The sequence below is a fragment of the Eumetopias jubatus genome, unplaced genomic scaffold (assembly GCF_037043125.1).
Source record: "Eumetopias jubatus isolate StellerSeaLion01/CBP00866 unplaced genomic scaffold, mEumJub1_p1.0 scaffold_9, whole genome shotgun sequence".
Classification (NCBI taxonomy): domain Eukaryota; kingdom Metazoa; phylum Chordata; class Mammalia; order Carnivora; family Otariidae; genus Eumetopias; species Eumetopias jubatus.
The window spans coordinates 90,791,333-91,079,690 of record NW_028274815.1 but is presented as its reverse complement, the minus strand read 5'-3'; the positions used below and the strand labels follow the sequence as shown (position 1 = coordinate 91,079,690).

The window sequence follows — 288,358 nt, the reverse complement described above, 5'->3', positions numbered from 1 at the left end:
GCACTGCAGGCAGGCCAGCAGGGCCACACAGCACATGTCAACTCAGTGAGTGGCTCTAGCATGGTGGTGCCCTCTCTCCATTGGTCTTTGACCATGGTCCAGCCTCAGACACCCTCTTTCTTTGCCAGAGCAGAGATATTTTTCTATGTTCGAGAACTTCATGACACCAGCATTCTATTTTGGAAAGTTCATGCTTTGGAATGCCACACCTGGCTGGCCCCTCCCTCCTCCCTTCCTATTCATCTTTTTTGCATTCCTCCAGTTGGAAGCTCCTCTGCAGGCAAAGACTGCCTCCCATTGATGGTCCAAAGCCATTCCATCCCACTCAGAGTTGAGCACTGCCTGTCTCCAGCTGCTTTGTGCACCCAGGACCATAGTAACCAAACTCACAGATGGTGTGGGCAAAGGGCTTCCTGGTGACCCCTTGATAAGGGATGAGTTAGCTGAGCTGTAACCCATCTAGAACTGCCCTACCTCCCCATATCTTGTGCTCTAGCTATTCCAGTGTCCCTTGGTACCCGCAAAGGTTTCTGGTGGCCTTTGGAAATTGCCTACTCCAATTTAGAATTGCAAGTTATGTCTAATTTTAGGCTGATTTCTAGGGCTGGAGAAACTTTGCCTGGTGGGAGGGACCTTAGGCCCTCAGGCACCCAGATGAACTAGTAGATCCTCCTGGTAGCTTCTGAGGGCCTTCCCATAGCCCAGTTCCTGACTCGGGCCCCAGGCCCCACAGCTTCCCTGCTTCTGCAGAATAGGAGCTCAGCTTCTATGCTTGACAGACCACTCCAGGATTCTTGCTCCTGGGCTTGTCCTGTGCACTCCCAGGAGAAAGCTGTGTGACCTCTCTGGAACATCATCCTCAGACCTAGAAAGGGTCTCTCCATCTTCCAGGTGAAGGCCCAGAGGCCTGTGTATGCACATGAGCTCTCTGCATACCAAGGCCTGAGGAGTGGCAGTGTCAAGGTGAAATCAGCCCACTTTAGGAGCAGAAGAAGTGCTCAGTAATGACCATGAGTTTCTAGAGTGTGGACATGGCAGGTAGTGGAGGCATGACCAGCTAGGAGAGCAGGGGACTGTGAGTCTTGATGGGGCACATGGCACCCCACTTACCCTTGGGCACCAGAGAAGTAGATTGGAGGCAGCCATGGGCTCTGGAGGCATTGGCACTTCAGTGGAAATTGAGGCTGTTGGGGTGGGGGATGAGAGGTGAGTGATGCAAGGGCTCATAGAGAGCCGAGCCCGGGCCCATAACCAGGCCTCACTTCTGCATGGCTACAGATACTCTAGTTGCCAGGGGCTGGCCCATCTGGACCTATGACACCGTGGCAGTCTACTAGCCTTCCTAACCTCAGGATTTGACTCTTCAGGGCTGGACATGGACACCACTCCATGAGTTGTAGACCTCCACTTTCCACTCTTTCTCTGAGAGGAGGTGTTACACCCACTGGTGCAACGCTGGGCTGGCTGCACTGAAAGAGGAAGCCTCACCGTTCTGGTTTCTGGATGAAATGGAAGGGAGTGAGTGAATTTGGAGAAGCCAAGTGAGCTCAAGTCTGGAGGCCACATTAAAGCTTGCAGAACTTGTTTGTAGCTTGTCATGAGGGTTACCAGGATAACCCTCTACTGCTTGTATCTTATATTATCCATATCTTTCTCCCAGGAAAGAAGAGGAAGGGAAGAGCAAGGAAGGGGAGGGATGGAGATTTGAAATGTGTGTATTATTCCATATCATTTCCTTGGCAACCTCCTGAGATGCCCCCATAATATATTTGGTGGGCTGAGTCCCAGGAGGTTTACTCAACCTGCTCTGTGACATTTTACTGCTAGTTGTAGGGCCTCTGTGCAGGGACCCAAATCTTTAGGGTTTGTTTCTGTGTTTGTCTCTAAAGTTCATGCTTTCTCACCCATGACACTCAGTATTCCTAGCATTGCTAGTATCTGGCATAATGGTTAGGACAATAATACATCCTATATAATAGTTGGACAGACAAACAGATGCAGACACTTCCAGTTTGCAATGAAACCCAAGGAGTACAAAATTTAATTAGGTCATTTCTCCATCTGTGCTTTTTGGTGGTTTCCTTGGAGGATAGTGCCTACAGCAAATCAGCAAACTGTTACCCATGGAATGGGGGAAGGGAAAGCTGGTTTAGGCCAGGCCAGGGAGTTGTGTGCCTAGAAAAGACCAGAACAGAAATCTCCTGCAGAACATATAGCAGTCAGAGGGGAAAACCTGTTTCCTCTAAATGCCACGGGCGCCAGGTATTTATAGAAAGCATCAAAATAAACTCAATAGGACAACAGGTCACCCAGGGAGACCTTGTGGGCACTCTGCTCTCTTGTTACTCTCAGCATGAGGCTTTTCCCAGAAGATGCAAATGTTTTGTCTCCTTCAACGCTGCCCCAAAATGCAGGTCTTCTTGGAATTTGTATTCAGAACTTTATATATATATTTCAAAAATATATTTCAGGGAGTTGGACTCTGCCCATTGTTCATGTCTCTCTTCTTAAGACTAAGTTGATGCCTTTCTTAGAGAGTGAAACACAGATGAACTTCATTGTCTCTTACGGCACAAATCAAAGGGTCTCTGTCTCCACTGCGGTATGGCTTAGCACTGGAGGATGTCTTGGGAGTACCATCCTGACTGTGTACTTCTCTCTTCTCTGACTCTTCCTTCCCCTTCCTTGACCCTCCTTGATTTCACTGACTGGCCTTTTCTGACAGAATGGGCTGAGCCATGGCAGGAGGCCACTGTTTTTCATACTGCCCATATTCTAACTAACCAAACTATCCTGCGGTCTTGCTTTTGGCTGTGATTTAAATGCAGCTGGCTCCCAGCTTTCTTTCTCTATCCCTAAACCCTCCCAAGCTTCAGCTTTGTCTATCCACATGCCCACTAGCATCTCCCTTGGGGGCATCAGCCTCAGAGAACACCCTCTCAGCCTTCCCCAGGCCCTCTCGTTCCCTGCCCATGCCATTCCTGGTGATGACACACAGTGACCCAGGTATCCACACCAGAAAACTGTTTGTTTTTTAGGCTCCTACCTCTTCCCCTCTTCCTCATCACCAGATTTCTTTTCTTCTCAGTATTTTTTACCTCTCCCTTATATCTCTTCTACCTTAGACCCTCTAGACACTCACCTCCTTCCAGGTTCTATCAGCAGCTTCCTGCAAGGTCTCTTTACTGGCTTCCATGTGCTTCTCACTTCCAGCCTCCAGGACTTTTAGAAGAGGGTGCATTCTAAAACACAGCTCTGCCTCAGTGGTCCTCATCTTGAAGCACTTCATCTCCTTCTCATCTACAGTGAAATAGGACAGGCTGCCTGGGGATAATAGCAGGCTGTCCATGACACCCTATCCACCCTCCAGTTTCATCTCCACCTGTCTAGGTTCCCAGAACACTGGGCCATTCCTGCCCCCAACACACACACACACACACACACACACACACACACACACACACATGCTACATGCTTTCATGCCTCTCCCCATCTTGGTTGGTGCCTCCTGCTAATCTCCTTCAAGGCTCAGCTTGGCTATTACTGGTGCCCTTCCCTCAAAGTTCAGTGTTCCTGCCCCTGGGCTTCCTTGTTACCTGAGCCTACCTCATTGTGGTGTGGCATTAACAAAACAACCAAAGTAAGAAACATCTAGAAATAATTTTGGCAAGAAATATATAGGAGCCATATGAAATAAACTATAGAATTTTACTCCTGGAATAAGAAAAAACTTGAATAAGTGGAAAGATATACTATGCTCTTGGATAAGAACACTCAGTAGTAACAAAATGACATTATTTTCACCAAGTTAATTTATAAGTTTAATGCCATTTATGTCAGAATGCTGATGCTATAATTGCCTTTTGAACTTGACACAATTATTCAAAACTTCATGAAAGAATAATCAGGCTGTGATGTTTTTTTTTTTTTTTTTTTTTAAGTGAAGAGGAATGAAGGAGAACTGGTTCTCCCCAATAATGAAACTGAGCATCAAAACTATACCCATTAGGATGGCTACTATAAAATTAAAAACAACAACAGATAGTAAGTGTTGGAGAGCATGTGAGGAAATTGGAACTCTTGTGCACTGTTGGTGGGATTTTAAAATGGTGCAGTTGTTTTGGAAAGTACTAGGAAGGTTCTTCAAAAAAATAAACATAGAATTACTATATGATCCAGCAATCCCATTTCTGAGTATATATCCAAAATAATTGAAAGTGGAATCTTGAAGAGATATTTGCACACATAGCATTATTCATGAGAGCCAAGAGGTAGAACCCAAGGATGCAGCCCAAATGTCCATTGATGGATGAATTGATTTAAAAGGATGTGGGATATATATAATGGAATATTATTCAGCCTTAAGAAGGAAGAAAATTTTGATCCATGCTACCACATGGATGAACCTTGAAGAATTTTACTAAGTGAAATAAGATATTCATAAGAAGACAAATACTGTATGATTCTACTTATTGAGGTTCCTAGAGGAGTCAAATACATTGATACAAAATATAGATCAGTGGTTACTAGGAAATGGGAGAGAGGGAAAAGGGGGAATTGTTTAATGGGTATGGAGTTTCAGATTTGCAAAAAGAGAAGATTCTAGAATCTCCCAGCAAGCAGAAGTCCAGGACCAGATAACTTCACTGATAATTCTACCAAACATTTAAGGAAGAATTAATGTCTGTCCTTCCCAAACTTCCAAAAAAAGAGGAGGGACCACTTCCAAACTCATTGTATAAGGCAAGTGATGCCAAAACTAGACAAGGATGCCACAAGAAAAGAAAATCACAATATCCCTGATGAACTTAGAGACAAAAATCCCCAACAGAATATTAGCAAACCAAAATCAACAATACATTAAAAGGATCACACACTATGATTAAGTGGGATTTATCCCTGGATGCAAGGATGGTTCAGCATCTGCAAATCACATTAACAAAATGAAGGAGGGAAATTATATGATCATCTGAATAGATACAGAAAAAGACAGATGTATTTGGCAAAATTCAACATCCATTTATGATAAAAACTCAACAAAGTGGGTATAAGGGGAATGTATTTCAACATATTAAAGACCAATATATGATGAGCCCACTTCTAATATCCTCAACAGTGAAAAGCTGAAAGCTTTTCCTCTAAGATCAGGAACAAGACAGGGATTCCCATTCTCACCACTTTTATTCAACATAGTAGTGGATGTCCTAACAAGAGCAATTAGGTAAGAAAAAGAAAGAAAAGGCATCCAAATTGGAAAGAATTAAAATTGTCACTACTTGCAGGTGTCACTACTTAGAAAACACTAAAGACTCCACATACCCACACTCAAGATCAGTAAAGTTGTAGGATACAAAATCAATATACAAAAATCTGTTACTTTTCTATACACTAATGACAAACTGTCAGAAAGAGAAATTAAGAAAAAATTGATTTACAATTGCACCAAAAAGAATAAAATATCTAGGAATAAATTTAACCAAGTAAGTGAAAGACCTGTACACTAAAACTATAAGACATTGATGATAAAAATTGAAGAAGACACAAATAAATGGAAGGATACTCTGTGCAAATGGATTTAAAGAACTAGTATTGTTAAAATGTCCATACCATCCAAAACAATCTATAGATTCAATGAAATCCCTTTCAAATTCCAATGGCTTTTTTCACATAGAGAACTAACTATCCTAAAATTTGTATGAAACTACAAAAGACCCTGAATAGCCAAAAGAAACAAAGGAACAAAGCTGGAAGCATCATGCTTCCTGATTTCAAACTGTTACAAAGCTATAATAATTAAAACAGTATGATACTGGCACAAAAAGATGTGTAGAACAATGGGACAGAATAGAGAGCCCAAAATAAACCCATGTATATTTGGTCCATTAATTTATGACAAAGGAGCCAGGAATATATAAATGGCAAGAGAACTATCTCTTCAATAAATGGTGTCGGGAAAACTGGACTGCTATCTTATATCATACAGAGGAATTAACTCAAATGGGCCAAAGATTTGAACATAAGACCTGAAACTATGAAGTTCCTAAAAGAAAATATAAGTAGTAACCTCCTTGACATTGGTTTTGGCAATGATTTTTGGATTTGACACCAAAAGCAAAGTCAACAAAAGGAAACAATAAGTGGAACTATATCAAACTTAAAAGTTTCTGCATAGTAAAGCAAATCATCAACAAAATGAAAAAGAAACCTAACAAATGGGAGAAAATATTTGTAAATCATATATCTGATGGGGGTTATATCCAAAATATATAAAAGGCTCGTAGAACTCAATAACAAAATCCCAAACAATTTGATTAAAAATGGGCAGAAGATCTGAATAGACATTATTCCAAAGAAGACATACAGATGGTCAACAGGTACATGAAAAGGTACTCAACATCACTGATCACCAGGGAAATATAAATCAAATCCATAATGAGATACCACCTCACACCTGTTAGGATAGCTATTATCAAAAAGACAAGAAATAGCATGTGGAGAAAAGAGAACCCTTGTGCACTATTGGTGGGAATGTAAATTGGGCAACTACTATAGGAAACAGTATAGAGACCCCTCAAAAAAAAATAGAACTACTATGTAATCTAGCAATTCCACTTTTAGGTATTTGCCCAAAGAAAGGGTTAAGTTGTAACCCAAAAAGATATCTGCATCCCCATGTTCATTGAAGCATTATTTACAGTAGCCAGGACATGGAAAGCAACCTAAGTGTCCATCAATGAATGAATGGCTAAAGAAGTTGTATACATTCACATACACACACACACATACATGCGCACACACACACACATACATGCATACACACACACACACACAGGAATATTATTCCGCCACAAAAAAGAAGGAAATCCTGACATTTGTGACAACATGGATGAAACTTGAGGGAATTATGCTAGGTGAAATAAGACATAAGAAAACAAATACTGTATGATCTCACTTATATGTGAAATCTAAAAAAACCAAAAACCAAAAATTAAACTCACTAAACAAACACTGAACTCATAAGTACTGAACACAGATTGGTGGTTGTCAGAGGAGGGGGTGGGTAAATGGAGTAAATGGGGGTGAAGATGGTCAAAGTTCCAATTACAAAATTAATAAGTCCTGGGGAATGTAATGTACAACATGGTGACTATAGCCAATAATACTATGTTGAATATTTGAAAGTTGCTGAGAGTAGATCTTAAAAGTTCTCATTATAAGAAAAAAAGTGTAACTATGCATGGTGATGGATTTTAACTAGATTTATTGTGGTGATCATTTTGCAATATATACAAATTTTGAATCATTATGTTGTACACTTGAAATTAATATAATGTTATATATCAATTATATCTTAATTAAAAAACCCACAATGGTGAGACCAGTTGCTTAATCGCTTCTCACGCTCACAATCACCCCATTTCTGGGCAAGAACTGTGGGATGGGTACCAGATGATCCAGATGCCCTCCACTTAAGATCCCAGGCGACAAGATGAGGCCACTGACTCTGGTGCTTTCTCATCTGTAAAATGGAGAGCATACCTACCTACTTCCTTTAAAGATTATTGCAAAATGCAAATAAAGGATCCATCCTTTATTATTATTTATTTGTGCTAAAAATTTAATTCTGGAGATCTGATCCACAATGTGAATATTACTTAACACTACTGAACTATGCACATGAAAATGGTTAAGATGGTAAATTTTATGCTGTGTCTTTTTATCACAATAAAGACAACCTCACATTCGTTGGAGCTCTAAGGTTCTAATTACTAGCAAATAACTGACAGATTGTTCTGGTTATCTATTGTTCGTAATAAACTACCCCAGAACTTAGTGCTCATGGATATGTGGGTCAGAAATTCAGAGAAGGCACAGCAGAGATGCCTTGTCTCTGCTCCATAATGTGTGGGGCTTAGCTCTGAAGACTCTGATGGCTGAGACTGTAGTCACTGGAGGCTTCTTCACTCCATCTCTCAGGTGCCTGGGCTGGGCTCGCTTGAATGCTGGACTTAGCTGGGACTGTCACCTGGAGTGCCTACACATTGCTTCTCCCTGGGGCTTCCTCACAGCATGACAGACTCAAGGTAGACAGATTTCATGTGCCCTGGCTGGTACTCGAAGAGTGAGCATGAATGAGGCACAGTGTACAGGCTTATTCAGCCCAATCCCATTTTGTTGGTTAGAGGCAAGTCTCTAAGCCAGCCCATACTGAAGGAGAGGCAAATTAGATCCAACTTCCTGAAGGGAGACACATCAAAGAATTTGTGATCACATTTGGTCTGCCGTGATAGGTAAGATAGAGAACTCTGGAATAGCTTCTGACCCCTCAGCGGTTATTGTATTGGCAAAGGCAGCATGACAATCAGGGGAAGAGCTCTATTGGTCAACAACTAGAATTTAGGAAGTTGGCTGTTTGAGTATAAAGTCAAATTATGTCTCTCCACATCATAAAAAATTTCTGAATGAATATAAAGAGAAGCATTGATAAATAAATATAAAAACTTAAATAAATTCAGCCTGCAGTTGAATTCTTAGCAGCATTTCTAAATGAGGAGAATATTGATAAAGATTAACCAAATATATGTTATTCATTCTGTGCAACAAACACTATGAGCAAAATTAAAAAGCATAAAATAACCTGGAAAAAAACATTTGTGACAAATGTAACAAATGTTTCATCCTTGTAGAGTAAGTATTAAGAACCCAAACAACCTCATCAAAAACTGAGCAAGTGCCATGGAAGAGAAGTTGAGAAGAAATGGAAATGACTAGTATATAAATGTATGCAGAAGTGTTTATCCTCACTTGTGAAAATACAAAATTGAGTTTGGGAAGATACATCGTCCTTCCAAAACAATTGCATAGATTCAAAGATGGTGCTGCTCAAGTCAGTAAGGACACCTGAGGCAGACGTGAGTTCCTTGGTTCTCTGTGCGGGAGAGGAGTTGAGTCAGCGCTTGTCTCAAAAGCTATCATGAAATGTTCATCCAGATCCTTCTGTTACCTCCTGGATCCCATACATGAACCCGCTAAGCAACAGTTCTGAGATACCTGCAAAATATGTGCATCTAGACTTGAAGTAATGAAATATCAGGGTGAAAACCCTAAATGTCTGTCATGAAGGGATTAAATATGTAAATTAATGAAGTTATTCCAATAAATAATAAGACAGACTCAATACTTGGTCCATTGCCCAGGACCGTGCCTGATATGTATTTATACAGATGCATGTCCATGACAAGCTAATAGAGATAGAAATCTAGAGAGAAATATGTTAAAAATTGTGTGAATGTGTTACTCTGTGTGTGTGTGGGGGGGTGTGTTTCATATATTCATTCAAAACATGTTGGAAGGCTATTCCCCAAATTATCAACAGTAGCTATGAGGAATAGGGCAGGAGTAGGAACTTTCATGTTTTGGTTTTTGTTTTGTTTTTTTTGTATTATACACACTGGTATGGTTTAAATTTATATTTTTGGTGGACATTATTTTCTGTATGATTATACATAAAGAACTACAAAGAAAGAAAAACGGATGTAGAAATTTCTTTGGAATCTGGTCATGAGAATAAACTAACTTCCTACCTTCAAAAAGATAGATATTTAGAAGAGACGAAATGTCAGGAACAAGAAGAACAGATGCAAGAAAGGACACATCAGAAGAAGCCCTGGAGGAAGGGCAGCTGTAGCAGCCCAAAGAGCACCATGGATCTAGACATCCCTCCCCCTTCTTCTCTGGGCAAGCATTGGGGCACAAACATCCAAAAGTTTAAAATACTAGAACTGTGAGTCCCATGACATCTGATTAACTCTGAAATAAAGCAAAAAAAATGAGCTGGAAAAAATAAATTTATAAAAATAAACATGTGCTACTTTTGCAATAAAAAAATAAAAATCTATCCTATGGAAATAATCAGAGGTCTGGGTAAAGTTTTTTGGTTACATGTTCATACATGCCTTGAGGGAAGTGGGAAACCTGGGGCCTTATAAAAGTGGAGTAAAGGGTATTCATGCAAAGTGAGTAAAACATGCTCAGGTTGCAGTAATGAAGCAAGACTCAAAACTGCATGTACTTATGTGCAGAGGGAGAAAAATTCATGTGTGTTTGGAAAAGACTGGAGAAGAGACCCCAACCTTATATGCAGATTTTATTTCTTTCCTTAAGTACTTTTCTAATGTTCTAATTGATCAGTTATTACCATTTGGGTTAGAGCAAACTAAAAATTTTAGAAAAGATGTTATTTGTTCTCTATTTTGTATTCTTACATCCTGTGCCTAGAGCCTGGCATACAGTAGGGGTGCTTAGTCAATTTTTGCCCTTCCTTGACTTCCTCTTAGCCCCCTGCCCTTCTCTGGAAAAAGCCTTTCTGTGCTCCTGCCCAACATCCCCAGCTTGAGTGAGTTCCCACCCTCTCCTCTGCACACACTTATGCAAGCCCTCTCCCATGGCTCTACAGCCCACAACACTGGAGACTCTTTAGAAGTAATTCATTCAACATATCTCAAGTGCCTACCATGTGCTCTATCTTGTGTTAGATGTCAGAGATAAGAGGAAAACCTGCAGACCTTCACTGTACCCTCAAGGGCTTGTCTGATGGGAAGGGGCTTCACTTCCTCTGCATGCATGCAAGCAGGATGATACAGGTGGGTACAGGGCCTGTGGGGCTTGGAGAGACCTCAGTCAGAGCTAGGGGTGGGGGTGCTGTGGCAAGGTTCAGCCAGGACTCAAAAGATGGAAGGGTTAGACCAGAGAAGTAGAAAGAAGGGATCTTGTAGGCAGAGAGTTCAGGATAAGGATCAGAGATTAGATACGGCATTTCTGTATGGCCTCAGAACCTGATCTGTGCCAGTGGTGTTTCCTGTGATCTAGAAGACTGGATGGGAAACTGTAGACAGTCAGATTAAGTCACAAACAGCTGTGGCTCCCTATTGCTACATGCAGATTGCCCCAAAACTTACTAGCATAAAATGCTCGCAGTTTCTGAGAGTTGGCAATTTGGAAGAAGACAGCTGGGTATGTCCAACTGGTCTGTTGCTAGGATGCAGTCAGAGCTGGAAGATTAGGGAATTTGGTCAGTTGGGCATCAGCTGGGAAGCTCTATTAAACCTCAGGAACTCTCCATGTTGGCTGCATTGGGCTTCCTTGCAGCATGGCAGCCTCAAGGTGTTGGGCTTCCTCAGTGACTGCTCAGGGTGCCAGTGTGAGTTTTCCAGCAGAAGACACAAATCACACAGACTTCTCTGACATAGCCTCAGGAGTCACATAATGGCACTCCTGCCACATTCATCAATTACACTTGAGTCACAAGCCTGCCTAGATTCAGGAAAGGGAACAGGGCCCCCGCCTCCCCATGACAGAAGCACCAAGGACACATTGTGAAATAATTGTGGGATGGGAAATACTGTTATGTCCACTTTTGGAAAATATGATCTCACACAAATACTGAAAAGTAAAATACTCAAATGATGTGCTTTCTACATGGTAGGTCTTTAGATCACAGATAAATGGCAAGTGGAACCCTTTCTCAACAGCAAATGATCTAAATCCATCTTTTTACTATGTGGGTTCTTCCACAGCTTCTTAGTTATTTTCCAATATCAATATAAAGTGTGTTAAATTATTTCTCAAAAGTATATCCTAGAGTGTGATACTCTTTTAGGTCCATAATTAGAAACTGGGGCATGGGTTAATAGCACCAATATTGTACATTATATGGGTTAGTTATTACATAAGTGGATTATAGGTCTTAGGAATTTGGTTCAATTCCATCTTTCTCCAGTATTTTTACTGCAGAGATAGAAGGGAAAGGTGAGAAAAAAAATGTAAGTTTCATGTCCTTGTATGTCTAATAACTTCTCCAGATTTACATAGAAATCAGTGGCAAAGCTGATTTGGATCTAGGTGTTTTTTGTTTTTTTGGTTTTTTTGGGGGGGCTTTTCAACCTTTTTTTGTCTTTTTTATTCGACATGCAAAATACAAAGATCTCTTTATGCAATTGTGTGAGTACATAGGTTAGAAATCGTCAAGCTTGAAAATAAAACAGCCAGTTATTTTACGAGCAAAATAGATTTATTTGAGAATGGCAGAGGAATTGCAATTTGAGACATGCAGGCTATGGCCAAACTAAAGGCAAGTCTGAAGGACAAAGGAGAGGAACCATTTATACATAAAAAGGAATAAGTTGGGAGGGGCTGCTTTTATGAAAGTCCATTGAGAGAGGATGAGAGTTTACAGTGGTGATTTCTCATTGGCTGAGTTGTGGCAGTTTCTCATTGGCTGGACTATTGTCCGGCAAGGAGAAAGTCTTCCCTACTTCTTCTGGATCTAGTAAAATAGACTTCTTACTGATGGAAAAATGCAAAGTACCTTGCTTCTGGGGTCTGAAGTTTAGGACTGTGAGGGCATGAGTGCTCCCCCTTCTGGCCTCTTGGCTGTATTATTTTTTTCTTTTTTATGATGTGCATTCTGATAGTTGTCCTGTAGGTTGTCAGTTAACATGCAAGTAGTATTCTACCTCATTAGAATTATAAAGTAGTCCTCTAAACTTTCATACAGCAAACAAGTATTTATTTATCTGGAATCTGGTTAAGAACTATTAGAAAACAATTCAATACAGCTAAGCTAAAATGATAGCTAATACAGCGGCAGTTCAGAAAGCTCTGAGGGTCTCACACTATGTTTGGCTTGTAATGATAGACATTATTACTTAGAGTATTGAAGCTCTGGAAAGGGTAGAAGACCCGCGGGTCACACATTGTGCCATGATGCTCTAACTTCTGGAATTTGCCTAGAAAAACATGTTATTGTCAGTTGGTTTGTTACAATTGTATGGCTTTTTCATAAAAAAGAAAATATTATGCAAATCGTCATTTATTTACAAGTTCAGATCGAATTATGATTATGCTACCATTTATTAAAATAATGTGGCCAGTCTCCAATTTTTTTTACTTTTTAAATTTAATTTAATTTAATTTTTTATCATGATAAGTGTACTATATAATCCACATCACTTATTTCACCCATCCCCCACTGCCTTCCCCTCTGGTAACCATCAGTTTTTTCTCTACAGTTAAGGGTCTGTTTTTTGGTTTGTCTCTTTCTCTTTTTCTTCTTTTGCTCATTTGTTTTGTTTCTTAAATTCCACACATGAGTGAAATCATATGGTATTTGTCTTTCTCTGACCAACTTATTTCACTTAGCATAATACTCTCTAGCTCCATCCACGTTGTTGCAAATGGCAAGATTTCATTCCTTTTTATGGTTGAGTAATATTCCAGTGTGTGTGTGTGTGTGTGTGTGTGTGTGTGTGTGTGTGTGTGTGTGTGTGTGTGTATACACCACATCTTCTTTATCCATTCATCTGTCAGTAGACATTTTGGCTGCTTCCATAGTTTGACTATTGTAGATAATGCTGCAATAAACATGGAGGTGCATGTATCCCTTTGAATTAGTGTTTTTGTATTTTGGAGGCAGATACCTAGTAGTGTACTTATTGGATTGTAGGGTGGTTTTATTTTTAACTCTTTGAGGAACCTCCACACTGTTTTCCATAGTAGCTGCCCCAGTTTGCATTCCCACCAACAGTGCAAAAGAGCTCCTTGTTCTCCACATCCTTGCCAGCACTTGTTATTTCTTATGTTTTTTATTTTAGCCATTCTGACAGGTGTGAGGTGGTATCTCATTGTGGTTTTGATTTGTATTTCCCTGATGATGAGTTATGTTGAGCATCTTTTCATGTATCTGTTGGCCATTTGGATGTCTTATTTAGAGAAACATCTGTTCATGTCTTCTGCCCATTTTTAAATTGGATTATTTGTTTTTGGGGTGCTGCATTGCATCAGTTTTTTATATGTTTTGGATACTAACCTTTTATTGGATATGACCTTTGCAAATATCTTCTCCCATTCCATAGGGTGCTTTTCTCTCAGCTTTATTTTAAATGAGGTTTCTTTTACCCAGTTTCACAAACTGAAACAGCAACAATAACAGAAAACCAGGGACACAACAGCTGAACTATGGGGTTTGTTATTCTGACATGCTACCAGCCTACTAGAGGAGGACTGATTAGCTGTCCCTGCCTGAGCCAAGGGAGGGTAGCAGTTGTTCAGACGAAGATGCTGGAGGTGGGAAGTGCGGACTCAGCAGCTCAGTGCAGTCAGGGCTGTGGCACTTCCATGGCTGCCGCAACCCAAGACATCAGGTCTGAAATCAAGGCAAGAAGTAGGAGACTTAAACAGAGCCCCTAAAAACATTTGTCCATGGCTTTCTCTGGCTAGAGGTGTGTCTTCAGCCACTCTTGGTTATAAGAATGCCTGGAATAAGGATGAAGATTTAACTATCCTGTCTCCAGGTGAAGGTGGGCAAAGGCGATATCCTAGGGTGGGTCCTCTACTCAGCCTGTGACTGTCACCTACTTCAAGGCACATCATTGGGATAGATGTGGGATGGGAAGTCCAGAACACATGTGTTTGTGAACACAAGGAACAGTCAGTGGTTTGAAATTGTGTATATTGTGTGTGGGAGGGATGGCAGCCAGGTGGGTAAAAGAGAGGTGGCAAACTTTGAGCTTAGGCTGGGGAAGCCAAGCAGAAGACCTGGACCGAGGCCAAGCAGAACTGCTCAGCTTACGTGAGCACATCTGGGGCACCGGTAGAGTGCAGGTTCTGATGAAGGGGTTGGAGTGGGGGATCCTGCACCTGCACCACACCCCTAGCTCATGCTCTTGCCTCACTCTGAGTAGCCCAGGTCCAGGTGGTGCTCAGACTTGACTGCACAGTAAATTCATCTGGGGATATTGAAAAATTGGTTTGCACACAAATAATGTAAAGAATATAAATTGAGTTGGGTCAATAATATTAAAGGAGCAGCTGAATCATTTTTGCCTACCGAAATATCTGTTAAAGCTGTGTTCCTGGGATGCCTGGGTGGCTCAGTCAGTTAAGTGTCTGCCTTCGGCTTAGGTCATGATCCTGGGGTCCTGGGATCTAGCGCCATGTCAGGCTACCTGCTCAGGAGGGAGTCTGCTTCTCCCTCTCCCTCTGACCCTCCCCTCTGCTAGTGCTTTCGCTGGCTCTCTCTCTCTCTCTCAAATGAATAAATAAAAAATCTTTTTTAAAAAAAGCTGTATTCCTTAAACTCTAATGCACGCACAAAACACCTGGGGATTTGCAGACACATAGATTCTGGCTCAGCAGTTCTGGCCTGGAGCCTGAGAACCTGCATTTCTAGCAAGTGTCAGGTAATGAAAATGCCACTAATTCCTGGGTCACACTTTAAGCATCCAGGTAGTAAAGGCCTATCCCCTACTGGATAGGGGGAGGAGATGGGTGATCTTTGGGGCATAGAAGAGAAGGACTACCTCTGTTGTCACTGGTCTGAGTCAAGAGAGGGTAGCAGCTGTTCAGTTGGAGATGCCAACAGTGTAAGCTTGCTGAGGGCTTTTACATATTGTTTTACTTATCTTAAGTAAACTTACATAACCTGGTTTTGGGGTCAAGAAATATAATATGTTTAAAGTTTGTCTTATGTAATACATAATATAAACAAATTTTCAGTGTCCCTTTCATTTAAATCTTCAGAGGTACAAAACAGATGCAAGAGTTGGTGACTACTGTGTCTTTGGGTTTATTGGGGTGTGTTGTAAGGACACATGGTCAGAGCCCAGGCTCAGAAGGGACTAGTGCATGACTCTCCTTGAGCTACTTAACCTCTATGCTCTGGTTTCTCCAACTTCTAAATTGGAGACAAATGCTGTTATCTCAAAGAATGTGAAGTTTGCTGGGGGGTCTAGCACACTTCTTGTATGCATGAGGCTAAATGAATAAATGAATATGTATTTGCCTGCATAAGTATGTTTATGCATGTATCTGCATGCACACATATGTCCATGTGTAAATGTGTGAGTACATGTATGAATATATGCATACCAACCTCCCCTCCCGATCTCCTTCACTCCAAAGTATTTTGCCCCTTTGAGTTGTGGTAGATTGTTTGCAAACATGGGCTTCAGTGACTCCTCTTATTTCTCCACATCCCCTGCTTTGCACTGACATGCTCACACCTCCCCTCAAGAAGAGTCCATTCCCCGCCTCTTGAATCTGGACCGGCTGTATGTCTGACTTTGATCAACACAATGAAGTGGGAGTGGCAGTGCATCAGTTCTGAGTCAGGATTGACGAAGCCATCAAAACTTGAACTCACTTGTTTGGACTGCATCCGCCAGCTTGTGAAAGAGTCCAAGCCGGGACCATGCAAACTGCTGCCTTCACACTAAACCAGACCCTGGAAAGCCAAACAGACATTTCTCCTCCTTCCTACATACAAAGTGCTTAAAACAGTGCCTTGTGGAGTAATTGTTCTTCTCATCCACACTTGATGTCCACTGTCACCTAATTGTGGTTCACACTTCCCAATGGTGCGTTGAGAACAAGGTAGACCAGATGGACAAGCACTTGAGCAGAGTGATGATTAATCACCTACCTTGAGCCCTTCTTTCTCCAGGCTCCAGACTGTTCTCAAACTCCAGCAACAAGCTGAAGAGAGGCAGGCTTCTTCTGTCTTGGGACCTGTAGACGTGGGTTCAAGGAGGCCTTCCCTGTGGGCTGCACAGGTTTCTGCTTAGGAAAGATGAATTCGCATTTATTCAGCCTTTGCTGAGAACTCTCTATTCCTCAGGCAGACCGAGGGTGTCATATCAATGAGCTAAGTGAGACCAAGGTGTGAGTGTTTTGCAGAATATGAGGTAAATATGGAATAAGACTCTCTGCCAGGATTCTCAGCTAAAGACATCACTCCTGGACTTGCCACTGCCTTTAACACCAGGCCTGTGTCAGGGCATTACTGGGCTCTGGGATGAAAGAGTCTACATCACTCTGCTGTTCTAGAATAGGACATTGAATCTTGGATCAGGATGTCCCACCTATGGTACATAAAAAGCCTTTTTTGTGTTAATCCTCATTTCCCCAGCCGTGACTCAGTCCTGTTCATGGTCTTGGCAAGTCTAAGCTGCCTGTGGAGGCCGAGATTCCTGCAGGTGCCCTGACCTAGAACTGGATGTCACTTTCCCATCCCATTTCTTCACACAGATACACAGACACACACATATTTACATGGGCACTCACACTCACACACCAACACACATACACAGGTACATCTACTCACACACACACACACAGACACACATATACATATTAACAGTCACATGGACACACTTAGATATGCACACAAACACCCTGAGCTGTAAACCTAGCCACCATGAACATCACTGCTGCACTGAGCTGCTCCTGGGGAGCCTGGCAGGCAACCAGCCAGTAGACAGCACTTGGGGACACAAATAGCTGGATGTACCTAGCTGAGCTTTAGACTTTCTGTCCACAGTTCCTGGACTGTGTTAAAAAGCCTCATGGCACAGTTCATGTCTTCACCAAGCAGCACCTCCTGCACTGGGTGCATCTGAGCTCCTGGTTCATCTAGTTGGCAGGATCCAAACATAGCCCCCAGAGATGGGTCTGTTGCATCCCTGCCTATAAATAGCAGCAGAGGGGTGGCAGGGAGGGAGGTAGGGTGGCCAGGAGCCTGAGAACATAAACTGTCAGGTAAAGACCATAGGGCAAACTTGGGGCTCTAGGCTTTTGTATATAAGTACATTCTTTCCATTTTGCTCCTAGTAATGACTGGGGTAGGGGGTAAACGGGAACTCTTCTATTGTGCTTGGTTCTTTTGCGGGGATCAGTTGGTTTCCATGGCTGAATAAAAAGCATACAGATTCCAGTTCCCAGAGTATTTTATGAAAAGCTTGTCTTCGTGGCTTCTTGATTTTTATTTCTAGAGAGTTATTTCACCTAAAATACTAGTTACACTTTGCCTATGAGCCTGAAAGGATGGGATTTGCTTGTGGCATTTGGGAAATGGTATGGTGGATGAAGCAATGCTGGGGCCTGGGAGGCCAGGTTCCAGGTGGGCACAGAGGATGAGGAGGTAGATGCCACACCTGCATTTAAACTCAAACCATCTGAGTGGGAGCAGAGTCAGGGAGGAAGCAGATCCCAGAGGAGCTGGCCCAGACCAACCTTCCTGAACCCAGTGGGGAGGGCTGGGCCCCGTAGTGAGGGGCCACACTCATGGCCTTCACAGAAAAAAAGGATTCAATAGGCCGAATGTGCTTCCTTTAACAGACCCTGTGGATTTGGTCCTTAAGATGCCAACCCATTGGCTGGAGTGAATGTGAGGTCAGTTACAATCACTTTGGGGAGTTTTTGAATGTGCAAGTGGTGACTAGTGGAATACTAAATAAAACAAAATAAAGGCCGCCCCTGGAGATTCGAGATCTCCACAAGCTGGGAGAATACGGTTTGCAAACAGCCCGGAGAAGGCAGGACACTCGTGGATTCTTTGTGCAGAACAAGTCATGTCAGAACAATGCACACTCTTTCTCGGCAGGCTGACAGGTTGACAGGTATGGTGGATTAAAGGGGGCAAGTTTCAGATGCTATTGCCTGAACAGTATCAGCAGCTGAATTTGACAGAGATAGTCATTACAGAGGGAGGCCCGTAACAGGGAGGCATGCAGGGCTAGTCATGGGGGCCACTGCATGCGGAGGTGCTTTTGGCATTGTTCCCATGGTGGACCCAGGCAAAGTCCATCAAGGATTCCTGAAGCCTGGGGGTACAGACACATGTGGGGTACATCCCAGGAATGGCTCCCAGATGGGCACCCAATGTTAACATTTATGTTAAGATCAAATGATAACACAAGAAACCTTATGAAATATTGACAAAGGACAACAACTTGACAGCATTTGAGAATATTTGAAGAAAATTAGAAGTATGTTGATGAATAAAGATGGTTCAATTTATTTGCTCAAGAGTCCCAAGTCATTGGGCACCTGCTACATGTTTTGTGTTTTCTGGGAACACAAGAAAATAGAAGATGTGGTACCTTCCCTTGGGAAGCTGATAGTTTTCTTTGATGCAAATCATCAAAAGAAACCAAAACAAAACCAAAACAACAACAACAAAGTATAAAAAATAAGAATAAGAAATGCCAAGGATGGGTAAAGGGAACAAAAACAGGGCTAAAATAAGTACTCCATTATAGGCATGATAGGAGATGCTGCTAACTTCTGTTTAACGCTCAGCAAGGCACAGTTCTGCTCAGGAGACCCAGGTAACGGGGCCCAGCTAGAGCTGATGCTGTTGACCACCATGCTCTTCTGCCTTTGTGCTGGCGGTCAACTTCCAGGCACCCACATGGACACTGAGTAGCACCTTCTCTGTCCATGCCTCTCAGAATGTGCCCACTCCGTTTGCTGGTTCCTGGTAGATATTGTGGTTTTCAGTCGGTGTCAGAGCCCTGCCAAGCGACACTGAACCCAGGAAGCAGCGCCCCCCTGGCTCTGCTCTTAGTGAGAGGTCAAAGATGGGCAATCACTAGACAGGAGAGGCCGTGCAAGTGAGCAGGAGGAAGGGCAGGCTCAGCTAAGCTAAGCTGTAGCTTGGGCCCAGCTGCCTTTCCATTGTCTGGTCTGAGTTCTGCTGCTGGCCACCCCAGAGGACATGTGTATTTCCCTCCTGGCTTGGGAGACTTTGGTAAACCTCCAAGTCCCAAAGAGAAAACAAACAACAAAATGTCACTGTCACCCCCTTGCATGATAAAGGACAGGAATGCCTTCTGTTTCCTTCACAGAATGAGCTGAGTCAGATTTTGTACATCTCTTGTTCCATACCACAGAGTACAGAGAGTATAAAAACAGTGGCAGGTAGGACCGCTAGATAGTGGCCTCCCCAACCCCCACCCCCACCTCTCCACCTCCTCCCACAGGGAGGAGTACTCTTCCCTGGTCACGGGGCTGCATGGGGAAGGGCTCACTGACCAGCTCACCACCCATGAGCCCCCTCAAGCAGCCCTGCCCTTCCTGTACCAGCGCCTCTCCATGCCATCCGGCAGGAGCTTCCTGCTGCCAGCAGATCCTGTGAGCAAAGGGAAACCACGTAACTTGCACAGTGGCAGGAGTTCACGGTGTCAGTGTGGGTGACTCTGGGCACTGGCTTCATGCAAAGCAGTGATTACGCTAGTCCCACTGTGCTAACCCATTAAGGGAAGAGACAGCTTAGGCACTTTGTAATACAAAGCTATCCAAGTATTGAGGTATCCTCACAGAAGTTAGGGAAGCCCTGAATACTTTCCCAAAATCATTCTCTTTCCAATTATTATCAAAGTCCATTTCACTGGAAGAATTAATTACACCAGCAAACCTAAACAACACTTGATCATTCTTTGCTCTGAGAATTAGCACACATTTGTAATTACAATCTAAATCTTGTTAAAGATTGAATGAACTCACTTACATAGCTTTGGGTTTCCTTTTTTGGCATAAAGCCCACATGTGCGCGTGCACACTATTGTGAAGTTTGGTTCCTTGGTTAAGTGGATTTATTTTAACTGGATTTCCCCCCATTATCAAATATTCTTTGGAAACAATAACCTCTCATATTAACATAGGTTCCTGGAGATTTTCAGACCATCTTTCATAAAAGTCTCACATATGGGGCTACTTTGGTCTGTGATTTCCTCACCTCCTCTGCTGGAGAAGGGGCTGTGAGCTCCCACTCCATCCTGATAGCATGCTGAGCCGAAGAGAATCGTGAGGAAGTAAAGCCAGTCCTGCTGCCTTCAAAGGCATGATGAACACTCGCGCTTGTAACTAGACTGGTTGAGAGCAGATCCAAATGTTTGCCCTCATGGTCTGGTATGACTAGTGTCCCTCTGGTCACTGCCATTTCCATGCCCAGAAGTAGCCAGTTTGGATGATAAGTCATGAACATACCAGAGTCAATCATATGCTCAGGGTATGAAGTAAAAGTGTAAGTTAAAGAGGCTAGAAAGTGTGGGCTAGTATCTCCCAGAAAGACTTAGTTTTTTCATCTGACCAAGAGTTCAGCATTTTTATGTGCCAAGCTCAGTTCTGGGTGCACAGGATACAGCGGGTCAGACACGGTCTCAGCTGTCATGGAGTGCACACTCCCTTGGGGCAGGTAGAGAAACAGGTACAGAGAATAGACAGGCACAGAAAACAAACAAGTTGTAGACTGTGGTAAGTGCTACGAAGAAAACAGGTTCAAATGGCAGGTTGACTGGGGGAGAGTGGAAAAATGTATGTGGTAGTCAGGCACAGCATCTTTGAGAAAATGATTTTGGAGCTAAGATCCTGAAACAAGATGGATTTAACCATGCCAAGACATGTGCAAAGGGCCCAGGCACCAAACAAATGCAAAGGCTGTGGAGCAGGACCCAACCAGAAAGAAACCAGTATTTCGGGAACAGGCGCCAAGAGGCCAGTGGTGTGGGTGCTGGTGTTGGAAAATCTCCAAGTGCAGGGGGTACAGAAATAGGAGTTGGGCCTGGGGCAATTTTACAGAGGCTGGATTGTGCAGGAGTTCAGGCCAGGCTGACAGGTTTGGACTTTATTCTAAATACAGACAGAAGCCCTTGCAGACTATAAGCAGAGGAGGGAGAAGGTCTGGTTAGCATTTCTAGAGCCATCTTGCTGTGCTCTCAGAGAATTGGATGTGAAGGCACAAGGAGAAGCAGGTGGAGGGTGACTGCCCTGGTCCACGTGGGGCATGGCTGTGGGTGAAGTGGGGTGCTGGGGATGCTGGGGATGGGTAGGGTAGGATTGGGCTGCTGAGAATCAGTACAGAAAGAAGAATGGAGGATAACTCTGGGGTTTGGGGTTGACAGAGTTACTTGTAAGCTCCATGGGGCAGGGGTTCTGTCTGGTTGGCTCACTGCACTATGGCAGGGCCTGGGATTGCACCTGGCATGCTGCAAGGGCTCTAAATGCTTGTGTGGAGTTGGTGAGTGGTGGAGCGAGAGCGAGGTTGTGTCTTGTGGCTCTGAGAGTTAGGGGCTCTCTCCCAGTAGAGTGCCAGGCAGCCTCATGCTCAGAGGGAGGCATGGCAGCACTCCAGTGGACGTCCGCATCTGGAGGATCCTGTGGAAGCTCGACTGGGGTGACTCAACCACACTGTCTGTTCATTAGGATGTAGGGCTTGGGGGGCATAAGGAAGATGGGGGAATGCAGGGGAACTGGCACAGGTAGAGGAATGCCCTGTGCATGGATGGCAGAGTAGTGATGGAGGGAAGACAAAGCCCTTGAAAAGCTAGGGAGGGGGATGAGCAGTGAAGTCACAAAACAGTGACATAAGTGTTGGAGGGTGAAGAGGCAGTGGCTGGGGCTGACATTGTCTATTTGTGAGTGATTCCTGTTGAAGGTGTCCTTGAGGTTGAGCCCTGGAGGATCAGTAGGCCACAATGGAGGAAGACCCAACTCTGAGAGGTTCCAAGTAGCAGGAGAAGGACTAGTCACAGGGGTGGGCCTGGGACCCCGAGAGTCCAATCTGGTTGCCCCGCTCCTTTGCCTAGGGAAGGCCAGAGTGGCTGCCCAGCAGAGCCCCCACTGTGCTGGTTGAGAGGAGCATGGACATGGCAGACACCATGTAGTCCTTGCTTTCATGCCCTGCCTGAGGGAGGCACTTGGCAGCCCCTCATACCCTCTCTGATGTGACCCACAAATGCCCTTTATCCTGCTGCAGGTCCTGCTGGTCACTCCATGGAGGTCCTGCTCAGTGCTTTTTCTGTGTCTGTTTAGGGCTCCCCCCACCTAAGAATGGTTTACACTCTTTAATTCAATGTCCCAGAAATGTTGACTCTTATTTGTTATATAACACTTAAACTGATTGGTTAAAAAAAAGAGTTTTGGGGAATGCTCCAGGATATGGCCTAGGGCACAGGAGATAGAGATGTATCTCCCCTACTAGAATGGGATTTGCCAGTTAAATTTTGGGGCCTGGACTTTAACAACATGCTCAGAGACATGGAGAGATAGGGTGGGTTCCTTGTCAGATATACACAGTAAACCTACTTCAGACCAACCCTCCATTATTGCTGAAGGTCAGCCACTTGACAGCCATTAGCAAGTGCCCTCCCATCACTGCCTTTTGTGGGAGAAGAGACACAAAATGCCCATCTCTTATTGCCACACCTGCCCCTATCCCTGCTTATGTCTCAGACATAATCCCGGTTTGTAATCCGAGACCATGTCTTTCCATTCCCCAAACTGACAGATTCCCTGTAGGGTAATGACTGTGAGTCTGCGAGTGTCACATGGGCAGGACGAGAGGGGCAGCCTTGATACACGGCTTTCCTCTGAGACATACCAAATTGACAATCCAAACCTTAGCTGGTGCCGGTCAGTTTGAATAGACACTAGAGAATGTCCCTCTGTAACCATGCCAGTGGGAATTTATTTGAACAGAACTAGGATCAAATCCAGGGACTTGAACCACACTTGCTTTAAGCATAAAATAAATAATATAATCCTGAGGTTAGGGGGGATTTGAACAAGTACACATTGGTAAAGTGTGCTAGCCCCCTAGGCTAATAGTAACTGCCTGACAAATGGGGATTGTTACTGTTTTTATATTCAAAAGCTGTTAGGTTAACTGCATGTTGCAAAAGCTGCAAGAAAGGAATCCTGTCTCTTGCATGTCTCTGTGAATTTTAAGGTAAGCTTTTCAATTTCCACCAAAATGCCAGCTAGAATGTTGATGTGATTGTGTTGAATCTGTAGATCAATTTGAGGATTATTGCCATTTTAGCAATGTTGTTTACCGATTCATGAACACAGAACACCTTTCCATTTATTTAACTCTTCTGTCTTTTCTTCCAGTGACATCTTATAGCTTTGGTGTACAAGTTCTACATGTCTTTTGTTAAATGTATCCCTGAGCATTTTATTCTTCTGGATTCCGAACGTGTGATGTTTTCAATAATGGAATGATCATCAGCACCCAGCAGACCTGGGTATAAATTCTGGCTCTGTTAACTGACTAGTTTTGCACCTTGGGCAAGATACTGATGTTCTCTGAGCATCTGTTTCCTCATTTACAAAGTAGGCATCCCAGTTCATTTTTGCTGGGGTGGGCAAGGTGATCACCTCGGGTAATGCACGGGAAAGCACACAGCACAGTGCTAGTGAAGATTAGTTGTATTCCTTCCTTTACTAAATCTGCAGTAAGACCCGTTATTATTCCACACGTGACATTGTGTTTGTGTGTGCTGTATCAAAATACCACCAACATGGTTGGGGACACACATCTGCCGACTTTTGTACTTCAGATATTTAAAAATATTTTTTCACCCTTCTTTTCTCTTCAGTGATATAATTTTTATCTATTCTAATTCTCAATTTCTCCCCCTCAAAAAAAAAAATCCCCTTGAGATTCTTTGACCTACATCCGGCTTTTGTGGGCTTATTAAAGAATTTTCTCTCCCCCAAATATCACTAATGCAATTTACTTCATTTATTATCTCATTACCAGCTCATATGTTCTTAGAAGCATGGAATTTTATCAGAATTCTGTTCTTCTATCTTTAAATATATTTAATCATATTTAATACCTGAGGTGATTGATGCCCAGCCCCTGTAAATAAAGCAAGCTTTCCCCCCCTTCTTTTAATTCAATGTTTTCTGTTGTACATGGGACTCAGGTTTCAAAGCTTAGCAAAAGACTAACGACCTGGCCTTGAAGGGACAAGCCGCCATCTCCCTGAGTGCGTCACACTGCCCACAGCAAGGTGGGGTGTGTCCTCCACCAGCACTTGGTGGGATGGAATTGTAAAAGCAAAACATCTTCAGGAACTCAGGGTCTCATTTGCAAAGTTAAATAGAAACAGGGGCTATTAACCAACACTGGGGACTGTTGCTGTTAGACGGAAAACACACGAGCTCGTGAAGACTATCAGCAACAGGGGTTTGAAGATCTTACGCCATCCTGATTTTATTTTTTGAAATTTTTTAAAATTTTTTATTGTTATGTTAATCACCATACATTACATGATTAGTTTTTCATGTAGGGTTCCATGATTCATTGTTTGTGCATCACACCCAGTGCTCCACACAGAATGTGCCCTTTTTTTTTTTTAAAGATTTTATTTATTTATTTGAGAGAGAGAGAGAGAATGAGATAGAAAGCACGAGAGGGAAGAGGGTCAGAGGGAGAAGCAGACTCCCTGCTGAGCAGGGAGCCCGATGTGGGACTCGATCCTGGGACTCCAGGATCATGACCCGAGCCGAAGGCAGTCGCTTAACCGACTGAGCCACCCAGGCGCCCCAGAATGTGCCCTTTTTAATACCCATCACCAGGCTAACACATCCCCCCACCCTCCTCCCCTCTGGAACCCTCAGTTTGTTTTTCAGAGTCCATCATCTCTCATGGTTCATCTCCCCCTCCAACTTACTCCCCTTCATTCGTCCCCTCCGGCTACCTTCTTCTTTTTCTTTTTTTTTTCTTAACATATATTGCATTATTTGTTTCAGAAGTACAGACCTGTGATTCAACAGTCTTGCACAATTCACAGCGCTCACCATAGCACATACCCTCCCCAATGTCTATCACCCAGCCGCCCCATCCCTCCCACCCCCCACCACTCCAGCAAACCTCAGTTTGTTTCCTGAAATTAAGAATTCCTCATATCAGTGAGGTCGTATGATACATGTCTTTCTCTGATTGACTTATTTCACTCAGCATAACACACTCCAGATCCATCCACGTCATTGCAAATGGCAAGATCTCATTCGTTTAGATGGCTGCATAATATTCCATTGTGTATATATACCACATCTTCTTTAGCTATTCATCTGTCGATGGACATCTTGGCTCTTTCCACAGTTTGACTATTGTGGATATTGCTGCTATAAACATTGGGGTGCACGTACCCTTTCAGATTCCTACATTTGTATCTTTGGGGTAAATACCCAGTAGTGCAATTGCTGGGTCGTATGGTAGCTCTATTATCAACTGTTTGAGGAACCTCCATACTGTTTTCCAGAGGGGTTGCACCAGCTTGCATTCCCACCAACAGTGTAGGAGGGTTCCCCTTTATCCGAATCCCCGCCGACATCTGTCATTTCCTGACTTGTTAATTTTAGCCATTCTGACTGGTGTGAGGTGGTATCTCATGGAGGTTTTGATTTGGATTTCCCTGATGCCAAGCAATGTTGACCACTTTTTCATGTGTCTGTTAGCCATTTGGATATCTTCTTTGGAAAAACTGTCTGTTCATATCTTCTGCCCATTTCTTGATTGGATTATTTGTTCTTTGGGTGTTGAGTTTCATAAGTTTTTTATACATTTTGGATACTAGCCCTTTATCTGATATGTCATTTGCAAATATTTTCTCCCATTCTGTCGGTTGTCTTTTGGTTTTGTGGACTGTTTCTTTTGCTGTGCAAAAGCATTTTATCTTGATGAAATCCCAATAGTTCATTTTTGCCCTTGCTTCCCTTGCCTTTGGCGATGTTTCTAGGAAGAAGTTGCTGCGGCTGAGGTCGAAGAGGTTCTACCTGTGTTCTCCTTTAGGATTTTGATGGACTCCTGTCTCACGTTTAGGTCTTTCAACCATTTGGAGTCTATTTTGTGTGTGGTGTAGGAAATGGTCCAGTTTCATTCTTCTGCATGTGGCTGCCCAATTTTCCCAACACCATTTGTTGAAGAGACTGTCTTTTTTCCATTGGACATTCTTTCCTGCTTTGTTGAAGATGAGTTGACCATAGAGTTGAGGGTCCATTTCTGGGCTCTCTATTCTGTTCCATTGATCTATGTGTCTGTTTTTGTGCCAGTACCATACTGTCTTGATGATGACAGCTTTGTAATAGAGCTGGAAGTCCGGAATTGTGATGCCGCCAGCTTTGCTTTTCTTTTTCAACATTCCTCTGGCTATCCGGGGTCTCTTCTGGTTCCACACAAATTTTAGGATTATTTGTTCCATTTCTTTGAAAAAAGTGGATGGTATTTTGATGGGGATTGCATTGAATGTGTAGATTGCTCTAGGTAGCATTGACATCTGCACAATGTTTGTTCTTCCAATCCATGAGCATGGAACATTTTTCCATTTCTTTGTCTTCTTCAATTTCTTTCATGAGTATTTTATAGTTTTCTGAGTACAATTCCTTTGCCTCTTTGGTTAGATTTATTCCTAGGTATCTTATGGTTTGGGGTGCAATTGTGAATGGGATCGACTCCTTGATTTGTCTCTCTTCTGTGTTGTTGTTGGTGTATAGGAATGCCACTAAGTTCTGTGCATTGATTTTATATCCTGCTACTTTACTGAATTCCTGCATGAGTTCTAGCAGTTTTGGGGTGGAGTCTTTTGGGTTTTCCACATAAACTATCATATCATCTGCCAAGAGTGAGAGTTTGACTTCCTTTTGACGATTTGGATGCCTTTGATTTCTTTTTGTTGTCTGATTGCTGTGGCTAGGATGTCTAATACTATGTTGAATAGCAGTGGTGAGAGTGGACATCCCTGCCGCGTTCCTGACCTTAGGGGAAAAGCTCTCAGGTTTTCCCCATTGAGAATGATATTCGCAGGAGGTTTTTCATAGATGGCTTTTATGATACTGAGGTATGTACCCTCTATCCCTATACTCTGAAGAGTTTTGATCAAGAAAGGATGCTGTACTTTGTCAAATGCTTTTTCTGCATCTATTGAGAGGATTATAGGATTCTTCTTCTTTCTTTTGTTAATGTATTGTATCACGTTGATTGATTTGCGGATGTTGAACCAGCCTTGCAGCCCAGGGATAAATCCCACTGGGTCATGGTGAATAATCCTTTTAATGTACCGTTGGATCCTATTGGCTATTATTTTGGTGGGAATTTTTGCATCCATGTTCATCAAGGATATTGGTCTGTAGTTCTCCTTTCTGATGGGGTCTTTGTCCAGTTGTGGGATGAAGGTAATGGTGGCCTCATAAAATTAGTTTGGAACTTTTCCTTCCATTTCTATTTTTTGGAACAGTTTCAGGAGAATAGGTATTAATTCTTCTTGAAATGTTTGGTAGAATTCCCCTGGGAAGCCATCTGGCCCTGGGCTTTTGTTTCTTGGGAGATTTTTGATGACTGCTTCAATTTCCTTAGTGGTTATAGCTCTGTTTAGGTTTTCTATTTCTTCCTGGTTCAGTTTTGGTAGTTGATACATCTCTAGGAATGCACCCATTTCTTCCAGGTTATCTAATTTGCTGGCATAGAGTTGCTCATAATATGTTCTTATAATTGTTTGTATTTCTTTGGTGTTGGTTGTGATCTCTACTCTTTCATTCATGATTTTCTTGATTTGGGTCATTTCTCTTTTCTTTTTGTAAGTCTGGCCGGGGGGTTATCAATCTTGTTAATTCCTTCAAGGAACCAGCTCCTTGTTTCGTTGATCTGTTCTACTGTTCTTTTGGTTTCTAGTTCATTGATTTCTGCTCTGATCTTTATTATTTCTCTTCTTCTTCTGGGTTTAGGCTTTATTTGCTGTTCTTTCTCTAGCTCCTTTAGGTGTAGGGTTAGGTTGTGTATTTGAGACTTTCTTGTTTCTTGAGAAAGGCTTGTATTGGTATATACTTTCCTCTTAGGACTGCCTTTGCTGTATCCCAAAGATTTTGAACAGTTGTGTTTTCATTTTCATTGGTTTCCGTGAATTTTTTTTAATTCTTCTTTTATTTCCTGGTTGACCCATTCATTCCTTAGTAGGATGCCCTTTAGGCTCCATGTATTTGAGTTCTTTCCGACTTTCCTCTTGTGATTGAGTTCTAGATTCAAAGCATGTGGTCTGAAAATATGCAGGGAATAATCCCAATCTTTTGGTACCAGTGGAGACCTGATTTGTGACCTAGGATGTGATCAATTCTGGAGAAAGTTCCATGGGCACTAGAAAAGAATGTGTATTCCATTGCTTTGGGATGGAATGTTCTGAATATGTCTGTGAAGTCCATTTGGCCTAGTGTTTCATTTAAAGACTTTATTTCCTTGTTGATCTTTTGCTTAGATGATCTGTCCATTTCAGTCAGGGAGGTGTAAAGTCCCCCACTATTATTGTATTGTTGTCAATGTGTTTCTTTGCTTTTGGTATTAATTGCCTTATATAATTGGCTGCTCCCATGTTAGGTGCATAGATATTTACAATTATTAGATCTTCTTGTTGGATAGACACTTTAAGTAGGATATAGTGTCCTTCCTCATCTCTTATTACAGTCTTTGTTTTAAAATCTAATTTGTCTGATATAAGGATTGCCACCCAGCTTTATTTTGGCGTCCTTTAGCATGGTAAATAGTTTTGCACCTTCTCACTTTCAATCTGGGGGTGTCTTTTGGTCTAAAATGAGTCCCTTGCAGATCGCATATCAATGGAACCTGATTTTTTTTACAATCTGATAGCCTGTGTTGTTTGATTGGGGCATTGAGCCCATTTACATTCAGGGTAACTATTGAAAGATATGAATTTAATGCTCTTGTATTGCCTGTAAGGTGACTGTTACTACTTATTGTCTGTGTTCCTTTCTGATCTATGCTGCTTTTAGGCTCTCTCATTGCTTAGAGGACCCCTTTCAATATTTCTTGTAGAGTTGGTTTCGTGTTTGCAAATTCCCTTAGTTTTTGTTTGTTCTGGAAGCTTTTTATCTCTCCTACTTTAATGACAGCCTAGCTGGATATAGTATTCTTGGCTGCATATTTTTCTCGTTTAGTGCTCTGAGGTTCTCATGCCAGTCCTTTCTAGCCTGCCAGGTCTCTGTGGATAGGTCTATTGCCAATCTAATATTTCTACCATTATAGGTTACATATCTCTTCTCCCGAGCTGCTTTCAGGATTTTCTCTTTGTCTCTGAGACTCATAAGTTTTACTATTAGATGTCAGGCTGTTGACCTATTTTTATTGATTTTGAGAGGGGTTCTCTGTGCCTCCTGGATTTTGATGCCTGTTTCCTTCCCCACATTATGGAAGTTCTCTGCTATAATTTGCTCCAATAGACCTTCTGCCCCTCTCTCTCTTTCTTCTTCTTCTGGGATCCCAATTATTCTAATGTTCCATCTTATCGTATTGCTTATCTCTCGAATTCTGCCCTCGTGATCCTGTAGTTGTTTATCTCTCTTTTTCTCAGCCTCTTTATTTTCCATCATGTGGTCTTCTATATCACTGATTCTCTCTTCTGCCTCATTTATCCTAGCAGTTAGTGCTCCCATTTTTTATTGCACCTCATCAATAGCCTTTTTGATTTCGACTTGGTTTGATTTTATTTCTTTTATTTCTCCCGAAAGGGTTTCTCTAATAACTTCCATGCTTTTTTCGAGCCCAGCTAGTATCTTTAAAATCATGGTTCTAAACTCTAGGTCCGACATCATACTAATGTCCATATTGAGTAGGTCCCTGGCAGATGGTATTACATCTTCTTTTTGCTGAGGTGATTTTTTTTGTCTTGTCATTTTGTCCAGAGGAGAATAGATGAATGAGAGAACAAAATGCTAACAGGTTAACAACGCCCCCGCAAATATACTCTATACAAACCAGAAAGGACCTGAAACCAGGGGAAAAGAAAGGGAAAGATAGAAAAAAGAAAGAGAAAAGAAAAAAAGAAAAAGAAGAAGATAGAAACAAACAAAAACAGAACAAAACAAAATAAACAATATGATCAAATATGACCAGGCTAGTGCATAGATCAGTGCCACACACTACATTTGGGGCATATTTTGGTCTCTTAGAAGAAAGTGCTCCTAAAATTTTAAAGGAAGAAAGACTTATATATGTACAAAATAAGGGTTGATACAATGAAGGGATGGAAGTTGACTGTAAAGATGAAAATTATAAAAGATTTTATAAAAGGAATTGATAAGATAAGAAGTTGTTTGAAAAAAAAGATTTAAAAAAAGAAAAGAATAAAAAAAGGGAGAGAATGTGATCAGGCAGGAGACTAGAACAAAGCCAAACACTAGTGATTTAGGGTATATTTTATCTCAAAATTTTAAAGAGAGAACAACTTATATATATATGCCCAAAATAAGGTAACTCCTATGAAGGGATAAAATATGACTCTAAAAATGAAAAATAAAAAATGTTTTTTTAAAAAAGGGATTGATAAGATGTTGGTTGAAAAAGGGAAAAAGAAAAATTGAAAAAAAAACAGTTAAAAGAATTAACTTTGATGAACTAATGAATCATGGTAAAAAAGCCATGAATTCTATGTGCAGTATTCTCCTAGTGCTGGAGTTCTCCCGTTCTCCTTGATCAGTAAACTTGGTCTTGGCTTGCTGGCTGTTCGTGCTGATATTCAGGGAGGGGCCTGTTGCCATGGTTCCCAAATGTTTTTGCCTTTGCAGAAATTGCCCCGCTCTTTTCAGTCTGGGCTAAGCAATCTGCTCGGGTTTGCTCTCAGGAGCTTTTGTTCCCTGCAAGCTCTCAGTACAGCTTTGGAGGACCAGAGTAAAATGGTGGCCTCCCAATCTCTGCCTGGAAGAGCTGAGAACTCGGGGCTCCGCTCCTCAGTGTGCCCCCAGAGAAAAGCAGTCACTCCCGTCTCCCCGGTCTTCAGCCTCACTCCGTGCTCACCCGGCCTGTGACCGAGTGTTTTATCTCTGTCACCCGACCCCGTGTGGAGTCTCCAAACCCAGCAGATCCCTGTGGTGCGCTCCCGCGCCGCTTCTCCCGGGGGAGGAAGGGGAGTCTCCCCAGCTCTGCCACTTGTTGGGTCCCTGCTGGAGGAGCAGTGGCCCGACTGGGTCGCGGATCACAGTTTATGGCAACCCCGGGCTGAGAGCTAACTCCTCAGCTCCGTCTCTGCAGCCGGCTTTCCCGCTCTGATACCCGGGAGCTCTGCCGCACTCAGGCACCCCCAGTCTTTCTGTACCCCGAGGGTCCTGAGACCACACTGTCCCGCGAGGGTTCCACCCCCCACTTAGCCACTGGAGCGACGTCCCTCTGTGGACCCGACTTCTAAAAGTTCCGATTTTGTGCTCTGCAGCTCTATCACTTACCAGAAGCGGCCATCAGAGGCCCCCTCCCCTGCCGTCTATCCTCCCAAATATCGCCTCGGATTCACTTCTCTGCACGTCTTACCTTCCAGCAAGTGGTCACTTCTCTGTTCAGAGAGTTGTTGCTACTCTCCTCTTCGATCTCCTGTTGAGTTCGTAGGTGTTCAGAATGGTTTGATCCCTATTCAGATCCCTTTTCTTTTTTTTTTTTTTAATCTTCTGAGACCTGAGAATTCCTGAGACCAGATGAAATCCAGGTCTCCTACTCCTCCACCATCTTGCTCCGCCCTCCCACCAAACTGATTTTAAATGTGACACATGCGTTCACTTCTGCTACAGGTAAAATTACAGCTATGTACAGTTAGAAATGGCTTTCCCAGCCTGCACTGTAGAAATCTGTGTTTTTTCATTGGGAAGAGTACATGCTCTCATGCGGGGTGGAGTTTGTCATCAACCTGATGCACCTAATGCTCTTACACCCTCATTCACAGGTGGTGTCCCCACATGGTGACATCACAGCCTAGACTTTGAAGAAGCATGTTGTTGAGCATTGAGCATTACCCCGTTAGGGAGAGAGGGAAGGCCTTCCTGATCCGATATGCAGGCATGCGTGGTCAAAAGAGGAACAGAAGAATGAGGTGTCTCACACCTAGTGGCTCAGGTTTAATTTCAGGTAGAAGTGAAGGGTAATGGGCTCACCTTCTCCAGCGCTCACCTCTGCTGCCCCAGGCAAGGATGCAGGAAGTGGCGTTATGAGCACATGAGAAACACCGATATAAAACGACCTGTCGTGATGTAAACCTTTATGTCACTTAATGTTAATAATTAGAAAACACGTGTAAAGGATGGGTTGGTACCAGTCTAGATTTATGAGCTTTGCAGAGAATCTTAACCATGCAAACAGCCATTCTTCCTGCCTTGTGCAGGTTGGGGTTGCTCACTGGCAGGAGAGAAACAAGGGAAAGAAGCATTCCTGATAAAGCAGATTGACCCCTTTCCTCTCATTTAAAAAAAATCTTTAAACCCCGAATAGCCAGAAGAATATTGAAAAAGAAAAGCAAAGCTCTTGGCATCACAATTCCAGACTTCCAGCTCTATTACAAAGCTGTCATCATCAAGACAGTATGGTACTGGCACAAAAACAGACACATAGATCAATGGAACAGAATCGAGAGCCCAGAAATGGACCCTCAACTCTGTGGTCAACTCATCTTCAACAAAGCAGGAAAGAATGTCCAATGGAAAAAAGACAGTCTCTTCAACAAATGGTGTTGGGAAAATTGGACAGCCACATGCAGAAGAATGAAACCGGACCATTTCCTTACACCACACACAAAAACAGACTCCAAATGGTTGAAAGACCTAAACGTGAGACAGGAGTCCATCCAAATCCTAAAGGAGAACACAGGCAGCAACCTCTTCGATCTCTGCCGCAGCAACTTCTTCCTAGGAACATCGCCAAAGGCAAGGGAAACAAGGGCAAAAATGAACTATTGGGATGTCATCAAGATAAAAAGCTTTTGCACAGCAAAAGAAACAGTCCACAAAACCAAAAGACAACCGACAGAATGGGAGAAGATATTTGCAAATGACATATCAGATAAAAGGCTAGTATCCAAAGTCTATAAAGAACTTATCAAACTCAACACCCAAAGAACAAATAATCCAATCAAGAAATGGGCAGAAGACATGAACAGACATTTTTCCAAAGAAGACATCCAAATGACCAACAGACACATGAAAAAGTGTTCAACATGGCTCGGCATCAGGGAAATCCAAATCAAAACCTCCATGAGATACCACCTCACACCAGTCAGAATGGCTAAAATTAACAAGTCAGGAAAGGACACATGTTGGCGGGGATGCAGAGAAAGGGGAACCCTCCTACAGTGTTGGTGGGAATGCAAGCTGGTGCAACCCCTCTGGAAAACAGTATGGAGGTTCCTCAAACAGTTGAAATTAGAGCTATCATACGACCCAGCAATTGCACTACTCGATATTTACCCCAAAGATACAAATGTAGGGATCCGAAGGGGTACGTGCACCCCAATGTTTATAGCAGCAATGTCCACAATAACTAGACTGTGGAAAGAGCCAAGATGTCCATCGACAGATGAATGGATGAAGAAGATGTGGTATATATACACAATGGAATATTATGCAACCATGAAAAGGAATGAGATCTTGCCATTTGCAACGACGTGGATGGAACTGGAGGGTGTTATGCTGAGTGAAATAAGTCAGAGAAAGACATGTATCATATGACCTCACTGATATGAGGAACTCTTAATCTCAAGGAACAAACTGAGGGTTGCTGGAGTGGTGGGGGTTGGGAGGGATTGGGTGGCTGGGTGATAGACATTGGGGAGGGTATGTGCTATGGTGAGCGCTGTGAATTGTACAAGACTGATGAATCACAGGTCTGTACTTCCGAAACAAATAATGCAATATATGTTAAAAATAAAAAGAAGAAGAAGATAGCAGGAGGGGAAGAATGAAGGGGAGTAAGTTGGAGGGGGAGACGAACCATGAGAAATGATGGACTCTGAAAAACAAACTGAGGGTTCTGGAGGGGAGGGGGTGGGGGCATGGGTTAGCCTGGTGATGGGTATTAAAAAGGGCACATTCTGCGTGGAGCACTGGGTGTTATGCAGAAACAATGAATCATGGAACACTACATCAAAAACTAATGATGTAATGTGTGGTGATTAACATAACAATAAAAAATTATTTTAAAAAATCTTTAGAATGAGGTGAAATTCTTTACAAATGGTTGAAAGATACATAAACAGCTGATTTCTGATTATCAGCTGAGGGAACAGGATAATAGATGCCATGTGAATCCTGCCATTAATTTTAATGATTCTGAGCAAAGCATGTTCCTAATACAAATAGCTGCCGTTAGAAATGTCACAGTCACTGGCACTGCATGCCCAGTCCTCTCCCGAGGTCAGGCAGGAAGTTAGAGGGGCAGCACGTATCAGGAAAGGAAGACCACACGGACCAGCAATTCCTCCATCTCCCTGCCAGACTGAGGAGCCAGTGTCTACAGCTCTGTGCAGAGAGAAGCTCAGGGGCTGTGTGTCATCCCCGTCCTCCAGGTAGTGTTTCCGTTTGCTCATTTATAGCTCACAAATGGTATTTTGGTTTTTTTAAAGATTTTATTTATTTATTTGAGAGAGAGAGTAATCGAGAAGGAGAGAGAGAATATGAACAGGGGGAGTGGCAGGCAGAGGGAGAGGGAGAAGCAGACTCCCTGCTGAGCAGGAACCCCCCCCCCAATGTGGGGCTGGATCCCAAGACCCTGGGATCATGACCTGAGCTGAAGGCAGACGCTTAACCCAGTGAGCCACCCAGGCGCCCCACGAATGGCATTTTTTCTTTTTTTTTTATTATGTTCAGTTAGCCACTGTATAGTACATCATTAGTTTTTGATGTAGTGTTCAGTGATTCATTAGTTACGTATAACACCCAGTGCATTTTAAAAGATGCCAAATGGTGGCTGTAATGTTTCGTTGGAAATGAACAAATACTATTTGGAGATTTTAACACAACTGGAATAAATACAATTGGAAGAAAATGCCAGAAAAACCAGAAACACTTCATAAGCTGCAAAAACAAACAAACAAAACAAAACAAAACAAAACAAAACAAAACAAAAAGCAGGGATCCAGCACCTTCCTTTCCCCCAAGTTCTGTTTTTAATCCCTTTTCTGTGAATTTTCACAGGATGTTGGGCTCTTTGGGCATTTCTGTATCAACTTAGAGAATCTGATGTTTTCATTTAGCAAACAAAAACAATTACTCTTCTTTTTTTCCCCCTATGTCTTGATTGAAGCAATGTGCCCCCTTCCTGTTGTTTATAGGCTTTGTCGTCCAGCTTTACCACATTCTTAGTTCAAGCGCAGCTTCTAAAAGGCTGATCATATCAGAGCTGTCTATCAGAGCATGAGGACTGCCTCAGAGGAGCATGAGACAAAGAATATGGGGTCTCTACTCAGAAGTGTGTGCTGTGGGAGATCCATTTCCCATAAAGCAAAATGAATTGTACTCATCATTTGATGCTGACTGTTAGGAGGTGTGCTCCAGACCCCGGGGTGGGGGGGGGGAGGTGGAGGCTGGGCAAGGGAGGATTTTCTAATTAGTGACGATAAATTGAAAACAGAAGCAGGTGGCTTACCAACTCTACTATATAAACATTTTTTAAAATGGAAAAAAATGAGATTTCCTCAAGCTAGCATGAATCTGAAATAATTTGAAGCTTTTAGGAAAAGACATATATCTCTTTAACTACTAATCTAGGTAAATAACATATTTGCATATTTCATATATTTGATTATGTTGTAAATTCTGTTTTGTACTTTAGTACTATGTGCTTTGCTTTGAAAACTGTACTTCTATAGATGCTATACTAAGATTCTTGAAAGCCCTTATCCCAATGCACTTTGGGTGGAATGTTTTTTATCACCCCAGAATTCCTATGTTGAAGCCTTAGCCCTCAGTGTGATATTTTGAGATGGGGCATTTGGGAGGTGAGTAGGATTAGTTGAGGTCATGAGTGTGGAATCCTCATGATAGCATTGGGAGGAAGGGAGAGAACTGCTGTTGATTCCCCATGGGTACACACCAAGAAAGGCTATGTGAGGACAGAGGGAGGAAGAGGCCTTCTGCTAGCCAGGAAGTTGACCCTCTCCAGAAATCAAATCACCCAGCACCTTGACCTGGGACTTCCCATCCTCCAGAACTGTGAGAAAATAAATGTCTGCTGTTTAAGCTGCCCACTCTGTGGTGTTTTAATGGCAGCCCAAGAGGACTTTCCATTACCCACAGTGCACTGGCCCTGGATAGTGGCTAAGATGTTATATATGTGACACTGCTGAGAAGTAGCAGCTAATGAAGGCTTTTCCCACCCATTTGCTGGATTCCATTTATTTCAGCCCAAAGCTCGGCTGTGCACAGCTAGGCTGCTGCATGGCCTACTGTGTTTCTGATGAGAAACAGTATGGAACAGAGGCTGGGGCAGGTGTTCTGAGGCCGGGCTGGCTGGGTTCAAATCCCAGCTTTGCCACTTATTAGCTGTCTGTCAGACCTGACTTTACCTCTCTGTACCTCAGTTCCTTCTTCTGAAAGTGGGAGTGGTAATAATAAGGACCATTTTACAGGTTGGTTGTGACATACTGAACTGTGAGGTGCTTGGTCCATGTTGCCTCTGACATTATCCATCCTTATGTAGCTAAAGAATTCTACTCATCATATCTCATCCAGGAGTTTTCTGTCCAGGTGTATCTTCTGCACACTTACCTCTATAAGCCCAAAGATTCTTACTGGCTAAGACCTCCAATTTTCTACCACTTTCCTAGCAGTAGAAGACCACTCAGCCTACACCAGGGCAAGCTTCAAGGGCCAGAGAGTGAATGCCCTGGGATCAGGTCTTGACCAGTGATGAACAGGGAGTTGGTGTACGAATGCCGAGTTCCCTTGCCCCTTAGGTCAGATTACTCTGAGTACATGTTCGACATGGTCTCTCAGACTTCCCTAGCAAAAGATTGAGCCCTAGCTGCCTACAGCAGAAACTGGCTTTTTAATGGGACATACTTTCTTGGCTTCTCTCTGTTCCCTGCCTCACTCACCATTACCTGTCTAGCACTTCCTGGAACCACCCCCCAAATAAACAATTTATATTCCAATCCTTGTTTCAGGGCTGCTAATGGCAAGTCTTGGGTATCACCACGGACATAGGAATCATAGCCTTATTGAAATGATAGGACTGTTCTGCATATGTGCTTCTCTTCTGCTCACTAAGTGAGTTCTGTCCCAGGACCAGTGGAAAGCAGGGACTAATGTGTCACACTGGGAGACAGTGTCACGTGGCTTTGCTCATGCATTGATGCTGCTCCAATTCACAATCTCTTCAGGGTGAATCACATCCCAGGTACACACAAGACAGAATCTCTCAGGGAGACAAAATCTCTCTGGATCCTCACAAATCAATGTTCTCCTGTAGAATCTAATAGGAAAGAATCTGACTTTGAAACAATCATTCATTTGATCTCCGCAGCTATCTTAATGACTGTTAAGATACATTCCATGGATGTATCTTCCAAAATCTCTTAAGATCATGCTAATTTGCTTTTCCAGATCAAATGCATATCCACCACAGTGCATTGCCATCTGGCTTCTGATCAGAAAGGTGTGAAGGCCTGTAGGGCTGTCTTCTGCCAGTAAAGATAATAATATACAAAGGTCATTGCAGTAAGATAGCCGGCCAGCAACCATGTTATTAAATGTTATCAGATCTGTTTCTGATGTATCTGGAAAGCACCTTCAAGAGAGTTTTATCTATATTTATATTTATTCTGCTTTAAATTCTGACTAGTTAAGAACTTCAGTGGATATGGACTTTTAAAAAATTATGCTCAGTGCTCATTTGGAAGTCATAACATTAAGCATATCACACTTGCTTTCCAAATTTCAAAGGGCCCTTCATCCCAGATATGTGAATGATCCTTTGCCCCAGATTCATGGTCAGGTCTCAGAAGCTCTATGGTCACGTGAGGCTGGTGAGCAAACCAGGGCCTCTTCTCTTCCTCTCAGTGCCTCTTTTCTGAGGATGGTGGAAGAACTTGCTTCTTCTGCCAGAAAAAGGGCTGCTGATATATGGAAATCTACCTCAGGAGTGGGTTGCTAACACATGATATTTATCACCCAGGGCATGACAAAGACTAGTGGCAATATAACAAGATGGGTTAACCAGCCATCTAAATACGTAGGTGATGGTAACAAAGTGAAGGAAAAAAATTAAGGGAAAAATAAGCTAAAACCAGGAGAGAAGTCAGTACTCCAAATATATATTTTGATGTCCAGAACTGGCTGTAAGCTCACTAGCAGCAATGCAAAGAGGGAGACACAATCAGCAACATGACTCACAGTGTCCAAGTGGTAAAAATAGACCAAGGACTCATGAGAAGCTCATCTATTTCTGTTCCTGAGATGAGATGCAAAGTTCTCATTGAAGCAACACTGCACTGCAATAAGCAGCGTCCCCAAAAATACCCCACTGGGAATACCTCCCCCAATTCTCCAGTCTCCCTTACCCTGCTCTAGCTTTTCCATGACCCTTATCTACATAACTCACTAATTAAATTCATGGTCTGCATCCCATCCTTAGGTAGAGCATAAGCTTGGCAAGGTCAGAGGCTCCTGGCTGTCTCCCCATTGCACCCCCAGTATGGAGAGCAGTGTCTGGTACAGCGCAGGTGGTCAGTGCATATTTGTTGAATAATTGGATCAGGAGTTTTCCTTACAAAGTGGATCCATGAGATTCAGTGAGGGAAGTTTTATGCTCTGCAGACATTCATGGTACATGGGTCTCTGATGGCCTGTTTCAGTGCACTTTAGATTGTGGTGTATCTCATCCAAGGATCAAATAGATGCACATATGTAAAGGGAGCACATAAATAACAAAAATGTTTTTAAAAGCCCATTGAAAGAAAATGGAGGACCCTGGAGATTGAAACAAAGGGAAGAGTCCCATATAACCTGGGCTGGGCCACCGTTAGCCACCTGTGTGCTGTCCAGCCCTAACTTTGGCCGTGGGTCTTCATCTGTGGCTGTGAGGCTACTGATGAGCTGGGTCCTGGGGTTTATTTGCCCTGTTGTAAAGCCTAGAAATTCTTAGTTTTCAGTTTTCTTCGGGGTAGATCAAACTCTAAACTTGAAATCTATAGTTCGTAAAGATTATCTTTCACTTCAAAGAAGTAAAAGAAGGCCAGAGGAGGCCAACAGAAAGTTGGGGATGGGGTGGAGCCAAGGAGTGGGACGAAGGTAGAAAGACAGGGGTTAGCTATTGCTGGGCCCCCTAAGGTACACTGAGGCCTTTGGACTGCACCCCAGGAGCAGTGTCACTGAAGGAATGTACACAGGGGTGTCACAAGATTGATTATATGTCCAAAAGACCCCTATGCTCCTGCACAGTGATAGCTGTCAGGGAGGACCTAGGAGATACTGAGATGGTCTGGGTCAGAGATGGTGACAGCTTGGTCTAGGGTGACATGGGAGACAAGTGGAAGAATCAGCAGGACTTGTCAGTGGCATGATTTTGAGGGGGTAGTTGTAACAAAGACCGCAATGTTGGGGATTTGGATAGGTAGTGGTTCATGGACACAGGGTGGAGTGAAGAACAAGCCAGGGGTTCGGTGCTCCTTGAGTCTGATGCTTTTGAGAGGTCCTGGTGGGGATTCTAGTGGGTCTGGTGGTTACTGGCACCATGAGTGATGGGGAGACTGATGAGTAAGAAAGGATTTAAACCCAACATTTGAAGGCTGGACAAAGAAGGATGACCTGGCAGAGAGTGGGTGGGAAGACCTGAGGAGGGAGCAGGAAACACAGGAGAAGGTGCAGCCGGACGAGCCATGGGCAAAATTATCTGGAGAAGGAAGTGGCCAAGCATTGTGAGGTGTGAACGTATCCTCCTGGCTCATTGACATCTAGGCCTTGGGTTCTCTCAGTGGAATGGTGGGGAGGGGACCAGATTGGTTCCTGCACACCCCTACCCCAGATCTGCCCTCTTCACTCAACCTTGCAACTAAATTTGGGTAGATTTGAAGTATCCACATTGGTTTCTTATACCATGGCATTCAGTTTTCAGTGGCACTGCAACATTTTTAATAAAATTTAAATTTAGTAGAATCCCAGGTGAACTCAGTGTTTATCTATTGTTTCATACAGTATTCCATCCACCAGGTTAAGGTGTGTCTGCAGAACAAAGCATCCTTCTGAGGAGACCAAACCTTAGACATCACAGCATAGTGAGGCTAGGGCTTATTGAGGGGATCAGAAATCCCAGCACAACAGGTAAGAGGCTAGACCCTACCCTTTAGTACTTGAAGCAAGTTTTTAAGTGTGTAGATAGTGACACATCATTGAAAGTTTCACTGTTTCTCAATGACCTCAGTCTCCATGTCCTGCTGAATGTCATGGCCCAGTGGTAACCAGCCAGAGGCCAGCTTCAGAACAGCATTTCTACAGGGAGATGATGTTTTTAACCAGTCCAGAATAAGTGTCCCAGCATGGCAGAAATAAAAGAAAACTATGACATTATCGCAATGCTGACCAGGAGGCTTGGGCTATGATTTAGACCCCCATACCCTCAATTTATCCCAAGTGTTCCAATTTGGCACCACCTGGTTCTATTCATCAATAACCCCCAGGAGGAATTTTCCATCTAGGTTGATGCAGTTGTGGCTGCAAGCACACCTAGCTAGGAGTCTGTCATCTAGGCATCCTTATTTTTAGCAGGTTTTGAGACCAAGGGCATATGGAATAAGGTAAAGTGAAGCCTTTATCCAAAACATGCCATGTGTCCAAACAGCAGCAAACTCACATACCCAGAAAGAAAAAATGCAAGTGAGGTGGCACATCCAAGTTGTCAGCAAACCAAGCCAGCTTTGAAAGAGAGAAATCCCCTTGAAGATATGGAGAATGTAACGGCAATCCCCCTGATGCCACCAGGGTGGCCAATGTCCTGGTATATTGCCGCCTTTTTTCCCCTTGAAAGCTGGAGAAATGAGATCTCAAACTATAAACTTTCCAAAATTCAAGTCTCTGGAAGTCACATAACATTAACAACCACCAGAAAATGCCCTTATCTGGAAGCTCCAGTCTGGCCTTATTGCTGCAGAGGATCTGTGGCCAGCAATCCAGAAATTGTCCTCACCTAAACTAAAATGCCTGTTGGTTTCGCTCTGGCTTGTTTAAAATCTGCTATACTGTGATTTTTCAGGGCAGTGGCTCTTCCTCAACCTACCAAGCCAAATTAGCGTGGCCCACAGCAGACCACACAGTTCCCAGAATGGAGAGATTGCGCCTTGTCACCCAGGTCACATGAGAGGGGCAGATGCAAGTCTGCCATACAAGGAGAGCAGCTGGGGTCAGTCCTGCTGGGTGAGTTCTGGGAGGCGGAGTAGGACCTCTTTAGAGTTTTCACTCCTGCAGTCCAGGGCTGGTGGATTCATTTTCCACCTCAGTGTACAGTGACTGAGGATGGTCCTGGGGTTACTGACTCCCTCCAAGCTCACCAAGCATGTGGATTGAGACAGTGCTTGTAATTGCTTGCAGTCGGATGCACATCAGTGCCTGCTGTGTGGATGAGTGCTGAGGGTGTACAGGCAGGGACAGTCAGCATCTGCAACACCAGAAATACCTCAAGTTTTTCTGATTCACGATTTATATTCCCAAGTGGTTTTGGAGGGAGGAGGGAATAATAGTATCACTTTACCTCTGGCTGGTGAGAGCCCGGGCTTTTCTGGAAGCTGCTATTGGAGCTCATTACTGAGGCCCTTCCTTTGTATGAAGGCCTATTCCTAGTCCATCCCTGGACACCAGCAGGAACCCAAACTTTGCCATGGTTGGACTGCTATGAGCATGGGACTCAGAGGGGAGGGAGCTGCAGGGCCCAAAAGGGAGTACCTACTCAACACACAGGAGAGGTGTCAGTGAGGCTGTAGTTTCCTTGTGTGGCTTTTGAGGACTTCTATGATGGAGAAAAGAAAGGCTGCCAGTAGCAGGTATGAGCAGGACACCTGCAGCCTGACCAAGCCTTCTCTACCACCCTAACAGGAAAGAAACAGCCTGCACTGGCCTCCTTGGGCAGCCTCTCTCCTCCTTGTCCAGGACACGCTGTGGGCACAGTTTGCCCAAAATTTGTGGATCCCACACAAGGAACTCTTTGTCAAGAAGGGCCAGGAGGATAATGAAGAGGTGCACTGGTCCCACAAATCCAAGAACCACTAAGCAAGAAGTAGGTCAGCAGGCCACCGTAGTCCCTCATAAGTGCCTCAGCACAAAGGGGCCACTCAGGCGCAGGTAGAGAGAAGGATCTCAGTCTCCTCAAGGCACTTAATGTGTGCTTAAAAAAAAAAGGAAAAGCTAGCAAAAAAGAGAGAAAAACTGCCTGAGAGGAGAAGGGGATAAAGAAAGGTGGGAGACATGGAACATTCTCCAAAATTGATCACATCCTAGGTCACAAATCAGGTCTCAACTGGTACCAAAAGATTGGGATCATTCCCTGCATATTTTCAGACCACAATGCTTTGAAACTAGAACTCAATCACAAGAGGAAAGTCGGAAAGAACTCAAATACATGGAGGCTAAAGAGCATCCGACTAAAGAATGAATGGGTCAACCAGGAAATTAAAGAAAAATGTAAAAAATTCATGGAAACCAATGAAAATGAAAACACAACTGTCCAAAATCTTTGGGATACAGCAAAGGCAGTCCTGAGAGGAAAGTATATAGCAATACAGCCTTTCTCAAGAAACAAGAAAGGTCTCAAATACACAACCTAACCCTACAACTAAAGGAGCTGGAGAAAGAACAGCAAATAAAGCCTAAACCCAGCAGGAGAAGAGAAATCATAAAGATCAGAGCAGAAATCAATGAACTAGAAACCAAAAGAACAGTAGAACAGATCAACGAAACAAGGAGCTGGTTCTTTGAAAGAATTAACAAGATTGATAAACCCCTGGCCAGACTGATCAAAAAGAAAAGAGAAATGACCCAAATCAACAAAATCATGAATGAAAGAGGAGAGATCACAACCAACACCAAAGAAATACAAACAATTATAAGAACATATTATGAGCAACTCTATGCCAGCAAATTAGATCACCTGGAAGAAATGGGTGCATTCCTAGAGATGTATCAACTACCAAAACTGAACCAGGAAGAAATAGAAAACCTGAACAGACCTATAACCACTAAGAAAATTGAAGCAGTCATCAAAAATCTCCCAAGAAACAAAAGCCCAGGGCCAGATGGCTTCCCAGGGGAATTCTATCAGACATTTAAAGAAGAATTAATACCTATTCTCCTGAAACTGTTCCAAAAAATACAAATGGAAGGAAAACTTCCAAATTCATTTTATGAGGCCACCATTACCTTGATCCCAAAACCAGACAAAGATCCCATCAAAAAGGAGAATTACAGACCAATATCCTTGATGAACATGGATGCAAAAATTCTCACCAAAATACTAGCCAATAGGATCCAACAGTACATTAAAAGGATTATTCACCACGACCAAGTGGGATTTATGCCTGGGCTGCAAGGCTGGTTCAACATCCGCAAATCAATCAACGTGATACAATACAATAACAAAAGAAAGAACAAGAATCATATGATCCTCTCAATAGATGCAGAAAAAGCATTTGACAAAGTACAGCATCCTTTCTTGATCAAAACTCTTCAGAGTGTAGGGATAGAGGGTACATACCTCAATATCATAAAAGCCATCTACGAAAAACCTACAGCAAATATCGTTCTCAATGGGGAAAGGCTGAGAGCTTTTCCCCTAAGGTCAGGAACGCGGCAGAGATGTCCACTCTCACCACTGCTATTCAACATAGTATTAGAAGTCCTAGCCACAGCAATCAGACAACAAAAAGAAATCAAAGGCATCCAAATCGGCAAAGAGGAAGTCAAACTCTCACTCTTTGTAGATGATATGATACTTTATGTGGAAAACCCAAAAGACTCCACCCCAAAACTGCTAGAACTCATACAGGAATTCAGTCAAGTAGCAGGCTATAAAATCAATGCACAGAAATCAGTGGCATTCCTATACACCAACAACAAGACAGAAGAGAGACAAATCAAGGAGTCGATCCCATTCACAATTGCACCCCAAACCATAAGATACCTAGGAATTAATTTAACCAAAGAGGCAAAGGATCTGTACTCAGAAAACTATAAAATACTCAGGAAAGAAATTGAAGAAGACACAAAGAAATGGAAAAACGTTCCATGCTCATGGATTGGAAGAACCAACATTGTGAAGATGTCAATGCTACCTAGAGCAATCTACACATTCAATGCAATCCCCATCAAAATACCATCCACTTTTTTCAAAGAAATGGAACAAATAATCCTAAAATTTGTGTGGAACCAGAAGAGACCCCGGATAGCCAGAGGAATGTTGAAAAAGAAAAGCAAAGCTGGCGGCATCACAATTCCAGACTTCCAGCTCTATTACAAAGCTGTCATCATCAAGACAGTATGGTACTGGCACAAAAACAGACACATAGATCAATGGAACAGAATAGAGAGCCCAGAAATGGACCCTCAACTCTATGGTCAACTTATCTTTGACAAAGCAGGAAAGAATGTCCAGTGGAAAAAAGGCAGTCTCTTCAACAAATGGTGTTGGGAAAATTGGACAGCCACATGCAGAAGAATGAAACTGGACCATTTCCTTACACCACACACAAAAATAGACTCCAAATGGTTGAAAGACCTAAACGTGAGACAGGAGTCCATCCAAATCCTAAAGGAGAACACAGGTAGCAACCTCTTCGACCTGAGCCGCAGCAACTTCTTCCTAGAAACATCACGAAAGGCACAGGAAGCCAGGGCAAAAATGAACTATTGGGATTTCATCATGATAAAAAGCTTTTGCACAGCAAAAGAAACAGTCAACAAAACCAAAAGACAACCGACAGAATGGGAGAAAATATTTGCAAATGACCTATCAGATAAAGGGCTAGTATCCAAAATCCATAAAGAACTTATCAAACTCAACACCCAAAGAACAAATAATCCAATCAAGAAATGGGCAGAAGACATGAACAGACATTTTTCCAAAGAAGACATCCAAATGGCCAACAGCCACATGAAAAAGTGCTCAAAATCGCTCGGCATCAGGGAAATCCAGACCAAAACCTCCATGAGATACCACCTCACACCCGTCAGAGTGGCTAAAATTAACAAGTCAGGGAACGACAGATGTTGGCGGGGATGTGGAGAAAGGGGAACCCTCCTACACTGTTGGTGGGAATGCAAGCTGGTGCAACCCCTCTGGAAAACAGTATGGAGGTTCCTCAAACAGTTGAAATTAGAGCTATCATTCGATCTAGCAATTGCACTACTGGGTATTTACCCCAAAGATACAAATGTAGGGACCCGAAGGGGTACGTGCACCCCAATGTTTATAGCAGCAATGTCCACCATAGCCAAACTGTGGAAAGAGCCAAGATGTCCTTCGACAGATGAATGGCTAAAGAAGAGGTGGTATATATACACAATGGAATATTATGCAGCCATCAAAAGGAATGAGATCTTGCCATTTGCAACGACGTGGATGGAACTGGAGGGTGTTATGCTGAGTGAAATAAGTCAATCAGAGAAAGACATGTATCATATGACCTCACTGATATGAGGAATTCTTAATCTCAGGAACAAACTGAGGGTTGCTGGAGTGGTCGGGGGTGGGAGGGATGGGGTGGCTGGGTGATGGACATTGGGGAAGATATGTGCTACGGTGAGCGCTGTGAATTGTGTAAGACTGTTGAATCACAGATCTGTACTTCTGAAACAAATAACGCAACATATTTTAAGAAAAAAGAAAAAGAAGAAGATAGCAGGAGAGGAAGAATGAAGGGGAGTAAGTCAGAGGGGGAGACGAACCAGGAGAGATGATGGACTCTGAAAAACAAACTGAGGTTTCTGGAGGGGAGGAGGGTGGGGGGATGGGTTAGCCTGGTGATGGGTATTGAGGAGGGCACATTCTGCATGGAGCACTGGGTGTTATGAACAAACAATGAATCATGGAACACTACACCAAAACAAATTATGTAATATATGGTGATTAACATAACAATAAAAAAATTTAAAAAAAAGAAAGGTGGGAGAAAGTTTAAGAGATTAACACAATGATAACAGTGGGTGAGTAGAAAGGTAAAATTAAGGGGGATAATATTTAAATATCAGATAATTTAAAAGGTCTAATGAAGAGAAGCTATATAAAATAAGAGATTTAAAATAAATGTTAAAACAAAACATAGAAACAACAAAGGGGAGAGCCAGAATTTAAAGATTGTATTTTAAAGTAAAAACAAAAACCAAATGAGGAAGTAAATGTTAAGACAAGCCCAGGATTTGGAAACTAAATACATATAATTCTTCAAAATGATAAAAAAATGTATGATTGCTCCGGCTCCTAGCCCACCTGCCCCACAGGCACCCAGTGGGATAATCATGAGAATTGAAGGAGAAAGGATATAAATAGATATAGAAGTAAGGAGCCTAAAGATTAAATTAAGAGTTTTGCAATCAAGTCAATAAGAAATAAAAACACAATTGCCTAGATGCCAAGTCCTGCAACAGAATGAATTCTTAGTGATTTAAGAAACTCACAGAGTGTAAAAAGACCATAAATAAAATATATGAAGGGTTTCGCTGGCTTGATGTGTAAATCTCCGTGGAGTATGTTTCTTGTGTGATGTCCTTGGGTTCCTGTAATTTTTGCAGAAACCCCTGGCACAAACACCTGTCACTTAAAGTTTACAACCTGATGTGCTCTAGGTGTATTTTATTTAGTACCTAGAGGGATTCAAGGGCTGTGTGTGCACACATGTGTGCACACACACATACTCACAGACTCACACACACACTTCATTTTAAAATAAATCACACACTGTCATTTTAAAATAAATCTAGATCCTAGTTTCTCTTGAACTCTCTATTATTTTCCCCCTCAACTAATTAAAGATTTATTTGTTTGAGAGAGAGAGAGAGTAATAGAGAGAGCAGGGAGAGGAGCAGAGGGAGAGGGAGAGATTGAATCCACAAGCCGACTCCCCAGGGAAACATGGAGCCTGACTCAGGGCTTGATCCCAGGACCCCAAGATCATGACCTGAGTCGAAACCAAGAGTCAGCTGCTTAACCAACTGAGCCACTCAGGCTCCCCTCTTCTCCCTCAACTTATTTAAAATGTAGACTTTTTATTTATATCATTAGATATTACTCTTAAATTTTTAATATGCATTCCTTAATGTACAAATTTCAGAGTTAATGCCATCACCATCCTTCTCCTTAAGCGTATAAGGATCTTAGACTCTCCTTTCCTTGTTACATTATTGTTCAGTATTTTACTTTTGTCATACCAGAATTCATCATTATTATTGTCACTCTTCTTGCTATTATTTTCTATAGTCAATGCTTATTAAAGATTACTCATATTCCCCAATTACCTTCTATTTGCATCTATTTCTGCCTTTGGTGATGGATCTCCTCTGGTCTGGAAGACACACTTTCATTGTCCTTTGAGTGAAGAACTCGTAGTAGTTCATTCTTTCAGCTTTAACCAAGACCTTATTTTTATTGGTGAATTAATAGTTTAATTAGGTATAGAATTCTAGGCTGAAAGTTTTTTTCTCTCCAGAACTTTGAAACTGTTTTTGATTTTTGTATGATTCATATGACTGCTGTTGAGAAATCTAATCTTGGTTTGCTTTTTTCCTATAGGGAATCTATACATTTTTTCTCCAGTTAAGTTCATATTTTTTTATAGTTTTACTATAAGATCTATAGATGTGGAATCCCTGTCACTTAATTTGCATTATGTGTTTCTGGATCTGCAAATTCACATCATGCATTAGTTCTGATAAATTCTCAAATTTATTTATTTTATTTTTTTAAATTTTTAATTGTTATGTTAATCACCATATATTACATCATTAGTTTTTGATGTAGGTTCCATGATTCATTGCTTGTGCATAACACCCAGTGCTCCATGCAGAACGTGCCCCCTTGAATACCCATCACCAGGCTAACCCATCCCCCTACCCTCCTCCCCTCTAGAACCCTCAGTTTGCTTTTCAGAGTCCATCATCTCTCATGGTTCGTCTCCCCCTCTGACTTACTCCCCCTCATTTTTCCCCTCCTGCTATCTTCTTCTTTTTATTTTTTCTTAACATATGTTGCATTATTTGTTGCAAAAGTACAGAACTGCGACTCAACACTCTTGCACAATTCACAGCGCTCACCATAGCACATACACTACCCAATGTCTATCACCCAGCCACCCCATCCGTCCCACCCCCACCACTCCAGCAACCCTCAGTTTGTTTCCTGAGATTAAGAATTCCTCATATCAGTGAGGTCATATGATACATGTCTTTCTCTGATTCACTTATTTCACTCAGCATAACACCCTCCAGTTCCATCCACGTCATTGCAAATGGCAAGATCTCATTCCTTTTGATGGCTGCATAATATTCCATTGTGTATATATACCACATCTTCTTTAGCCATTCATCTGTCGATGGACATCTTGGCTCTTTCCACAGTTTGGCTATTGTGGACATTGCTGCTATAAACATTGGGGTGCACGTACCCCTTCGGATCCCTATATTTGTATCTTTGGGGTAAATACCCAGTAGTGCAATGGCTGGGTCATATGGTACCTCTATTTTTCAACTATTTGAGGAACCTCCATGTTGTTTTCCAAAGGGGTTGCACCAGCTTGCATTCCCACCAACAGTGTAGGAGGGTTCCCCGTTCTCCACATCCCCGCCAACATCTGTCATTCCCTGACTTGTTAATTTTAGCCATTCTGACTGGTGTGAGGTGGTATCTCATTGAGGTTTTGATTTGGATTTCCCTGATGGCAAGCGATGTTGAGCACTTTTCCATGCGTCTCTTGGCCATTTGATGTCTTCTTTCGAAAAATGTCTGTTCATGTCTTCTGCCCATTTCTTGATTGGATTATTTGTTCTTTGGGTGTTGAGTTTGATAAGTTCTTTATAGACTTTGGATACTAGCCCTTTATTTGATATGTCATTTGCAAATATCTTCTCCCATTCTATTGGTTGTCTTTTGGTTTTGTGGACTGTTTCTTTTGCTGTGCAAAAGCTTTTTATCGTGATGAAATCCCAATAGTTCATTTTTGCCCTCGCTTCCCTTGCTTTTGGCGAAGTTTCTAGGAAGAAGTTGCTGCGGCTGAGGTCGAAGAGGTTGCTGCCTGTGTTCTCTTTTAGGATTTGGATGGACTCCTGTCTCACGTTTAGGTCTTTCAACCATTTGGAGTCTGTTTTTGTGTGTGGTGTAAGGAAATGGTCCGGTTTCATTCTTCTGCATGTGGCTGTCCAATTTTCCCAACACCATTTGTTGAAGAGACAGTCTTTTTGCCATTGGACATTCTTTCCTGCTTCGTCAAACATAAGTTGACCATAGAGTTGAGGGTCCATTTCTGGGCTCTCTATTCTGTTCCATTGATCTATGTGTCTGTTTTTGTGCCAGTACCATACTGTCTTGATGATGACAGCTTTGTAATAGAGCTGGAAGTCCGGAACTGTGATGCCGCAGGTTTGCTTTTCTTTTTCAATATTCCTCTGGCTATTCAGGGTCTCTTCTTGTTCCATATTCAAATTTTAGGATTATTTGTTCCATTTCTTTGAAAAAAGTGGATGGTACTTTGATGGGAATTGCATTGAATGTGTAGATTGCTCTAGGTAGCATTGACATCTTCACAGTGTTGGTTCTCCCAATCCATGAGCATGGAACATTTTTCCATTTCTTTGTGTCTTCTTCAATTTCTTTCATGAGTATTTTATAGTTTTCTGAGTACAGATCCTTTGCCTCTTTGGTTAAATTAATTCCTAGGTATCTTATGGTTTTGGATGCAATTTGAAATGGGATTGACTCCTTGATTTGGCTCTCTTCTGTGTTGCTGTTGGTGTATTGGAATGCCACTGAGTTCTGTGCATTGATTTTATATCCTGCTACTTTACTGAATTCCTGTATGAGTTCTAGCAGTTTTGGGGTGGAGTCTTTTGGGTTTTCCAAATAAAGTATCATATCATCTGCCAAGAGTGAGAGTTTGACTTCCTCTTTGCCGATTTGGATGCCTTTGATTTCTTTTTGTTGTCTGATTGCTGTGGCTAGGACTTCTAATACTATGTTGAATACCAGTGGTGATAGTGGACATCCCTGCCGCGTTCCTGATCTTAGGGGAAAATCTCTCAGCCTTTCCCCATTGAGAATGATATTTGCTCTAGGTGTTTCATAGATGGCTTTTATGGTATTGAGGTGTGTACCCTCTATCCCTACACTCTGAAGTGTTTTGATCAAGAAAGTATGCTGTAATTTGTCAAATGCTTTTTCTGCATCTATTGAGAGGATCATATAATTCTTGTTCTTTCTTTTGTTAATGTATTGTATCACGTTGATTGATTTGCGGATGTTGAACCATCCTTGCAGCCCAGGGATAAATCCCACTGGAGCGTGGTGAATAATCCTTTTAAGGTACTGTTGAATTCTCTTGGCTAGTAATTTGGTGAGAATTTTTGCATCCATGTTCATCAAGGATATTGGTCTGTAATTCTCCTTTTGAATGGGGTCTTTGTCTCGTTTTGGGATCAAGGTAATGCTGGCCTCATAAATTGAGTTTGGAAGTTTTCCTTCCATTTGTAATTTTTGGAACAGTTTCAGGAGAATAGGTATTAATTCTTCTTTAAATGTCTGATAAAATTCCCCTGGGAAGCCTTCTGGCCCCGGGCTTTTGTTTCTTGGGAGATTTTTGATGACTGCTTCAATTTCCTTAGTGCCTATAGCTGTGTTTAGGTTTTCTATTTCTTCCTGGTTCAGTTTTGGTAGTTGATACATCTCTAGGAATGCACCCATTTTTCCAGGTTATCTAATTTGCTGGCATAGAGTTGCTCATAATATGTTCTTATAATTGTTTGTATTTCTTTGGTGTTGGTTGTGATCTCTCCTCTTTCATTCATGATTTTGTTGATTTGGGTCATTTCTCTTTTCTTTTTGATCAGTCTGGCCAGGGGTTTATCAATCTTGTTAATTCTTTCAAAGAACCAGCTCCTTGTTTCGTTGATCTGTTCTACTGTTCTTTTGGTTTCTAGTTCATTGATTTCTGCTCTGATCTTTATGATTTCTCTTCTCCTGCTGGGTTTAGGCTTTATTTGCTGTTCTTTCTCCAGCTCCTTTAGTTGTAGGGTTAGGTTGTGTATTTGAGACCTTTCTTGTTTCTTGAGAAAGGCTGTATTGCTATATACTTTCCTCTCAGGACTGCCTTTGCTGTATCCCAAAGATTTTGGACAGTTGTGTTTTCATTTTCATTGGTTTCCATGAATTTTTTACATTTTTCTTTAATTTCCTGGTTGACCCATTCATTCTTTAGTCGGATGCTCTTTAGCCTCCATGTATTTGAGTTCTTTCCGACTTTCCTCTTGTGATTGAGTTCTAGTTTCAAAGCATTGTGGTCTGAAAATATGCAGGGAATGATCCCAATCTTTTGGTACCGGTTGAGACCTGATTTGTGACCTAGGATGTGATCAATTCTGGAGAATGTTCTATGGGCACTAGAGAAGAATGTGTATTCCGTTGCTTTGGGATGGAACGTTCTGAATATATCTGTGATATCCATTTGGTCCAGTGTGTCATTTAAAGTTCTTATTTCTTTGTCGATCTTTTGCTTAGATGATCTGTCCATTTCAGTGAGGGGGGTGTTAAAGTCTCCAACAATTATTGTATTGTTGTCAATTTGTTTCTTTGCTTTTGTTATTAATTGCCTTATATAATTGGCTGCTCCCATGTTAGGGGCATAGATATTTACAATTGTTAGATCTTCTTGTTCGATAGACCCTTTAAGTAGGATACAGTGTCCTCCCTCATCTCTTATTACAGTCTTTGTTTTAAAATCTAATTTGTCTGATATAAGGATTGCCACCCCAGCTTTCTTTTGGTGTCCATTAGCATGGTAAATGGTTTTCCACCCCCTCACGTTCAATGTGGGGGTGCTTTGGGTCTAAAATGAGTCTCTTGCAGACAGCATATAGATGAGTCTTGTTTTTTAATCCAACTGATAGCCTGTGTCTTTTGATTGGGGCATTGAGCCCATTTACATTCAGGGTAACTATTGAAAGGTAGGAATTTAGTGCCATTGTATTGCCTCTAAGGTGACTGTTACTACTTATTGTCTGTGTTCCTTTCTGATCTATGCTGCTTTTAGGTTCTCTCTTTGCTTACAGGACCACTTTCAATATTTCTTGTAGGGCTGGTTTTGTGTTTGCAAATCCTTTAGTTTTTGTTTGTCCTGGAAGATTTTGATCTCTCCTTCTATTTTCAATGACAGCCTAGCTGGATATAGTATTCTTGGCTGCATGTTTTTCTCGTTTAGTGCTCTGAAGATATCTTGCCAGTCCTTTCTGGCCTGCCAGGTCTCTGTGGATAGGTCTGTTGCCAATCTAATATTTCTAACATTGTAGGTTACATATCTCTTCTCCCTAGCTGCTTTCAGAATTTTCTCTTTGTCTCTGAGACTCGTAAGTTTTACTATTAAATGTTGGCCTGTTGACCTATTATTATTGATTTTGCGAGGGGTTCTCTGTGCCTCCTGGATTTTGATGCCTGTTTCCTTCCTCACATTAGGGAAGTTCTCTGCTATTATTTGCTCCAATATACCTTCTGCCCCTCTCTCTCTTTCTTCTTCTTCTGGGATCCCAATTATTCTAATGTTGTTTCATCTTATCGTATCGCTTATCTCGAATTCTGCCCTCGTGATCCTGTAGTTGCTTATCTCTCTTTTTCTCAGTCTCTTTATTTTCCATCACTTGGTCTTCTATATCGCTGATTCTCTCTTCTGCCTCATTTAATCTAGGAGTTAGTGCCCCCATTTTTTTTGATTGCACCTCATCAATAGCCTTTTTGATTTTGACGTGGTTAGATTTTAGTTCTTTTATTTCTCCAGAAAGGGTGTCTCTAATAACTTCCACGCTTTTTTTCAAGCCCAGCTAGTATCTTTAAAGTCATGATTCTGAACTCTAGGTCCGACATTGTACTAATGTCCGTATTGAGTAGGTCCCTGGCTGACGGTACTACCTCTTGTTCTTTTTGTGGAGGTTTTTTTTTTTTAAGATTTTATTTATTTATTTGAGAGAGGGAGAATGAGAGATAGAGAGCACGAGAGGGAAGAGGGTCAGAGGGAGAAGCAGACTCCCTGCTGAGCAAGGACCCCGATGTGGGACTCGATCCCGGTACTCCAGGATCATGACCTGAGCCGAAGGCAGTTGCTCAACCAACTGAGCCACCCAGGCGCCCTTTGCTGAGGTGATTTTTTCGTCTTGTCATTTTGTCCAGAGGAGAATAGATGAATGAGAGAACAAAATGCTAACGGGTTAACAACGTCCCCAGCAAATATACTGTATACAAATCAGAAAAGACTTGAAACCAGGGGAAAAGAAAGGGAAAGAAAGAAAAAAGAAAGAGAAAAAAAAAGATAAAAACAAAAACAGAACAATACAAAAAAAGGAGAATATGATCAAATATGTTCAGGCTAGTGCATAGATCAATGCCACACACTAGATTTTGGGCGTATTTTGGTCTGTTAGAAAAAATTTCCTCCTAACATTTTAAAGGAAGAAAGACATATATGTACAAAATAAGGGTCGATACAATAAATGGATGGAAGATGAGTGTAAAGATGAAAATTATAAAAGATTTTATAAAAGGAATTGATAGGATAAGTTGTTTGAAAAAAGAAAGAAGAAGATTTAAAAAAAAAAGGGAGAGAATGTGGTCAGGCAGGAGTCTAGAACAAAGCCATACAGTAGTGATTTAGAGTATATTTTGATCTGTTAGAAGAAACTGTATCTCAAAATTTTCAAGAGAGAACAACTTATATATATATATATGCCAAAAATATGGGTAACTACTATGAAGGGATAAAATATGACTCTAAAAATGAAAAATAAAAAATGTTTTTTTTAAAAAAGGGATTGATAAGATGTTGGTTGAAAAAGGGAAAAAGAAAAATTAAAAAAAAAAACAGTTAAAAAAAATAACTTTCGTGAACTAATGAATCATGGTAAAAAAAAGCCATGTGTTCTATGTGCAGTATTCCCCTAGCGCTGGAGTTCTCCCATTCTCCTTGATCGGTAAACTTGGTCTTGGCTTGCTCGCTGTTCATGCTGATCTTCTGGGGGAGGGGCCTGTTGCCTTGGTTTCCAAATGTCTTTGCCGGAGGCTGAATTGCCCCGCCCTTGTTGGTCTGGGTAAGTAAGCTGCTCGGGTTTGCTCTCAGGAGCTTTTGTTCCCTGCAAGCTCTCGGTACAGCTTTGGAGGATCAGGGCGAAAATGGTGGCCTCCCAATCTCCACCTGCAGGAGCTGAGAACTCGGGGCCCCGCTCCTCAGTGCGCCCCCAGAGAAAAGCAGACACTCCCGTGTCCCAGGTCTCCGGCCGCACTCCATGCTCACCCGGCCTGTGACCGAGCGTTTGTATCTCTGGCACACGATGCCGTGTGGAGTCTCCAAACCCAGCAGATCCCTGCGGTGCGTTCCCGTGGCACTCCTTCTGGGGGAGAAATGGGACTCTCCCCGGCTCTGCTGCTTGTTGGGTCCCTGCTGGAGGAGCAGTGGCCCGACTGGGCTGCGGATCACGGTTTACGGCAACCCCGAGTTGAGAGCCCGCGCCTCAGCTCCATCTCTGCAGCCGGCTTTCCCCACTCCGATACCTGGGAGCTCTGCCGCATTCAGGCACCCCCAGTCTTTCTGTGACCCCAAGGGTACTGAGACCACACTGTCCCCGGAGGATTCCACCCCCTGCTTAGCCACTGCAGTGACGTCCCTCAGCGAAGCCAAATTCTAAAAGGTCCGATTTTGTGCTCCGCTGCTCTTATCACTTGCCAGAAGGGGCGAGCGGAGGCCCCCTCCCCCGCCATCTATCCTCCCGAATATGGCCTCGGATTCACTTCTCTGCACGTCCTACCTTCCAGTAAGTGGTCGCTTCTCTGTTCAGAGAGTTGTTGCTACTCTCCTCTTCGATCTTCTGTTGAGTTCATAGGTGTTCAGAATGGTTTGATCCCTATTCAGCTGAATTCCTGAGACCAGAGGAAATCTAGGTCTACTACTCCTCCGCCATCTTGCTCCGCCCCCAATTCTCAAATCTCTTTAAACATTCCCTCTTCCCCAATCTTAGTGTTCTCTCATTCTGGAATTCCCAGTCTATTTTTCTAGAATTTCTACTGGTTGACTGAAGAAGGACACTACCATTTTTATCTTCCTACCTTTTAATCTGTCTTTCGTGTTTTATATCTTATGCTGAATTCCAGGTATCCACATTCCAGTTCTTCAGTTCCTGTTTGCTCATTCACTTTTCCATCATGTTTTAAATTAAATATGTATTTTTATTTTAGGAAATTCCAATTTTTTTTAGTTTTTTATTGTTATGTTAATCACCATATATTACATCATTAGTTTTTGATGTAGTGTTTCATAATTCATTGATTGTGTGTAACACCCAGTCCTCCACACAGAATGTGCCCTCTTTAATACCCATCTCCAAGCTAACCCATCCCCCCACCCCCTCCCCACTAGAACTCTCAATTTGTTTTTCAGAGTCCATCGTCTCTCATGGTTCGTCTCCTGCTCCGATCCCCCACCTTCATTCTTACCCTCCTGCTATCTTTTTTTTTCCTAATATATATTGCATTATTTGTTTCAGAGGTACAGATCTGTGATTCAACAGTCTTGCACAATTCACAGCACTCACCATAGCACATACCCTCCCCAATGTCTATCACCCAGCCACCCCATCCCTCCCACCCCACCCCCACTCCAGCAACCCTGAGTTTGTTTCCTGAGATTAAGAATTCCTCATATCAGTGAGGTTGTATGATACATGTCTTTCTCTGATTGACTTATTTCACTCAGCATAACACCCTCCAGTTCCATCCATGTTGTTACAAATGACAAGATCTCATTCCTTTTGATGGCTGCTTAATATTCCATTGTATATATATACCACATCTTCTTCATCCATTCATCTGTCGATAGACATCTTGGCTCTTTCCCTAGTTTGGCTCTTTTGGACACTAGTGCTATAACCATCGGGGTGCATGTACCCCTTCGGATCCCTACATTTGTATCTTTGGGGTAAATACCCAGTAGTGCAATTGCTGGGTCAGAGTGTAAATCTATTTTCAACTTTTTGAGGAACCTCCATACTGTTTTCCAGAGTGGCTGCAGCAGCTTGCATTCCCACCAACACTGTAGGAGAGTTCCCCTTTCTCTGCATCCCCGCCAACATCTGTCGTTCCTTGACTTGTTAATTTTAGCCATTCTGACTGGTGTGAGATGGTATCTCATTGAGGTTTTGATTTGGATTTCCCTGATGCCAAGCAATGTTGAGCACTTTATCATGTGTCTGTTGGCCATTTGATGTCTTCTTTGGAAAAATGTCTGTTCATGTCTTCTGCCCATTTCTTGATTGGATTATTAGTTCTTCGGGTGTTGAGTTTGATAAGTTCTTTATAGATTTTGGATACTAGCCTTTTATCTGATATGTCATTTGTAAATATCTTCTCCCATTCTGTCGGTTGTCTTTTGGTTTTGTGGACTGTTTTTTTTTTTTTTTTTTTTTTGCCGTGCAAAGCTTTTTATCTTGAAATCACAATAGTTCATTTTTGCCCTTGCTTCCCTTGCCTTTGGTGATGTTTCTAGGTCGAAGAGGTTGCTGCAGGTGAGGTCAAAGAGGTTGCTGCCTGTGTTCTCCTTTAGGATTTTGATGGACTCCTGTCTCACATTAGGTCTTTCAACCCTTTGGAGTCTATTTTTGTGTGTGGTGTAAGGAAATGGTCCAGTTTCATTCTTCTGCATGTGGCTGTCCAATTTTCCCAACACCATTTGTTGAAGAGACTGTCTTTTTTCCATTGGACATTCTTTCCTGCTTTGTTGAAGATGAGTTGACCATAGAGTTGAGGGTCCATTTCTGGGCTCTCTATTCTGTTCCATTGATCTATGTGTCTGTTTTTGTGCCAGTACCATACTGTCTTGATGATGACAGCTTTGTGATAGAGCTGGAAGTCCGGAATTGTGATGCTGCCAGCTTTGCTTTTCTTTTCAACATTCCTGTGGCTATTTGGGTCTTTTCTGGTTCCATACAAATTTTAGCATGATTTATTCCATTTCTTTGAAAAAAAGTGGACGTTATTTTGATGGGGATTGCATTGAATGTGTAGATTGCATTAGGTAACATTGACATCTTCACAATATTTTTTCTCCCAATCCATGAGCATGGAACGTTTTTCCATTTCTTTGTGTCTTCCTCAATTTCTTTCATGAGTATATTTCTGAGTACAGATCCTTTGCCTCTTTGGTTAGATTTATTCCTAGGAATCTTATGGTTTTGGGTGCAATTGTAAATGGGATTGACTCCTTAATTTATCTCTCTTCTGTCTTGTTGTTGTTGTATAGGAATGCCACTGATTTCTGTGCATTGATTTTATATCCAGCCACTTGACTGAATTCCTGTATGAGTTCTAGCAGTTTTGGGGTGGAGTCTTTTGGATTTTCCACGTAAAGTATCATATCATGTGCAAAGAGTGAGAGTTTGACTTCTTCTTTGCTGATTTGGATGCCTTTGATTTCTTTTTGTTGTCTGATTGCTGTGGCTAGGGCTTCTAATACTATGTTGAATAGCAGTGGTGATAGTGGACATCCCTGCCGCGTTCCTGACCTTAAGGGGAAAGCTCTCAGTTTTTCCCCATTGAGAATTATATTCGCTTTAGGTTTTTCATAGATGGCTTTTATGATATTGAGGTACATACCCCCTATCCTTATACTCTGAAGAGTTTTGATCAAGAAAGGATGCTGTACTTTGTCAAATGCTTTTTCTGCATCTATTGAGAAGATCATATGATTCTTGTTCTATCTTTTGTTAATGTATTGTATCACGTTGATTGATTTGTCGATGTTGAACCAACCTTGCAGCCCAGGGATAAATCCCACTTGGCCATGGTGAATAATCCTTTTAATGTACTGTTGGATCCTATTGGCTAGTATTTTGGTGAGAATTTTTGCATTCATGTTCATCAAGGATATTGGTCTGTAATTCTCCTTTTTGATGGGGTCTTTGTCTGGTTTGGGGATCAAGGGAATGGTTGTGTCATAAAACGAGTTTGGAAGTTTTCCTTCCAATTCTATTTTTTGGAACAGTTTCAGAAGAATAGGTATTAATTCTTCTTTAAATGTTTGGTAGAATTCCCCTGGGATGCCATCTGGCCCTGGGCTTTTATTTTTTGGGAGATTTTTGATGACTGCTTCAATTTCCTTAGTGGTTATAGGTCTGTTCAGGTTTTCTATTTCTTCCTGGTTCAGTTTTGGTAGTTGATACATCTCTCGGAATGCATCCATGTCTTCCAAATTATGTAATTTGCTGGCATATAGTTGCTCATATGTTTTTTTGTTTTGTTTTGTTTTGTTTTGTTTTTTCCATTTGAGAGTAGTCATTACAAAAACAGATTACAAAAATAATCATGGCAGATTACTTAGTTCATACTTCTAATAAGCCCATTGATCTGGTCTTCCCTGTTACCAGCATCTCCACCTTTTACAAAATGGGTGGTCTTTTTCTTCATTCCCCTTCGTGGAGAAGATAATTTGAAGGGCCATAAAATGTTGTTTGCTTCTTGAAACGTTTTACAGCAGTATAGATCTCGTGAATCTGATCCTCTATGCAGATGATGCCATATTTACCAAGAGATCGGTCAATCAATGTGTTATCTGTCAGGGCAATTCGCTTCTTGTTGATTTTGCCATAACCACGCTTGTAGATCAATTCATTCACCGACTTCAAGTTTCGATACCCCCATGCTATATAAGGTTCTACAATCCTTAGCATGTTAACTGAAGCCTTGTTGAGCTTAACAAAGGTGCCATTGAAGATCTGGCGAAGGCAAAGAAGCTGAAACACCTTCAAACCTTTGGGCTCACACCATTGATATCTCTCATCCTGATGACAAATGCCAATCTGGGTTCCACAGGTACGTAGAAGTTGCCAGTTTTTCTTGCCATCCTTGCCATTCAAATCTCAGTTCTGTACATCTGCATATATTCCTTGTGGTAATCCTAAGCGTTTTCATAGATAAGCTTCCTTCTTGCCTTTTGAAGCATTTTCTGAGCAAACTTCTTCCTCAGATGCTTGATCTTCAACTCTGCGAAATTCCTTGCTTCTTCTTAAGAGTTTCTGGCACAGCAGGAACCTTCTTTTTCTTCTTTTCTACACCCTCCATGGTTCCAGCCAGAAAAGAGGAAGTCTCCTCATAATATGTTCTTAATTGTTTGTATTTCTTTCATGCTGGTTATGATCTCTCTCCTCTTTCATTCATGATTTTGTTGATTTGGGTCATTTCTCTTTTCTTTTTGGTAAGTCTGCCCAGGGGTTTATCAATCTTGTTAATTTTTTCAAGGAACCAGCTCCTGGTTTCGTTGATCTGTTCTACTGTTCTTTTGGTTTCTAGTTCATTGATTTTGCTCTGATCTTTATTATTTCTCTTCTCCTGCTGGGTTTAGGCTTTATTTGCTGTTTTTTCTCTAGCTCCTTTATGTGTAGGGTTAGGTTGTGTATTTAAGACCTTTCTTGTTTCTTGAGAAAGGCTTGTATTGCTATATACTTTCCTCCTAGGACTGCCTTTGCTATATCCCAAAGATTTTGAACAGTTGTGTTTTCATTTTCATTGGTTTCCATGAACTTTTAAATTCTTCTTTAATTTCCTGGTTGACCCATTCATTCTTTAGTAGGATGCTCTTTAACCTCCATGTATTTGAGTTCTTCCCGACTTTCCTCTTTTGATTGAGTTCTAATTTCAAAGCATTGTGGTCTGAAAATATGTAGGGAATAATCCCAATCTTTTGGTACTGGTTGAGACCTGATTTGTGACCTAAGATGTGATGTATTCTGGAGAATGTTCCATGGGCACTAGAGAAGAATGTGTATTCCGTTGCTTTGGGATAGAATGTTCTGAATATGTCTGTGAAGTCCATTGGGTCCAGTGTGTCATTTAACGTCTTTATTTCCTTGTTGATCTTTTGCTTAGATGATCTGTCCATTTCAGTTAGGGGGGTGTTAAAGTCCACCACTATTATTGTATTTTTGTCAATTTGTTTCTTTGCTTTTGTTATTAATTGGCTTATGTAATTGGCTGCTCCCATGTTAGAGGCATAGATATTTACAATTGTTAGATCTTCTTGTTGGGTAGACCCTTTAAGTAGGATATACTGTCCTTCCTCATCTCTTATTACAGTCTTTGGTTTAAAATCTAATTTGTCTGATATGAAGATTGCCACCCCAGCTTTCTTTTGGTGTCCATTAGCATGGTAAATGGTTTTCCACCCCCTCACTTTCAATGTGGTGGTGTCTTTGGGTCTAAAATGAGTCTCTTGCAGACAGCATATCGATGGGTCTTGTTTTTTAATCCAATCTGATAGCCTGTGTCTTTTGATTGGGGCATTTAGCCCGTTTACATTCAGGGTAACTATTGAAAGATAGGAATTTAGTGCCATTGTATTGCCTGTAAGGTGACTGTTACCGTATATTGTCTGTGTTCCTTTCTGATCTATGCTGCTTTTAGGCTCTCTCTTTGCTTAGAGGACCCCTTTCAATATTTCTTGTAGGGCTGGTTTCGTGTTTGCAAATTCCTTTAGGTTTTGTTTGTCCTGGAAACTTTTTATCTCTCCTTCTATTTTCAATGACAGCCTAGCTAGATATAGCATTCTTGGCTGCATATTTTTCTTGTTTAGTGCTCTGAATATATCATGCCAGTTCTTTCTGGCCTGCCAGGTCTCTGTGGATAGGTCTGCTGCCAATCTAATGTTTCTACCATTATAGTTTACATATCTCTTCTCCTGAGCTGCTTTCAGGATTTTCTCTTTGTCTCTGAGACTCGTAAGTTTTACTATTAGATGTCGGGCTGTTGACCTATTTTTATTGATTTTGAGAGTCGTTCTCTGTGCCTCCTGGATTTTGATGCCTGTTTCCTTCCCCAAATTAGGGAAGTTCTCTGCTATAATTTGCTCCAATATACCTTCTGCCCCTCTCTCTCTCTCTTTCTTCTTCTTCTGGGATCCCAATCATTCTAATGTTGTTTCATCTTACGGTTTTGCTTATTTCTCGATTTCTGCCCCGGTGATCCAGTAGTTGTTTATCTTTTCCTCATCTTCTTTATTTTCCATCATTTGGTCTTCTATATCGCTGATTCTCTCTTTTGCCTCATTTATCCTAGCAGTTAGTGCCCCCATTTTTTATTGCACCTCATTAATAGCCTTTTTGATTTCGATTTGGTTAGATTTTAGTTCTTTTATTTCTCTAGAAAGGGTTTCTCTTATAACTTCCATGCTTTTTGCAAGCCCAGCTGGTATCTTTAAAATCGTCATTCTGAACTCTAGGTCCGACATCATGCTAATGTCTGTATTGAGTAGGTTCCTGGCAGACAGTACTACCTCTTCTTCTTTTTGTTGAGGTGATTTTTTTCCATCTTGTCATTTTGTTCATAGGAGAATAGATGAATGAGAGAACAAAATGCCAATAGGGTAACAACGTCCCAAAAAACATACTGTAAACAAATCAGAAAAGACCTGAGACCAGGGGGAAAGAAAGGGAAAGAAAGAAAAAAGAAATATAAAAAAAAGAAAAAGATAAAGATACAAACAAGCAAAAACAGATCAAAACCAAAAAAGAATACAATCAAATATGATCAGGCTGGTGCATAGATCAGTGCCACACCCTAGATTTTGGGTGTATTTTGGTCTGTTAGAAGAAAGCGCCCCCCAAAATTTTAAAGAAAGAAAGACTTATATATGTACAAAATAACGGTTGATATGATGAAGGGATGGAATATGACTGTAAAGACGAAAATTATAAAAAATTTTATAAAAGGAATTGATAAGTTTGAAAAAAGAAAGAGGATTTATAAAAAAGAATGAAAAAAAGGGGGGAGAGAAAGTGATCAGGCAGGAGACTAGAACAAAGTCATACAGTAGAGATTTAGGGTATATTTTGATCTATTAGAAGAAACTGTATGTCAAAATTTTAAAGAGAGAACAACTTATATATATATGCCAAAAATAAGGGTAACTACTATGAAGGGATAGAATATGACTCTAAAAATGAAAAATAAAAATGTTTTTTTAAAAAGGGGATTGATAAGATGTTGTTTGAAAAAGGGAAGAAGAAAAATTCAAAAAAAAGTTAAAAAAATAACTTTGAAAGACTAAAGAATCATGGTAAAAAAGCCATGAATTCTATGTGCAGTATTCCCCTAGTGTTGGAGTTCTGCCATTCTCATTGTTTGGTAAACTTGGTCTTGACTGGCTGTTCTTGCTGATCCTCTGGGGGAGGGGCCTGTTGCTGTGGTTCCCAAATGTCTTCCCTGGAGGCGGAATTGCCCCGCCCTCGCTGGTCGGAGCTAGTAATCTGCTCGTGTTTGCTCATGGGAGCTTTTGTTCCTTGTAAGCTTTCCGTACAGCTTTGGAGGATGAGGGTGAAAATGGCGGCCTCCCAATCTCTGTCCCAGAGGAGCTGAGAACTCGGGGCCCCGCTCCTCAGTGCGTCAGCAGAGAAAAGCAGTCAATCACTCCCATTTCCCCGGTCTCCGTCCGCACTCCGTGCTCACCCGGCCTGCAACCGAGCATTTCTATCTCTGGCACCCAACTCCGTGTGGAGTCTACAAACCCAGCAGATCCCTGCAGTGTGCTCCCACACCGCTCCTCCCAGTGGAGGAAGGGGAGTCTCCCCGGATCTGCCGCTTGTTGGGTCCCTCCTGGAGGAGCAGTGGCCCGACTCTGTCACCGATCATGGTTTATGGCAACCTTGAGCTGAGACCCCGGGCCTCGGCTCCATCTCTGCGGCTGGCTTCCCTCCTCTGATACCTGGGAGCTCTGCTGCACTCAGGCACCCCCGGTCTTTCTGTGACCCCGAGGGTCCTTAGACCACACTGTCCCATGAGGGCTCCACCTCCTGCTTAGCCACTGGAGTGATGTCCCTCAGCGGAGCCGACTTCTCAAAGTTCCGATTTTGTGCTCCGCTGCTCTATCACTTGCCAGAAGTGGCCGACGGAAGCCCCCTCCCCCGCCGTTTATCCTCCCGAATATCGCCTCAGATTCACTTCTCCGCATGTCCTACCTTCTAGAAAGTGGTCGCTTTTCTGTTCAGAGAGTTGTTGCTATTCTTTTCTTCAATCTCCTGTTGAGTTCCTAGGTATTGAGAATGGTTTTATCCCTATTCAGCTGAGTTCCTGAGACCAGACGAAATCCAGGTCTCCTACACCTCCACCATCCTGCTGCACTCATGATCAGGAAATTCCAATTTTTTTTTAAGATTTTATTTATTTATTCATGAAAGACAGAGAGAGAGAGAGAGAGGCAGAGGGAGAAGCAGGCTCCTAAGGAGCAGGGAGCCCAAGGCGGGACTCAATCCCAGGACCCTGGGATCATGACCTGAGCCGAAGGCAGATGCTTAACCATCTGAGCCACCCAGGCGCCCAGGAAATTCCAATTTACCTTGACTTTTGATCATGTGGTTTTTCCCTATGTGGTTTTAGTTCCTTCCTGTATTTCTTGAATATCTTCAAAGAGACTTTCTTTGTCACCTCTGTCTTAGTGTTTATTATTTGAAGTTCTTGGGTGGCTACTCTCTCTGCTCACTCAGGCTCATGGTGGATTGTTTCTTAGTAAATTTTAGATTTCTGATTTGTGACCCTCTTCACTGGAACTCAAGCTGAAAATTCTGGTTGAGGATTTCCTGAGGTGAAGTTATGTGGCACAGGTGCCCCTGGGGATCAATGACTTGTGACCACTTTTTCATGGTAGTTTCTCAGCTTATGGTTTTCTGATCATGTACACTAAGGTTTCAAACCCCAATGCCACATAATATTGAGTTTCCAACAGAGAACTTTCCCTAGTCTCAGGCCAAGTGGACCAAACCCTGTTTTCTGCCTCACTGTGCTAATGGGGCAAAGTGAGCACTTTCAATGGATATGTCATCCTTTGGGGTTCCCAGTTTTATGTGAGATCTCAGGTCCTACTCCCTCTCTGAGGAGACCTAAAGCCTGTCTCCCCTCTCTATATGACCACTAAAACCCAACGTAGTTTTGGGGGGGTTTTGAGAGTTGTTTTTTTTTTTAAACCAAGACTGACCTCTCTCCCCAAGGATGCCGAAGCATCAGCTTGCGTTTCAGGCTCTATATTTCATGTATCTCTTTAATTTTTGTCTCTGAATATTTCCCTAGCTTTCATGTGAGCTCATCTATGCTTTTAAAGGAATCTTCACTGCATTATGTAACATGCATAGAAACTGTGTTGCAGGAGGGTTTCACATTGTAAAGTCAGCCTCCATGATTAAAGCAGATTTCTCCTGAGAAATCTTAAGATCTGGCAACACCAGGTCTGTTTCAGCAGGACTGAAATAGGCTAGAACCTTAGGCGGGGGAGTGTGCTCTGTGTTCAGTCTCTAAATTGTCACTTGCAATATTATTCTCATCCCTGTGTTGGCATTTATGATCCAGCATTGTATGGTGCCTACTATTTCCAACTTTGAGGCTCACTTCTGTCAAAGCCCATCAGCTAAATACCAACAGGAACACCTATAGCCAAATGAAATTGCTTATATTTAGCTGCTGCAGCAAGTCAAATGGACAACATAGAATCTTTGGAGCATCCCTAGTAGGGAGGAGAAGGTTCTTATAGGAGTGGGGCTGTGCTAAATGATTCTCAGGAGCAATTGGGGGCAGCCATGGGTGTGATACTGTGGACAGGTACATGCAGTTCAATAACTGGATATCTCAGTAACCTGTGTTCAGGAGGCAGAAGAACCAAGCAGAGCTGGGACTACCACTGGTAAGACCAGCACTTGCTCAAAAGCAAAGATTGACGGTACTTTTATAGCTGCAGTAGGTTTCTTAGGCAGAAACATGGTTTGTGAGGGTTCTCCGTGCCCTGTTGTGGGGGTTCTCCATTTCCCGTCCTGAACATTATAGCACCAGCAATCAGCAGGGTTGATTTTCAGTTTTCTCACCTTTTGGGGTAAACGGTTTCTGTAAAGAGAAATCCCTGTTCCAAAGGAAAGCACAGTTCTTCCAAAGCTCCTGCAGCAGGAGTAACTAACTGCTTGGCCCTGCCCATGTTGCAGTCTCTGGTTTCCTGCTGAGTTCTGATTCATAAGGGCCATAAAGCTGTCATATATGTGACTCACCGTATTCACTGCTTGAGCATATCTCTTAAGTTGTGTTTTCACTCTTTAAAGCCCAGTCCTCAGAACACTAAGGAATTAACCTAAGAAAACGCCAACTCCCACCTGCTGACAATGCAATGAAATTGGTGAAGCAGCCTGGTGACCTGTGGTGAGGGCCATCCCCACTCCATTCTCCTAAAGACTTTATTTACCCTTTGTCGGTCCAAACACCCCAGTGTGAACCAAGGCTGGCCCAGCAAGTTCCCTGGAGCATGTGCCTCATTCCAATTTGTGTTTCTTGACCTTCACTAGGTTTGTGAAAGCCATCATTGACAGGCAGAGAATAACTGAAGAGTAAATGGCCATGGGAATAAACTTGAGATATTAGCATAGGGACGCTTGGTTGAAATGTGACTCATTTTCTATGTCAGAACTCTGATGAATTAAATTCAGCTACTGATTTTTCTTTTTTTTAAGATTTTATTTATTTATTCATGAGAGACAGAGAGAGAGAGAGAGAGAGAGAGGCAGAGGGAGAAGCAGGATCCCCTCTGAGCAGGGAGCCCGATGCGGGACTCGATCCCAGGACCCTGGGATCATGACCTGAGCTGAAGGCAGACGCTTAACCATCTGAGCCACCCAGGCGCCCCTACTGATTTTTCTTATGTGTTTCTCAGGCTGAGTTGGCCCTCTGTTTGTTGCATGAAAGCCCAGGAAGCAGCTTGTTTATTATGCTAATTAATTGGAAGGTAGGCTATGGATGCCACCCGTTAGATTGTGCATTCATTTCTGAATCTTTGTAAAAAGAAATTGTGTTTCTCTATTGAAGAAGCACTTAGTTATTGGAAAACTGTGAGGAGATATCATTTTTAGTTTTTATGCTTTTAGTTTACTTTAGTAAATCAGAGGTTTAGTAAAACCAGTACATGGGAAATAGCAAATCACTCTACCATTTTGTTTTTGTGGATACATGAGATTAATTAGGTTGCATCCAAAGTATCTCTTAGGATGATTTATGATGTGGATGATGAGCTGGACATGTTTTCACTTTGGGGTTCACTTGTGTGAACTTGGGAAGATAAGAAGCATATTATTCTTGCAGTTTTCTTTGTTACCCCTTCCCATGGAATGGATTCTAGCAACAACCAATCCCTATCCCAGTTCTGTTCTGTGTCTTTACTATTGATACAGAGAGAAGGCTAAATGGTTTCTTTGATCCTTTGATAGTTTATATTCCTTATGAAACTCTGATCTATGAGAAACCCTTGGTACACAGTGGACTCCTCTCTCCTTCTCCCCTTCCTTCTTCCTCTCTGTCTCTCTTTCCTGCATGTGCACACACACACACACACACATGCACACAGACACGTGCACACAAACACATACTCACACCTACCGCCACACAAAACACAGAATATAATTGCTAAGATTACACCCATTTAGTAGCTAACTCATTTTCTGAGTAAATGTTACAGTCTAAGGCTCTCTCTCTTTTAGCTTATTTTCTTTTTAATATATTTCTCCAATTGTAACATGCACATTTCTTTCACATTTTAACATTTCTGAAATTCTGAAATAGGGATGCATCTTACAATCAAAGACTACTGAGACTTTATGAAATATGAGGTTTTCCTTGAGCATATCTTTGTGAATATTGATTGTATAAAGAAATAACAATAAATTATTATAGGGCTTAACTATATGTATTTAATATAATTATATATCTATTTAATAATATTTTATATATTATATATAACCTAAAATAAGGACAACAATAGTGCTAAGTTGAAAGATTGTGATAAGAATTAACATGCTTTAAGGTTCTTGTATTTTTCAGAAAATGGTTAAAGAACCAATTTATATTAAACTCAAATAAGTTCAGAGGTACCATATCTTATTGGCTTGGGTGCCAAAGTTATTGCTTCCTTTTTTGAAGAATGTGATTCTTTTTATTGTGGTAAAAGATATGTAACATAAAATTGACCATTTTAGCCATTTAGCCATTTTAAAGTGTACGGTTCAGTGACATTAAGTACATTCATGCCATTGTACAACCATCACCACCGACCATCTCTAGAACTTTTTCATCATTTCAAACTGAAACTGTGTCCTTATTAAATAATAACTCCCCATTTCTCCCTTGCTCCAGTCCTTGGCAACCATTATGTTTTCTGTCTTATAAATTTGATTATTCTGGATACCTCATGTAAGTGGAATCATGCAGTATTTGTTTTGTGTCTGGCTTATTTCACTTAGCATAATGATTTCACGTTTCATCCATAGTTTAACATATGTCATAAGTTCCTTCCTTTTTAAGGCTGAATAATATTCCCTTGTATGGATATCTCACATTGTGTTTATCCATTCATCTGTTGAAGGAAGTTTGGTTGCTTCCATCTTGTGGCTATTGTGAATAATGCTGCTATGAACAAGGGTCTACAAATATCTCTTTGAGACCCTGCTTTCCATTATTTGGGGTATATCCAGAAATGTAATTATTGGGTCTTAGGGAAATTCTATATCTCATTTTTGAGGAACTGCCAGACTATTTTCCACAAGGGCTATGCTGTTTTCCATTTCCATTTCCATACCAGCAATGGATGAGGCTTCCAATTTATCCATAATGAAGTGATTAAAAAAACTCTGTGTGTGTGTGTGTGTGTGTGTGTGTGTGTGTGTGTGTTTGTGTGGTGATTTTGGCTAGGATAAGAAAGACATGTAAAATATTAAGTAGTACACAAAAATAGTAATGAAAATTCCAACATACTCTTGCATATCCCCAACATGCTCCCCAGAGGCAGCCCATTTCTCTGTTGACAGTTACTGTCATAAGCCATACCTTGACTGTTGGGTTCATCCAGTTATTTCTTGATCTGTTGACTTTAGATTGTGTCCAATGGGTTTCTAACTTGGAAAGGGTAGAATTTAGCTTACTCAAAGTTAGCATGTAGTTCACTAACACTACTGCCCATCTCCTACCTCCTCTAACTTTTCAGGGTTGTATAATTTTGAGTTGTCCCATAGGTTCCTATTATATCTTTAAGTGAACATCATTAAACTTCCATCTCCTGTCTTCTTACCAGGCAGGATGAGGCTACGGGTGGCAGGCTTGTTCACTCTTCTTCCTTTGTTCCTGTTTGCCTTCCCATCAAGGTTGGCTGTGTCCTCACTATTACATTAGGATGAGTGAGTCTAGCTTAGTGGCTATGAGTCAGACCCTAAATCAGACTTCCTGGAAATTAATCTGGCTCTGCTCCTTATAGGAGGAAGACACTGAGCAAGTTACTTAGCTTCCTGGTGCCTCAGTTCGCACATCAGTGAAACGAAGGTAACAGCAATAGGTACCTCATGGGTATATTTTGAAAATTAAGGCAATCTTCATGAAGATGCCATAGTGTCTGTCTGGCATTTAGGTGTCTGGTCAAAATGATGATGAATGTGATGATGGTGATGATGGTGTCTTGTCAGGACTCACAACTTTAATATCTTTTTTTTAGTTATGTCAGTTCCAAATGTTAAATTATTAAACAGTTATCATCATGATTCTATAAACACTAGGGCTATAAACCCAAGTTGTAGTGATGAAATATTTCTTCAGTTCTGGTTTCCAGTATCATGATCCCCTATATACCAGAAGTAAGAAAATATTTTTAGTGTCTAGGTCAAGTGGATTCTCTCTTTTACATTTCATAGTTGCTCAAAATAATGGGAAATTTTGTTTTGCTTTGTACTTAGATCTATGAAATTCATATACAATTTTTTCACTTGTGTGTGTATGTTTTTGGAGTTTCTAAATGACTTTCTTTTAACATTGAGGGAAGAAACTTGCACCTTCTTCCAAGCATAACTGTATCTTTCAGCTTCACCTTTGTTTGGTATTTCCTACTCAGGAAGATGGCTTTTGTGAAGCCCACAGATGTTTGTTACAAATTGGACAGACTGTTGATAGAAACCTGCCATACAGGGATTTCTTTTTATTCATTTCTGAAATTATTCACTGTTTATTTTATCCCTGATTTTCCACTTCCTTGGTATCTGCTATCTGTTTGTTTGTTTGTTTGTTTGTTTGTTTTCTGGAGTAAATTTGTAAGTTACTTATTTAGGGAGAGGACGTGTGAGATAAATTTTCTGAGTGCTGAAAATATTTGGCATTTTTGTTGTTTTGTTTCCTTTTTTGCTTTTGCTCACACTTGAATGATTGCTTGGTTGAGTGCATAACAACAGATTTTTCTGCCAGCTCTCAAGGCATTACCCAGTTGTCTTTCCGGCATAGGTTGTTGTAACGGAAAGTCCCATGTCAGCCTGTATGCCTCTGTGCTCTCGGCTGCCATTCACCTCCCTCACCAAGGCTGGGCTGCAGCTGCCTTGCTGAGTTTCCACTGACTTTCCTTCTCCAGCAGTGTGTGCGACTCGACATCTACTGTGGATTTTCTTTTATAATTCAATTAGCCACGGTATAGTACATCATTGGTTTTTGATATAATGTTCAACAGTTCATCAGTTCAGTATAACACCCAGTGCTCATCACATCATGTGCCCTCCTTATTGCCCATCACCCAGTTACCCCATCCCCCCACCCCCTCCCTTTCTGCAACCCTCGGTTTGTTTCCCGGAATTAGAGTCTCATATGGTTAGTCTCCCTCTCTGATTTCTTCCCATTCAGTTTTCCCCCTGTACCCCTGTTGTCCTCTGCACTATTCCTTATGTTTCACGTATGAGTGAAACTATAATTATAGTTACATTATAATTATGTTTCTCTGATTGACTTATTTCACGTAGCATAATACCCTCCAGTTCCATCCATGTCGAAGTAAATAGTAGATATTCATCCTTTCTGATGGCTGAATAATATTCCATTATATATGAACCATATCTTTATCCATTCATCTGTTGAAGGGCATCTCAGCTCCTTCCACAGTTTGGCTAGTGTGGACATTGCTGCTATGAACATTGGGTGCATGTGCTCCTTCTTTCCACTACATCTACTGTGGCTTTTTTAAATTCTTTATTTTGTTAAGTATTTGTTACTATTTTCCCTTATATTAAAATCTTTTTTTAATTCTTTTATGAACATTTTAATGAGGCCTTTAAGAGAGGGAAGAAAAGTAATGTGTGCTCAGTGCTCCCTCTTGCATCAGAAGCACAGCTTCTTTATGGATATGGTTCTCTGTCCTTCTGGTTAGTTTCATCAGAGGCTTGCTTTTAGAGAACAAACTTCTGGCTTTCTTGATTCTCCACATTGTAACTTTCCTTTGTATTTCACTAGTTCTTACTTTTATCTTTATTACCACCTGTCACATGTATTCTCTCCCTTTATTACTATTTTAGCTAATTCATTTATTTGGATGTCCACTTACTTTTAAGCCTTTATTTCCCTAATACATGCATTTAAGCCTCTATGTTTCTCTCTTGTATTGATTCAGCTGCATCCGTTGGTTTTGATATGTATTTTGTTTTGATATGGAGTTATTATCATATGGTTCAGTTCTAAATAATTTTAAATTTTGTTTTGATTCCTTTTTGATCCAATGGTTATTAAGAAGACATTTATTCTTCATTTGCAAATAAATATAAATTTTATGAAATGTATTGACTTGTATACCCACTGTGTTATGATTAGAGAAAGTGATCTTTTATATACCCACTGTGTTATAATTAGAGAAAGTTATTTGAAATTTATAGGAACTTCATGGTCTACTACTTGGTCAATTTTGGAAGGAAAGGAGGGAGGGAAAGCTGGACAGAGGAAGGGAAGGAAGGAAACATAAAGAGAAACAGAAAAAAAAGAAAACAGGTGCCTAGAAGAATCTCTAGTCTCTAATTATTAGATCCAGAGTTTTATATGCACTAATTTGCTGAAAATTGTTATTTCTGTTTATTGAATATTCTGTGTCTTTCTTATTTTTGGTCTCTTTACTTCCTAATATAATTGAGAGAGTGTTTTGAAGTCTCTTGTTCTGGTGGTAAAGATGTCACATAATCCATGTATTCTATTGATTTTGCTTTTTATATATACTATGATGATGTGCATAGAAGTTGAGAATTCAATTTAATGAATTAAACCTCTTACTATGTAGCAACTATGTAGTAACATTTTCTACTCCTTAATGTCTGCTTTGTTTTAGGCCCATTAAACCCTGCTGGATTCCTTATCTTTTGTTTTGGATATTTGGTGTTCTTGTATATGTATTTTCCTTCCTTTTGTTTTCAGTACTTCAATACCCTTATGTTTTAGGTGTGTCTCTTATAAATAACATATCTCTAGATATCATTTGAAATCCAGACTAAAAATTTATTTTAACTGGTGATTTTAATTGGTATTTGCCTAGTATGAATCCAGATACATTTTCCTTGTTATTATCTTCTTTTTATTTTCACTTTTGTTGTGCTTTTTGTTTTTACTCTCAGTCAGTTTTTCTCTCCTACTTTGAAATGTACATAACTCTTTCTGTTCATTTTGTAGTTATCCTTGAAATTCATCTTGTATTTTACCTAAGTCTAAACCTGAATATTTTAACACACTTCTGAAATATTTAAAGGACTTTAAAATCACCCATGTGTTAATGGAGATACTATTTTCTTTACAGAGTCTAATTTTTTTAAATAAACCTCACAATTGCTGGAGTGTATATAGTCATTGTTTGGATTCACAAACATGTCGTTGGCTTATTTGCTCATCAGTCCTTCCAGCTTAAACCATGGACCAGCATTATTTTTCTTCTTTCTGCAGTGAATCCTTTAAAATTCCTTTGGTTTAAGTCTTTTTTTTTTTTTAATTCTATCTTTAAGGGTCTTAATGCTTAAAGTTGACAGATAATTTCTCTCAATATAGTGAAGATATTAGTCCATTGTGGTCTGTTTTCTGTGATTGCTGGATGTTCATCCTTGCTGTGTAAGTTATCTGTCCTTTGCCTTTGACTACATTTAAGGTCATCTTTCAATTTCATGTTCACCACTTTAACAACAGCATGTCAGTTCTGTATATCATTTTAAATCCAGACTAAAAATTTATTTTAACTGGTGATTTTAATTGTTATTTGCCTAGTGTGAATCCAGATATATTTTCCTTGTTATTATCTTGTTTTATTTCACTTTTGTTGTGCTTTTTGTTTTTACTCTTAGTCAGTTTTTCTTTCTCCTGGTTTGAAATGTACATAACTCTTCCTGTTCATTTTGCAGTGGTCTGGAATCAAACCCACAATATCTCTGAAGTCTGCCTATATTTTTCATAAATCTACCTTAGCTTATATTTTTACTCTTTAAATTTTAACTATTCTTTTATGTTTTTATTTCAACTGAAAATTTTTCTGTTTTTAAAATTCAATCCATTTTCTTTTTTTTCTATTTCTTTTTTTTTAATTTTTTATTGTTATGTTAATCACCATATATTGCATCATTAGTTTTTGGTGCAGTGTTCCATGATTCATTGTTTGTTCATAACACCCAGTGCTCCATGCAGAACGTGCCCTCCTCAATACCCATCACCAGGCTAACCCATCCCCCTACCCCCCTCCCCTCTAGAACCCTCAGTTTGTTTTTCAGAGTCCATCATCTCTCCTGGTTCGTCTCCCCCTCCGACATACTCCCCTTTTCTTCCTCTCCTGTTATCTTCTTCTTTTTCTTTTTTCTTAAAATATGTTGCGTTATTTGTTTCAGAAGTACAGAACTGTGATTCAACAGTCTTGCACAATTCACAGCGCTCACCGTAGCACATACACTCCCCAATGTCTATCACCCAGCCACCCCATCCCTCCCACCACCAACCACTCCAGTAACACTCAGGTTGTTTCCTGAGATTAAGAATTCCTCATATCAGTGAGGTCATGTGATACATGTCTTTCTCTGATTGACTTATTTCACTCAGCATAACACCCTCCAGTTCCATCCACGTCGTTGCAAATGGCAAGATCTCATTCCTTTTGATAGCTGCATAATATTCCATTGTGTATATATACCACTTCTTCTTTATCCATTCATCTGTCGATGGGCATCTTGGCTCTTTCCACAGTTTGGCTATGGTGGACATTGCTGCTATAAATATTGGGGTGCACGTACCCCTTCGGGTCCCTACATTTGTATCTTTGTGGTAAATACCCAGTAGTGCAATTGCTGGATCAAACGGTAGCTCTAATTTCAACTGTTTGAGGAACCTCCATACTGTTTTCCAGAGGGGCTGCACCAGCTTGCATTGCCACCAACAGTGTAGGAGGGTTCCCCTTTCTCCGCATCCCCGCCAACATCTGTCGTTCCCTGACTTGTTAATTTTAGCCATTCTGACGGGTGTGAGGTGGTATCTCATTGAGGTTTTGATTTGGATTTCCCTGATGCCGAGCGATGTTGAGCACATTTTCATGTGCCTGTTGGCCATTTGGATGTCTTCTTTGGAGAAATGTCTGTTCTTTGGGTGTTGAGTTTGATAAGTTCTTTTTTTTTTTTTTTTTTTGTAGGCATTCACATTTTATGTCAGTCCATACACAAATATACAGCTCGTTGGATAAGTAAACACATTTTGCCAGAAATATGAAAGCTGCTCTCATTTGTACAGTGAGTGTTTTTAAGAGAGAAACCAACTCCCTAATCAATACTTGAAGGAAAAATAGTTACATTTGCATTAAGACAGCAGTTTGGATACCTTTATATTTTTTAAATCTTGAATGAGAAGTAATACAGCGTGTCTGACAGTAGAGTGCTTCCAACGTGTTTTTGGCATAGTTGAGTGCAAACTTGGTAGCTTGTACTTGTTAAAACTTTACGTTGTAAAATGGTGAAAATATAGTTTGTTCATGAAGGATCTCTGCTGCTAAAGGCATTTATTATTCTGGCAAAAAAAAATTTGCTAAAAAGCTGCTTAAGTGAAGCTGTTTCTGATAATTCTGGGTACTCCCAACTAACAGGTAAATACATTTAAAGCATATATTTTTTCCTCTGAAACTATTCAGTGAGCTTAAAGAAACAGATGTTCTGTCCCCCCTAAAGAGTCTAGGTATTGGTGGGTGTGGGGCACAGACAATGAAGAGCCCTCTGAACCACAAATTGGCTTTTAGGTTTGTTTTCCTAAATCCTGTTGTAAATTACAAAGTCACCTTTCAACGGAATTGTGGGAAGAAGGGATTTAAATATGCATATCTGGCAACAATCAACTTCAGGTAAAACCCTTTCTCAGGTGGCTAAGATTCAGCCAGTGTGTCATCAGCCGAGACTACTGATGTGTGTTCGCAGAGCTCAGTAACGCAACAGTCTTGAACCGGGCCTGTTTATAGCTGGTTGACAGTAAGTTCTATGTGGTACATAACACTAATTCTCTAGTCTCCAGGGCATATCTATGAACAAACACAATCCAAGTATTATAAGTAACTGGGTTGTGACCACTGCATGCATTACACTGAAAGAAAACACCAACTCTAAGCACAAATACACAAGTCCTACATTTAGGCTCCGCTCTCCCGGGAGGGGTGGGGAGCTACCTCGGGCCAAAATGCTATCTAAACCAGATTCTTCTTTTCAGATAAAGTTCTCAGTCTAAGTAGAGAGTCCCCTCAGCTAGTGCTCTATTCTACTAAGGGATCCTGGCTTGCATAAGACGTCCAGTAAGACACAGAGTGCCCATGAGTGTGCGACTTCTCGCTCACATTCTGAGCAAGCCAGGAAGGAAACAGAAGAGTGTGAGCCCTGGCTGCCCAGGGTGCTGGGCAGCAAGTCAGTCCGTAAAGATCTCAACCTCTGAAACCTTTCTAGAACCCAGCATTTTGACAGGTGTCTCAGATGTATTTGATGGCATATCTGAAACACAGTTTTAGGTTTGGTTTGGTTTGGTTTGGATTGCCTGGTTGGCTTTTGCTTAGTGTTCTCTTAAATCAAGGTGCTCAGATTATAGGCTCCTCTACCTGGGGAAATAAGTCACGGAACCGGTTACTATAAAGCAGAAACAGTCATTTGTCCAGCACTTTTGGAACACTCAAAATGATTCCTCTCAACAGGCCTGTGAGTTCACATCCCCAGGAAGTTTTACCAAGGGTGAGCCACCTGCCTAAGGCTTTGGTAAATCCCTTGAAAAGATTCAGAAGCTCTTAATCCAGAATCCCGGGGGAGACAAGCTTCTTGTGATTTCTCTTATTCTGGGCTGCTCCCCTGGCCTCACTGCACTCATCTCTGTCATTACAATATTGCCTCTTCATGCTAAGCACCTCTGGTGTTTTGACTAATCATCTGTCTGAAAAAGATGGACCGTCGTCCTGCAGGAAAAGGGATGTTCTACTGGAGTTGTATTTAGAAGCTTTAGAAGCACATCTGAGACATTCTCTAGAATCAAAATAATTTTTTACATATCTTGTAGTTTTCTTACATATCAGAACCTCTGGCAGCCCTTGCGAGTCCATCAGATTAAGCCAAAAGCCATAAATATGTACATCGTAGTCCAAAGTATTAGTACCAAGAACAAAAAAAAGTTTAAAAAAATTGCTCTGTTTGCATTTACAGGACTAAAAACGAAGTATGCAACAAATAAATTACAAATGTACATCTCAGCAGTGTGAGGGTGATCTCTTATATTTCTAAAAACACACTGCTGACAATCCAATTATGGAAAATTACTACCCTCAGAAGACTTAAAGGTCACCCCCCCCACTACCTTTCCCTTTAACTTCTCCCCAGCAACATAAAGAAAAGGAAAATAAAAGTCTTAAAAGTGTACGAGGGGAGAGAGTAAAGGCTGTGTCTGTGAGGCTGCACACTCAAAGCACACCAGCTTGCGGATTTCTGTGTTATTAGTGACTAGCTCTTTAAGGCAGAGAAGAAACATTCTGTGGGTCCGGTGCTGTTGGCTCATCTCACTCACGTGGTTTCAGTGGCTGAGGACGAGGTACTTTTCTTCCTAAAGTGGGATCGAAGAACTCTAGGCGGTGCCTGAGCTGCCAGCGCTCTCAGAAGCGCTCCTGGACATCTTGGGCTGGCCGTGTTTGCTGCTGGCTCGCCCAGACCCCGGTGGGGGGGGGCTGGAGGGAGCAGGGGCACCGTCACCCCTGATGGTGGTGAGGTCCTGCATGCTGAAGCTCCGGAGTCTCTCCGATAAGGCACCCTGTCCCTCCACAGGGAAACTCGGAACAGAGAGGAGGCGAGAGACATCTGCGTGAGTTCCCAGCCCTTCCTCCTCAGCAGACTGGTGGCTCTGCATCTTCCGCGTGTTGTCCTCTCCCTAGTCGTCTACCAGCTGCAGTGAGGGGAGGTGAGGCAGCAGTCCTTGGAAGCGGCCATCACTGCTGCCGTGGCTGCCACATTCAAGCCCCGCTTCCCAAAGTGCACAAGGGCATCGTAACTTCGGTCTTTTGCTTGGACCAGGCAATCATCAATTTCCTTTTCTTTTGAAGACAGCGTGGGATGTACAAACTTCCTGTATAGGAGGCTGGAGCCTTTTGTGTAGGGAGATAGCAGCCAGGCTACAAATGCTATTTTTAGTTCATAATAGAATGGAAACCAACAAAGGAAAATGTCAGTGAATGTCTCTGCTGTGGTGAAAAGTGCAAATATAATCCAGTACATCATCCATTTGACGTATTCTTTAATGTCCTTCGATTTCACAGCCTTGTAGGAATAATACGCAGGGTAAAGGGTGCCAAATATAAGCACCACCAGCCTGGAGATGATCCATGACACCATGGCGGGCGGGCGGGCGGGCGGGCGCAGCCGGGGCAGCGCTGCGCGGCTCGGCTGCAGGCGGCGCAGGCGACTGCGGCGGTCCGGGCACGTCCGACCGCGCTGCCGCCGCCACCAGACCGAGTTTGATAAGTTCTTTATAGATTTTGGATACTAGCCCTTTATCTGAGATGTCATTTGCAAATATTTTCTCCCATTCTGTCGGTTGTCTTTTGGTTTTGTGGACTGTTTCTTTTGCTGTGCAAAAGCTTTTTATCTTGATGAGATCCCAATAGTTCATTTTTGCCCTGGCTTCCCGTGCCTTTGGCGATGTTTCTAGGAAGAAGTTGCTGCGGCTAAGATCGAAAAGGTTGCTACCTGTGTTCTCCTTTAGGATTTTGATGGACTCCTGTCTCACGTTTAGGTCTTTCAACCCTTTGGAGTCTATTTTTGTGTGTGGTGTAAGGAAATGGTCCAGTTTCATTCTTCTGCATGTGGCTGTCCAATTTTCCCAACACCATTTGTTGAAGAGACTGTCTCTTTTCCATTGGACATTCTTTCCTGCTTTGTCAAAGATAAGTTGACCATAGAGTTGAGGGTCCATTTCTGGGCTCTCGATTCTGTTCCATTGATCTATGGGTCTGTTTTTGTGCCAGTACCATACTGTCTTGATGATGACAGCTTTGTAATAGAGCTGGAAGTCCGGAATTGTGATGCCGCCAGCTTTGCTTTTCTTTTTCAGTATTCCTCTGGCTATTCTGGGTCTCTTCTGGTTCCATACAAATTTTAGGATTATTTGTTCCATTTCTTTGAAAAAAGTGGATGGTATTTTGATGGGGATTGCATTGAATGTGTAGATTGCTCTAGGTAGCATTGACATCTTCACAATGTTGATTCTCCCAATCCATGAGCATGGAACGTTTTTCCATTTCTTTGCATCTTCTTCAATTTCTTTCATGAGTATTTTCTTGTTTGATGAGTACAGATCCTTTGCCTCTTTGGTTAGATTTATTCCTAGGTATCTAATGGTTTTGGGTGCAATTGTAAATGGGATCGACTCCTTGATTTGTCTCTCTTCTGTCTTGTTGTTGGTGTATAGGAATGCCACTGATTTCTGTGCATTGATTTTATAGCCTGCTACTTGACTGAATTCCTGTATGAGTTCTAGCAGTTTTGGGGTGGAGTCTTTTGGGTTTTCCACATACAGTATCATATCATCTGCCAAGAGTGAGAGTTTGACTTCCTCTTTGCCGATTTGGATGCCTTTGATTTCTTTTTGTTGTCTGATTGCTGTGGCTAGGATGTCTAATACTATGTTGAATAGCAGTGGTGAGAGTGGACATCCCTGCCACGTTCCTGACCTTAGGGGAAAAGCTCTCAGCCTTTCCCCATTGAGAATGATATTCGCTGTAGGTTTTTCGTAGATGGCTTTTATGATATTGAGGTATGTACCCTCTATCCCTATACTCTGAAGAGTTTTGATCAAGAAAGGATGCTGTACTTTGTCAAATGCTTTTTCTGCATCTATTGAGAGGATCATATGATTCCTGTTCTTTCTTTTGTTAATGTATTTCTTTTGTTAATGTATTGTATCACGTTGATTGATTTGCGGATGTTGAACCAGCCTTGCAGCCCAGGGATAAATCCCACTTGGTCGTGGGATTTAATGTACTGTTGGATCCTATTGGCTAGTATTTTGGTGAGAATTTTTGCATCCATGTTCATCAAGGATATTGGTCTGTAATTCTCTTTTTTGATGGGGTCTTTGTCTGGTTTTGGGATCAAGGTAATGCTGGCCTCATAAAATGAGTTTGGAAGTTTCCCTTCCATTTCTATTTTTTGGAACAGTTTCAGGAGAATAGGTATTAATTCTTCTTGAAATGTCTGATAGAATTCCCCTGGGAAGCCATCTGGCCCTGGGCTTTTGTTTCTTGGGAGATTTTTGATGACTGTTTCAATTTCCTTAGTGGTTATAGGTCTGTTCAGGTTTTCTATTTCTTCCTGGTTCAATTTTGGTAGTTGATACATCTCTAGGAATGCACCCATTTCTTCCAGGTTATCTAATTTGCTGGCATAGAGTTGCTCATAATATGTTCTTATAATTGTTTGTATTTCTTTGGTGTTGGTTGTGATCTCTGCTCTTTCACTCATGATTTTGTTGATTTGGGTCATTTCTCTTTTCTTTTTGATCAGTCTGGCCAGGGGTTTATCAATCTTGTTAATTCTTTCAAAGAACCAGCTCCTAGTTTCGTTGATCTGTTCTACTGTTCTTTTGGTTTCTAGTTCATTGATTTCTGCTCTGATCTTTATGATTTCTCTTCTCCTGCTGGGTTTAGGCTTTATTTGCTGTTCTTTCTCTAGCTCCTTTAGGTGTAGGGTTAGGTTGTGTATTTGAGACCATTCTTGTTTCTTGAGAAAGGCTTGTATTGCTATATACTTTCCTCTCAGGACTGCCTTTGCTGTATCCCAAAGATTTTGGACAGTTGTGTTTTCATTTTCATTGTTTTCCAGGAATTTTTTTAATTCTTCTTTAATTTCTTGGTTGACCCATTCATTCTTTAGTAGGATGCTCTTTAGCCTCCATGTATTTGAGTTCTTTCCGACTTTCCTCTTGTGATTGAGTTCTAGTTTCAAAGCATTGTGGTCTGAAAATATGCAGGGAATGATTCCAATCTTTTGGTACCGGTTGAGACCTGATTTGTGACCTAGGATGTGATCAATTCTGGAGAATGTTCCATGGGCACTAGAGAAGAATGCGTACTCCGTTGCTTTGGGATGGAATGTTCTGAATATGTCTGTGAAGTCCATTTGGTCCAGTGTGTCATTTAAAGTCTTTATTTCCTTGTGGATCTTTTGCTTAGATGATCTGTCCATTTCAGTCAGGGGGGTGTTAAAGTCCCCCACTATTATTGTATTGTTGTCAATGTGTTTCTTTGCTTTTGTTATTAATTGCCTTATATAATTGGCTGCTCCCATGTTCGGGGCATAGATATTTACAATTGTTAGATCTTCTTGTTGGATAGACCCTTTAAGTAGGATATAGTGTCCTTCCTCATCTCTTATTACAGTCTTTGGTTTAAAATCTAGTTTTTCTGATATAAGGATTGCCACCCCAGCTTTCTTTTGGTGTCCGTTAGCATGGTAAATGGTTTTCCACCCCCTCACTTTCAATCTGGGGGTGTCTTTGGGTCTAAAATGAGTCTCTTGCAGACAGCATATTGATGGGTCTTGTTTTTTAATCCAATCTGATAGCCTGTGTCTTTTGATTGGGGCATTTAGCCCATTTACATTCAGGGTAACTATTGAAAGGTATGAATTTAGTGCCATTGTATTACCTGTAAGGTGACTGTTAACTGTCTGTTGTCTGTGTTCGTTTCTGCTCTTTGCTGCTTTTAGGTTCTCTCTTTGCTTAGAGGACCCCTCTCAATATTTCTTGGAGGGCTGGTTTCGTGTTTGCAAATTCCTTTAGTTTTTGTTTGTTCTGGAAGCTTTTTATCTCTCCTTCTATTTTCAATGATAGCCTAGCTGGATATAGTATTCTTGGCTGCATATTTTTCTCGTTTAGTGCTCTGAAGATACCTTGCCAGTCCTTTCTGGCCTGCCAGGTCTCTGTGGATAGGTCTGTTGCCAATCTAATGTTTCTACCATTGTAGCTTACATATCTCTTCTCCCGAGCTGCTTTCAGGATTTTCTCTTTGTCTCTGAGACTCGTAAGTTTTACTATTAGATGTCGGGGTGTTGACCTATTATTATTGATTTTGAGAGGGGTTCTCTGTGCCTCCTGGATTTTAATGCCTGTTTCCTTCCTCACATTAAGGAAGTTCTCTGCTATAATTTGCTCCAATATACCTTCTGCCCCCCTCTCTCTCTCTTCTTCTTCTGGGATCCCAATTATTCTAATGTTGTTTCGTCTTATCATATCACTTATCTCTCGAATTCTGCCCTCGTGATCCTGTAGTTGTTTCTCTCTCTTTTTCTCAGCCTCTTTATTTTCCATCATTTGGTCTTCTATATCGCTGATTCTCTCTTCTGCCTCATTTATCCTAGCATTTAGTGCCCCCATTTTTGATTGCACCTCATCAATAGCCTTTTTGATTTCGATTTGGTTAGATTTTAGTTCTTTTATTTCTCCAGAAAGCGTTTCTCTAATAACTTCCACGCTTTTTTCAAGCCCAGCTAGTATCTTTAAATTCATGATTCTGAACTCTAGGTCTGACATCGTACTAATGTCCGTATTGAGTAGGTCCCTGGCTGACGGTACTACCTCTTGTTCTTCTTGCTGAGGTGATTTCTTTCATCTTGTCATTTTGTCCAGTGGAGAATAGATGAATGAGAGAACAAAATGCTAACAGGTTTACAACGTCCCCAGCAAATATACTGTATACAAATCAGAAAAGACCTGAAACCAGGGGAAAAGAAAGGGAAAGAAAGAAAAAAGAAAGAGAAAAAGAAAAAAAAAGATAAAAACAAAAACAAAACAATACAAAAAAGGCAGAATATGATCAAATATGATCAGGCTAGTGCATAGATCAGTGCCATACAGTAGATTTTGGGCGTATTTTGGTCTGTTAGAAAAAAGTGCCTCCTAAAATTTTAAAGGAAGAAAGACATATATGTACAAAATAAGGGTTGATACAATGAAGGGATGGAAGATGACTGTAAAGATGAAAATTATAAAAGATTTTATAAAAGGACTTGGTAAGATAAGTTGTTTGAAAAAAGAAAGAAGATTTAAGAAAAAAAAAAAGGAAAAAGGGAGAGAATGTGATCAGGCAGGAGACTAGAACAAAGCCATACACTAGTGATTTAGGGTATATTTTGATCTGTTAGAAGAAACTGTACCTCAAAATTTTAAAGAGAGGACAACTTATATATATATGCCAAAAATAAGGGTAACTACTATGAAGGGATAAAATATGACTCTAAAAATGAAAAATAAAAAATATTTTTTTTAAAAAAAAGGGATTTATAAGATGTTGGTTGAAAAAGGGAAAAATAAAAATAAAAAAACAGTCAACAAAAATTAACTTTGATGAAATAATGAATCATGGTAAAAAAAAAAAAAAAAAGCCATGAATCTATGTGCAGTATTCCCCTAGCGCTGTAGTTCTCCTATTCTCCTTGATCGATCAACTTGGTCTTGGCTTGCTGGCTGTTTGTGCTGATCTTCTGGGGGAGGGGCCTGTTGCTGTGGTTTCCAAATGTCTTTGCTGGAGGCAGAATTGCCCCGCCCTTGTCTGTCCGGGCTAAGGAAGCTCCTCCGGTTTGCTCTCAGGAGCTTTTTTTCCCTGCAAGCTCTCGGTACAGCTTTGGAGGACCAGGGCAGAAATGGTGGCCTCCCAATCTCCACTCGGAGGAGCGGAGAACTCGGGGCCCCGCTCCTCAGTGTGCCTCCAGAGAAAAGCAGTCACTTCCGTGTCCCCGGTCTCCGGCCGCACTCCGTGCTCACCCGGCCTGTGATCGAGCGTTGCTATCTCTGGCACCCGACCCCGCGCGGAGTCTCCAAACCCAGCAGATCCCTGCAGTGCGTTCCCGCACCGCTCCTCCCCGGGAAGGAAGGGGAGTCTCCCCGGATCTGCTGCTTGTTGGGTCCCTGCTGGGGGAGCCTACCCCGACTGGGCCGCAGATCACAGTTTATGGCAACTCCGAGCTGAGAGCCCGCGACTCTGCTCCGTCTCTGCAGCCGGCTTCCCCGCTCTGATACCTGGGAGCTCTGGCGCACTCAGGCACCCCCGGTCTCTCTGTGACCCCAAGGGTCCTGAGACCACACTGTCCCGGGAGGATTCCACCCCCCGCTTAGCCACTGCAGCGACGTCCCTCCGCCGAGCCAACTTCTAAAAGTTCTGATTTTGTGCTCCGCGGCTCTATCACTTGCCAGAAGCCCCCGGTACAGGCCCCTTCCCCGCCGTCTATCCTCCCGAATATCGCCTCGGATTCACTTCTCCACACGCCCTACCTTCCAGTAAGTGGTCGCTTCTCTGTTCAGAGAGTTGTTGCTACTCTCCTGTTCGATCTCCTGTTGAGTTCGTAGGTGTTCAGAATGGTTTGATCCCTATTCAGCTGAATTCCTGAGACCAGACGAAATCTAGGTCTCCTACTCCTCCGCCATCTTGCTCCAGGCACCTGGATTTTTCTATTTTTTTGAGTGAGGCTTGGATGGCTATGTATTTCCCCCTTAGGACCGCCTTTGCAGTATTCCATAGGTTTTGGGCCAATGTGTTTTCGTTCTCATTGGTTTCCATGAATTGTTTAAGTTCTTCTTTGATTTCCTGGTTGGCCCAAACATTCTTGAGCAGAGTGGTCTTTAGCTTCCAAGTGTTTGAATTTCTGCCAAATTTTTTCTTGTGATTGAGTTCCAGTTTTAAAGCATTGTGGTCTGAGAATATAGGGAATAATCTCAATCTTTTGGTATCAGTTGAGACCTGATTTGTGACCCAGTATGTAGTCTATTCTGGAGAAAGTTCCATGTGTGCTCAAGAAGAATGAGTATTCTGTTGTTTTAGGGTGGAATGTTCTGTAAATATCTATGAGGTCCATCTGATCCAGTGTATCATTCAAAGCTCTTGTTTCCTTGTTGATTTTCTGCTTAGATGATCTCTCCATTGCTGAGAGTGGAGTATTGAGGTCTCCTACAATTAACGTATTGTTATCAATATGACTCTTTATTTTGGTTAACAGTTGGCTTATGTAGATGGCTGCTCCCATGTTGGGGGCATAGATATTTAAAATTGTTAGATCTTCTTGTTGGATAGACCCTTTAAGAATGATATAGTGTCCTTCTCTGTCTCTAATTACAGACTTTAGCTTAAAATCTAATTTGTCTGATATAAGAATTGCTACCCCAGCTTTCTTTTGAGGTCCGCTGGCATGGAAGATGGATCTCCATCCCTTCACTTTCTGTCTGGATGTATCTTTAGGTTCAAAATGAGTCTCTTGTAGGCAGCATATGGATGGGTCCTGTCTTTTTATCCAATCTGCAACCCTGTGCCATTTTATGGAAGCATTTAGGCCATTCACGTTGAGAGTGATTATTGAAAGAAATGAATTAATTGTCATCATGTTGCCTGTGAAGACGTTGTTTTTATAGATTGTCCCTGTAAATTTCTGTTATATATCACTCTTGGGGTCTTTCTCCTTTTACAGAACGCCTCTTAATATTTCTTGCAGGGCTGGCTTAGTGGTCACATATTCTTTCAGTTTCTGCCGGTCGTGGAAGCTCTGCATCTCTCCATCCATTCTAAATGAAAGCCTTGCTGGATAAAGTATTCTTGGCTGCATGTTCTTCTCATTTAGTACCCTGAATATGTCTTACCAGGACTTTCTGGCTTGCCAGGTCTCTGTGGATAGGTCTGATGTTATTCTGATGTTCCTCCCTCTGTACGTCAGGAATCTCTTCCCCCTAACTGCCCTTAAGATGGTTTCCTTGGTTCTAAGATTTGCAAGTTTTACTATTACATGCCGGGGTGTTGGCCTGTTTTTCTTGATCTTGGGAGGGGTCCTCTCTGCCTCTAGGTCGCGAATGTTTGTTTCCTTCCCCAGATTAGGGAAGTTCTCAGCTACGATTTGCTCAAATACATCTTCTAGTCCTCTCTCTCTCTCCATTACCTCCGGGATTCCAATTATTCTGACATTGGAACGCTTCATGGTGTCACTTATTTCTCTGATTCTATTTTCATGGATTCTGAGTTGTTTTTCCCTGGCCTCCTCTTTTTCCTTTGTATCTATTATAGTGTCTTCCAGGTCGCTTATTTGTTCTTCTGCCCCAGTTACCCTAGCTGTTAGATTATCTAGATTAGATTGGATCTCATTCATAGCATTTTTAAGTTCTGCCAATTCAGCTTTCATTTCTGCCCTTAGAGACTCTATGTTGCCATTAATTGATTTCTCCATTCTAGCCATTGTCTTCACAATTGGTAGCCTGGTTTCCATCTCCGATATCTTGGTCATATCTGCATCCATTTGTAAATCTGCGATATAAGTCATGATCTCTGAGTCTTTTCTATTTTGAGGGCTCCTCTTCCTAGTCATTCTGTTGATGGGTGTTTGAGGGAATATATAGAGTCCAAATTATTGACCAGAACCCAAGCAAGATGCGCCTGTTTTCTTGGGACCTTAGGGTTGCTGGCCTCTTGTTTTCCCAGCCTGTCTTCTCGGTGAGGGCCCTGCCGCGCTGTTACTCAGGGCACCCTGTTTGGGCGGAGTTGCCCTGCCCCCCTGTGGCAGGGGATGGGCTCAGCGGCAATCAGTTTTGGGGGCTTTTGTTCTCTGGCAGCTTTCCGCATCTCTTCCATGAGTCAGAGCAAAAGAGACTGTTTCCAACCCTCTGCCTCAGAACATAGAGACTGCAGTCTGTTCTCCAGTGAGCTCTCCAGGCCACACTGTCTCCGTTTCTGTCCATGCTGCTATCAACTGCAGCATCCTGCGTTGTGCGCCCCTCCACAGTGCTCCCAGTCCTGCCTCCAAGTCGGGCCCGTCTCTGCCCTTTTTGCTTCTAAAACGGCCATCTGCTCCCAGATCACATGCATGACCCTGCCACTCTGGGTTTCCACCCCGGGGGCTGCCTAAAATCCTTTCCCCACCGCTACCAGTCTGTGAGTCTGTGCCCCGTCCCCAGCGCGCGAGGCTGTTGCTCACCAGCGGTGTAGGATCCCCACGGCTAGGCTCCCTCCCACTGCTGTTTATCCTCCAATATCTGCCTGTGGAATCACGGCTCCCCACTTTGTACCTCAAAACCAACTGCCTGCGATATTCTTTTTTTAGAGATCCAGATCTTCTTACATCTCAGGCTGGTTTTGTGGGTGCTCAGAGTGGTCTGGTAGATATCCAGCTCAATTCCGGGAACCAGTTAAAATAGGGTCCCCTACTCCTCTGCCATCTTTCATCTGTGATTAAGCATTTTTATTGACAAGTCTAATGATCATCTGGTTTTCTTATTCTTTTTAGTGACTCACATTGTTTTGTTTCTTAATTCCTGGATAACCAAAGGTGTTTTTATGTTTGTCTGTTTTCCTTTAAAGTTTGGTAGATTTACTATAATTTATATTGGATTTGGTCATTCTGGGTCAGTTTTCCCAGGTACTTAGTGTACGCTTTCAACATTAATTACAGAAAAATTTTCTTAAATCATACTTTTAGTATCTGCTCTTATCCATTGTTTGTTTGCTCCTCTAAAGTCTCCTTTTATATACATACCTACTTTTTTTGTCTTTATTCTTTATTTGCTGCTTTCTTTCAGAATGTTTTCAGCACTACAAATGCACACAGGGAAATGTACATCTTTAGTATTACAGTTCCATTTGTTTTGGAACCTCTGCTCCCCCAAGATGTAGAGTGTGTGCATTACCTGAGAACCTTTCCCTTGCCCTGTCCATGACAGAGCCCTTCCCACCCTGAGCCAAACAACCTTTCTTTTGCTTCTACAATACAACACTTTGTCTGCTCTACAATTTCATATAAATTGAAATATTCATGCTTTTCATATTTAACACATTTTTCTATTTTACATGTTATGTTTCTTTTAAGGTGTGACCCACTGTGCTTTTTCACTCCTGTGTCTCTTCTGCTTTAGCCTTGATTTTTTTTCTAATCTTTTATTACCCATTTGCTTTTCCTTTACTCTACCATTAACCTTACTTATTATTGTATTTTTATTGTTATGTTAATCACCATACATTACATCATTAGTTTTCGATTAGTGTTCCATGATTCATTGTTTGCATAAAACACCCAGTGCTCCATGCAGAATATGCCCTCTTTAATACCCATCACTAGGCTAACCCACCCCCCCACCCCCCTCCCATCTAGAACACTCAGTTTGTTTCTCAGAGTCCATAGACTCTCATTGTTCATCTCCCCATCCAGTTTCCCCCCCTTCATTCTTCCCCTCCTGCTTTCTTCTTCTCCTTCTTCTTCTTCTTCTTCTTCTTCTTTTTCTTTTTCTTCTTCTTTTATCATATAATGTATTATTTGTTTCAGAGGTACAGGTCTGTGATCCAACAGTCTTACATAATTCATAGTGTTCACCATAGCACATACCCTCCCCAATGTCTATCACCCAGCTGCCCCATCTCTCCCATTCCCCACCACTCCAGCAACCTCAGTTTGTTTCCTGAGATTAAGAATTCCTCATATCAGTGAGGTCATATGATACATGTCTTTCTCTGATTGACTTATTTCGCTCAGCATAATACCCTCCAGTTCTATCCAGGTCGTTGTAAATGGCAAGATTTCATTCCTTTTGATGGCTGCATAATATTCCATTGTGTGTGTGTGTGTGTGTGTGTGTGTGTGTGTGTATGTATCACATCTTCTTTAGCCATTCATCTGTCAGTGGATATCTTGGCTCTTTCCACAGTTTGGCTATTGTGGACATTGCTGCTATAAACATTGGGGTGCACGTACCCCTTCGGATCCCTACATTTTTATCTTTAGGGTAAATACCCAGTAGTGCAATTGCTGGATCATATGGTAGCTCTTTTTTCAACTTTTTGAGGAACCTCCATACTGTTTTCCAGAGTGGCTCCACCAGCTTGCATTCCCACCAACAGTGTAGGAGGGTTCCACTTTCTCCGCATCCCCGCCAACATCTGTCATTTCCTGACTTGTTAATTTTAGCCATTCTGACTGGTGTGAGGTGGTATCTCATTGAGGTTTTGATTTGGATTTCCCTGATGCCAAGAAATGTTGACCACTTTTTCATGTGTCTGTTGGCCATTTGGATGTCTTCTTTGGAAAAATATCTGTTCATGTCTTCTGCCCATTTCTTGATTGGATTATTTGTTCTTTGGGTGTTGAGTTTGATAAGTTCTGTATAGATTTTGGATACTAGCCCTTTATCTGATATGTCATTTGCAAATATTTTCTCCCATTCTGTTGGTTGTCTTTTGGTTTTGTGGACTGTTTCTTTTGCTGTGCAAAAGCTTTTTATCTTGATGAAGTCCCAATAGTTCATTTTTGCCCTTGCTTCCCTTGCCTTTTAGCCTTGATTTTTGTAATTACTTTCTTTCAAATTCTTTCCGAAATTCTGTTCACATCTCTCTTTTTTTTATGTTCAGTTAGCCAACATATAATACATCATTAGTTTTTGATGTAGTATTCAATGATTCATTGGTTGTGTATAACACCCAGTGCTCATCATAGCACGTGCCCTCCTTAATACCCATCACCCAGCTACCCCATCCCCCCACCCCACCCCCTTCTGTAACTTTCCGTTTTTTTCCCGGAGTTCAGAGTCTCTCATGGTTTGTCTCCCTCTCTGATCACATTTCTTTCTATTCTCAAATTACATTGCTTCTGATATTTCCCCGGTTCTGCTATATGTTGTTCTCTCATAATATCTATCCTTTTCCTAACTGCTTTTAGCTTATTTTGAAATATCAGATTCCAGTTTCACATTGGCATGACTTTCTGGTATGTTCATTATCTAGCTACTATTAAAGCAGTTTATGTCATTGCTTACCTTTTCATTGATTGGACCTTTACTATTAGAAACTCATCTTTCTATCTCCAGCAAGCACCTAACATGGTGTCTTACAATAACAAATGATAAATATCTATTTTATTAAACTGAATCCTAGCCTATTACGATCAATGTGAGATTTTTTCACCACCTTGTTGAAAAGCTCTGTCTAATCTCATAAAACCCAAGACTCATGGGCCAAGAGGTACAAATCATGGACCTGAAAGGGACCTTAAAGTTTCTCTTGTTTAACTACTTTATTAATAATTCCACTTTCATAAGCAACTTGCCCAAATTTACACAGATATTTAGTAGCAAAGCTGTGGCTAAATCCCTGGCTTTCCGTCTCTTAGTATAGTTCTCTTTATAGCATGACAGTCTCAAAGTAAGAAAATCCTGTTTCTATATTATATGAAATTTGTATAGATGTTGGATACCTACTTTCTGGGTTTTTTTTTTCTTTTTCACAATCTCTATTAGTTTTCTTTTTTTTTTATTTACTAAAAGTATTTATTTGAGCCATAAAATTTATCTCTGGGAAGACCATGTACTTTGATTTGAAATATCAGAAGTGATATTCTGATCCTAAATAGAAAGGATTGTAATGGCTTGGATTACTTAGATTCACCATTTTCTTTTTCCTTTCTTTAACTTTATTTGTATGTTTGTTTCAGATGTAGAATTTAGTGATTTATCAGTTGCATATAAAACCCAGTGCCTATTACTTCAAGTGCCCTCCTTAATGCCCATCACCCAGTTACCCCATCCCCCCACCCACCTCCCCTCCTGCAAACCTCAGTTTGTTTCCTAGAGTTCAACATCTCTTATGGTTTACCTTCCTCTCAATTTTCATCTTATTTTATTTTTCTTTCCCTTCCCCTATGCTTATCTGTTTTGTTTCTTAAATTCCACATAAGAGTGAAATCATATGGTATTTTTCTTTCTCTGACTGACTTATTTCACTTAGCATTATGCCCCCTGGTTCCATTCACATCATTGCAAATAACATGCTTTCATCCTTTCTGATGGCTGAGTAATATATCCCATTGTACATATATACCACATCTTTATCCATTCATCGGTCGATGGACATCTGGGCCCTTTCCATATTTGGACTATTGTGGACATGGCTGCTATAAACATTGGAGTGCACATGCCCCTTCAAATCACTATGTTTGTAGCCTTTGGATAAATACCTAGTAGTGCAATTGCTGGATCATGCCAGTTTTCTTATCTGCCTGGTATTCATCCAGTATTGTGAACATGAGGGCTCTTTAAGCACTGGTACAGATAGCAAGAACCAGGGAAGGAGGAGTAACTGGGGGTCACAGGCAGACACATGGAGGCCCCTCACCTGCCAGCACTGTAAAAGCAGAGGGGCAGCAGAACTGCCTGGTGATGCCCTCCAACCAGCTTGCAGTGCTGCACTCACAGAAACAGCCTCCAAGACTTCACCCAGAGATTGAAATTGGGAGCTTGTCCATTGATGCAGTCCAGCAAGAGTTTTGTCAACAGGAGGCAGCATCCAAGACATAGTCGAAGCTATTTAAGCAAATAAAGGGTCAAGTGAGAGACAGCCACTCGTTCTGAATATCATGGACTGAGAAAAAAAAAGACACACAAAATAAGCAAAACATTATTTGTTACACAATATAACCAGTGATATTATATAAATATATGTCTGTTGTAAGGAGCCTGGGAAGAATAGCACAGTCCCTGGGTAGGACTCCAGAAAGCAGTGGGGGAAGAGGCTGGTGAATTACCCCAATGAGTAGCAGCATTTTCTCTCCATGTTATCTCTGAGCTGCTGAACTCCGGCTGATGGAAATCTGCTATCAGGAGGACGGGGTAGAAGTGAACACAGAGGAAATGAGCTAATAGGAATTATGAAGTGAAATACAATATATATAATAAGCTGGTCTGTGTCTAAAGAGATATTGAAGGATGCTGCAAGTGATAAAGGTAAGATTCCACTGATTTCAGCCTCTTTCATTCCAATGTAATCATAACTTATGATGCTCAAAGCTGGAAAAATTTACTTCAAGAAGAAAATGAAAGTTCTTTAAGCATGTTTGATATATTTATTTGAAGACTTTTTTTTTAAAGATAGTAAATTATCCATTGTACAATGGAGCCAACTAGTGCAACAGGCCAAACTTGCACTCCATACCATAGAACAGGGCCCCTCAACTTTATATTCAGAATCATCATTTTCTGTGGTGTTAAAATGCAGATTCTGAATCAGTGGTTCCAGGTGTATGGAAGATTCCACCTTTCTAACAAACTTCCAGGTGGTGCTGATGCTGCCAGGTCTCAGCTGGCTTTTTAGGTGTCAAACTGTGGACAGCACCTCAGAGACCTAAGTTGTGCCTGCCTCCAGATGCTGTAATATCAGATTCACACTTGGGGCTTGTGCAGCTCAAGGAGGTCACTAAGTGGGGATTATTCTAATTACATAACACTTGAGACTTTATTTCAACAGTTCATTGAATACTTACTGCATACCAGGTGTTAGAAAGGGAAAAGGTAATATTGGTTTTTTTAGTCTCAAGCAGCTCTGGGACCGGAGCAGGGGGAGGGGCTGGAGGAGGATGTTGAAATTAGCAGCTGTCATGTTTGCAGAGAAGGAAACAATAGGACCCATAACAGAAACTGTAGAACACACAGGGGGAGGTCCCTCTGGCTGGGCAAGAACATGTGACTCCATTGAAGAGGTGGGCTTTGAACAGATGCAACCACATGTCTTTTGTAAGATATTTAAAACAGATTTGAGGAGAAGGCGCTCAATCTAAGAAACCCAATTACACTTCAAAAAGATTATTCTAAGCTTGGTAGTACATCTGGCAATCACAAACCGTACAAGGGCCCCAATTCTGAGATTAACCCAGTGGCTTCTCTGTAGAAGGAGAAGATTAGAGAAGTTGAGGGTTTGGACCAGAAACACCTCAATGAGCATATTGTGCTAGCTTGGAAGATGATCAGTCCCAGAGATGATGCTGACACATGTCGTGCCTTGCATGTTGCAGGTGCTCAAAAGATCTTGTCCAAATAGTTTAATTAATGGTTTTAGCTCTCAGATTGTAAATGTGTCTCCAGAGCTAAGTATTTCTTAGTGCCACATCAGCAGAGGAGGCACTTTTAAAATCTGACACAGGATCACATAAACAATACCCACCATCTCTCCATGCATATGCTGTAGTTTGACTAGTCATTTGTCTATTCTACTAAAATGTTGTTTTCCAGTTAGTCACAAAGGTGACCTTTCTATTTCTTGGTTGGTGTGAAATTTTAAATTCTTGTAGCTACCACCAAATAAAGCAGTTATGATATCAGAAAATTCTGAAATCTCATAGAAAGCTAGAGTACTCAAAGTTCCCAAGATGGAAAGTTTTAATACATAATAGCTACTAACTTGCAAAGTAGCTATTATGTATGAATCATACCATATGATCCAAATGCCAAATACTACTGGGTATTTACCCAAAGAAAATGAAAACACTAATTTGAAAAGGTATATGCACCTCTTTGTTTATTGCAACATTATTTACAATAGCCAAGAATTGAAGCAACCCATATGTTCATCAATAGATGAGTGCATAAAGATGTGTTATATGTGTATATATATAATATGTACATATGTACATATATAATATGATTCATACATAATAGCTACTAACTACTAACTTGCAAACTTACTACTTACTAACTTGCAAATACTTGAGGAAATTCATTCTTTTTGTTGTTAGGAAAAGTCTAAGCATTTATGAATCTTGAGAAAAGGTTGTCTTTAAGTCATTATTAATTTTTTTCCTTATAGGAAAATTACTCAAGTGCTTTTAAATTATTTTATTTAAAAATTTTTAAAGTATTTTTATTTCTTATTTAACCATAGTTGACATACTATGTTAGTTTTAGGTGTACAACATAGTGATTGAACAAATCTATGCATTATTCAGTGTTCGCCATGATGAATTGTAGTCACCATCAGTCACCCTACAACATTATTACTATACTTTTCATCCCCGTGACTTATGTATTTTATAACTGGAAGATTGCACCCCCTAATCCCCAGGTCCATCCATGTTGTCATAAATGGCAAGATCTCATTCTTTTTATGGCTAAGTAATATTCCATTATATATGTGTATACACATATACACACACATATATATGCACACACACATATATATACCTATAACACATCTTTATACACTCATCTATTGATGAACACTTGGGTTACTTCAATTCTTGGCTATTGTAAATAATGTTGCAATAAACATAGGGGTGCATATAACCTTTCAAATTAGTGTTTTCATTTTCTTTGGCCAAATACCCAGTAGTATTTGGCATTTGTATCATATGGTATTTTTATCTTTAATTTATGAGGAACCACCATACTGCTTTCTATAGTGGCTGCACCAATTTACATTCCCACCAACAGTGCATGAGGCTTTCTTTTTCTCCACATCCTCACCAACACTTGTTATTACTTACCTTTTTGATACTAGCTATTCTGACTGGCATGAGATGATATGTCACCATAGTTCTGATTTGCATTTCCCTGATGATGAGTGATGTTGATCATCTTTCGTGTGTCTGTTTCCCATCTGTATGTCTTTTTTGGAAAAATGTCTATTTAGGTCCTCTGCCCATTTTTTAATCATGTTGTTGTTGTTTTTTTAATTTTGTTTTGTTTGGTGTTGAGTTCTGTAAGTTCTCCATATATTTTAGATATTAACCTCTTATCAGATATATATTTTTACCAGATATATCATTTGCAAATATCTTCTCCCATTCAGTAGATTGTGTTTTTATTTGTTGGTGGTTTCCTTTGCTGTGCAAGGAAATGCATTATCTCTAAAATCTTAATCTTTGGTATCTTTTTCTTTCCCTCTTTTTTTTTTTTTGAAACATTCAAAACCCTAGAAAGGAACGTGATCTAGGGAGAAACAATTTAGAGGGCTTTTTAATTGTATCCCATATATGTGGATGTTTCTCTAAGTTGAGTACCACTAAGGCAGGGGAACTTCTAGTTCAATTCCTGGGACCATGTTGGAAGGCCAGTAGGTGTGTGCGAGCATTGAGCTAATGTTAGTACATACATTAGAATGTACATGTGAGTGTTTCCTTAGTTTGGGAATTTTGTCTATATACAGAACTAATGGCATGGGTTTTCTTGTCATTTATCTTCTAAATCTGTGTGGGACATTATTTTAAACCTTTTCTTCTTTGGGTATATGTATTCTGCTCAAATGAATAGCCATGGACCTGGGAAGAGTTGATCCCCATTGCAGATTTACAGCCTTATTTTCCCTGTGGACTGGCCCAATGCTAATGTGATTGGATTTACCCATGGATTTCAAGATGTTTGTTGACAATCACAGGTTTCTCTAGAGCTGCAGTGGTTCCAATTTCTGCAGAGTCTCCTTTATTTGGAAGCAAAGACTTTATAGGGATGTGAGTAATCCATTTCTGGCTTTCTCTGACCGGCTGCCATGATAGAGCTTTTTAAAAATTGGTAGAATAGGTAGGACTAGAATATCATCTGACACCGCCCCGCACCGCCCCCCCCCCCCGGCTTCTGTGCATATCAGCTGACTAGTATACGCTGAAACAGCAAGGGTCTGGGTGATTAGATTTTTTTCAGGTGTGATTTTCTTGTCTCATCTCTGTTTCCTCCTCCTCCAGGAGAAATGGGTCCCATGAGGCAAGTGTGACCTTGGAGTGCAGCCCACCAGCCTGACGCCTAGTCCGGGAGGGAGAGAACCATGGATGGCATAATTGAACAGAAGAGCATGCTGGTGCACAGTAAAATCAGTGATGCTGGCAAGAGGAATGGCTTAATTAACACAAGAAACTTCATGGCCGAGAGCAGAGATGGCCTGGTGTCTGTTTACCCAGCGCCACAGTACCAGAGCTGCCGGGTGGTGGGCAGCACGGCACCAGCCAGCCTGGATGGCAGCAGGAATGAGCCGGTCCAGCAACTGCTGGACCCCAACACACTTCAGCAGTCTGTGGAGTCCCATTTCCGACCCAACATCATTCTCTACTCGGAGGGTGTGCTGCGCTCTTGGGGGGATGGTGTGGCTGCCGACTGTTGTGAGACCACCTTCATTGAGGACCATTCGCCCACCAAAGAGAGTCTGGAGTACCCCGATGGGAAGTTCATCGACCTCTCGGCTGATGACATCAAGATCCACACCCTCTCCTATGACGTTGAGGAGGAGGAGGAATTCCAGGAGCTGGAGGTCAGAGGATGTATTTATCATGAGCCTTTGAGAACGGGACATGGGGATTGGGTGGGGACTCATGAGTGCCTGGCAAAAGTTAGGGAATGCAACTAGTGTGCAAAAATACAGAGAAACTGAAGCATTGTTAAATATCCATTGAAAATGGAGTGGAGAAAGACTAGGTGACCAGCACCCAGTAGGGGCTTCAGCAGGGATGTTGGCAGAGATGACCCAAGGTAATGGCTGTGAGAATGGGGCTACTGGTGGATTAAAGGGTTGCCAGCATCAGAAGTCAGTTGGGGATTCCTGCTGACACCCCCCCACTTGGGACAGAGAGGTCATTGGCAAAAATGATCAAGGTGAGAGAGGGACAGAGGATCCTAGGGCCACATGAGGCTGGAAAGGCATGTGTGGGGAAAATTTGAGAAGAGTTTTTGCTGCCACAAGCAGTTTCCTTAATTTAGCATTCCAAAGTTTCTACTAAGGGATCCTTGGTATAGCTAAATCTGCTGGAAAAAAATAATAGGAATGCTAGCCTAAAGGAAAGATGAGTTGAGTTGTTACAAGAGTCACTTTAGTAGACTGGGGAGCAGGTAAGGGCATTTGGATTACATGCTTTGAAACACGCACTTTGGACATGTAGCCAAGGAAACCAGAAGCATCAGGCCTGGAGTTGCAATGAGAAGCAGAAGCAGCTGGAAAGAGATGGTTTTAATCAGAAAGGAAATTCAGAAATGGGATATGTTTTGTAGCGATTTCTGTGAATGGAGCCCATGAAAACCAACTGGCAGGGAGTCCAGAGAAGTCAAGTTATAGGAGATGCCATCGGAGCAGACCTTCACATCTTCTGGTGACACCTGTTAAGGGGAACACGCTCTGGCAATGCCGAAGTTTTTAGAAAGCTGTAAGAAGTACTTTGGCTTCCATTCACAAGGCTCTGTCATGTGTCCATTCTTTTCCAAGGCCTGAGGGTATTGCTAAATGCAGAAGTATAAATGTCACTTGACCTGCATGAAGTTGAGGAAGCAAATACACAAAAATGCACTTTTCACAAAACACAGGAGTTATGATGGTAGAGTTCCAATCCTGCTCTGAGAGCATCCAAAGGATTAGGAGATGGGACTCCAAGTATAATGTGAGGGATCAGGAGTCATCACAGAGGAAGCACCCCCTGCACTACATCTTGAGGAGGAGAACCAGACTATGAACAAAAAGGCTCATGGGGAGGTGGTGGGAGAACCCTGGTCCAAGGGGACAGCATGAGCAGAAAAAGCACAGAGGCATCCAACCTAGGATGCAGAGAATAGTAACTGATTACAGTTGCTAAGACCTATGAATCATGGTGAAGTCGGGAGACAGGACCATAACTGAGGACCATAACAGCCTTCTAAGGGAGGCTGGAATTTAGGCGAGGTCACAGACCCAGATGCCTACAAGAGGAAGGACAGGTAACAACATCAAGAAGGAACCCTATATTGAGAGGAGTGGCCTGAGACTAGAGAGTCCAGGCCCACCCTCAGCTATAGGGATGCTGCTTGCTGCACCTCATAGGCCACACTGCTAGGCACCTTGATGGGTGTCATGGGTGTGGAAACCCTGAGGGGTTTCAGGCAGGAGGGTGGGGTCAGATTCAAGTTTTCGGAAGCTGCTATGGCTGCAAAGTGGGACAGTGGGACAGAGTGGGGAGATGGGGGGGAAGGGCACGGGGCTAGGACCAAACTAGATTCCCAGAACCTATTGGGACCTGCCATAGGAGATGGTGAGAGAATCAGGACAGCAGTAGAAATGAAGAAATACTTAAGAAGTGAAGTTTTCCATTGTTCAGAGATGATGGGAAGGAAAGGGTCAGGCCTGCCCTGTGCAGAGATGCCCCTTAGCTTCCAAATGGTCAAGCTGGTCAGCAGAGGATTTTCAGCTTTGTTAGGAATATTTGGAAAATAAGCTCCAATATATAATATCTATCAGAATTTAAAATTTTGGGATAGTTACTAGACTGAAATTATAAAAGAAATTTGTGAATGTTTCCATCATCACTTTGTCACTTGTGTGGGCTTCATTCCTCCCTCCCTCACCTATATCCATTGACTTAAAGTCCATATCCTTGAATAGCTATGTTCCAACAGGGTAGGTGAGGATGAACAGGTGAGTAACACATCTTCTTAGTCCTTAGTCTACTTCTGTTCTGTGACTTCATAATGAAATACACTGAAAGGAATCGTATTCCTTTTTCTTTAAGACTTGCATGGGCTTCAGATTAAGCTTGCAAATAAATACAGCTGTTATTTAAATGCAAATGTTCTTTTCATAATATGTCTTAATCCACATTTTTGGCAATCGATTACTGAATCCATTTTTTTTTTTGCAACAATTTTCACACAATGATGTCAGCCAATAGATGTGGCTTTTGGAACTCTGCAGAGGACCAGAACCCACTTAGAGACAATCTTTTAAATTAAATGCTGGGAGGTGGGTGGCTGGCACAACAGGCTTTTCTACCAGGTCAGTCCAAGGCTTTGACAGGTAGTGCAGGTTTCTGGGGTAGTGAGCTCTGCCACCCAGTTTGTTTCCCTGTCCTGGCAACAGTAGCAATAGAAACAGTTAACTTTAATGATACAGCAGCTGGAATCTTTACTTGTGATTATAGTGCCTATTGTGTAGTAACATGTTTATAGTCACCTCTCATGGCAGTAAGGTGGAACATGCTGGCATGTATACCTTAGCCAGAAAGGGCACCCCAATGACATTGGTGGAACAAGTCGTTTAAAAGTTGGGCTGCCTCATATGAGACTTTCTGGTTGGCAAACCCAGACCAAGAAATGGCTCTTTGCACAGGTCTGGGGGAAGGAATCAAGACACAGTGTGGCAGCTGTCACTCCTTCAGTGCTGTTTAGTACAGCCATGGAGGAGTCCAGGGGGTCATCCAAAGTGGTTGGCATGGCCCATTAGGAACTCTGTAAAAACAAGATATTTTCTCAGCAACATTCTTATGGTGGAGCCATGGCAGTCTTTATTTATGAAGAAAAACTAATGAGTAGCTGTGAAGTCAGTGTGCATGCAGCAACTGTTCTAAGATTTATTGTTTTTCCATTCCATGAAATAATAAAGGGGCATGTATCAGTTAGCATTTGCTGCATAACAAATGCCCTAAAACTTAATGGCTTAACACAACTATTTATTTCAGTCATGATTCTCAGCGTCAACCACTGGAATGGGTATCTGCTGAATGGTTCTTGCTCTGCTAGTCTCACTCTGGTTCCCTCACTAGTCTGTAGGGGCTGCTGCTCAGCTACACAGCTGTGCCTATTCTCAGGCCATTGTCTGGCCATTGGCTGAGATGACGAGGTGGCTGGACCTCATGTCTAATCATCCAGCAGGTCACTCCATCACATGGCAATCATGCTAGAGATTCCCAGAGCAGCAAGAGAGGGTGAGTCCCAGCATACGAGGCCTTTTCAAGTCTTTGCTTGTGTTTTGCATGTTATTGTCTTATTGGCCAAAGAAAGATACATGACTAAGCCCAAAGCCAGTGTGGGAGGGACTTTTTAGGATGACAGTATAGGAAAGTGCCAACAAATTGGGTACCAATTATTGTAGTCTGTAGTCTACCACAGAGCAAAAACGTTTGGCCTATTTAACATATATTTTTTTAAGATCGTCTAATTGAACAGAGTGAGAACAGCTGTAGTTATTTTGTGACTTAAACAGAAAACACAGTAGATATTGACCTAGAGCTCTTCACAGAAGGCAGTATTACTTCAGACAAAACAACAACAAAAAAATAAGAATTTAACTTCTGGGAATTCTATAACATCACTTGGTCTATAGCAAAGTGATACTGTGACCTAAAAATTGCAATTTTCAGAAAACCATTGTGCTGGTGAAAAGCAGGGGTCCTTGTCACTAGAGTTCCTGCGTACCAGGCAACCTGCCTCTTACCTGTCCCCTTATCACACTACCTGGAGAGCTTCATCCCTGGCATTTATAATGAAGATATCCCCAATCCAGAGAGGTTTGCTCACCTGATGTATATTTCTGTAAGAACATGTGGAGTTTTTGGGTAGCCCTCAAGGTTGTATTAATGTGAGTACGTTCTGTAGCTAATTTCAAGAATCTTTATGGAAAATCCTCAGAAATTGAGGTTTGCCCTGCTCTACCCAAGAGGAAGCTGCTACTCATAGTGAATTGTTGGGGCTCTAAATCAGATAGGGAGATCTCAGGGGGCCTCTGAGGGATTGCGGGAATGCCGAGTTGGCTGCTCATCATATGGTGTCACTGCACTCAGTGTGACCAGACAGGCCTCCCTGGGGCAGGGGGTGGAGGGGGGACACTCAGGCCACTCTGGGTGCACGATTTGGGGCCGGTGCTCCACAGCCCCAGGGCCTCCTCCCTGATGTTTGTCCACTGCTTCATCCAGTGCCCAGTCCACAGCTAAAACCGCAGCTTTCAGGAACACCAACAGCAGGAAACCATTTCTCCTTTTCACACAGAAAAACTCAAACAGAGATTTCAGGCTCTGGTAATAAAGCAGTTCTATGAAATAGAAAAATTGAGTTTAAAGCTATGAAGAAGTAGGTGAAGTTCATGGCTAGAGAGGCCTAACAGCCCTCCTGCTGTTAGAGATGCTTATCAAATGTTGAAAGGCCAATTATTACCCATTTATTTGTAATAGTGCAACCCCTTCAGGATCCTAGAGCACATGGAATGTCATCACTTAGAAACAATGCCCAAGGTGGTGGGGGAGCCTTTTCTTCACTACAAGAAGGAAGGGGAAGGTAGGACCTGCTGATGGAGCATCTGTCTATGCCAGGCCCTTCGTGCACCTTCTGTCATGTAACCACATGGCAGCACTGGGCCACAGGTGCTGATCCTGCCTCACCCTGTGCACAAGGACACTGAAACTTGGGAGGTGTCCAAGGTCACACAGTTGGCTGTGCTGGCAGCTCTTGGAACTGAGACATGCTGACTTCAGACTCTTGCCTCCTAATGGTGATGCTGTTAAAAAAAAAAAAAAAGTATGTGTTACAGTAAACTGCTGTTTCAGAGTCCACAGGTAAAGCACGAGGAGGCAGAGCTGGGGTGGTCACAGCTTCCTCACTGCCATGAGTCTGCAACTGGGTCTTCCCAAGACCAGGAGTCTGCCCTCCTATTACACACTTGAAGCCTATCAAGAGAGACAGAATTTCACAATTGCGGTATAACACTGGCATGTGCCCCTTTCATAAATATGAGCAAAGAGGGAGGACTCAACAAACACTTGAAGAAAATTCAAAAGCATGAATGAGACAAAACAACAACAATAGAAAAGTTGACCCAGAGGAAACAGAAATAATTCAGAAAATAATCGACAATATTATAAAAAATATTTTTAGTCTCCCTTGAGAGATTTGGGATGGGAGGATTTGGGGTTTGATTTTCTTTGTTTGCCTCATTGCACTGGCCAGAACCTCAAATATGATGTTGAAGGGAAATGATGAGCAGGAGGCATCCTTGCCTTGCTCCTGATCTTAGGAAAGCACTCAGACTTTCCTGATGAAGGATAATGTTGCTCATGCTCTTAATCAAGGGTAGGAAGTTGCCTTCACAGCCAGGGATGTGAAGAGAGCTTACCTCTTAAGGGAAGGGCAACAAAGTCACAACTTTGTTGAACAATTTGGTCTTTTTTTAATAAAAAATAGTTGTTTAATTTTGACAAATGCTTTTTCTCTATTTAGATTATCATGTGGGGGCTTTTTCTTTTGTCCTTTATTCTGTTAATATGATCTATTACATTAACTGATTTTCAGATATTAAAGTCTCCTTACTTTGGAGGATAAATCGCCCTTGGTCATCATATATACTCCTCTTTAAATATTGCTGAATTTTATTTACTAATAATTTGTTAAGAATTTTTATATTTGTGTCCATGAGTGAAATTAGTCTGTGGTTCTTTTCTTGTAATATCTCTTCCTGGCTTTGGTATCAGGGTAATACTGGCCTTATAGAATGAGTTAGAAAGGGTTCCCTTTTCTGTTTTCTGAAAGATTCTGCATAGTATTGTTTTTGTTTTTAATATTTATTAGAAGTCATCAGTGAAGACATCTGGCCTTGGCTATTCTTTGTGGGAAGAGTTGATTACGGATCTGATCTGATATCTTTGTTGTTTTAAATCTATGTTTTAAAGAAAATCTTAAGATTTTCCTTTCTTCTTGACTCAAGTTTATTAATTTCTGTCATTCTAGGAATTTTTTCATTTTATCCAAATTATGTAATTTACTGGCATACAGTTGTTTTATAATATTCCATTTAAATCTTTTTACTTTCTGTATGGTTGGTGTTGTCTCCTCTTTCATGCCTACTTTTGATAATTTAAGGTTTAGAGTTTCTTTGGTCAGTCTAGCCGAAGGTTTATAAATTTTGTTGATCTTTTCAAGTAGCTGACTTCTGATTCCATTGATTGTTCTCTTGCTTTTTGGTTTTCCATTTCATTGATTTTCACTCAGATATTTATGATACCATTCTCTCTGTTTCCTTTGGGTTAAATTTGCCCTTTTTTTTTTAGTTTCTTTACATGAGGCTGTTACTGATTTGAGATTTTTTTTCCCTTCATAATATATATTTCTTAAGCTATAACTTTCTCTCAAACACTGTTTCAAATACAAATTTTGACATGTTGTTTTCATTTTTAATATAATTCAAAATATGTTCTAATATCCATTGTGATTTCTTATTCTACTAATGGGTTATTTATAAAAGTATTGTTTAATTTTTCAAATATTCATAAGTGTCCCAATGTTTTTTATTATTTAGTCATTTAATTTCATGTGGTTGAAGAACATAGTTTGTGTAATTTCTCTCTTAAATTTATTGAGACTTGATATGGGGCCTAGCATATAATATGTTCTGGGAAATGTGCTATGCACACTTGTGAGAGAATGTGTATTTTGTCATTGTGTGCAATATTCTATAAATGTTTGTTAGGTCAAGTTAGCTGATGATGTTGTTCATGTCTTTTGTCCTTGCTGTTTATCTGACTAATTAATCCATTAATTTTGTCAGTGTGTGCTTTATGTAGTCTGGGGCCCCATTGATAGGTGCATGCACATTTATTAATTTTTTAAAGATTTATTAATTTATTTTAGAGGGAGAAAGAGAGAGAGAGCAGGGGAAAGGGCAGAGGGAGAGAATCTTCAAGCAGACTCCCTGCTGAGTGTGGAGCCCGACACAGGACTCGATCTCGTGATCCATGAGGTCATGACCTCAGCTGAAACCAAGAGTCAGATGCTTAACTGACTGAGCCACCCAGGTGCCCCTATTATTTATTATTGTATTTTGCTGAAGTATTGACCATTTTACCATCATAAAATGTTCCTCTTTATGTCTAATAATATTTCTTGTCTTCAGGTCTATTTTTTGTGAAATTAACATAGCCACTCCCACTTCCTTATTACTACTGTTTGTGTGATACATCTTTTTCCATCTTTTTGCTTAGAATTAATTTTTGTCTCAGAATTTAAAGTATATCTCTTAAAGGAAGCATGTAGTTGATCTTGTTTTTTTTTTCTTTTTTTATTGTCTTACAGTCTGTCATTTGATTGGAATATTTAGTCCATTTGCATGAAATGTAATTTTTATATGGTTGGGTTTCTGTCTGTCTGCCATTTTGATTGTTATTTTCCACTTGTTTCTTGGTTTTATTGTTGTTTTCTTTTTTCCTCTTCCTGAGGATTTGGTGTTAGCCACCACTCATCACCACACCACATCTCAGCCAGAGATGTGAAGAGAGCTTATTAGTTTTCATTTTCAGGAGCGTCCTGTTAAATTCTTGGGTTGTCCTTCAATCTGCCATTTGACCCAACCAGGACTATAGCCATAGGTTGGGAGAGCTTTAGGCTTTTGTCATTCATAGCTGGGAATGGATTTTCCACTCTACTTCTAATCAATAAAGCCCCTTCCAACAATGAAGTGACTAGTTCCCATGGCTAGCCCCACCCTAGCAGAAATACTGCATGGGCCAAGCATAGACCCCCACTATAATTACTCAGATTTCAGCAGTGGTTGGTAAGTAAATACTTTGCAAATACTATTGGCCTTTGGACAATGTTGAGAGCCTTTATAAACTGTATTGACAATTTTTTTTTTCCAGTTGTTTCTGGAAGACAAGATATGCCTACCTCCTGACACTGTCATACAAGAAGTCTTGCCAGGATATTGCCTGAAGTACTAGATGTGCATTTTCCAGCATCACTAGATTCAGACAAAAAATATGTTCCAATGTCCACAGATGGCTTGCAGTTAGGTTAAGAATTTTAATCAAGGGGTGCCTGGGTGGCTCAGTCAGTTAAGCATCTGTCGGCTCAGGTCATGATCTCAGGTCCTGGGATCAAGCCCCACATGGGACTCTCTGCTCAGTGAGGAATATGCTTCTCCCTCTCCCTCTGCCTGCTGCTCTCCCTGCTTGTGCTCACTCTCTGTGTCAAATAAATAAATAAAATCTTTTTTAAAAAAACAATTTTAATCAAATTAATTATCCTTAAATAATATGACATATATTTGCTTATAGCATTGGGAAATTAAATTATCATTTTCCTCCCTTAGGACAGTCTGTAATTAAATATATCTAAATATTCCAGTTCCTTTTGGATCCACGTGTGGATCACTTACACAAAGGAATAGTTTTATCTCCTTATAGTCATAACTCATTTTGTGTTGCCCAAACTGTAGCAACCACCTTATTCTTCAAAGGGGCACTGTATGAGTAAGTTTGACTCATCTAGAAATTAAATTTACTTTCATGAAATATTTTCCACTAGTGAGGGCATTCTAAATACAATTTCCAAAGAAAAATTCAAAAATATTTTGTGAAATATAAACATGATTGGCATAATAGTATGCCATTTATTGTTTTAATTTTCTGTATCAAGGATAACTCATTTAAATGTGGAATTCAAGGCATGTTTCTTAAAAATAAAAATCAATCTCTTATGTTCTCATCTAACATATTCTCATCTTATATATCAATAAAGGGCAGTGGAGTATGTAATTATAGGCATTAGATGGGAAGAGAATCTCCCAAGATAATAAATCCATCTGTCATAATACCACAGTCTGATCATTTTTCATATTCCTCTGAAATACTTTTCAATACATAAAAGGGTGGGGGCATCAAACCAAATTAATATGTCAAATAAATAAAAGTCTTTTTTAAATTTTTCATTGTGCTGACCAGATTTCTTGACTGGGACTTCTGAGCCACTAGTCAGTTGTGGGTGTAGAGGGGCCTCTCATACCTACAGCTCCCTTAATAAAGGGAATCCCTGCCAGAGAATTGGAATCTTCTGTCATTGTGAGACTGTATTTTTTTTTGAAAATTTAAAATATTTTATTTGGTTTAAATATACATTAGGAGGTGTATTTGAGTAAGTAGTTTGAGTAAGGAATTGTTTGAATAGAAAAATATTTAATAGATTTTTTATTGTTATGTTGATCACCATACATTACATCATTACTTTTTGATATAGTGTTCCATGATACATTGTTTGTGCATAATACCCAGTGCTCCATGCAGAATGTGCCCTCTTTAATACCCATCACCAGGCTAATCCATCCCCCCACCCTCCTCCGCTCTAGAACCCTCAGTTCGTTTCTCAGAGTCCATCGTCTCTCATGGTTCGTCTCCCCCTCTGACTTACTCCCCTTTATTCTTCCCCTCCTGCTACGTTCTTCTTTTTTTTTTCTTAACATATATTGCAGTATTTCTTTCAGAAGTACAGATCTGTGATTCAACAGTCTTGCACAATTCACAGCTGTCAACATAGCATATACCCTCCCCAATGTCTATAACCCAGCCACCCCATCCCTCCCATGCCCCACCACTCCAGCAACACTCAGTTTGTTTCCTGAGATTAAGATTTCCTCATATCAGTGAGGTCATATGATACATTTCTTTCGATGATTGACTTATTTCACTCAGCATAACACCCTCCAGATCCATCCACGTCGTTGCAAATGGCAAGATATCATTCCTTTTGATGGGTGCCCATAATATTCCATTGCGTATATATACCACAACTTCTTTAGCCATTCATCTGTCGATGGACATCATGGCTCTTTCCACAGTTTGGCTATTGTGGACATTGCTGCTATAAACATCGGGGTGCACATACCCTTTGGATCTCTACATTTGTATCTTTATGGTAAATACCCAGTAGTGCAATTGTTGGATCGTATAGTAGCTCTATTTTCAACTTTTTGAGAAACCTCCATACTGTTTTCCAGAGTGGCTGCACCAGTTTGCATTCCCACCAAGAGTGTAGGAGGGTTCCCCTTTCTCTGCATCCCCACCAACATCTGTTGTTTCCTGACTTGTTAATTTTAGCCATTCTGACTGGTGTGACGTGGTATCTCATTGAGGTTTTGATTTGGATTTCCCTGATGCCGAGCGATGTTGAGCATTTTATCATGTGTCTGTTAGCCATTTGGATGTCTTCTTTGGAAAAATGTCTGTTCATGTCTTCTACCCATTTCTTGATTGGATTATTTGTCCTTTGGGTGTTGAGTTTGATAAGTTCTTTATAGATTTTGGACACTAGCCATTTAACTGATATGTCATTTGCAAATATTTTCTCCCATTCTATCGGTTGTCTTTTGTTTTTGTTGACTGTTTCTTTTGCTGTGCAAAAGCTTTTTATCTTGATGAAATCCCAGTAGTTCATTTTTGCCCTTGCTTCCCTTGCCTTTGGCGATGGTTGTAGGAAGAAGTTCCTACAGCTGAGGTCGAAGAGGTTGCTACCTGTGTTCTCCTTTAGGATTTTGATGGACTCCTGTCTCAGGTTTAGGTCTTTCAACCATTTGGAGTCTATTTTTCTGTGTAGTGTAAGGAAATGGCCAGTTTCATTCTTCTGCATGTGGCTGTCCAATTTTCCCAACACCATTTGTTGAAGAGACTGTCTTCTTTCCATTGGACATTCTTTCCTGCTTTGTGGAATATGAGTTGACCATAGAGTTGAGGGCCCATTTCTGGGCTCTCTATTCTGTTCCATTGATCTCTGTGTCAGTTTTTGTGCCAGTACCATACTGTCTTGATGATGACACCTTTGTAATAGAGCTGGAAGTCTGGTATTGTGATGTCGCCAGCTTTGCTTTTCTTTTTCAACAGTCCCCTGGCTATTCGGGGTCTCTTCTGGTTCCATACAAATTTTAGGATGATTTGTTCCATTTCTTTGAAAAAAGTGGATGGTATTTTGATGGGGATTGCATTAAGTGTGTAGGTTGCTCTAGGTAGCACTGACATCTTCACAATGTTTGTTCTTCCAATCCATGAGCATGGAACGTTTTTCCATTTCTTCGTGTCTTCCTCAATTTCTTTCATAAGTATTTTATAGTTTTCTGAGTACGGATCCTTTGCCTCTTTCGTTAGATTTATTCCTAGGTATCTTATGGTTTTGGGTGCAATTGTAAATGGGATCGACTCCTTAATTTCTCTCTCTTCTGTCTTGTTGCTGGTGTATAGGAATGCCACTGATTTCTGTGCATTGATTTTATATCCTGCCACTTGACTGAATTCCTGTATGAGTTCTAGCAGTTTTGGGGTGGAGTCTTTTGGATTTTCCACATAAAGTATCATATCATCTGCAAAAAGTAAGAGTTTGACTTCTTCTTTGCTGATTTGGATACCTTTGATTTGTTTTGTTGTCTGATTGCTGTGGCTAGGACATCTAATACTATGTTGAATAACAGTGGTGATAGTGGACATCCCTGCCGTGTTCCTGACCTTAGGGGGAAAGCTCTCAGTTTTTTCCCATTGAGAATGATATTCGCTTAGGTTTTTCATAGATGGCTTTTATGATATTGAGGTATGTACCCTCTATCCCTATGCTCTGAAGAGTTTTGATCAAGAAAGGATGCTGTACTTTGTCAAATGCTTTTTCTGCATCTATTGAGAGGATCATATGATTCTTGTTCTTTCTTTTTTAATGTATTGTATCACGTTGATTGATTTGCGGATGTTGAACCAACCTTGCAGCCCAGGGATAAATTCCACTTGGTCGTGGTGAATAATCCTTTTAATATACTGTTGGATCCTATTGGCTAGTGTTTTGGTGAGAATTTTTGCATCCATGTTCATCAAGGATATTGGTCTGTCATTCTCCTTTTTGACGGAGTCTTTGTCGGTTTAGGGATCAAGGTAATGTTGGCCTCATAAAACGAGTTTGGAAGTGTTCCTTCCATTTCTATTTTTTGGAACAGTTTCAGAAGAATAGGTATTAACTTTTCTTTAAATCTTTGGTAGAAATCCCCTGGGAAGCCCTCTGGCCCTGGGCTTTTGTTTGTTGGGAGATTTTTGATGACTGCTTCAATTTCCTTAGTGGTTATAGGTCTCTTCAGGTTTTCTATTTCTTACTGGTTCAGTTTTGGTAGTTGATACATCTCTAGATATGCATCCATTTCTTCTAAGCTATCTAATTTCCTGGCATAGAGTTGCTCATAATATGTTCTTACAATTGTTTGTATTTCTTTGGTGTTGGTTGTGATCTCTGCTCTTTCACTCATGATTTTGTTGATTTGGGTCATTTCTCTTTTCTTTCTGATAAGTCTCGCCAGGGGTTTATCAATCTTGTTAATTCTTTCAAAGAACCACCTCCTAGTTTCCTTGATCTGTTCTACTGTTCTTTTGGTTTCTATTTCATTGATTTGTGTTCTGATCTTTATTATTTTTCTACTCCTGCTGGGTTTAGGCTTTATTTGCTGTTTTTTCTCCAGCTCCTTTAGGTGTAGAGTTAGGTTATGTATTTGAGACCTTTCTTCTTTCTTGAGAAAGGCTTGTATTGCTATATACTTTCCTCTAGGACTGCCTTTGCTGCATCCCAAAGATTTTGAACAGTTGTGTTTTCATTTTCATTGGTTTCCATGAATTTTTTTCATTCTTCTTTAATTTCCTGGTTGACCCATTCATTCTTCACTAGAATGCTCCTTAGCCTCCATGTATTTGAGTTCATTCCAACATTCCTCTTGCGATTGAGTTCTAGTTTCAAAGCACTGTGGTCTGAAAATATGCAGGGAATGATCCCAATCTTTTGGTACCGGTTGAGACCTGATTTGTGACCTAGGATGTGATCTATTCTGGAGAATGTTCCATGGGCACTAAAGAAGAATGTGTATTCCGTTGCTTTGGGATGGAATGTTCTGAATATGTCTGTGAAGTCCATTGGGTCCAGTGTGTCATTTAGTCTTTATTTCCTTGTTGATCTTTTGCTTAGTTGATCTGTCCATTTCAGTGACGGGGTTATTAAAGTCCACCACTATTATTGTATTGTTGTCAATGTGTTTCTTTGCTTTTGTTATTAATTGCCTTGTATAATTGGCTGCTCCCATGTTAAGGGCATAGATGTTTATAATTGTTAGATCTTCTTGTTGGATAGACCCTTTAAGTAGGATATAGTGTCCTTCCTCATCTCTTATTACAGTCTTTGTTTTAAAATCTAATCTGTCTGATCTAAGGATTGCCACCCAGCTTTCTTTTGGTGTCCATTAGCATGGTAAATGGTTTTCCACCCCCTCACTTTCAATCTGGGGGTGTCTTTGCGTCTAAAATGAGTCTCTTGCACACAGCATATTGATGGATCCTGTTTTTTAATCCAGTCTGATAGCCAGTGTCTTTTGTTTGGGACATTTAGCCCATTTACATATAGGGTAACTATTGAAAGGTATGAATTTTGTGCCCTTGTATTGCCTGTAAGGTGACTGTTACTGCTTATTGTCTGTGTTCCTTTCTGGTCTGTGTTGCTTTTTGGCTCTCTCTTTGCTTAGAGAATCCCTTTCAATATTTCTGGTAAGGTTGGTTTCGTGTTTGCAAATTCCTTTAGTTTTTGTTTGTCCTGGAAGCTTTTAATCTCTCCTATTTTCAATGACAGCCTAGCTGGATATAGTATTCTTGGCTGCATATTTTTCTCGTTTACTGCTCTGAAGATATCATGCCAGTCCTTTCTGGCCTGCCAGGTCTCTGTGGATAGGTCTGTTGCCAATCTAATGTTTCTACCATTGTAGGTTACATATCTCTTCTCCCAAGCTGCTTTCAGGATTTTCTCTTTTCTCTGAGACTCGTAAGTTTTACTATTAGATGTTGGGGTGTTGACCTATTTTTATTGATTTTGAGAGGGGTTCTCTGTGCCTCCTGGATTTTGATGCCTGTTTCCTTCCCCAAATTAGGGAAGTTCTCTGCTATAATTTGCTCCAATATACCTTCTGCCCCTCTCTCTCTCTTTCTTCTTCTTCTGGGATCCCAATTATTCTAATGTTGTTTCGTCCTACGGTATCACCTACCTCTTGAATTATGCCCTCGTGATCCAGTAGTTGTTTATCTCTCTTTTTCTCAGCTTCGTTATTTTTCATCATTTGGTCTTCTATGTCACTGATTCTCTCTTCTACATCATTTATCCTAGCAGTTAGAGCTCCCATTTTTTATTGCACCTCATAATATCCTTTTTTATTTTGACTTGGTTAGATTTTATTTATTTTATTTCTCCAGAAAGGATTTCTCTAATAACTTCTATGCTTTTTTCAAGCCCAGCTAGTATCTTTAAAATCATGATTCTGAACTCTAGGTCCGACATTTTACTAATGTCCGTATTGAGTAGGTCCCTGGCAGATGGTCCTACCTCTTGTTCTTTTTGTTGAGGTGATTTTTTCCATCTTGTAATTTTGTCCAGAGGGGAAGTGATGAAATAGAGAACAAAATGCTAACAGGTTAACAACGTCCCCAGAAAATATACTCTAAACAATTCAGGAAAGATCTGAAACTGGGGGAAAAGAAAGGGAAAAAAAAGAAAAGAAAAGAAAAAGATAAAAACAAACAAAAACAGAACAAAACAAAAAAAACAATATGATCAAATATGATCAGGCTGGTGCATAGATCAGTGCCACACACTAGATTTTGGGTGTTTTTTGGTCTATTAGAAGAAAGTGCCTCCCAAAATTTTAAAGAAAAAAGAACTTATATATGTACAAAAAAGCGTTAATACAATGAAGGGATGGAATATGACTTTAAAGATGAAAATTATAAAAAATTTTATAAAAGGAATTGATAAGAAGTTGTTTGAATAAAGATAGAAGAGGATTAAAAAACAAAGGGAGAGAATGTGATCAGGCAGGAGTGTAGAACAATGCCATACACTAGAGATTCAGGGTATATTTTGATCTGTTAGAAGAAACTGTATCTCAAAATTTTAAAGAGAGAACAACTCTTATATAATGCCAAAAATAAGGGTAACTCCTATGAAAGGATAGAATATGACTCTAAAAATGAAAAATAAAAATGTTTTTTTAAAAAGGGATTGACAAGATGTTGGTTTAAAAAGGGAAAAAGAAAAATTAAAAAAAAAAGACAGATAAAAATATTAACTTTGAAAGACTAAAGAATCATGGTAAAAACAGCCATGGATTCTATGTGCAGTATTCCCCTAGCGCTGGAGTTCTGCTGTTCTCATTGATTGGTAAACTTGGTCTTGGCTGGCTGTTCTTGCTGATCTTCTGGGGGAGGGGCCTCTTCCTGTGGTACCTAAATGTCTTTGCTGGAGGCAGAATTGCCCCGCCCTTGCCAGTCAGGGCTAAGTAATCTGCCGGAGTTTGCTCTCGGGAGCTTTTGTTCCCTGCAAGCTTTCCGTACAGCTTTGGAGGATGAGAGTGAAAATGGCAGCCTCCCAATCTCCGCCCCAGAGGAGCTGAGAACTCAGGGTCCCTGCTCCTCAGTGAGCCCCCAGAGAAAAGCAGTCAATCACTCACGTCTCCCCGGTCTCTGGCCGCACTCCGTGTTCACCCGGCTTGTGACCGAGCGTTTCTATCTCTGGCACCCGACTCGGTGTGGAGTCTCCAAACCCAGCAGATCCCTGTGGTGCACTCCCACACTGCTCCTCCCGGGGAAGGATGGGGAGTCTCCCTGGATCTGCCACTGTTGGGTCCCTCCTGGAGGAGCAGTGGCCCAACTGGGCCGCGGATCATGATTTATGGCAACCCTGAGCTGAGAGCCTGCACCTAGTCTCCGTCTTTGCAGCTGGCTTCCCTGCTCCGATTCCTGGGAGCTCTGCTGCACTCAGGCATCCCCGGTCTTTCTGTGACCCCGAGGGTCCTGAGACCACACTGTCCCACGAAGGTTCCAGCCCCTGCTTAGTCAGTGGAGTGACGTCCCTCAGCACAGCCGACTTCTAAAAGTTCCAATTTTGTGCTCCGCTGCTGTGTCACTTGCTGGTAGCTTCTGATGGAGGCCCCCTCCTCCACTATCTATCCTCCTGAATATCACCTCGGATTCACTTCTCCACATGTCCTACCTTCCAGAAAGTGGTCAATTTTTTGTTCAGAGAGTTGCTGCTATTCTTTTCTTCTACCTCCTGTTGAGTTCGTAGGTGTTCAGAATGGTTTGATCCCTATCCAGCTGAATTCCTGAGACCAGATGAAATCCAGGTCTTCTACTCCTCCGCCATCTTGCTCTGCCCCCAACATCATTTCCTTCTTACCATATCATAATATCATAAGAAAAAGAAAGTAATGACAAGCACTAAAGTTTGTTAGAAGAGATGTATCCTTTGCATCAAAGGGTTGGTGATGAGAATGTGCTGGGAAGCAGGGTCCTTACATCCAGCACAACTCAGCCTCCATGAATCATGCTACCTAAAGCAATGAAAGATACAGCATTAAAATCTGAGATGAGCCCAGGTTTCATTTGAACAAATATTTTTCACTTTTTTTCTCCAGCAAACCATTCCAGTACTTCCTAAAAACAGAAGAGGGGGGGAAAATCACCAAGTGAAACAGGTGGTCTGCAGTGCATCACCAACGTTCATGTGTAGAAAGAAAACTAACATGGCAGGTCTCCTGCCCCTCAGTGTGCTGGGATTTTTTCAGTGTGATTTCCATGAGAAGAGGCATTTTGTGGGTTCAAGGAGCTGTTCCTGTTCAGTCATCACAAGGGTGAGGAAGGCTCTGTCCTCACAGAGAAAGAACAACCACAGGCATCTTTAGTGGAACCAGTTACTGTGGTGCATGTGGCCTGGGCCTTATGCATGTGGAGGAGCTGGAGAGGGAAGCAAGAAGGGGGACTTCACTGTGGAAATTATAGTGAGTGATTTTTGCCAGGCTCATCTTTCTTATTGTGAGTGTTGTGAAGCAGACTAATGCCACCGTGGCTGTCCCGAAAGTTGGAGCTGGCTGAAGATCTCAGAAGAGAAGATGTTTCTCCTAGTTGATAAAAATCACATGGTATACTGTGAACCTGTCACCAGAGAAATGCTAGATTATGTTAGGATAAATAACCTCTGTCCAGTTTTTTAAGAAATGAATCTACAAAATAAGAAGTGTATATTGTTGTACAGTGATGTTAATTGAAAACATCCCCTTCGTAGGGTTAACATGAGTCTTCAGTAAGTTTTCACATTGAGCCTCAAAAGTACCTGTAAGTAGAATGTAAGCCAACCTACAGTGGACAGTGGTGTCATATGTCTGAGGACAAGTAACTAGAATCTCCTGCTTGGGAAGTTGAGAACTACCAGGGAATATGGTGGAAGTCTGTGCCATCATAAAACAAATAGAATGTGTGGAGTCAGGGAACATTCCTCACAGTTAAGAGAAATATATTTAGAAACAGAATACATTGCTTGGAATGTTACAACCTTAAATAAGATATTACCCATTGAGGTCTAGACTGTGAGATATAGATTCCAGAATGAGTTAGCAGGGATAGAGGTGTTTTTGGGAGGCCTGCTGGTGGAGGGGCCAGGACAAGAGAGGTGGACCATCTGTAAACTGAAGTCAAATCCCAGAGGATAACCCTCTTTCTAGCAACCTGTCCATGTTGTGCTGGCTGGGTACAATCTGGATGTGTTTCAATATAGTAGATTGCAGGGAATTTTACTCTGATGCTTCTTTTAGAAAATAGAGGAAAAACCAATCACTGAGCCTCTTCTTCTAGGACTTTTGCTTTTATCTCTTTTAAACTATCGTTAGATAACAGATCACCCAGAGTTCCATAAAATACAGACTCCTTGTGGGCCTTCAGGGAGGCTATGAGCAGCACTCCTCTCCCAAGTCCTCCACACCCTGCTGGCTCAGGGGCCTCCTTCAGTCTTTCAACCATGGGGTTTCTGCAACCATTCCTGATGCCTGGAATGTTCTTTCCCTTGCCCTTCACTGGCCAGGCTTCTTCTCAGCATCCATGTTGCATTTTCAGTTCATTATCTGTTTGCTTACTGTTTTATTTTCTGTCTTCTTTGCCACAGCTGTCTTAGGTTTTGTTGACCAGAAAAAGACAACAGTGTGAGGATTCATGAGCAAGTGATTGACTAAGGAAATGCTCTTGGGGAACACAAGCCAGCCAGCTGGGAGAGCAAGCCTAGGAGGGGAGTTTCAAGCTAAGTTCCACAGAGGGGGCCCCAGGTTGGCCCTGGGAGACCTGAGTATGGGTCATGTACTGGTGGTCTGAGGACCACTTCTACAGGGGCTGTATGTGAGTGGTTTGCCGCCTCCAAGGTGAGGAGCAGAGGTAGAAACTCCTGCATGTGTCCCCACTACTCAGCCCATAGCTCCACAGTGTAGGCATGTAGTTAGTATTTCTGCTCATTAATTTATTAATGAAGAAATGAATCTATCAGAGGGAAGAGAAGTCCAAGATCAATTTCATAAGATTTTTTTTTTAATAGAAATGAAGCCAAACTGTGTGAGCACCCAAGCTCCTTGGGAGTTTTCTTGGCAAGAATTTTATACGACCTTGACTTTGTTTTCTTTACAAAGTCACCTGTGTCAAGCGCAAGAAGCAGAAATAGAACAGGGGCCTCCAGGCGCATGGTGAACTGCGCTGCAGTAGCTTCAACTTATCTTCCTGTCTTGGGACTGCTGGTTAGTGGCACATGTTAAACTGCTCCCAGGCAACATTCGCGCTGTGTTGCAACACAAGAGCAGATTGTATTTTTCACAAACCACAAAAACAAAGACAGGCTCCAAATAAGGAATAAGGAAGAAGCATGACATGAAGAATATTATGACACACCGTTGGTGTTTCATTAAAAAAAGAAATACCACAGTGATTTTATCCGAGTAGCTCTTACTCTGTGGGCTGTAGAGTAGGAAGAAGCAACAGAAAAGCTGGAGAAAGCAAAAAGCAGTGGGGACCCAGACAACACCCACCCTCTCCCCGGGCCTGCCCTCAGTCCAGAGCCCTGCCCTTGGCTGGCATCCGTGTCCACCCTAGTTTTTAAACCCAGGGATTCGGAGGTCACACCCCAAACCAATTAAATCACAATCTCTGGGGTCAATATTTTTCGTAAAGGCCTACAAGTGGCTCTAATTTCAGCCCCAGCAGCATGATACAGTGTTCATATGTTTGTATATGCCACAATCTTAACCAGGCCAGCTGTTCTAGGACATCTTATCCTATGAACTGTGGGCCGGTTCCAAGTAGATTTGGAGGCAGGCAGCAACCCTGGAACAGATTCCCTAAGGTGGGTTCCACAGAACACTCACCTGGGAAAACAGAAAGGGTTTGACAACCCTTGGAAACTCCTGATACTCCCTATGAAGTTACAGCCTTACAAGTCCTATCAGTCAGTTTTGACTGAGTCAAAATTCATATGGTTGACTTTAATTCAGTGATTCCTGGGTTAATTTGACCCTGAGTCTTTTGGCTTTCAAAACACCATGTATTTTGACCTCCTGAACCAGGGTGCCACAGTACACATGGGCCTACCTGTTCCCTAGCCAATTGGTACCACGCCAGGTGAGCTACGTCTCCAAGTGCCTGTGACTATCGTTCTGAGCCCTGTCATGAGGACCTGCATCACATTGCAGGATGAAGTCAGTGCAGACAAGCTCCAGAAGGCCACTGTCACCTGGAAAGACTCCAACTTGAAACAAAATGAACAAAATGAAGGAGAAGCTCATGGAGCCTGAGGATCCTGGAGGAAGGATGGAAGGTGAACTATGAACAGAGAACAAGGGGAGAGGCTATTAGTATATCACACTGTTGTTGCTGCTGTTTGTTTGCCAAAGTGGAGGCTGGACAAAAGCCGAGTAGCTGGGGAAGCCTGGGTGGCTCAGCTGTTCAGCATCTGCCTTCGGCTCAGGTCATGATCCCAGGGTCCTGGGATCGAGCCCCGCATTGGGCTCCCTGCTCAGTGGGGAGCCTGCTTCTCCCTCTCCCTCTACCTGCTGCTCTATCTACTTGTGCTCTCTATCTCTCTGTCAAATAAAGAAATAAAATCTAAAAAAAGGAGGGGGCAAGTAGCTCAGGCAGAAAGCTGGGGAGTGTCCCAGTTAGGGGACTCCTTGGTGCTCTATGCTGGAGAGAAGGTCCCAGGGAAGGAGCGGTCCCTGGCAACTAATCATCCACACACCTCTCCTAAGCCTCGTCCAGCTGAGTGTGCGAAAGAATCACTTCCTGTAGTGGAAGGGCTTTTAGGGTGCAGGTTCAGGCAGTCCAGGGCAGGGCCTGAGAGTCTGCATTTCTCACCTCTCCCTGCTGATGCTGCTGCGGCTGCCCCTGAACCACACTCAGCAGCAAGGACAGAGAGCTTCCCTGACCAGTGGTCCAGACAACTTCTCCTAGTCCCCTTACGGTCAGAGAACATTCAAGATCAACATTTACTGGAAACATTTTCCAGTAGACCTACTTTAGAGGTAGACCTACTCCTTACAGACCCTTTGGGAAGCCCAGGGATCCATGTCTGTCTTCTTCTGAGATGGCCCCTCACACCCCTCACTGTCCCCGCCAAGGCTGCCAGGCCCTGGACAGAACACCCTCAGTGTCTCCACTCTTTGTCTTAGGACAGTGTTCTACTCTCCTGGTCACTTAGATCCCTCTGGATCCCTCTTGAAATGAACCAAGAAATGGATAATCCAGAAGTGATCTGACCTGTGTGAAGCCGATATAGAGGACCTACCCCCTGCCTCTCCTTCTGGATACTTCCCTCCTTGAAACATCTCCCCACTCTGTGGCCTGTGAGCCCTGCCAGGGCCTTGTGCCCTTCTGGGCAGGACCTACATCCCTTACTGCCCTCCTCTGCCTCCCACTGCTGCTCTTTCCATAACAGGGGTGGGTCCTCACACTCCTTGACACTCAACCTCCATGTCGAGGTATTTGGTGTAACTGGGGCTGGGATCCTCTACACTGTATTTCCTCTGCGTGTTCTAAAAATGCCGGCCACTGGTCCAATTTTATGGAAAAAGTAGATGAGAACCTTGCACTGTGGCTCCTGGAGGTTCAAGCTTTATCTTTGCTTCAGGCAATGACCTGGAGGAAATAAATGTGCTCATAAAAGGGACTTACACAGCTCTCTGCTTTGCTAGCAGATTGGGCCATATTATTCCAGCTGGAATTGTCCCTTGAAACAGACCCATCTGTCTGTTGTTAGCATGCACTGGGGAAGAGGTGTGAATATCAGGCTCCTAGGACTGGATGCCCTTGGGAGGCTGTCTCTTTACCAGGCCAGCCACTGATCTGTCTATTCTGATGCGCTTCTCATAGCACCTGGAATCACCCTGGGTGGCAGGACTTCAGTATTCAGAAGTCCCGTGATAAAGTGACTGTGAGGAGAGTTTTGAAGGAACCAGCTGCCAGCAAATGAGAGTCACATGTCATCCCAGTCAACTTTATGGATCTGGAAGCAGCAGAGAGGATTTTCAAAACATGATAAAATTAAAAATTCCTGTATTGGGACACCTGGGTGGCTCATTTGGTTAAGTATCCAGCTCTTGTTTTTGGCTCAGGTCCTGATCTCAGGCTCTGCACTCAGTGGGGAGTCTGCTTAAGACTCTCTCTCCCTTTGCCTCTGCCTGTCCCTCCCTCCTTCCTGCTCTCTCTGTCTCTAAAATAAATAAATATTTTAAAAAAATTCCTGTATTTGTTGTATTAGTAAAGGCTAATCTCCAGGCTGGGGATGAAATAAGACAGTGGGTACCACTTTTTTTGTAATCCTCTTTCAAAAGATTCCCCACTCCCACTTAAACTGGTTCAGATGAACAGATGGTATAGTCCTGGACCCACTGGTCACACTTCTTAGAAGTGACAGAGTTGGGGCACCTGGGTGGCTCAGTCTTTTAAGCGTCTGCCTTTGGCTTAGGTCATGATCCCAGGGTCCTGCTCGGCAGGGAGCCAGCTTCTCCCTCTGCCTGCCATTCCCCCTGCTTGTGCTCTCTCTCTCTTTCTGTTAAATAAATAAATAAAGTATTTAATTAAAAAAATAAGTGTCAGGAATCACCAAGTCCACTACTTGATAAATTGGAGTTCTCTGAGATAGTGTAAGTGCATAACTCATTGTAAAGACCCAAGAAACTGTGGCAGGGGTCGGGGTTGCTGCATAGCAGGATTAATATCTGCTAGCTCATCACAAAATCTGCTTATAGAAACTGGCTCACCCCCTGTCAGGAGACAGAAAGTGTGCATGCCCTGCAAGAGCCAACCTGTTGAGAGAGAAATGGGTACTTCTTGGTATCAGAAATACAAATTCTGGAATGTCTCCAAACTGACAATTATCCCCACTCCTTACCCTTAACTTTTTAAGGATATTTATATTTGGACCATATGAGGAGAATTTCTCTATGGCGCAAGAAGAAATGATTCAATACTCAGGTAGTATATGGAAGGAATAGTGACTCACTTCCTGTATGCTTTCATCCCTAGTGTTTTCACTAGCTTGATCAGGAAGATGTGGCACCCCTATTTTACAGATCATGAACTTGAGGTTCCAGACAGTGGTTTTCCATCTTGGCTGCAAATTAGAATCACATATAAAACTTACAATCACATATAAAATACTTAAAAAATCCCTGATGCTTAGAACATCAGAGGACCCAAGCATCAGGAATCTTAATGCCCCTAAATGAGCCTCCAAGGACAGCCAGACCCCAGGACACTGGTGACTTGCCCAAGGTCACACAGCTAGGAGAGACAGACCAAACTTGAACTCTAATCCGGTACTTTTTCCATTCTACCATAATAAAAAACTTGTATCTTTGTCATTGTTGATTAAATTACCTAAATCAGAATCAGAAACCCCAGTTTTTTATTAAAATCAATTTTTGTCAATTTTACTCTGAAAAATAAATACTGAACCTCAGTTGGCGACATGCATGCTGCAGTGTTTAGGGGGAGTATACTGATGTCTGCACCTTACTTTGGAAAAGCATCCAAACGAAGGTTAGATGAAGTGATGGATGCATAGAAGAATGAACAAATTGGTAAATGTATCATAAAGTCAGTATAGTAGTGATGCTAATGGTAGAATCTGAGTGAAGGAGCTGTGCATTCTCTGTATACTTATTTTCACTGTCATGTACATTTTATCTGCTGGAGTGCATGTTGATGCAAGAAATAAGAAAGCTGTTGTCTCTGTACCATTTATTCACTAATCCACTTTTAACCTTCTGTTTCACAATTATCATACACCAATCCCAGTGTCGTATTTCATCTCTGGAGTTTGTGTTGACAGGCCAATGTGTTTTCGTGGTTGAGGTAATTTACTGCACAAATGGTGGCAACGTTGCTCTGAAAAAGAAATGGGCTGTTGCATTCACATTTAAATGTTAAGTGTGTAAGTCTAACAGGTGTAGAGGAAAACATAGGAAATCTCTGTAACCTAGAGTTAGGTGAAGAGTTTTTAGATGTGAAATTAGAAGCACAATCCTTAAGGGAAAGGATAGATAAATTTGACTTCATCAAAATTAGAAATTTACTCTGAAAAAAAGATGCTTCAAATAATGAAAAGACAAGCTGTGGACTGCAAGAAAAATATTTGCAAATCACATGTCTGACAAAGAATGTGTATGCAGAGTGTATTTTAAAACTCTCTAAACTCTAAAGTAGGAAATCAAACAATCTAACTTCTAAAAGGGCAAAAGATTTGAACAGACACTTCATCAAATAAGGGTATGCAGATGGCAGCTAAGCACACAAAAACGTTCAGCATCATTAGCCATCGGGGACACACAGACTCAAACCATGATGAGATGGCAGGGCACACCTGTTAGAATGGCTGACATACAAGCCACAGACACTACCAACTGCTGGGGAGGATGAAGCAATGAACTCTCATTCATCACTGGTAGGAATGCAGAAGGGTAGAGCCATGCTGGAAAAGTCAGTCGCTTTCTTGTAAAGTTATACAAGTATCATCCGGTGCAATGATCCACTCCTGGGTATTTGCTCTAAAGAAATGAAAACTTACGTCCACACAGAAACCTATATGTGTACATCAGTGCATTTATTTGTAATAACCAAAACCTAGAAACTAACGTCCTCCAGTGGATGAATGGATGAACTTCGTTCATGGATGGTGGCACTTCCTTATCATGCAGTATCACTCAGGAATAAAAGGAATGCATTGCTGATACACCCAGGTATTGTGCTAAGCAGATAAGGCCAGTCTTAGTGGTGGCATACTTTCTGATTCCATTGCTCTGACATGCTCCAGAAGACAAAAGTGTAGCAACAGGCAGCAGCTCTGTGGTTGCCAAGAGTTGAGGTTGGGGGAAAGAAGGTAACTATAAAAAGGCAGCAATAACAAGAAAGAGTTTTTTGGAGGTGATGGGACCTTCCTTATATCCTGATTTTTGTAGTGGTTACATAATCTACACATGCAACAAACCCATAGGCCTATAGATAACAAACAATCAAACAAAGGAGGGCATGGCTAAGCTGTGAGATCCAATTTAGGTCTCTGGTTTAGCCTTGCTCCCGTGTCAATGTCCTGGTTTTGATCATGTGCTGCACTTATGTAAGAGGCACTGTAGGGTATGTGTGAACTCTCGGTTCTATCTTTGCAATTTCTACAGGAACTCTGTTCTATTTCTGAAACTTTTATGTGAGTCTAAAATTGTTTCAATTGAACACACACTGAAATAGTTTATACATATATTCACATATATACACATATGCATATTGTTATGAGGTCATCTTTAATGAATTTTAACATTCTATCTATAGGTTTCAAAAACTAACTAAAAATACAACTTAGATACATGCTTTCCTTTCAGTAAAGCAGAATATTTTAGAACAATAAAGAAAATGAGGAAATTGGTGATCTTTTTTAAATGGCTGGGATCTGATTACCGAGAACACCCCAGTCAGTCCCTTGATATGTAGCCAGAGGTTTACTATAATTGGATTTTGCACAGAAGCAACCTTTGGTTTGGAAAATATTCTAATTCTTACAAACTAGGGAGCCCACATGGGTCACAGGTGCTTCCAGATATGTGGGGTTATGGTCCATGGGCCCTCAGTGAGCTAAGAGAGACCAGGCAGGTGGCTTCTGTAACCACGTAAATGCAAGATTCTCCCTGATCCCATGTTTCATGAAGTTGTCTTTTCTCACTGTAGTGTTGGAAGATGTGGATTCAGGGGTCTCACAGCATATAAGGGCTGGTGACTTTGTCCAATGCCTGAAACTCTGAGAGGACAGAAGAGACATTGAACAAGTCAGGTGGGGGATCCACATTCTACCCATTCTGGAGCAAGACGGTCAAGCCTCTCACTCAAACAAAAGAGGTTACTGGTTCCCTGGGGTGGAGGACAGGGCTGGGCAGGGTAGGGGGAGCAGAGATGACCAGTGATCTCTTAAAAGAAGGGGCACCGTGGTGTTCACCTGTACCCCTCCCACAGCATCTAGAATAATCCCTTACTAGAGGCTCACAGACTATGTGCTGGGTAGATGGAGAGTTGTGGATGGATGATGTCACATTCCCCCAAGCTTGCCCATTATGCCTAGGAAAGCTTACATTCTGCCAGGCTTCTCTGGCTCCTAGCCTGCTCCTTCTCACCCTCCTCAGCCTGAAATTTCATCCATTGTTTTTCTCTGAGTTCCTAAGGTTGGACATCCTGTGAATAGCCTCACTGTGGGCACTAATGAGCCATCCTCTGCCAGATTCCCCCAGGAGCCTATTGCTCCCCTGGGCCCTGGCAGTGGCACTCAGTTGCCCTGTCCTGGGAGATGATACTTCTCACTGTGCATGGTGCCCCTGCTTTATTCTGGAAGCCCCCTTGGGCTTGTTTAGCTCAACCAGACCTCTCTGAGGTGTTGGATGTGCTGTGCTCCCATGGGCAAGTGTGTGATACCAAAATGCCACTAAATAGCTTCTATGTGGAAACATGAAAAGGACAAGCTTGATGGAATACCAGATTGCAATGTAAAATGAATTATTCATGTTTCATGAAAAAGTGAATTCAATATCTTTTTCATTTTTTCCCATAATGCTCACAGTGTTTCCATTAAAGCACAACCGAAAAAAGAAAACAATGTATGCCATGCATAATCCCCAAAAGAAATCAATTTAAAGCATAATTTTCTCCTTCTAAAATGGCATAGGTAGGAAATATTTTTTTTTACTTTTTATTTTTGAAAAATTTTAGACATACAGAAAAGTTACAAGACCAGTATAAAAACTCCTGTATGTTTGTCAACCTGTTTTCCTCAGTGTCAATAGTTCACCATACTTCCTTCATCGTTCTCTCTATCCATATCCAGGTGACTCTTGAACAACACAGGGGGTAGGGCACTGACCCCACACGGTCACAAATTTACATATAGCTTTTGACTCCCCCAAAACTTAACTACTAATAGCCTGCTGTTGACCAGAAGCCTCACTGATAACATAACACGTATTTTGTGTGATGTATTATATATTGTATTCTTACAATAAAGTAAGCTAGAGAAAACCTTATAAAGAAAATCATGAGAAAATACATTTACTGTACTGTATATTGAAAAAAATCCACCTATTTGACCCACGCAGGGCTTTTTTGGTTTTGTTTTGTTTTTATTTAAATTCAATTAGCCAACATATAGTACATCATTAGTTTCAGGTGTAGAGTTCAATAATTCATCAGTTAAATATAACACCAGTGCTCATCACACCACACGCCCTCTTTAATGCTCATCACCCAGTTACCCCATCCCCCACCCACTTCCCCTCCAGCAACCCTCAGTTTGTTTCCTATAGTTAAAAGTTTCTCATGATTTATCTCCCTCTCTGGTGACTTCCCCTTCAGTTTTCCCTCCCTTCCCCTATGATCCTCTGTGCTGTTTCTTCTGTTCCACATATGAGTAAAACCATATGATAATTGTGTTTCTCTGCTTGACTTATTTCACTTAGCATAATCCCCTCCAGTTCTATCCACATCCATGTAAATGGTGGTTATTCATCCTTTCTGATGGCTGAGTAATATTCCATTGTATATATGAACCACATCTTCTTTATCCATTCATCTGTCAATGGACATCTCAGCTCTTTTCACAGTTTGGCTATTTGACCCACACAGTTTTTGACCTCCTGTGTTTTTGGCAAGACCACCACAGAAGCGAGGCCATACCCTTCCTGGCACAAGGCATGAGGAGGCTCATGGTGTCAGCGTGATCCATGACTTTCATCACCTGCTGACGATGGTGCTAGCCAAGCTTCTCACTGGCCAAGAGATAGCGTTTCTTTGCAATCAATCAGTATCCTGTAGGGAGGTATTATGAGACTATGGGGACATCCTGTGTCCCACTCATCATTCACCTGCTGGTTTTAGCATTCTCCCGTAATTGGCAATCCCATAGTCCATTCTGTATTTATTAGTTGGCATTCCACTGTGAAATAGTTTCCCTTCCCCCATATATATTGTTTCCCTCATTTAGAACTTTATTTCAGGCGGGGTCATTGATTTTTATTTTATTCAAAGGGTTACTATTCCATTTATTACACTATTTATTGTTTATGTATTATGATGCTTATTTGTTATGTATTCGACAGCCCTTTCAGTTTGGTTTCTGTGCCATTTGGTTGTATCTCATCATTCCTTAATCATCTTCATCATCATTTTTTTCTTTAAATTATTTATTGTTATGTTAATCACCGTATATTACATCATTAGTTTTTGATGTAGTGTTCCATGATTCACTGTTTGTGCATAACATCCGGTGCTCCACACAGAACATGCCCTCCTTAATACCCATCACCAGGCTAACCCATACCCCCACTCCCCTCCCCTCTAGAACCCTCAGTTTGTTTTTCAAGTCCATCGTCTCTATGGTTCGTCTCCCCCTCTGATTTCCCCCCTTCATTCTTCCCCTCCTGATATCTTCTTCTTTTTTTTTTCTTAACATATATTGCATTATTTGATTCAGAGATACAGATCTGTAATTCAAGAGTCTTGCACAATTCACAGCACTTGCCATAGCATATGCCCTCCCCAATGTCTATCACCCAGCCATCCCATCCCTCCCGCCCCCCCACCACTCCAGCAACCCTCAGTTTGTTTCCTGAGATTAAGAATTCCTCATATTAGTGAGGTCATATGATATATGTCTTTCTCTGATTGACTTATTTCACTCAGCATAACACCCTCCAGTTCCATCCACGTCATTGCAAATGGCAAGATCTTATTCCTTTTGATGGCTGCATAATATTCCACTGTGTATATATACCACTTCTTCTTTAGCCATTCATCTGGCGATGGACATCTTGGCTCTTTCCACAGTTTGGCTATTGTGGATATTGCTGCTATAAACATCGGGGTGCACGTACCCCTTCGGATCCAGACATTTATGTCTTTGTGGTAAACACCCACTAGTGCAATTGCTGGATCCTATGGTAGCTCTTTTTTCAACTTTTTGAGGAACCTCCATACTGTTTTCCAGAGTGGCTGCACCAGCTTGCATTCCCACCAACAGTGTAGGAGGGTTCCACTTTCTCCGCATCCCCACCAACATCTGTCGTTTCCTGACTTGTTAATTTTAGCCATTCTGACTGGTGTGAGGTGGTATCCCATTGAGGTTATGATTTGGATTTCCCTGATGCTGATCGATGTTAAGCACTTTATCATGTGTCTGTTGGCCATTTGGATGTCTTCTTTGGAAAAATGTCTGTTCATGTCTTCTGCCCATTTCATGATTGGATCATTTGCTCTCTGGGTGTTGAGTTTGATAAGGTCTTTATAGATTTTGGATACTAGCCTTTATCTGATTTGCAAATATTTTCTCCCATTCTGACGGTTGTCTTATGGTTTTGTGGACTGTTTCCTTTGCTGTGCAAAAGCTTTTTATCTTCATGAAATCCCAATAGTTCATTTGTGCCCTTGCTTCCCTTGCCTTTGGCGATGGTTCTAGGAAGAAGTTGCTGCAGTTGAGGTCGAAGAGGTTGCTGTCTATGATCTCCTTTAGGATTTTGATGGACTGCTATCTCACATTTAGGTCTTTCAACCATTTGGAGTCTATTTTTGTGTGTGGTGTAAGGAAATGGTCCTTCTGCATGTGGCTGTCCAATTTTCCCAAAACCATTAGTTGAAGAGACTGTCTTTTTTCCATTGGACATTCTTTCCTGCTTTCTCCTGAGTTGACCATAGAGTTGAGGGTCCATTTCTGGGCTCTCGATTCTGTTCCATTGATCTATGTGTCTGTTTTTGTGCCAGTGCCATACTGTCTTGATGATGACAGCTTTGTAATAGAGCTGGAAGTCCGGAATTGTGATGCCGCCAGCTTTGCTTTTCTTTTTCAATATTCCTCTGGCTATTCGGGGTCTCTTCTGGTTCCATACAAATTTTAGGATTATTTGTTCCATTTCTTTGAAAAAAGTGGATGGTATTTTGATGGGGATTGCATTGAATGTGTAGATTGCTCTAGGTAGCATTGACACCTTCACAATGTTGGTTCTCCCAATCCATGAGCATGGAACGTTTTTCCATTTCTTTGTGTCTTCTTCGATTTCTTTCCTGAGTATTTTATAGTTTTCTGAGTACAGATCCTTTGCCTCTTTGGTTAACTTTATTCCTAGGTATCTTATGGTTTTGGGTGCAATTGTGAATGGGATCGACTCCTTGATTTGTCTCTCTTCTGTCTTGTTGTTGGTGTATAGGAATGCCACTGATTTCTGTGCATTGATTTTATAGCCTGCTACTTGACTGAATTCCTGTATGAGTTCTAGCAGTTTTGGGGTGGAGTCTTTTGGGTTTTCCACATACAGTATCCTATCATCTGCAAAGAGTGAGAGTTGGACTTCCTCTTTGCCGATTTGGATGCCTTTGATTTCTTTTTGTTGTCTGATTGCTGTGGCTAGGACTTCTAATACTATGTTGAATAGCAGTGGTGAGAGTGGACATCCCTGCCGCATTCCTGACCTTAGGGGAAAAGCTCTCAGCTTTTCCCCATTGAGAATGATATTCGCTGTAGGTTTTTCGTAGATGGCTTTTATGATATTGAGGTATGTACCCTCTATCCCTATACTCTGAAGAGTTTTGATCAAGAAAGGACGCTGTACTTTGTCAAATGCTTTTTCTGCATCTACTGAGAGGATCATATGATTCTTGTTCTTTCTTTTGTTAATGTATTGTATCATGTTGATTAATTTGCTGATGTTGATCCAACCTTGCAGCCCAGGGTTAAATCCTACTTGGTCATGGTGAATAATCCTTTTAATGTACTGTTGGATCCTATTGGCTAGTATTTTGTTGAGAATTTTTGCATCCATGTTCATCAAGGATATTGGCCTGTCATTCTCCTTTTTGATGGGGTCTTTGTCTGGATTGGGGATCAAGGTAATGGTGGCCTCATAAAATGACTTTGAAGTTTTCCTTCCATTTCTATTTTTTGGAACAGTTTCAGGAAAATAGGTATTAATTCTTCTTTTTAGAAATGTTTGGTAGAATACCCCTGGGAAGCCATCTGGCCCTGGACTTTTGTTTGTTGGGAGAATATTGATGACTGCTTCAATTTCCTTGGTGGTTATAGGTCTGTTTAGGTTTTCTATTTCTTCCTGGTTCAATTTTGGTAGTTGATACATCTCTAGGAATGCATCCATTTCTTCCAGGTTATCTAATTTGCTGGCATAGATTTGCTCATAATATGTTCTTATCATTGTATTTCTTTAGTGTTGGTTGTGATCTCTCCTCTTTCATTCATGATTTTGTTGATGTGGGTTATTTCTCTTTTCTTTCTGATCAGTCTGGCCAGGGGTTTATCAATCTTGTTAATTCTTTCAACGAACCAGCTCCTAGTTTTGTTGATCTGTTCTACTGTTCTTTTGGTTTCTAGTTCATTGATTTCTGTTCTGATCTTTACTTCTCTTTTCCTGCTGGGTTTAGGCTTTATTTGCTGTTTTTTCTCTAGCTCCTTTAGGTGTAGGGTTAGGTTATGTATTTGAGACCTTTCTTGTCTCTTGAGAAACGCTTGTATTGCTATATACTTTCCTCTTAGGACTGCCTTTGCTGTATCCCAAAGATTTTGAACAGTTGTGTTTTCATTTTCTTTGGTTTCCATGAATTTTTTAAATTCTTCTTTAATTTCCTTGTTGGTCCATTCATTCTTTAGTAGGATGCTCTTTAGCCTCCATGTATTTGAGTTCTTTCCAACTTTCCTCTTCTGATTGAGTTCTAATTTCAAAGCATTGTGGTCTGAAAATATGCAGGGAATGATCCCAATCTCTTGGGACCGGTTGAGACCTGATTTGTGACCTAGGATGTGATCTATTCTGGAGAATGTTCCATGGGCACTAGAGAAGAATGTGTATTCCGTTGCTTTGGGATGGAATGTTCTGAATATGTCTGTGAAGTCCATTGGGTCCAGTGTGTCATTTAAAGTCTTCATTTCCTTGTTGCTCTCTTTGCTTAGATGATCTGTCCATTTCAGTGAGGGGGGTGTAAAACTCCCCCACTATTATTGTATTGTTGTCAATGTGTTTCTTTGCTTTTGTTATTAATTGCCTTATATAATTGGCTGCTCCCATGTTTGGGGCATAGATATTTACAGTGGTTAGATCTTCTTGTTGGATAGACCCTTTAAGTAGGATATAGTGTCCTTCCTTATCTCTTATTACAGTCTTTGTTTTTAATTCTAATTTGTCTGATATAAGGATTGCCACCCAGCTTTCTTTTGGTGTCCATTAGCATGGTAAATGGTTTTCCACCCCCTCACTTTCAATGTGGGGGTGTCTTTGGGTCTAAAATTAGTCTCTTGTCAACAGCATATCGAAGGGTTTTGTTTTTTAATCCAGTCTGATTGTCTGTGTCTTTGTTTGGGGCATTTAGCCCATTTACATTCAGGGTAACTATTGAACGATAGGAATTCAGTGCCATTGTGTTGCCTGTAAGGTGACTGTTACTGTATATTGTCTGTGTTCCTTTGTGGTCTATGCTGCTTTAAGGCTCTCTCTTTGCTTAGAGGACCGCTTTCAATATTTCTTGTGGGGCTGGTTTGTGTTTGCAAATTCCTTTTGTTTTGTTTGTCCTGGAAGCTTTTTATCTCTCCTCCTATTTTCATTTTTTTAAGTTTTTTTTTAAAGATTTTATTTATTTGAGAGAGAGAGAGAGAATGAGAGATAGAAAGCACAAGAGGGAAGAGGGTCAGAGGGAGAAGCAGACTCCCTGCTGAGCAGGGAGCCCAATGTGGGACTTGATCCCGGGACTCCAGGATCATGACCTGAGCCGAAGGTAGTCGCTTAACCAACTGAGCCACCCAGGCAGCCTCTCCTCCTATTTTCAATGACAGCCTAGCTGGATATAGTATTTGTGGCTGCATGTTTTTCTCGTTTAGTGCTCTGAAGATATCTTGCCAGTCCTTTCTGGCCTGCCAGGTCTCTATGGATAGGTCTGTTGCCAATCTAATGTTTCTACCTTTATAGTTTACATATCTCTTCTCCTGAGCTGCTTTCAGGATTTTCTCTTCATCTCTGAGACTTGTAATTTTTACTATTAGATGTTGGGGTGTTGACCTATTTTTATTGATTTTGAGAGGGGTTCTCTGTGCCTCCTGGATTTTGATGCCTGTTTCCTTCCCCACATTAGGGAAGTTCTCCGCTATAATTTGCTCCAATAGACCTTCTGCCCCCCTCTCTCTTTCTTCTTCTTCTGGGATCCCAATTATTCTAACGTTGTTTCGTCTTTTCGTATCGCTTATCTCTCGAATTCTGCCCTCATGATCCTGTAGTTGTTTCTCCCTCTTTTTCTCAGCCTCTTTATTTTCCATCATTTGGTCTTCTATATCACTGATTCTCTCTTCTGCCTCATTTATCCTAGCAGTTAGTGCCCCCATTTTTGATTGCACCTCATCAATAGCCTTTTTGATTTCGACTTGGTTAGATTTTAGTTCTTTTATTTCTCCAGAAAGCGTTTCTCTATTAACTTACACGCTTTTTTCAAGCCCAACTAGTATGTTTAAAGTCATGATTCTGAACTCTAGGTCCGACATCATACTAATGTCCGTATTGAGTAGGTCCCTGGCTGACGGTACTACCTCTTGTTCTTTTAGCTGAGGTGATTTTTTTCGTCTTGTCATTTTGTCCAGAGGAGAATAGATGAATGAGAGAACAAAATGCTAACAGGTTAAAAACATCCCCAGAAAATATACTCTACATAAATCAGAAAAGACATGAAACCAGGGGAAAAGAAAGGGAAAGAAAGAAGAAAGAAAGAGAAAAAAAAAAGAAAAGATAAAAACAAACAAAAACGAACAAAACAAAAATACAGAATATGATCAAATATGATCAGGCTAGTGCACACATCAGTGCCACACACTAGATTTTGGGTGTATTTTGGTCTGTTAGAAGAAAGTGCCTCCTAAAATTTTAAAGAAAGAAAGATATATTGTACAAAATAAAGGTTGATACAATGAAGGGATGGAATATGACTGTAAAGATGAAAATTATAAAATTTTTTAAAAAGAGACTTGATAAGGCACTTGAAAAAAGAGGATTTAAAAAAAAGAAAGAAAGAAAAAAAGGGGGGGAGAGAATATGATCAGGCAGGAGACTAGAACAAAGCCATACACTAGAGATTTAGGGTATATTTTGATCTGTTAGAAGAAACTGTATCTCAGAATTTTAAAGAGAGAACAACATATGTATATATATATGCCAAAAATAAGGGTAACTACTATGAAGGGATAGAATATGACTCTAAAAATGAAAAATAAAAATGTTTTTTTAAAAAAGGGATTGATAAGATGTTGGTTGAGAAAGGGAAAAGGAAAAATTCAAAAAAAAGTTAAAAAAATTAACTTTGAAAGACTAATGAATCATGGTAAAAAAAAGCCATGCATTCTATGTGCAGTATTCCCCTAGCGCTGGAGTTCTGCTATTCTCCTTGATAGGTAAACTTGGTCTTGGCTGGCTGTTCTTGCTGATCTTCTGGGAGAGTGACCTGTTGCTGTGTTTCCCACATGTCTTTGTCGGAGGCGGAATTGCCCCTTCCTTGTAGGTCCGGGATAAGCAATCTGCTCGGGTTTGCTCTTGGGAGCTTTTGTTCCCTCCAAGCTCTCGGTACAGCTTTGGAGGACGAGCGTGAAAATGGCACCTTCCCAATCTTTTCCCTGGAGGAGTCGAGAACTCGGGGCCCCGCTCCTCAGTGCACCCCCAGAGAAAAGCAGTCAGTCACTCCCGTCTCCCCGGTCTCTGGCCGCACTCCGTGCTCACCCGGCCTGTGACCAGGCGTTTCTATCTCTGGCACCCGACCCCATGTGGAGTATCCAAACCAAGCAGATCCCTGAGGTGCGCTTCTGCGCCACTCCTCCAGGGGGAGGAAAGGGAGTCTCCCCGGATCTGCCACTTGTTGGGTCCCTGCCAGAGGAGCAGTGGCCCGACTGTGTTGCTGATCACAGTTTATGGCAACCCCGAGCTGAGACCCTAGGCCTCGGCTCTGTCTCTGCAGCTGGCTTCCCCGCTCTAATACCCAGGAGCTCTGTTGCACTCACGTACCCCCGGTCTTTCTGTGACTCGGAGGGTCCTTAGACCACACTGTCCTGCGAGGGTTCCACCCCCAGCTTAGCCACTGGAGCGACGTCCCTCAGTGGAGCCGACTTCTAAAAGTTCCAATTTTGTGCTCTGCTGCTCTATCACTTGCCAGAAGTGGCCAACGGAGGCCCCCCTCCCCCGCCATCTATCCTCCCGAATATCGCCTCAGATTCACTTCTCCTCATGTCCTAACTTCCAGAAAGTGGTCACTTTTCTGTTCAGAGAGTTGCTGCTATTCTTTTCTTCGATCTCCTGTTGAGTTCGTAGGTGTTCAGAATGGTTTGATCCCTATCCAGCTGAATTCCTGAGACCAGATGAAATCTAGGTCTCCTACTCCTCCACCATCTTGCTCCACCCCCCCCCCTTTTTCTAGCTGTTCTAGATGTATCTTTTATGTTGGCAACCCTAGCCCTGAAATCAGCCTTTTCTCCAAAGAACCCTGGCTGCTTTTATTGGAGAACGGTATTTACTAACCAACATCTGGGTGCTAAGTCTGTTCACTGCCCCTGGGAGGAGGATCACTGTTTTCAGGCACTCTTGCATACAGAGCTAGGAAATACTTATGTGCATATATTACATAAACGTATCGATATAACTGTGTTATGGGCAGATGAAAATGGATACCCTCTGTTCCAGTCCAGTCAGCTCACAGTGGTGCCCTTCATGCTGTTTTAAGCTGCATTGTATTCCATGGTGTGGATATATCACAGTTTATGTGAGCACTCTCCTTTGAATGAGCATTTAAGTCATTTCCAGTAGTTTGCAATTATATACAATGCTGCAGCAAATAACCTCACACATATGTATTTTCATATTATTAGAGGTGACTCTTCAGGATAAATTCCTAGAAGTGATGTTACAGGACCAAAAATAAACACATATTAAATTGTGTTATATTGACAAATACCTTACAAATAAGGTTGCACCAATTTGCATCCCAACCAGCCTGTTTCCCAACAGCCTAACTAATAATAACCTTGATAGTGCTTTTTAATTTTTGACAACTCAATAGGTGAAAAATGGTGTCTTGGTGTAGTTTTCCTTGTCTTTTCTGTGAGTCAGGTTGAGCATGATTCCACCTGGACTAGGGTGAGGCAGGCAGAGTGCCCAGGCCATGAAAATTCAGGAGGCGCTCCATCCCAGATGCTGGCCATGCACAGGAGGGACTCTGAGAGTGAGGAGCGCCACAGTGGCAAGGGAGCTGGGCTAAGATTTCAGTCCTAGTTCCCCTCTTCACCTTCAAACCAGTCCAAATCCACCTTGCTACAACTACTTGGACTTTCTATCTGAAAACAGTGAGGAACTCAGTGGATTATGTTTTGAGTTCCTCAGATAAATGTATCGTAGACTAGAAGCAAGAAGATCTAAAAAGGACAATCATCGCCTTATGCAATGATGTATGTAGCTTCTCTGTGCAGAAAATCACACATGCAAATAGCACAGATTAGAAGTAGGGATGCACCTTTAGAAACTGGGTCAGCAGTTAATGATAACTAGACATGCTAGGGTTGGTTTACAACTGTAAAAGACTAGGTTAGCCATAAAAGACTAGGTTCCTATTTATTTCCTGATATAGAATAAGCCTTGGATTTCTCAAGCAGTGGAAAGTGGCCAGTACTGTGCATGGTGTGCCTGTGAGCACCTCTCTGCTCCCACTTCACACCATTTTCTCTCTCACTATCTAGAGCCTTGTGTGTGTACAGTGCTCATGACCCAGGGCCTTTGCACATGCTGCCCCCAGGTCCTTAACTGAGCAAGGGACCTTCGGATGTGAATCTCAATTTCTTCACAAAATCTGAAGTCCACTGTACAACTCAGTGATATCCACACTGTGGATAAAACACAAACACATGACTGTGAAAAAGTAACCTAATTATCAGCATACAGTGACTGCTTGCTGTGCCCAGATCAGTTTTACCTGATTCATGTGGTGTTATTGTACACCGAGTCTTACACACATGGATGCATATTTGTGCTTTGTGCTTATTTATTTGGCATGGATGGGGTTTATCATCCTGGATACGCACATTCCTTGTGGGCCCCCATCTCCTCACCCCTCCCAGGTGTTGGCTGAGTATGGTAGTCTTGCTCCATCTAGGATTGCCCTGATTCAAACTTTTAGGGTGTCCACTAACATCCCCAGTTTCTCCATGGGCTCTGTAACAGGTGCTCTCCACAGCCCCTCAGGAGAAGACATAGAAGCCCTCTGGCCTGGCCTCCGTCTACCTGAGGACTTTCTCTGGGGGCCTGAGGGACCATCTGCAAAGTATGGGAGAACCTCTGCCCCAGGAGCAATTCTCCTGCTAACAACCAAGAGGTAGTTCCTCTTGGTGGGCTAACTTTGGGAATGGTCTCACTCTGGCCCCCTGAGGTCCCAGCAGGACCAGGCTTCAGGTCATGCAGGTGCCTGCCTCAATGACACGCCATTTATCCTCTGTGTTCCCAGACAGGTCCCACTTCTCCTTCCTGCCGGAATCTCTTTTGGTTATCTCCCAGGAAAACAATTCACCCCAATCCTTTGCTCAAAATCTGCTTCTAAGGGGAGCCACACTACAATGTGTCTCAGGAAAGCATTTTGCTATAAGTTGTTTCCCAGGGCCCCTGAGCACTTCCAGACCGCAAGAAGACCTGACCTGGTGGGGGACGTCATGGAGGGAGCTGGTCCTCCTATCCTAACAATTGGATCAAATACCCATATCTAGTTAGAAAACAAGCATTTAAATTAACGCAGGCATATTGAATAGCCCTGTGGTGTGATCATGTCTTACCAGCATGCCCCACTTTTGGACAAACCAGGAGCAATGCCCAGACGTAAATCTTAATGAAGCTTGCTTCATTCGACTCCTGTTGCCAGAACATTGCAGACCTTAAGGCTTCAACCACGCTTAGATGATAATTAGACACTTTCCAGACAAGAGATGAGTTTGCACTTTGTTCAGGACAAGTAACCATCAGCAGAAGTTTCGCTCTTGACAACTGCTCTGTGTAAAGGATGGCCTGTGTCCCCAGAGCACAGCAGACCTGGCCCTGGAAACCTTGCTTGTGTGTCCCGAGCCTCATCCAGTCGCCTTCGATGAGTTGGCTGTCTGAAGGTGATGAATGCTGGATGCAGCCTTGCAGGGGCTCCTCCTGGAGTCACCCTCTGGACACCTGATGCCTGCCCCTAAAGGCTGAACCTTTTTAAAGGGAATTAAAGTCGCAGATGAATCAAATCTATTGATCATGGGAATATAGTCTTCATGGCACTATAGTAGGAGCTAAGACCTGAAGCCCCCACCACAAAGGAGAAAACAAACTTAGAAGAAATAGAACAAAGAGCATGGTTCTTAGAGGTGACCCAGCAACAGGTGTCTGTTTAGTTCTTACCATCTCACATTTGCACACAACGCCGGTCTATTCCACAGAGTCTCCATGCAAATAATCTCCTTACATTATTTATGTGGTCATCCGCTCTAACCCTGGAATCAAAGTTGGAGCTTCCCGAAGAGACAGGCAAGGTGGGAGGTGAGTGCAGAGAGGTGGCTAACCCCGCATTGTGTGCACCTGTTTACACAGATGTAACCCGGACCATGGGTCTTGGGAATTGGGTCTCATTCATCCTGGAACACAAGAGACACTGGTGTGGTATTTGATATCCCTTCTGAGTTAACTTTATTTTTCCCCCGTCTTCAGAAAAATTTCATATTTCTATGCTCTTAATCAGATTATTGCCTTCTAAAAGTACCTCCTTTCTCAAGGAATATAAAATCATTAAGGGAATATTGTGCCAGATACTACCAGGGGGCAAAAAAAAAAAAAAATTACTTCTAAGTAATGCATTAATTCCCTCATTTTCGGTCTTTCCCTCCCTCCCTTCCTTCCTTCTTCCTTCCTTCCTTCCTTCCTTCCTTCCTTCCTTCCCTTCATCCATCCTTCCTCCCTTCCTTTGGCTGAGAGCCATTTGTTTTATAAAAGTTTACTTGGGAAGTCAACATTCATACAAGAAGAGATGGAGCTGTTTAAGTTCAGGGGACTTGGAGTCTGAGGACTGTCCTTAAGGAGGCCCCCAGCCCACTGCATGAATTGCAGCACAGAAGCACCCCCCTATTAAGTGAAAAATGAGGCAGCACCTGCAAATACCATGCACACTGTGATGTTTCCCCCAAAACCAAATACACTGATTGTCATTACTGGAGGAAAATCAAACATGTTGCAGTGAAAAATGTGTATCTACTAGGAAACCTTCTATTTCTGTTCTTTGAACTGCCTGATCACTGGGGAGTTGACTAACAAAAAAATAACTGAATTCCCAGGTTTTAGGAATTACAATAGAGAGCGAAGTACATGTGATACTTTACTGACACTGCACATAGTTTCATCCTCCAAAGATGAGCCAGGGCATGAGTTTGGGAGCAATGGCTGTTGAGCGTTGCTGGGGAAAATCTGGTCGTTCCTGCTTTGGGCTGTCTCCATGTAGGGCAGTAGGAAGCTACTCTGTGAAGCATGTGCTCCAAGCATCGAATACTTGAAAGAGACTGGGGCAAAGGCTGAAGTTCTGCCTTCATAATCTGCTTTGCTCCTTGGCTGGGCTGACTCCCAAATTCCAAACTCCCAAATTCCTTGGCCCTTGCTGGCACTGGAAAGGGGGTGACATACATGGACTTGGGATTCTTTCCGGGATGGTCTCTACCCTGCTGCCCTGCTGAGGGCCCTGCTGCCAGCCCACCCCCGCCCAACCCTCTTGTCTCCTCCCTTCCTCTCCCCCTCCCACCTCCCACACAGGCTTCCCTAGGGAGCCCAGAAGCAGGGGTGCTCTTTCCAGCCCCTTGCCCCATTCTCCACTGAGCCATCCAAATGCAACGACATGCTCAACAAACAAGCGCTTACAAAGTGGCCTGAAGAGCAGTCTCAGTGCAGAAAGAAAACAATCACCAATGTCCTCACCATCCAGAAGCATCTAATTTCTGACATTCTACTCTAGTTTTTCATCTGAGTTTTTATAAACATCATTTTCCGTGAATCTATAGAATTCTATGTAGGATTCTTCTGTGATTTCACTGTTTTTAAACAGTGCTGTTAAAAACACTCTAGAACAAACACCCCTACATTCCTGGAAAGGGAGCCTCCATGGGAAGCCCTGCCTTCGAGCCGTGGCTGTCCCATCCTTCTCTGTGCCCCTCCACTCTCTCCTTGGGGCCATGCAGAGTGGCGCTCCAGAGGAGCAAGCAGCGTCTGGGGGCAATGGGAGGGCAGTGCGAGGCCCAGAGGCGTCGGCAGGAGGATGTGTGAGGCCTTGAGTGACACCAAATGACATACCTGAGCCCAGCTGTGCACCCCTAAAATGACATCCTCGCAGCCCAGGCTCACACAGCCAAGCGAATTGTGATGTGCGAACCATGGGGCATCATGCCTGGCATTATGACTGTTATATTAAAATACCCTAATGAAGAAAACCCCACAGGGTCAAGAGCTGTCGCTCTGAGAGGAGGTGATGGAACCGGTCGTAGAATGGGCCCGTCGTGTGAGGTGCCCGTGGACTCAACAGCGCCCTCCTCTGCCTGGGCCCGCTCAGCACTGGCCGCCGCAGAGCAGGGCCCCTGCAGGGACTGTAAACCCCCTTGGAATGCTTTCAGTTTGCCTTGCAATTCTCTAATCTGATGACCCATGAAGACCATTTTTAGAAACAGCTGCTGTGCGTGATGAATTTCTTGGTGCTGATGTTTGCGTGTGTTTTCCCTATTTGGTGTATTGGTGTCTACGCAGCCTCACCCAGGCAAGCCTCCTCTCATCTCCTCTCCTTCCTGTTGGTGGCAAGATGCCCACGGCCGCTTATACCCACAGAACAGCCGCCTATGGAAGACAGAACATAAAATGGACTGGGCTGTTTCTGTCTGCCCTGTAATTTGCCTGAATTTTTAAACTCTATTTTAATCAAAATTGACTAATTATTTTTGGTACCGTATAGCCACAACTTTGCAATTTACAGAGTGTGGTTCCCTTATGCTTCTAAATAAAAATCTGTGAAGATTTTGGGGGAGTGCCCTGAAATCTAATTCTTTGCTTCATGGGGATAGTGGTGTAATTCTAGGCAGATTCCAAAAATGGAAGTTGGGGCTCAGCATACCTATGTGGTCTGTGGCAACAGTTCACAAGGCACATGACTGGGGGAGCTCTTCCTGCCCAGTACTGCCACTGACGACCCTGTAGCCACCATGAAGCAGACCAGTCCGGAGCGGTCACTGGCATCCCTGGGGCGGGCAGGGCAGAGAAGACACCTCACCTTTGGGCAAGATGCAATTGAGCCCAAATGGGGTTTGCTTTTAGCAGTGGTTACTGTCCAGCACAGCTTACACTACAGAGTTCTGGAAGGAGTGGCCACTGACTGGGCACTTCTTTGATTCGGCAAGACACTTAGCTCTCGAGTCCAGCGTTGTCCTTCATAAAACAGAAATAACAATAAAAATAGTAACGACACCTATTTCCAGAGTTGCCCTGAGATTCCAGCCAGTGCAGGTATATAAAACTCTTCGTAAACTAAAACAAACAAAAAGCCCACAAAAGCCAAGAAACAAAAATATCCATTGACAGAGTTGTTGGCCGTGTGCAAGCACATCCACCTGCAGCATCCTGATCTGTTGGTGTGACACCAACTCCGTGTCTGAGTCCAGGGCTAGAGGAAGTGGCTGTTTTTTATACCTGGTCCTCCAGCCCTCCCAGGGGCTCTCTGGTCACAGTCGTGGCCTGCCCTGGCACTGTCACCATAGGTGCCTCCCTTCCCAGACCTCACCAGCTCCTCATGCAGAGGACCCTTTGCATCGCGGCTAAGCCACCCGATGGTGCGGACACTGTCCTGTTTCCAGAGTGAGGGTCTAGAGGCCAAGGGTGCATTGGCGTGTGGCTGCTTGTCTGGAGACCCACAGCCGTGAGGACACTCAGGCTCAGCCAGAACATTGCACTCCTTCATTGAGATCAAAAGACTTTGGCTTCCCAGCAGATAGGCACACGTGTATCTCTCCCTGGCCAGCCTTCCGACCCCAGGTCTCACCTGTGAATTGTGCATTCCAGGGGCTGCTCAGTGCCCTTTCTGGACAGACATAGGGACCGTGATTCTCATTTCCCTTCATTGTTTGAGAGACCATATGGAAAGCAGGGCTACAGAGTGAAAAGAATAGAAATTTCACAGACCGGGCTCTGTCAGGGCAGGGGGTGGGGGATGACATGTGGTCCCAGACTCCTGGAGGGATGTGTCGTGAGGGGCAAGTGTCTTCCCAGGGCAGAGAGCGTGCCTGGCGGGAAGGAGGCAGCCCCCTGTGACAAGGGATACCTCTCAGTTCCTGACTCATTGGTGGTGGGGGCGGGGGTGTGCATGTGTGCAAGTGTGGGATGGGTGGAGGGGGGGCTGTGTCCATAGTGCATCGCCCACTTCAAGCACAGGTCCTCTGGAAAGGGTCCTTGTTTGTGATTTGAATGAGACCCTCAGAATGTGCCTGTTCTCCTTCAACTACACAGAAACAGAGTCCTAACAGGAAGTTTCCATTAATTCCACGGCTGTCTGCTTGCCGACTGGAGGCTCTGATTGGCAGTGATATGTGTGCATTTAGTTAACCAAAACTGGGAGGGATCCATGGTCCTCTGTGGGCTTCATCTGCCTGTCTGTGCGTGGCAATGTCAGGGGAGGTACACAGTGGCACTCCTGGGGGTGGTTCTGGCAGCGATGGTGTCCACACAGCACGATGCTCACACACCTCCCGGGTGTTTGGTGCCTCAGGTTACCCCCTGCCCTAAAGCCACCTGAGGAAGCTGGAGGCTGCATGTTTAACTACCTCTGGCACTGGCAAAGGGAGTGAGGAAGCTAATGACCCTCTTTCAAGAACAAATGCTCCGGTTCTTTTTTAGGAAACAAAATCTGGAGTAAAATGCGATCCCGTCTTTGCTTAAAATACGCACGGAGATAGGCTGGCCCTGGTTTTTGGATGAGTCAGCGTTGAGTGTGCCATGTTTTGATGAGGAGAGAAAAATCAGGATGGGGGCCCAGCAAATGGAATAATCCCTGAGACTAAAAGCATCCTCTGGGCACAGAATCCAGAGGTGGAGGTGCTGGTGGGACGACGGCCATCTAGCATCCTGGAGCTAGGGAGCTTTTGGCAGGGAGGTTTGGTCCCCGGTTCCCATTGCTCAGTGAGTGCTGGAGTCTTCTGAGCTGCTTTTTACAAATCCCTGTGCCAGTCCCCGACCCCTGCACCAGACTCCCTAGGAGGCTCTGCCAGGGCTGGGAGGAGCCCGTGGGCCTGCCAAGTGGCCTCATCCCAGAGGAGCTTTCTCACAAAGCAGCCATTAGCTTCTCTGGGAGGAGCACAAACACCCAGGGTGGACTCTAGGCCCAGCAACATCCTAACTCGGATCAGAGTCTAAGGAAATGAAGGGGGGTCAGGGAGTGTCCCCTTGTCCCACACTGGCCCTGCCTAGCCCTGTAAACCAGTTTGAAGTCTTAGAATAAAGAGAGGAGTCCACATGCTGGTGAGTGTGCCTTCTGAGTGTGCCCATCCCATCTTTGTATAGATTAAAACTCTATCCCCACCATGTGTCCCTGGATCCCAAAGATCTGTGAAATAATGGCCTTCTGTAGGATTTGACCTTCTATGGAACAACCCAAGAGCCAAGTACTTGGGATTTTTCTCCTCTTGTTCTTGATAAAGATCTCCTCAACCAGGGGCTTCCTTTCTTTAGGGAAGTATACTTGCACTATAACAACAGTGACCTTCTCAGGAGGGTTTGCTCTACACCAGGCTCGACACCCATGTCCGGGGCATTGTAGGGTGACTCCATTGTTAATGCTCTCTTCTTCTGTCCCATCCCTGCCCATTTCCGTCTTGCAGAGCGACTACTCGAGCGACACAGAGAGTGAGGACAACTTCCTCATGATGCCTCCAAGGGACCACTTGGGCCTCAGCGTCTTCTCCATGCTCTGCTGTTTCTGGCCTTTGGGCATTGCCGCCTTCTACTTGTCCCACGAGGTAAGCCTCTCTCCGTCAGCCCCACACGCAGCACAGCGAGGCTGCTGAGGAGGAGACCCCGAGAAGCCTGTGCAGCTCAGGCTATGCCACGGGGCCTGTGCTTTCTGGTTAGGACAGGCCCACGAGGGGGGTCAGGAGGCCTCAGCTCAGCGTGCTGGGACTGCCCCGTGGCCTCCAGGAAAGCAGGCTGGGAGTTCTGCCTTCGAGCAGGCACGGAGGTTATGCCAGTGGGCTGGACCCAGTGCTGGGAGGCGCTGTGCCCGGGGCAAGGACTTCAGACTTGCTGGGAAAGCAGGTGGGGAGCTGGGGTGGTTCTCTCTGCCGACAGTCTCATTCAGATAAAATGAGGTTCCAGCAGCCCGTGTGTACTCCTCCCTAGCTGAAGTTCTGCTGGAGGACATGGCCCATCCTACAGTGAATCGTGCCGTCCTTCCTCCAGGGTGAGGGCTTCTGGGGGTCGGTCCCTGGGCCTTTTTCATGCACAGCATGCTCCCTGTTGTGCCTTCAGGGAAGCCAGGCTTTGAAAGGTGTTCTGTAGCAAATGAAGAGTATTCGTGCAGCAACAGTCTCTGTACCGGTTTTTGTTGATCTGCCAGTCACAGAGGGTTTCAGCATTACCACATTGACACCGTCATCCCAGCTAGACCAGAGGAAGGCAGCTCCCTGGGTCAGCGGGGTGAAAGTGGTGCCCACACCCATGTGTGTCCTTGGGGCATGCCGAGCATCGCTCAGCAGTCAAGCCTCCCTCTCCAGCTTCTAGGGTTCTGGGGCTCTGGCAGGTCTTGTGTTTGAAACATTTATTTCTCCTGGCTTGAAAACTGGTCCCCTGGCTAAGCCCAGCAGTGGCCTCTCACTGCTTTTTGCAAGTTTCTTTGTTGACCTTGTTTTGTTTGGTGAGAGAGACTCCCTTGATATATTTTCCTTTCTCCCCTCCCTCCTTTTACGACATCACAGAGGGGCAGGGGAGAGCAGTGAACACCCCTGAGAGCAGGTGATTCTTAGCAGGGACTCTGGAGAGACCCTCTCATGCAGGAATGAAGCAGGCCCCCCTCCCAGCACTGCACTATGGTCAATTCTAGAAGATAAAGAGCAGGGCAAGATGGAGGATGGGGGCAGTCCTGCAATGCTGGGGTTGGGCTCAGCCATTGTTCCATATCCAGCTTGGCCTGGGGCGTCTATCTGAACTTCACTTTTGTCACTTTATCCCACAAATGCCAAAGACCCCCTTCTCTGGGGGAACAGGCATGGACCAGGAAGCAAGATTCCAGGTCTGCCAGGGGCCTGGGAGGCTGTGGGGCAGAGTCAGTCCTGGGTGTACCTGGACGCCAAGAAGGGGACATGGGCACTACTAAATGGGCGAGGATTGGGACACACAGCAGGACCAGGAGAAAGGCATGTGCACAAATGCCCTCAGTGAGTGGAATATGCTCTGAAGAAGATCCCCAAGGCCCAGAGCCTGCCCGCTCCTGTGTAAACTGCACCCTGAACCTGAGTGAGCCTGCTGCAAATAGGCCAGGGTAGTTGCACTAAGAAAGGGAAGGATGGGAGTGTGCGGCAGAGAGAACCAGCTTCTCGTACATCACAGGCCATTGAGGCTTTTCCCAGGAGCTGCATGTGTGACATCAGCCTTCTCCCCTGCATCCCAGTCCTGCCACCTGTTGTGATGACGTGGGGCAGGTCACTCCCAACCTCCTGGGCCAACCCTGCTGAGAAAGCCCGTTACCTATCCTGGCTGGGGTTGGGGGGTGGAGTACCATCGATGTCAGAGCTATACCTTGATTGCCAAATTTTACAGTGGGATTGATATTTTTCCCTTGTATTCCACGGGGACAAGTGTTACCTGTTCAAAGTCATGGCAGCCAACATCGGCATGAGCATGCGGGGAGAGTGCTGGGCAGAAGTGAGCACTGGATAAATGAGTGGGGACCAGGAAAGGCTGGAGAGGTTGCCCTGTCTTGGCTACTCTATATCCTAGGTGAAGCCCCCATCTCTGGAGCAGGACAAGCTGTGCACGGCATCTTTGGCTGAAAGATTGTAACTATAATAAATATCAAGGCCACAATTGCCAAGGCTGGCATTTAGATTCTTTCTCAGAAAGTAATTTCTATTTTTTTTATTATGTTAACCACCATATATTACATCATTTGTTTTGGTGTAGTGTTCCATGATTCATTGTTTCTTCATAACACCCAGTGCTCCATGCAGAATGTGCCCTCTTTAATACCCATCACCAGGCTAACCCATCCCCCTACCCTCCTCCCCTCTAGAAACCTCAGTTTGTTTTTCAGAGTCCATCATCTCTCCTGGTTCGTCTCCCCCTCTGACTTACTCCCCTTCATTCTTCCTCTCCTGCTATCTTCTTCTTTTTCTTTTTTCTTAAAAAATATGTTGCGTTATTTCAGAAGTACAGATCTGTGATTCAACAGTCTTACACAATTCACAGCGCTCACTGTAGCACATACCCTCCCCAATGTCTATCACCCAGCCACCCCATCCCTCCCAACCCCGACCACTCCAGCAACCCTCAGTTTGTTCCTGAGATTAAGAATTCCTCATATCAGTGAGGTCATATGATACATGTCTTTCTCTGATTGACTTATTTCACTCAGCATAACACCCTCCAGATCCATCCATGTCGTTGCAAATGGCAAGATCTCATTCCTTTTCATGCCTGCATAATATTCCATTGTGCATATATACCACATCTTCTTTATCCATTCATCTGTCGATGGACATCTTGGCTCTTTCCACAGTTTGGCTATTGTGGACATTGCTGCTATAAACGTTGGGGTGCACGTACCCCTTCGGGTCCCTACATTTGTATCTTTGGGGTAAATACCCAGTAGTGCAATTGCTGGATCGAATGGTAGCTCTAATTTCAACTGTTTGAGGAACCTCCATACTGTTTTCCAGAGGGGTTGCACCAGCTTGCATTCCCACCGACAGTGTAGGAGGGTTCCCCTTTCTCCAAATCCCCGCCAACATCTGTCGTTCTCTGACTTGTTAATTTTAGCCATTCTGACGGGTGTGAGGTGGTATCTCATTGACGTTTTGATTTGGATTTCCCTGATGCCGAGCGATGTTGAGCACTTTTTCATGTGCCTGTTGGCCATTTGGATGTCTTCTTTGGAAAAATGTCTGTTCATGTCTTCTGCCCATTTCTTGATTGGATTATTTGTTCTTTGGGTGTTGAGTTTAGTAAGTTCTTTATAGATTTTGGATACTAGCCCTTTATCTAATATGTCATTTGCAAATATTTTCTCCCATTCTGTCGGTTGTCTTTTGGTTTTGTGGACTGTTTCTTTTGCTGTGCAAAAGCTTTTTATCTTGATGAAATCCCAATGGTTCATTTTTGCCCTGGCTTCCCGTGCATTTGGCGATGTTTCTAGGAAGAAGTTGCTGCGGCTGAGGTCGAAGAGGTTGTTACCTGTGTTCTCCTTTATGATTTTGATGGACTCCTGTCTCACGTTTGGGTCTTTCAACCATTTGGAGTCTATTTTTGTGTGTGGTGTAAGGAAATGGTCCAGTTTCATTCTTCTGCATGTGGCTGTCCAATTTTCCCAACACCATATGTTGAAGAGACTGTCCTTTTTCCATTGGACGTTCTTTCCTGCTTTGTCAAAGATAAGTTGACCATAGAGTTGAGGGTCCATTTCTGGGCTCTCGATTCTGTTCCATTGATCTATGTGTCTGTTTTTGTGCCAGTACCATACTGTCTTGATGATGACAGCTTTGTAATAGAGCTGGAAGTCCGGAATTGTGATGCCGCCAGCTTTGCTTTTCTTTTTCAATATTCCTCTGGCTATTCGGGGTCTCTTCTGGTTCCATACAAATTTTAGGATTATTTGTTCCATTTCTTTGAAAAAAGTGGATGGTATTTTGATGGGGATTGCATTGAATGTGTAGATTGCTCTAGGTAGCATTGACACCTTCACAATGTTGGTTCTCCCAATCCATGAGCATGGAACGTTTTTCCATTTCTTTCTGTCTTCTTCGATTTCTTTCCTGAGTATTTTATAGTTTTCTGAGTACAGATCCTTTGCCTCTTTGGTTAAATTTATTCCTAGGTATCTTATGGTTTTGGGTGCAATTGTGAATGGGATCGACTCCTTGATTTGTCTCTCTTCTGTCTTGTTGTTGGTGTATAGGAATGCCACTGATTTCTGTGCATTGATTTTATAGCCTGCTACTTGACTGAATTCCTGTATGAGTTCTAGCAGTTTTGGGGTGGAGTCTTTTGGGTTTTCCACATACAGTATCCTATTATCTGCAAAGAGTGAGAGTTGGACTTCCTCTTTGCCGATTTGGATGCCTTTGATTTCTTTTTGTTGTCTGATTGCTGTGGCTAGGACTTCTAATACTATGTTGAATAGCAATGGTGAGAGTGGACATCCCTGCTGCGTTCCTGACCTTAGGGGAAAAGCTCTCAGCTTTTCCCCATTGAGAATGATATTCGCTGTAGGTTTTTCGTAGATGGCTTTTATGATATTGAGGTATGTACCCTCTATCCCTATACTCTGAAGAGTTTTGATCAAGAAAGGATGCTGTACTTTGTCAAATGCTTTTTCTGCATCTACTGAGAGGATCATATGATTCTTGTTTTTTCTTATGTTATTGTATTGTATCACGTTGATTTATTTGCGGATGTTGAACCAGCCTTGCAGCCCAGGGATAAATCCCACTTGGTCGTGGTGAATAATCCTTTTAATGTACTGTTGGATCCTATTGGCTAGTATTTTGGTGAGAATTTTTGCATCCATGTTCATCAAGGATATTGGTCTGTCATTCTCCTTTCTGATGGGATCTTTGTCTGGTTTTGGGATCAAGGTAATGGTGGCCTCATAAAATGAATTTGGAAGTTTTCCTTCCATTTCTATTTTTTGGAACAGTTTCAGGAGAATAGGTATTAATTCTTCTTGAAATGTCTGATAGAATTCCCCTGGGAAGCCATCTGGCCCTGGGCTTTTGTTTCTTGGGAGATTTTTGATGACTGCTTCAATTTCCTTAGTGGTTATAGGTCTGTTCAGGTTTTCTATTTCTTCCTGGTTCAGTTTTGGTAGTTGATACATCTCTAGGAATGCACCCATTTCTTCCAGGTGATCTAATTTGCTGGCATAGAGTTGCTCATAATATGTTCTTATAATTGTTTGTATTTCTTTGGTGTTGGTTGTGATCTCTGCTCTTTCACTCATGATTTTGTTGATTTGGGTCATTTCTCTTTTCTTTTTGATCAGTCTGGCCAGGAGTTTATCAATCTTGTTAATTCTTTCAAAGAACCAGCTCCTAGTTTCGTTGATCTGTTCTACTGTTCTTTTGGTTTCTAGTTCATTGATTTCTGCTCTGATCTTTATGATTTCTCTTCTTCTGCTGGGTTTAGGCTTTATTTGCTGTTCTTTCTCTAGCTCCTTTAGGTGTAGGGTTAGGTTGTGTATTTGAGACAGTTCTTGTTTCTTGAGAAAGGCTTGTATTGCTATATACTTTCCTCTCAGGACTGCCTTTGCTGTATCCCAAAGATTTTGGACAGTTGTGTTTTCATTTTCATTGTTTTCCAGGAATTTTTTTAATTCTTCTTTAATTTCCTGGTTGACCCATTCATTCTTTAGTAGGATGCTCTTTAGCCTCCATGTATTTGAGTTCTTTCCGACTTTCCTCTTGTGATCGAGTTCTAGTTTCAAAGCATTGTGGTCTGAAAATATGCAGGGAATGATCCCAATCTTTTGGTACCGGTTGAGACCTGATTTGTGACCTAGGATGTGATCAATTCTGGAGAATGTTCCATGGGCACTAGAGAAGATTGTGTATTCCGTTGCTTTGGGATGGAATGTTCTGAATATGTCTGTGAGTCCATTTGGTCCAGTGTGTCATTTAAAGTCTTTATTTCCTTGTTGATCTTTTGCTTAGATGATCTGTCCATTTCAGTCAGGGGGGTGTTAAAGTCCCCCACTATTATTATATTGTTGTAATGTGTTTCTTTGCTTTTGTTATTAATTGCCTTATATAATTGGCTGCTCCCATGTTTGGGGCATAGATATTTACAATTGTTAGATCTTCTTGTTGGATAGACACTTAAAGTAGGATATAGTGTCCTTCCTCATCTCTTATTACAGTCTTTGTTTTAAAATCTAATTTGTCTGATATAAGGATTGCCACCCCAGCTTTCTTTTGGTGTCCATTAGCATGGTAAATGGTTTTCCACCCCCTCACTTTCAATGTGGGGGTGTCTTTGCGTCTAAAATGAGTCTCTTGCACACAGCATATTGATGGATCCTGTTTTTTAATCCAATCTGATAGCCTGTGTCTTTTGATTGGGGCATTTAGCCCATTTACATTCAGGGTAACTATTGAAAGGTATGAATTTAGTGCCATTGTATTGCCTGTAAGGTGACTGTTACTGTATGTTGTCTGTGTTCCTCTCTGATCTTTGCTGCTTTTAGGCTCTCTCTTTGCTTAGAGGACCCCTTTCAATATTTCTTGGAGGGCTGTTTTCATGTTTGCAAATTCCTTTAGTTTTTGTTTGTTCTGGAAGCTTTTGATCTCTCCTTCTATTTTCAATGACAGCCTAGCTGGATATAGTACTCTTGGCTGCATATTTTTCTCGTTTAGTGCTCTGAAGATATCTTGCCAGTCCTTTCTGGCCTGCCACGTCTCTGTGGATAGGTCTGTTGCCAATCTAATATTTTTACCATTGTAAGTTACATATCTCTTCCCCCGAGGTGCTTTCAGGATTTTCTCTTTGTCTCTGAGACTCATAAGTTTTACTATTAGATGTCGGGATGTTGACATATTATTATTGATTTTGAGAGGGGTTCTCTGTGCCTCCTGGATTTTGATGCCTGTTTCCTTCCTCACATTAGGGAAGTTCTCTGCTATTATTTGCTCCAATATACCTTCTGCCCCTCTCTCTCTTTCTTCTTCTTCTGGGATCCCAATTATTCTAATGTTGTTTTGTCTTATTGTATCACTTATCTCTCGAATTCTGCCCTCGTGATCCTGTAGTTCTTTCTCCCTCTTTTTCTCAGCCTCTTTATTTTCCATCATTTGGTCTTCTATATCACTGATTCTCTCTTCTGCCTCATTTATCTTAGCAATTAGTGCCCCCATTTTTGATTGCACCTCATCAATAGCCTTTTTGATTTCAACTTGGTTAGATTTTAGTTCTTTTATTTCTCCAGAAAGGGTTTCTCTATTAACTTCCACGCTTTTTTCAAGCCCAGCTAGTATCTTTAAAGTCATGATTCTGAACTCTAGGTCCGACATCGTACTAATGTCCCTATTGAGTAAGTCCCTGGCTGACAGTACTACCTCTTGTTCTTTTAGCTGAGGTGATTTTTTTCGTCTTGTCATTTTGTCCAGAGGAGAATAGATGAATGAGAGAACAAAATGCTAACAGGTTTACAACGCCCCCAGCAAATATACTGTATACAAATCAGAAAAGACCTGAAACCAGGGGAAAAGAAAGGGAAAGAAAGAAAAAAGAAAGAGAAAAAAAAGATTAAAACAAAAACACAACAATACAAAAAAAGTAGAATGTGATCAAATATGATCAAGCTAGTGCATAGATCAGTGCCACACACTAGATTTTGGGCGTATTTTGGTCTGTTAGAAAAAAGTGCCCCCTAAAATTTTAAAGGAAGAAAGACATATATGTACAAAATATGGGTTGATACAATGAAGGGATAGAAGATGACTGTAAAGATGAAAATTATAAAAGATTTTATAAAAGGACTTGATAAGAAGTTGTTTGAAAAAAGAAAGAAGATTTAAAAAAAAAAGAAAAAAGGGAGAGAATGTGATCAGGCAGGAGACTAGAACAGAGCTATACACTAGTGATTTAGGGTATATTTTTATCTGTTAGAAGAAACTGTATCTCAAAATTTTAAAGACAGAACAACTTATATATATATGCCAAAAATAAGGGTAACTACTATGAAGGGATAAAATATGACTCTAAAATTGAAAAATAAAATTTTTTTTAAAAAGAGATTGATAAGATGTTGGTTGAAAAAGGGGAAAAGAAAAAAAACAGTTAACAAAAATTAACTTTGATGAACTAATGAATCATGGTAAAAAAAAGCCATGAATTCTATGTGCAGTATTCCCCTAGCGCTGGAGTTCTCCTGTTCTCCTTGATCGGTAAACTTGGTTTTGGCTTGCTGGCTGTTCGTGCTGATCTTCTGGGGGAGGGGCCTGTTGCTGTGGTTTCCAAATGTCTTTGCCAGAGGCTGAATTGCCCCGCCCTTGTCGGTCCGGTCTAAGCAAGCTGCTCGGGTTTGATCTCAGGAGCTTTTGTTCCCTGCAAGCTCTCCATACAGCCTTGGAGGACCAAGGCAAAAATGGTGGCCTCCCAATCTCCACCCGGAGGAGCTGAGAACTCGGGGCCCCGCTCCTCAGTGCGCCCCCAGAGAAAAGCAGTCACTCCCTTGTCCCCGGTTTCCGGCCGCTCTCTGTGCTCACCCGGCCTGTGACCGAGCATTGCTATCTCTGGCACCCGACCCCGTGTGGAGTCTCCAAACCCAGCAGATCCCTGCGTTGCGTTCCCACGCTGCTCTTCCCCGGGAAGGAAGGGGAGTCTCCCCAGCTCTGCCGCTTGTTGGGTCCCTGCTGCAGGAGTAGTGGCCCGACTGGGCCGCGGATCACAGGTTATGGCAACCCCAAGCTGAGAGCCCGCGCCTCAGCTCCGTCTCTGCAGCCGGCTTCCCCGCTCCGATACCTGGGAGCTCTGGCGCAGTCAGGCTCCCCCGGTCTTTCTGTGACCCCGAGGGTCCTGAGACCACACTGTCCTGGGAGGATTCCACCCCCTGCTTAGCCACTGGAGCAACGTCCCTCAGCGGAGCCGACTTCTAAAAGTTCCGATTTTGTGCTGCGCGGCTCTAGCATTTGCCAGAAGCGGCCGGCGGAGGCCCCTCCCCCGCCGTCTATCCTCCCGAATATCGCCTTCGTTTCACTTCTCCCCACGTCCTACCTTCCAGTAAGCGGTCGCTTCTCTGTTCAGATAGTTGTTGCTACTCTCCTCTTTGATCTCCTGTTGAGTTCGTAGGTGTTCAGAATGGTTTGATCCCTATTCAGCTGAATTCCTGAGACCAGACGAAATCTAGGTCTCCTACTCCTCCGCCATCTTGCTCCGCCCCCCTCTCAGAAAGTAATTTCATTCTTCACACCTTAAGAACCTCTTACTTGGGCCTGATGCGTCATGAAGTTTAACACCTTCGGTGGTAAAGACCATTTTGATTACTTGTTTCGCAGCAAATGTGAAATGCGGTGTCTGTGGAAGCCTCTTGTTACACTGCTCTGAAGTGAAAAACAAATACTTTTGAGGAGTGTAGGGGGTTACCAGCAGCATTGGAATTAGAAGAGGGGCTCCAGGGCCCCTCCGGCTCCCAGGCTCTCAGTCCCTCTTTTCCTGGTGCTGTGAGCGTGGATTTCCCTCAGGGGAACCCCAGCAAAGAAAAGGTACCACATTTCATAGAGAACTGTCTGCAGGTGAGTGCCCTTCACTGGGCCCGTGTCCTGATCCTTCTCCCTACAACACTTGCTGCTTGCCAGCCCACTGCTTTGGCAGTTCTGGGCTTTCCTGCAGACCTGGGGGACGACCAGCCCCGGGCACACAGCACTCCAGCCCAGCCATCAGGCTGTGGGTCCTTCTGTGTGCCTCTTCAGCCCAAATGCAGACACAAAATCTGCAGCAGGCTTTGGAGGAGAGCAGGCAGCTGCCGAGGGGCGAGTATGGGGCACACAATAGAACAGACACACCCTGGGAGTCATTACACTAAATTAAATCAGTGCTTTCCTGGGCGAGGCCAGCTGGGAGTTTTCCCCATGCGCACTGGAGAGAGGAGAGCCCAGGGCCGAGCCCGCTCCTCTGAGGTCCCTTGTGGCCTGCCTCCAGGGCCTCCTGATGCCCTCAGGGGTGGGCATGCTGGACCAGTGAGGTCCCGACCTATCTGTGAAGACAGGACCCCTCACGTTCCAAACGCTGTTCACAAGGAAATCTTCGACATCTAAGTGTGATGTTGGGTAATTTTTTTCCTTTTATCATAGATCAGATCTCAGTGTAGTCACTGACAATTAGATCATGTCTGTGCATTGTCAAAATAATCACTCAGTGAACCACTCAGGAACGTGTGAGTCCATTCCAGGCAAACAAAACAAAACAAATTCAGTCATTAGATGACACGGGGCAGTGGGGAGAATTAATAGGTTCCCTGGACTTACAAAACCCAGCTTACATTTTATTCCGCCTTATTCCAGCTGGGTCCAGGTCAGCAGGCAACTTTAGCACACCTCAGTTTCCTGACCCGTAAAACGGTATCAAAATAGCCTACAGCATGTAGTCAGCCACACCAGGGAAGTGAAGTTAGGGAGATGATCCCCACAAGGTTCCTGCAAGCAGCAGGGGCTGACCATGCTCTACTGGAAATCCCAGTTGTCTATACACATGTGGGTCCCTAGTAAAGAGACACTTGGAAGGAGACAGAGGATATTTTCTCCCACAGATTTTATAAATCAAAAAATGTTAGTTAAGTAATAGTAACAATAGTACTGAAAGTGTTAGCAAACTGGGTGATAGCTGCTGAGTACCTCATGGGTGCTGGTCCTACGTTAAATACTGAGCACCTGCTCTCTCGGGGCCTGGTCCTGACCAGCAGCATCAACATGGCCAACACAGTTTACAATGTACATTGTCTGGTCTCACCGCAGACCTGCTCGATCAGAGCATCTGGAGGTGGGGCCCAGGAATCTGCATTTGAACATGGGAAATCTGGGACACAGCACCGCCATCATATCACCCTGTGGGCCATGAAATTGGGGTTCAGTGAGGTCGGATGGTGTCCTAAGGCCAGGGGTGGCTGGCGGTGGGCTGAGATTACCAGGGTGGCCTGGTGCAGAGCCACCTCTGGAGGAGGCAGCTGCACGGGCCCGTCAAGATGGAGGATTTGACGTGGAGGCCGGTGGGGGGATGAACATGGCATTCATCCACAGCCTGATTTTACTCCAACTGTATCAGTTGTTTGATCTAGCTCTCAATGCAAGCAGATTTTCTAAGCCAATTTATAGAGGGGAAAGTGTTGTGTGCAATTTTGGTAGATCCATCTAGGAACCGATGCTTCTGAATGATGTGGAGGATAGAAATGAATCCCTAGTTTGCTGAGTGGCTTCTGTGAGCTGGTTATTGCACACACTTTTTCTTATTTAATCCTTGCAATGAGTTTGAAAGATGGGCAGTTATTATCCTCATTTTATGGATGAGAAAATTGAAGTTTCAAAGGATTAAATGATGTATAGAAATTGGAGAGGTAGCAAGTATGGGTACATGATGTAAATATCAATATTTCTAACCCTTAAAATCCAATCTTCTGCAATATAATTTTAACTTTTATCTGTTTGCAAACAAAAATAGAAGTGCAGTACTTGCTTCTAAATCCACCATCCCCCACCCTGCTTACAGCGTGTTGTATTTAGAAAGAAAGGTCCAGGGGCGCCTGGGTGGCTCAGTTGGTTAAGCGACTGCCTTCGGCTCAGGTCATGATCCTGGAGTCCTGGGATCGAGTCCTGCATCGGGCTCCCTGCTCAGCGAGGAGCCTGCTTCTCCCTCTGGTCCTCCCCCCTCTCATGTGCTCTCTCTCATTCTCACTCTCTCAAAATAAATAAATAAATCTTTAAAAAAAAAAGATTTAGAAAGAAAGGTCCATTCTAGACAGGATTGTGGTGCTTGCCCTCAGTACCTTCACTCAATCCCACAGGGCAGGCGCTAGCAAGACAGAGGCTGGGGACCCTCCCCCAGGAGGCCTTGGGTCTGGACCTGAGCACCGGAGAGCCTGGAGAGTCTCATGTGCTGCATCAGCTGCAAACGTCTCCTATATTCCAGTGTTTATTATGTCTTGATTTCATTTCATTTCATAAAATGTTTCTTTCTTTTACTAACTGCAACATTATAACAGTAATAAATGAGAAGGTATTAAGAACCAGATTATGAATTTTATGAATAGCACCAGCAAGGGGAATTGGACAAAATAGGGGGAAAAAAGAGGAATCTCTCTATGGTATAAAAACTAGAAGAATGAGTGTCCAACCTGGCCTATAATAGTATCCTTAAAATCCAGTCAGTCATCTGATATTTATTGAGCACCTACTATGTGCCAGGCCCCGCTCTGGGTACAGGGATGCAGCAGTGAACAAAGCAGAACTCCACCTTCACAGAGCCGACATTCTCATGATGAGAAGCAGAGAACATGCAAAAGTAAACTTAGAGAGTGTCCAATAGTGATACATTATACAGGAGAAAAATTAAGTTGGAAATGGATATGGAGCATACATTTTTAAATAGGGTGGCCATGGAAGGGCTTGCTGAGGAGGTGACATTTCATGATGAAACTACAGACTGACCATGAGGACCTCTTGAGGAAGAACATCTCAGGCAGAGGGATAGCCAGTGCAAAGGCCCTGAGTGGGGAACATGCCTGGTGCACACAAATGATGTGGAAGCCCGTGTGGCTGCAGCAGGTGCCCGTTGGGGGTGGAGGAGGAAATGAGCCAAGAGAGGGGCGGGTGGGGGCAGACCTCACAGGGCCTTTTAGGTTGTGACTCAGGCTTTTTCTTTGGGCCAAGAAGCCACTGGGGTGTTTGAGCAGGGGAAAGACACCACCTGTCTACACTCTATCAGGGGAGCCTGTGGAGGGCAAGGGTAGAAGCCAGGACAACTTGCTGGAGGCTGGTATAATCATCCAGGAACAGACAATCCAGTGGTGGTCTGGACCATATCTAGAATCCTCTCCTCTTGTTTTCTCAATGAAACAACAATCCCAATCCCAATCAGGGATAGGGATATGTCTGTCCTTCCCTCATCTGACTCCATTAGGATTGGATGCTATTAAATTATGGGAGAGAACCAGGCAATCCTGAGTAATAATATGCACTAAAGGTACTTAGTATTTTTCTTGAATTTGACTTTCTCTAGCAGAGTAGAAACACAAGTCAAGTACATTGTAGGCTGTCTTTTCTCCTCTGAATAAGTGACTGCACAAATTCTGCAAAGGTGGAGGGAAGCAATTATGGCATTTGGGGTGTAAAAACTTGCCACTCGGGTCAGCGCTGGTAGAAGACATGAGGGACACCATCACTGTCTGGCGGGAATGAAATGCTTCCCTCCCTCCTGAATCTCCACCTTGGATATTAATACCAATTGATTATGGCTGATTCATAGGATTCTTGTCAAGGTTTTCACCCCATTTCCCAGAAAGGCCCCAAACTTTTCTATAATCACTCTCAAGACATGCCTCTCAAAGAGAGTGAGGGCATGATTTCCTTGCAGACTGCCAAATAATGCCATTTGTTGGATTCGCTTTCGTAGTTGGCTCTTGAGCCACCACTCTATTGGAGCTAAAAAGAACCAATCCATGGGGCCATTGGGACTTGGATGACTTGCCCCATCTTCCACTTTATTGATATCAAAAGAACAAACTGAGCTGCCCTTAGAAAAATGTGCAATTGTTCAGATGATTTAAAAATATGAAGCAGGAAACTGTTAGGGATTTCTGCTCGTTGCCTAGACTTCTGACCTCTTGCAGCTGGAATGCCTCCCATGTTGTGTATCTGTGTGTGTGTGTGTGTGTGTGTGTGTGTGTGTGTGTGTGTGTGTGTGTGTGTATTTTGCCAAGAGCAACCTGGAGAGATGATTAAATATGAAGGCACCTTTTCCCTTGTTACATTACTTCTCCACAGCACCCACACATGTGATTACCATGTGCCCTTCCCTCACACACCCCCAGATGTCAACGACCATCAACTGTTACCATGTTTACATGATTAGTCTCTGTGCCAACTACAGGGTGGTGCCACGCCCTGCATACACGCGTGGCTTGTGCAGGAGCCTGGAAGCAGCAGCTCTTGTTGCTGGGGTGCAGGGAGCTTCACAGCAGCACAGAGAGGTGCACATGGTGTCTGGGGCATGCTGAGCCAATGAGATTGGCTGATCTATCAATCAGGGAGGAGACTGCCCCTGAATTTCTTCCTCCTTCCTTACCCCCAGCCTGTCACCCAGACTTCTTGAGGTCTTCCTGGTTGCGTTTGGAGGAACTGCTGCTCAGGATACGGATGATGGAGGTCCACACTGCATTTGTCTGCAGCTAAAAGTGCAAGCTGGAGGGAAGAAATAGCGTGCGCAGAAGAGATTCGGGCTTTATGATAGGGGAAGCACTGCATGTGATTTTCTTTGTTTCTGTTCTAATAGTTCAGGACATATTTCAACCTCCCCAGGTTCTGCCCCATTCTTTGTAGAGAACTACAGTTATTAGGCAGTGTATCAGTTTGGGCCTTATTCTCCAGGAGATGCTGGACCGAGAGAGGGCGAGCCCTTGCTGCAGTGGCTGAGCGCAGCCCCAGCCCGGCCCAAGGGGGCTGGAAGGCCACAGGCCACTGCTTCCCCTGTGGGGCCCCAGGAGATGACTAACACCACTGCAGCAGGCTGACGAGCACGAAGCAGAAAGGTCTGCTGGCCCCCTGGACTTGCCCCTGGCTCCCTCGACATGGAACCTGCAGCAAGGCTGGGGTGCTGTTTTATTTAGAGGTACAATCCCAGGCCAACGAAAGTGAGGGAGAATGGAAATTATGCATGGAAGGAAAGAAATGTAAGTGCCTTACCATGCTGGCCACCACCTCCCAGCAACAGGACCTTTCTGGGAGGGGCTGCTGGAGAGGGAGTTTTGTCTGGCTCCCACAGCCCACACAGGTGGCATGTCATGCCTGCCTGGGTTGCGGTGGAGGAGAGGCCTGGGGCAGAGCAGCTGGTGGCCAGCCTGAGGCAGGAGGCTGAGGGACTCTGAGGTGCAGGACATGTGTCTCATGTCCCTCCTCCAGGAAGCACAGGTGCTGAGCTAGTCACATGGGCATCCGGCAACCTGAGGTTCTATCCCCTGTTATCCCCAGAGGGCTGCCCCTCCTCTAAGGACACAGGAACGTTGAAAATGCAGCAGAAAGACTCTCTGTGGTCTACACAGACCGGACACCAAAAGGAAAGTGGGTGATATAATAAGCTGACTTCCAGTCTTTATTCTGTACTGGGCGAGAGCGGCACCTCTCCATGGAACCAGAACGACAGTAAGAGCATTGCGTTAAATTCGAGATGGGCAGTGGGCAAAGTGCTTTATGGGCACCTAATTATCACAAAGACACTATACAATGAGGTACCAGTATTATCACCATTGCACAGATGAAAAAGTTGTGCAGAGCCTGTTCACATCAGGGTCTGTGCTGTGTATGAATCCTTCAGATACACTCAGAGCCACTTCCGTGGAGCAAGTTCACGGTGGATTGCATTTCATCCTCATGAGGGCCACTGGTCAAGACGCAGGTTCTCTCGGGCCCAACAAGTGAGGAAGCTGAAGCTCAGCAAGTTAGTTTAACGTATTCAGGATCACAATAACAGGTTCACTGCATACCAGAACGGGGCCCCTGGAGGCGAGGTTCTAAGGAAACACTGCGACGCCAAGAGAATTCCTCTATGCCCACATTTGGTACCTAGAAGTCCTAATTCAATCACATCCATGATCGCTTTTTTTTTTTCAATTTAATGCTGATTGATTTGAGTTCCCATGTAAAAATTATTATTTTCTTATCAGTCCCCATTTATCCTTCCAACAAGAGCTAGTTTGTGGCTTCAAAAATTATCCCACGGTTGTTTTTTGGAAGAATCAGTCGATTGATTCTTCTTTTATGTCTTCATTTATTACAATGTTGAGCTCTCCAGGTATGGAATATATTGTTATACATTTCTGAAAGTCAGGAAAACAGAAAGGGACTAGAAAGAAAACGACCCCAAATACAGGCAATGAGCGACTTTTCTCTTCTTTGCGCAAGTGTGTTTGTTTATTTTTTGTGGTTTTTTGGTGTGTGTTTGTGTTTATTTTTCGTGGTTTTGTGTGTGTGTTTTTTGTGTTTTTTGTTAAGATTTTATTTTTAAGTAGTCTTTACCCTGACCTTGGGGCTCGAACTCACAACCCCAAGATCAAGAGTTGCATGTTCCTCTGACTGAGCCAGCTAGGCGCCCCTATTTGAGTGTTTAACACCATTAATGTGAAGATGATTTTCAAACCATTCTTAGTTTGAAAATAACACTCAAAACAGTATATATATATATAATTGTATAGCTTAACAAATTAGTCTAAAGCACATGGCCAAGTAACCATCACCTAGGTCAAGAAATACAATACCTCCAGTATCCCCCCAGCCACACTCCCTCCTGACCTTGGCCCCTGACCCCGCCAGTGAGCACTGTGGTGACTTCCTTAGGGCTCGCTTCTTTGCATGTCTTTATTATTTATTCCCTAAGTTTACATTCCCAAGCCCTCATTGCTCTATCTTTCCTGACTGAACTTGCAAAAGCTCTATTTAGTATAAGTGATATCCTTATCATGTCTCAGGTGTCTAAGGGAAAATATCCAACCTTAATAGTGACATAGGATCTTTCAGATGCCTTGTTTTTTAATCATGAAAGGATGTTGAATTTATCAAAAGCTTTTTGTGCAAATGAAAAAATTATGTGAGTGTTTTCCTTCAATCTACAGTGAGGTAAATTGCATTGGCTGGTTGGAAAATGTTAAACTGACCTTGCATTCATTGCCTTCTTTTTCTGTTCTCTGAAAGTTTACATAAAACTGAAATTATTTATTTGTTGTCTCTTTCATGGCACTCACTGGTGGAGCTATCTGGGCCTGGAGCTTTCTTTGTAGGAAGATTTTAAATTACTGATTTAATGTATTTAACATTGATAAGTTAGGTTGCATTCTGGAGAGTTATATTTTGCTAGAATTTTGTCAGTTTCATCTACATGATCAAATTTATTAATCTTTCCAAAGTATGAATTTGGGCCTTTCTTGTTTTATTTCCTTTTTTAGATATACATTGAAGGGTAGATAGACAGATATACCTCCAAGAAGATATTATTGTTACTGTCTTATATTTTTATACAGTCTTATACAGTCTTATATACTGTCTTATATATTTGCATATATCCGCATATTCCACTTATTTCATTCTTTATTCCTTCCTGAATCCTTGACCTTCTGGCTTCTGGAGAACATCTTTTAGAATTTCCTTTAATATGGGTCTGTTGGTGAAATGCTATCTGTTTTGTGTCGTTGAAAATATCATTTTATTACTTTTATTCTTATAGGTGTTTTCAGTAGATACAGAATTCTGGGCAGCTGTTCCCTCTTCAGGTGTATTGAAGCTTCTGATAAACCATTCACCAAGGTAGAATATTTTTTTTCTTTTTAATGTATCAGCTCTAGAATTTGTTTCTTCTTTTTCAGATCTGCTATAACACATTTTTATAGCCATTACCTGCCAAAATTTTAAACTTCTTGTTTTCTTGAATATAGTAAGCAGAGGTGTTTTATAGTCTATGCCTGATAATTATAATATCAGGGAATCCTGTGAGTCTATTTTTTTATTTCTCTTTGTTCTCACTCATGACATATGATCTTAGATTTTTGTTGTTGTATGCTGGTCATTATTTTGGGGGAAAAAAAGTATTCATGGAAGGGCATCTGGGTGGCTCAGTTGGTTGGGCATCTGCCTTTGGCTCAGGTCATGGTCCCGGGACACTGGGATCGAGTCCCGCACCAGGCTTCCTGCTCAGTGGGGAGCCTGCTTCTCCCTCTGCCTGCCACTCACCTTCTTGTGCTATCTCTCTCTATCTATCAAATAAATAAATAAAATCTTTTTTTAAAAAAAGTATCCATGGAATATTTTGAGGATTAGAATGATGTCACCTTCCTTCAGATAGGTATTTCTTTGCTTTTGCCAGGACTTGGGGTACAAAGAATTCAGGGTCACCTTAGTACAAGCTCAAGTTTTTTTGTTTTGTTTTGTTTTATTTTTGTTTTAAGATTTATTTTGTTTTGAGAGAAAGTGCTCACACGAGTGGGGGAGGGGCAGAGGGAGAAGAAGAGAGAATCTCAAGTTGACTCCACCCTCAGCTCAGTGCAGAGCTCAGCATGGAACCAGCCGTGGGGCTTGATCCCACGACCCTGAGATCATGACCTGAGCTGAAAGCAAGAGTCGGACATTTAACCAACTGAGCCACCCAGGGGCCCCCAAGCTCAAGTTTTGAGTAGGTGTAGAGCCGGGCTGTAATTCATGAGAGGGAAGGTATACTTTTACTTCACTGTTTCTTCAGTGATAGCTCTTTGGTTCTCTATCCTCTGGCAGCGGCTCGTTTGCCAAGATCTCCATCTTGGGTGGGCTCTGAGCCCCAAAAGCAACCAAACACTCCCTCTCAGGCTCCTCTTGTGGGTCAGCAAACATCACCAGAGCAGAAGTGTCTCCCTGTGCCTGGCTTACCCCTCCAGATTCTTGCCTTCCCTCTGGCTTGGTCTAATAACCCCACATTTTCTTATCTTTTTGATGCTTTTAAAAATGTTCTTCAATATTTGCTCTAGGGTTTTTATCTGTCTTCTGTGGAGAAGATACTAGAGGCGTTACCAGAAGCAGAAGTCTGCATTTCTCTCTTTATTAAATTGTTTATATGGGGAATATATTTATTTCATAACAGGAATGTTTTTTAATTAGAAAATTGAGGGCTTGGTTGAAGAACTTAGATTCTATCTGTTGCTTGAATTCCCGTTCCTTCTGGTGCTAACAGGAAGTTGAACTGGCTCTTTGCTCTGCATGAGTGACCAAGTACAAAATTACTGAGGTTGACAGGTGTGTGAGAAAATGGGACAAAGCCCGGGCGCCTGGGTGGCTCAGTTGGTTAAGCGACTGCCTTTGGCTCAGGTCATGATCCTGGAGTCCCAGGATCGAGTCCCGCATCAGGCTCCCTGCTCAGCAGGGAGTCTGCTTCTCCCTCTGACCCTCTTCCCTCTCGTGCTCTCTATCTCTCATTTTCTCTCTCTCTCAAATAAATAAATAAAATATTAAAAAAAAAAGAAAATGGGACAAAGCCCATCACACTCAGAGGAAGTAGCATCCCTGTGTAAATGGTACCAAGCACAGAGTCTGGCACTTCTTAGGTGCTCACTAAGTTCTGGTTGTGTCTGATGCAGAGATGTGCACACCCATGTTCTGCTTGGTCCTTTCCTAAAGAGGAACCACTTGGCTTATAAATGTAGTATCACCTAAGGGTGTCCAGACAGAGCTGGGAGAAGTTGGCCATGACAGAGACCAAGTCAGGCTTCCGAAGAATACTCTGGGGACATGTCCCATGAAGAACAGTGGACAACTGGCAGTAAGCCCACAGGGAACCTCTGGGAGACAGAACCCATCTTACTCCTCCAAGGCACTCCACCAAAAGGAGGAGGTGCTGTCAGTCATGGGTTGAGTGCTGTTCTCAGGGGGTGTTGATTCTTTGGCCCATCTGGCTTGTTCCTGCTTCATAGCTGAAAACAATAAAGACAGAGATGACCTGAGGGTGGGGGGAGGAATAAATCACGCTGACATAAACGTTATGCTGCAGAAGGAAGCCAACTGACATAGAACTGAGAAGACAGGGAAAGGCCAGAGAGCCTTGAATGTAGAGCAGAGAGTCTATTAACAGAGTGTAACAGGTTGGAAGTACAACACCATGAAGAATAGTCAGGAAGCACAGTATGCAAAGAGTATGTTCTAAAATAGACTCATCTCTAGATTAAAAAATCATTTCACAAGGAAGTGAGCAGACACATTTGTCAGGCACTGTGGGGTCTCTCTGGATGTCTCCCGTACACCCTTGGGGTCACTGGAGATAGATGGAAGAAGACCCAGGGCCATTCATCTTCCTCCACCCTCCCATCAGCCAGATGCATAGTCACAGCAAACCTTTGACAGGTGTGAAAACAAACTGGGACCTTTTCAAATATTTGAAGAAAAATGCTTTGGGTGTTTTCAGAAGCTGTCACCTGTCCATCTTTCTAACCACTTCTCTTACCAAAACAAACCAGCATTTATGTTCTCCATTCTAAACCTTGTCACAAGGACATACTTCTGAAATGGTCATTATTTGTTTTGTTCCAAAGTTGTGTGTTTAGAATGGGTGCATTTACATAAAACTGGACCCTTGCATATTCCACACGTGCTGAATGGTGCTGTTCGCAATCATCAGCATGTCTTGGAGTCCAGTGGTTTATGTACTTCACTATGCCCCTCTTCTGTCCTCAAGTTCATCATCTCAAACGTCCCCTGATTCATAGTAAACTGAATACCATCTAATGAATGCATCTGTGAGCACTAGCAGATTCTGAATTAGCACAGGATCCAACTTTCTACTTGAGAATCACCGGTCATCCAAGGTAATAGGCGGAGAGTTAGAGATTTTCTGGTTCAGCAGGTTAACTACTAAAGCCACAAAATCTGGGCTGGAGTCTGGGAAAAAGACCTGGCAAAACATGTCACGGCCCCAGGAAGTGCAGAGAAACAGGGGTGAAGGGGCCGCATGGGGAGGAAATGTTACCAAGGGACAGAATGGATGGGAAGGACTTGGAACAGGTCCACCTCAGTCTCCCAAAGTGAGTGCCATGTCAATTAAGGTTATGAGGAGGGAGCTCCAGGGCTGGAAGAGGCAGGCACAGAAATAGAGTTGACTTTGCAGACAAATGATTTAAAAACACGACTGAGGGATGGGCTCACTGTATCAGATGGATATATTTTAACTTCTATCAGGAAATTGTGCAATGGCGGCTTGATAGCCATCAAAAGATCTCTCCCTCTCTTTCCCTCTCTCTCCCCCCCTCCTCCTCCCTCCTTTCCTTCCTCCCTCTCCCCTGCTTCAAGGATATCTCTATCTCCATATGCACATTTAATATGCTGATTGTAGCTTCTGAGAGTTGTTTTGCAACTTTAAACAATTCCATATAAATATTAATGATCTGGGGCAGCCAAGACAAATCAGATTTTGATCTGTTTTTGGTTTTTTTTTTCCTCTGGAATCTAATGCTGGATATAAGTTAACTGATTTTTAACTAGTTTTGGTGTATAAATGAACAAATACGTCATGTCTGTTTTGTTCCCTGGAGTGTATTACAGGAATTTTTTCCAGATATAGAAGATGCATTGTCTCACTAATTAGTATCTTGATTTTGTGATTTTTTTGTCTGTAGCAGAGAAACCCACACATTGATTGTCCAAGGGCAGAGCCCAGGCCATGCCTGCAGATTCTGATCTAGGGTTAAAATCTCAATGTATTAAATTTTACATTCTTCCATCTGGCCATATGTGTTGCCTCAAATTACATTTCCAAATTGTAAACATTTTGTTTTTGGATGATGTATATAAAGCTTTGAGGATATAGCATGCTTCTAAAAGCAGGGTTGTTCATGTTTCTTTTGCACCTTTTTTAAGATTAAGGCCCCTACACCAGTCCTGTGACATCCTGAGCACTAACACAGAAGTACAGTGCCAGGGGCTCCTGGTTTTGTGCGGTGGCCCTTGGCCATGCTGATGAATGCTGAATCCAGCCTGGCCAGGCATGCACTGGTCCATGACAGAGGCAACAAAGGGTCACCACAAGTGTCTCCAGGGGCAGCTACATGGACAGCCCCTGTTAGCCTCAGATGGCCTCCAGTCAGGTCTCAGGGCTCCACATGTGTCAGGGACGGTCAGTGGGCTACCCCTGCCTCTCCTCTGAACTGGGGACAGGCCAAGGCTACTGATCCAGCTTGCTGGTCATAGGAGTAAGTGCCAGCTTGCACAGAGGGCAGCAATTTCCTTTGTTCCAGCTCACAAATGGATTGATGCAAGCTGAACATACCAATTCAAGAAGGGTTGTGGTGAGTCATTGGTTGATGAGCGCATTTTAGACACTCATGGGAATCTAGTGCCATTTTTGGTATGTCTTTGATATTTCCATTTTGACATCAGTGGCATTCAGTCTCTAACACTGACAGAGAGCCTCTTACCGGACTACCTCACCCATCAGGCCAATCCTCTGTGGGTATTTTAAAGGTACTTATAACATTACCATCTGTACTTCTGCATAAAAAATGGTACAGAAGGGGCCACCTGGGTGGCTCAGTCAGTTAAGCGTCTGCCTTCAGCTCGGGTCCTGATCCTGGGGTCCTGGGATCAAGCCCCGCATCAGGGTCCCTGCTCAGCGGGGAGTCTGCTTCTCCCTCTCCCTCTGTCTCCCCCCCCCCCGCCCCCCACTCATTCTCTCTCTCTCTCTCTCTCAATTAAAGAAATAAAATCTTTTTTAAAAAATGGACGGGACCCTGCCTGACGACTCTGGAGATGGGTATTCTTGGCAATCCCCCTCTCCTTGCCTTCTTGATGAGCTTTAGCATTTTATGCAACTTTGAGAGTCATATGAACACCAGACACAGAGCTTAGCAAATGCTGAATTCAGAGGTGAAAAAAATTACCCTGAGCACAACATGTACTATGACCTGCAAAGCATGCGTGTTATACTGCTCATCTCGATTTTCCCCTCTCTGTTCTTATATGGGGCCCTCTTTATTTTTAACCTGTCTGGGTTGTATATAAAACAGTAAGGAGTCTTTGAAGCACAACTGCAGAAAGTTTTTGCTGGTCTGTATCTCCGTCCACCTGAGCTTTGCGTCACCACGATGTGCAAGCCCACGCAAGAAAAGAGAGCCCCACAGGTGTAGCTCGTGAGCTGGTAGAGAAGAGCTGTGGGGTTGATTGACCCAGAAATAATTCAAAGACAAATGACAAAGCAATGAGTTCTTGAATGACATGATAGCATTTTGCTTAGGGGACTAGGCAACAGCAAAGTATGCAGGCAGAGAGAGGTGTCTTCTAGAACTGGCCGTGCACTGGGGCATAGTAAAATGCACGTGGTGAATTTATGAGTAGGAGTCAGCTGCTGTTGGGGCCAGTCACCTCCTTTAGCCATGCCTTGGACCCTTGCCATCTTCCATCTCAGCAGAACTGTGGCTCTCCAGAAAGCTTTTCCAATTTAGCTTTCCTATCTGAGCTCCCCTTATAAGGCCCAACCTCCACGTGGACAGTATCACCCGGCAGGAGTCTCCCTGGTACTGCACCTTCCATTCAAACTCACTGAGCATTTTCAAAGCAAGCATGAACCCCACGGCTTCTCCATTACCCCTATTCTGCCACTATCCCCCAGCCTCCTGCTAAGTTGCTATGCTCCAAGGCCACCTGCCCCCTCCCAGGTCCGCAGGGCATACCACCACCACATGGGGTCTCTGGTGGTCTCTTCTTTATCACCAAGGGAGACACAGGAGCTTCCAGGCTGTCCTGGGATGGTTTGCAGGCACAGACAGCACCAAAAACAGACTGGCAGTACTTTGTGGTCATTCCAGAAATCCTTCTAAATGCAGTGGAGACATAATAGGTTGGTAAAGACATGGGCATCTTAAGACTGTCCTTAGAGCCCAATTTAAAATAATTCTTGGGGCACCTGGGTGGCTGTCAGTTAAGCATCTGCCTTCAGCTCAGGTTATGATCCTGGGGTCCTGGGATCGAACCCCACATCAGACTCCCTGCATAGCAGGGATTCTGCTTCTCCCTCTTTCTGCCCCTCCCACTCGCTCATGTTCTCTCGCTTGCTCATGCTCTCTCTCTCAAATAAATAAATAAAAATCTTGAAAAATATAATTAAAATAAAATAGTTCTCTGCATTCCTGAGATGATTTTGAATATTTTGCTTGGTTGTTACACCACCTTGCATTCCTTTGGAAATGACAAGCAGAGTTTGAAAATCAAATGAATCTTGTAAGTGACAAATCTTTCCAGAGCCATCTGTGTCCACACAACAATTTGGGATCTCCCTGTCAGGGGCACTTGGGAGCATGTTTATGCATGTAGCATTGCACACGAGGGAGCCAAGCGCTAATCAGCTGGACCTCGGGTAATAGCACCATCTCTGATTCCACAGCAGGGTGCCTGAGTCACGCACACCGCCCACAAAAGAAGCTTAGATTTATGCAGCGCCTGATTGCTCCGGCCCTTAAGCTGGTTTTTAAGTAATTGGCAAGGTATCTCACAAGGAACGTTCACAGCGTGGCATGATTTATTATGCATGAATGTTGAATCATGAGAAAAGGAGTTGCCAAAGTTGAGCTGACATGCTCGGGTCTAAAGGATGCCAGAGCCCTGAGTGCAGCCTCCGGCCTCTCCTGCTCAGGGACCTGTGGGTGTTCTTGCTGGAGGTGTGTTTGTCACCTCCCGGGAAGGGGGCGGTGTGCCCATGGATGAAAGGCAGTCTCTCCAGGCAGTCTGGCCTTCTAGGGAAGGTTTGTCTCTTCGCTGCAGGACCTTCCGCCCCCTTACAGCAGGAGGCAGAGCTACATCTCTGTCCTTGGGTCGGAGGGACATTTTCTGTCCATGGTGGGCTCTCAGGCACAAATCATGGAGGATTGTCTAGAATCTGCTCCTATGTGTGAATCTTGAGCTGCTTAGGATATTCTGGGTGCTACCTGAGAGTTCTCTTGATTTCTATTCATGGAAGTAGTGTTTGCCCACATACAAGGCTCCCTGGCCTCTGCCCACCACATCCTCTGGGAATCCTCAAAGCCTCTCTGTACAATGCTCCTGTCAACATTGCGCCTCCCTCAGTCCCTTTGCCTGACTCTAGGGCCTCATGACCTGTTTTCTGAGACATGAAACTTGTTCCAGCTCAGGACCCTGTTCCAGAGCCTCCCTTTCTAGTTATATCTGTTAAGGCCCCGAATTAATATTCCTGAGGCAGATAAGCCCATGTGGGGCCCCAGCTCACAGACTGCAGGGGCTCCCACTGGTCTATAGAGCAGACTGGAGCCCTTCTGCCTGGACTCGGGTCTCTACGTCCAACAGCCCGACCTCCCTAAGACCCGCTCATGGTCCTCACACCACTGCCCGCAGGAGTCTTTGTCCCTCCAACCCTGTGGTCTACTCACTTGGTCTATAGAAATCCTTGCTGGGTGCTCTCTCTCAGGCCCTTCTTGTGAACCCAGGCTTTCACAAAGTGTGTCCCCTCCAGGGAAATACCCTGGTACTTTCTGGCTGTTTCCATTCCCTGGTACCCATCTCAGATGGGTGAGGGGACCAGCTTGGCTCAAGACTCACAGGGAATTGGGCCAGACCCGTCTTCCTGTGGGTGTCAGACATGATCCCCAGGAGGGGATAAACCTGTAATTCAGGAGTTTTAACATAATATAAAGGGAGTATACAGAGCCCTCCCTGCTGTCCTGTAATTCCACAACTTCGTGGGAATCTTCCTGCTTACCCAAGTCCATTGTGTGACTGTGCTGCACTACATAACCGCTTCACGGCAATGGCAAGAAAATATTGCCCCGGTGAATATTGCATTAATTTACCGAGTCCTCTAAGCGCATGAATGGTTCAGTGCAGGGTGAGTTCTGCTTGCCTCCATTCTTGGCATAACAGCTTTTCATGAGAAAGGCCGATTCTTTCCAAAAATTCTTTGTCATTCCTCATCATCTCAGGACCAAGGAGGCCCCAAAGTGACTTGATATATCTCACAAGTGAGTGAGCTCTTCCCCAGATAAATTCTTCTTTTTCATTAGATAGGGACAGTCTGGCTGCAAGTGAAAGTAATGGAGAGGTGGTGGCTTTGAGTTAGGATTTTAACCCTTTGTGGCCAGGACAGAACTCAGGTGCACCCCAAGCACCAGCCCCCATCTGATTGGGAAGATGGTGACTAGCCCTCTGACATAGAGCTCCTGGTGCTCCTCTCTTAGAGCAGGGGACGAAAGAAGTGCCTGCCCATCCTTGTGACATGGAATGTCACGAGCCAGAAAACCAAAGAAGGGCTCTGGGAGCTGGGCTTGCAAGTGATTTTAGCTGATTTTATGTCCCGGGAACTTAACAGAACTCAAAAGCTAGGGGGGAAGGCTTAAAGCAGAGTCAACCTTAGCTGTGCTTCTAAATATATCTTAACTCAGAACAAGTCCCCCTCAGCTCCCAACATAGTCTGTCACCATCAAGAAGTGTGAATTGAGGGTTTCAGCTCATGGGGGTCAAGAAATAGATGATTATAAGAGTTAGGCCCTCGGGGTCTGGGGAGGTTCCCTGATCTGGAAACATCACCGTTGGCTACTCAGGAACAGGGCATGTCACCCAGCATCCACGGCAGGGACAGTAATAGTGTTTCCTGAGCATCTGCATGTGCCAGGCACAAGCTAGGCATTTCATGAGTGTTATCACACATGTCCCCTTCCGATCCTTAGTTGACATGGAGAGGAAGCTGAATCTCAGGGAGACCGGGTAACTTGTCTGAGGCCCCAGACCATAAAGGCCAGTGAGCAGGGCACAGACCTGGGCTGGAGACCTACCTCAGCAGACATTTTCAACATGTCTCTAACCCACCTCTATGCAAAGTAAACCAGATGTGATACCATAGCTCCATGCTATTAAGATAAAGGGTCTGGGTGCTTGGGGTTGGGATTTTAGAGATCATCTCAGTGACGTTCACTCCCGGCTGTGTGACCCAGGGTGAGATACTCACCTTTCTGGGGCCTTGAAGGTAAGACCAAATCAGTTAAGGCTGCGGTGCCATCGGGCACCACCGACAGAGCCATTGTGTTGCCCCTGATGAAAGTAGTTCTGCATAGTCCGTGGAATGGCGCCATCTCATACCTGGACAGCCTCCACATGTCCATATATCTGCCTTCCTAAACAGAAGGGCATCCCCCAAACCTCATGCAATCTGCTTGCTGGCCCCATGGTCCGCTTCCTAAGACACACACTGGCCCATGCATGGGACCCCTGCTGAGAAACACTGGGGCTCTGCAGGGCCACCAGGATAGAACACAAACACTTCAGCCCGCCACGGTGAGGACATGTCTGCAGCCTCCGCATGATGTCTTGCCTGCACCCAGCCTAGTGCTCCCACCCATTGCAGTTGCCAAAGCCACCTGCCCCGCCCTGCCTCAGAGCCCCCACCCAGAGGCTCTCCCTTCTTGCCTGCCCTCTAGTCATCATGCAGAAACACTTGCTCATGTGAGAGTGAGTCACCTCCTTGCTGACATCTTTCCGAAGACCCTCTGAGTGCTGCTGAGTTCTGCTGCCTGCCTTGCCTTGTAGCCCCCGGGACAGGAAGCTCTTCTCCAGTTATATGAAGGGACTGTGACCCCCAGATGACAAGGATGTAAATAAGACTTGGAATCTGAATTCCTAGCAACTGGAGGCAGAAGAAGATGGGTTTATGAGGCTTTGGTTCGGGTTGATGGAGAGGGCACGCTCTCTCCCAAGTGGGGTGAGGGCTGCTCATGGTGCTGATTAAAGTTGACAAAGGAGAGCACACAGGTGATCAAGGGAGTTATGAATCCCTTTACAACCCGAATATGCATCATTAGAGTGTTTAGTATTCATGGGATCTGTGGCCTAGCAAAGGAGTGTAATAAATACTCGTCCCTGTGTTTGATTGGTTGGTGTAAACACTAAAACATGGAAGCAACATTTAAGAATAAACAGACCTGGCATGCAAGAGTACTTTTCCCCAAAGCTTTCCACTCTCATTGGCTGAAAAAGGCAATCTGGGGGAACTAATTTAAAGTCCCTAATTTAAGATTCTGGGGTGATCAAGGCAATATATTCAATTAGACCTTAGAAATTGGAGCTAGGGAAATGCGATGAGAAAGGATCACTTACATGCAGGAAATGAGATAACCCTCCACTGAGATCTTTTTTGGAGGTTGTCAAGGTATAAATAAGACATAAATACGATTTAAGTACTAATTGACAAATTGTCGTCAAGGAGAAGTCCTGCTTCGCCTATTTAAATGCTCAGAATATATTTAGAATATTTATCATGTGGAAATTAATGTAACCCAAACACACAAGCCCTCCTTTTCAACACATACTGTTGGGGAAAAGATATGAACAGAATGTAACAATAACTTAGAGTTTGGACTACGTGTCAGGAAAAGTCCTAAAAGATATGAACGGTGAGGTATTTTTAATGCAGTGTTATTACTTTCAAGGACTTGAATCACCTGGCAATTAACTAGTTTATATTTCAAAGGAGTTTTTGCAATGGCCTACTTTAATAAATGAAAGCTAATCATCAAAATGAACAAACTATTTGTACATATTTATCAAATTCTTACAGACATTAGTTTGAAGTAAATAAGGCAGCTTCCTTGCTAATATTTTAACATCCATTTAATTGGTCATCATAGCTTTTCGTTTATCCTAGTAGCCTGCCCCTGCCATGTGACGTTTTTACAAGGCTGCAGGTGCCCTAACACCCATCTGAATGAGCCAGGGGACAGGGGTCACTCCAGTGTGGCTGGAGACACAACTCTGAGACTCCGAGACACCACATGACCCACCTAGAATCCCTAGTTGGTAACTGAGGCCAGGTCTTCTTACCCCAAACCCTGCCTCCTCGAGGGTCTCATCTGCAGCCCCTCCTTCTTCCTGAATTGGGCTCCTCCGCCAGTGTGAGAGGCCACTTCTGAATTTCCTGACACCTTGCAGAGGGCCCGGGAGCACCCAGAGGCTGCTGTGCCCACTCCATCCTCCCCAAGGTCCAGGGCTCAGCAGGCATCTTCCCTGCCCAGAGCACACCCCAGCCTCTCTCCAGGTGGTCTCTCCCCCCAGGCACCTTTGCAGATGGGACACAGGTCCTCAGTTTCCCCCACACTGCTGTCCCTGAGACAGAGGGTCAGCAGGGTGTTCCATCTTCTACCTGGTCCGTCCGACATACTGCTCCCCAGAGCCCTGAGTGTCATCCTCTCGGCCCAGAGAACACAGGCTTGCCCCCCTTCTCCTCTCTCATCTACAGGGGAGGTCCCTGGGCCCCTAAGAGGTTGGTGGAGATCATTTGGAGTATCCGTGAGCTTGGACGGGAAATAAAGTACATCATGATTTTTACCAACCTCTAACTAAAATGTGGCATTTCCTTCAATTATGAAGGTAGACAACACACTGCATCGTTGTGGCTATGTCACCAGTAGAAACCACAGCGTCTCCACATCCCCAAATGTTATTTATGTTTATCACCACCTTGAAAATCCAAGTACTAGTTACTATTTAGTGCCTTAGTAAAGTAGCACATTTGTTAATATAATCACAATTATGACTTTTTCACAGCTTTATTTTGGTGCATTTGGTTCCTATTATAACCTTTTGCATTCTATTTTGTGAATTTAAAAGCCCCAGGAGAAGGCCCATTTGCCAAGGGAACCGGAGGGGATCAGAGTCCCAGGGCTTGCCCGGGAAAGCTGTTTGGTTCCTTCTGTCCGAGGGCGGAGGGGAGCCCCAGAGGGTGGTCCTGCAGTGGCTCTGCAGATCAGAGCCCCGGGCCTCACCAGCCCTGAGGGCTCCGCCTGCCTCTCCTTCTCTTGCCAGGGTTATTTCTGACCCAGCAAATTATGCTCCTGCCAGCCTGTTACTCTGCCAACCTACAAAGCCCCCGAGGAGAAAAAGACATCATCCCAACAGCCGTTTCATTACCTTTATATTTTACTCTTATCTTTTGAAGCTAGGAAGAGATGTTCTATATTAAAATGTTCCTTCCTGCCGTGCATAATGCTAATGTCCTCCACATAATAAAGCTAATGGAATATTTTACACACTGAAAATAGATGCAGTGACCTTTTCTTCTTTCTGGAAGAGTCTCATTTTTTTTCTCTCTCATTCCTTCCCTCCACCTTGCGCTCTTTTTTTTCATTTCAGTTGTCAGTCCCCTATAGCCAAACAACCAAGGCATCTTCTGGAATTAGTATTTCCTCAATTGAAGGAACAACAACAACAAAGAAAATCATCAGGTAATATAGAGGGAAACAAAAGCACTCATTTCCTCCAGTTATGGCCTCTGCAAAATATCAGGCTCTTGTATGAGAAGATTCAGATCTTGGGGAGCAACTGGGAGTACAGTTCACCCCAGATGAGGAACTTTTGTTTCAATCAGCGTCCTGTGATTTAGATCTGCCAAAAGTGTCTAGAGGGAGGCTGTGGTCTTGGGTTTATCATGTTTTCTTTCCAACTTTATTGAGGTATAATTGACAAATAAAATGGACATGTTTAAAGTATACAGCGTATCACCTTGTTTGAATGCTGGAAAAATGTGAAAGTCTGTGGTAAGCTTGGACGTCTGACTTACTGGAAGCCCCAGCTGAACCTGACCATTATTGGGTCCCAAGGATCCTTACCCAGGGTGGATAACAAGGACCTGGACGGGGCAGGAACAGCTTGTCCTTGCACGCTCCTCGCGGGGGCAGTCACCTGGACTGTGCCTCCTCTGAAGAGCTGCCACCTCCAGGCCATTCCCTGCTCAGCTGTCACTTGTCATAGTTAAGTCTGTTCTTTCAATGTTGCCCTTACTAAGGGAACTGGAGGCAGTAAGTCACTTGTACAGCATTAATCATGCATTCAGGGGGTGATCAGAGAAATAAGACAGAGGTCGGCCCTTTTGTACCTGGTCCCAGCATGGGACTTACCAAAAGGAATGGTCTGGAAGGGAGTAGGAAGTAGGAAGGAGCAAAGTTTAAAGTATTCTCTCTGTCCTAATTTTCCAGGCAGGAGGGGCCTTTTCTTCTGGAGATTTTTCTTATTTCTTACAGCAGGAAAGAGGGTGGCAAGGATGCTGAGGTTTCCAAAAGGGGCAACTACACAACAAAGGAAGAGCAGGGAGGAAGTTTCATGGGCCCAAGACACCTCTCAAATTCCCCTTTCCAATGCTTTCCCCCTCCAGCTGCCCTCCAGGTGTTCCTGTTCCTAGATGAGTCTCATGGGAGCTGGTTTCTATAACAGGAAGCATGAACACACACACACACACAATTTAAGAATCTTACCATGCATTGCATTTATTTTTAACGTTTGTAAGTCAAATAAATGTAGCATTGTGATCCTCTAATAGTATAGCCCTTCCTGGCTACAATATTTTCATTAGCTTACCAGACAATAAATCTCCAGGAGTAAAAGGGCAGTCATCCCCTAGATAGTGACCAGAATATGCCATATCCCTTACCCCATGTGGTGTGACCCAACCCAGATTTCTTGTCTAAACTCACACAGTTCAGTAATCTCTGGTTCAGAGCACCATTAGGATGGAGGAGAAAGGGGTGGAAACTACTGTTCTGTGTTCATGAAGCCTACATGAGGTTGGTATATTGTCAGGTTCTGCATTTGAGGCAGCTGAGGGCCAGGCCATGTAACTATGGACTCAAAAGCCTAGCAGCTAATAAGAGGACAATTGCCCTAAGACTTCTACAGGAGGTGAATTCTTCCACCTCTGAGACCTTGTATCATTTCCTGCAAATCCCACAATCTATGTAATTCTTCCTGATTTTACAGTGGAAGTTGAGTTTTACATGCAATAACTGGTCCCAGTTTTCTGATAAACCTCTACATTTTACTTAGGATGGTGATCCAGTTATTTCTGGAAAATAAACCACCATATACCTAGTGGCAGAAAATGATCATTTCATTATGTTCATACTTTCTGTGTGCTGGGAGTTCCGAAGGCACAATATGGATGGTTTGTCTCTACTCCAAAATGTCTGAGAAGGCTCAAGGCTGACATGGCTTCACAGCCATGGGCTGGCAACCCCTGTGGTGTCTTCACACCCATGTCTGGTAATTGATGCTGGCTGTCTGCTGGGACTTTAAACAGATTGCCCATGGGAGTACCCACTGCATGGCCTTTCCATGCGGTCTCTCCACATGGACTAATTTGAGCTCCCTCACAGCATGGCAGCTAGGTTCGCAGAGCAAGTGTCTCAAGTTATCAAGGTGGAGCATGAGACCTTGTATGATCTAGCCTTCAAAACCTGTGGCATCACTCTTGCCAGGCTCTACTGGTAGAACTTATAAAAGTCCATCCAGACTCATGGGAGAAAATGTAGACATCAAGGCTCTAGAAGAATATGAGGGATGGGAAATATTGTAGCAGCCATTTTGGAGAAAATATAGTCTGTCAGAGCTGCATTTGTAGGGATGAAGAAAATTAGACACACAACATATTTGTATTATCAAGTTTCTAGGAAAATGAATAATGACAGAACAACTCTTTTTTCCTAAATATATATTGAAAATAATATGTCAAATTAACAATACTTCTGAGACCTAAAATCCCTTCTAGTTTCTGAGGTCATGGCATTATTACAGGCATCTTTACTCAGAAGCTATTATACTTATCAATGCATGTTGACATGCATTAACAATGATGATAAACACATTGCCTAATGAAGATCGAACTGCTGAGAATCTTGTGAATCTTTGATCAGCAAAGCAAACAGCATTATGTTGGTAAGGCTAAATAATAGCATTAAATATTTTAAATGATTTTAAAAATAAGCCAAGTTGGCATATTTCTTTAAATATCTACCACCTGATGCTATGTGAATGTAGAGAAAAGAAATAGAAACTGTGTCAACAAAAGAGCCACCTTAAAGCATTTGTTCATCTCCAACATGAATCTCATTTGTTATTCTAAAATCAAAGTGCCAGGAAAACCTATCCTATTTGCTTTTGTTACTTAAGTAAATAATTTATCATAAGTGCATTTCCCTTCAAAGATTTGAGCTTGGCTTAGCACAAGGTTAACACCAATTTGGCACACTCTTTTGTTTTTTTAAGTGGCAATTTACAAAATGTATCATCTCAGATTTGCTGAACTACTGCATTTCTACCCCCACATCCTGCCACTGCTGCATAAGCCTCCAGTACAATGACCATGGTTTTGAGCAGGGAGAGATGAAAGACATAAACTCTGTTTGAAGAGCAGTGTATAGGAAGCCCCAAAGCCAAGAGGTAAGATGAAAATAAGGACATTAGAGGACTTTGAAACTTTTCATACCTAAAGCTACACCAAACATCAAAAATGCTCCACTCCTGGCCAAATTAACAAAAACTCTCACACTAAAGATTTACCTCAATATCTACTGCCCTATACAACAAAATATTGCAAGGCATGCTGGGAGTCAAGAAAAGATTGAAAAGACAAGCAATCATAAGAACCAGACTCAGATGTCTGTTGGAATTATCAGAGAATTTAAAACTGTGATCAATATGTTAAAGTTGTAATGAAAAAGGGAGACAACATGCAAGAACAGACGGGTAATGAGCACACAGAGATGAAAACTACAAAAAGGAATGGTAGAAGTTAAAAACAGTAACAGAAATGAAGAACGTTTCTGTTGGTAGACTTAACACAGACAAGGAAAAAATCAGTGAACTTGAAGTTAGGTCAAAAGAAGTCACCCAAACTGAAACACAAAGAGGAAAAAAGAATGGGGAAAAGAAGGAACAGAACATCCAAGAACTGTGGTACCATATATAATGACGCAACATGTAATGTAATTGAAATACCAAAAGAAGAAGAAGCAGAAGAAATATTTAAAGAACTAATGGCCAGGAGTTTTCCAGTATCAGTGACACTGCTCCAGGAAGTACAGAGGCCACGAAGCAGAACTGAACAAAAGCCAAACAAACAAACACAAAACAAACAAAAAGTAGTTATGACATATTTAAACTGTAGAAATTTGAAAACAAAGAGAAAAATCTTAAACATTCCTGAAGTTGAATAAAAACACCTGAGCTATAGAGAAACAAAGATAAAAATTACAGCAGATTTCTCATCAGCAACCATGCAACTAAGAATGCAGTTGAGTGCAATCTTTTAAAGTGTTGAAGGACTAAAATAGAACCTGCAAACTTAGAGTTGTATGTCCCTCAACAAGAAAGATATTTGTGAGAATATCCTTCAGAAGTCAAGGATGAATAAAAACTGCTTCAGAGAAACAACTGAAGGAATTCATTGACAGTAGACCTGGAGTTTATAGGAAATATTAAAGTTCTTCAGGTAGTAGGAAGATGATACAGGTTAGAAAATTAGATCTGCATTTAAAAAAAGGAATAAAAAGGAAATAAATAAAGAAGTAAAAAAATGTAGTCTTTTGTTTTTCTTAATTTATCTCAAGGTACATTGTCTGTTTAAAGCAAAAATAGTAACAGTGCATCAGGTGATTATACACACGTGAAAGTTAGAAGTAACATGTCACGAGGGAGGAGAGGAAGGATTTGGGAGGATTCTGTCATAAGATACCTGCACTACACATGGGACAATGGGGTGTTATTTGAAAGTAGACTTGGATTGGTTTAAACTGTTACTGTAACCCTTGAGACAACCACTGAGTTATATATTTTTTGAAAGAAGTATAAATGATAAATCAATAGAGGATAGCAAATGGAATCATATAAAATGGTCAATTAAATCCAGGAAAGCTAAAAATAAAGAGGAAAATAGAAACAATAGAAACAATAGATACAACAAATATGCAAAGATGGCAGATATTAATCCACTTACATTACTAATCACTTAGATGTAAGTGGTTTAAACATACTAGTTGCAAAACGGAGATCGTCAGACTGGTTTTTAAAAAAAAGAAAAATGAGACCCAACTATATGCTGTCTACAGTGTAAACTATGTACTGTCTACATTTAAAGAATCCTACTTTAAATGTAACGACCTAGATAGATTAAAAGTAAATATTAAAAGTAAAGATACAGTGAAAGCATACCATGCTAACACAAATCAAGATAAAGCTGGAGTATCTGTATGAATTTCAAACAAGGCTGACTTCAGAACAAGGAAGATTATCAGGTATAAAGATAGGAGGGTCAGTTCTCCAGGAAAATATCACAACCCTAAATGTGTATGCCCCTAAGCACAGAGCCTAAATCTGAGGCAAAAACTGCCTAGAGAGAGAACTGGATGCAATTACAGTAGGAGACTTCAACACCCCCATCAGTACTTGATAGACCAACCAGACAGAAGATCAGTAAAGACACAGAATGACCTGAACACTATTAACCAACCTCACCCAACTGACATTAAAAGAACATGCCATCCAACAACAGCACAACACACCTCTTCTCAAGTGCACATGGAGCATTCAGCAAGATAGACCACATTCTGGGCCACAGAACAACCCTAAAAATACAAAAAATACAAAGTACATTCTAGAACACCCAGAAATCAAAATAGAAACCAAGAAGAGAAAGATAGATGGAGATTTCTCAGATGTTTAGAACTTAAAAATATACACTTCTCCAGAACTCATGGGTCAAAGAAGAAGTTTCAAGAGAAATCTTAAAATACTCTGACTAAATAAAAATGAAAATAAAACTTATCAAAATTTGTGGGATATAGTTAAAGCAGTGCCTAGAGGGGAAATTTATAGCATTAAATGCATATATAAGCAAAGAAAATGAATCTAAAATTCATAACCTAAATTTGACCTTAGAAAATTAGAAAAATAAGAGTAAATTAAGACAAAGAGAATGAGGAAAATAATTAAAATTAGAGAAGAGAAAAATGACATTGAAAACAGGCAAACAGTAGAGAAAAATCGACAAAATTAAAAGTCAGTTCTATGAAAACATTTGAAAGGAAAAAAAATCAATAAAATTGTAAAAGACTGACGAAATTAATAGACCTCTATCCCAGCTAACTGAGAAAAGAGAGCGAGAGAGGGAACACAAATGATCTGTATCAAGAGTGAGAGATGTTTGTCACTACTGATGCCTTGGAGAGAGAACAAGAAAATTCACCCAGAGTGGACCACTTTATGCCCATAAATTCAACAACTTAGATGAAAGGGACCAATTCCTTGAAAACAAACTGTCAGAACTAACTGAAGGATGGATGGAGAACTTGAGTTGCCCTACAGCCATGAAAGCCATGATTCTCAGGCTTGTCTGCACATTGGGACCACTTGGAAGACCTACTGATGTCTGGTTCCTACTTCTGGTGATCTTTATGCGGCTGGAGTGGGGCCTGGGCATCCTGGTGTTAGGATTCCCTGTGTAATTAAGATGCCCAACCAAACTGCTTCTCCCCGTGTCTCCACATTCTGACATCCTCTGAGCAAAATGGTGTTTCCCTACTCTTCAGAAGCTTTTCTCTTAGTGAATCTTTTAATAGTTAAAAGCATGAAGTCTCCCCAATTCCAGTGACTAGAGCTGACTTTTATCCCCAGCCTTAGAAATGGGAAATGATGCATTCTCAATAACAAAATACTTTGCTACCAAACTATAAAGGAAGCCCTTTGTGAGCCTGTGTTTGACTCTATAGTCTTGCCACCAGACTGAGCACAGGAGTGAAGGAACCATGAAGAAGGGAACACCTCCACAGGACTCCCTGTGAGTAGGACCTCCTCACCCAGACATGTATAAACATGGCATTATGGAATAAAGTGTTCACAGTTGCTTGGCACAGGGATCCCCGGGGCCCGGAGAGCAAAGTTGGTGATAAAAAATTGAAGAGCACCTGCTCTTGGCTGTGGCAATATCTTCAGATCTTTTATTCATGTCATGGGTGTACAATGTGGATGTGAAAACATTTTTGATCATCTTGTACTTAGGGCACTTAGATGAGAGAGGGGTTGTCGCCAGCCAGGCACAAGGAAATTGCATATAGAGGACAGCGGGCAAGCTGTCAGCACAACTCCCCACTGGGCTGTCTTTGGCATGCTCAGCCCCTGCTTCCTTATGTAAAAATCTTTGGATAAAAAGGAAAAAGCAGAAGAATTAGCACCGTGATGTTTGTGTAGTAACATTGCTTTACAGCAGAAAGATTGAAAAGATTTCCAAGTGAAGAAGGCTCTTTATGGCTCTTGGATATTTCTATAAAGCTGAATTCCCGGCCTTCCCTTTGGTCATCCCAGAACCAAAAGTGAAAGCCAGCCTCAGCTGTCAGAGCTCAGGCAGGAGGGAAGTCAAGTCCATACTGTACACTCTTCAAAGTTCCCACGTGGACTGTAAGATCTAGACCCTAAAAGGCAGAGGATGGTGATCTTCTGAGGGTAGCCATCATCGTGAGCCAGGGAGCGCTGCTCTGCGGCTTGGGGATCCCCTCCTCCCAGACCACACTCACACACCTGCTGGAGGAGCCCCTGGGTGGGGGGAGCGGGGCCCACAGCGACCATGTGGAAGAGGATCCCAGCAGGTGACATCAGTAACTGTCCCCAGGCCACATGACCAGAGACGCTCTGACACAGTGTCTCCTCCGCCCTACCTCTGCCCTTCCTCCTCAGAGAACTCGGATGTTGGCGAAGGCCCGTGGGGCTTGCTGGACTGACATTACACACAGAGGCTGACTTCCTGCCTGAAATAGAGCCACCACGCAGTCCGAAGGGAGATTGAAATACTTTAGAAATACAGATCCAATCAGGTTGTTAAGGAAACCTCTGTCACCCCTCAGAAAACAATAGTGGGATTTAGAGATTTGGCAGGACCCTGGGGGGCAGAGCTGTGCCCGCCACCACTCTTTGTATCTGTCCTCATTGAGCGTCATGTAAAGGGCCCAGTGGGAGCAGAATGAAAGCAGTGTTTGAGCTGTGGTAGTGGTGGACATTTGGATGAGGAGCTGCCCATAGCACTTGGGTGAGAAAGAGGGGTTCCAGCCCATTCCACATGAGCCACTCTGAAGGCAGGGTAGGTGAGGACTCACTCTGTTCCATACCTATGGGTTTGTATCTCCCCACCAAAGCCAAAAAGACCTCCCCAGAGCGAGGGAAGCATTCCTCCGAATTCCATGGATGGCATCCATTACTCACCTTGTCGAGACCTCCTGAGCCATGTACCAGGATGAAGACAGGTCCCTTGTCCAACTTCTTATGTGAGAGAGTCAAAAAAAGATGGCTTTGAGGTCAGGGCCTTTCAAAGAGTGATGGCAGTTTTAAAATAACAGCGTACCAAAGAGAAAGAGATAGGAAGAAGAGGGAAGGAGGAAGAAATCAGACAGGAAGAAAAATGAGGACCATAGGGAAAAGGCACTGACAGGCACCCAGCTCTTCCAGTGTTCCAGAACTCTCTAGAGTCAACAGTGTATGAACATGCCACAGAAAGGAAGCTCACCACTGCCTTTGCCATGCTGTGCCATGGGAACACATGAGATCTGGGAGCCTTCCATGCATTTGTAAAGCACGGAGGCATCAAAACTGAAAGTGATTTACAAAGCCCAGCAAAATGCCAGCAAAGAGAAATGAATATAGTGGAGGTTTTGCAAAATCATGTTAAAGCACCATTTCCAGGGAGGTGGGTGACCATGCGGAGTACAGCCAGCTTCCAGGAGGTGACATAGTATCAGCAGCTAAAGTAGACAACACAGCTGCTTAGAGGCACTTGTCCCCCTACCCAGCCCCGCACCAGACACTCTGCTGTGCAGTCAGGATGGCCATATTTTGGGCCATGCACAATCACACAGTCAGAAGCTGGATCGCAAGCCCAGTGCGACAGGAACCAGCTGCATGGATGCTTCACCTCACCGCGCCTCATTTTACTCATCCATGAAATGGGAGATGCTGCTGGCAGTGATGATGCCTATATAGAACAGTAAGACAGAGACTCTAGAAAGAGTGCCAATGACTCAATAATAAAAAGACAGAGATCTTTATAGTTCATTCACAGAGGAGAATATGTGAAGGACCAAGTAGCACAAGAAAAGGTGCTCACAATCACTTACCATCAGGGGAGTACAAATGGAAACCATCATTGCACACCCGGTGGAACGGTGAACATTGAAATGCTGACATCACAGCTGGTGAGGATGTGGAGGCCTGGGACCCGAGCCCACTGCTGGTAAGAGTGTAAATGCTACAACCACTATGGAAAATCGTCTGACATTTTCTTATAAACATAAGCACTGATCTCCTTATTTCACACCCAGATTTTTGCCCAAGAGAAATAGACACCCACAGAAAGACCTGGACAGGATTGCACCTAGCAGCTTCATGCATCATAGTCCCAAACTGGAAGCAACCTGGAGGGCCAAGAACAGCCAGAGGGTTGACCTAAAGGCCCCTGCGACTAAGAAAAGGCTTACCAGGCAGGTCACATTGGTTGGAGGTGCTGAGCCCCTCTGTTTCAAAGACAGCAGGATCCCTTCTGGGGCTGCATACAGAAGCACCCATGCTCCTGAGACACTGCTTCCTGGAAGCCCTTGGACTAAATCCTTCAGAGTTGGCACTGGCTTCAGCCATCAGCACCTTGGTTATTACCACTTTGGGCCACCCATACTGTGAGTTTTACCTTCCTTCCACTACTTTTCTAGAAGAACCCATGAATCGTGGAGTTCCAGTCTAAGAGGTAGTTTGTTCTGAAGCATCCAGCTGCAGTGATGTCAATACCAGACGAACTTTAAGGAAAAAGCTGTCAAGAATGACAAAAATAACACTATAAGGATTAGAGGATAGCCAGATCAAGCAAGGTCCCAAAGATTTAGTAGCTTGGCTGCTGACTGGAAGTAGGGGAGGTTTTTAACGGGGGAGATCACAGATCCCTGTGTCATCTACAGGGCATTACTGTTCTCTAGGACAATGTTGAGAATTCAGTACTGTCCCTAAAAGTCCCACCTGGTGAGCCTCTACCTGTCTGTGAAGTACAAGGAAGCACAAGAAAGGCAGAAGCTATGGTGCAGGGGCTTCTAATCGACATCGGGGGCAATCAGAGAACAGGCTCATAGAACGTCCAGGTGGTGGGCCCAGGTGAGGCTGAAATGGTGCCATGGCATCAGCCCCAGCTCAGCTGCCCTGGTGCAGAGTAGAAATCACCCTGGGTGGCTGTGAGGGCTATGGAGGGTGGAGGGACAGCAGAGGATCATGAAGGCCATGGAAGGCCTTGGGAGCCACCACTGCCCACTCCCACGGCCACGGTGGTCTTATCGTCTCATCCAGAAGACAGCTCCATTGGCCACACCTCCCCAGGACTCAGCCTCCGACACAACATTCCTCATTCTGGAATGAATTTCCCCAAACTTTTATTTTCCAAGAAAGGAGAGATTTTTTACATTATGGCTGAGGTGAAATGATATTAGTTTATCAGGAGTATACTGGAAAGGACTTCAAAGCATAATTTCATGATGTAAGATCTGCTGATATGTCTGGACCTTTAGGTGTCTCACCTGGAAACAAATAAGTAAAAAATACAGAAAAGAGCCTAATGATTCCCCTTTCCTCTAGCACCTCTCTTGGTAAATAATATACATTATTTGTGTCAGTCTTATTTTCAATGAGCATTGAAAGAATGGTAATAACATAAACCTCCTTGGCTGTTTCTATACCCCACCATCAGCTGACTTATGTTTGAATAGTGGGCTTGCAGTGTTGATGGTTTCTGGTACCAGGTGCCCAACATTTGGATGACAGCTTAGATTTCTGGTAGTTACACCAACCAGGATCCTGGAAAATTGTGGACAAAAGGTCACCACTGTCCACCTCATGTGTCTCTGTGGTCCTGTTCTCTACCCTCAGACGAGACCAGAATGGTTCTTCATTCTCCAAATATACTGCTGAAGTGCAGGCTGCTGGCCATGGGGTGAGGGCAGTGTAGGCAGTGAGGAGCTCGGAAACCAATTCATTTTAACCCTTGCCAGTCATATGGAATTCTTGCTGCCTGGGCTTAGCACCTAATTTAATTACAACATTACAACTCCAGCAAAAATATGCAGGAGATGCTAACTGCACCATTTCTTTTTTTTTTTAAGATTTTATTTATTACTTATTTGAGAGGGAGACAGACAGAGATAGTGAGAGAGAGCACGAGCAGGGAGGAGAGGGAGAAGCAGGGTCCCTGCTGAGCAGGGAGCCTGATGTGGGACTCGATCCCAGGACCCTGGGATCATGACCTGAGCCAAAGGCCGACGCTTAATGACTGAGCCACCCAACACCCCAAACTGTTCCATTTCAATGAGATTTTTATCAAAATTGTCCAGGGACTCTGGCCCCTCCTCTTCTTTATAGGGAGTCCAGGTACCAAGAGGGTAATTTGGCCATGGGTAGGGTGAGCCTGGAAAAGCAGCAGAAAACTGCCTTTTCTGTCGGGTATTTCATGAGTGTTTTGGGGTAGAGGGCAATAAACAGTTGTGCCTTTACGAGGAAACCGGTCTCTCGGAGCTGAGCACTGAGAAAGGCGGTAGGCATGGGAGAATCTCACAAACAGGGGCTCCCAAACTGTTTCCTCCCTTTTGGAATAAATCTGCGAGAAGCTAAAACAATGTGAAAGAAACCATGGCATTTCAAAGGCCCTGGAGGATACTGCCATAGATAATGTGATGTTTTTTATTTTATTCTTGGCCAATAAATTTACTGTCAGCTTCCATAGCACAGAGTAATCTTTCCATCATTTCCAGTGGCTCTTCATGTTCTGTTCTGGTCCTTGTCTCCCCAGGACAATCAGAAGTGATGAATGCATTGTGTTTAATGTGAATATGATGTGGTTTGGTAGCCCGTAGCAAGTTCACTGCCGCTATAAATATTCGGTGAGTAGGCAGGCCTGGAAATTGTCTCCCGCTGATCAAAGATCATCTCTAGACCCAAGAACGCCCTTACTCTGCTGATTTGGGCAGATGTTACAATCCTAAATGCAAATATGGGAACATTGGCGTCTGCCTTCCTCCCCAGTATCACCCCTTGGCATTCCCCTTGTGCCCAACCCTGAAGTTTCTCAGCTAGATGTCAGACCAGAGAAACTTTCCCTCACCTCCAGACTTTCTCACTGGGCTATCTTCTGGAATGCCTTCTCTCCCTCATCACCAGACTGGTCCTTATGAGAAGGGTGGGACTCAGCTCAGAGAGCACCTCCTACAGGCAGCCTTCTGACCTCCCCAACCCCACCTGCTTCTGGTGGTCTGCATGGGCTCCTGTCAAAGCCATGCAGAGTGTGGTTCTCTGCTTTCACTTGTGGGCTACCTGAGACAGGGTGGGCTCCCACCTGTTCAGGTGTCCTGTCATCTGCTCCCATGGCTGGTACATGATTGGGACTCAGTTCAGTATCGAGTTGGAGAGATGAGTTCCCACAGGCAGTTTTATTAGTTATATGGTGGGGAAAAGTAGTGTTAGTTTTTTTTTTCCTTTCTAGCCAAAGAGATTACCCAAAAGTGTAAAAAAAAGAAACCAGTGCACTATGACAAAAGTAAAAACCAAGGTTCAAGTCATCAATGAGCCTTTGAGTGGGAGAGCTTTCTTCTGCTTTCCACATTTCACCAGGAGGAAATGGGAAGAGGGAGCCGAGTGGTTTACCCTGCACCAGATGCCCTGTTCTGAGTCATGGTTGAGGGCTCACATCATCATGCTGTCACCTGGTACTTTCCAGACCCAGCCCCTTTAAGTTCACCAGCACCCCCCACTCTCTGCCTCATATCCCTTTAATTATCAGGGAAGCCCACGGACATATGGCACCATTCAGTCATCACACCTGACTAACACTCTTACAGTGAATAGAAGGAGGAGGAGAATGGAGAAGCAAGGATAAAAGTGAATTTGCTCTCCATGCCCATTCCTCAAAGCCAGCCCCAAGGGAACTTCCTCATACTGTGCATTTAGAAACCTGTGCACTTGTGTAGTTTGGGTTTACAAATAAAAGAGGACCAACATGCATTGCAACTTGCTTTTCCACATAATTGTAAATACTTTCGGTATCAATACATAGAGATCTGCATCAATGTTTTTAGTGATTCTGTGGTGTTCTTGTGTATGAATGTGCACTGTCTAATCATTTCCCTAAAAATGAGCATACAGCTCATTTAAATTTCTCTTTTTGCAAGCACACCCGCAAGTGAAATCCCAATGAATCAAAGATCACACACATGTAAACTTAGTAGACATTATAAATTGACCTCCAGGAGTCTGAGCCAATTTTTATCCTCACTGAGAAGATTTGGCTGCTATCTTCCCCACCTAGACTCAGGGTTCAGTTTTCACTCATCTGATAGATAAAAATAGAGATCTTACCGCTTTCCAGTTTGCGTTTCATCAGTTACTACAATGTTAAACATCTTTGCTGTTTTTACTATTTCCTCAATAAATTGCTAGTTCATACCCTTACCTATGTTTTATTGGGCTTTTACATTTTATTGATTGGCAGACACTCTTTTCGTATTAAAGCTATTAGTCTGTTGGCCACTAGCTTTATCACCCCATTTCTTCCCAGCAGACTTGTCAGTAGTGGTGTTTGCCAGACAGAGAAGTCCTGGGATCTCTCTGTGGTTATTGGTCGGAAAGTCAGAGAACACGGGGTCTGGTCGGTACAGTTGACACGGGCAGATTTTTGAGCATCTCACCATGTCCTAGCAGAAAGCAGAAAACGTTGCTGGCATCTCACAGACCCCATCTGAATGAGCATCTCCTACAGAGCAGCCCCAAGAGCAGCCTGGCTGCGGGACTCCGTAGCCTCCTGTGTTTCCCGAATGGGAGGAAAAATGGGCTTCCGCCTGCCCCCTCCTGCCAGCAGGAGGCGCTCCAGCATAGGGGAGGAAAAGCAGTAGAGCCCGCCATTTGTCCCATGCTGGGCTCTCTTCACGTTGGTCAGTTATGAACTCACGTGGAGTCGCATGTACTTTCTTCCCGCCATCAGATGAGGGCAGAAGAGGAGAAAACCGTGTGCGGAAGATCCCTATCGTCCTGCCAGTCAAACCCGTTGCTTAGCTCACGTTTTCTTTCTACGCGCACCTTCTGCATATGCTTCACAGAGCCTCCTACTAAGGCAGCTTTCTCTTATCATTCACCGGTTTTGTGACTTTCCACTTTTCTGACTGGATTTTTCATGCCCTGGTAGTCTTTTATAGTTTCCCAGCGGGGATGCTGAAGAAAGGAAGTGATGGGCATGATAAAGGCTAGTTGGAGACACCAGTGGACATCGCCCATTTTCCTAAATGGACAATGTGGTATCTTCTGGGGGCGGCATGGTCCTTCACCCAGTTCTCCTACCTCCTGTTAAAATACTTGTGTTTCTAAACTGGAAAAACATCTGGGTGAGGAGGCCAAAAGAATACCTTTTTACAGCCTTTATTTTCTTTCTTTATGCATTTAAAAAACATATAATTTTGCACAACTGCACCAATGTAATTATTTACACACGCTCCTTATTTTTTCATGCAATCTTTTCTCCATCCCTGTTGTGCTTGACCCCCCCCCCCACTCGAGTTCCCTCACTGGGCGTCTATGTTACCCACCTCAAATGCCCACCATGGCCCCTCTATCTTCAGCCCTTTTATGTGCACATCTGTGCACTTTTGCATCAAGTACACCTACCTGTGTGGGGGTCCTATCATTTATTTCAAATTAGATGAGATTTGACACACTTACTGCATCTCAGTGTTTTCTCTGACAATACCTCCCAATACTCTTGAAGTTTCTTACTAAACCCATATTACTCTTTTTAATATCCATGCAGAAATCTACAGGAAGGTAATTGTAATTTATTCAACTGTCTTCCATCACTGTGCATTTACTCTTTCTGGGTTGGGAGGGGTGCTATGAACAAAGTTTCAGTCAAATGTAGCCTTTGGTGAAAGTTTATATCCCTATTTACTGGTATATAAGACTAAACTGGAAGTAGGACCCTTCCATTATTGAGGAAAACAATTCCTTTTCATCATACATATTTTGAAAACAATTTTAGTGTAGCATTATAAGGGAATCCTATCTTGGTCAGTCCTACAGAGAACTCTCTTGACAATGTCCCCCTCTACATCTACCAGGTGTTGGTCAACCTTCCCCTGAAGGGGACCCTTGAGTAAGACAGTTCCCTGGGAACCATCGGTAGCCCATCCTTCCTATAGTCAAAGAGGGGGCATTGGCCTTGAAGAGGGGTCCAGGGGTCAGGGCACAGCACCCACAGGATCCAACCCACATAGCAGAGGTGCCAGATACATCGCAAACAGGCCAGTGAATGAAGAGTGAGCAACAAAATGCACTATGTGTGTGTGTATTTCATATGGTGACTTAAAATTCTTTCCACCCAGACAACATTTTCCTCAAGACTCTCCCTCTGCCCCTTGCTCCCTTCCCTCACTTGAACAGTTTCTCCCCAGCAAAAAGAAGGACGATGGAAAATGGGAGGGAAAGTGGACCTGCAATGACAATCCCTCAAATCAGAAAGGCATGTCCTCGAGTCCCACCTGGCCATCGGATCTTCTTCAGAAGCCTCTTGCTAACCTGGAAAAAAACAGAAAAATGTGGGTTCCCCTAGCTTCCTGCCATAGGGGAGAGCTTTCTCAAACGCTGATATCCCTTGAGGTCAAGGGACAAGTCATTAAAGTCCTAAATTCCAAATCAAGGAAAGGAGAAGGCAGATGTTCCAGAAACACAACAAACAAGCAAAGAGCAAAACAGATGCTTCCCCAATAAGCACCATCCAGGGATCCAGCACCAGGTCTCACCAGGAGGACAGGCTGCAGGAACAGGGGTGAGGGTGGGCAGGCTGCTTTCTCTACCTACCTGGTTCGCTTTGCAGTTCCTCCATCTTGTGCCCCAGAAAACCTCTCCACTTCCTGTGGATTCTGTGTAGTCAGAGCTCCCTGGACAAAATCCAGGGCCATCATGGAAACATCTTAGACACTGCTGAGACCCTGTGGGGTTAAGTGTTTTGACCAAGCCCACAGCTGGGTAATGACCAAGCTAGGACTCCTACCTGCCTATCCAGTGTCAGAGAGAGTGCTCCCTCCAGACGTCACATTCCCTAGCCTTCCAAGGATTATAAAACATGAAGGCAAACAGGTCCTCTAAGCAAAGAAGAAGAAAAGCCACCAGCACAACCCACCACTGCCACCTCGTATTGATGCTGAGCCCCTCAGTGACAGCACAGGCTGAAAGGGACAGTTGGTGACAGAGAACCCTGACACAGCCAGGACAAGCAAGCCAGCTCCCATAGAAAGCAGGATGGATGGGCCATGCTGGCCAGCTTGGTGGAACTGGGATCACAATTCACCCAGTGAAATGCTGGGGGAAGCCTGGACTCATGGAAGCCTGAACTGGCCCCCACACTCCGCCACGTGCCAGGAGGAGCTGGGCTTCGGGGAAGGCCACTCTCTGAGCCTCAGAAGGCAAAAGCTGACCTCGCCTCACCTCACAGGACTCAGGAGCCGGAGCCAACCGCTGAGGGTTTGTCAAAGGCCCTTTGGCCTTGTGTTGCCATGACAACACCCTATTTGAGACACACCCCTTCCCTCCCACCGTGGGAAGAGCAGGAGTTTAGAGGAAAGGAATAGATACCGAGCGTGGTGGAGAAGGTCCAGGAGGCTGCCGAACTGCTCCCCGCCCCCTTCCCCCCAACTCCCCGGCAGACAGGGGGAGGCCATCCCCTGGAACACAGGAACCTGCTCGCCAGCCCTCATCCTTCTGCTCCAGATGCACAACAGGATTTTTTACAAGAAGGGACGATAACGGACGAACACGCAAATTTTTTTTAGAACAGCAATACAGTAGAAGGTAAAAATAGAATTGGTGTGTTTTTTAAATGTGGCCCTGGATGAATATCTATAGATGCGATTGTTACTGGAAACAAACAAACCAACCCACAGAAAGAGGCAGGGCAGTTGTCAACATAAATGGTGTAGTAAATGTGAAACCAGAGCACTGGGCTCCTCATGACTCTCAGCTTGGGGCTGTGATCCTTTCCTTTTCCAAGTGCACAGAGTGAACACACTGTGTTATTGATGAAGTATCCTCCCAGTGGCCCACAAATGCCCAAGATCAAAGGCCAGGCTCCCAGGTCTTGCACTGAATCAGCAGGCCGCCTGGGCCTGGAAAGCCCCCTGCTCTCTTCAGGCTCCTCCTCTCTCCAGGGGTGATGCAGGAAGGTGAACAGGGGGCCCAGGAAGTAGAGGTGAGGGAGGTGTGGTCTTCACGGTAAGTGACAGATGCTCACATGGTTATAACAGAGCCCCCCGCCGCCATCTGAAACGTGGAGACAGGAGAGTTTGATACAGAGCAGCACAAAAGCCTTGCATTGCATGGTGAGTGGTGGCCAAGGAGAGTGTGACCAGGTTCTGGAGAGGGCTGAGGGATGGCCAGGGAGGGACCTGCATCCCCAGGGGAGGCCCACACCGGGATCCGGGCAGGTGCTGTGCCTCAGAGTCGGCAGAGTGCAGTCAGATCAGATGAACAGACAGCAGGGCGCTGGGTTCTGTGCTGTGTCCCAGCATCCCCAGGGCTGGACAAATGTTTGGGGTCGCTGCACTTGAACTTCCCCTACCCCAAGGACCCACACTAACACCTCTCAGCTGCACACACTCAGAGGTGGGCCTGAGGTTGTCTAGGGGAAAATGGACCCCGCATATCAATTTTGGCTTTCTGCTTACCACCACTGAAATTTTGGATGGTGCATTAACTATAAAAACAATGGGGAAAACTGTAAAATCAACTACATTTAAGAATTTAGTCTGTTCCTTCCAGTCCCTTTTCCTATGCATTATTCTATATATATAAGTAAGATTAAGTCTTAAATTCTGTTTTGTAACTGATATTCTGAGCATTTTTCATATAATTAGCAATGCTCAGTGAGCATAATTGTTATCTAATACCCCACCATAGGGAGATAACATGATTATTTAATTACTCACCTTTTAAAGCGTTTAGATTTCCCCCAACTTTCCAGTCTAATAAATAACACTGTAGCGGTTTTTTTTTCATGTTTTACTTAAATCTTTGCTAGTCTTTACTGTCACTTCTTAATAAAAAAGCTTTTCTTTTTTTTTTAAATAAGCTTTTCTTAAGATGATTAAAGCAATTTATTTCTTGGTTATCTAGTGGCCCTGCTGTGGAAAGACTTTTTAAAACAAATGTGTGTTGTTTATTATGTAATTGGTTTTCTGTGAAATGGACCAGAAGGAGGGTATTTAAGAGGAGAACAAGAGAACTGACATGTCGCCCATATTATAGCAATTACAAGAAACTTTGTTGTGCACACAAATTTAAGTTCTGGGGCTCTCTTTTCTGGGCATCATGGGGTGGACCCCCCAGTTCTGTGGAGGCACTGAACTGGCACCCTGATAGAATTCCACAGGCACAACCAGGTGCAGCACATACATCAGGGAAGCACTCCATGTACTGTGGGAGGCCCCCCAGGGGCACCAGGACCCAGCTAACCATTCTGAAGTGTCCACGCATTCATTTGTGCTCCTGAGAATTTTTATATGTCCCCTATGAGTATTTAAGAGAAAGATCTGTTCTTCATCTTCTAGCTTTTAAAATCTTTAAATCTCAACCCCCCACCCCGCCACCCATTTATCGCCAGGAAAGAAGAGGGACTTTTGCCTAGAGATTGAGAATGATGGCAGTAGCTTCCATTGATGAGCACCTGTTACAGTCCTGGGGTGGAACCTGTCGCTTACCAGCTGTGTGATCTTGGATAAGTTCACCTCACTGAACTTTAATTCCACATTTCCAGGCTCGCATTAATGGATTCACATGCAGACATGTTTAGCAGAAAGTATCTGCAACTTACATAGCGCCCCAGAAAAGACAAACTGATGGATGGGCAGAGAGTTGTACGGATGAACAGACATCTAATAACATAAATAGAGCAAAATGCTAATAGCCAGCTGACGTGGTGGATATATAGGTGTTCGCTGTAGGTCCTTTCAACTCCTCTGTGTGCTTGACAATTTTCATAATACATTGTTAGGGAAAACAGTATTAATAATGGCACATACTTCACAGTGCTGCGGAAAGAAGGAATGAGATGACCCAAGTAAAGTGTCAGTGTGGTGTCCCACATAAAGTGGGAAGTCAGCGTGTTATTGCTGCTAATATTTGTCACAACCAGCTAGGTAGGGATCATAGCTCTGTTTTAGGGAGAAAAATAAAGTTGGGTACTCAGAAAATAGTGAGTAGTGCAAGGGCTGAGCTAGTTTGTGTCAACCCTGGATTTGAGCCAGGAGAGCCTCTCCCACAGCCCTGCTCTGCCCTCCAGGTCCCCAAGGATGGAGCACAGGAAGGAGAACCTGCGTCTGTAGTCACCGCTCCCAGTCTCTCACCTGCTCCCATCCCATAGCCTGACCTTGTTTTTAAATAAGGCTTTTACTTTAGAACAGTTTTAGATTTATAAAAATTTACAGAGAGTTCCCATGTACCCCTTGTCCAATCTCTCCTCTTGATGACCTCTCAGGGTATAGTCCATTTGTCACAACTAATAAATACATTGTACAAAAGGTTGTAGCACAAAGCATGCGTGGCAGTGCCACCAGCGCTTCCCAACGTCCGAGGCCCTTTCACAGACACGTTTGGGACATTTTAGTGGATCTGTCTGGTATTTAGTAATTCCTTAAGAAGTTATGAAAGGTCTTTATTTCTTAATCTGTCAGCTTACCATTTATTTATCACGGGCCAGCTATCGTGGTGGATGAAGACTTGTTTTCTTACAAAAGACCTCTGTCCTACAGCCCACTCCTCCTATGGCACCTCTGTCCATCCCCATCCTCCAATATAGTCATCACGGCATCTCATTAACTCATTATCTACTATGGACATCCAGTCACTGCTATGCCAAGTGGTATTGTTGCTTTTCTCCAAGCCTCAATTACTGTAATTCATGGACTTACTTTTTCTTTTTTTTTAATTTTTTATTGTTATGTTAATCACCATATATTACATCATTAGTTTTGGATGTAGTGTTCCATGATTCATTGTTTGTGCATAACACCCAGTGCTCCACGCAGAATGTGCCCTCTTTAATACCCATCACCAGGCTAACCCATCCCCCCATCCCCCGCCCCTCTAGAACCTTCAGTTTGTTTTTCAGAGTCCATCGTCACTCATGATTCGTCTCCCCCTCCAATTCCCCCCTTCATTCTTCCCCTCCTGCTATCTTCTTCTTCTTTTTTTTTTCATAACATATATTTCCTTATTTGTTTCAGAGGTACAGAACTGTGATTCAATAGTCTTCCACAATTCACGGCACTCGCCATAGCACATACCCTCCCCAATGTCTATTGCCCAGCCACCCCATCCCTCCCGCCCCCAACCACTCCAGCAACCCTCAGTTTGTTTCCTGAGATTAAGAATTCCTCATATCAGTGAGGTCATATGATACATGTCTTCCTCTGATTGACTTATTTCACTCAGCATAACACCCTCCAGTTCCATCCACGTCGTTGCAAATGGCAAGATCTCATGCCTTTTCATAGCTGCATAATATTCCATTGTGTATATAAACCATATCTTCTTTAGCCATTCATCTGTCAATGGACATCTTGGCTCTTTCCACAGTTTGGCTATTGTGGACATGGCTGCTATAAACATTGGGGTGCACGTACCCCTTTGGATCCCTACATTTATATCTTGAGGGTAAATACCCAGTAGTGCAATTGCTGGATCGAATGGTAGCTCTAATTTCAAATGTTTGAGGAACCTCCATACTGTTTTCCAGAGGGGTTGCACCAGCTTGCATTCCCACCAACAGTGTAGGAGGGTTCGCCTTTCTCCACATCCCCGTCAATATCTGTCATTCCCTGACTTGTTAATTTTAGCCATTCTGACTGATGTGAGGTGGTATGTCATTGAGGTTTTGATTTGGATTTCCCTGATCCCGAGCGATGTTGAGCACTTTTTCATGTGCCTGTTGGCCATTTGGATGTCTTCTTTGGAAAAATGTCTGTTCATGTCTTCTGCCCATTTCTTGATTGGATTATTTGTTCTTTGGGTGTTGAGTTTGATAAGTTCTTTATAGATTTTGGATACTAGCCCTTTATCTGATAGGTCATTTGCAAATATTTTCTCCCATTCTGTCGGTTGTCTTTTGGTTTTGTGGACTGTTTCTTTTGCTGTGCAAAAGCCTTTTATCTTCATGAAATCCCAATAGTTCATTTTTGCCCTGGATTCCCGTGCCTTTGGCAATGTTTCTAGGAAGAAGTTGCTGCGGCTGAGGTCGAAGAGGTTGCTGCCTGTGTTCTCCTTTAGGATTTCGATGGACTCCTGTCTCACGTTTAGGTCTTTCAACCATTTGGAGTCTATTTTTGTGTGTGGTGTAAGGAAATGGTCCAGTTTCATTCTTCTGCATGTGGCTGTCCAATTTTCCCAACACCATTTGTTGAAGAGACTGTCTTTTTGCCATTGGACATTCTCTTATGCTTTGTCAGAGATAAGTTGACCATAGAGTTGAGGGTCCATTTCTGGGCTCTCGATTCTGTTCCATTGATCTATGTGTCTGTTTTTGTGCCAGTACCATACTGTCTTGATGATGACAGCTTTGTAAGAGAGCTGGAAGCCCGGAATTGTGATGCCGCCAGCTTTGCTTTTCTTTTTCAATATTCCTCTGGCTATTCGGGGTCTCTTCTGGTTCCATACAAATTTTAGGATTATTTGTTCCATTTCATTGAAAAAAGTGGATGGTATTTTGATGGGGATTGCATTGAATGTGTAGATTGCTCTAGGTAGCATTGACATCTTCACAATTTTGGTTCTCCCAATCCATAAGCATGGAACGTTTTTCCATTTCTTTGTGTCTTCTTCAATTTCTTTCATGAGTATTTTATAGTTTCTGAATACAGATCCTTTGCCTCTTTGGTTAAATTTATTCCTAGGTATCTAATGGTTTTGGGTGCAATTGTAAATGGGATCGACTCCTTGATTTGTCTCTCTTCTGTCTTGTTGTTGGTGTATAGGAATGCCACTGATTTCTGTGCATTGATTTTATAGCCTGCTACTTGACTGAATTCCTGTATGAGTTCTAGCAGTTTTGGGGTGGAGTCTTTTGGGTTTTCCACATACAGTATCCTATCATCTGCAAAGAGTGAGAGTTGGACTTCCTCTTTGCCGATTTGGATGCCTTTGATTTCTTTTTGTTGTCTGATTGCTGTGGCTAGGACTTCTAATACTATGTTGAATAGCAGTGGTGAGAGTGGACATCCCTGCCACGTTCCTGACCTTAGAGGAAAAGCTCTCCGCATTTCCCCATTGAGAATGATATTCGCCGTAGGTTTTTCATAGATGGCTTTTATGATATTGAGGTATGTACCCTCTAACCCTATACTCTGAAGAGTTTTGAACAAGAAAGGATGCTGTACTTTGTCAACTGCTTTTTCTGCATCTATTGAGAGGATCATATGATTCTTGTTCTTTCTTTTGTTAATGTATTGTATCACGTTGATTGATTTGCGGATGTTGAACCAGCCTTGCAGCCCAGGGATAAATCCCACTTGGTCGTGGTGAATAACCCTTTTAATGTACTGTTGGATCCTATTGGCTAGTATTTTGGTGAGAATTTTTGCATCCATGTTCATCAAGGATATTGGTCTGTAATTCTCCTTTCAGATGGGGTCTTTGTCTGGTTTGGGGATCAAGGTGATGCTGGCCTCATAAAATGAGTTCGGAAGTTTTCCTTCCATTTCTATTTTTTGGAACAGTTTCAGGAGAATAGGTATTAATTCTTCTTTAAATGTCTGATAGAATTCCCCTGGGAAGCCATCTGGCCCTGGGCTTTTGTTTCTTGGGAGATTTTTGATGACTGCTTCAATTTCCTTAGTGGTTATAGGTCTGTTCAGGTTTTCTCTTTCTTCCTGGTTCAATTATGGTAGTTGATACATCTCTAGGAATGCACCCATTTCTTCCAGGTTATCTAATTTGCTGGCATAGAGTTGCTCATAATATGTTCTTATAATTGTTTGTATTTCTTTGGTGTTGGTTGTGATCTCTCCTCTTTCATTCATGATTTTGTTGATTTGGGTCATTTTTCTTTTTGATCAGTCTGGCCAGGAGTTTATCAATCTTGTTAATTCTTTCAAAGAACCAGCTCCTAGGTTCGTTGATCTGTTCTACTGTTCTTTTGGTTTCTAGTTCATTGATTTCTGCTCTGATCTTTATTATTTCTCTTCTCCTGCTGGGTTTAGGCTTTATTTGCTGTTCTTTCTCCAGCTCCTTTAGGAGTAGGGTTAGGTTGTGTATTTGAGACCTTTCTTGTTTCTTGAGAAAGGCTTGTATTGCTATATACTTTCCTCTCAGGACTGCCTTTGCTGTATCCCAAAGATTTTGGACAGTTGTGTTTTCATTTTCATTGGTTTCCATGAATTTTTTTAATTCTTCTTTAATTTCCTGGTTGACCCATTCATTCTTTAGTAGGATGCTCTTTAGCCTCCATGAATTTGAGTTCTTCCCGACTTTCCTCTTGTGATTGAGTTCTAGTTTCAAAGCATTGTGGTCTGAAATATGAGGGAATGATCCCAATCTTTTGGTACTGGTTGAGACCTCATTTGTGACCTAGGATGTGATCAATTCTGGAGAATGTTCCATGGGCACTAGAGAAGAATGTGTATTCCGTTGCTTTGGATGGAATGTTCTGAATATGTCTGTGAAGTCCATTTGGTCCAGTGTGTCATTTAAAGTCTTTATTTCCTTGTTGATCTTTTCCTTAGATGATCTGTCCATTTCAGTCAGGGGCGTGTTAAAGTCCCCCACTATTATTGTATTGTTGTCAATGTGTTTCTTTGCTTTTGTTATTAATTGCCTTGTATAATTGGCTGCTCCCATGCTTGGGACATAGATATTTACAATTGTTAGATCTTCTTGTTGGATAGACCCTTTAAGTAGGATATAGTGTCCTTTCTCATCTCTTATTACAGTCTTTGTTTTAAAATCTAGTTTTTCTGATATAAGGATTGCCACCCCAGCTTTCTTTTGGTGTCCATTAGCATGGTAAATGGTTTTCCACCCCCTCACTTTCAATCTGGGGGTGTCTTTGGGTCTAAAATGAGTCTCTTGCAGACAGCATATCGATGGGTCTTGTTTTTTAATCCAATCTGATAGCCTGTGTCTTTTGATTGGGGCATTTAGCCCATTTACATTCAGGGTAACTATTGAAAGGTATGAATTTAGTGACATTGTATTGCCTGTAAGGTGACTATTAACTGTTGTCCGTGTTCCTTTCTGATCTTTGCTGCTTTTAGGCTCTCTCTTTGCTTACAGGAACCCTTTCAATATTTCTTGGAGGGCTGGTTTCGTGTTTGCAAATTCCTTTAGTTTTTGTTTGTTCTGGAAGCTTTTTATCTCTCCTTCTATTTTCAATGACAGCCTAGCTGGATATAGTATTCTTGGCTGCATATTTTTCTCGTTTAGTACTCTGAAGATATCTTGCCAGTCCTTTCTTGCCTGCCAGGTCTCTGTGGATAGGTCTGTTGCCAATCTAATGTTTCTACCATTGTAGGTTACATATCTCTTCTCCTGAGCTGCTTTCAGGATTTTCTCTTTGTCTCTGAGACTCGTAAGTTTTACTATAAGATGTCGGGATGTTGACCTATTATTATTGATTTTGAGAGGGGTTCTCTGTGCCTCCCGGATTTTGATGCCTTTTTCCTTCCTCACATTAGGGAAGTTCTCTGCTATTATTTGCTCCAATATACCTTCTGCCCCCCTCTCTCTCTCTTCTTCTTCTGGGATCCCAATTATTCTAATGTTGTTTTGTCTTATCATATCACTTATCTCTCGAATTCTGCCCTCGTGATCCTGTAGTTGTTTCTCTCTCTTTTTCTCAGCCTCTTTATTTTCCATCATTTGGTCTTCTATATCACTGATTCTCTCTTCTGCCTCATTTATCCCAGCATTTAGTGCCCCCATTTTTGATTGCACTTCATCAATAGCCTTTTTGATTTCGACTTGGTGAGATTTTAGTTCTTTTATTTCTCCAGAAAGGGTTTCTCTAATAACTTCCATTCTTTTTTCAAGCCCAGCTAGTATCTTTAAAGTCATGATTCTGAACTCTATGTCCGACATCATACTAATGTCTGTTTGAGTAGGTCCCTGGCTGACGGTACTACCTCTTGTTCTTTTTGCTGACGTGATTTTTTTCGTCTTGTCATTTTGTCCAGAGAAGAATAGATGAATGAGAGAACAAAATGCTAACAGGTTTACAATGTCCCCAGCAAATATACTGTATACAAATCAGAAAAGACCTGAAACCAGGGGAAAAGAAAGGGAAAGAAAGAAAAAAGAAAGAGAAAAAAAAAGAAAAAAAAGATAAAAACAAAAACAGAGCAATACAAAAAAAGCAGAATATGATCAAATATGATCAGGCTAGTGCATAGATCAGTGCCACACACTAGATTTTGGGCGTATTTTGGTCTGTTAGAAATAAAGTGCCTCCTAAAATTTTAAAGGAAGAAAGACACATATGTACAAAATAAGGGTTGATTCAACGAAGGGATGGAAGATGACTGTAAAGATCAAAATTATAAAAGATTTTATAAAAGGACTTCATAAGATAAGAAGTTGTTTGAAAAAAGAAAGAAGATTTAAGGAAAAAAAAAGGAAAAAGGGAGAGAATGTGATCAGGCAGGAGACTAGAACAAAGCCATACACTAGTGATTTAGGGTATATTTTTATCTGTTAGAAGAAACTGTATCTCAAAAGTTTAAAGAGAGAAGAACTTATATATATATGCCAAAAATAAGGGTAACTACTATGAAGGGATAAAATATGACTCTAAAAATGAAAAATAAAAAATGTTTTTTTTTTAAAAAGGATTGTTAAGATGTTGGGTGAAAAAGGGAAAAAGAAAAATTGAAAGGAAAACAGTTAACAAAAATTAACTTTGATGAACTAATGAATCATGGTAAAAAAAAAGCCATGAATTCTATGTGCATTAGTCCCCTAGCGCTGGAGTTCTCCTGTTCTCCTTGATCGGTAAACTTGGTCTTGGCTTGCTGGCTGTTCGTGCTGATCTTCTGGGGGAGGGGCCTGTTGCTGTGGTTTCCAAATGTCTTTGCCAGAGGCTGAATTGCCCCGCCCTTGTCGGTCCGGGCTAAGCAAGCTGCTCGGGTTTGCTCTCAGGAGATTTTGTTCCCTGCAAGCTCTCCATACAGCCTTGGAGGACCAGGGCAAAAATGGTGGCCTCCCAATCTCCACCCGGAGGAGCTGAGAACTCGGGGCCCCGCTCCTCAGTGCGCCCCCAGAGAAAAGCAGTCACTCCCTTGTCCCCGGTCTCCAGCCGCACTCCGTGCTCACCCGGCCTGTGACCAAGCGTTGCTATCTCTGGCACCCGACCCCGTGTGGAGTCTCCAAACCCAGCAGATCCCTGCTGTGCGATCCCGCGCCGCTCTTCCCCGGGAAGGAAGGGGAGTCTCCCCACCTCTGCCGCTTGTTGGGTCACTGCTGGAGGAGCAGTGGCCCGACTGGGCCGCGGATCACTGTTTATGGCAACCCCGAGCTGAGAGCCCGCGCCTCGGCTCCGTCTCTGCAGCCAGCTTCCCCGCTCCAATACCTGGGAGCTCTGGTGCATTCAGGCACCCCGGTCTTTCTGTGACCCCAAGGGTCCTGAGACCACACTCTCCCGGGAGGATTCCACCCCCTTCTTAACCACTGCAGCGACATCCCTCAGCTGAGCCGACTTCTAAAAGGTCCGATTTTGTGCTCCGCGGCTCTATCACTTGCCAGAAGCGGCCGGCGGAGGCCCCTCCCCCGCCGTCTATCCTCCCGAATATCGCCTCGGATTCACTTCTCCGCACGTCCTACCTTCCAGTAAGCGGTCGCTTCTCTGTTCAGAGAGTTGTTGCTACTCTCCTCTTCAATCTCCTGTTGAGTTCGTAGGTGTTCAGAATGGTTTGATCCCTATTCAGCTGAATTCCTGAGACCAGACGAAATCTAGGTCTCCTACTCCTCCGCCATCTTGCTCCGCCCCCCTAGTAGGATGCTCTTTAGCCTCCATGTATTTGAGTTCTTTCTAACTTTCCTCTTGTGATTGAGTTCTAGTTTCAAAGCACTGTGGTCTGAAAATATGCAAGGAATAATCCCAATTTCTTGGGACCGGTTGAGACCTGATTTGTGACCTAGGATGTGATCTATTCTGGAGAATGTTCTATGGGCACTAGAGAAGAATGTGTATTCCGTTGCTTTGGGTTGGAATGTTCTGAATATGTCTGTGAAGTCCATTGGGTCCAGTGTGTCGTTTAAAGTCTTTATTTCCTTGTTGATCTTTTGCTTAGATGATCTGTCCATTTCAGTCAAGGGGGTGTCAATGTCCCCCACTATTATTGTATTGTTGTCAATGTGTTTCTTTGCTTTTGTTATTAATTGCCTTATATAATTTTTTGCTCCCATGTTAGGGGCATAGATATTTACGATTGTTAGGTCTTCTTGTTGGATAGACCCTTTAAATAGGATATAGTGTTGTTCCTCATCTCTTATTACAGTCTTTGTTTTAAAATCTAAATTGTCTGATATAAGGATTGCCACCCCAGCTTTCTTTTGGTGTCCATTAGCATGGTAAATGGATTTCCACCCCCTCACTTTCAATCTGGGGGTGTCTTTGTATCTAAAATGAGTCCTTTGCAGACAGCATATTGATGGGTCGTGTTTTTTAATCCATTCTGTTAGCCTGTGTCTTTTGATTGGGGCATTTAGCCCATGTATATTCAGGGTAACTATTGAAAGATAGGAATTTAGTGCCATTATTGCCTGTAAGGTGACTGTTACTGTATATTGTCTGTGATCCTTTCTGGTCTATGCTGCTTTTAGGCTCTCTCTTTGCTTAAAGGACCCCTTTCAATATTTCTTGGAGGCCTGGTTTCATGTTTGCAAATTCCTTTAGTTTTTGTTTGTCTTGGAAGCTTTTTATCTCTCCTTCTATTTTCAATGACAGCCTTGCTGGATATAGTATTCTTGCTGTGTATTTTTCTCGTTTAGTGCTCTGAAGATATCATGCCAGTCCTTTCTGGCCTGCCACGTCTCCTTGGATAGGTTTGTTGCCAATCTAATGTTTCTGCCCTTGTATGTTACATATCTCTTCTCCGGAGCTGCTTTCAGGATTTTCTCTTTGTCTCTGAGACTCGTAAGTTTTACTATTAGATGTCGGGCTATTGACCTATTTTTATTGATTTTGAGAGGGGTTCTCTGTGCCTCCTGGATTTTGATGCCTGTTTCCTTCCCCACATTAGGGAAGTTCTCTGCTATAATTTGCTCCAATATACGTTCTGCCCCTCTCTCTCTTTCTTCTTCTTCTGGGATCCCAATTATTCTAATGTTGTTTCATCTTATCGTATCGCTTATCTCTCAAATTCTGCCCTCGTGATCCTGTAGTTGTTTCTCTCTCTTTTTCTCAGCTTCTTTATTTTCCATCATTTGGTCTTCTATATCGCTGATTCTCTCTTCTGCTTCATTTATCCTAGCAGTTAGTGCCCCCATTTTCTATTGCACTTCATTAATAGCCTTTTTGATTTCGATCTGGTTAGATTTTAGTTCTTTTATTTCTCCAGGAAGGGTTTCTCTAATAACTTCCATGCTTTTTTCAAGCCCAGCTAATATCTTTAAAATCATGATTCTGAACTCTAGGTGTGACATCGTACTAATGTCTGTGTTGAATAGGTCCCTGGCAGACAGTACTACCTCTTTTTCTTTTTGCTGAGGTGATTTTTTTCGTCTTGTCATTTTGTCCAGAGGAGAATAGATGAATGGGAGAACAAAATGCTTACAGGTTAACAACGTCCCCAGCAAATATACTCTAAACAAATCAGAAAAGACCTGAAACCAGGGGAATAGAAAGGGAAAGAAAGAAAAAAGAAAGAGAAAAAAAGATAAAAACAGAACAAAACAAAAAAAAACAGAATGTGATCAAATATGATCAGGCTGGTGCATAGATCAGTGCCACACACTAGATTTTGGGTGTATTTTGGTCTATTAGAAGAAAGTGCCTCCTAAAATTTTAAAGAAAGAAAGACTTATATATGTAGGAAATAAGGGTTGATACAATGAAGGAATGGAAGATGATTGTAAAGGTGAAAATTATAAAAGATTTTATAAAAGGAATTGATAAAATAAGAAGTTGTTTGAAAAAAGAAAGAAGATTTAAAATAGAAAAAGAAAAAAAAGGGAAAGAATGTAATCAGGCAGGAGACTAGAACAAAACCATACACTAGTGATTTAGGGTATATTTTGATCTGTTAGAAGAAACTATCTCAAAATTTTAAAGAGAAAACAACTTATATATATATATATGCCAAAAATAAGAGTATCTACTATGAAGAGATAGAATATGACTCTAAAAATGAAAAATAAAATTTTTTTTCCAAAAAGGGATTGATAAGATGTAGGTTGAAAAAGGGAAACAAAAGAATTCAAAAAAAAAAGTTAAAAAATTAACTTTGAAAAACTAATGAATCATGGTAAAAAAGCCATGAATTCTATGTCTAGTATTCCCCTAGCGCTGGAGTTCTCCCGTTCTCCTTGATCGGTAAACTTGGTCTTGGCTGGCTGTTCGCGCTGATCTTCTGGGGGAGGGGCTTGTTGCCGTGGTTCCCAAATGTTTTTGCTGGAGGCGGAATTGCCCCACCCTTGCCAGTCCGGGCTAAGCAATCAGCTCAGGTTTGCTCTCGGGAGCTTTTGTTCCCTGCAAGCTTTCTGTACAGTTTTGGAGGACGAGAGTGAAAATGGCAGCCTCCAAATCTCTGCCCCAGGGGGAGCCGAGAACTTGGGGCCCCGCTCCTCCGTGCGTCCCCAGAGAAAAGCAGTCAATCACTCCGGTCTTCCCGGTCTCTGGCCGCACTCTGTGCTCACCCGGCCTGCGACGGAGCGTTTCTATCTCTGGCACCCGACCCCGTGTGGAGTCTCCAAACCCAGCAGATCCCTGTGGTGCACTCCTGCGCCACTCCTCCCAGGGGAGGAAGGGGAGTCTCCCCAGATCCGCCACTTGTTGGGTCCCTGATAGAGGAGCAGTGGCCGGACTGTGCCGCGGATCACAGTTTATGGTAACCCCGAGCTGAGAGCCCGTGCCTCGGCTCCATCTCTGCAGCTGGCCTCCCTGCTCCGGTACCTGGGAGCTCTGCCACACTCAGGCACCTCCGGTCTTTCTGTGACCCCGAGGGTCCTGAGACCACACTGTCCCGCGAGGGTTCCACTCCCCGCTTAGCCACTGGAGCGACATCCCTCAGCGGAGCCGACTTCTAAAAGTTCCGATTTTGTGCTCCGCGGCTCTATCACTTGCCAGAAGCGGCCGACGGAGGCCCCCTCCCCCGCCGTCTATCCTCCCGAATATCGCCTCAGATTCACTTCTCCGCATGTCCTACCTTCCAGAATGTGGTCGCTTTTCTGTTCAGAGAGTTGTTGCTATTCTTCTCTTCGATCTCCTGTTGAGTTCGTAGGTGTTCAGAATGGTTTGATCCCCATTCAGCTGAATTCCTGAGACCAGACGAAATCCAGGTCTCCTACTCCTCCGCCATCTTGCTCTGCCCCCCCGGACTTACTTTTTCTCTTTACAACACTCACCAATAGGCTCTAAATACAATTTTTCATGATATGACCAAACATATCAGATAAACTATGGATTCCTTCTTATTTTCCTGGAGACTACACTCCTGGGGTCTTCTGTCTTCCTGTTCCAATTTAAGTTGACTGCTCTTGGATGCCATCTGTTCAACCTCATCTTAGGGGTTCCTTTTTATTCCTTTGTGTTTTGTTTCTTGGATCTCAGATCTGCTCTCAGGAATACTTATCCCTGCAACACTTGCTACTGTCATCAGTGTTTATCTATGCAAGGAAATATGTCTTGCATTCCAGCAAAATGGCAAGCTGGCCAACATGGCAAGACATAGAACCATGCAGACCCAGGGTAACATATTTCCAGGAGATAGGTCTGGGGACTGTGACTGGGTTTCTAATTCTTTTGAGGGAAGAGAGAACATGGTGTTTGGCCAGGAAGGACTACACACAAATACATAGCTTCAGAGAGTACCATCTATGAAAGGGCCTAGAAACTTTCCCCTTAGGTTTCAGAAACCAGGCAGTAAGCTCTGTGTCTGTTCTGGACCATCAGGGCACTGTCAGAAACTCAGGGCCCAGCTAATCTTAGGTGTGGGCCCCTAATTTACATATAAGCATGGTGCAGGAAACCTGCTGAGAAATTAAAAGACACATAGATTCAGGATTTATGCCACAGACAATAAAAAGGTGCTTTCTAGAGACTGACAGTTTTGCAAACCAGCAAGGAAGAAAAATAATTAATCCTAGTTCTTGATAAAACCACAATAGAACATTATAATCTGTACAAGGGGGAAATCATACAAGGAGGTGGTCGGCAGATTTATCTCCCAAAACAGAACTATTACTTCCAGGATTCAATTATCTCAAAATAACTCATTTTTAATCTAAGATTATTATAGAACTCTACAACAGACTCAAAGAGATTAAAATAATTAAAATCATTTAAGTGATTAAGGAGGAATAGAAATCCGTATGAAAGAATAAGAGATCATATTTAAAAATTTTTTTAAAACCTAAATTAGAAAATGTACAGCTAGGATTTTTAGAATTGGAAAGGTTAGAGTGCCTGTAATAAAGAGCAGATTGACTGGATGCAACTGAAGAAAGAATTTGTACGCCAGGAGATAGATACATGGGAATCATCCAGATAAGAGAGATGGAAAACAGGAAGGAGGCATAGCACACAGAAAGAAGAGTTCCAACATGCAACCAATAGGAATTCCAGAAGGAGAGAAGTGAGGACAGAATGAGGTAGCAGTAATACTTAAAATGGTAATGGCCTGAAATTGTCCAAAGTGAAGACAGATAAAATCATCAGACTGAAGTAGCTCACTGAGTCCTGAGCAGAAAAAAGTAAGCTGAATACTCATAAGGACACATCATGGTGGGGCTGTGGGAGAATCAACAAAAGGCAACAAAAGCCCTTCATCTCCCTATTTTACTGTTTTACCCTTGGCCATCTCATTGGCCACCCCTCTGACCACCACTTACATATAGTGAACTTCTGGTTTCATAACTCCAGCCCAGATGCATATAGACAAATATGTGTCTTTCCTTGGATATCTCAAAGGTAACCTCAAATCAGGGGCCCAAGGTCGAATTTGCCATCAACCTGCTGGGCCCTGTGCCCCCAAATCTATATACTTCCCTCTGTTTCACTGGTGTCACCTTTGACTAGACACAGTCTTCTATCCCTGTCCTGCACTTGGGCTGCTCTGGGACAGGCATGGGGAACATCTGAAAGATGCACACCTCATGCTCTCCCACCCACACTCCCTTCCCTCTTCTTCAAGCAGACCCTCAGTAGCTTCCATCCTTAAGGGACTCACCAGACTTGCGCTATCTGGGCCTCCCTGCCTCTCCATTCTGTTCTGTCCTCTCTGGCCTCACAGGTCCTTTCTCCCTGTGCTCCACCCTCAGTCTGCAGCAGCCCTCCCCCTGCCTATTCCCACAAGAGGACATCTCCCAGCTCAAGCTCTGAGTCCCCAGGGAAGTCTTCCCTGGCCCCTGGGTCAGGTCATGCTCCTCTGTACCATGCTTTCATGGAACCATTTATGACATTAATGTTCAGCTCCCCACCCTTTTATCTTCAACCCTTTTATCTTCAACACTCAACACAACATGCGACAGCACCTTGTGTGAGGATGACGCTAAAAAATATTCCTTTAATGAATGAAGGATTTTAAGGAATGATTTTGCAGTTAAATCCCAAACACTTGAGTGAATCAGTACCTTTTCCATCATGAATTCAAACACCATGCTGTTTTGTGAATGCAGGAATGATGTGTCCCGCAGACATGCCCCCCCGCCCCCACCCCAAACTGTGAGCATCAGTGTTTGCTGCTGGGATTGCGTCTGGCTCGGCGGCTGGGCCTCTGCGTTGCTGCACTTGGCTGCTCCCTCATTTCTAACGTTCAGTCAGTCCTCTTATGATGGCTTGCATAGCAAGGAGCTGGATTTGAACTTGCTAAAACTGTTCCGCATCTGCTGCCATCGAGTAGCTCATGTTGGTCCCTGTTTGAGGCTTGCTCCTGGCTGGCTGGCCTCTTCCTGGGGAACCTCGCCGCCTTCTGCTTGGCTGTAAGGCCTGCCAGCTGGGGTTGTGCACGTTCCAGTATTATTTCCTAAGGGACCTGTAATTTGTTTTTATTTTCCTGCTGCAAGAATTCCTGACCTGAAGTAACTCCGAATGTGTGATGACATAGTGGCGAAGAGGGAGTCAAGTCTCAGAACTTATTTTGAGTCAAGTGGAATGAAGGTGTGGTGGTCATGGCAAGCATCCCTGGAATGTGACACCAGGGCATACCCCAAGGGACAGTAGTTGTAAATCACACAGGAACTTTCACAAAGCTCCTCTACTGAAAGGAAAAGTGTCCACTTCAAGACAAGGGCTTCAGTTCAGTTCGCTTTGCATCTTTGTTCCCTGGAAACATGCCTGTGAACCAGACTGCTAAAGATAGCTTGTGTCCCCAAATCCACATGTGGAAGCCCTGACCCCCAATGCAATGGCATTTGGAGGTAGAGTCTTCCAGAGGTATTGGATTGGGATGAGGCCATGGGGTTGGAGCCCCATGATGGGATTAGTCCCCCCACAAGGGGATAAAAGGACCAGAGTGTTCTCCCTGCTCCATGTAAGGACACAGCAAGAAGGCTGCCATCTGCAAACCAGGAAGAGAGTCCTCACCAGAACCCTGATCTCAGATTTCCAGCCTCCAGAACTGTGAGAAAGATGAGCCCCAGGTCTCTAGTAATGTGTTACAGCAACCCAAGCTAAGATACAAACTTTCCAGTCTCTCCCCAACCTCCACATGCCTCCCTTGCATCTACCTAATTATGAGTATAAAACACTCATTTCCCAAGTTTTGTTTTGTTTTGTTTTTTAAATCCCAAATAAAAAAGGGAATTTCCACTTGGAAATCAGGTTCCAGCTGGACCAGCCATCATAATGGGATTTTCTCCAAAAAGTGTCCAGATATCTCCTGCTCTCCCTGAGTCCTTGAGAGTTGTCATTTGAGAAGAATCCTGATATTTCAACCTGAAGTAAAAAGTGCCTGTTGTTTCTCTCAGATGCCTGTTGAGCCACATCTCCTGTGCCACATTTTGGGAAATGTTTGGTTCAAAGAGGATGTTTCTGTAATGCTGCTTTTCCTTTCCCTATTTTGAGAATGTTTGCTTCTGAGGCATGATTTGATGCGATATGAATGCACAACAGACAGAGTCTCCTTTATTCCACTGCATCGCCCTGTTTCAGCTCAGATGCATGGATTTCAAGCTGTGGAGAAAGCGCTGTCATTCACTCTGCCCACGTGTGTGCAAACTTCACACTTTCATCCCCCCAGCTTCCCCAACTGGGAGCAGAGTGCAAATCACAAAGATGCTTATGCTGACTCCTTTATTAGCCCTTCTAATGAAGTGCCGGATGTCAGATGCGAGCTAATGAGAATCTGCTTGGTTGGAATGAATTCAAAAGCAAAGACAGGAAATCTGCTTTTATTGGATTTAAAAGACTAGGGGAAATTTTTAAAAGTCCCCTAATGCTAATAACTTAAAACCATTCTTGTATGCAGGCAGTGCAGCTCAGTTGTGAACTGGGGTGTATACACGGTCCCTGGTCTGTCCACAGGACCTCCCAGCATCAGAGGGGACATATGGGTTCCTCAGAATGGCATTTGGACATGAATTTTGGGGTTTCAAAATAAGATGTTGGGTTTCAAAGGGTAGGTCTCTACTCTCACATCGAATTTGACTGGAAAAGAGCTCAGATGTGGGCAGGGGAGCTTCCTGGAGGCTACAGCAGATGGAAGCAGCTCTGTGTATAACAAGGCTCTATGCTAGATCCATCCCCAGCTACGGTTCTAGCTTGGCTTCTCTCCAGGTGAGAGAGGGTGCCTTGATTTGTGCCAGCCACTGTTGGAGAAAGAAGCCTATCCTCTGCAGCTGGTCAGCACCAGGTGTTCCTGCTACAGCCCACTGGGTTAGGAAGGAGGGACCCAGGGTCTGAATATTTTGGTTCCTGAGACTGTTGAGATGGTATCACATGAGGATTTGCTGAGAATTTTCAGCCCTGCAAATACAAGATAAATCCAGTGGTAACAATATATACTGGTGGCATGAGATTCTCTCTCCCCTGGCTCCCCTTTCTGAGCCCAGGTGTAGACCTGCAGCTTGTAGGTTAACGGGTCAGCAGGACCATCTGGTAGTGCAGACATTTCATTGGCCAGAGAGCCTGCTCAAGGCTGAGGACTTGCTTCCCATAATGGGGAGGCCTTTCTCCCTCCTACTTCCTTTCCTGACTGCTCTCTCACCCTCCCTCCCTCCTTTCTCTGGAGCCTGTGCCGGTTTCCTTGCTGAGCTGCTTCAGTGGGAGTTGCAGCCACTGGGACAGATGGTGCCTATCCAGCCATCAGCATCCCTCCTGGCAGCGTGGGAAAGATGGCTTGTGGCTGGAAAGCTGGCTACTGGGTCTGCTCATCTGTGTTTTGGGTAAAAGGGCTGACATTCCCATTCAGATGATCCACATCCAACAGGGTGCAGATGCTTTCAGTTGAAACAATAATGATAACTAATGAGCAAGGGTGCTCGAAGATGGTTCGGCTTCCTTGTTCTAACAGGAAGCTCAGTCCACCAACCAGGAGAGAACCACACTGACACAGCATCATCCATCCGACTACGGTGATCCCAGGTGGTGTGGTTGAGGACTTTAATTTCTTTTTCATTTCCTTTCCAAAGTATTTTTCCAAAGTATTTTTGAGCATTTTTGGGAGCGGCACAGCTTAATGCAAGAGCATTCCTGTAGAGTCAGAGCTACAGGGTTCAAATCCATCACTTTAACAGTGCTGTGACTTTGAACAAGTTTCTGTCCCTCCCTGTGCTTCAGTTTCCTCCTCTGTAACTGAGGATAATCAGTCATTATGTCACATCTTGGTACTAAGACCCAGTACCTAGGACAGAGTAGTGAATGTTCTGGTGATCTATTATTCTGTAGCTAAGTGCCAAGTGGCTTGAGACAACAAGCACTGGATGCTTGTGTGTGTGTGTGTGTGTGTGTGTGTGTGTGTTTATAATTATATATTATAATATATATAAGTTCCTAGGTCTGTTGCTGAGAAATCCCAGAATCAATGAGACCTCTAGAGTGACAAGCACACCCAGTGCCCAGATCTTGTTTTCTAACACCATTTTCCAATAAAAGAGATCAGGGCTCCATGGGCAATGGCTGATTCTAGGACTTGGGCAGGAAATATACAAGATGAACCTGGAACAGCATCCTATAGTATAAAAAGGAAAAAGTGCTCCAAAAGCAAAAGGATGGGAGCATGTCAAGGGGACACAGGAACCAGCCTAAAAGAGCTTTCAATGGTCAAAGTGGCAAAAAATGTAGTATTGAATTATAAGCCAAAGTATAATGTAAACATCCAAGGGTCCACACTGATATAAATAAATGACCAGATGAATCAATTCATGGGGGAGAACACACAAATCTCCCATACAGATGAATTCCAAATAATTATGTAGGGACTCCACCCGAAGGAAGCAAAGCCCATGTCCCATATCAAAAGTGTGGGCTAAGCAGTAACTTCCTGTGACAGATGACAGTATGGAAAGGCAGGAAGAAGAGTGACTGTGGAGAAATCTGACAAATATCACCTCTGCTAGGCAATCAAGGTCAGCAGCCCCAGTGATAAGCCCTGTTGATAGGACGTAACCCTGACATGAAGTAATTAGGAGGCCACTTTATCTCTGTGCTCTTCCTCTGCAAAATCCTTTAGATAACTCCCAGCAGAGGGACATCCTACAATATATTTAACCAGTGTTCCTTAACACTGTCAAGGTCATCCAAAACAAGGAAAGTCTGTGAAGCTGTCACAGCCAAGAGGTACCTCAGGAGACTTGACATCTGAATGCAATGTGGTATCTGGGATGGACAGAAGGTGGACAGTAAGTTTTAAAAAATGGACTTTGGTTTATGATAAAGTATTAACATTAGTTTATCAGAAAACTCATTACTGTGACTGTAAAAACAATTTTACAGACTGAACATACACCTATTTTTACACCTATTTTACAGACTGAACATACACCATTTTCCACCTATTATCAACAATTCTACTCCTACCTGTATACCAACAAAAATAAGTATACAAGTTCATTAAAATAAGATACTAGAATGTTTATAGCGGTCCTATTCATAATAGCCAAAAACTGGATACAACCTTTGCTCAGGATAATGGGCAAATAAGTTATAAAATATTCATACAGTAGGACACTAGAGAATAAATTATCTATATACCCAACAGAGTTGATTCTCTGAGAGTGAAGGAAGCCACACACACTATTGTCTACACCAGAGGATCTGTTATAGGAAGTTTCAAAGCAAAGTTCACGTAGGCTGTTTTAAGTCAGGGTGGTGATTTCTGCTGGGGGAGAGTGACAGCAAGGGGACAGAGAAGGCTTCCAGGTAGTGACTGTGTTCTGTGCGCCATCCAGATGCTGGTGACACAGGTGTGTGCATGTTGTGAAAATTCACCAAGTTGTATGTTTATGAATTTTGTACTTTTGCTATGAATATTGTGTTTGGGGAGGGTGTGTGTGTGTGTGTGTGTGTATATATATATATATATATAATACATATTGGTGTGTGTATATATAATACATATATGGTGTGTGTGTGTGTGTATCTACCTATGTATATGCAGATACACTTATTTATTTATATAGACACATTTTTTTAAATAATGAAAGACACAGAATAAGCCAATATGCAAATATATGGCCATTTACTGCTGTTGAAATTTGAGAAATGGAGAAGGTGACAATTTTCAGTCCCTCTGATTTCATCTCTAATTCTAATAATAGAACTTCCTATGATCCTGTGATCACTGTCATTCCCTAACAGCCTGCATTCTGAGGTCCTGTGTCCCCAGAAGCAGCAGAAGGGGCTGGGGCACTAGGTAGGAGTGTAGAGGGGCAGCCTGGGCAGGAAGGTGGTGGTCAGAGGCACCAGGAGGCAGGGCGGAGTGGAAGGCCCCCCCACCCCCCCCCCAGAGGCTCCCTTTTGGCCTGGGTTCCTCTCAAGTTCTCCGGGCTCTCCCTGGAGGAGTTCCAGTCTTCCAGCCCTCCCCTCACAGGCAAACAAAACAAGCATGTGGGGAAACCATGGCAAGCTTCTCTCAGGATGGGACTGGAGGCCAGCCTGCGGGGGAGGGGGTTGGAGAAAGTGTCAAGTGTCAACTGGCCAGAGGCTGCAGGGTGTAAGGCCCTCACGAAGGCGTCTCAGGAGCTGGGTGCTGGGTGCTCCAGGGTTTGGCAGCTCCTCTAATCCGCCATTCTCCGTGGAGAATGCTGGATGACAGTAGTTCATGTGCCCCACACAAGCGTGGCACAGTGACCACTCTTCCTGTTGATGTGTGTGTGGTTGCAGTTATGTTCTCTGTGACATGAGATCCACAGAAGAAATGACTTTGAAGATAGGGGCCCTTGGAAGGCCCTGCAGGAAGTCTGGCCCCCGAGGGCAGTGGCCCAGGCCAAGGACAGGTGCAGTGGTTCTGTGAAAGCCCACACTCAGTGCCCGCACCTAGGTGACTGAGGTTCACGTGAGGTTTTCCTCTAACACAGTTGTACATTTGTTTCATAACCAGTCTCTCCTTTCTGCTGTATGGCCCTAACTAGCAACAGAAGATCCATTGTCTTAAATGGCTTAAAATAGAACAGTTGCTCAAAAGGGGGAAATCATAAAAACGCACGTGGAACTAAATACATTGTGAGGAAAGAAACATGCTTGTTGAGGATTGGTGTGAGACGTCTGCCTATGGGAGGTTTCCATCCTTGTGGCTTAGGGCCAAGCTATCTGCCTGCTGTCATTTAGATTGTTACATGGAGTCTGTCTCTTCTTCGAGTGCAGCTCTGAGTAACTTGTCAGTGCATAGCAAATGTTAACAGTAGTAAATAATGGAAATAACCTTTGCAATAATGCAAAGCAATGTAATCCAGTCAGACAGATATTGGTACTAGAGGAAAAATGAGCCATAAAGTTTCCAAAGTGCTATAAATTTCCAGAGAGATGGTTCTGGAGACAGCAGGTGTCTTTGGGAGCCCGTCACAAATCTTGGAGGCTGGTGTCAGGTGCTGGCATTTTCTGCTCAGGCCCTCCCAGCCGTGCCTGGACCGTGCTTCTCAACAGGAATGGAGTGAGTGTGTCCATGGGTGATATGGGACGTGGAAACATCTGACCTTACCCAATCTTACCCTCAAAATAAGTGTAAGAGAAACAAAGCAGCAGGGTGTCTCTCAGAGTAAATCATGATTTTACTCAAACCTCAAACATTCCAGCCAAAGGAAGTGAAGACGTTGACAAAGCTTGTAAGACACTCAACCCAGAGCTAAGAGAAATGTTGGCCCAAGGTTCCTGGCCCATCTGTGAAGGAGCAGAGCCCAGATCCTTTCAAGAAGGGGAGATGGTCACCTAGCGGGGGCCAGTGCATGTCCCCATGAGAGATTCCACAGTCACACAAGGCAGGTGTTCTAGTGGTCACCATGCTGGACAGCACATAAAACACCTCTATCCTCATAGAATGCTCTCCTGAAGGGCACAAACTAGACAGTTCCTCTCTGACCCAGCCTCTGACCCTCTTCCTGGTTCTTCTCTTCCCCCTCCTCTCCTGGATTCCCTGAGGGGCAGCAAACCCCTCTCCCTCTGTCATGCAGAGCATTGCATAATGCCCAAACTTCAACAGCCATGTCCTTCCTGGTGCTCAGCTGCAAAGCCTACTAGGCTTTACCTTGCACAGCAAGGAGCCATGGTTGTAAATATTTCCTTTGTGAATATCCTTGATTTATACCTTCCTTATCAGCTTGTAGACTCTGTATAAGGCCAGTGATTGTCAGCCACGGGGATGCCTCCAGGGGGTTCCTGTACAAGGTGGGAACAGGCTGCGATGTCCTCTGTTCTTCATTCATTGAGTGAATGTGCACTGAGCCCGTCCAGGCTCCTGAAATGTGCAGCTGTAGGGCGCCAGGTGGTGAGCACCAGACCCCCAGGAGCCCCTCTCTCAACAGGGCAGGTAAGGCTCCCCTGAGGATAGAGTAGGTGAGTTAGGGGTTTAAAAGGCCACTGCAAATACAGAGGCCAGAGAGCAGGGTGGAGAGGGAAGCCAGGGCACACTTCACTTGATTTGCTTCTGTGTTTATGGAGAAATCAGCATCTCCTTTTCGTCTCTCTTACTTCCCTTTGTTTGGTTTTGATATCAAGATTTTACTAGTTTCATAAAATGAGTTTCTCTATTCTTTATGAATAGTTCTTATCTGGTCATTTAATTTTTGGGAGAATCACTTCTAAAAGTATCTTGGAGTAAAAAAGTAGATTTTTTTAAACTATGCTTTCTTCCAATGACTGACTCTCCCCAAAGATATCCAGTAACCTGATTTCTATGCCAACAGTATAGAATACTTTAGCCTATTTTGAACTTTATGTAAAGAGAATCCTGTGTCCATCTTCTTCCCTTCCACATTATGTTTCTGAGATTTATTTCTTTACCGTTACTGGGTACCATTATTATTCATTCCTTTTTATTGCTGTTGGACATATGGCTGGCTTCCAGTTTGGAGCTATTATGATGGTTATTGTTACAAATATTCTTGTTGATGTCCTTTGGTGAACATATAAATAATATCTCTTAAGTATTTACCAAGAGTAAATTTGTTGTTGGATAATACGCCCATATGTTCAGCTGTAAGAAGTACTGATCCTTTCCCCAAGTAGTGATAAGAATTTACAATCCTACCAGGACTGTATGAGAATTTGTTTTTTCCACATTCTCGCCAACACTTGGTACTGGGTCTCTTTTCCGTTTGAGCCTGGGGGTTGGCGTGCAGCACTGTTCTTTCAAGCTGTACACCGCTGGGACATGCCTGCACGCCCAGGAAGGAGAGGTGCCGTTTCTACCCCCCACCCCTTCTTCCAGTTTGCCAGCCATGGTGTCTGCCCCTTTGGAGTGAGGCCAGATGGGGAACAGAGCAGTCTTACCCAACTCAGCCTGTCACACTAGGCCTCACACCCTCTCGGCCTTCAGGATGTATACGGCTTTCTTTCCCATCTGTGCATTTTGGTGGGTTCTTAGCAGACCCCACACACATTCTGCATCCTTAAACTACAGTTTGCTTGAGACAAACCATGCATTTTCCATCAGCATTTTCTGTGGAGGTCTGCTTGCCCCTCAGTCAGTCTCTGTTGGACAGGATCTAAGACAGTCCCTGTGGCAGCCCACCCTGTCTGGTCTTCGATGGGAGGGCCTGGCCTGTCCCCACAGAGCAGCACTTCTTTCAGCTCTGACCGTGAAGCCACTGGCCAACCCACCTCTGCCTTTGATATTCTCCAGGCAAGAACTGGCCATGTGCCCTCCGTGTAGGGGACACACACAAGACCCTGCAGTGCCCCATTTAAGCCGCTCTCCTAAAGTGAAAGGCAAATGCCTACCCTCCTAATGGAGTGAACCTGGGTCTTACAGCATGCTTTGAGGTCCCTTCAGATTCCCTTCCCTGCCTGCAAACACCCCACCCCTTTGTCCTCACCATGGGGGCACAGGGCTTCAGATGTCTGATTTGGTTCTCCTTTCCTGTTCTGAAAATTGGCAAATGCTGATAAGCAGCTGTATAACCGTCCTGGGCCACATCTCTTGTGATGTCGAGCCTCGGACAGAACTTCTAGCTGTGTGAGTGAGCAGAAGAAGGAAGGCAGGTGAAAGTGAACAAATAAGGCCATGAGCTTCAGCATGCCAACGAACGCCAAGATAAATCTCAGGTCAACCCAGAGCTGAGTGGGCAACGAGAAGGGGAGCCATATTAGGAAGGGGGGAGAATTGGGCAGCTTGGCTGATCCCTGGCTATGGCAGGACCTGGACACACAGGAAGCAGCAGAGGAAAGCAGAGCCCCCAGTCTGGTGGAAGACCACAAGGAGAAGCCAGTCCCTGCAGATAAAGCCCCTAAAAGTTACCATTCGGCAGGTTCTGTCACTGCCAACAGAGAGAGGTGTGGCTAGATAAATAAGCATAAACATTAAAAAGTGCCCCCCAAGAAATGTAAATTTGCCTTCAGTCCTCTGCAAGCTGGGCCATTCTCGTGAAAACCTGAGCAAAATGAGCTTTAACTGAGTACAAGAAGCTTCCTGCTGTGTGATAAAGGGCATGTTCCCCTGACATGGTGGACTGACTTGGTGCCTGTCCCAGCCTCAAGGGGTGTGACCCCCGTGGCACAGCTGACTGACCTCACACTCAGCCAAAGCATGTGTGTCCTGGTTGCGCATTCTTTGCTGATATGATTTTTATTTCCTCAGTGTAAATCCCTTCACTCAAGGGAGAGGAAAGGAAGCTGATGGTTTTCATGACTTTTAGCACTCATGTTTTCCTTTTGCTCTTTAGTTTAAAAGTCGGGTTTTCTATGTATCTTCACAACCAGATAAGTGAGGGTAATTGTGTAACTGAAGAGCCAGAGTGCACATTTAATGTCTCAGTGTGAAATGTTCCAGTGGGGTGTTGAAGGGCTGAACGCCTCCGGGTGCGGGTTTGGAGGACATTTCCCCAGTTGGGGCTGCGGCTGAGCCCTGCCCCCAGGGTGCCCCATGGGGCCTGAGGGCTTCTTGCCTTCTGATTGCAGATTCCTTATGCTCCCCCGCCCCTTGACTTTTACTCCCAGCCGCCTTCCAAAAGGTACAGATCTGGGTCCCACAGAAGGTACAGCTGTGTGCTGCTCAGGACCTTGCCAGCCACCTGCACTTCCTGTTTTCTAAGCAAAAGACCCCCAGATGAAAGTAACAAACTTCACTCATGACCTGTTGGAGAAAGAGCAGGGAAGGAAAACCCAGTCCCAAGGGGTAAGGTTCCCAGCCCAAAGTGGGAGCAGGTGGATTTTCTTTCCTCTGCAGGGGCCTGAATGGGAACGGCTGTTTGTGGACTGGACCAGAGGGGCCAGCTCACAGTGTCACACCTCCTTCTGTCCAGTGCGGTGACCCTTTCAGTTTGGCCTTCAGGGGTGACAGAGGTAGCACTGAGAGAGAGCTCCCTGTGGGCAACTGCCCTTGGAACATGAGCTCCGTGGGGAGGAGCGCCTTCTAGCCTAGTCCTGGGAGCCAGAATGGTCATTGTCCAGACAGTTGGCTCCGATTTGACTCTGCGCTGGCTGGAGGAGCCCCGGACTATAACATCATGTGTGCGTCCCGTGGCTTCATGGGAGATTATATTCACCTGGACAAGGAGGAGCCAGCCTGAGCCATGGCTGCACTTCTGTGAAGGGGCCCCCAGAGCAGATCCCGAGATGCCCCAAGGACAGGCCTCTGTCCTAGGAGGGGACTCTGGGCAGACTGGAGGTGAACAGAGCCATGAGGAAGGAGCCCAGAAGGTTCTGGCAGGAGGACACTGTGAGCAAGTGAAACCTGCCTCCCCTCCAGCCCAGTGGCCTGCCTCAGCCCATAACACAGTAAGGACACTGAGGAGACACAGCCCAGGCCCCCCGAGGTCAGGTCAGAGCCGCCCCACTGACCCTCAGAAACAGAGACATCAGTGCTTATTCTTGTCTGAAGCCACAGAGTTGGGGATGATGTGTTTCTTGGTAGTGGATGATGAGTACAGCTATCAGGAGAGAGCAGGCTGGGTGGGGTGCCTGGACACCAGCAAGTGTCTCACGGGTGACAAAGAGCCTGGGGGTCAGGTCCTCACAGAGGCTGCTGCAGGCCCACAGCCAGGTCATGGTGGGTGCAAACATTTTATCACTCCCATAGCTGTAGCTGCTTCACTTGGGAAATAGATGGCTCACCCCAGTTAGATCATTTGGGGAGGGTCGATTTACAAAGGTGGCTGGCATGGGGCTGCAAGGGACAGTGCAGTGACGGGGACAGGTGCGTCAGAGCCACCACACGTGGAGGCTTGGAGAGAGTAGGATTGAGGGCTAGAACCTGCAGGAGGCGTCAGTGCTGGGCCCTCACAAATGGTGAGCCCCGTTCCCTGTTTGGCGGGGAGTCTGCTTCTCCCTCTGATCCTCCCCTCTCTCATGTGCTCTCTCTCTCTCTCATTCTCTCTCTCAAATAAATAAATAAAATCTTAAAAAAAAAAAAAAGGGCGCCTGGGTGGCTCAGTTGGTTAAGCGACTGCCTTCGGCTCAGGTCATGATCCTGGAGTCCCGGGATCGAGTCCCACATCAGGTTCCCTGCTTGGCGGGGAGTCTGCTTCTCCCTCTGACCCTTCCCTCTCTCATGTGCTCTCTCTCATTCTCTCTCTCAAATAAATAAATAAAATCTTTAAAAAAAAAATGGTGAGCCCCTCCCTTCCTCCAATCTGATGGGCCTGCTGGGCAGCACTCAGGGAGAAGCTGGGGGACCAGAGAAGGAGCCAGGTCAGCCTCCTGGCCATGAGCAGGCAAATGTGGGAGGAGCATGGGTCTGGAGGGCGAAGGGCAGGAGGCAGTCTCGGAGTCTCCACTGACGAGGCCTACTTCATTCCCATGGGCCCCACTGCACAGATGGGAACACTGAGTCTCAGTGTTCCCTGTTGAAAGTCAGTGGAGCATTTGATTTGAAGTAAAGTCACACACACTCCCTGGGCTAGGAGTATCCTTGACCCCACAGTGGGAAGGCCTTGGTGGCAGGCCAGATGAGGCTGGGCAGGAACAGGGGTCAGGGGCAGAAGGCCACACACGCCATGCTGCAGGGCGCAGGGACCACAGCAAGTCTGCCATGGAAGGGTCTGTCATGGGCAGCATTTAGAGAGAGTGGGAGAGATGCAGGCAAATCAGGAGGCAGGGGCCCCAAACAAGCCCAACACCACTCAAGTAAGCCATTTGAATGTCTGAGAACAAGTAGGAGGGGGTGTAAGCCTTCTGTTTCCTTCGGCACACATCACCTTCCACAGCGGAAGGCATTTCCGCAGGAGGACAGACTCAGATTAAGGATGGGGCCCCCACCTGCAGGGCACATTGGCCCTGCCAAAACAGGGCTGAGCCTGATGCTGCCCTTAGAAAGGAGGCGATCAGGAGGGAAAATGCCAACAGATTATAAACTCCTGAGGGCCATAAACCAGTCAAGAGGGAATGAGGTTTGAAAATGACACCCCACCAACTAAAAACAAAGTCATGAGTGCCCAGGGTGTGGCTTCCCTTCCTGCAAATATCCACATGCAGGAATCAAAACAGTGCCTTGCACACCAATCGGACAGGCCGTGAGGGCCCACAGCTGCCACAACCAAACATGTGGGTGGACCTCAGGTTGGGGACTTCCCTCTACCATGGGCCTGCTGACATGAAAAGATGCTTCTGTCAGAAAAGGTGGGTCACCAGGATGCTCTCCATGCCAGATCCAGGGCTGCCTTCCGGCGAAACAGCGAATCTCACCCCGGTTTGCCTGGACTGTTCCTATTCCAGCACTGAAGGTCCCAAGTCCCGGGAATCCCCTCAGTCCTGAGCAAACCAGGACAGTTGGCCACCTTGGTCTCGACCTTGACTGCACGTGGGAATCACCTGGGAGCATGAAAGGCACAGAAGCCAGGTCCAAGCCCAGAGCTTCTGACTTCCCTGGCCCGGGATGCTACCAGGGCATCAGGAATTCTTAAAGCTCCCTGGTAGTTGGAATGTGCACCAGGTTTGAGAACTCCTGCTGCAGAGCCGTCTGACAAGGGGCAGTTTGTGCCAACGAGACCCATGGGCTGTTCCGAGTATGGGCTCTCGGCAATGCCTGCAGCGCGCTCACTTACAAACCAGGGCCTGCGTGTGCGGACCAGGGTATAGACAAGTCTAGATTCCCAATTAGGACAAGCAAACAATATCAGCTCATTCCAGCCAAGAACCACCTGTAACATCCTCCTGTCCCTGCCAGGAGACACGGGGTTGCCTCTGTTCCTTGGTGCCCCCTCTCCTTCTCCAACCAGCGCCTGCCCCAGTGCAGCAGTCAGAGCAACTGGGAACGTGGCTGCTTTGGGGATCCAGCGAGTGTGGCTGACCCTCAGCTCATAAAAATGCTCATGCACACACAGTCTTACTTTCAGCATCAGGGCTTCAAAGACCCCTGGACCCAGGACAAGAAACCCTGCCCTCAAGCCTAGCAAGAAGAGCCTGGAGACAGCCCAGAAGTTTTCAGAATGGAAATATTTCTCTGCAGTTGCACCCTTTCAGACAGATGTGCAACCTACTTCATAGCCACAGGATCCATTTTGTGAAACAAAGGATGCATCAGACACCACCTTTGTTAGACCAGAATGCCCAGTCCGTAGGGTGCATATGGCATAGCTACCTCACGGGAGCTTCTGCGAAATGCAGACACTGAGCAGCATTGTTGAAAGCAGCCTGCTTGTCAATGAGGCTCTGTTTGCTGGTCCTGATGCATCTCAGCTGATAGCATCTCCAACATACTTCCTGTTGCTGCCTGCCATTCCTCAGGCTCCAGGCAGACCTCACGGACAAGGCAGACGTGGACCTGCCTCTGGACCTTACAGCCGAGCCGAGAAGACAACTACTAACATAGTTACTGACACGCATGGGCTCCGGTGAGATAGGTCAGTTGGGACAAAGGCACTCCGGCGGGGGGGCGGGGGGCCTGTGTTCAGGGGGAGGGAGTGCCCAGTGCACCCTTCCCTCCTCTCTGCACATCTGTGTCCTCTCCTGGGAATTCAGGCTGGTGATAATGAGAGAGAGGAGGAAAGCCCCATTCTAACGGAGGGTGGCCGCCTGGCTAAGGAAGGGCAGTTCCAGTGAATGATGTTATGGGCCGCTGGAGTGTTAGAGAGTACTGCATTAGATAAAGTGAAATGCAGCTAATTAAGGCTTAATTAATTAATTAGTATTGTCCTAGGAGGCTTCCCATTCTGCATTCCCTTAGCTCTGCTTCATCAAGAGCTGTCGGCAGCGAGCTCCCAAGCTCCCTTCCAAGCCAGAAAATGAGGGGAGGAGGACAAAAACTGACCTCCAGCATCCAGCAGGGAGGGAAAAGGAGGCCGCCACGTGAGCCAGGGTCCCTCCTCAGCCCGACGCAGAGCTCCACATCTCATCGATCAGCGTGAGGACTGTGGAGGGTGGAAATTCATTTCATGAGTTACCTCTGAGTCTCACCCTTTGTGGTCCATGGCACACGTGGTGACATATTTTAGTTTGCGTAAAGAACATACCGACTCCCCTACTGGCTTACAAAAGGCAGAAATACCCCTGAGGACACACGGAGAGGGGGGCTGGTAAAAACCTGGCTTTCTGGAGACGGGCCAGAGAACGAGCTAGGACATCTACCTGGGGAGTGGGTTCTGCCTTTACCCTGACCACAAAGAATCCCCAGCCAGCATGGGGTCAGCTCTCCTCAGCATCACTTGACCCTCCCAGGGGTCAGGGTGCCATGGTAGCCTCCACTCCCATCAGCCAAGTTCGCCATTTTACTCAGCTGGTCCCTCCAGGATGGTTACAGCTGAAGCACATGACAGTTCCCCCACTCTTGTGTCACGTTTCTAGTCTCACTTGTGGAGGGGGACAGCAAAGGAAGGGATTGGGGATGGTACATGGGATATGGTACAAAATACCCAGCCAAATACAACATCCAAAACCTCCATGTTCCCTTCCACCCCGTGACCCCAAGAAACATGAATATTATCAAAGCAACACCTTGTTAGGCAACGGAGTGAACAGAAATATGGGTATTGTCTTATATCAAATATTTTATTGGTGGATGAGTTTTACCAACTCCAGCTATGGTGAGGAAGGATAATAGTCAGAAATGCATGATTCCATGGCCACCAGCTGAAGACTGAAGTGTTAAGTATCCTGCAATTGATTTAATGATCTTATGCCATACTTTCTTCTCTGGGAAGTGAGAACTATCATTTCCTTCCCCACACCCCTACTATGTTGTAAAGATCAAAGCAGGTAAGTGTGAACATATTTTTAAAAATTCAGTGTTATTCAAATGAAAGAAAGGTCATCCTTTGGTAGAAATGAGGGTGCTGGGGGTGTCATATCTCTTCTCTCCCTCACATCCTGGTGCCCAGGGCCCCGACCCCACATTGGTGGTGGAGTGCTGCCAGCCATGGTCATTGGGGGCTACAGTTCCTGGATCACACCTCGGGGGCTCTTTTCTTTCCTTTCTTTAAGCTTTGCCTACCTTGCAGTCTAGGGGGGCAATACCCCCCATTTCCTCTACCAGTCATGGAACAGACACCATCATGCTGGGAGCATGCCCAGTTACCCCTTAGCGAGTCCTCTCTGTCTGGTGTCAGCTAAGTTCAAGAGTGGAAGGGCGCCAGAGGTGGGCACCCCACTCATTTCATTTGCTCTGACTTGCTCATCCTCACTTCCTTTTCTCCTCCCTCCTTTCTCTCCAACAGACAAACAAAGCCGTGGCCAAGGGGGACTTCCACCAGGCCAGCACCAGCTCCCGGCGGGCCTTGTTCCTGGCTGTGCTGTCCATCACCATCGGAACTGGCATCTACGTGGGCGTGGCCGTGGCCCTCATCGCCTACCTCTCCAAGAACAACCACCTATGAGCTTCCTCCAGGCGCACAGGGGAAGAAGCCTGGGCCAGTCATACACAGATGCTGAGAAGGCAGGGCTGGCAAAGGGTGGATACGCAGGTAGACACACCTGTGCGATGCTGTGCACTAGAAGTTATTGCCAAACGACTCCATAAAGCCCTGGGATTTTCTACCCAGGGATTTCTTTTGTTTTTACCCGTTAATTTCATTTTCACAGCACTGTGTAGAGCACGAGGCAGATGGGCACTGCTGACCCTTCCAAAGGGAAGCTCCAAAGATCCTGATCCGCAAGGCCGTCTTGGATGGATTCTGGTGGATTCGTGAGAGTGCAGCCCTCTCTGCAGCCTGCCAGGGCCTGGAATGCCATAGCATTAGCAATACACAAACAGTACAAATGTGTTTATTTTTTATGGAATATGGTGCAATAGGCAGAGGGCAGGGGACACGTCTCTTCTGTCTGTGGCCCTGCTTCACTCCTCCGGCATTTCCCCCTGCCCACAAGCCTCCCCGCAGGAAGAAAATGGGGCTGGCAGGAAGAGAGACAAAATGCTGACAGGACTCCCAGCTGTCACTGGTCCTCAGATGAGTCCAGCCCTGAGAGTGCAACATCAGAATGAATAGCATGGGGTCTGTCCCCAGGCCCAGTGGACACTCCCTCCACGCTGCCCCCAGCCTAGGAACATCGGGCCTCCTTTGGAACGTGTCTAAACTCAGCAGCCACCAGGCACCAATATGTGGGCCTGGGGCCTCATTGATCTAGGGCGGGGGGCAGGCCGCAGCCCTTCCCAACCCCTCCTGGAAGGACCGAGGTGTGATCCAGGAACTGTAGGCAAAGGAGCTGTGGGCACCGTCTCAGCATAAAGATGCCTGTGTTGACACTCACCCTGGCGATAAGCAGTGACACCAGTGATCTTTAAAAGGAAATGAACCTTCCCTGTCGACTAAATGAATAGCTATTTTCTTGTCATTTTTTTTAAGTGCAACTACTGCTTCATGCTGCTTAAGTTATCAGATGAACGCTGAGAAATAAGTAATCAGACATTTTAATACCATTTCACTGCTGTTTTACGAGTGTTCATTATTTAACAAAAATTATCTTTTAGCTTTCTTGCTTAAGACTTTTTTTTTTTCTGATGAATATCCATTCTTGGGTTTCATTTCTACTTCTCACTCATCTTAAATAACCACAGAGCAACCCAGAACTCAGCTGGGTAGAAGAGTGGGAGGGTCTCCTAAGACAAGGGTCACAACACCCCTGGCTGCTTAAGTTTTCACCTTGAGCACCGTTAATATCCTTGTCCTAATAATAATATTTGAAGACACAAAGGCCATCTCTCTAGAACAGTGGTTCCATCCACGGCACTTATAAACTCCCTGCCACCTGGATCCCTGCCCCAGAAATCCCAATGTCACTGACCAGGGCCACTGTCTGGCCGTGCTCGTGGGCAGCACAAGTCAGGAGTCACTGTCCTGGAATACGGACTCAGGTTTCCTCTCCCTCACCTGCCCCTCTTCTCCTTGCCCTTAAATGCTTCATATTCTGAAAGTGTTTAGCACTGCCTTCCTGGGCCAAATCCAAGATCCATCTAGCATCTGTCTCTAGTGGATGCTCCAAAAGTATAGTCTAAGACCCTAACCCAAAGAAGAAAATATGGAGGAAGCCCAAAGCTCCCTGTAAGAGTCAGAGTAACTTGGTGATGGAGCACATGGATTGGGGTCAAGCCAGCTGTGTGATCCATGTGGGTGAACATCTCTGAACCTCATCTCTAGGAGAGGATAACAAATGTCCACTTCCAAGGACTGCTGGCGAACTCATGGGCACGGAGCCCAGTGCCTGGCCCAGGTTGGCATGCCAGAGATGGGGTGGCTGTAGTTGCTCCCAGTGTCCTGGATAGCCCGTCCCATGACCTGTTTGTGTCCTCCCATCTTCTCGGCCCAGCATCTCAGGGTGTATTCCTCACGACCCACCTTGTGCGAAATGACCTATTTGTAGTGGTCCTAAATCGGTCCATTTTAAGTCCAAGAGGTGCAAGTTCTGTATTTTTGGGTTTGTCTAAGAAGTAGAATCCACCCCGTATGTTCACCCCACCATCTCCACCACCCCCGTCATGGCTGCTGTATCCCGGCCCCTTGGTGCCCAGGTGCTCTGTCTCCTGCTAGACCACCTTACCATCTTCTCTCAGCCCCCTGTGTTTCCACATGAAAACGCTTCAGGCTAAAGGGACTCAGCCTCTCTGTACTTTCTCCAGTTCTGCCAAGGCTTTCCCAAGAACCAGCACAAGACCGTATGGTGCAGGTGGCCCTAAGGGTGTTAGGGTGCTAGGGTCATGGCCAAACCAGTCAGAGGACAACTTGAAGAAGCACGTGTGGCCTGGAAGCTCACACGACAGGTAGAACCTCCACCTCGCCCCTGACTGCAGACGAGGATCCCCATTCCACAGCCACTCATTTCAATCTTGCAAAAACCCTTACTACAAGCATTTTAGAAGTAATTTTCCCTCAAAATTATGTGCCGGGGAAATAGCAAAGTCAAGATGCAACCCCAACCATCACATCCTAAGCCCACTCAGCTTCCTCTTAAAAACCACACGGCCATGGCTGTAGCTCTAAAAAGCAAGAAAAATCACATTTGGGCACAGATCACATTGTTTGTGGGTCAAGACTCTCAGGAATGTAAAAGCTACTTTGGTTTGTGTTTCACAGCATATCTATGCCAGAGGGTGACAGGAAAGAGTAGGGGGGCTGGGGTGACTTCCCTGGAAAAAGGCACCTTGGTACACGTGGTTAGGGTGGGTCCTCTCCCTCTACACATGTCCCTCCCACATCCTCAGAGATGTCCCCGGCCAGCCTACCTCACCCCCCTCAAGCTCCTCTCTGCCCCTGCTTCACTAGGCATCCCTGGATTCATCAGGGGTCCCCTGCTTCACTGAGGATCGCCACTTCACCAGGTGTCCCCACCTGACCACATAGTCCAGCTTTCCCCGGGGAACTACAGTGGCTCCCGAGGAGGACGCAGTGGGAGGGGCTGCGTCCGTCCGTCACTGTGCCCTCCGAGGCTGCCCAGAACATCACAGTCGGGCCACACAGTTATAGCCAGGAAAAAGGACCAGCCTCTCCAAAAGCTGGGACAGGGCATTCCTCACAGCCAGCCAGTCACCGTGCCCCTCTCGAGATGTTAGAGGAAATCTCATTCAGAGCAGCCTCCGGGTTTAAAATGCATCAGCCTGTCCATTGCCAACAGCTGCTACTGCTGCAGAAAATGATGCCAAATGTTACCGCCACTGAGCCACGGTCAGCGCTGCCTCTCAGAGCCCCTGGCCTGAGGGTCAGGGCCTTGCCTTTGAAGTTTTACAGGGTCTCCTAGAGGCCCCTTGTGGACTGGCTTGAGCAACAGCCCTTATGAGGAGGGTTTCATGTACCTCGAAGTTCGCCTGTATTTGTTGTCGTGGGTGTTGACATCTGGTGACCCAATTTGCCAACAAATCGTTAAAATTCAGACCCTGAGCTAGGGCTGCCCTCTCAGAAAATGCAGCTGTACCCTCTCTTATCTAGAGGTCGCGTTCACCCCTGTGTTCTGCCTTTGAAGTGGGGAGCCTCCGGTAGAGCCCTAAGTGGAAAGAGGCTATGGCTGTGATGTCCCTACCCGGTGACGTCTTGAAAGCCCTTCCCTGGTCTTCAGGAGGAGCTGTGCTGCCCAAGAGGTGGCGGCCTCACTCCCGTGGGGTGTTCATCTAAATATTCTGCTCAACCTAGCAAAGCAACGGCAGACGCCAAAGCCACAGATGCTCGGGGCCTGCAGACTGCTGGCTCCCTGCCAGACAAACATGTAAAACGAGTAATGAATCTGTCGTCTGGCTGAGCCCCATAGCAAGGCGTCACAGCTCCTCGTGGGTGAGGAGGGAAGGGGCAGGGGCTGCCGGCCTTGCACTTAGGGCGCAGCAGGCTTCAGTGGGCCGGGGCTGCCCCATGCTGCAGGGATGACAGATGGGCCACAGCCCACTGCAGCCTCTGAACAGGCCCCGGGGAAATGAGAAGAGTGAGCCCAGCAGCCAACACAGCAGGGCATGGTGACCAGGGGGAGTGGAACGCCACACGGGTCTCTGTCGTGGAGAGTGCATCTTAGGGCAGGCGCAGGCCCTTGGAGGCTCAAGAGATGTGCCCAAATCCACCAGGTGGAAAAGACAGTGTGGCTGGCTCAGGAAGCATTGCAGGGGTGATAGAGCAGAATGTGGGTGCCTCCAAGGAGAAGCACCAGGCTGGAGACATTCCCAGGGCTTTCCAAACCCAGACAGTGCTGAGAGGCGCAAGGCACGGTGGGACAGGCTGTCTTGGCTTTTCCGCCTCCACTGAGTTCAGCAACAGCTCCGAGACCGCTCTGGCCTCTGTGCCATGGTCCTCACTGCAGCTTCAGCAGGCCCCGCTGTGCAGCGGCCTCCCGGTGGCAGATCCAGGCTCCGGGCAGTGAGATGACTGCGCCTTGAACTGAGCGCTGCCATCACTCCCCTCTGTCACCCAGATGGCCTTTCCTCTAGCACATGGTGAGCACAGGGCTGTGCTTACCCCGGCGGGTGAGACAGGCTATAACACCTCATGTCACCTGACCCAGCTCATGACTCAGCTGAAAAACAGACAGTGATTTGGGTCTGTTGTCTGTCTATGCCAGAGAACCCATATTTACATTCTAACTATTTTATTAAGCTAATCAAGATGTATAGCTGGGACAAGATGAGGAACAGTTAGCATTCTTCTCAGTCAGCTCATGTCTTCATTCCCTGGATATGGTCCCAGCACATTTTCTTAAATATGCATTTTTTCTATTTGACTTGGTATACATGACATGTATCCCTGGTACATGGAAGAGGGGCTGGATTAGATGCGATCTGGTGAAAAGCTGTATAGTCTCCCACTGGGGCACCTTGAGGCAGGACTTTCCCTTATCCCTCAAGAGCAACTGAAGGCAAGAAATGGTCACTGTCCAGTGACGTTACCTGATTTAGAAGCAGACATCAGGCCTCTCCAGGATCCCTCACCCTTCATTTCTGTCCTCAATGGAATGAAGTGTGGAGGTCCCCAGATGACGCCCCCCTCATTATCATCCCCAAAGAGATCCAGCTATTCAGCGACCCAAACCAATCTCCATCTGGCATCTTGTGCATTCTCAGATAATAGCTTTTTTTATTTTTTTAAAGATTTTATTTATTTATCTGAGAGAGAGAGAATGAGAGAGGGAGAGAGTACGAGAGTGGGGAGGGTCAGAGGGAGAAGCAGACTCCCTGCTGAGCAAGGAACCCGATGCAGGACTCGATCTCGGGACCCCAGGATCATGACCCGAGCCGAAGGTAGCCACCCAACCAACTGAGCCACCCAGGCACCCAATAGTTTTGTTTGTTTGTTTTAAATAACATGGACCTTAAATTCGAAGAGGGCGTTGCAAATGGATCCAGCTTCATATTCAAAGCAGCCCTGTGCCAGGCCTGACATGATGCAGAAACAGAGCTCAGGAGCCTACCATCCCCATCATCACAGGCAAGGAAGGAACAGAACCTGGCCTTGGGCTCAGCCAAGCAGCACTGGCACCAACACCCTCCCCAGCACAACCAGGAGACTGCAGGGCTCTGCCCGAGTCTCCCGGAAGCCTGGGCAAGGAGGCACATGGCTGGGGGATCTGATACCCCCACAGGAGGATGGGTGACAGCCGGGAAGCTGGGGAAGTCAGGCTTCCTCCAACGTCAGGCAGGGTATGAGTGGGAGCCAGTCTGTCTTTTCAGACCAGAGAGGGAACTTCTCCTGACCTAAGCCCCACGGCTGTCAGAGCCCAATTCATGGGGAAGTAGGGACAACAGTGGAGGAAGCCAAAGGCATGCAGGCTGGAGAAAGTGAAGCCAGAGCCCTGGACCCCCTACCCTGGGCACAGAGCTAGTCAAGGTCTGGCCTCAAATGAATGAACAAAACAAGGATAGTTCCCATCTCCCCACCCTGTGGGGACATTGGTCAATGTCTGAAGACATTTCTGGCTGTCACAGCTGCCCATCTAGTGGGTAGAGGTCAAGAGTGCTGTGAACATCTTACAAGGCACGGGACGGTCCCCACAACAGAGAGTCAGCCAGCCCCAAACATCAGCAGGGCCAAGAACTCTGCACTCCATTGTTCACCCCGATCACTCGTGGCATAAACATTTGGAAAACCGAGTCTGACTTAGCCACCCCCCAGGTGGAGCACCAACCTGCCAAGTGAGCTTGGAATCACTCACAGAACAGCCACACTTCACTAGCAACCCCTCCCCGGGGTCACGCTAGGATTTGTACACGGGGAAGGCAGGCACCCCTGTTTCCTGGAAGGAGGGTCCTGAGGCCAGCCCGGGTGCCGCTGCCAGGCCACACATTGCCTGCCTCCATCAGCCCGGGGTGGTCCTAGTCAAACAGTCACAGAACAGTGATAAAACCCTTCCCACTTCCTAGGACTTGGGGAGCTTTCCAGTCCACTGGGTGCCATAGAAATCCCCCGGGTCAGAAGAGGCTGTGGGCGCCACATGGAAGGGACTTAATTTGGTGTGGTTAGGTCATGGTAAAGAGGACTCATGTCTCCTCTTTGGCAGCCAAGCTCCCTTCCCCCACTGCCCCTGCCAAGGTGCGGGCCAGGGAGGCCATCCTGCCAGGCCAGCTCTTACTGTCATTTCCATGACATGGGTCCAGGTACTGCCAGGGAGCCACATGCCTCCATCCTTCAGCTCGCAGCTGGGAAATCAGATCCACGTGGTTAAAGCTGGTCATAGAAAGGGTGCTGTGTCTTCTCAATGAAGAAGGGGAGGACCAAGTTTGAAAACAGGTTGGATGAAGTTCAGAGGGGTCATGGGGAGCTGTGGGCTTTCATTAGGTTATCCACAGGATTCATCCATTCAGAGTCCTAGACTAGGCTTTGAACCAGAGGTTCAGTGCCTCGGGGCAGCTGGGTACAAAGGCTGTGATGAGCCCTCGGGTAACAATGACAGAAAGGGATCACGTCTAGGGAAGTGCACAGCCTCCCAGGAGGGCGTACAGGAATAAAAGCCAAGACTGTGGGTACCAGCACCCCAGAAGATGGGTTACAGGATGGGGTTGGGCAATGTCCAGGCCGTAGGACACCTGAGCCCAAAAGCTCATTGCAGTGGGGGCACTCCTCAGGCCTGGGGCAGCAACCTCAGTAAAGACCCAGCTTTTCATCCTGCACTCCTGGTAGCTCGTTCAGTTCTTACACTTGCACTGACATCGTTCACAAATGCAGCACGTGGCCCAGGGCACACCATCGCTGACACTCGTGGGAGTGCTCCTGTCCAGCCTCATGGACAAGATGGAGACATTCTCCAAGTCTACCTGAACATGGGTGATGGTCTCACCTACCAAACGTGGTCAGTGAGCAGCCACAGATGGTCATCACAGCACATCTGTTCATGCTGGGCATAGCCGAAGGCTGAAGCCTTGTTTCCCACAGAATAAGACCACCTACCTACAAAATAATAATCTGGTGGCTGAAGAATTGATTGGGTCATCCCCCTTCAGTCAAGAGTAACAGCTCAGTCCAAGGATAAGGGAACAGTGACACTGAGGATAAGAGGGAATTACAGAGAGCAAGGCATCTGTCAGTCACCAGGCTCTAGGGATGTAATTTCTGTCCATGCCAGGAGCTAGGTGCTGCACACTATTGTGACACCCATATCCTGGCAGGAAGACCAAGGCTTAGAGAGGGAAAGAATTTGTCCCAGGTCACACAAATAACAAAAATCTGAATCATGCTACAGTTCTACCTGAATCCAAGGTTCACAGACTTAATGCCCCAACACATGCCTTATGGTTGAATCCGATTTGTTTGCCACTGGTGCTCAGGAGAAACAGAGGGTGGCCTTTCTAGATTTCCCACAGTATCAAGTGTCAGATGTGAAGTCCCAGGACCAAGGAGGTCTGGTATGCTCTCTCCACTGCCCTGGACTGAGATTTCTGGTCCCCTTCCCTTCCTTGGATAGAATCGATCCTATTTTATTTTGAGCCTGGGAAAATCAAACCCATGTCCCCACATCTCTGGAAGATGGTGGTGGCCCTAGGGAAGGAGGAAGGCTGTGCTCTTAGGGCCAGCACATGGTCAGTGGGGAGTAAACACCGTCATGTGCCCTGTCCCTTGGAAATCCCAGCCCAACCCTTCAAGGTAGTCCCGGTTTCTTCATTCCCACTTTACAGATGGGGAAACTGAGGGTCTGAGAACCAGGACCTTGCCTGTATGACAGAGCAGGTCCGTAGCAGCCAGAGCCAGAGTTCAGAGGAGCGGCCCTGTCTTCACCCCAGAGGCACCTCTGCTTATGCGTCCATCAGAGGAGCCTGGGCGCCTCCCAGGGGCTCTGCCCAGGCCCAGAGTGGAGGTGAGGATGCACGGAAGGCACGGGTGTGCTGGAAGAAGAAGACATCACTGGGAATGTGCACACCAGGCCGCAAGCCATGTCTGCGAGGGTGAGCGTGTTCCCCAGAAGAGTCCCACCTGTACCCGTGTGCCCCGGCCACAGGGTCAAAGCAGGCAGACGGGCTGACAGAAACAACAGACAATTACTCCTCACAGATCTGGAGGTCGGAGTCCAAAATCAAGGAGCCAGCAGGGCTGTTTCTCCTGGGCCCTCTCTCCTTGCCTTGCAGATGGCTGCCTGCTCCCTGTGTCTCCACGTGCTCCTCCTTCTGTATGTGTCTGTGTCCTAATCTCCCCTTTTTATAAGGACGCCAGTCATATTGGATTAGGGCCCACCGCTAAGACCTCATTTTACCTTATTTACCTCTCTAAAGGTCTTAGCTTCACGTTTAGTCACACTCTGGGGTACTGGGGGCCAGGCTTCAACACAGGACTTGGGGGAACAGAGTTGAGCCCTACAGCACCCAAGCCTGTGCATCCTCCATCCTGTGATTGCCACCCTCATGCGCAGACACCACCCATAGTCATCCCGAACTCCTCACTGCTCCTCCCCTCCACCCCTACCTCAGCCCCACCCACGTCTGCCCTTCTGTCCATCTGTGCCTGTAGGTCTCACCCAAACCTTGTGTGGTGGCCCAAAGGCTCAAGCTGCCCACATGTGCAGGATCCCAGGCCCCACTGTCCCCACAACAGGAAACCTAGCTTATACCCATGTGGGATCCTGACGAGGCTGTGTCCCTGAGCCAGGTTCCTGGAATCCTGCAAGCAGAGGGTGCACCAGCATCTGAGACAAAGAAGGAGCCAGGCTTGACTGATGACACAGCGACGAAGCTCCTCAGGCTAGGGGCCACACGGGTCTCGCTTGGCCTGTCTTCAGTCCAGCCACAGCTGAGCCTGTCAGACAGGGGCTCCCAGTCAAACTCAGAGCCCAGCCTGCAGCTCTTCTCACCTCTGTGTGGAGCCCCTTGGCAACTGGCATCCCTTGGGTCAGGTGGGAATGGTGGGGCCCACCAGGACACAGATGAAAGAAGCCTGGACACAGGGCCACCCCCAGGTGGGGCAGAGAGGGGAACTAGAAAGGACAGCCACCTGCAGGTACTGGAGGGGGTGGCCCTGAGAAATGCCCAGAAATATTTGACAGGTCAAACGTTCAGTTTGGCTTCTGAGGGTAGGAGCCAAGACCTCTTCAGCGGCTCTTACTTGGCCCTGTGTCCGACAGACGCCGAGACCCTGGCTGCCCTCTGTGAGGAGCGTGGTGGCTGGCAGCCTGTGTCATTGGAGCTGTGGCCACACAATTCCCAGGACAGCCCTGGCCGAGGGCTGAGCCAAGTGGTGGCACGGAGCCTGGCCATTTCCACCCAGCACCCATGTCCCCGGGGAGCACTTGCCTTGGCCACAGGTGCCCCCTGGCTGCCCAGTCCAGCCTCCTCCATTACTCACATACAGATGCTCACTCTTCAGGAAACGTCTTTACCCCCCAGCCCCAGTTGCTTCCTGGAGAACCCAGCCAACAACAGTCCCTGCTCATGAGTCCTGAGAAACCAGAACACAGATTGTATGAAGCTGAAGTCCAAAGCAGTGAAAAGACAGGCCTGGAATTCATGAGCCATTAGAGACGAGCCATGGGTGCCTCCCTCTTCCCACCATCACACCCCTGAGCCACAAGGCCATCTGTGAAGTGCCTTCATGTCCCTCACTTTGTCCCCACCCGCCCCAGCCTCCCCTCTTCCGACGGACGACACTCGGTGCCGTGGAGATGGCTCCGGACTCACGGCCGCTGGTGCCTTCCTCCCCTGGGCTCCTGCCCACCAGCTGCTGTCAGCATTCGGCCCTCACAGACTCTCTCTGACCGAGGTAGGTTTGACAGACTTAGTGAATCTGCTCAGACTGCACAGCACAGTGCAATCTTCTCTCTGTCTGCAAAAGACTGTAGGCCTGTGTTTGTTTGCAGAAGGCCACCATTAGCAGAACCGAGGAGAAGGTGTAGCTAATGTTCAGCATAAATGTTTGCCGAACCACGGTTTGCAGAGCCATTGCAGTTTATACCGTTTTTCATCCTATGGTTCCTGGTGCAGTTAAACTTCCTCAATTTTCACTCGCTCATCAATGCAGAAGAGATCGCCTTCTGGACTAAAACACAGCTCCCATTGTTCTGGGAGGAGAGCTGGATTATAGTGGTGCAGCCAGGAAAACTCTCATTACTTCTAAGAGGTGTGTCAAAGAGAAAAATAAATATGTTTTTCAGCTTAAAAGTTAGAAAAGCAAATTTGATTCCATGGAAAATGAACCAGACAGGATCCCCCAGCCTCAGCTGAGCCATGGAGCCTGAAGGATTCATCTTGAGGAATGTGCCACAAAAAAAAGAAGCTGTGAGCACGTGGACCTCCCTGGGCTCTGCTTCCCACACCTCCTCAGCAGCCCTAGCAGCCCGACAGCATTTTCTGCACACTCCACAAGCAACTTCAGGCATAAGGAGCCCCACATCTATGCCCTGGACCCTGTCCACCCCACCCCCACAAGTTGGGGCTTTCCCTTAGCAACCAACAGGGGCCCTCCAGATCCAAACTTCAAGTAGAGTTCTCAGATTTGGAAAGACAAGGTTTTGCACCAGCCTGCACAGCACTTTGGGTACCACTGCCCTGGATTGTCAAAGGTCAACTGAGAATGCTCCCAAAGCCACCTCCCCCAGAGGTAAGCAGCAGCTGGGAGGTGTCTGATGGTGGTCCAGGCACACTGGCCTCTGTGACAGCTGAAGCATCTGCCTGCCGCATCCAATGCCCATGAACTACTCTGCCCATTTTTAGGGCCAGCCAAGGCCCGCCTTCTCCAGAAAACCTTCTCTGACCACGACCCCAGCACACAAGGTCCCCTGCTGATGTGAACTCTGGAACATTTAACAATAGCCCCCAGAACTCATTCCCAAATGATCAGTGTGCATGACTAGCCATGCACACACTCATCCAAAACACTTTCATTTCGGTGCTCAGTGCTGATCTGAGCTCACAGGTTATGGTGATCGGTAAGAGAAAGAACCAGCCTTTGTAGGAGACAGACAGTGATCATACAAACCAACTGCTGATAAAGTAACTGCAGAGCTTGGGAAAGTCATGAAGAAACAAAGGCAGGTGACAGAATGGGCATGGATGGGGCCAAGCAGAGGCGGTCAGGGACGTCAGGGATGGTGAATCCAAGGGGGCTGACACTGAGATGCCCGAAGCCAACTCAGGTGCCACCACACACACAGAAGTCCTGGGATAGTGAGTGGCTTAGAGCCTGGTGACTGGCTGGCATGCTCCACCCTGGTCTTGAGCCTCATGTGTCCTCAGTGATGGGGATGTCACACAGACGTGCCTGAGGCCAGCTCAGATTCACTCACAGCCTCCGCCCCAGGCTGGTGTCCTTCCCTTCCTAAGAAAGGCATGGACATGAGTCATCATCCCTACCCCTCTTTCTGTAACCATTAGCTAAGGATGTGGGAGGCTTGCAGAGAAGAGATAGGATGGCTGGAATGAGGGGTGAGTTCAGGTTGTCATTCCAGAGTGGTGACACATGCTGGCTCTGGCAATAATCACTGATGATATAGATGACGAAGATGGTTATATTTGGGTGTTACAAGATCTCAGGTCATACCCTGGAGATGCATCTTGAAATAGTTTCTAAAAGAGCATAAAGTGAAAACCTCCTGCGGTTAAAATGACCCTGGAAATTTTGTAATGTAAAATGTAGAGATCCTATAAACTACGAGTGTAATGTGAATGGTCTATGTTACTTCAGCGGATATCACGAGTTGGGGTCCACAGCCCTGCACAGCAACTCTCCAGCACCACGTGCACAGCATGGCCCAGAGCATCTCACCACACAGAGGGACCCTGTTCATCAAGGGGGTCATCACAGTGTGTCACTGTGGGTAACAGTGCAACAAGTGCAGGAATGTTCCAATGCACCAGCCCTTCCTGGTGGCCATGACCCTTCGCCCAGAGACAGTGCATCAGGTTTTCTGAGTGTCCCTTAGAGCCAGTCTTCTGTCAGGACACCAGTGGCTTCTTGGATTCTTCCTTCTGAATATCAAGGGAATCATCATCACCTCACACACACTGGCCATCCCCTCAGGAACCTCTTTCACCCCCCCGCCCCGTTGCAGGAAAACCTTAAAACCATTTGTATTCTTTGTCTGAGTTGGCTTTAAATGCATTGATTTTTTTTTTTTTCAGGCTTGATTGCATTTGTGGCCTCTGGATGAATGCTCATTGATTGAGGGACCTATTTGAGGAGTGTCTCTCCTTCTGCCCTGCCTCCAGAGCTCTCTATTTCTTTGCATCCATGGAGGGCAGGTCAATGAAATACCTTGATGATGGGACTCTGCTGTAATGTCTAGAATGATGTGGAGGGAAGGCTGCCCTTAAATGTTTGTGGAATTCAATTACATAGAATTTGCGATTTTATGCATAGCCTGTCCTCTCCAGGTGTGATGTGCTAAGCCTGTCCAAACCAAAATGAGAGGCCCATCTTAAAGTGAGAAAGATCCGGGAGCTGGAGAATGAAAGTCGCAGGTCTCAGTAATAAAAGATCGCAGGAAATGTCCCTGGATCATCAATCATGGGGACTGTCTCAGGGGCCCTTTCCATCCTCCTCCTCATGACAGTAAGCCGCCAGGGCCAGCATCCTCTAGTCAGGATCCTGGAGACTGAGTTGGGAGCACCCCATACTCGGGTTACCTTAAGGTCCTGTCTTCAGCCCTGGTTTCTCAGTTTGAATTCTGGTCTTTCCAAGCCCCGTGATTACAAATAAAATGAACATATTCTAAGATCACTAGGAAGGGACTTCCGTGTCAGGCTCCCCAAGGGAGCCCTGCAGCAGCCTGAGTGGCTCATTGGCCAAAGCAGAACGTGTGAAAGTGACCTTGACCACCTGAGAAACTCAGAGAACAAGGGGTATCGTGAGGGCGAGAACAGAGGCCTTTCTCTTTCTTACATGCACACACTGGGGAGAGGGCATTCCATATAATTACAGAGGAAGGTAGGTGAGATGGGGCTATAATGCAGTGAGATTAATTTCCTGCCATGGTGTGTGGACTCAGCCTGTCACCGCAGCCCTACCCCATATGTGCTCGCAGCAACAGGGGACGAGGGTGCCCAACACCTTCTTTACTGTGCAACGCACGTCCTCCCCAGCTCTTCTCACAGCCCCCAGGGTCTAGTTCTGCATGGTTCTCTCCCATTGTTTGTTGAGCTCAAACAATGAGAACACAGGAGAAGTGGCTTTGACCTCCTCTGGCTTTTCGGTTGATAAACCCCTGCAGCCAGCTCACTGAGCCACTAGTTTGCTCCTTAACTTTTCTCAAGTTTGAGGTTAATTTTTTTTGGCTCAATAAGTGACTTAACAGTGAATATTTCCCTGGGGCCCAGAAGCAAACTGCCTCTCCTTCTCTCCCTGAGAGGCACACGCACAAGATAAGAGATTATGCATGCGGCATATCATAGTTCTGTTTAAAAACCTTCTATAGTTCTTGCAAAATGGAGTCCCACCTCCTCAGCCTGAGGGGCAAGTCCATCCCACCTGACCCTAAGCCAGCCTGTGGCCTGCCTTCTCCACGACATACCCTGACCTCAGAAACACCAAGCAGGAATGGGGCCTGAAGCAGAAACCATCCCACAGGAAAAACAAAAAGATTCACAGGGGCTGGGGACACATGGCCCCAGAGGCTGTCCTCCAAAGGACCTCACTTGCCAGCATAATCAGGACCATCCTGAATTTTTATCAGTCTGTGTCTGTGGACAGATGTCCTGAGGAAAGTCACGGGTGAGCAAAACCTGGGGATATTAGCGTGCACAAGAAGCAAAAACAGAAAACATGTAGGATGGCTCTCTCTAGACCTTGTGAATGGCTACATCCATGGTGCCACCTACAAATATTGGTGATTTGGTGACTCAGAACTCATCAGTGATCCTCAGGTGTGTAACTCAGCCCTCCTGTTCTGAGGTGAGGGAGACTGTGGAATTAGGAGGTACTTAGAGCCTGACTTTCCTCCCCTCAGAGCATGCATCGGGGAGCCTCCTCTGGGGCGAGGGTGAAGAGCAGTGTCTGAACAGGGAACTGAAATCCTAACGTTGGCCCCTAGGAGGCTCCTTCCTCTGCACTTTTCCCTGTCCCTGCCCTTGGACATGCTGATCCCTGAGTGTGGCATGCCCAGTCCTGCCCAGGTCCCCCACCGTCCTCTCCACCCCACTCCCAGGCCACTCAGGGACGCGTCACAGATGGGCTCACCCCCAGAGGTCCAGATAAATGCGGACACCTACCAAGCCTTGCATTCTGGCTGCCTACAGACTTGTAGAACTTCTCTCTCCTTCCTCCTTGCTGGGGCACGTGTAGACCTTTATCCATTCATTTACTCAACAGCTTTTATTGCAGACTCACAGCCATTAACCCTGCCCTGTGGGGCTCTGGGGCCCTGAAAACAAAGGAACATCAACTGAACAAATCTCAGCCTGGCAGTAAGCAAAAAAATGCAAGTCACAGAAGATGCATGTTGTGATCCATTAGATCTGGTTCAAAGGGAAAAAAATGAACCATAATGAAGGATGCCTCGGTGCTAAAACTATAATGAAAAGCTGGAGCATGGAAATCACACAATTCATGACAGTGGTTATTCCCATAGCGGGGATTGGGGGCAGTCAGCAGAGATTGCCGGTGCCTGGTCTCTTCTCGGGCTGGCTGGGGCTCCATGGGTGAGTGCTCCTCAGCTTCCACATCATGCATATTGCTTGGACATATGATATGGTTCATGGTTTGTTTTTTTTTTTTTTTAAAGTCAAAGTCTAGTTTGCGCCAGGCACACTGCTGGGTTTGAGGCATAAAGAGGTTAAGAAGACAACACCCGTTTGCTCAAGGGCTCCTTGTCTCCACCCCTATGAACTTGGGACACACTGTTCCACCCACAAGCCTCAGGTTGGCAGGACGCACTGGGGTCCTAGGTGGCACGTTCTCGAACACCTCTGAGCCTCGATGTCATCATGAAGATGGGGAGCCCATCGTCTCCCACAGACCTGCCGTGAGGAAGCAGAGGAGGTAAGGCAGGGACAGTGCGGCAGAGCCTGTTGGCAGGAGCAGGCACGGGGCCGTGGCTGTTGTCACTGTGATTACCAATTCAGCCCTGCATCATGGCTGGTGACATGACTCTAACTTCCTCTGTCTTTTAACATTTTTTTTGAGAACAGAGGTTTTATTTTATGCACTTGTTTGTTTCCTTTTGCATTGGTCATTTGGTAAAGTGATTTATATATTTGAATCTGACTAAATTTAATCCTCTCAAGAAATGCCCTTGTGAAGTAAGCAGGCAGGGCATTTCTTTATAAGTGGGGAAACTGAGGCTCAGAGAGGTCAAATGGAAGCTCCTCTCAGTGGACAAAGCAGTTCCTCTTCTGACAAAGGAAAATGCAGAAACAGAAAGGCTACTTTTAAAAGAGTGTAGATTTTCTCTGCCTCTGAGAATTCAACCACAAACTTAAAAAGAAAAGGGTTCAAAGCATTGGGGAAGAAAGCCCAGTGTTGCTGGACATCATGAAAGCCAACCCGCCAGCATCATGAGAAACCTCAGTTTCCTAAAAGGGGAACTGGAGACTCTAACTTCACTTAGAAAATACTTTGCTTAAAAATTAAAAAGAAAAGTCTCCTTGGAGGTGCTTTGCTTTGTGACATTGCTATCACAAACTTCTTCCTTTAATCTTCAAGAAATAGAAAAGTATGCTCAGTGCAACTAAAGCAAAAATGAGCAAACTTCAAGACCTCCGTTCCCAGAGGCAAGTGTCCTGTTTGACTTTCTTGGGGAGTGAGGATACCGGGAAGGAGCCAGATGGAGGTCCTTGAGTCCAGGTCCCAGTGGGCATTCATCTGATTTGTGGATGTCATCAAATGGCCAACTTCTCCGTGCCCGGGACATTTCGACTGCAAGAATAATGTTCATCATGAAGAGGATGGGTGGACTGGGAGTGATGAGAAATGGCATCTTCCTCTTGATCCTTCACAAGAATGTTGAGGAGATAAAACAAGAAAACCAAGCCGTATCTAAAGCAATTTTCATTTCCTAATAATAAGACTTCTCAAGGCCTGACCTTCTTATCTCTGTTTCTACTCTTTGATTTCCATAAAAATCCCTTGCATGCCTGGCTTCTGCAGTCCCCAGCCAGCACCGGGATCGCTCCACGCCACAGAGCTGATCGTCGACGCAGTGAGGTGTGACGCTCTCCTGGCTGTAGGGTGAGTCAATGCCGATGCCAACTCAATGGCCAAAATCGTATTTTCTTCTGAAGCCAAGCACAGAAAATGCACAACATGTATAGTGAATAATGGGTTAAAAAGACCCCTGATTGCTGAGTTACAGTTGGGTATTAAAATCAAGTTAAAAATACATTGTTTCTTGGCAAGTGCATTCACTCATTCATTCACTCTTGTATCAGCTCATTCAACAGACACTTCACTGAGCACCTGCCATGCCCCAGGCGCTGTGATAGGTGGGTTCTGCCAGAGAGGAAAGAGGAGGAATGGTCAGTCTTGTGTGTTTGAGTGTGTGTGTGGCATGATTACATATGAATTATAAAACATATATATAATGAGGCAAGCATGAATGACTAGGCAAAAAGAGATTGTTGCCCTAAGAGATGTGCTTGGATGTTCTGTGGGAAATGGAAGCATTCCAGCATTCCAGAGCAGTCCCCAAGACAAACACGGGTCGACCAACCACAATGGGGTTCCAGGGGTGCCCAAAGGAGGATGATGGAAGAAGCCAGAGACAGGGAACAGTCCATCAGTAACCACTAGCAGTCCTCCAAATTCAGCCTTAACCATTAACCCCTTATCCTCCCCCAAATGGCCTATAGTTGGAACGAGGGCCCTATGGAACCCACATTAATTTGATTCTGCACATCAGAGACAGTGGTTCCTGTGTGTGCTCAACATGTGGTGTGGTCCATGTGATGGGGCTGGGGCATACATGCAGTGAACAAGGTGGTCCTGACCCACTCTTAGCCAAGAGAAGAGATAGGGGCATGGGAGGGGGGCAGGTGAGTCCTCAGGCCTGAGGGGCAAGAGGCCCTTCTGGGGGGACCTACAGGGCTGGAACTACAGAGGAAAGGAGAGGGAATCAGAATTGACTACTGGTGATAGATGGGGGTGATTAAGTTGGGGTACTTGCCAGGAAGGGAGAAACATAGGGGAAATGCAGGGATGAAGTGGGAGACACGGTGTGGGGGTGGGGGAGGGGAGATGGAAGGCCTGCAGCACCGATGACTGTGAGCTGGACCCCAAGAAGGTGAGGACTGTGTGTGGTGCAATGGCAGGAGTGGCAAGGGCTCAGGGGTGGAAGGGCAGTCTGATAAGCCCGTCACTGCTCCCTGCCTGCCCAGGGTCTGAACTGGGAAAAGGCAGCGCTGTGTGGGCTTCAACTTCACAGACTCAGACTCATGGCCTCACCGGGACATTCATTCCATGGAGGCCCTGAAGGATTCAGGGAGGGAGCTACATCAGTGCAGCCTCTGGAACAATCAGCCTCGTCGCCTACTTCCAACATCCTGCTCACAGGGGCTTTCCACCTGTTCCAGATGGGCCACCTGAGGAGATCCGTTCGCCTATCTTGAATTATTTAGGCACCAGAAAATAACCAAATGGATTTGTGATAACTTTGGTGATTCAGACTTTGGGTCATACAAGGGATAGAGGCTGAACAAGTGGACTGTCCTGTCTCCCTAGGTGGACAGGTGCCCTGAGGCTATAGGCTGTCATATTCCAGAAAGAGGACATCCAAATCCCACTCTGCTACTTCTAGGTATGTGATCTTGGGCAGATCTCTGAGGTTTATGTTCCCCTGTGGATGGAGAGGTGTTCTGAGTGCCCACCTAGCGGGTCATGAAGAAAGGAGGCGGTGCAAGGCAAAGAGCTGAGTGCAGCTGGTCAGTCCCCATCAGACCTCCATGAGCTGCCTTCCATCCTCCAAACTCACAACTGTGCTGAGGGGGGCTCCTGAGTGCCTGCTCACCTATCAGGTGTCTTCCCTCCTCCTCCTCTGTGCCCAGCAGACTAAATGCGGCCTTCCTTGCAGGCAGGTGCTGCCATGTGACCCCAGAGGTCCTGCCAAAGGGATGTGGGTGAGGGAGGTGAGCCAGTCTCTAGTCCTGGATTTAAGAAGTGGCTGTGCCTTCTCCATGCTCCTTCCCCTTCTGCAGCTGAATCCAGGCTTGGACAATGAGGCCCTAGAGAATGGAGGACATGGAGGACAGATCCCTGGGAGGAACCTTCAGATAGAGGTGAGCTACCTGCCAACCAGGAAGTCACCACTGTGGACTTTCCAATGAATAAGCAATAAACTTCTGTCTTTGAGACTTTGGATATTTGTGGGTGTTTGTGCTATAGCAGCCAGCATGCCCTAACTGAGACAGACCTAAATAATCTGCAGACCTTACAAGAAGAGCGGCATCAGGGAGATCTGTCTGTGTGAACAAAGCAAGGGGCTTCAGAAGAGAAGAGAGGGCTGTGCTCCTATGATCTGGTCAAGTCCAAGACAAGCACATGCCTCAGGCAAGAGAACAGGCCCCAGGCCCGCTCAGCCCAGCCCAGGACTCACAGCCCTTCCTTAAAACCAGCAGGGTTAGCCCAGACCACAGAGGTGGGCCAGCTAGCCACGGTTCCCTGCTCTGAAGACTGAACTTCCCAGAATAAATGTCTGACCATGTGTAACCCATAATCATGTAATATGATTAGGCCTAACAGCCCTACATAGCCCGGTGAAGAAAAAATCTGAAAAAGCGGCAGGAGAAGGCTTTAATTAGGAGGCCGAACAGCAGGGCGAGCAACATCCATTACTGGGCCCCCGGCCCAGCTGCGGGGATCACTCCTGACGGCTGTAGGCTGCTCACTGCTCCCGCCGTGCGCTCCTCGCCACATCCACAGCTGGTGCAGGACCCGCCACACAACTGCCTGGCTCCTGTGCAGTCCCCATGTGCTGGCACAAGCCAGAAAGACTCACCCTCTTTGGAAGGAGATGCGGCAGCCTTCTGGACAGAATTCACTCCTAAACCAGGGGAGGTCTGGTTGAGGTATTTAACTGATTGGAACGTACTTGAAACCCAGACATATCCAAGCACAGACCGTGGTAAAATTCTCTCCCGCCCCCCTTCCCTGCCTTCCCGGTCCAGTGCCAAGGCCCTTGGTGACACACTGGGGGTGGGAAGTGGGGGATGCAGGTGGCTAAGCATCCCTGCTATGGCCACTTTTTAATACTGGGCCACAGACAGGAAACAGCACACCCTGGGCCCTGTCTCTGCTCCCAAGCAGGGGCACTGGCAGCTGTGGGATCCCAGCTCAGCTACTCACTTTGCTCTGTGACCTGAGGCAAGTTCCTCACCATTTCTGGGCCTCTCTCCTCACCTGAACATCACCATGATATCTGCACATTCGTTCTCACATTGGGATACAGGGTGGGATAATGTAGGCTCCAGCTCAGCACCTGATGCCATAGAACTGCCCATAGCATCAGCAACCTCAAAGGGCATGAGGCCTTGACAAATCATGACTGAGCTGGTGTGAGTCACTGATCTTCTAGGAACCTCCGTCTCCTTTTCTGCCCGGTGATGGAAGAGCCTCTGCCCTGCCATCCCTGGGGTGGTGCTGCGAGGCCCATGGAAGCAGGCTACAGGTGCCCCACGGCCGCCTGCCGTCACTAATTCCTAGCCACGGGACAGTGGGGTGATTCTCTGGATGCCAGAAGGAACAGGTGCCGGGTTTCTCGCGGTAACTGTGGTAGGCGGCTGGTGCCCAGAACGCGAGCTGCCTGCCCTCCGTGTGGGTGTGCAGTGATGGCAGGAACGCACAGAGGGCTCTTCACTCACCAGGGCCCAGTGGCCATGGCAACCCCACCAACAGCTCCATTTGAGGATGAGTAAAGAACATTTAAATTAATTAAGAGTCCAAACATTCCCATGTCCAGGCAGGGATGTGCCTTTCACGGGCCTCCCTCCAACCATTTGGCTCAGCTCTGGGCAAGGCTGTTGGTTGCTGGAGGCTGGGCCTGTGGATGGATGGGGGCTCTCAGAAACGTGTGCTGACATGCTCCCGCCTCCCTGCTCCCCCTTGCCCAGCCTTCCAGCAGCCTCCTTTACCCACACCGCCGATCCACTGATAGGTTCGTGCTGGTGCCACCTTCCCTTTCCTACATCGTGAGCAAGGGCTACTGCTTTGTTGGAACCAAAATCATGCAAAGCTTCAGAGTCCTTTTAGTCACAAGAGGACACGTGACATCCTAGAAGTTGGAACAAAAGCCAAATGCCAAGAAGAAGCCACAGACAGCTGCAGTGAGCGGGGGCACGCGGGGACCCAGGTGGAGCCTGGGGACTAGAGGGTGGAAGCCCGCAGAGACTCAAGCCAGGGAGAGGCCCCCGTGGCTCCAGAAGGGCGGGCGGTTCTCTGTGGAGAGAATTACCACAACAATGTGTGTGTCTCCAAGGACATCTTGGCTTGGGCCTGGGGCCTGCCCAGTGAGCAAGGATCGGGTTACAGTCAAATCTAACAGGAGGCCAGAGGCAGACAGCAGCTCCCCTCTCAGGCAGCTCTGTTGGTCCTTGTTTCACATCCCCGAATTCAAATGTGACTGGGCTTTTTCTTTGGGTCACTGAGTCCTTGATGGTCAATAACAGCAAAACAACAAATGTGCAAAACTGAACAAGAAATGCATGACGGTATGTTCCTGGCTTATAGCAGATAATGGGAGCAAGCTTGCACACGTGTCTGTCCCCTCAGAATCTCTTCACAGTTGGGTTTGCCCCAGGGGAACACAGATGCTAACCTGGCCTGAGATACACCAAGGACCCGGCCTGGGGTCCTGGGATCTCCTACTGATCCCTATAAGGACTTCTGAATTTGGGATGCACTTGCTCAGAAAGCAGCATAATATGTGCAAGTGGGAAGTGAGATGCAAGATGCCTCCCAGTAGGGACTGATGAACCACACTGGAAATAAATCCCAGGCATTCATTCAAGGGCGCACCATCGGCCCTTCAAGGCCTTGAGGTTCTTGTGCTCAAATGACTCTGGAAATGCTCTGAGACTAGCGGTTAAGGAAATCCGAGGCTGCAAGAGTCATAACACTTTATATTATATAGGCATACATAAATTATTGAGAAGAGAACAGCTGTAGCAAAATATGTGCTAAGCCACCCGTGGGATTTTCTCTGGGCAAAATTATAGAGAACATTTTTCTTATAACTTAGGAACTTTCTTCCTAAGCAGGGAGGTCTTTTTTCCTAAAAGTTTTTTAATAACTTCTCAAATCCCAGCTTCCCAAATATATATATATATCATTATTTATGTATATATTTGGGAGGTTGAGACTACATAATGTGATATATTATACATTACTATGTTATAAAATTAAATATTATCTATTATTATATACATGTATATATTAAATATATTTGGAAAGTTGAGATTTTGAAACATTATCAAAAGGCTTTTAGGAAGAAATGCTTCTTTGCTTCAGTCAGTTTCCTACCCCTGGGACTTTCAGGAGTGGGGGGATTTACTTTCCCGGCTCCTGTAGTTCAGTCCCGCCAGAGGTGGGGTCTGGCTGCTGGACAGGGTGGTGCCTGGCCAGATGGGGGACAACAACTACGTGAAGAGGGGAGGCTGACAGCACAGCAAGTACAAGTTCATGCTCCTAATGAAACCACCCTGATTTGGAATTGGGTTTGCTCTTAATTTCGGTCCCCTATAAAGCAGAGCCTGAGACAAAGGCGTCCCTGCTAACGCTTCCCTGGGAATTACAACCTGAGGGAAGCAGGCATGAGCAGGGAGGACAGTGAGGCGAGGAAGGTCTGAACCAAAGGGCTGTGTTACTGGGCTGGCCACAGGTCATAGGTCTCCCAGCTTCTTCAGGGAGGCATGTGTTTTGCTGTCTTAGAAGAATTCGTAAGAGGGCGGTGCAAGATGGCGGAGGAGTAGGAGACCTAGATTTCGTCTGGTCTCAGGAATTCAGCTGAATAGGGATCAAACCATTCTGAACACCTACGAACTCAACAGGAGATTGAAGAGGAGAGTAGCAACAACTCTCTGAACAGAGAAGCGACCGCTTACTGGAAGGTAGGACGTGCGGAGAAGTGAATCCGAGGCGATATTCGGGAGGATAGACGGCGGGGGAGGGGCCTCCGCCGGCCGCTTCTGGCAAGTGATAGAGCCGCGGAGCACAAAATCGGACCTTTTAGAAGTCGGCTCAGCTGAGGGATGTCGCTGCAGTGGTTAAGAAGGGGGTGGAATCCTCCCGGGAGAGTGTGGTCTCAGGACCCTTGGGGTCACAGAAAGACCGGGGTGCCTGAATGCACCAGAGCTCCCAGGTATTGGAGCGGGGAAGCTGGCTGCAGAGACGGAGCCGAGGCGCGGGCTCTCAGCTCGGGGTTGCCATAAACAGTGATCCGCGGCCCAGTCGGGCCACTGCTCCTCCAGCAGTGACCCAACAAGCGGCAGAGGTGGGGAGACTCCCCTTCCTTCCCGGGGAAGAGCGGCGCGGGATCGCACAGCAGGGATCTGCTGGGTTTGGAGACTCCACACGGGGTCGGGTGCCAGAGATAGCAACGCTTGGTCACAGGCCGGGTGAGCACGGAGTGCGGCTGGAGACCGGGGACAAGGGAGTGACTGCTTTTCTCTGGGGGCGCACTGAGGAGCGGGGCCCCGAGTTCTCAGCTCCTCCGGGTGGAGATTGGGAGGCCACCATTTTTGCCCTGGTCCTCCAAGGCTGTATGGAGAGCTTGCAGGGAACAAAATCTCCTGAGAGCAAACCCGAGCAGCTTGCTTAGCCCGGACCGACAAGGGCGGGGCAATTCAGCCTCTGGCAAAGACATTTGGAAACCACAGCAACAGGCCCCTCCCCCAGAAGATCAGCACGAACAGCCAGCAAGCCAAGACCAAGTTTACCGATCAAGGAGAACAGGAGAACTCCAGCGCTAGGGGACTAATGCACATAGAATTCATGGCTTTTTTTTTACCATGATTCATTAGTTCATCAAAGTTAATTTTTGTTAACTGTTTTCCTTTCAATTTTTCTTTTTCCCTTTTTCACCCAACATCTTAACAATCCTTTTTAAAAAAAAAACATTTTTTATTTTTCATTTTTAGAGTCATATTTTATCCCTTCATAGTAGTTACCCTTATTTTTGGCATATATATATAAGTTGTTCTCTCTTTAAAATTTTGAGATACAGTTTCTTCTAACAGATCAAAATATACCCTAAATCACTAGTGTATGGCTCTGTTCTAGTCTCCTGCCTGATCAGATTCTCTCCCTTTTTTCTTTTTTTTTTAAATCTTCTTTCTTTTTTCAAATAACTTCTTATCTTATCAAGTCCTTTTATAAAATATTTTATAATTTTCATCTTTACAGTCATCTTCTATCCATTCATTGTATCAACCCTTATTTTGTACATATATGTCTTTCTTCCTTTAAAATTTTAGGAGGCACTTTTTTCTAACAGACCAAAATACGCCTAAATCTAGTGTGTGGCACTGATCTATGCACTAGCCTAATCATATTTGATCACATTCTGCTTTTTTTGTATTGTTCTGTTTTTGTTTTTATCTTTTTTTCTTTTTTCTTTTTTTCTTTTTTTTCTCTTTCTTTTTTCTTTCTTTCCCTTTCTTTTCCCCTGGATTCAGGTCTTTTCTGATTTGTATACAGTATATTTGCTGGGGACGTTGTAAACCTGTTAGCATTTTGTTCTCTCATTCATCTATTCTCCTCTGGACAAAATGACAAGACGAAAAAAATCACCTCAGCAAAAAGAACAAGAGGTAGTACCGTCAGCCAGGGACCTACTCAATACGGACATTAGTACGATGTCGGACATAGAGTTCAGAATCATGACTTTAAAGATACTAGCTGGGCTTGAAAAAAGCGTGGAAGTTATTAGAGAAACCCTTTCTGGAGAAATAAAAGAACTAAAATCTAACCAAGTCGAAATCAAAAAGGCTATTGATGAGGCGCAATCAAAAATGGGGGCACTAACTGTTAGGATAAATAAGGCAGAAGAGAGAATCAGTGATATAGAAGACCAAATGATGGAAAATAAAGAGGCTGAGAAAAAGAGGGAGAAACAACTACAGGATCACGAGGGCAGAATTCGAGAGATAAGTGATACGATAAGATGAAACAACATTAGAATAATTGGGATCCCAGAAGAAGAAGAAAGACAGAGAGGGGCAGAAGGTATATTGGAGCAAATTATAGCAGAGAACTTCCCTAATGTGAGGAAGGAAACAGGCATCAAAATCCAGGAGGCACAGAGAACCCCTCTCAAAATCAATAATAATAGGTCAACACCCCGGCATCTAAGAGTAAAACTTACGAGTCTCAGAGACAAAGAGAAAATCCTGAAAGCAGCTCGGGAGAAGAGATATGTAACCTACAATGGTAAAAATATTAGATTGGCAACAGACCTATCCACAGAGACCTGGCAGGCCAGAAAGGACTGGCAAGATATCTTCAGAGCACTAAACGAGAAAAATATGCAGCCAAGAATACTATATCCAGGTAGGCTGTCATTGAAAATAGAAGGAGAGATCAAAAGCTTCCAGAATAAACAAAAACTAAAGGAATTTGCAAACACGAAACCAGCCCTCCAAGAAATATTGAGAGGGGTCCTCCAAGCAAAGAGAGAGCCTAAAAAGAGCAAAGATCAGAAAGGAACACAGACAACATACAGTAACAGTCACCTTACAGGCAATACAATGGCACTAAATTCATACCTTTCAATAGTTACCCTGAATGCAAATGGGTTAAATGCCCCAATCAAAAGACACAGGCTATCAGATTGGATTCAAAAACATGACCCATCAATATGCTGTCTGCAAGAGACTCATTTTAGACCCAAAGACACCCCCACATTGAAAGTGAGGGGGTGGAAAACCATTTACCATGCTAATGGACACCAAAAGAAAGCTGGAATGGCAATCCTTATATCAGACAAACTAGATTTTAAACCAAAGACTGTAATAAGAGATGAGGAAGGACACTATATCCTACTTAAAGGGTCTATCCAACAAGAAGATCTAACAATTGTAAATATCTATGCCCCGAACATGGGAGCAGCCAATTATATAAGGCAATTAATAACAAAAGCGAAGAAACACACTGACAACAATACAATAATAGTGGGGGACTTTAACACCCCTCTGACTGAAATGGACAGATCATCTAAGCAAAAGATCAACAAGGAAATAAAGACTTTAAATGACACACTGGACCAAATGGACTTCACAGACATATTCAGAACATTCCATCCCAAAGCAACGGAATACACATTCTTCTCTAGTGCCCATGGAACATTCTCCAGAATTGATCACATCCTAGGTCACAAATCAGGTCTCAACCGGTACCAAAAGATTGGGATCATTCCCTGCATATTTTCAGACCACAATGCTTTGAAACTAGAACTCAATCACAAGAGGAAAGTCGGAAAGAACTCAAATACATGGAGGCTAAAGAGCATCCTACTAAAGAATGAATGGGTCAACCAGGAAATTAAAGAAGAATTAAAAAAATTCATGGAAACCAATGAAAATGAAAACACAACTGTCCAAAATCTTTGGGATACAGCAAAGGCAGTCCTGAGAGGAAAGTATATAGCAATACAAGCCTTTCTCAAGAAACAAGAAAGGTCTCAAATACACAACCTAACCCTACACCTAAAGGAGCTAGAGAAAAAACAGCAAATAAAGCCTAAACCCAGCAGGAGAAGAGAAATCATAAAGATCAGAGCAGAAATCAATGAACTAGAAACCAAAAGAACAGTAGAACAGATCAATGAAACTAGGAGCTGGTTCTTTGAAAGAATTAACAAGACTGATAAACCCCTGGCCAGACTGATCAAAAAGAAAAGAGAAGTGACCCAAATCAACAAAATCATGATTGAAAGAGGAGAGATCACAACCAACACCAAAGAAATAAAAACAATTATAAGAACATAGTATGAACAACTCTATGCCAGCAAATTAGATAACCTGGAAGAAATGGGTGCATTCCTAGAGATGTATCAACTACCAAAATTGAACCAGGAAGAAAGAGAAAACCTGAACAGACCTATAACCACTAAGGAAATTGAAGCAGTCATCAAAAATCTCCCAACAAACAAAAGCCCAGGGCCAGATGGCTTCCCAGGGGAATTCTATCAGACATTTAAAGAAGAATTAATACCTATTCTCCTGAAACTGTTCCAAAAAAAATAGAAACGGAAGGAAAACTTCCAAATTCATTTTATGAGGCCAGCATCACCTTGATCCCCAAACCAGACAAAGATCCCATCAAAAAGGAGAATTACAGACCAATATCCTTGATGAACATGGATGCAAAAATTCTCACCAAAATACTAGCCAATAGGATCCAACAGTACATTAAAAGGATTATTCACCATGACCAAGTGGGATTTATCCCTGGGCTGCAAGGCTGGTTCAACATCCGCAAATCAATCAACGTGATACAATACATTAACAAAAGAAAGAACAAAAATCATATGATCCTCTCAATAGATGCAGAAAAAGCATTTGACAAAGTACAGCATCCTTTCATGATCAAAACTCTTCAGAGTATAGGGATAGAGGGTACATACCTCAATATCATAAAAGCCATCTATGAAAAACCTACAGCGAATATCATTCTCAATGGGGAAAGGCTGAGAGCCTTTCCCCTAAGATCAGGAACGCTGCAGGGATGTCCACTATCACCACTGCTATTCAACATAGTATTAGAAGTCCTAGCCACAGCAATCAGACAACAAAAAGAAATCAAAGGCATCCAAATCGGCAAAGAGGAAGTCAAACTCTCACTCTTTGCAGATGATATGATACTTTATGTGGAAAACCCAAAAGAGTCCACCCCAAAACTAGGGTAGAACTAGGTAGAACTAGCTAGAACTCATACAGGAATTCAGTCAAGTAGCAGGCTATAAAATCAATGCACAGAAATCAGTGGCATTCCTATACACCAACAACAAGACAGAAGAGAGACAAATCAAGGAGTCGATCCCATTCACAATTGCACCCAAAACCATAAGATACCTAGGAATAAATTTAACCAAAGAGGCAAAGGATCTGTACTCAGAAAACTATAAAATACTCAGGAAAGAAATTGAAGAAGACACAAAGAAATGGAAAAACGTTCCATGCTCATGGATTGGGAGAACCAACATTGTGAAGGTGTCAATGCTACCTAGAGCAATCTACACATTCAATGCAATTCCCATCAAAATACCATCCACTTTTTTCAAAGAAATGGAACAAATAATCCTAAAATTTTTATGGAACCAGAAGAGACCCCGAATAGCCAGAGGAATATTGAAAAAGAAAAGCAAAGCTGGCGGCATCACAATTCCGGACTTCCAGCTCTATTACAAAGCTGTCATCATCAAGACAGTATGGTACTGGCACAAAAACAGACACATAGATCAATAGAACAGAATCGAGAGCCCAGAAATGGACCCTCAACTCTATGGTCAACTTATCTCTGACAAAGCAGGAAAGAATGTCCAATGGCAGAAAGACAGTCTCTTCAACAAATGGTATTGGGAAAATTGGACAGCCACATGCAGAAGAATGATACTGGACCATTTCCTTACACCACACACAAAAATAGACTCCAAATGGTTGAAAGACCTGAACGTGAGACAGGAGTCCATCAACATCCTAAAGGAGAACACAGGTAGCAACCTCTTCGACCTCAGCCGCAGCAACTTCTTCCTAGAAACATCACCAAAGGCACGGGAAGCCAGGGCAAAAATGAACTATTGGGATTTCATCAAGATAAAAAGCTTTTGCACAGCAAAAGAAACAGTCCACAAAACCAAAAGACAACCGACAGAATGGGAGAAAATATTTGCAAATGACCTATCAGATAAAGGGCTAGTATCCAAAATCTATAAAGAACTTATCAAACTCAACACCCAAAGAACAAATAATCCAATCAAGAAATGGGCAGAAGACATGAACAGACATTTTTCCAAAGAAGACATCCAAATGGCCAACAGGCACATGAAAAAGTGCTCACAATCGCTCGGCATCAGGGAAATCCAAATCAAAACCTCAATGACATACCACCTCACACCCGTCAGAATGGCTAAAATTAACAAGTCAGGGAACGACAGATGTTGGCGGGGATGTGGAGAAAGGGGAACCCTCCTACACTGTTGGTGGGAATGCAAGCTGGTGCAACCACTCTGGAAAACAGTATGGAGGTTCCTCAAACAGTTGAAATTAGAGCTACCATTCGATCCAGCAATTGCACTACTGGGTATTTACCACAAAGATACAAATGTAGGGACCCGAAGGGGTACGTGCACCCCAATGTTTATAGCAGCAATGTCCACAACAGCCAAACTGTGGAAAGAGCCAAGATGTCCATCGACAGATGAATGGCTAAAGAAGAGGTGGTATATATACACAATGGAATATTATGCAGGCATGAAAAGGAATGAGATCTTGCCATTTGCAACAACGTGGATGGAACTGGAGGGTATTATGCTTAGTGAAATAAGTCAATCAGAGAAAGACATGGATCATATGACCTCACTGATATGAGGAATTCTTAATCTCAGGAACAAACTGAGGGTTGCTGGAGTGGTCGGTGGTGGGAGGGATGGGGGTGGCTGGGTGATAGACATTGGGTAGGGTATGTGCTATGGTGAGCGCTGTGAATTGTGTAAGACTGTTGAATCACAGATCTGTACTTCTGAAACAAATAACGCAACATATTTTAAGAAAAAAGAAAAAGAAGAAGATAGCAGGAGAGGAAGAATGAAGGGGAGTAAGTCAGAGGGGGAGACGAACCAGGAGAGATGATGGACTCTGAAAACAAACTGAGGTTTCTAGAGGGGAGGAGGGTAGGGGGATGGGTTAGCCTGGTGATGGGTATTAAAGAGGGCACATTCTGCATGGAGCACTGGGTGTTACGAACAAACAATGAATCATGGAACACTACACCAAAACAAATTATGTAATATATGGTGTTTAACATAACAATAAAAAATTAAAAAAAAAGAATTCGTAAGAGGTGGGACAGACACAGAGGAAAGGAGAAATCCTCCTCTAGTTTCTATCTCCCATTGATCAAAAGTCATCCCATGAGACAGCCACTTCTCACCTGGACAAGCTGCACCATCTGGGGGCCCAGGCTGCTACCAGGGAGACCAGTTCCCAAAAAATACCTGTGCCCTTTCCTGAGCACACGGGCACGACAGCCCCGCCACCAGGTGGCGATAGAGCTGCAGACAGAGTCCTCCACCCTGAGGTCTACAAAGATGGGGTAGGAGCCAGGTGATCTTCCTGGAGGGTCAGCAGTGCCGTAGAGAGGAAAACCAAGGCCCGGACTCCATCACTCAGCAGGGGACCAATCCTGGGAGCATGCGTTAAGCCTAGACTCCCTTCATCCTCCCTGCCCCGCATAGGCTGTTGTCAAGGCCAGGGGACAGGAGGGGAGGTCTGTAAGCTGCCCAGCCCGCACAGAGCAGGCTGCATTAGGGTTACTAGCAGCGTTAATACTGCAATAAGAAAAACCACACGTACACGGGGTTTATTTGAGTAAGTCTGAGGACGAGCTGTTACATAGCAGTTTGGGGAGCCGATTGTTAAACTGTTGGTAGGAGTGTTTACTCCACAGAGATCAGAAGACACGACAGATCAGGGTCCCTTTGTGGGTTATTTTCCTTCTGGATTGCCAGTTTACTGCACACTACTGCCTGTCAAATTTCTTTACTTTTGAAATTAAATTAGAAAGGATGGTCCTGGAGTCACCTGCATTGACTTTTAGTCACTATGTGTCTATTAACGTGCAGATTCTCAGGTCCCACCCCACACCTCCAGGGGCTCGGAGACCATGGAACCCTCAGCCATTGTCCTTCTCACTCTCCTCAAGACCCTGCGCAGATGGGGTCAATTTTGCCTTCACCTCCCTTTCTTGCTCAATACAGTATCTCTGCTTGTACAGTTAATAAAGAGCCCCATTTACTGATTTTGTCTAAGGATGGCCACAGTAGCCTGGTAAGTTATAAGTTTGAAATGTAAAAGACTGATTATTTGATGTGTAGGGGGCAGTGAGACCTTCAGTGGATGACTCACTCCCTTTCAGAGCCCTCCAAAGGAGACAGACATGTCAAATGCACGTGTGTGTGTGCGTGCTCATACATGTGTGTGTGTGTGTGTGCGTGCACGCCTGTGGGGAGTCACAGCCCTCCCCTGCCTGCTGCTCAGAGAGAGACATCGCTGGGGGCTCACACACGGGGATCCAGACCCACACTGCTGCTCTTTGTTATCCAGACTGGTGTGTCTCAGACTTGAACATGCACAGGAAACACCTGGAAATCTTGTGAAGAAGCAAGTTCTGACTCGGCAGATCTAGGGTAGGGCCTGAACTACTCATTCATTCATTCATTCATTCATTGAAATTAACAAGCCCCCAGGGCATGTTGATGCTGCTGGTGGGAACCATACGTTCGTTGTAAGGATCTGTGCTACACCGTCACCCACAGAATCTTCATGAAGTAGGTAGTTGGTGCTCTGATCCCATTACTGATAAAAGTATTATCACTCTTTGTACATTAATTTCTGGTACCTGCTACCTTTTTCTCAAGGTTTCCCAGCTCAGACGCCTAGTCCTCCGTTTCAGTTATCTATTGCTGCCTAACAAGACACCTCAAAACGTCTCAGCTTAAGTAACAATAACGAATTTCATATGGCCTGGTCTGTGTGGTTCCTCCATGCCAGCAGGATACGGCTAAGGCTGTGGCACCGGACGTTCACCTATCTGGTACTCCAGCTGGGAGAGCTAGACCAGCTCGGAGCTGATCAGACATAGCTCTCTCTCCAGCTGACCTCTAGCTTGGGCTCCTCGACAACACAGTGGCCTCAGGCCACTTGGACCTCTTATGTGGCAGCTGGCTTCCATGAAGGAGCATTCCGGGAAGACAAACCCCCCACACAAGTACTTACCAAGCCTCTGCTGGCATCATACTTGCTGATAACCCATCCTGATCAAGTCACGCGCCCAAGCCCAGGGGCAAGGCAAAGTGGGCCACACAAGGGCAAGGTCACCAGGCCAGGGTGGTTCATGGGTCACAAATACAACAGTCTGCCATCACCTCCAACCTTTGATTCCCTTCTTCCTTCGTCCTTACTCATCAGTCCTTATCTCAAATTAATTCCCTCAGAAATTATCTCACCAAATAGCTCATTTAGGGGAGTCTTGGATCTTAGCAATTATCATCAGAGAGCTTCTTTTTGAATTCAGTTTCATTCGAACATTTTAAACAGTTCATTAGAAGTTCAGAAACTCTCATTGTCATGCAAGATTTGCTTGCTTATTACATTGAAAATTAATTCTTTTAGTCATATTTTTTAATGAAGGATGAATTCAATTCTTTGTGTAATATGACACATTTTTGCTAAAGACTGACAGCTGTGGGTATTAATCACTGTTCTCATTTCAGAAACTATCCTGCCAACTCAATTTTATTATTTCGTGGTGAAAGAATGAGTTAGAATTTGCCACCGGCAAAAAGAGAATCAGGGCCTCACAGCGAGGGTTATTATTATTATTATCCACAGGGAATAGGACTGGTCAGACACTCAGAGGTCATCACAGGAGACCAACAGCCACAGCACCAGTGACTGGCTCTCAGCATCCTGGGCTCACATTTCAAAGTGCTCCTGTGGTTGTATCCAGGGTTGTTTATAAGGAATATAAATGGGGAGATTCCTCTGGCATTTTCTATAAAACTCTTTTTGTCCTCATTTTTTTTCATTACAAAATAATAAGAGCACAGTAAAAATGACCCAGATGGATGGAAAGGAAGTGCAATGAAAAATCAGCTTCTTCCCACCTCACATGCCTCTGTGCCAGACCCCAGTATTCCTGAGTTCAGGTTCTGCGGTGCTCAGAAGATGTACATGCATACACAACGATACTCACATTTGTGTGCACATGTTCACAATTTACACCAATGGCAGCCCACCCTAAATGTGGGTGTGCACCTGTGTGCCCTTGAAGGCTCAATTTGGCAGAGCAGCTTGGAGACCTTTCCATAGTGATACACAACTCCCTCTTCCTGGTCGTAATCTCCTTTCTCATGGGTGATGCTGCTGGAAGATAAGCTGAGCAATTTCTCAGCTGCATGCATGGCCATTGGCCATTGATCTGTTTAGGTGTCTTGGTTGTTCTGGAATCAATCACCCAGTCTGTATGAATTTTCAAATTTATCTACACAGAGTTAAGCAAAGTATTCTTTTGAATTTGAATTTGAAACATTGTTTCTGTATCTGGTTTCCTCCATTTTCTCCTTGTGAATTGTCCTCATTTTAAACTGCTGAATGGATTGTGTGTGTGTGTGTGTGTGTGCACAAGCTTACCTGCCCATGTAAGGCATACGTGTACTTGGGAGCTTGTAAATGTGCACGCAGATGTGCATCTTCAAATAGGCTCTTGAGATTATTTTCTACTGCTCATTTTCTGTTTTCAAATTCATCAATCTCTTTTATTTTACTAAATTCCCTGCCTTGTCTTTTCTAAGGCTAACTTTGTTGGGTTTTTTCCTTTACTCTTGTGACCAAGATAGATATTAAAGGCTAAAAAAATTTGTCTGAGCGCAGCTTCAGCTACATGAGGTTATTTTTACGACCTTCTAGATAGTCATCAAAATTGAACTGATTGCATTATGGTCAAAGAATGTGGTGTTGGTTTTTAAAGAAGAGAAAGCTAAAAAAGAAAATAAAGCTTTTGATATATACAGTGCTTTTCCTAAGAGTTTAACAGATAGACAATTTTTGTAATTGCACAAATAATTGAAAATAATGATCTTCTCTGTTTTCAGTATATAAAGATTCTAAAACCTATACTTTCATTCTCTGCTAGTTCCTGATATTGGTTTACTTTTTGGTCAGTCTAACTGGGGTTTATAAATTTTATGAATCTTTCAAGAAAGTAACTTTAATTTTGTTGATTATTTCTATTATATGTATGTTTTCTATTTTAGTAGTAGCTGCTTTCTTAATTATTTTGATCCTTTCACTTATTTTGGGTTTAATTTGCTATTTCTTTTATAATTTCTTTAGGCAGATACTTATGTCATAAATTTCAGCCTTTCTTCTTTCCTAATATATGTACTTAAAGCTATAAATTTCCCTCTAATCATATTTTTAGCTTTACCCCACAAGTTTTAATGTTATAAATTTTAAATTATTTCAAAATATATCCAAATTTTTATTGTGATTTCTTCTTGTTCCTATGGATTATTTTAGATGTTTCTTAACTTCCTTATATACAGGGATTCTCTAGTCTTCTTGATTATTGTTTTCCATCATTTTTTAAAAGATTTATTTATTTATTTATTTGACAGAGAGAGAGAGAGAGAGAGAGAGAGAGACAGTGAGAGAAGGAACACAAGCGGGGCAGTGGGAGAGGGAGAAGCAGGCTCTCCACAGAGCAGGGAGCCCGATGCGGGGCTCAGTCCCAGGACCCTGGGATCATGATCTGAGCCGAAGTTAGACGCTTAATGACTGAGCTACCCAGGCACCCCTATTGTTTTCTATCTTAATTCTGCTGTTGTCATAAAACATACTTTGAATAATCTCAGTCCTTCAAACTTATGAGACATGTTTGTGCCACAGTAGCAAACCATGTTAATGCTCTCTGTGCACTTGAATATACCAGTCAGACCAGGTTTCTCAATGTTATTCAAAACTTCTATTTCCTTACTGCTTTTTTTTGTCTGCTTCTTCTGTCAACAATTGAGAGAAGCATATTGAATTCTCCCACTAAATTGTGGGTTGGTATTTTTTTTCCTTTTAGTTCTATCAGTTTTGCCCTATATTTTGATGTTACATTATTAGATATAACAAATTTAGAATAATTGAATATTCCTTTATTATTATTATTATGAAATGATTTTCTTTAATAAATGTTTTGTACCTAAAAGTGCACATTGACTGATATCAATATTAACTATCGGGGCACCTGGGCGGCTCAGTTGGTTAAGCGACTGCCTTCGGCTCAGGTCGTGATCCTGGAGTCCCGGGATCGAGTCCCACATCAGGCTCCCTGCTCAGCAGGGAGTCTGCTTCTCCCTCTGACCCTCCCCCCTCTCGTGCTCTCTATCTCTCATTCTCTCTCTCTCAAATAAATAAATAAAATCTTTAAAAAAAATATATTAACTATCTAAGGTTTCTTCTGGTTATTATTTAATTTATATACTTTCTATCCTGTTTTCAATCTTTCTCTTTATATTTAAGGTCAGTCTATTATAAGCAACATATGCTTTATTTTCCTTATGCAACCTAAAATTATTCATCTTTCCATTAGAGAATTTTTTCCATTTATATTTAATGAAATAATTGATATGTTTGGATGTTATCTACCACATTCCTAGTCTCTGTATCTCCTATTTGTTCTGTGTTCATTTCATGCCTTTTTCAGATTGTTTATTATTTCACTGTCTTCTTTTATTATTTTAGTAATTATACATTCTTTTACTATGTCTGTTTAATGATTGCCATAGAAATTACATTATATATCATCAAAGTCTCATATTTTATTGTTTTTACTTCTTCCCAGACAGTTCTAGGAACTTGGACGTTTTAATTCTATTTACCCCAACCTCTAATTATATTCACTATGTATATTATTAATTCACTATATTTTAAACCCCACAAGACATTCTTATGCAGTCAATACTTATTTAAATTTCCATAAATTTACCTATTTTGTGTTCATTCCTCACCAAATTTACAAATCTTCACCAGGGATTATTTTTATCTTCCCTTCAGTATTTACCTTATTGTAGGTTTGCACTTGATTTATTCTCTCATTTTTGTGTGTGTGTTTCTGTATGTATCTTTATTTCACATTAATTTTTAAATGATATTTTCACTAAACATAGAATTCTAGATTGGAAGTTATTTTTTTCAGTACCTTACATTTTATTGTTTGCATTGCATTCTGACTTCCATTATGTGTGTTGGGAAGTTAGATTGAGGTATATCTTTTTTCTCAGAATACTTCAAGGATTTTGTCTTAGTTTTTGTTTTTCAGTAGTTTTACTATGATGGGCTTAGATGTGGTTTTCTTTATATATATTTTACCCAGAATTTATACTTCTATCTGTCTAACCAATTTGGCAAAGTTTTCAGCAATTATCTCTTTAATATTATTTCTACCCTATTTTTTGTTCTCTCTTCCAGGCTCCAATTAGACATATGTTAGATCTTTTCCATATGCTCTATGTCTCCTAAAATCTTTTCTCTATTTTTATTTCCTTTCTACCCATGCATCAGTCTAAATATGTTCCTCAAGCTTATCTCTCACTAATTCTATTTTTAACTGTGTCTAGTCTGCCATTAAACTCATTCATTGAGTTTTTAACTTTAGTTAATTTTATAATACTAAAATTGGCATTTGATTCCTTTTATACATTCTGATTTTTGGCTAAAAGTCTCATGCTGTTCTCTTATCTTCTTTAACATAGCAAACAATCTTATTTTCAAGTCTGTATCTAATAACTCAAATATCTGAATCCCCTATGGATCTGTTCCTATTGTCTTTTGTGAATATTATTGTTACTGTTATAGTTCATTCATGTCATCTCATCTCATTGCATGCTTAATTATTTTTATAAAAATTTCCACTTTTAACTGAAAGTAATTTTTTTTTTCAGGAATGGTTGATGTACAGATGGTGTTCCTCAAGTTTTGGTATATTTGGAAATATCTACTTTTGCATTTATATCAGAATAATTTTCCAAAAATTTAATTCTTGAGGTTTTTTTTCTCTAATAAATCCAAACATATTCCATTGCCATCTACTTGTGTTCACTATTCCGATAGGGAAGCCTGAGACCAAACTGATTTTCTCTTTTTTCTGTTACTTGTATATTTTGTGTGAGACCCTGCAGAATTATTTATTTTCAAATTCTGAAATGTTCACCAAGATATTTCTTGCAAGATATTCTTTCCAATTCAGTTTTTCCTAAATTATGACATTCCTTCTCATGCTGTTCACTCTGGTTGCTTCATTCCAGGAGTATTTTCTTTTTTAAAAAAGATTTTATTTATTTATTTGAGAAAGAGAGCACAAGCAGGGAGGAGAGGGAGAAGCAGGCTCCCTGTCAGGGAGCCTCATGTAGGGCTTGATCCCAGGACCCTGAGATCATGATGTGAGCCAAAGGTAGCCACTTAACTGACTGAGCCACCCGAGTGCCCCTATTTTCTTTTATTATACTTTTAACATATTTTTTCTCTTCTACTTCTTAAATTTTCATGTACTTGACCACCATTCATATGTATATCTGGTTGGATATTTTTTTTTTTCTCTAATTATTTGTATCTCTCTGTTATTTTCCAAGTGTGTGATCCATACTTCTGCTTATACTTTCAATGTTGGCTTTTTTTTTAACATTTTAACATTTTTTTAACATTTTTAACATTTTGTGCTTCTAATGAGGCTTTATTTTTACCATTTTTCTTTTACTTTTATTTCTTTTCTTAACTCACCCAGACCAATATTATCCCTCTGTTGTCTTACCTCTTCTCTTATTTCTAGTATATTTTTGTGCTATTTTTCCTTACAACTTATCATCAGTCAGTGTTCAGTAAGGAAAAATAAACCACCTCAGGCATCTTAACAGAAAGAATTTAAAATAAAACATTGTCAACGAAGTATTAGAGAACTGAAAAGGAAAAAGGGACACACTGAGATATCATAAAGATAATTACTATTGAAAGCCACTACCATTCCTAAGCCAGAGAATCAAAATAAAATGTTGGAACATTAAAGTATGTAACTTTGGCAAAGGGACGTCCTCAATCTGGAAATTAGACTTTTGAGTGGAGGTTGCTGCTTGGTTATGCTGGCGTCTCCAAGTGCCGTGGAAGGTTCCTAAGGGCCTATGGCCCAGATATCTCTGGGTGGGATTGGTTGGCCAGTGCTAGTATATCAGGAACTGAGAGGAGGGTACTGGGGCCAAGACTCCTGATGAGGGGGTGCTGCCTGTCTGGGGCTGATGTCTCTAACCTCAGAGGGAGAGGCCCAATGAGCTGAGATAAAGGACCAGAGAAGTGGCAGTGCTTGGCTGGTCCTGGTACTTCAGACTCTCAAAGATGGGTCTTCTATTACTATGACCCAGACTCAAAGGAGGGGTCCCAGCTGAGTGCTGCCTGTGCGTCAATGGCAAGAAGTGACTGGTTCTACGAATGTGAGAAAATTGTAGATAAGATTCAGCTGCTCTGCTGCTATGGGAAGAAATTGCCACTGCTGGAGTGAAGAAGGGTTTTTGGGGTAATGCTAACAGGAACAGGCAGTACTCAGGAGGGAAGGAGTAGGTCCTTGTCCCTCCATCCACTTTAAAGTTTCCCTCTAATACCCCCTTCTTGGCAGAGCCCATTGAGGAGCCACTGATGGATCAGGAATGTGGCTGCAGAGTCCCAGGCCTAACATCAAAGAGCAGAGAGTAGAAGGAGGGGGCACACAGCCAAGAGGGAGACAGCTTGGTAGCCAACATACTTCACAAGTGTTCGTCCAAAATTCCTTTCTACTTTACAGCTCAAGTCTTCAGACATGTGCCTTGTTTGTTAAGTTCTTTCCTCTTTGGGGGATAGTATCACTGCATTAGTTGCTGGTCCATTCTAAGTGTTACCCCCCTGAAGGAAGGGGTAGAGGTCAAGGAAGGAAAGGACATGAACTGGGCTGGTAAAACATCTAACATGGGTGCATAGTTTCATGTTGTGGTCACTTAGCTTTTACTCAAGCTAATCTGATCCATTGTTGGCTGTGTATGTTCCCACTTTACCCCACCTGGATAGTCATCATTACTTTGTGCTTTTTATTTTTTGTTAGGTCCCAATTTTGCCTATTTTCCAAATATTCTTCATGGTGTGTGGCTTGAGTTGGTGGCTTTTTTTTTTTCCTAGTTAGTTGAACATGGAGATTTCTTTTCAATTTTTTCATTTCTTTGCACTCTTTTTGGTCATAAGTAATAGAATATAAATAACTTTACATTGGTATTTTCAACTACAAACCATTAAATTGGTATTGAAGCCATTATCCATCATAGCTGTTCAGGGTCCATTGTAATTAAATACTTTGAATTGGAGTGCAAGAAAAAGCTGCTGTGCTTCTGTAAATCATTATGTTTCCTTTTTACTCCCTTAACTCTTAAGAAGCTCAAAACAATATATAAAGGTCAATTTTAGTAACTATGTTTTATTAACTCTAGTTTATATATTCATTCTCCAAAATGTTTCTTTTTATTTTTTTTATGACGTAGATATCTACGTGAAGTCTTTCTATATACCACTTGAAATCCTGTCTGCAAGGAGGTAATATATAAATGATAATTTTTAAAATTCAATAGGATCAATTACTTAAGATGTGGATATCATGCTGCAGCCTTTGAATGAATGCTCCAGACATTTTCCTAAGAGGGTCCCCCATTGTTAATTAAAAGGTTTCTCAGTAGTTGTATTTTAGGCATTTTGGGGAAAGATTGGGCCAGGTGCTAGGGCAAGTGACACTGATGAGCTTCAGTTTATATCCCTTCCTCCGCCAGGACTAGCCAGTGTAACTTGCTGAACTAGATGGAAACTTGTGGGTGGGTGGTCTTGTGAAGGTCTGTAAGACACAGTGAGTCTCCCAGTTCTCACTTGTAGAGTGAGGATGAGTAATGATATCTTTGACATAGGATTTTGTGGGGAGATGTGCCCTTGGGTATATTTACTGGGAACTGGGGAAAGGTCCCCAGGTTAGAAAATGCCACCATTCCCACTCCTGCTGGTGCATTCAAGATTGAATGTGAAACTTCACCGCTATGCACAGCAGAAAAAGGCCTTAAATGGGGGTCATAGTCAACAGAGCACTGAACTCAGGAGATCTGAGTCCTCAGTAATCAATTGGTAACTGTTGGTTTATATACTTTAATAGCAGAGGCCCAGAGGTTCTTCTGGAATCCCTTCTTTGTACTGGCCCAATGTGTCTGAGCTATACTTTTCCAGGCCCCATTGCACTTGTTTTAATGTCCACCATTATTTTTAATCATGTTAACTTTGGTATAAACTATCTTGGGTCTATAACTGCCTATCCTTCTTCAGTTATGAGCCACTGGAGTGTCTCATTTCTGCTTTCATTGTACTCCCTGACTGTTCCCACACGTGACATCTGGTATACAATAGGTTCTTCAATAAATGTTGACTGGATTGAATTAAAATGGCAGTGCTTGGCACATAATGTGCATTAAAGACATGAAGTGTATGATGAGGAATGAATGGAGAAAATGAGTAAATGAATGAATGCTCTGAAGACATCTGGTAAGTTACCTGCAATTAAGCACCCTCTCTGTGCCAGATATCATGCTTAAAGGAGTAAGAGAGACGACCACATCCTCCTTGTTCAGAATAAAGAACATTCTCTCAGGCTTAGGACAAGGTGTTTTACTCAAAGAGGCATGGAATGATTTCCCAGCATCGGGCTTAGAGCGCTTTGAGAAGAAAATGACATATGGTCAAAGAGAAAAGTAATCATAAATTTGTCTATTATGTATCCTCCTGGAGTCTAGGCAAGCCAAGACCCTTACTGGGAAAAGCAACTCGGGATATGTAATTTGGCATCATCAAACATGCAGAGATTTTTTTTGGATGTATAATTAACATAAAATTTTACACAACATAAAATTCACTCAAAGTGTAAAATTCAGATGGTTTCAGTATATTCACAAGGTGTTGCAACAATAGCCACTATCCAATTCCAGAATATTTTCATCAACCCCCGTCCCCCCAAAAAAACATATACCCGTTACTAGTCACTTCTAGTTCTCCCTTACCCCCAGTCTCTGGCAACTACTCATCTACTTTCTGTCTATGGATTTGCCTATTGTGGACATTTTATATAAATGCCATAGGAATCATGAGTTTTCCATAATGGCATGGGTGTGCAATAGTGGCCTTTTGTATCAGCCATCTTCAACTTATGATAGTATTTTCAAGGTTCATCCATGGTAGCATGTATCACTACTTTCTTCCTTTTTGTAATTAAATAATATTTCATTGTATGGACATACCATACTCTGTTTACCCATTATCACTTGATGGTCAGTTGGGTTATTTCTATCATTTTGATATTGTGAATAATGCCGTTATAAACATTTGTTTACAAGGTATTTGGGGGAATATGTGTTTTCAAATCTCTTGGATATACACCTTCAAGTGAAACTCCTGGGTCATAGGTAACTCTATGGATAACTTTTTTAGGGACTGCCAATCTGTCTTCCACAGCAGTCACACCATTTTACATTCCCATCAGCAGTGTACAAGAGTTCCAATTTCCCTGTATCTTTATCAATACTTGTTACTAACTGTCTTTCTGATTATAGCCATTCTCATGTATAGGAAGTGGTATCTCATCATGGTTTTGATTTGCATTTCCCTGATGACTAATAACATTAAGTATCTTTGCATGTGCTTGTTGGCCATTTGTAGATCTTCTTTAGAGAAATGGCTATTTAAGTCCTTTGCCCATTTTTTTCAATTGTTGTCTTTTTACTTGCTCTTTTTATATTCCAGATACTAGATCCTTATCATATATAATTTGCAAATATTTTCTCCCACTTTGTGAGATGTCTTTCCACTTTTTAGATAGTGTCCTTTGATGCTTATAATTCTTAATTTTTATAAAGTCCAGTTTATTTTTCTTTGATTTTTTTATGATTTTTATGTCATATCTAAAAAACTATTACCTAATCTAAGGTCAAAAAGATTTATATCTATGTTTTCTTCTGAAAATTTTAAAGATTTGGCTCTTGTATCAAGATCTTTAATCCATTTTGAGCTAATTTTTCTATATTGTTTGAAGTGGGGTCCAACTTTATTCTTTTGCCTAAATCCAATTTTCCCAGCACCATTTGTGGCAAAGATTATTTTTTCTTCATTAAATGGCTGTAGCACTTTGGTGAAAACCAATTGATCATAGAGGCATAGTTTTTATATATCTGATAAGGATCTAGTATCTGGAATATAAAAAGAGCAAGTAAAAAGACAACAATTGAAAACAGTTTTATTTCTGGATTCTCAATTCTATTCCACTGATCTATAGGTTTATCTTATGCCAGTACTACATTGTCTTGATTACTGTAGGTTTGTAGTAAGTTTTGAATCAAGAAAGTGTGAGTCTTCTAATTTTGTTCTTTTTCAAGACTATTTTGACTATTCTATGTCCCATTTCCATAAATATTTTATTTTATTTTATTTTTATTTATTTTTTAAAGGTTTTTTTTTATTTATTTATCTGACAGAGACACAGCGAGAGAGGGAACACAAGCAGGGGGAGTGGGAGAGGGAGAAGCAGGCTTCCTGCCAAGCAGGGAGCCTGATGCAGGGCTCGATCCCAGGACCCCGGGACCATGACCTGAGCCGAAGGCAGACGCTTAACGACTGAGCCACCCAGGTGCCCCTCCATAAATATTTTAGATCAGCTTGCCCATTTTGGGGGAAAAAAAAGAATTTTGATAAGGAGGGCATAGAATCTGCAAATCAATTTGAAAAGTATTGGCATCTTAACAAATATATCCAACCCATGAATATGGGCTGTCTTTTCATTTACTTAAGTGTTGTTTTAATTTCTTTCAACAGTTTTTTGTAGTTTTCAGCATACAAGCCTTACACTTCTTTGGTCAAATTTATTCCTGAGTATTTTATTAGTTTTGATGGTATCATAAATGAAATTAACTTTATTTTCAGATATTTATTGGTAATGTATGGAAATAAAACTGATTTTGTATATTGATTTTGTATCCTGCAACTTTATATAAGTCCCTCATTAGCTCTAATAGTTTATTTGTGCATTCTTTAGGATTTTCTTTGTAAAAGATCATGTCAGCTACAAATATATGTGCTTTTACTTCTTCCTTTCCAGTCTGCATGTCTTTTATTTCTTTTCCTGGCCTGATTGGCCTGGATAGAACCTCTATTACGATGTTGAAAAGAAATGGTGAAAGGAGACATCCTTGTCTTATCCCTGATCTTAGGGGAAAGTTTTCAGTCCTTTGCCTTTAAGTATGAACTGGCTGTGGGTTTTTTGTAGATGCCTCTTATTAACTTGAGGAAATTCCCTTTCAGTTCTAGTTTGTTGAGTGTTTTCTATCATGAAAGGGTTTTGGATTTTTTCAAGAGTTTGTATCTATTGAGATGATTATGTGATTTTTGCCCTTTATTCTATCAATATTATGTGTTACATTGATTAATTTTTGTATATTGAACCAACCTGGCATTCCTGGGATAAATATGACATGGTGAATGATAACTTTTACATGCCACTAGCATTTAATTTGCTAGTATTTTGCTAGTATTGCTAGTATTTTGTTGAGGATATCTGCATTCATAAGAAAAATTGGTGTATAGTTTTCTTTCCTTGTGATATAATTGGTTTTGGTATCAGGGTAATACTGGCTTCCTGCAATGAGTTGAGAAGTCTTTTCTCCTCCTTTACTTTTTGGAAGAGTTGGTGAAGAATTGGTGTTAATTTGTCTTTAAATTTTGATAACATTTCTTAGTGATTCTATCTAGTTCTGGGTTTTTCTTTGTAGGAAGTTTTCTTTTATTGCTAACTTAATCTCATTACTTGTTATACATCTATTTAGATATTCTATTTATTCTTGAGTAAGTTTTGGTAGTTTGTATCTTTCTAGCAATTTGTCTATTTTATATAGATAATCTAAAGTTGGCACTCAATCATTCATAGTATTCCCTTATAATCTATTTTACTTCTGGGTGATACATAGTAATGCCCTCCTTTTCATTCCTGATTTAGTAATTTGAGTCAATTCTCTTTAGGCCTTCATCAGTCTCACTACAGCTTTGTCAATTTTGTTCATCTATTCAAAGAACCAGTTTTTTGTTTTGTATATTTTCTCCACTGTTTTTCTGCTCTCTCATTTATTTATTTCCACTCTATCTGTATTACTTACTTCCTGCTGATGTCTGTGTTTAGTGCTCTTCTTTGTCTAATTTCTTAATGTAGATAGCTAGGCTACTGACTTTAGATATTTCTTCTTTTTAAATGTAGGCATTTACAGCTATAAATTTCCTATTGAGCACTGCTTTCACTGTATCCCATAAATTCTGGGATGTTGTGTTTTCATTTTCATTTACCTCAAAATATTTTCCAATTTCTTGTTTTTTTTTTTTTTTTTTTGACCTATTGATCGTTTAAGAGTTAGTTCCCACATGTATGTGAATTTTTCAAATTCCCTTCTGGTATTAATTTCTAATTTTATTCCATTGTGCTCAGAGAACATACTTTGTATCATTTCAATCCTCCTAAATGTATTAAGACTCATACAGGAGGAGCAAGATGGCAGAGGAGTAGGAGACCTAAATTTCGTCTGGTCCCAAAATTCAGCTATATAGTTATCAAACCATTTGGAACACCTACAAACAACAGGAGATTGAAGAAAAGAATAGCAGCAACTCTCTGAACAGAAAAGCGAGCACTTTCTGGAAGGTAGGATGTGTGGAGAAGTGAATCCGAGGTGATATTCAGGAGGATAGACGGGGGGGGGGGGGCTCTGTCAGAAGCTACCGGCAAGTGATAGAGCAGCGGAGCACAAAATCGGAACTTTTAGAAGTCAGCTCTGCTGAGGGACGTCACTCCAGTGGCTAAGCAGGGGGTGGAACCCTCTCTGGGACAGTGTGGTCTCAGGACCATCAGGGTTACAGAAAGACCGGGGTGCCTGAGTGTGGCAGATCTCCCAGGTATCGGAGCCGGGAAGCCAGCTGCAGAGACGGAGCCGAGGTGCGGGCTCTCAGCTCGGGGTTGCCATAAACCGTGATCTGCAGCACAGTTGGGCCACTGCTCATCCAGCAGGAACCCAACAAGTGGTAGATCCAGGGAGACTCCCCTTCCTCCCCTGGGAGGAGTGGCATGGGAGTGCACCACCGAGATCTGCTGGGTTTGGAGACTCCACACCAAGTCCGGTGCCAGAGATAGAAATGCTGCGTCACAGGCCAGGTGAGCACGGAGTGCGGCCAGAGACCAGGGAGATGGGAGTGACGACTGTTTTTCTCTGGGGGCGCAATGAGGAGTGGGGCCCCAAGTTCTCGGCTCCTCTAGGGCGGAGGTTGAGAGGCCACAATTTTCACTCTCATCCTCCAAAGCTGTACCGAAAGCTTGCAGGGAACAAAAGCTCCCAAAAGCAAACCCAAGCAGGTTACTTAGCCGAGCACTGGGCAAGGGCGGGGCAATTCCACCTCCGGCAAAGACATTTGGGAATGACAGCAACAGGCCCACCCCCAAGAAGATCAGCCAGAACAGTGAGCCAAGATCAAGTTTACCGATCAATGAGAAAGGCAGAACTCCAGTGCTAGGAGAATACTGCACATAGAATTCATGGCTTTTTCCCCATGATTCTTTAGTCTTTCAAAGTTAATTTTATTAATTTTCTTTTTTCTTTTTCTATTTTTTTAATTTTTCTTTTTCCTTTTTTCAACCAATATCTTATCAATCCCTTTTTTAAAAATCTTCTTTATTTTTCATTTTTTAGAGTAATATTCTATCCCTTCATAGTAGTTAACCTTATTTTTGGTATATATATGTTGTTCTCTCTTTAAAATTTTGGGATACAGTTTCTTCTAACAGAGCAAAATGTACCCTAAATCTCTAGTGTATGGCTTTGTTCTAGCCTCCTGCCTGATCACAGTCTCTCCCTTTTTTTTTAAATTTTGTTTCTATCTTTTTCAACCAACTTCTTATCCTATCAATTCCTTTTATAAAAGCTTTTATACTTTTCATATTTACAGTCATATTCCATCCCTTCATCATATTTACCCTTATTTTGTACATATATAAGATTTTCTTTCTTTAATATTTTGGGAGGCAGTTTCTTCTAAAACACCAAAATACACCCAAAATCTAGTGTGGGGCTCTGATCACCAGCCTGATCATAATCTTTTTTTTTCTTTCCCTTTCTTTCCCCCCTGGTTTTGGGTCTCCTCTGATTAGTTTAGTGTATATTTTTCTGGGGTCATTTTTACCCTTTTAGCATTTTGTTCTCTCATTTATCTGTTCTCCTCTGGAAAAAAAAGGCAAGATGGAAAAATTCACCTCTAAAGAAAGACCAAGAGGCAGTACCGACTGCCAGGGACCTAATCAATCCTGACATTAGTAAGAGGTCAGACCTAGAGTTCAGAATGATGATTATGAAGATACTACCTGGGCTTGAAAAAAGCATGGAAAATACTGGAGAAACCCTTTCTGGAAATAAAAAAACTAAAATCTAACCAAATCGAAATCAAAAAGGCTATTAATGAGGTGCAATAAAAAAATGGAGGCTTTAACTGCTAAGATAAATGAGGCAGAAGAGACAATTAGTGATATAGAAGACCAAATGATGGGGAATAAAGAAGCTGAGAAAAAGAGAGTTAAACAACTACTGGATCACAAGGTCAGAATTCGAGAGATAAGTGATAACATAAGATGAAACAATATTAGAATAATTGAGATCCCAGAAGAAGAAAGAGAGAAAGGGGTACAACGTATATTGGAGCAAATTATAGTGGAGAACTTCCCTAATTTGGGGAAGGAAATAGGTATCAAAACCTAGGAAGCACAGAAAAACCCCCTCAAAACCAATAAAAATAGGTCAACACCCCAACATCTAATAGTAAAACTTACGAGTCTCAGAGACAAGGAGAAAATCCTGAAAGCAGCTCAAGACAAGAGGTCTGTAAACTACAATGGTGGAAATATCAGATTGGCAGCAGACCTATCCACAGAGACCTGGCAGGCCAGAAAGGACTGGCATGATATATTCAGAGCACTAAATGAGAAAAATAAGCAGCCAGGAATACTACATCCAACTAGGCTGTCAATGAAAATAGAAGGAGAGATTAAAAAGCTACCAGGACAAACAAAAACTAAAAGAATTTGCAAACACCAAAACATCCCTACGAGAAATATGGAAAGGGGTCCTCTAAGCAAAGAGAGAGCCTAAAAGTAACATAGACCAGAAAGGAATACAGACAATATACAGTAACAGTCACCTTACAGACAATACAATGGCACTAAATTCATATCTTTCAATAGTTACCCTGAATGTACATGGGCTAAATGCCCCAATCAAAAGACACAGGCTATCAGATTGGATAAAAAAACAAGACCCATCAATATGCTGTCTGCAAGAGACTCATTTTAGACCCAAAGACACCCCCACATTGAAAGTGAGGGCATGGAAAGCCATTTACCATGCTTATGGACATCAAAAGAAAGCTGGGGTGGCAGTCCTTATATCAGACAAATTAGATTGTAAACCAAAGACTATAACAAGAGATGAGGAAGGACACTATATCATAATTAAAGGGTCTATCCAACAATAAAATCTAAGAGTTCTAAATATCTGCCCATAACATGGGAGCAGTCAATTATATAAGCCAATTAATAACAAAATCAGAGAAATGCATCAACAACAATACAATAATAGTAGGAGACTTTAACACTCCACTCACTGAAAGGGACAAATCATCTAAGCAAAAGATCAACAAGGAAATAAAGCCTTTAAATGACACACTGGACCAAATGGACTTCACAGATATATTCAGAACATTCCATCCCAAAGCAACAGAATACACATTCTTCTCTAGTGTCCATGGAACATTCTCCAGAATAGATCACATCCTAGGACACAAATCAGGTCTCAAACAGGTACCAAAAGATTGGGATCATTCCCTGCATATTTTCAGACCACAATGCTTTGAAACTAGAACTCAATCATAAGAGGAAAGTTGGAAAGAACTCAAATACATGGAAGCTAAAGTGAATCCTACTAAAGAATGAATGGGTCAACCAGGAAATTAAATAAGAATTCAAAAAATTCATGGAAACCAATGAAAATGAAAACACAACTGTTCAAAATCTTTGGGATGCAGCAAAGGCAGTCCTAAGAGGAAAGTATATAGCAACACAACCCTATCTAAAGAAATAAGAAAGGTCTCAAGTACTCAACCTAACACTATACCTATAGGAGCTAGAGAAAGAACAGCAAATAAAGCCTAAACCCAGCAGGAGAAGAGAAATAATAAATATCAGAGCAGAAATCAATGAAATAGAAACCAAAAGAACAATAGAACGGATCAATGAAGCTAGGAGTTGGTTCTATGAAAGAATTAACAAGATTGATAAACCCCTGGCCAGACTTAACAAAAAGAAAAGAGAAACAACCCAAATAAATAAAATCGTGAATGAAAGAGGAGAGATCACAACCAACACCAAAGAAATACAAACAATTATATTATGACCAACTATATGCCAGCAAATTAGATTAGATTAGAAGAAATGGATGCATTCCTAGAGCAGTATAAACTACCAAAACTGAACCAGCAAGAAATAGGAAACCTGAATCAGACCCATAACCAGTAAGGAAATTGAAGCAGTTGTCAAAAATCTCCAAAAAAATGAGCCCAGGGTCAGATGGCTTCCCAAGGGAATTCTACCAAATATTTAAAGAAGAATTAATACATATTCTTCTGAAACTGTTCCAAAAAATAGAAATGGAAGGAAAACTTGCAAACTCATTTTATGAGGCCACCATTATCTTGATCCCAAAACCAGAGAAAGACCCCATCAAAAAGGAGAATTACACACCAATATCCCTGATGAACATGGATGCAAAAATTCTCACCAAAATACTAGCCAGTAGGATCCAACAGTACATTAAAAGGATTATTCACCAATAAGTCAAGCAGAGAAAGTCAATTATCATATGGATTCACTTATTTGTGGAACATAAGGAATAGCACGGAGGACATTAGGAGAAGGAAGGGAAAAATGAAGGGGGGGACATTGGAGGGAGAGAAGAACCATGAGAGACTATGGACTCTGAGAAACAAACTGACAGCTTTAGAGGGGAGGGGAGTGGGGGGATGGGTTAGTCCTGTGATGGGTATTAAGGAGGGCAGGTACTGGTAGAGGGCAGAGCAAAATGGCAGAGGAGTAGGAGACCTGGTTTTCATCCGGTCTCAGAAATTCAGCTGAATAGGGATCAAACCATTCTGAACACCTACGAACTCAACAGGACATCGAAGAAGAGAGTAGCAACAACTCTCTGAACAGAGAAGCGACCACTTACTGGAAGGTAGGACATGCGGAGAAGCGAATCCGAGGCGATTCGGGAGGATACACGGCGGGGGAGGGGGCCTCCGTCGGCCGCTTCTGGCAAGTGCTAGAGCCCCAGAGCACAAAATTGGAACTTTTAGAAGTCGGTTCCATTGAGGGACATCGCTCCAATGGCTAAGCGGGAAGTGGAACCCTCACAGGACAGTGTGGTCTCAGGACCGTTGGGATCACAGAAAGACCAGTGGTGCCTGAGTGCGGCAGAGCTCCCAGGTATCGGAGCGGAGAAGCCGGCTGCAGAAACGGAGCCGAGGCGCGGGCTCTCAGCTCGGGGTGGCCATAAACTGTGATCCGCGGCCCAGTTGGGCCACTGCTCCTCCATCAGGGACCCAACAAGCAGCAGATCCGGGGAGACTCCCCTTCCTCCCCCGGGAGGAGCGGCGCAGGAGTGCACTGCAGGGATCTGCAGGATTTGGAGACTCCACACGGGGTCGGGTGCCAGAGAGAGAAACGCTCGGTCACAGGCCAGGTGAGCACAGAGTGCGGCTGGAGACCGGGGACACGGGAGTGATTGACTGCTTTTCTCTGGGGAGCAGGGCCCCGAGTTCTCAGCTCCTCCAGGCAGAGAGTGGGAGGCCACCATTTTCACCCTGGTCCTCCAAAGCTGTACCAAGAGCTTGCAGGGAACAAAAGCTCCTGAGAGCAAACCTGAGCAGCTTGCTTAGCCCGGACAGACAAGGGCGGGGCAATTCAGCCTCCGGCAAAGACATTTGGAAACCACAGCAACAGGCCCCTCCCCCAGAAGATCAGCACGAACAGGCAGCAACCCAAGACCAAGTTTACCGATCAAGGAGAACGGGAGAACTCCAGCGCTAGGGGAATACTGCACATAGAATTCATGGTTTTTTACCATGATTCATTAGTTTTTCAAAGTTATTTTCTTAACTGTTTTTTGTTTTTTTTTTAATTTTTCTTTTTCCCGTTTTCAACCAACATCTTATCAATTCCTTTTTGAAAAAAAATTTTTTATTTTTCATTTTTAGAGTCATATTTTGTCCCTTCATAGTAGTTACCCTTATTTTTAGCATATATATATATAAGTTGTTCTCTCTTTAAAATTTTGATATACAGTTCATTCTAACAGATCAAAATATATACTAAATCACTAGTGTATGGCTTTGTTCTAGTCTCCTGCCTGATCACAGTCTCTCCGATTTTTTTTCTTTTCTTTTTTTTCTCTTCTTCTTCTTTCAAACTTCTTATCAATTCCGTTTATAAAACCTTTTATAATTTTCATCTTTACAGTCATCTTCCATCCCTTCATTGTATCAACCCTTATTTTGTACATATATAAGTCTTTATTCCTTTAAAATTTTAGGAGGCACTTTCTTCTAACCGACCAAAATATGCGCAAAATCTAGTGTGTGGCACTAATCTATGCCGTAGCCTGATCATATTTGATCATATTGTGTTTTTTTGTTTTGTTCTGTTTTTGTTTGTTTTTTTTCTTTTTCTTTTTCTTTTTCTTTTTTTTCTCTTTCTTTTTTCTTTCTTTCCCTTTCTTTTCCCCTGGTTTCAGATCTTTTCTGATTTGTATAGAGTATATTTGCTGGAGATGTTGTTAACCTGTTAGCATTTTGTTCTCATTAATCTGTTCTCCACTGGACAAAATGACAAGACAAAAAAAATCACCTCAGCAAAAAGAAAAAGAGGTAGTACCGTCTGCCAGGGAACAACTCAATACGGACATTAGTACGATGTCGGACATAGAGTTCAGAATCATGACTTTAAGGATACTAGCTGGGCTTGAAAAAACAATAGAAGTTATTAGAGACACCCTTTCTGGAGAAATAAAAGGACTAAAATATAACCAAATCAAAATCAAAAAGGCTATTAATGAGGTGCAATCAAAAACGGGGGCACTAACTGCTAGGATAAATGCGGCAAAAGAGAGAATCAGCAATATAGAAGACCAAATGATGGAAAATAAAGAGGCTGAGAAAAAGAGGGAGAAACAACTACAGGATCACGAGGGCAGAATTCAAGAGATAAGTGATACGATAAGATGAAACAATGCTAGAATAATTGGGATCCCAGAAGAAGAAGAAAGAGAGAGAGGGGCAGAAGGTATATTGCAGCAAATTATAGCAGAGAACTTCCCTAATGTGGGGAAGGAAACAGGCATTAAATCCAGGAGGCACAGAGAACCCCTCTCAAAATAAATAAAAATAGGTCAACAGCCCGACATCTAATAGTAAAACTTACGAGTCTCAGAGACAAAGAGAAAATCCTGAAAGCAGCTCGGGAGAAGAGATATGTAACCTACAATGGTAGAAATATTACATTGGCAACAGACCTATCCACAGAGACCTGGCAGGCCAGAAAGGACTGGCATGATATCTTCAGAGCAGTAAATGAGAAAAATATGCAGCCAAGAATACTATATCCAGCTAGGCTGTCATTGAAAATAGAAGGAGAGGTAAAAAGCTTCCAGGACAAACAAACACCAAAGGAATTTGAAACACAAAACCAACCCTAAAAGAAATATTGAAAGGGGTCCTCTAAGCAAAGAGAGAGCCTAAAAGCAGCATAGATCAGAAAGGAACACAGACAATATACAGTAACAGTCACCTTACAGGCAATACAATGGCACTAAATTCATACCTTTCAATAGTTACCCTGAATGTAAATGGGCTAAATGCCCCAATCAAAAGACACAGGCTGTCAGATTGGATTAAAAAACAAGACCTATCAATATGCTGTCTGCAAGAGACTCGTTTTAGACCCAAAGACACACACAGATAGAAAGTGTGGGGGTGGAAAACCATTTACCATGCTAATGGACACCAAGGGAAAGCTGGGGTGGCAATTCTTATATTAGACAAATTAGATTTTAAAACAAGGACTGTAATAAGAGATGAAGAAGGACACTATATCTTATTTAAAGGGTATATCGTATCCAACAAGAAAATGTAACAATTGTAAATAACTATTCCCCTAACATGGGAGCAGCCAATTACATAAGGCGATTAATAACAAAAGCGAAGAAACACATTGACAAAAATACAATAATAGTGGGGGACTTTAACACCCCCTTCACTGAAAAGGACAGATCATCTAAGCAAAAGATCAACAAGGAAATAAAGACTTTAAATGAAACACTGGGCCAAATGGACTTCACAGACATATTCAGAACATTCCATCCCAAAGCAATGGAATACACATTCTTCTCTAGTGCCCATGGCACATTCTCCAGAATAGATCACATCCTAGGTCACAAATCAGGTCTCAACCAGTTCCAAAAGATTGGGATTATTCCCTCAATATTTTCAGACCACAATGCTTTGAAACTAGAACTCAATCACAAGAGGAAAGTCGGAAAGAACTCAAATACATGGAGGCTAAAGAGCATCCGACTAAAGAATGAATGGGTCAACCAGGAAATTAAGGAAGAATTCAAAAAATTCATGGAAACCAATGAAAATGAAAAGACAACTGTTCAGAATCTTTGGAATACAGCAAAGACAGTCCTAAGAGGAAAGTATAAGGCAATACAAGCCTTTCTCAAGAAAAAAGAAAGGTCTCAAATACACAACCTAACCCTACACCTAAAGGAGCTAGAGAAAGAACAGCAAATAAAGCCTAAACCCAGCAGGAGAAGAGAAATAATAAAGATCAGAGCAGAAATCAATGAACTAGAAACCAAAAGAACAGTAGAACAGATCAACGAAACTAGGAGCTGGTTCTTTGAAAGAATTAACATGATTGATAAACCCCTGGCCAGACCTATCAAAAAGAAAAGAGAAATGACCCAAATCAACAAAATCATGAATGAAAGAGGAGAGATCACAAACAACACCAAAGAAATACAAACAATTATAAGAACATATTATGAGCAGCTCTACGCCAGCAAATTAGATAACCTGGAAGAAATGGGTGCATTCCTAGAGATGTATCAACTACCAAAACTGAACCAGTAAGAAATAGAAAACCTGAAGAGACCTATAACCACTAAGGAAATTGAAGCAGTCATCAAAAATCTCCCAACAAACAAAAGCCCAGGGCCAGATGGCTTCCCAGGGGAATTCTACCAAACATTTCAAGAAGAATTAATACCTATTCTCCTGAAACTGTTCCAAAAAATAGAAATGGAAAGAAAACTTCCAAACTCATTTTATGAGACCACCATTACATTGATCCCAAAACCAGACAAAGACCCCATCAAAAAGGAGAATTACAGACCAATATCCTTAATGAACATGGATGCAAAAATTCTCACCAAAATACTAGCTAATAGGATCCAACAGTACATTAAAAGGATTATTCACCATAACCAAGTGGGATTTGTCCCTGGGCTGCAAGGTTGGTTCAACATCCGCAAATCAATCAACGTGATACAATACATTAACAAAAGAAAGAGCAAGAGTCATATGATCCTCTCAATAGATGCAGAGAAAGCATTTGACAAAGTACAGCATCCTTTCTTGATCAAAACTCTTCAGAGTATAGGGATAGAGGGTACATACCTCAATATCATAAAAGCCATCTATGAAAAACCTACAGCGAATATCATTCTCAATGGGTAAAAGCCGAGAGCTTTTCCCCTAAGGTCAGGAACTGGCGGCAGGGATGTCCACTATCACCACTCTATTCAACATAGTATTAGAAGTCCTAGCCACAGCAATCAGACAATAAAAAGAAATCAAAGGCATCCAAATCGACAAAGAAGAAGTCAAACTTTCACTGTTTGCAGATGATATGATACTGTATGTGGAAAACCCAAAAGACTCCACCCCAAAACTGATAGAACTCATAGAGGAATTCAGTAAAGTAGCAGAATATAAAATCAATGCACAGAAATCAGTGGCATTCCTATACACCAACAACAAGACAGAAGAGAGACAAATCAAGGAGTAGATCCCATTTACAACTGCACCCAAAACCATAAGATACCTAGAAATAAATTTAACCAAAGAGGCAAAGAATCTGTACTCAGAAAACTATAAAATACTCATGAAAGAAATTGAAGAAGACACAAAGAAATGGAAAAACGTTCCATGCTCATGGATTGGAAGAACAAACATTGTGAAGATGTCAGTGCTACCTACAGCCATCTACACATTCAATGCAAACCCCATCAAAATACCATCCACTTTTTTCAAAGAAATGGAACAAATCATCCTAAAATTTGTATGGAACCAGAAGAGACCCCGAAAAGCCAAATATTGAAAAAGCAAAGCAAAGCTGCGGAATCACAATTCCAGACTTCCAGCTCTATTACAAAGCTGTCATCATCAAGACAGTATGGTACTGGCACAAAAACAGACACATAGATCAATGGAACAGAATAGAGAGCCCAGAAATGGACCCTCAACTCTATGGTCACCTCATCTTTGACAAAGCAGGAAAGAATGTCCAATGGAATAAATACAGTCTCCTCAAAAAATGGTGTTGGGAAAATTGGACAGCCACATGCAGAAGGATGAAACTGGACCATTTCCTTACACCAAACACAAAAATGGACTCTAAATGGTTGAAAGACCTAAACGTGAGACAGGAGTCCATCAACATCCTAAAGGAGAACACAGGAGAACACAACCTCTTCGACCTCAGCCACAACAACTTCTTCCTAGAACATCGCCAAAGGCAAGGGAAGCAAGGGCAAAAATAAACTATTGTGATTTCATCAAGATAAGAAGCTTTTGCACAGCAAAACAAACAGTCCACAAAACCAAAGACAACTGACAGAATGGGAGAAAATATTTGCAAATGACATATCAAATAAAGGGCTAGTATCCAAAATCTATAAAGAACTTATCAAACTCAACACCCGAAGAACAAATAATCCAATCAAGAACTGAGCAGAAGACATGAACAGACATTTTTTCAAAGAAGACATCCAAATGGCCAACAGACACAAGAAAAAGTGCTCAACATTGCTCAGCATCAGGGAAATCCAAATCACAACTTCAATGAGATACCACCTCACACCAGTCAGAATGGCTAGAATTAACAAGTCAGGAAAGGACAGATGTTGGTGGGGATGTGGAGAAAGGGGAACCCTCCTACACTGTTGGTGGGAATGCAAGCTGGTGCAACCACTCTGGAAAAGAGTATGGAGGTTCCTCAAACAGTTGAAAATAGAGCTACCATATGATCCAGCAATTGCACTACTGGGTATTTACCACAACGATAGAAATGTAGGGATCCGAAGGGGTATGTGCACCCCAATGTTTATAGCAGCAATGTCCACAACAGCCAAACTGTGGAAAGAGCCAAGATGTCCATCGACAGATGAATGGATAAAGAAGAGGTTGTATATATACGCAATGGAATATTATGCAGCCATAAAAAAGAATGAGATTTTGCCATTTGCAACAACATGGATGGAACTGGATGGTGTTATGTTGAGTGAAATAAGTCAATCAGAAAAAGACATGTATCATACGACCTCGCTGATATGAGGAATTTTTAACCTCAGGAAACAAACTGAGTGGTTTGCTGAGTTGCTGGAGTGGTGGGGGGTGGGAGGGATGGGGTGGCTGAGTGATAGACATTGGGAGGGTATGTGCTATGGTGAATGCTGTGAAGTGTGCAAGACTGTTGAATCACAGATCTGTACTTCTGAAACAAATAATGCTATATATGTTAAGGAAAAAAAAGAAGAAGATAGCAGGAGGGGAAGAATGAAGGGGAGTAAGTCGGGGGGGGAGACGAACCATGAGAGACGATGGACTCTTAAAAACAAACTGAGTTTTTTAGAGGGGAGGTGGGTGGGGGATTGGTTAGCCTGGTGACGGGTATTAAAGAGGGCACATTCTGCCTGGATCACTGGGTGTTATGCACAAACAATGAATCATGGAACCCTACTTCAAAAACTAATGATGTAATGTATGGTGATTAACATAATAATAAAAAATTTTTTAAAAAAGGAGGGCAGGTACTGCCTGGAGCACTGGATGTTATACAAAAACAATGGATCATGGATCACCACATCAAAAACTAATGATGTATTGTAGGGTGACTAACATAATAAAATAAAATTTTAAAAAAAGAGAGAACTAGAAATTTTGAGAAACTCTCAGACCCAGAGGAGCCTAACGTGATATAATGTGTTCCCCTTGGTGGGATAGGGGCTCAGAAGGACACTTAGTAAAAAACTAAGGAGATCTTAATAAAATGTGGATGTTCATTAACAATTAAAAAAAAAAGTATTATTCACCACGACCAAGTGGGGTTTATTCTTGGGCTGCAAGTTTGGTTCAACATGTTCAAATCAATCGATGTGAAACAATACATTAATAAAAGAAAGAACAAGAACCATATGATCCTCTCAATAGATGCAGAAAAAGCATTTGACAAAGTACAGCATGCTTCCTTGATTAAAACTCTTCAGAGTGTAGGGATAGAGGGTACATACCTCAATACCATAAAGCCATCGATGAAAAACCCACAGCGAATATCATTCTCAATGGGGAAACACTGAGAGATTTTACCTTAAGGTCAGGAACATGGCAGGGATGTCCACTATCAGCACTGCTATTCAACATAGTGCTAGAAGTCCTCGCCTCAGCAATCAAACAACAAAAAGAAATAAAAGGCATCAGAATCGGCAAAGAAGCCAAACTCTCACTCTTTGCAGATGATATGATACTTTATGTGGAAAACCCAAAAGACTCCACCCCAAAACTGCTAGAACTCATACAGGAATTCATTAAAGTGACAGGATATAAAATCAATGCACAGAAATCAGTGGCATTCCTACACACCAACAACAGGAAAGAAGAAAGAGAAATTAAGGAGTCGATCCCATTTACAATTGCACCCAAAACCATAAGATACCTAGAAATAAATCTAACCAAAGAGGCAAAGAATCTGTACTCAGAAAACTATAGAATACTCATGAAAGAAGTTGAGGAAGACACAAAGAAATGGAAAAACATTCCATGCTCATGGATTGGAACAACAAATATTGTGAAAATGTTTATGCTACCTAGAGCAATCTACACATTTAATGCAATCCCTATCAAAATACCATCCACTTTTTTTTTCAAAGAAATGGAACAAATAATCCTAAAATTTGTATGGAACCAGAAAAGATCCCAAATAGCCAGAGAAATGTTGAAAAAGAAAAGAAAAGCTGGTGGCATTGCAATTCCAGACTTCAAGCTCTGTTACAAAGCTGTCATCATCAAGACAGTATGGTACTGGCACAAAAACAGACACAGAGATCAATGGAACAGAATAGAGAGACCAGAAAGGACCCTCCACTCTATCATCAATTAATCTTTGACAAAGCAGAAAAGAATATCCAACGGAAAAAAGACAGTCTCTTCAACAAATGGTGTTGGGAAAATTGAACAGCCACATGCAGAAGAATGAACCTGGACCATTTTCTTACACCACACACAAAAATGGACTCATGATCGATGAAAGACCTAAATGTGAGACAGGAATCCATCAAAATCCTTGAGGAGACCACAGGCAGCAACCTCTTCGACCTCAGCCGCAGGAACTTCTCCCTAGAACATCGCCAAAGGCAAGGGAAGCAAGGGCAAAAATGACCTATTGGGACTTCATCAAGATAAAAAGCTTTTGCACAGCAAAAGAAAGAGTCCACAAAACCAAAAGAACCGACAGAATGGGAGAAGATATTTTTGAATGACATATCAGATTAAAGGGCTAGCATCCAAAATGTATAAAGAACTTATCAAACTCAACACCCAAAGAACAAATAATCCAATCAAGAACTGGGCAGAAGACATGAACAGACATCTCTGTAAAGAAGACATCCAAATGACCAACAGACACATGAAAAAGTGCTCAACATCACTCAGCATCAGGGAAATCCAAATGAAAATCTCAATGAGATACCACCTCACACCAGTCAGAATGGCTAAAATTAACAAGTCAGGAAACGACAGATGTTGGTGAGGATGCAGAGAAAGGGGAACCCTCCTACACTATTGGTGGGAATGCAAGCTTGTGGAGCCAGTCTGGAAAACAGTATGGAGGTTCCTCAAAAAGTTGAAAATAGAGCTACAATATGATCCAGCAATTGCACTGCTAGGTATTTATCCCAAAAATACAAATGGAGGGACCCGAAGGGGTACATGCACCCCAATGTTTATAGCAGCAATGTCCACAATAGCCAAACTATGTAAAAAGACAAGATGTCCATCAACAGAAGAATGGATAAAGAAGATGTGGTGTATATATATTCAATAGAATATTATGCAGCCATCAAAAAGCCAAAATCTTGCCATTTGCAATGACATGGATAGAACTAGAGGGTATTATGCCAAGGGAAATAAGTCAATCAGAGAAAGACAAGTGTCATATGATCGCACTAATATGAGGAATTCTTAATCTCAGGAAACAAACTGAGGATTGCTGGAGTGGTGGGAGTGGGAGGGATGGGGTGGCTGGGTGATAGACATTGGGGAAGTTATGTGCTATGGTGAGGGCTAATGAATGGGGGGAAATTGGAGGTGGAGACAAACCATGAGAGACTATGGACTCTGAGAAACAAACTGAGGGTTCTAGAGGGGAGGGTTATGGGGGGATGTGTTAGCCCTGTGATGGGTATCAAAGAAGGCACATATTGCATGGAGCACTGGGTCTTATATGCAAACAATGAATCATGGGACACTAAATCAAAAACTAATGATGTAATGTATGGTGACTAACATAATAAAATAAATTTTAAAAAAGTGTATTAAGACTCATTTCATTGCTGAATATGTGGTCTATCCTGGAGAATGTTCCATGTGCGCTTGGGTAGAATGTATTCTGCTGTTAGACTGTCTTATTACATATCAGCGTTGGTAGTGTTGGGAGTCTTTTACTATTTGCTGATCTTCTAATTGTTCTATTCATTAATGAAAATGAGGTACTGAAGTTTCCAACTCTTATTTCTCTTTTTCTGTCAGTTTTGCTTCATGTATTTTGGGACTCTTGTTGTGTTTTTAATTGTTACAGCTTTTTGATGGATTTTCTATTTTATCATTATAAAATGTCCTTCTTTGTCTCTAGTCATCTTTTCTTGTTTTAAATTCCATTTTGTCTGGGGGCACCTGGGTGGCTCAGTTGGTTGAGCATCCAGCTCTTGGGTTTAGCTCAGATGGTGATCTCATGGGTCATGGGATCAAGCCCCCTGTCAGGCTCTGTGCTCAGCTGGGTGTCTGCTTTAAGATTCTCTCCCTCTGCCCTTTCCCCCACTCGTGCATGTGCTCTCTCTCTCTCAAATAAATAAATAAATCCTTTAAAAAATTCAGTCTGTCTGATATTACTATAGCCACTCCAGCTCTCTTTAGGTCACTATTTGCATGGAATATCTTTTCCCATACTTTTATTTTCAACCTATCTGTGTCTTCAAATCTTGAGTGTGTCTCTTAGTTATCATATAGTTGCATCGTGCTTCTTGATCTACTCTTCCATTCTCTGCTTTTTAATTGAAAAGTTTGATCCTTAAAATCTACATTCACCGCTAGAGATAACAGAAGCAAAGCACTTATTTTACCTTTTACCCACACGGTATAAACTATTATTCATTCCACTCCTTGCCAAGGCATCTTGAAGAAAACTACCAACTAACCAGTTATTAAATTTGTCCATAACATTCTTCCTCTGTGTCTCAGCTTCCTCATCTATAAAATAAGACAGACTTTTGCTATTCTTTTGACAGCCAACATGGCAATGACACACTGCACACCTGTCCAGGGAGGAGCCCAATTCCAGACTCCTCCCCCTGGTTCCATAACTGAGAGCCAGTTGAGAGACCGAAAAGCACATTTTTTTTACCTTGGGAAAAATAATGGTAACAGGAATGAGACTTTGTTTTTCTTGAAGCCCCAAAGAATTTGAGTTATCATCTAATGACCTCAGGTTGCTTCTAATATCCCCCACAATATTTGTGCCCAGAGAATCAGTCAGAAACCTGAGATTGGATCCTCCCCTTCCTTCATCTGCATCCCATTCCTGTGAGTCACAAACACCTGTCATTTCTACTTGCCAAATACGTGTCCTCCCACCTCACTACCTCCCTGCTGCCACCCCTGCCTAATGTCTGCCTTTCTCATTTATCAGGTCTTAATTTCTCACATCCCTGCTTCCTGTCCCTCTACCCTCTCTATATGCCAGATTGCATTATCACAGCACCAAGCAAACCTTCTAAAAAAGCCCTCACCACCACTAGCCTGCTACTTAAATATCCCTTTTGAACTCCAGAATCCTTGGCTTCTCACCCAAGACCTTTGTGATTAGATGCTTCCCCACCCATAGGCTCACTGCATCCCCTTCTCTTCACTCAGTCATTTCACCATACCTAAATGGACGTAGCTTCACGCAGTCTCCTGGAGAGAGTGGGCCCTGCCCAACCTCTCTGTCTCACCAACTTTCCCACCATTGCACTCACTCAACAGAATTTTAACACAAGTGTGAAACTTCCCTCACATATTTTTAAGGTCCCATCTAACTTTTTCACACAAATATATAATTTCTTATATACTATAAATACTGGTGCTTCAAAATAAAACTCTTAAGTCTTTCTTTAGAATTTATGCAATAGAACAACAACAACAAAAACCTACTAGGGCAAGTTAAAACCCACCATTATCCATTTTTTAAAATACATGAACAATAACAAAAATAACATGAGTAATATCCACTTTAGCAGTCAGAAATCTTACTACTTCTTTTTTTCTTCTTGAGCATAGTTTCACTCCACTTCCCTCATAGAATTTTATTCTAATGTCATAAAATTTTATGCTTGAAAGTGCTTTATTATCATCCTCATAAAATTCTGCAACAGAAACATGTATATGATTTGAAATTATTTTATTTCCTATGAACTAAAGGCTCTAGGTGTGTAAAACTTTTTCTAGACTGAATTATCATTACAATTATTCTTGACACATAATTGATCAAGATAATAGAATAGAGATGTTAGTAAATTATTATATGTAAAAAGTGAAATCATATTGGGAGTGCTTCTCTTAAGGAGATGATTTTGGAGTTGTTCTGTATCCTGAGAATCTGTCCCCTGTATCTCTCCCCTAGATCAGGAAAGAAAAGGGAAGGACAGCGTGAGTTGTCCCACCTATCCAGAGGTCATTTGAGCCCCTTTTCCTATGTTTCATACAAAAACAAATTCACCTTGCTGGGGTTCTATAATTTGTCTTTTCAATGGGGGCCTGGTCATGGATGAACTTTGCTTATTTCTAGAATTCAGCAAGACAGATTTAGCATCAATTTTTTGTCTCCTCTTGTTTTTTGTGTTTTTGTTTTATACCTATAAACACAGAGAAAATTTGTTCACATCTGAGAGTAGGTGAGGATTTTGTTACACCAACAAGTGTTACTCGGTTCATAGGACTCCTTCTAAGTTATAGCAATTAGATTTCCTTTTGATCTTGTTGAAAGCCAATAATTAGAAACCACCTGCCTTCAAAAGTTTTCTGTTACCAAGTTGTGCAGATCATCACTACTTGGTGTCTGGGAGATCCGCACAAAGGCCCCCATTACACAGCTTGCAGAGGACCATCAGACAGGCCTGTCTGCTTTCATTCAGAGGCACTGGGTTCAACCTATGAAGAGAAAGAATTAGATTTTATTTATCATATGCTTTAAATATATTTTCATCAAGACCTTGACGCTGAGGCTTAGCCAGCCAAAATGATGGAGAGCCACTAATGGTGTGCTTAGAAAGCTCAGCATGGCAGCTTTGACTGGCTCAAGTCAACTGCCAGATGGAATTTCCTGCGAGTTTGAAGGCATATGCCATTTCTCAGCTCAAACAAATTGTGGATGTGTGTTTCAAGAAACAGTATAAAAATCACTGAAAATAAATTGTGATATGTATCTTGTAAGAAATACTACTAAAAGCAATCAAGATTAAAATTATGACAATCTTAATCTAATAAAGGATATAATCCCTTAATCTAATAAAAGATCAATATCCAAAATATAAAGAGAACTAAAACTCAGCAATAACAACCACAAAAATAGCCCAATTCAAAAATGGGTAATAGACATTGAATAGACATTTCTCCAAAGAAGACATAAAAATGGCCAATAAGCACATGAAAAGTTGCTCAACATCCCTGATCATCAGGGAAATTCAAATCAAAACTACAATCAAAACTACTACCACACACCCATTAGAATGGCTACTTTCAAAAAAAAAAAAAAACCCAAAACCAAAAAACAGAAAACAAGTGTTGGCCAGGATGTGGAGAAATGGGAATTAATGCTGCTGGTCAGAATGCCCAATGGACAGCCACTGTTGAAAACCAGTTTAGAGAGTCCTCAAAAAATTGAAAATAGAATTACCATATGATCCAGAAACTCCTCCTCTAGATATATCCCCTCCCAAGCTGAAAGCAGGCTATCTAAGAGATATCTGTACGCCCCTGTTCCTATCCACATTATTCACAATAGCTGAAATGTGGAAGCAACCCAAATGTCCATCAATGGATAAATGGGTAAGCCCACTGTGGCATATCCATACAATGGACGAATGGGTAAGCTCACTGTGGCATATTCATACAACAGAATACGATTCAGCCTTCAAAAGGAAGCAAACCCTGTGATATGCTACATCATTAGTAAGGACATACTAGGAAGTGAAATAAATCCATCACAAAAAGATTGATACTGTAGGATTCTTCTATGTGGTACTTGGAAAGTCAAATTCACAGAGACAGAAAGTAAAAGGATGGTTTCCAGGGGCTGAGAGGAGGGAGAATAGGGAGTTATTGTTTAACAGAGTTTCAGTTTTATTATTTTTTTCTTTTTCCACTTTTTTTATTGTTATATCACCACACATTATATCATTAGTTTTTGATGAAGTGTTCCATGATTCATTGTTTGTGCATAACACCCAGTGCTCCACGCAGCATCTGCCCTTCTTAATACCCATCATCAGGCTAACGCATCCCCCCAACCCCCTCCCCTCTAGAACCCTCAGTTTGTTTTTCAGAGTCCATCATCTCTCATGGTTCGTCTCCCCCTCCGACTTACTCCCCTTCATTCTTCCCTTCCTGCTATCTTCTTCTTTTTTTTTTCTTAACATATATTGCATTATTTGTTTCAGAAGTACAGATCTGTGATTCAACAGTCTTCCACAATTCACAGCGCTCACCATAGCACATACCCTCCCCAATGTCTATCAATCAGCCACCCCATCCCTCCCACCCCCCACCACTCCAGCAACCCTCAGTTTGTTTCCTGAGATTAAGAATTCCTCATATCAGTGAGGTCATATGATACATGTATTTCTCTGATTGACTTATTTCACTCAGCATAACACCCTCCAGTTCCATCCATATCCTTGCAAATGGCAAGATCTCATTCATTTTTATGGCTGCATAATATTCCATTGTGTATATATACCACCTCTTCTTTAGCCATTCATCTGTCAATGGACATCTTGGCTCTTTCCACAGTTTGGCTGTTGTGGACATTGCTGCTATAAACATTGGGGTGCACATACCCCTTCGGATCCCTACATTTCTATCGTTGTGGTAAATACCCAGTAGTGCAATTGCTGGATCGTATGTTAGCTCTATTTTCAACTGTTTGAGGAACCTCCATACTCTTTTCCAGAGTGGTTGCACCAGCTTGCATTCCCACCAACAGTGTAGGAGGGTTCCCCTTTCTCCGCATCCCAGTCAACATCTGTCGTTTCCTGACTTGTTAATTTTAGCCATTCTGACTGGTGTGAGGTGGTATCTCATTGAGGTTTTGATTTGGATTTCCCTGATGCTGAGCGATGTTGAGCACTTTTTCATGTATCTGTTGGCCATTTGGATGTCTTCTTTGAAAAAAATGTCTGTTCATGTCTTCTGCCCATTTCTTCATTGGATTATTTGTTCTTTGGATGTTGAGTTTCATAAGTTCTTTATAGATTTTGGATACTAGCCCTTTATCTGATATGTCATTTGCAAATATTTTCTCCCATTCTGTCGGTTGTCTTTTGGTTTTGTGGACTGTTTCTTTGCTGCACAAAAACTTTTTATCTTGATGAAATCCCAATAGTTCATTTTTGCCCTTGCTTCCCTTGCCTTTGGCGATGTTCCTAGGAAGAAGTTGCTGCGGCTGAGGTCAAAGAGGTTTCTACCTGTGTTTTCCTTTAGGATTTTGATGGACTCCTGTCTCACGCTTAGGTCTTTCAACCATTTGGAGTCTATTTTTGTGTGCGGTGTAAGGAAATGGTCCAGTTTCATTCTTCTGCATATGGCTGTCCAATTTTCCCAACACCATTTGTTGAAGAGACTCTCTTTTTTCCATTGGACATTCTTTCCTGCTTTGTTGAAGGTGAGTTGACCATAGAGTTGAGGGACATTTCTGGGCTCTCTATTCTGTTCCATTGATCTATGTGTCTGTTTTTGTGCCAGTACCATACTGTCTTGATGATGACAGCTTTGTAATAGAGCTGGAAGTCCGGAATTCTGTGATGCCGCAGCTTTGCTTTTCTTTTTCAATATTTCTCTGGCTTTTCGGGGTCTCTTCTGGTTCCATACAAATTTTAGGATGATTTGTTCCATTTCTTTGAAAAAAGTGGATGGTATTTTGATGGGGATTGATTGAATGTGTAGACTGTTCTAGGTAGCACTGACATCTTCACAATGTTTGTTCTTCCAATCCATGAGCACGGAACGTTTTTCCATTTCTTTGTGTCTTCTTCAACTTCTTTCATGAGCATTCTATAGTTTTCTGAGTACAGATTCTTTGCCTCTTTGCTTAGATTTATTTCTAGGTATCTTATGGTTTTGGGTGCAGTTGTAAAAGGGATCGACTCCTAGATTTGTCTCTCTTCTATCTTGTTGTTGGTGTATAAGAATGCCACTGATTTCTGTGCATTGATTTTATATTCTGCTACTTTACTGAATTCCTGTATGAGTTCTATCAGTTTTGGGGTGGAGTCTTTTGGGTTTTCCACATACAGTATCATATCATCTGCAAACAGTGAGAGTTTGACTTCCTGTTTGCCGATTTGGATGCCTTTGATTTCTTTTTGTTGTCTGATTGCTGTGGCTAGGACTTCTAATACTATGTTGAATAGAGTGGTGAGAGTGGACATCCCTGCCGCATTCCTGAGCTTAGGGGACAAGCCCTCAGTTTTCCCCATTGAGAATGATATTCACTGTAGGTTTTTCACAGATGGCTTTTATGATATTGAGGTATGTACCCTCTATCCCTATACTCTGAAGAGTTTTGATCAGGAAAGGATGCTGTATTTTGTCAAATGCTTTTTCTGAGAGGATCATATGATTCTTGTTCTTTCTTTTGTTAATGTATTGTATCACTTTGATGGATTTGCAGATGTTGAACCAACCTTGCAGCCCAGTGATAAATCCCACTTGGTCATGGTGAATAATCCTTTTAATGTATTGTTGGATCCTATTAGCTAGTATTTTGGTGAGAATTTTTGCATCCATGTTCATCAGGATATTGGTCTGTAATTCTCCTTCTTGATGGGGTTTTGGGATCAAGGTAATGGTGGCCTCACAAAACGAGTTTGGAAATTTTCCTTCCATTTCTATTTTTTGGAACAGTTTCAGAATAGGTATTAATTCTTCCTTAAATGTTTGGTAGAATTCCCCTGGGAAGCCATCTGGCCCTGGGCTTTTGTTTGTTGGGAGATTTTTGATGACTGCTTCAATTTCCTTAGTGGTTATATGTCTCTTCAGGTTTTCTATTTCTTCCTGCTTCAGTTTTGGTAGTTGATACATCTCTAGGAATGCACCCATTTCTTCCAGGTTATCTAATTTGCTGGCATAGAGTTGCTCATACTATGTTCTTTTTTTTTTTTTTAAGTGATAAGAATAATAATTGTTTGTATTTCTTTGGTGTTGGTTGTGATCTCTCCTCTTTCATTCATGATTTTGTTGATTTGGGTCATTTCTCTTTTTTTTTTGATAGGTCTGGCCAGGGGTTTATCAATCTTGTTAATTCTTTCAAAGAACCAACTCCTAGTTTCGTTGATCTGTTCTACTGTTCTTTTCGTTTCTAGTTCATTGATTTCTGCTCTGATCTTTATGATTTCTCTTCTCCTGCTGGGTTTAGGCTTTATTTGCTGTTCTTTCTCTAGCTCCTATAGGTGTAAGGTTAGGTTGTGTATTGAAGACCTTTCTTTTTTCTTGAGAAAGGCTTGTATTGCTATATACTTTCCTCTTAGGACTGCCTTTGCTGTATCCCAAAGATTTTAAACAGTTGTGTTTTCATTTTCATTAGTTTCCATGAATTTTTTTAATTCTTCCTTAATTTCCTGGTTGACCCATTCATTCTTTAGTAGGATGCCCTTTAGCCTCCATGTTTTTGAGTTCTTTCTGCCTTTCCTCTTGTCATTGAGTTCTAGTTTCAAAGCATTGCAGTCTGAAAATATGCAGGAAATAATCCCAGTCTTTTGGAACTGGTTGAGACCTGATTTGTGACCTAGGATGTGATCAATTCTGGAGAATATTCCATGGGCACTAGAGAAGAATGTTTATTCCATTGCTTTGGGATGGAATGTTCTGAATATCTCTGTGAAGTCCATTTGTTCCAGGGTGTCATTTAAAGTCTTTATTGCCTTGTTGATCTTTTGCTTAGATGATCTGTCCATTTCAGTCAGGGGGGTGTTAAAGTCCCCCACTATTATTGTATTGTCGTCAATGTGTTTCTTTGCTTTTGTTATTAATTGCCTTATATAATTGGCTGCTCCCATGTTCGGAGCATAGATATTTATAATTGTTAGATATTCGTGTTGGATAGACCCTTTAAGTAAGACATACTGTCCTTCCTCGTCTCTTATTACACTCTTTGTTTTAAAATCTAATTTGCTGATATAAAGATTGCCACCCCAGTTTTCTTTTGGTGTCCATTAACATGGTAAATGGTTTTCCACCCCCACTTTCAATCCGGGGGTGTCCTTGGGTCTAAAATGAGTCTCTTGCAGACAGCATATCGATGGGTCTTGTTTTTTAATCCAATCTGATAGCCTGTGTCTTTTGATTGGGGCATTTAGCATATTTACATTCAGGGTAACTATTGAAAGATATGAATTTAGTGCCCTTGTATTGCCTGTAAGGTTACTGTGACTGTATATTGTCTGTGTTCGTTTCTGCTCTTTGCTGCTTTTAGGCTCTCTCTTTGCTTAGAGGATCCCTTTCAATATTTCCTGGAGGGCTGGTTTCGTGTTTGCAAATTCCTTTAGTTTTTGTTTGTCCTGGAAGCTTTTTATCTCTCCTTCTATTTTCAATGACAGCCTAGCTGGATATAGTACTCTTGGCTACATATTTTTCTCGTTTACTGCTCTGAAGATATCATGCCAGTCCTTTCTGGCCTGCCAGGTCTCTGTGGATAGGTCTGTTGCCAATGTAATGTTTCTACCATTGTAGGTTACATATCTCTTCTCCCGAGCTGCTTTCGGGATTTTCTCTTTGTCTCTGAGACTCGTAAGTTTTACTATTAGATGTCGGGCTGTTGACCTATTATTATTGATTTTGAGAGGAGTTCTCTGTGCCTCCTGGATTTTGATGCCTGTTTCCTTCCCCACATTAGGGAAGTTCTCTGCTATAATTTGCTCCAATATACTTTCTGCCCCTCTCTCTCTTTCTTCTTCTTCTGGGATCCCAATTATTCTAACGTTGTTTCGTCTTATCATATTGCTTATCTCTCGAATTCTGCCCTCGTGATCCTGTAGTTGTTTATCTCTCTTTTTCTCAGGCTCTTTATTTTCCATCATTTGGTCTTCTATATCGCTGATTCTCTCTTCTGCCTCATTTATCCTAGCAGTTAGTGCCCCCATTTTTGATTGCACTTCATCAATAGCCTTTTTCATTTGAATTGTTAGATTTTAGTTCTTTTATTTCTCCAGAAAGGGTGTCTCTAATAACTTCCATTCTTTTTTCAAGCCCAGCTAGTATCCTTAAAGTCATGATTCTGAACTCTAGGTCCGACATCGTACTAATGTCCGTATTGAGTTGGTCCCTGGCAGACGGTACTACCTCTTTTTCTTTTTGCTGAGGTGATTTTTTTCATCTTGTGATTTTGTCCAGAGGAGAATAGATGAATGAGAGAACAAAATGCTAACAGGTTAACAACGTCCCCAGCAAATATAGTCTATATAAATCAGAAAAGACCTGAAACCAGGGGAAAAGAAAGGGAAAGAAAGAAGAGAAAGAGAAAAAAAAAGAAAAAGAAAAAGATAAAAACAAACAAAAACAGAACAAAACAAGAAAAAAACAAAATATGATCAAATATGATCAGACTAGTGTATAGAGCAGGGCCACACACTAGATTTTGGGCGTGTTTTGGTCTGTTAAAAGAAAGTGCCTCCTAATATTTTAAAGGAAGAAAGACTTATATATGTACAAAATAATGATTGATACAATGAAGGGATGGAAGATGACTGTAAAGATGAAAATTATAAAAGATTTTATAAAAGGAATTGATAAGATAAGAAGTTGTTTGAAAAAAGAAAGAAGAAGATTAAAAAACAAAGAAGAAAAGAAAAAAAGAAAAGGAAGAGAATGTGATCAGGCAGGAGACTAGAACAAAGCCATACACTAGTGTTTTAGGGTATATTTTGATCTGTTAGAAGAAACTGTATCTCAAAATTTTAAAGAGAGAACACCTTATATATATATGTCAAAAATAAGGGTAACTACTATGAAGGGATAAAATATGACTCTAAAAAATGAAAAATAATTTTTTTAAATGGATTGATAAGATGTTGGTTGAAAAAAGGAAAAAGAAAAATTCAAAAAAATAAAAAAAAGTTAAAAAAATCAACTTTGAAAAACTAATGAATCATGGTAAAAAAGCCATGAATTCTATGTGCAGTATTCCCCTAGCGCTGGAGTTCTCCCGTTCTCCTTGATCGTTAAACTTGGTTTTGGCTTGCTGGCTGTTCATGCTGATCTTCTGGGGGAGGGGCCTGTTGCCGTGGTTCCCAAATGTCTTTGCCGGAGGCGGAATTGCCCCGCCCTTGTCAGTCCAGGCTAAGCAATCTGCTCAGGTTTGCTCTCTGGTGCTTTTGTTCCCTCCAAGCTCTCAGTACAGCTTTGGAGGACCAGGGTGAAAATGGTGGCCTCCCAATCTCTGCCCGGAAGAGCTGAGAACTCGGGGACCTGCTCCTCAGTGTGCCCCCGGAGAAAAGCAGTCACTCCCATGTCCCTGGTCTCCAGCCAGACTCTGTGCTCACCCGGCCTGTGACCAGGCGTTTCTATCTCTGGCACCCGACCCAGTGTGGAGTCTCCAAACCCAGCAGATCCCTGTGGTGCGCCCCCGCACCACTCCTTCTGGGGGAGGAAGGGGAGTCTCCCTGGCTCTGCCGCTTGTTGGGTCACTGCTGGAGAAGCAGTGGCCCAACTGGGCCGCGGATCACAGTCTATGGCAACCCTGAGCTGAGAGCCCACGCCTCGGATCCGTCTCGGCAGCCGGCTTCCCCGCTCCGATACCTGGGAGCTCTGCCGCACTCAGGCACCCCCAGTCTTTCTGTGACCCTGAGGGTCCTGAGACCACACTGTCCCACGAGGGTTCCACCTCCCGCTTAGCCACTGGAGTGACGTCCCTCAGCGGAGTCGAATTCTAAAAGTTCCAGTTTTGTGCTCCACGGTTCTATCACTTGCCAGAAGCCACCGACGGAGGCCCCCTCCCCCGCCATCTATCCTCCTGAATATCGCCTCAGATTCACTTCTCCGTATGTCCTACCTTCCAGTAAGTGGTCGCTTCTCTGTTCAGAGAGTTGTTGCTACTCTCCTCTTCGATCTCCTGTTGAGTTCGTAGGTGTTCAGAATGGTTTGATCCCTATTCAGCTAAATTCCTGAGACCAGACGAAACCCAGGTCTCCTACTCCTCTGCCATCTTGCTCTGCCCCCCCCAACAGAGTTTCAGTTTTATAAGATGAAAGGAGTTAGGGGATGGACAGTGATGGTAGCTGCACAATAGTGTAAATGGATTTAATGCCACTGAAATTACACTTTAAAAATGTTTAAGATGGGGGTGCCTGGGTGGCTCAGTTGGTTAAGTGTCTGCCTTCAGCTCAGGTCATGATCTCAGGGTCCTGGGATCAAGCCCCATGTTGGGCTCCTTGCTCAATGGAGAGTCAGCTTCTCCCTCTCCCTCTGCCCCTCCCCCCACTCGTGCTCTCTCTCTCTCTCGCTCGCTCTCTCTCAAAATAAATAAATAAAATCTTTTAGAAAAAGGTAAGGTGGTACATTTTGTGTTATGTATATCTTACCACAAAAAAAAATTAATGCATATTTTTAAAATATAATGTATAATACTTTAAAGTACATTAAAAAACAAAGAATGCTTAAAATTGATATAGCTAATTCTATATTTATGCTATAGCATTGTAAAAATAAGTCTAAATGCTGTTTCTCATTATTGAACTTGTTATAATATAATATCATATGTAGGAAAAATTATTTATAAAATAAAATATATGATAATGCTTTGGGAAGAATTAAGAATTTACTATTAAAATCATAAATGGCCTCATCAGTTTTATGAGACATAATGACCAAATTTTGTCTTATATTTAAGAAAAAAGAAGGTAAGGGGCGCCTGGGTGGCTCAGTCATTAAGCGTCTGCCTTCGGCTCAGGTCATGATCCCAGAGTCCTGGGATCGAGCCCTGCATCCGTCTCCCTGCTCAGTGGGAAGCCTGATTCTCCCTCTCCCACTCCCCTTGTGTTCCCTCTCTCACTGTGTATCTCTCTGTAAAATAAATAAATAAAATCTTAAAAAATAAAAGAAGGTAAAAGTGATAAAAACCTAAGGGTATGGTGGTTGCATATAATTTTTTATTAATGAAATAAGAAAGTAGTAAATATTTATTTTGATAAAGATGAGGATTGACCATAATTTGAATAAATATTTCACTCTCTGATTTGATAAAATGGGTTTTAACTTCCTTTGGAATAAGGCACACAAAATTCTAATCAACAAATTTTAGCTTGTATATCTTGAAAACAAAAATTGGTGAGAAAGAAAAAGAAAATAATTGGTGATTCCTCCTAAAATTCAAATTACATTTAAAACTGATCTGGCTGTTCAAAGGTACTTTTCTGTCTGGTAAAATGACATACCCAAATGACAAGCTTCCCAAGATTAGGGAGGAAGCTGTTACTTTTAAATTCATGGAAAGAAATTTGATTTCAGTGTTTCTTATTGATGTTCTCTCTGCTTTGTTTCCACAGGACTCCCTACGAAGGGCATTGCAGTCTTTGGCCACAGTCCAGGCATGGAAAGGGCATGGCCATTAAATCAACGTTAAATGAAAAGTTTACCAATCCTTCTGCTGCATCTATGACATTTCTGGATTCAGAGCATTCCAACACTTCACCATAAGAGTGAAGGTTTGATGTGGGGAAAAGCTCTGCTGGGCTTGTGGGAATGTGAATCCCACATTCACCTGCAGTCTTCCAATGGTCCTGCTTTCCAAGAATAGGAGACATGAGGGATCTGTGGGCATCGTTACTGGGCAATGGCAGAAGGAATCTACATGTGTCCTGATCTGACTTAGGGAAGAGAGCACGTGGACTCTGGGATCTGGAACTCTCTTCTGCTGCCAAGAACCACTGAGAAGTCTGTGTTCCCCAGGGCTCAAGTGCCCGGGTGAAAAGTCACATCACCTTATTTCCAATTAACGTGGAGTCCACATTTCTCTCTAGGACATGACCATCCAAATATCATACCCACGACCTAGCCAACATTCAAGACCTGCGTTGGGTTGTTGTGTATTAAACAGGTTGCCACTTGCTAAGAGGCCAAGACAGCCCCACCCAGCCATGGGCAGAGATCTGGGCTGGGGGCTGGAAGTCACCTCAGCTCTAAGGAAGAAAGGTAGACATACCCTCTCTGGCAGGACAAGCTCTGAGCCTACAAACAGAATCTGGTCTCTAGGGAGGCTGGGCGCCATCCCTTGCTCCTTCCTGAAAGCCACTCAGCGCCCTGGAAATCCTCTTTCTTACCATCAAGCATCAGGTGCCAGCCTTGTCAAACTGGACTTTTCTAGTAAATCATTCACAAGCTTGCATCTCCACTGGTATTTGCTCTTCCTTAATTGAATAATTAGACATGATTAATAACCTCATGCATTAGCATAATCCTAACATTATGGGTGTCAGGAGGATATAAGTTAATTAGAGGTTAACATTTTTGGCTCTGAATCAGATGCTTAAATTGTACATTATGCTCCCATCATCTGGGGAAGCATGAACTGTGCCCCTCTGACTAGTTTTACTATGTCTCTAGGGTCTGGAAAAGCAGATAAAGAAATGCACTG

General features: G+C 43.3%; 2 protein-coding genes and 1 pseudogene across 2 annotated transcripts; 1 reads left to right on the top strand and 2 right to left on the bottom strand.

Moving 5' to 3' along the window:
• Nucleotides 1–58,966: 58,966 nt before the first annotated feature.
• Nucleotides 58,967–59,742, bottom strand: LOC114224548 (large ribosomal subunit protein uL30 pseudogene; annotated as a pseudogene).
• A 16,731-nt stretch (nt 59,743–76,473) lies between these two features.
• Nucleotides 76,474–77,295, bottom strand: LOC114224534 (receptor expression-enhancing protein 1). The gene is given in 3 exon segments (XM_028123765.2): nt 76,474–76,546; nt 76,548–76,725; nt 76,881–77,295. Coding segments are annotated over 3 exon segments (666 nt in total).
• A 17,201-nt stretch (nt 77,296–94,496) lies between these two features.
• Nucleotides 94,497–216,517, top strand: SYNDIG1 (synapse differentiation inducing 1). Its single transcript, XM_028123723.2, has 3 exons — nt 94,497–94,976; nt 138,521–138,658; nt 216,359–216,517. Exons 1-3 carry the CDS (start codon nt 94,497–94,499, stop codon nt 216,515–216,517), a joined length of 777 nt encoding a protein of 258 aa, XP_027979524.1.
• The last annotated feature ends 71,841 nt before the right edge of the window (nt 216,518–288,358 follow it).

What these genes read in the sequence shown, in the direction of transcription:
- SYNDIG1 (XM_028123723.2), top strand. Translation starts at nt 94,497, where the DNA reads ATGGATGGCATAATTGAACAGAAGAGCATGCTGGTGCACAGTAAAATC. An exon ending in AGGAATTCCAGGAGCTGGAG is followed by an intron (nt 94,977 to 138,520) that starts GTCAGAGGATGT and finishes TCCGTCTTGCAG; the next exon opens with AGCGACTACTCGAGCGACAC. An exon ending in CCTTCTACTTGTCCCACGAG is followed by an intron (nt 138,659 to 216,358) that starts GTAAGCCTCTCT and finishes TCTCTCCAACAG; the next exon opens with ACAAACAAAGCCGTGGCCAA.